Genomic DNA, 288,358 nt, shown 5'->3' on the forward strand with positions numbered 1-288,358 from the left:
TCCCAAAGGCAGCAGCTGACGAGCAGACGCCCATTGGCTAGATCTGGCACATTCTGACGTCATTCTGCGGAGAATAGCTGCGCCACATCCCTGGCATCGGCTGTGGCAGGACGACAGTATGAAGTGGCTCTATCATGATTACACAGGGCTTGTCCAGGTGTTGACAAACCCCTCACTCTGCTAATCCTCCTGGAGATGTCTGACAAGGTCAGGTCTACCAGGAGACATTTTGGCTCAAACTCTTGAAGCTGCTCTTGCATAGTTCAGTGGGTGGGAGTGATGAGGGGCTCATGGTCCTAATGTGCCACAGGCACAGCACTCTACAGGCGTCACACGTCACACGTCCTATGGTTTGTCCCTCTTTCTCTAAAAATTGGGAGGTGTGACTGAGGGCTGTGCACATGGTGCGTCATTGCATTTTTGCTGTGGTGTTTGCTCTGCGGCAATGATGCGATTCCCGGGTTCACCTTCATATTGATCGGTGGGATGGGGGCGGGTACTGCGTCACATGAGCTCCGGAAGGAGGAAGACGGGTGAAACTCTGCAGCCTCAATAGACGGGATTATTCACATGAATACGGTAGCTGGCACGACATTACAAGCAAAGTATGTCGGGAAGAAGATTCAGCCAATCATGGGCGCCGCAGCGATCACTGCTTCGCGAAGCATGTCGGGAAGTGTAGTCTGTTCGGTTTTGAAGCTGTGTGCTGGCGGGCTGTGGCGGCGGGCGCTGATGTGTACAGTATAGGGTGCAGCGCAGCATCACCATTCCCCGGGTCTGGGCCTCACGGAAATGATTCACGAACTTCTCCTGGCCCTGAGCGGCTATCCTGGGAGCATCTTCACCTGGAACAAGAGGACAGGCCTGCAGGTCGTGTATAAATGAGTCTGCCGTCATTGTCACTTGTGTGTAGAGGAGGAGGCTGTCATTGTCACTTGTGTGTAAAGGAGGAGGCTGTCATTGCCACATGTGTGTAGAGGAGGAGGCTGTCATTGTCACTTGTGTGTAGAGGAGGAGGCTGTCATTGTCACTTGTGTGTAGAGGAGGAGGCTGTCATTGTCACTTGTGTGTAGAGGAGGAGGCTATCATGGTCACTTGTGTGTAGAGGAGGAGGCTGTCATGGTCACTTGTGTGTAGAGGAGGAGGCTGTCATTGTCACATGTGTGTAGAGGAGGAAGCTGTCATTGTCACTTGTGTGTAGAGGAGGAAGCTGTCATTGTCACTTGTGTGTAGAGGAGGAGGCTGTCATTGTCACTTGTGTGTAGAGGAGGAAGCTGTCATTGCCACCTGTGTGGTGTGGAGGAGGAGGCTGTCATTGTCACTTGTGTGTAGAGGAGGAAGCTGTCATTGTCACTTGTGTGTGGAGGAGGAGGCTGTCATTGCCACCTGTGTGTGGAGGAGGAAGCTGTCATTGCCACCTGTGTGGTGTGGAGGAGGAGGCTGTCATTGTCACTTGTGTGTAGAGGAGGAGGCTGTCATTGTCACTTGTGTGTAGAGGAGGAAGCTGTCATTGTCACTTGTGTGTAGAGGAGGAGGCTGTCATTGTCACTTGTGTGTAGAGGAGGAAGCTGTCATTGCCACCTGTGTGGTGTGGAGGAGGAGGCTGTCATTGTCACTTGTGTGTAGAGGAGGAAGCTGTCATTGTCACTTGTGTGTGGAGGAGGAGGCTGTCATTGCCACCTGTGTGTGGAGGAGGAAGCTGTCATTGCCACCTGTGTGGTGTGGAGGAGGAGGCTGTCATTGTCACTTGTGTGTAGAGGAGGAGGCTGTCATTGTCACTTGTGTGTAGAGGAGGAGGCTGTCATTGTCACATGTGTGTAGAGGAGGAGGCTGTCATTGTCACTTGTGTGTAGAGGAGGAGGCTGTCATTGTCACTTGTGTGTAGAGGAGGAGGCTGTCATTGTCACATGTGTGTAGAGGAGGAGGCTGTCATTGTCACTTGTGTGTAGAGGAGGAAGCTGTCATTGTCACTTGTGTGTAGAGGAGGAAGCTGTCATTGTCACTTGTGTGTAGAGGAGGAGGCTATCATGGTCACTTGTGTGTAGAGGAGGAAGCTGTCATTGCCACCTGTGTGGTGTGGAGGAGGAGGCTGTCATTGTCACTTGTGTGTAGAGGAGGAAGCTGTCATTGTCACTTGTGTGTGGAGGAGGAGGCTGTCATTGCCACCTGTGTGTGGAGGAGGAGGCTGTCATTGCCACCTGTGTGTGGAGGAGGAGGCTGTCATTGCCACCTGTGTGTGGAGGAGGAGGCTGTCATTGTCACCGTTGTGTAGAGGAGGAGGCTGTCATTGTCACCTGTGTGGAGAAGGAGGCTGTCACCTGTGTGGTGTGGAGGAGGAGGCTGTCATTGTCACCGTTGTGTAGAGGAGGAGGCTGTCATTGTCACCTGTGTGGAGAAGGAGGCTGTCACCTGTGTGGTGTGGAGGAGGAGGCTGTCATTGTCACCTGTGCGTGTAGAGGAGGAGGCTGTCATTGCCACCTGTGTGTAGAGGAGGAAGCTGTCATTGTCACCTGTGTGTGGAGGAGGAGGCTGTCATTGCCACCTGTGTGTGGAGGAGGAGGCTGTCATTGTCACCTGTGTGTGGAGGAGGAGGCTGTCATTGTCACCTGTGTGGAGGAGGAGGAGGCTGTCATTGTCACTTGTGTGTGGAGGAGGAGGCTGTCATTGCCACCTGTGTGTGGAGGAGGAGGCTGTCATTGTCACCTGTGTGGAGGAGGAGGCTGTCATTGTCACCTGTGTGATGTGGAGGAGGAGGCTGTCATTGTCACCTGTGCGTGTAGAGGAGGAGGCTGTCATTGTCACCTGTGCGGTGTGGAGGAGGAGGCTGTCGCCTGTGCGGTGTGGAGGAGGAGGCTGTCGCCTGTGCGGTGTGGAGGAGGAGGCTGTCGCCTGTGCGGTGTGGAGGAGGAGGAGGCTGTCGTTTTCACCTGTGCGGTGTGGAGGAGGAGGCTGTCACCTGTGTGTGTGTGTGTGTGTGTGTGTGTGTGTGTGGGGGGGGAGGAGGCTGTCGTTGTCACCTGTGTGGTGTGGAGGAGGAGGCTGTCATTGTCACCTGTGCGGTGTGGAGGAGGAGGAGGCTGTCATTGTCACCTGTGCGGTGTGGAGGAGGAGGAGGCTGTCGTTTTCACCTGTGCGGTGTGGAGGAGGAGGCTGTCACCTGTGTGTGTGTGTGTGTGGGGGGGGGGGGGGGGGGAGGCGGCTGTCGTTGTCACCTGTGCGGTGTGGAGGAGGAGGCTGTCACCTGTGTGTGTGTGTGTGTGGGGGGGGGGGGGGGGGGAGGAGGCTGTCGTTGTCACCTGTGTGGTGTGGAGGAGGAGGCTGTCATTGTCACCTGTGCGGTGTGGTGGAGGAGGAGGCTGTCATTGTCACCTGTGCGGTGTGGAGGAGGAGGAGGCTGTCATTGTCACCTGTGCGGTGTGGAGGAGGAGGAGGCTGTCATTGTCACCTGTGCGGTGTGGAGGAGGAGGAGGCTGTCATTGTCACCTGTGTGTATAGAGGAGGAGGCCGCCGTTGTTTTCAGCCAATGTTAATGGATTCTTCCTTTATTGGTGGTTGCACTTCTTCTCTCCTCTGTATTCCGCACCTCCAGGCTCTTGTACAGACTGTTACATGTGACGTGTGCGGTATTACTATGTACTTACATCTAATCACACCGTCTCCACTTACAGAAGTAAAGCTGAATGCTGATACTTTTATTACAGGGATTCTTTTACTACAGACAATGCTTTTATAATGGGAGCCACCAGGAGGATCAGGAGATCACTTTTGGTCATACTCCCTTTCCCCGTGGTGGCAACAGTATTACATGGCGGCCCAGCGAATGGCCATTAATGTAATACATGAATGGCTGTGGTGCACCAGAGTCTGTTCTGCTGATGGACGGGGGTCTGAGCAGAGGAGCCCCCTCTGATATCCGTATTTACTAATTGCACATGTACCTGGATTGTCTTCATGGTGCCACCTCTTTTAAAGAACAATTGCTTCTAAAATGTAATTAAGCTTGCATTGCCCGTAGCCTTTGCCCCAGTGTTTTTTTTTCCTATTTAAATGTCACATTAAGTTGTAGACTATTGCACATTCTCTAGAAGAATAACACAAGTATGTAATTTTTTTTTTTGCAGGTATCCCAAGATCTGCCATTTCTTCATCCTGGTGAAACTAGTGTGCTGAACCGTCTGTGCAAGTTAGGGACGGACTACATTCGCTTCACAGAGTTCATTGAGCAGTACACCGGCCATGTTCAGCAGCAGGTAATCACTTCTTCAAAATGCTCTCTTAGACTAGTTTAAAGGCACTAACTTTTCCTGCGGAGGATTTCACAGCGGTCATGTTCTGTCCAAACTGGAAGAGGGAGCTGAGAGACTACCTCTTCCGACTTGGATGGAACATCCCCGCTGCAGCCAATCAGTTGACTGCAGGCCGGAGGGAGATGTGAGAAGTGCTATGGAGTAACGCTGGGGTCAGTCCATAGGTTATCTCTTGTGTGTTTAGTTATTTTGTTTTTTCTAAATATTCCACCGTGCTCCTAATTTTAATATAAAAATCGGTATTGGATAACCCCTTTTAAAGATGGCTTCTGGGACTTTCTAGGCAACGGAGGCCACATGCTATATTACTACATTTACAGCTGGTAATGGTGGCTCTAACAGAGGAACATTGTACGCTTCCTGTACGTGTGGTTGGCACTATTATGTGTCGTAGATGTCAGTGTCTTATGGACCATTCAAATAATTGACTATGATGAGGAATGATTTTAGTTAATATTTATTCACAATTGCCGATTTCCTTGCCTGGGATTGGGTTCTCAGGCTTCCATACATAACCATTATCTTTGCATACATATTACGTTTTTGATTATATATTTGAAATGCGCCTCATCGGCTGACTGTGGTCCATTTCACTTGTATCACAGATCAGCACACATGCGCTCGCGGGTATCTCTCTCTGACTATGCTATTCTGGATCTCTTTGCTCTGTAACTGTCGCACATGTGCGCTGCTAGGTATTGGCAAGGGTTTCTGCCCTCACTAGCACCGCGCGTCAGAATACTTTCGCCTCCCTCAGCATGCAGCTGAACGCTATTCACCACCGGGATGTATTTGATTAATGATTAGTGGTATATTTAAGTTGTGGGTTGTATAGACTACACTACCCCTGACGAAGCAGTGCGTGTCACAGTGATACGTGTGGGGTCTCTCCCTGTCTCACCATGCTTTGCTGTCTTGTCTAGCTCCCTCCAGCTTGAAGGTTCTTATTGTTCTAGGAGCCAGTAGGTATAACGCCATCTTTTGCACAGTACTCTTGATGCTCTATGCCCCTGACGCGCCCCTGGGCCTGTGTCGCGCTGCGTTGCGCACGCGGGAGCTTACCCGGAGCCGGATCTCTTGAGGGTTGTAGTCTCGTGGCGGTGATCCGGTCCGTGCCCAGGGAGTCAGACTAAGTGGCGCTGTATCAGCGGTAGATGATGGACGACTACGCCACCCGTTGAATGCAGCTATGGAGCTGCCGCTGCAGGGCAGACCGCTGAGGCCGGTGGAAGGATGGTGCAGCGTGGATGGTATAACCCCCAACGGGAGGGGTATGGCCTCAGGGCAGCCGACGTGGATGATGGGGGTAGCAGGAACCACTCAGAGACGATGCGGTGTAGTTCAGGGTCTTTACTGATGACAAAGATAGACCCTCCCGGAGTACTGGCTAGCGGTTGGGGCCTGGTCAGTCCTTGAGCAGATGGGATCTCCCCTGGCCAGGCGGAGTTGTAGGCCTCCCAAACTAACGATACTCTTCTGGCTACCTTGCTAGAAGCGAGTATAAGTAGCCCACGTCCCTGAGTGTACCGTGTGGTGCTCACCCGTATGGCCGGTGACTCGGGGCCTTCTAGTAGCTTCCGCTCCACGACGGCGGTGCTGGTCCCATGCGTGTGACCGTGCCTTCGGGTTTCTTGGCCAGAGGACCTGAAATCCCCTGCCTGACGGATTCTGCTGCTGGGTAGGAGTTAGTCCCCACAGCCTCGGACTCCGGGTCCGGTAAGAAATCTTCTCAGTCAGGGCGAGCTCTGCAGCTGCCAGCCCCTGACTCTTTGTAACACTGCTCCCACAGAGCTCCTGTTGTTTCTTCCTATGCTGCTTCTCTTCTCTACTTCTGGCATGGCCCAGGAGCTGGGCCCAGCCGGAGCCACAGCTCCCTGTCAGCCCTCCTGGCTGAACTCTCCCTCTCAACTCTAACCCTGCCTCAGCCCCAGGTTTATACAGGGGAAGTTCTTCCCCTCCCAGGACTGGGCAGGAGGTGTGGCATGCATAGGATTCCTGACCAAGAGACCTCCCACCTGCTCTCAGACATAACATTGCCGTTACTGTGGAAACCAGACCCCTGGGGTGCCATACCCCATTAACGGATTGTGCTCCTTACTACCAAATATGATCTTACTATCCACTTTATACTTCATGTGACTAGTGGTATTCTGTGATCAGTATCTGCTCTGTATCCCATATGCCATAAATGGTACATACTTTAACCATTTTTGTTGCCAGAATGCTTTCTGCACCATATAGAATTGATATACTATATTGATACAGGTGTAGGTTATATTCCTCCAGGTTCATGAATATTATTAGGTTAGGTATATAATCCATCTCTTACTCTTTATTATCACCTTTGAAAGTATGGCATAATTGTTCCTTGACACTATTTTGATTATTACATACAGTTGAAACCAGAAGTTTACATACACTATATAAAACGACACATATGCATGTTTTTCTCAATATCCGACATGAATATATGGGCTATGACCCAAAGCATACTACCAAAATGGTAACAAAGTGGCTTAAGGATAACAAAGTCAATGTTTTGGAGTGGTCATCACAAATCCCTGATCTCAATCCTCTTGAAAATTTATGGACAAAGCTGAAAAGGCAGATGCGAGCAAGGCGACCTACAAACCTGGATCAGTTACACCAGTTTTGTCAGGAGGAATGGGCCCAAATTCCGACCAACTATTGTGAGAAGCTTGTGGAAGGATATCCCAAACATCTGACCCAAGTCATTCAGTTTCAGGGCAATGGTACCAAATACTAATGAAATGTTTGTAAACTTTTGACTTTGCAGTAAGTAATAAAAATGCCTTAAAACATTCTCTCTCTCACTCATTATTCTGGCAATTGGCAAATATTCAAAATTATGGTAATCTTAATTTACCTAAAACGGGAAGGTTTATGTTATGGGTCCGGGTGGTGGAACCTCTGTGCTGCAGTGCAAGGAGAGACCAGAGGGGCGTGACTAAGTACCTACTCGGCCTGACCAAGGTCGCACGGCGGCTCAGTCGACTCCGTGCAAGGAGGGACCGAGCAGGGGGACCAGGTGCCACTCTGGGATCGACCTTGTATGAGAGCAGGTGACTCCCACGGGTCAGATGGCAGGAACAGACCGGTACAGCGGATAAGCAGGCTGATTCAGCAGATAGCCAGACGGGTGCTCTGGGTAGGCAAGCTGGCGGGCACAGCGGGTAACTGGCAGGTGCTTCCAGGTAAGCAGGCTGGCAGGCACGGCAGGTAACAGACAGGTGCTTCCAGGTAAGCAGGCGGGCAGAGCCCATAGACAGAGTGGCGGACTGGACTGTAGACAGACTGTCGGGCACGGGCACCTCCATATTGGAGGAGGTGCTTTAAATAGGGAAAGTCCTCCGGCCATTGGCCGGGGACTTTTTAGGATGGCGCGCGTCGCCCCTTTAAGAGGGAGGGAGCGCGCGCGCGCCCTAAGCACAGTGCCCGGGAAGCTGCGTGCAGCAGCAGCAAAGAGGCCGGAAGACTCCGGACCAGGGCCGCGGCGGTAAGGGGGACGGGGCCTCTGCCTGGCAGGGGGCAGAGACGCCGATGCCACAGTTTATTCTGATTTCATGTCAGATATTGAGAAAAACATGCATATGTGTCTTTTTATATAGTGTATGTAAACTTCTGGTTTCAACTGTATACTGGGACCTACCCAATATGTATTCTCAGTGTGATTGCTTATTTGTGTCTGGGATACCTTGGCTATAACTGTGCAATTTTGCTATATATTCTGATTATTATTATTATTGTGATTATTGGGGCTTATAATTGGTATATTTAAACCAGATCAGTTTTTGTTTTGGCATGCATTATGTTTTTTTTTAAATAAATGTTTATTTTTCCTAATAAAATTTATATACACATTTTATGAATTTTCAGGTGTGCTCATCACTATGTAGTTCTTTCCTCTCTTTTGTATAATATTGTTCGTTTTCTACATGATGTAGATAGGTATTGTACATATTGGTGGTTATTTATATTCACATACTCTAAAGAGGCCCTATAAACCTGACAAGTGGTATGCATCTAACGCTGCTTTCACATGTCCATTAAACACCGATTGGGCTATGTTCACAATACCCAGCACTGACCACCAGGTCCCCTGATCTGAGCGGACCCCTCTGTGCCTGCGGGGTACCTAGCTCAGGTCAGGAGACCAGGCCATCCAGCAGGGTTTTGCAATTCAGCTTGATCCGTGTTTTACGGACGTGTGACACCGACCTCCTACTTTGATTGGGGTTGGATCATCCGATGGGCACGTGTCGTAGGTTTGCCACCTATGTACTTGTAAATCTTGAACCAACTGTGGCGAAGTACCCACTATCTGTAGATGTATTCAAAAGTTGAAAATGATCAAAGCCGCTAATTTCGCAAACCTATTTTTAAGTTCTTGACAAGTATTGTTATTGAGAACGAGGAGTGACGTGTGGAGAGTAACAATGTTTTACTTTGGTCTTCGTTCCTGACATTTAAAATTGCCTAAAAAGAGAACAATACAATCTATATATAAATCATTAAAAACTTCATGACAGTCGCATATCACAGTTATCTACACAAAGGCGATACCTACAAGAAGTGTATAATGTTACCGCTCTGAGCAGGGGGGCACCATTACTTAATTATTAAACAGGACAGTTGGCTTTCCTTGTGAACTATATGAACATTTGGTGACAACTGGTGTATAGCTCCCCCATCAGTGTATGGTAAGATATTCAGATCAAGGTAAATAACATCAATATATTGTGCTGAATACTATGCCGGAGAGATGATGTAAGATGATGATATTTCTCCCTGGGATTGTGCAGAAGTGAGTTTTTGCCCCTTTGCATGCCTGGTTGTTTTGCATATTTTTGCAATTTTTTTGCATACTTTATTGCATTGTTTTCTATGTAATAGATAATTTTTAACAGGGTTTTCATATTTTAACCTACTGCAGCAGCATAGCTGGCAATCAGGTGTTAACATGCTGTTTGGTTACACTCTGTGGGTATATTACAGTATTACATTGGCTACCCTTTGTGATGGTTAGTAATTAAACAAGTGCATTAACCTCACCAGGCTTTGTGCACACAGCATCTTTTTCAGTCTGATTTATGTCCTGAATCTGCCTAAAAAGGCTCCGCAAACACCCCCCCCCACCTCCATAAAATGAACATAATGCACAGCAATGTCAAAATGACGCTGCTGTGCACATGTTCCGCCTTATGTCGCTTATTTTAACAGGTGCAGGGTTTGGAAACTCTTGGGGCGCCCCTGCTCATAAGCGGCCTGATCTTGACACTTCAGAGTATAGAGTGATAGATGCCCGGCTATGTCTTGGAAAACTTGGCGACTGCACTGGTGTCTAAAAAATGCCGTATGCACATAGAGTTAAAAAAAGAGCAAATGGAGGTGTTTTTTTTTTTTTTTTTTTTTGAACAGTGGGCAAGGAGGTTATTTGTTCTCTGCAGTCTCTCTGGTAGGTCTGAGGATATTTTTCTATATATTGTGGTAAGACGACTCACTCGGCTGCTTCCAGAAGTAGACACAGGAACGTTTTGGTCTGCTGGTTTATTTAAAACGGCATAAAGCGCTGCAGGTTCCATGAAATAAACACGGCCTTGCTGACATAACGGTAAAACAAAAGCTAAACGATCGCACAGTCCATATGCATGCGGGATTTGCTCGCTTAAGTTGCAACACACTTGGCTTCCCCCTGAGTTGAAGTTCCACACAGTCTGGAGACTTCCTTCTCCAAACTCACAACTGAAAAAAAAGAATGAATGCCATAGATTTAACTCCCACAGCCACACCCTTGAGGTGGAGATATGATGAATGACCTCCCACCCTTCACAATGGTCATTCACAAAAAAACACTCCCTTGTAAAATGGTGGTTTAACCCCCAACACATAACATGCTGGAGAAAACTTGTTGGTTCAGTTCACGGAAGCTAGTAGCCGCAGTGAAACATATCTCCCCTTACATATGGTATATCACCAATGACTCTGTCACAAGTATATAAAAAAAAAAGTATAATATATATATAGTACAGACCAAAAGTTTGGACACACCTTCTCATTTAAAGATTATTCTGTATTTTCATTACTTTGAAAATTGTACATTCACACTGAAGGCATCAAAACTATGAATTAACACATGTGGAATTATATACTTAACAAAAAAGTGTGTAACAACTGAAAATATGTCTTAAATTCTAGGTTCTTCAAAGTAGCCACCTTTTGCTTTGATGACTGCTTTGCACACTCTTGGCATTCTCTTGATGAGCTTCAAGAGGTAGTAACTGGAAATGGTCTTCCAACAAACTTGAAGGAGTTCCCAGAGATGCTTAGCACTTGTTGGCCCTTTTGCCTTCACTCTGCGGTCCAGCTCACCCCAAACCATCTCGATTGGGTTCAGGTCTGGTGACTGTGGAGGCCAGGTCATCTGGTGTAGCACCCCATCACTCTCCTTCTTGATCAAATAGCCCTTACACAGCCTGGAGATGTGTTTGGGGTCATTGTCCTGTTGAAAAATAAATGATGGTCCAACTAAACGCAAACCAGATGGAATAGCATGCCGCTGCAAGATGCTGTGGTTAGCCATGCTGGTTCAGTATGCCTTCAATTTTGAATAAATCCCCAACAGTGTCACCAGCAAAGCACCCCCACACCATCACACCTCCTCCTCCATGCTTCACGGTGGGAACCAGGCATGTACAGTCCATCCGTTCACCTTTTCTGCATCGCACAAAGACACGGTGGTTGGAACCAAAGATCTCAAATTTGGACTCATCAGACCAAAGCACAGATTTCCACTGGTCTAATGTCCATTCCTTGTGTTCTTTAGCCCAAACAAGTCTCTTCTGCTTGTTGCCTGTCCTTAGCAGTGGTTTACCAGCAGCTATTTTACCATGAAGGCCTGCTACACAAAGTCTCCTCTTAACAGTTGTTGAAGAGATGTGTCTGCTGCTAGAACTCTGTGTGGCATTGACCTGGTCTCTAATCTGAGCTGCTGTTAACCTGCGATTTCTGAGGCTGGTGACTTGGATAAACTTATCCTCAGAAGCAGAGGTGACTCTAGGTCTTCCTTTCCTGGGGCGGTCCTCATGTGAGCCAGTTTCTTTGTAGTGCTTGATGGTTTTTGCATCTGCACTTGGGGACACTTTCAAAGTTTTCCCAATTTTTCGGACTGACTGACCTTCATTTCTTAAAGTAATGATGGCCACTCGTTTTTCTTTACTTAGCTGCTTTTTTCCTGCCATAATACAAATTCTAACAGTCTGACTTCTGCACAACACAACTGATGGTCTCAACCCCATTTATAAGGCAAGAAATCCCACTTATTAAACCTGACAGGGCACACCTGTGAAGTGAAAACCATTTCCGGTGACTACCTCTTGAAACTCATCAAGAGAATGCCAAGAGTGTGCAAATCAGTCATCAAAGCAAAAGGTGGCTACTTTGAAGAACCTAGAATATAAGACATATTTTCAGTTGTTTCACACTTTTTTGTTAAGTATATAATTCCACATGTGTTAATTCATAGTTTTGATGCCTTCAGTGTGAATGTACAATTTTCATAGTCATGAAAATACAGAAATTTCTTTAAATGAGGTGTGTCCAAACTTTTGGTCTGTACTGTGTATGTATATATATATATATATATATATATATATATATATATATATATATATATATAATGTATTATGATCTTTTTATTCATATGGAGAAGTAAATATATATGCATGTCTGTGGATAGTGCATACGTATTTGGTCTGTGTGCTCTTGCAGAAGAGTGATTTCGCTCTTACAAGTGCGTTTTTATTGCTTTGTATGGGCGTCCATCAATCCATAAAATGTGTGTATATGAAAAGTTTTTCCTAGGAAAATGTTCACAAATATTGTATTTGCATATGTGATAAATGCATTAATTTTTAATGTGTTCTTGTCTTCCAGGATCACCACCCTTCCCAGCCTGGCCAGGTTGGTTTGCATGGAATTTACTTGAGGGCTTTTTGCAGAGGATTGGAATCCATTCTTCAGCCTTACAGACAAGCTTTATTAGACTTGGAGCAAGAGGTAGTAGTAATGATATTATTGTATGTGTCTGCAGCTCTCCTTTAATCTACACAAATAAGTGCCCTCTGATTGAACTTACTGGGGAGATGTTGTATGTTGGCACATAAGGGTGGCTCAGTGGTCAGGACACTTGCCTTGCGGTAGTAACCTAGGATTCAGTTTATATGATTTCCTCCTGGTATTCTGCTTTCCACCACATCCCTAAAACAAGACCACAGTGTTGTGTGTGAATATGTGCTAGCAACACATCAAGAAACTAACAAGTCTATGGATTTAAAAAGCAGTTTTCTAGTGGTTGGACACCAACCATTAGTTCTGAGAATTGTTGATAAAAGTTAACATATTGTTTAGAGCAGTGTCCCCCCAACTCCAGTCCTCAAGAGCCACCGACAGATCATGTTTTCAGGATTTCCTTACTGTTGTGGCAGGGTGGAATCTGTGAATCAGATGTGTTGTCCCTTTTCTTCTCCATTACTTGGCCATCTTCGCTAGCCCTATAGACCATGAGCAGAGTGGTGGTCTTGCATGCATACTACCACTCTATTCACACCGCTATTGAGATTGGTAGGGGTCTCAGTGCTCAGACCACCAGCAGTCATACATTTGAATAGATGATATATGTATTTAGTGCTGGGGTGCCAAGCTTTTTGCTCAGAGGTCCAAAATAACACTTAGATGATAATTCCCCTTTATTGTAAAGGGGAATTAGTAATGAGACTTTTGTGACCCACCAAAAGTACAGTATATGCCATAAATGTTTAAATAGATGCGGATTTCCTCTGTATTACTCCCACATATCGTGTGTGTGTGTCTGGGGGTCACCTCCTCCCTCATCCGCACTCCAGAATACAAGACGCCATGAATGTGGCTTTCCTAAACCTGGTAAATGGAGTTGCTGAAACACCTGAACCTTTACTAATCCCATAAACTAAATGACGATACCCCCACTTATGTGTGCCCACCTCTCTACCTCACCTACTCCTTTCTAAGGTGCCACACAGACATCACAAGTCCCCCACTCTGCCAATTTATGGGGGTCTGAGATGAGTTATTAGTACTGGCTCAGTACAAACATGTCTGTGACCAGATGGATGGGGGCCGCATGTGATTTAGTGACAAAGCCCACTATAGAGGATGCTCTTGCAGCTGGTGCTGTATGTCAGTATTAGGCCATGGCCCCACTATCGGTATTCGTTCAGTATTTTTCTCAGGAGTGGGAGCCAAAGCCAGGAGTGGGTGATAAATGCAGAATTGGTGACTTCTTTCTATTATACCTTTTCTCTGATTGTTCCTCACCTGGTTTTGACTCCCACTCCTGAGAATAAATACTGATCGAATACTGACCAAATACTGATAGTGGGGCCACAGTGCAACGTGCTTCTATTGTTATATTCGCTCTGAAGCATATATAGGTAGTACACTTCTTGCTATGAGGTTGTAATAACTCTGACTGGAGTGAAGATATTACAGAGATCGTTGTCATAGTCAGTGTGTATTTATCACCTATGGGTAGTAGCGATACTCTGCAGGCTGTCAGTGTGAAATACAGACCGATAACTCCTCACAGAGGCTCTGTCGCATATCCAGTTGTCATTCATTTGTAATTGATCCAGTATGGAAAAAAAGCCTGTGACTGTTACAGACAGGGCAAAAACAGATGCAAAGGGGAATATATTTGTTATGATCTATTTTCGACAGACGTAAAGGATTATTCTCAAATTTGAAAGTTACTCCCTATCCATTGGATAGATAACTTCTCCATCATTGGGGGTCTGCCTGCAGGATCCCTCAGCGATCCCGAAGACCGGAGCTGTGAGGACCCCTGTGTGAACAGAGCGGAGGCTGACTGCGCTCATCGCATCACTGGCCCAATTCATTCTTATGGGAGTACCGGAGACCTGCCGAGTGCAGCAGTCGGCAATCTACAGCAGGTCCATAGAGAATGAATGCAGTCGAGGTGGTGTTGGACCGCCGCTCTATTAACAAGGATCCTCACAGGATAGAGAATATCGTTCAAACTTGAGAATATCCCTTTAAATGTTAAAAGAAACAAAACAATTTGTTGTCTGTTTTTTTTTGGGGGGGGGGGGGCGGACAAAAAAGTTATTTAGACTGCGTTTTTTAATCCTGCTGGAAAGGAAGGCAAATGTAAGACGTTTTATGACAAATGAATGGGTCCTCTACTGGAACGTTTTGTTTCCGGTGTTTATGATCCCAAAATGGATAAAATAAAAATACTAAAGGACACGTGAACATAGCCTTTGGCTGCGTGCACACGATGTGTTTTTCATGCATTTCCGCAGCGGAAACGCATCAAAAACGCATGGTAATCCGCACCCCATGGTCCCCAATGGCATTCCGCAATGTCCATGCACATGCTGCTGATTTTTCCGCAGCGTTTCTGCAGCGCTCATAAATCTGCAGCATGTCCATTAATTTTGCGGAAGCGCAGCGGAAGCGCCGCCATTGACTTGCATTGAGACGCATAGAATCCGTGACTGTACATTTGTACACACGGATAATATGCGTTTCAATGTGCGTATGGTACCCAGTTCTGGAGGAGAGAAGACTCTCATCCAGACCTGGGTACCATTGTACCAGTAAAAAAAGAATAAAATAACAAATAAAGTTTATATTCATCTGTCCAGCGGCCCCTGCAGCGCTTCTCCTTCCAGGACCTGAGATGACGTTGCGGTCATGTGACCGCAGGCTGTCTCGCGAGATGCCGGCAACCCGGAAGGAGTGCGACAACACACACTGCAGCACACGCGGCGGGGGATCGGTAAGTATAGCTTTATTTTTTTATTTTTACGGTCACACTGTATAAATCCTTGCTGTTTGCATGGATTTATACAGTGTGACCGAGTTGTCAAGCACTTTCCAAGTGATGCTATCGCCTGGAAAGTGCTTGTCAGTCCGCATGCGGAAACGCATGTGAATCCGCATGTATTCTGCAGGAAAAACGCATGCACAATCTGCATGCGTTTTTTCTGCCAGGGAGATGCAGAAATGCTGCAGAAATTTTCTGCATCGTGGGCACATAGCTTTAGAAAAACATGAGTGCTGTTGTGGCAGTAAATCACTTTGTAGTTTTGAAAGGTTTCTGGGGGATCGGATCTATGTTTCTTCCATCCAGCTGTGTGTGCTGTCAGAGCATGCATGTGAGCACACAATGTGTGTGAGAGGTGCCATAAAGCACTGTAAAGCCCTGCTCCAGGGGTCAGCAGGTAGAGAGAGGAGAGACGTCCATTGTGGTGGCCATTGCCACTGCCTCAGCTATTGTCCTCCGTGCTAGAAAATGCAACAACTTTTTCACAAGATTTTTTTTCTTGCTGACTTCTAGTCTGAAAAATGCTGTAATTATTTACTTTCCTTCTTAACACTGTATTCTTTTTCTGTTGTCTTAGTCCTGGAGGGGGTTAGAAGTATTCCTAATGCATAAAACTTCCAAAGAGAAAAATCTTATTGCCTTCTCTTTTTTATACAGTTCTTGGCTGATCCTCATCTTTCAATATCCCACATTAACTACTCCCTTGATCAGGTGAGTTCATGTAGCAGGAGGAACAGTAGCCAGTGCAAGCTTTTTATTGTTAATATAAAATAAATATATATACTTTCCTTAGAGAGAGATAGAGATTACCATAATTTTTAATATTTGCCAAATGCCAGAATAATGAGAGAGAGAATGTTTTAAGGCATTTTTATTACTTACTGCAAAGTCAAAAGTTTACATACATTTCATTAGTATTTGGTACCATTGCCCTTAAACTAAATGACTTGAATGTTTTGGGATATCCTTCCACAAGCTTCTCACAATATTTGGTCGGAATTTGGGCTCCTGACAAAACTAGTGTAACTGATCCAGGTTGGTAGGTCGCCTTGCTCGCACCGGCCTTTTCAGCTTTGCCCATAAATTTTCAATAGGATTGACATCAGGGCTTTGTGATGGCCACTCCAAAACATTGACTTTATCCTTAAGCCACTGTGTTACCATTTTGGCAGTATGCTTCAGGTCATTGTCCATTTGGAAGACCCATTTCCGCCCATACTTTAACTTCCTGGCTGATGTCTTGAGATGTTGCTTCATTATTGCCACATAATCTTCTTTTCTCATGATGCCATCTATTTTGTGAAGTGAACTCGTCCTTCCTGCAGCAAAACAACCCCACAAAATGATGCTGCCACCCCTGTTTCTCAGTTGGGATGGTGTTCTTAGGCTTCCAAGCTTCTCCCTTTTTCCTCCAAAGGTAATGATGGTCATTATTAGTGTTGAGCGAGTATGTTTTATTAACCCTTTCGCCGAGTATGCTCGAGCCGAGCTCCGAGTATTTATAGCTGCTCGGTGATATGGTTAAATCTCTCCAGTGTGCATGATTTGCAACGGTTTGACAGTTTTATTACATGTGAGGAATGTGTAAGAAATAGACATTCCTCCCATGTAATAAAGCTGTCAAACAGTTGCAAATCATGCACACGGGAGTGATTCAAACATATCACCGAGCAGCTATAAATACTCGGAGCTCTCCCCGAGCATACTCGGACAGAACATACTCGCTCAACACTAGTCATTATGCCCAAAAAGTTCAATTTTAGTTTCATCAGACCACAGGACATCTCCAAAAATGAAGGTCTTTGTTCCTGTGTGCATTTGCCGTGCGCCCAAGCAGTGGTTTTTCCCCACATATGGGGTATCTACTTACTCAGGAGAGATTGTACAACAAGTTGCAATTTCTCCTGTTACTCTTATGAAAATGCAAAATTGGGGGCTGAAAAACACTTGTGGGAAACATGTGAAGATTTTATTTTCACGGCTCCATGTTATAAACTTCTGTGAAGCACCTGGGGGTTCAAGGTGCTCACCACACATCTAGATAAGTTCCCTGAGGGGTCTAGTTTCCAAAATGGTGTCACTTGTGGGGGGTTTCCACTGTTTAGGCACATCAGGGGCTCTCCAAATGCATCATGGCGTCCGCTAATTATTCAAGCAAATTTTACATTCAAAAAGTCAAATGGCGCTCCTTCCCTGCTGAGCCCTGCCGTGCGTCCAAACAGTGGTTTTTCTCCACGTATGAGGTATCTGTGTGCTCAGGGGAAACTGCACAACAAATTTTGGGGTCCATTTTTTCCTGTTACCCCTGCAAAAATAAAAAAAATTGGGTCTAAAGTAACATTTTTCTGAAAAAAGTTAAATGTTCATTTTTTTCTTCTACATTCCAAAAATTTCTGTGAAGCACCTGAAGGGTTAATAAAGTTCTTGAATGTGGTTTTGAGCACCTTGAGGGGTGCAGTTTTTAGAATGGTGTCACTTTTGGGTATTTTCTGTCATAAAGGCCCCTCAAAGTCACTTCAAATGTAATGTAGTCCCTAAAAAAAAATGGTTTTGTAAATTTTGTTGTAAAAATGAGAAATCGCTGGCCAACTTTTAACCCTTATAGCTCCCTAATAAAAAAAAAAAAAAAAATTGGTTCCAAAATTGTGCTAATGTAAAGTAGACATGTGGGAAATGTTTTTTATTAACTATTTTGTGTGACCTATCTCTCTGATTTAAGGGCATAAAAATTCCAATTTTGAAAATTGCGAAATTTTCGCCAAATTTCCGATCTTTTTCACAAATAAATGCAAGTGATATCGAAGAAATTTTACCACTATCATGAAGTACAATATGTCACGGAAAAACAGTCTCAGAATCAGCGGGATCCGTTGAAGCGTTCCAGAGGTATTACCTCATAAAGTGACAGTGGTCAGATTTCTAAAAATTGGCCCGGTCATTAACGTGCAAACCAACCTCGGGGTAAAAGGGGTTAATCTGACTTTTTACTGTTTCTTTTGGAGTAATGGTTTCTATCTGGCTGAGTGGCCTTTCAGCCCATGTTGATACAGTACTCGATTCACTGTGGTTATTGACACAATCTTACGAGCTTCCGCCACCATCTTCACAAGGTCTTTTGCTTTTGTCCTTGGGTTGATATGCACGTGTCGAACTAAAGCACGTTCATCTCTGGGACACAGAACCCGTCTCCTTCCTGAGCGGTATGATGGCTGGACATTACCATCTTGTTTTTACTTGCGTATAATTGTTTGTACAGATGAACGAGGCACCTTCAGGTAACTTGAAATTGTACCCAAGGATGAGCCACACTCGTGCAAGTCCACAATTCTCTTCCTGATATCTTGGCTGATTTCTTTAGACTTTCCCATGATGCTACACAAAGAAGCAGTGTGTTTCAGGTGTGCATTAAAATACATCCACAGGGGTGTCTCTAATTAACTCTGATGTTGCCAAGAAACCTATCAGAAGCTTCCAAACACATGACATCATCATATGGGCAGTCATGAATTGTTTAAAGGCTTAGTAATCTTAGTGTATATAAACTTTTGACTTTGCAGTAAGTAATAAAACATTCTCTCTCATTATTCTGGCATTTGGAAAATATTAAAAAATTATGGTAATCCTAATTGACCTAAAATGGAAAAGGTTTATTCTGATTTCATGTTGGATATTGAGAAAAACATGCATATGTGTCTTTTTATATAGTGTATGTAAACTTCTGGTTTCAACTGTATATAATATATGTGCACACACACACAGAGTATACATGATAGTGAAATGCTTCACATCATGTAAGTGGTGCACGTATAGTATGAGCATAGAGTATAATTTATGGCTACAGCCTTATCAGTAAATGTACCTCTAAGGGTATGTGCACATGTTCAGGAAAATTCTGATGTGTTGGCAGAAAAAATGCCACGCGTCTTAGTCACTTATTTTTTATGTGCTTTTTGTTGCAACCTCCCCCATTCCATTCATTAGTATGGGTCAGATTAGTTGCAATAATTGACATGCTGATGATTTAACTCTGAAAGAAAAAAAATGATCTAGGAAAAAATAAGCAATGTGTGGATGTGACTTCAGGAATCTCATTCACTTTCTTGCTGAAAGGTTTTGTGGCAAAACTGTGCGGGAAAAATCTCAACAAAAATGCAACGTTTGCAAACACCCTGGCTAGACTGCCAAAAATAAACATTTTATCGATTTAAAGTTAATACCAAACAGGTTTAAAAACAGATGTGTCACGCAGTAAGGGAGGCAGCACACATGAGACTTGTGCTGGAATGTGCTTCCGGAAAGAGCCAAGCCATCGGCTGGAGACTTTAATGGCTATATATAGGCATCGCGGATATTCAGCCAGTCACCCTTGTCTACTAGATCTGATATGCACATTTACATCTCTGTGGGCAGCACGATGGCTCAGTGGTTAGCACTGTTGCTTTGCAGCGCTGGGTTCAAATCTGACCAAGGACGACATCTGCAAGGAGTTTGTATGTTCTCCCCGTGCGTTCGTGGGTTTTCTCCAGGTTCTCTGGTTTCCTCCCACACTCCATACACATACTGATAGGGAATCAGCAAAAGTAACACTCCTAGGGGACAAACACGAGGAGACGACTGCAGGAAGGACAAGTCCACCCAGCTGCTAGACGCATGGCCCTAGAACTAACTAGTGCGCTACCACTGCCCCACAGCCACCTCATGTCTCCGCTCTCGTATCAAGGACTGCCATGTTCACATCTCTTTTCTGTGGGTCCCAATAATAGGTTATATTAATTTCACCAATTTGCTTAAAATCAGAATCTGTGCGTAACTGAAATGACAAATTCATCAAATTTAATCTGATTAGTCATCCAGACTCTGGATGGAACCATTTCTTGATGATCACTTGTTATATAAGGTTTCCATGTTTTCTGTTTTTCAGTTTCATCTCCTCTTTCCATCAGTAATGATTGTGGTGGAACAGATAAAGAGCCAGAAGGTATTGTAATAATGTTCTATCCGTAGTGATGGCCGCTTCTTCTCATACTGCTGTTAGAAATGGAGAGAAGTGTAATATGCAGCCTGGATACATGTACATTGTGTTTATAGGTCTTCTGTACTACGTTAGTCACTGAGGGACTCGTCACGAAGTTCTTTCCTCTAATATGTCAGGGAAATCAAGACATAAAGCACAATATGAAATATCATGTCCATTTAACCTTTCCTTAGGGACAGTATTCAAGCTAAATGAACAGTACAAACTGCAAGAAATTCACTGCAAAAATGCTATAAGATATATGTATCTATAGTACCCAAAACCCAGCCCCTGAGCAGTTCAGGGGCAAATATGAAGTTTCAAATCAGATTTGCTGTTTCGTTCAGTGGAGGTTTCATTACTCTCCATACGGCAGATAATGGCGACTGCGGGCAGAATGTTATCTCGCTCCTCTAAGACTTCTACAACATCAGTGTATGTGGATCTCTGTAGCAGAAAAACAGAATTCTCACCTCTATGGACTTGTTCAGTCATAAGCCATTTTACGTCTATTAACCTATAATCCACCACTTCTAACAATGTGATGCACTATACATAGAAAGTTGTTATAGTGAGTGTAATCAGGGCTGTAGGGGAAGGAGGGATTATTTTCCATCTTTTTCGTGGGCACCAACACACTTGGAAACCCTTTTTTAAAGTCCTAATTTTGCCCCTGCAGTTTTCGGTAAATTCAGAATTTCTGTAAATTGGACAGTTTACTCTAGTACTTGTTGTAATCTAGTATCACATTTGGCGGTCTTCGCTTCCATTGTAGGGTAAATTCTAAGCCCTGGCCATATAAATTGCGACTGCGGAAACTAACACAATCTTTCCTTTACTGCAATGAAGTGGATAGGTTTTAAGAAAACTGCTTCCTGTGCTGCGCTGATTCTTATTTCTATCTGTGGGAGTTATGGAAATGCATAATGTATCCAGGCTGGGCTGCTTTACAGAGCTCCATGCTGTTATTCTCCTTTTAGCTATGAACGGATGAGAAGGGAATAACCCTTTACATCTTCCCATAGTAATTATTCAGACTTTATTAAACCTGCCCACTTATTAGTTGAGATGGGAGCAGGCATTGCGCCTACTATCCAGGTAAAGCATTGAGACACCAGGTATTGTTGGATGACGACACCTCTTGAATGTGAAGTTATGGCCATGTTGTCACTTTTGGAAGGCTGAGAGCTTCTAGACATGCAGAACAGGACACATTCTGGTGATAGTGAAGTGTATAAAGCAAGGATCCATGCTGCCCAATATAATTGCAATGAGCGGTGAGATCTAATAGCTAGGCAGTACTAACGTAACTGGTTAATATACTGGTCTTATACATTCTGCCAGAACTACAGATCTCTTTCTTTCACTAGATTCATGGATGCCAACTTCTGGAAACTGTTTACAAGCACAGCTGTGGGGGGCTTCCTCCAGTCCGCAGTGCGCTGGAAAAGTAAGGAACCTTTTCACATGCTATAAGTATATTAGAAAATATTTTCCCGCCTTATAGTTTCTGAATATGCTGCCATTTGTAAGGGGGACATATTATAAAAGTAGGTTTACTCTCTTTTAGCCTAAATGGCATAAAAAATATATGTAAAGAAACAAAGTCCAGCTCCCCAGTAATGCCGGATTCCAATCCTGTCCGGAGCACGGATAGTGTTTCTGCCACAACATTTGAAAATAAAGCAAGGAGGAGAGATCCAGCTCTACTGACATAAAAATCTCCTTTATTGATACATAGCACCTTAGAACAATAAAAATACCAAACATTTCTGGTGCATCAAGCTGTTAGGCAAATGGGTGCAAGCAAAGAAAACGCTGGACTCGTAGTCATAGTCCACTGTATTCATGATGTGAGAGATCATATCCTCCTCCCCGCTGTGATGGAAGGATTGCTAACTGTTATACACAATAACCAGCCATCTCATGTGTAAAGGGGCGAGTACAGCAGAACTGTAGCCATGAGTCTTCTGTATTCCTTATTTGCTACTGTTAACTCCAAAAGCACAACACAATATTGTGCTAATAGGGGAGCACATATTTGTCTGCCATATACAATAGCGCTAATATTAAAGGCAACCGGTCATGTCCAGAAAAGCTATTTACCTACAGATATAGTGGTAATCTGCAGGTAAATAGCATTAAACTTCTACCTGCCAGGCTTAAAGGGTGGTCTGAAGTCCAAATTAATTTTCATCCTAAATCCCTGTCTATTTAATACCATACTCTTAAACTATGTTCTAATATACCTTAATAAAAAATTACTGCCTCAGCCTCTGCCTCCTCCCTGGGCTTGTGCCTGCGTGATGTGCACAATGACAGCGCGATCTGTGTGACTGACTCGGATCAGCTCAGCAGCAACAAGCCGGCAACAGAGTGGTATCCGAATACCTGGCATGCAAAGACCAGTTCCACCCCCCCCCCCCACACACACACACACACACACACACACACGCCTCTCGTAAGTGTCACTGCACGCCAGGTATTCTGCCAACATTCTGTTGCCGGCTTGTTAATGCTGATCTGAGCCAGCAACACAGAATGAGCTGTCACTGTGCACATCACTCGGGGACTAGCCCAGCCCCTAAAACAAGTGTCCTTGATGATGTTTCGTTTCAGGGAGGGGGCAGGGGCTGTGGCAGAGACTACAGCCTCTGCCCCCTAATGATTCTCCATTTGAATATCTCAGCATGCTCTGGGAATCTCAAACAAAGCGTCATCAAAAAGGAAGTGGAGAAGGAAAAAAAAAAGCAGTTGGGTAGTGTAGTTACAGTGGGATAGTAAATTTTTAAGAAAATTGTTTAGATTATGGCATTAAATAGTGATTTAGGGTGCAAATTTGAATTTGAACCATCCGTTTAATGGAGCTGCAGCTATGGGGAGAAGATTAGGTCATATTCTCTCTGCAGTTGCTTGCTTCCAACCTTGCAAATTATCCCTGTATCTGTATTTTTAACTATTTAGCTTCATCAGCCTCTATCAGAATACTTAGCTGGCTGCAGAATGTATTACCTTTGAATCTGTCAGTGAGCTCATTGTGACGACAGATTGGGAGCCTGGTCTTCCTCTGAAGGTAATTGTTTAAGCATTTATATCAGTTCATTTCTAAGTTCACCCCTTCGCATTTGCGTGATAAAACCCCAGAAGTCACTATGTACAATTATTTATTTGGGAGCGAGTTTGATATTTCAAAGAGATGATACAGGGAACTATTGTAAGATATTCCAGCTCATTAGCTGCAGTCTCCTGTTTTCTTTAATACTTTGAGTCCATTGTATATTTACAACTGTATATTTCCCTCATCATGACCTTTATCAGGATCTTAGCCGTGTGTCACGGGGTCATGTACAAGCAGCTTTCAGCTTGGATGCTTCATGGACTTCTCTTGGACCAGTATGAGGAGTTTTTTGTCAGACAAGGACCATCTTCTGGCAATGCTTCTGCTCAGTCTGAAGATGATGATGATGACTTGGGAATCGGGGGCCTCACTGGGAAACAACTACGAGAGTTGCAAGATTTGGTAAGAAAAGCGACTAGGTGTTATAATTGGGTTGTCAAATCAATCACCCACAGCCAATATTATGAAAGTGGTGAGCGGTCAGCCCAAAATCCTTCTTTGATGTTGGCTTCTCATGTGTAACCTCTTGGTGGAGAGGATAAATGATAGGTCAGCTATATGCAATCATTGAAGGTCCAACATGCCTCACCCCACCAATCAGCTGTTAGCCGGTCCTGCTCCCACTGGAAGTAGACGGTGAACAGAGCTGGAACAGCACAGCTCCGTATACTGTGCAGTGGCTGTTCTTAGCTGTGGTGGCTCATCGCCCATTTATATTAATAGGAGCATAGCTGCAGTACCAAAGAAGGCTCCGATATAGTGTATGGAGCTGTGCTGTGCCGGCTTCATTCATTGCGTACATCTGGACTCAGCAGCTTCTAGTAACAGCTGATTGTTCTCTAGGAGATGAGCCATTGCCAATAATGTCTGGCAGTGGACCTATCATGGAGAACACAGGAACGCTTGGGTAATCGAGCGCTCCTGTGTATGGGACAGTGGGGCGAGATGGCAGCTGAATCGTTGTTAGGCCAATGGCCAGCTGATGTATGTTGCAGGCTTGATGAAGGACATGCAGATTTATGATCATTTGATCAAGGGTGAATCATTTCTGTCACATTTTGTCATCTAATAGCGGCTTATTGAAGAGGAGAACATGCTGGCTCCATCACTCAAGCAGTTTTCTCTGCGGGTTGAAATGCTGCCGTCTTATATCCCTGTAAGAGTTGCTGAGAAGATTTTATTTGTCGGAGAATCGGTCCAGATGTTCGAAAATCAGAATGTAAATATGACTAGAACGGGTAAGAAGCAGCACGCATTCTGATCGTCTGATAATATGTGATACATACAGAATTCTCACTTATTACTGAAAGATAGCCCTTCCATGTCATTGCATTGTGCTATGCTATACCTGCTGCTCTTCTATACGCTGTAATAGTAGGACATAATTTCCACACTTCTCCGTAATCCCACACCCCGGCACCCTAGTCTCGGGTGCCATACTTGGGGGCACTCAGATGCACTTTTTGCTGTGTTTGTTCTTTACCACTGTGACGAGAATCTGTGCTGAAGTCCTCTCTATCCAGAGAAGCCACATTTATCAACCAAGGGGTTGAGAATTGGTCAAAGGGTTATGTCAAGTATGTGGAAGGGAAAACCCTATGCAGCTCTATCCTGGGTATCAAACGAGTGCACAATTTTCGGCGAGGGGGCAGTATATTATTACATAGTACTATTTACTAATGGAGTGGTGCGGTGCTCTACATTGTTATCGGCCTCTCATGTGATCTGTTTCTTGAGCAGGTTCTATATTGAAGAATCAGGAGGATATATTTGCTGCAGAGTTGCATAGGTTGAAGCAGCAGCCTTTGTTTAACCTGGTAGATTTTGAGTCAGTCCTCGACAGGATCAGAAGCACTGTAGCCGAGGTAAGAAGTCTTTTTTGACTCCAACTGCAAAAAGTCGTCAGGATGTAGAGAAATGTCAAGTGTTTGGCTCCATTTTTATGAGATAGAAAATCAATAGTGCAAGTTTTTTAGAAAAGCATTCTGCTTAATGGCTAATTTACACTGGCCAATGTCAGGCCAGTAACAAGTGAATCAGATCAAAATAATACAGGTGGTCCAGGAACCAAGTAGACCACCCACTCTTAGTAATGGCACATGGACTACATAAAAGATGTAGCCACGACTAAACCTGTGGGGAGTGTGGCGAGGAACAGATCCACAACATGGATCAAGACAACGATCTTCTGTCCAGAAGATTGCTGTATCTTTCATCAAGTGGGCAGGATCTTGTGTTCACGCAGAGAAATGTTCCCCGGTGTATGGAATCCAGCACAGGCCACGACACATGACAGCTCATTCCTGCCAGAAGGTCATACACATTTACTGACCTGGGACGGGAAGTCACATGTGATATCAGACTAAAATCTGCTGCCATTCTGTAGAATGGGTACATTGCACTGCTGCTGCAGAACCTCATAGTAAATGCCTCTGCTTATCTGTTTACCATGTGTACTTGGACTAGCTGTGACTTTATATTGTATCCACACTATAGGTGACTTTCAGAGAATCCGGATAGGTTTTCTGTCTCAGGATTGTCCTTGAAGTGTTGTATTCTTTTCTTTTCAGCACTTGTGGAAACTAATGGTGGAGGAGTCTGATTTGATAGGACAGTTAAAGGTAAGGGCTGAAGATAAATGAAGGTATTTATTAAAGGCTCAATGCCCCTTTTTTGTAACAAAAAAAAATACAGCTTTTCACCCCTCTGGCCAGGGTTTACTGGCATGGATAAGGCCAACTATTGTCTGACAGATTTACTATAATTTATACCAGAAGTTGATGTAAATTATTGTTCAAATCTACAGCTACTTATAGCAGGCATAGTTTTGAAATTCTGGTGAATGGATTGCCAAAGTGTGACAAATTTATTAAGGGGTGTGCGTCTCTTTCTACATTTAGCACATCTTCCTCTACCACATATTAATGCATATAAATCACCAGTCTAAGTAAACTTCTCCCAAGTGTTTCTGATTTGTAGACATTCCAAACCTATAAAACATTCTAAAAGCTCCAAAAAGAGACTGCGGAGTCTGACAAATTTACATAGGTCGCTGCTGATTAACTATTTAAAAGACGTCAGTTTCTGACAGCTGCATTTAAATGGAGCAATCGCATAGTTCAATTGTTCTGGCTCCTGCAGCACACTGAATAGTATAGTTTTGCATTATATAGTAAAAGTGATCAAGTGAACTCGGGTTCAAGTTACCTAGAGACATTAAAAAATAATGTAGAAAGAAAAGTAATAAATAGATGTTTTAAAAAGTACTTAAAGAGCTTATATAACACTCCTTTACTGAATTCAAAAATAAAGAAATTTACAAAAAAATAAACATATTTGGTATCGCCAGGCCAAATCCATGAAAATATAACTGTGTGTAATAAATATACAGTGGGTACGGAAAGTATTCAGACCCCTTTAAATTTTTCACTCTTTGTTTCATTGCAGCCATTTGGTAAATTCTAAAAAGTTCATTTTTTTTCTCATTAAAGTACACTCTGCTCCCATCTTGACTGAAAAAAAACAGAAATGTAGAAATTTTTGCAAATTTATTAAAGAAAAACTGAAATATCACATGGTCATAAGTATTCAGACCCTTTGCTCAGACACTCATATTTAAGTCACATGCTGTCCATTTCCTTGTGATCCTCCTTGAGATGGTTCTACTCCTTCATTGGAGTCCAGCTGTGTTTCATTAAACTGATATGACTAGATTTGGAAAGGCACACACCTGTCTATATAAGAGCTCACAGCTCACAGTGCATGTCAGACCAAATGAGAATCATGCGCTCAAAGGAACTGCCCAAGCAGCTCAGAGACAGAATTGTGGCAAGGCACAGATCTGGCTAAGGTTACAAAAGAATTTCTGCATTACTCAAGGTTCCTAAGAGCACAGTGGCCTCCATAATCCTTTAATGGAAGAAGTTTGGAACCACCAGAAGTCTTCCTAGACCTGGCTGTCCAGCCAAACTGAGCAACCATAGGAGAAGAGCCTTGGTCAGAGAGGTAAAGAAGAACCCGAAGATCACTGTGGCTGAGCTCCAGAGATGCAGTAGGAAGATGGGAGAAAATTCTACAAAGTCAACTATCACTGCAGCCCTCCACCAGTTGTGCCTTTATGGCAGAGTGGCCCGACAGAAGCCTCTCCTCAGTGCAAGGCATATGAAAGCCCGCATAGTTTGCTCAAAAACATATGAAGGACTCCCAGACTATGAAAAATACGTTTCTCTGGTCTGATGAGATGAAGATAGAACTTTTTGGTGATAATTCTAAGCGTTATGTGTGGAGAAAACCAGGCACTGCTCATCACCTGCCCAATACAATCCCAACAGTGAAACGTGGTGGCAGCATCATGCTATGGGAGTGTTTTTCAGCTGCAGGGACAGGACGACTGGTTGCAATTGAAGGAAACATGAATGCGGCCAAGTACAGAGAGAGCCTGGATGAAAACCTCTTCCAGAGTGCTCTGGACCTCAGACTTGGCCGAAGGTTCACCTTCCAACAAGACAATGACCCTCAGAACACAGCTAAAATAACAAAGGAGTGGCTTCAGAACACCTCTGTGACCATTCTTGACTGGCCCAGCCAGAGCGCTGACCTAAACCCAATTGAGCATCTCTGGAGAGACCTGAAATTGGCTGTCCACCAACGTTCACCATCCAACCTGACGGAACTGGAGAGGATCTGCAAGGAAGAATGGCAGAGGATCCCCAAATCTAGGTGTGAAAAACTTGTTGCATTATTCCCAAGAAGACTCATGGCTGTACTAGCTCAGAAGGGTGCTTCTACTCAATACTGAGCAAAGGGTCTGAATACTTATGACCATGTGATATTTCAGTTTTTCTTTTTTAATAAATTTGCAAAAATTTCTACATTTCTTTTTTTTCTCAATCAAGATGGGGTGCAGAGTGTACTTTAATGAGGAAAAAAATGAACTTTTTAGAATTTACCAAATGGCCGCAATGAAACAGAGTGAAAAATTTAAAGGGGTCTGAATACTTTCCGTATCCACTGTGTGTGTGTGTATATGTTATATCCCCACATACACTCTTCGGGTCTTGCCGCCGTAATCAAATTACAATTATGTTACCAGGCCATATTTTTTTTACCACACAATGAATGCCTAACAAAGAAAAATCCCAAAAATTGTCAGAATTGTGGGGTGTTTTTTTTTTTTTTTTTTTTTACCATTTTTTTTCCCCCTCTGTGAACTTTTTTTTGTATTGTATTGTGAAGTGAATAGTGGGATTTAAAACTACAACTCTTCCTCTTTCACCCCTTCCCTCCCAAATAATACAATCCATCAGGTGGCTATGTTAACGAAAAATTAAAAGGTTGTGACCATTGGAAGAAGGAGAGAAAAAATTAAAGTGCAGAAGTGAAAAATGATTTGGTCAGGAAGGAGTTACGTTTTATTAGAACGTCTGTATGAGAAATAATACAAACCTGACCATTTGGTGACCAGTATGACATAATATACTGTGTTGTGATTTTTATAGTAATATAACCGGTATATTGTGGCTCGTTTACTATTCATCAAAAAATGTTACCAAGTAATCCCATTCTTTATTTATTGTCAGTGAAAAAAGTTATTTTATTTATCTCCATTTTCAGATTATAAAAGATTTCTACCTGCTAGGAAGAGGTGAATTGTTTCAGGCCTTTATAGATATAGCCCAACACATGCTGAAAACGCCACCCACCGCTGTCACAGAACATGGTGAGTGTTATACAAGCTGGTATAGAAGAAACACATTGTATGTGCACAGCATGCGCCGCCACATAGGGGTGACCATATCATCATTTTTATTCAGATTTTCCATCTCCTGCTATATAAACGTGAATGCTTATCAGATGAAGCAGATCAAGTGATATGTATTTGTGTAATGAGGGAGGGTGCTTCCTATGGAAATCAACAACGTCTATCAAGGTGTACTGGTCAAAAGTTTGGAAACATCTGTTCATGCAATGGTTTTCCTTTAGGAAGCCTAGTCACGTTAAAGTGAGTGGTGGGGGGAAAAGGTACTATACAAGCTATGAAATAGTGTCTGTATCCTCAGATCTTTGGCCTCTCTATAACTGTATCTCATATACAAACATACACGATGCATCCACACACTGAAATTAATGAATACATGAACTCCGCTATTGTTGAAAACTGTAAAAATGTAAGGGACTTAGTTAATATTTTTTGATCAAAAAGTGCAATAAAAGCCATCCAACCACGTCAAGGTTGGTCCATATCACTAATGCCCTACTTCTCTATGTGCCAAACCAGGCCCCGTCTGAACGGGGAAGTCATAGTTTATGTATATTGGCCACATACGATATTTGTGCACTTGTACATTAATTTAATACTAAAGGTGTGCGCTACCTATTTCTCTCCCCCCTTTTTTTTAATTTTTTTTATTAATTATATCATATATAATTTGATATACTAAAACTGGGCCAGTACAATACCACATTTTCTATTTTACCTTTTATTCAGTTAGGACATTGTGACAGTACAGTATCGGTAGTTTTACTTTTGAACCTAGGCTTAATATCAATCTTATTTTTATTTGTCCTCTTTAAACCATATTTTATATTTGTTTTCCAGCCTTGGTTTTAGTATTTACAGTCTAATAGTGTCCTGCCAGTCATGAATTCTTCTCCAGTAACACTGTTTTATTTGTCTTGTGTGATCTATTTTTTATAGCTATTTTTGTCCAATAAAGCATTAATTTTTAATAGAATACTTGTTTATATCTATTATTCTAGATTTATTGATTTTTATTTGCTGTTCTTTTTATGGTAGTACTTTATGGCATTTATAATTAGTGCACATTGTGGTATATCATTCTAAAATTTCTAAAATGGGTCACATTGTAGATTCAGACTGAAGGCAGCAAAACCATGAGGGACCACCTATGGAAAGTATGAGTAACGAAACACGTTTGAAACAACTGTGTACTTGTCAGGTGCTTTAATTTTACTGTGTAGTCCAAATGAATCCAAACAATCTCAGCTGCGTTGAGGGCTGGTGATCATGGAGGCCATGTCCTCTAACTCTGCACTCCATCGCTCTCCTTCCTGGTCACAGAGCCCTTAGCTTTGAGATGGTCCCGCTAAGTTCTAACATTATGGATTGACATGTCATCACAGAATGCTGTGGTCGTTATGCTGGGAAAGTGTGCCTTGAATTTGGAATAAATCTCAAACAGTGTCACCAGCAAAGCACCCCCACACCAACACACTTCCCCTCCATGCTTCACATACTTGTAGACATCATCAGCTCACCTTTTTTTGGTGTCTCTCAAATACATGACAGTTGGTACCACTGATCTAATGTCCAGTCCTTGTGTTGTAAACAAGCCTACTCTTCTTTTTAAAGTCCTCAATAGCGGCTTTACAGCAATTTGACTATAAGGCTATGTGCCCACGTTGCATTTATGAAGCAGAAAATTTCTGCTTCATTTCTGCAAGTCCTCTCCCGGAAAAACGCATGCGGAATTCCGCACGCGTTTATCGCGCATTTTTCGCGCGTTTATCACACGTTTTCCACATGCGGAATTGCCTTGCGTTTTTTATGCATTGGACAAAGGCAATTCTGCTTGCGGAAACGCAAAATTAAATGACATGCTGCGGATTTTTGAACGCAGCATAAACGCTGCGGAAAAATCCGCAGCATGTGCATAGAACTTGCGGAATCCCATTGGGGACCATGGGGTGCAGGTTACCAAGCGTTTTACAAGCGTTTCCGCTGCGGAAATTCCGCATCAAAAACGCTTGAAAAACGCTACGTGGGCACACAGCCTAAAGACCTGCTTCTCCTAGTCTCCTCTAGACAGTTGATGTTGTGGTGTGTCTGCTACTAGATGTCGCTGCATCATTTATGAGACCTGGGCACAAATAAAGAAGTTGGGGGTGGGGTTAGAAGAGTCAATATAGTAAGAAGGAATAGAGGTACAGAGAGATACATAAAATGCATGTACACTAATGCCAGAAGCCTCACCAACAAAATGGAGGAATTAGAATTAATTTTGTTGGAAAATAATTATGACATGGTGGGGATATCTGAGACATGGCTGGACGAGAGCCATGACTGGGCAGTTAATTTACAGGGATATAGTCTGTTCAGAAATGACCGTACAAACAAGAGAGGAGGGGGGTGTTTATATGTAAAATCATCCTTAAAACCTGTCTTGCGGGAGGATATATGTGAATCTAATGGCAATGTAGAGTCCCTGTGGGTGGAGAAAAGGGGAGGGGGGAAAAATAATAAATTACTGATAGGGGTTTGTTATAAGTCTCCAAAAAAAATTGGAAGCAACGGAGAATATCCTCATAAAGCAAATAGATGAAGCAGCAACTCAAGGAGAAGTCATTATTATAGGGGACTTCAACTACCCTGAAATACATTGGGGAACAGAAACCTGTAGTTCAAGCAAAGGTAATAGGTCTTTGACAACTGTGAGAGACAATTTCCTTTCACAACTGGTTCAGGACCCAACAAGAAGGGGGGCACTGCTAGACCTAATATTAACCAACAGGCCAGGAGGGGGGTCACTTGAGTAATAGTGATCACAAAATAAGTTTTCATTTATCCTTTAATAAGATGTGTAGTAAAGGGGTTACAAGGACACTAAACTTCAGGAAATTTCCAACGGTTGAGAGATGATCTTAGTGCAATAAACTGGGACGATATCCTGAGACATAAAACTACACAAAGCAAATGGGAGACATTTATTAGCATCCTGAATAGGACCTGTGCACAATATATACCCTATGGGAATAAACATGCTAGAAATAGGAAGAAACCACTATGGCTAAATAGAGCTGTAAGAGGCGCAATAAGTGACAAAAAGAAAGCATTTAGAGAACTAAAGCAAGTAGGTAGTGATGAGGCATTAAATAAATACAGAAAATTAAATTCTGTAAAAACCAAATCAAGGCAGCAAAGATTGAGACAGAGAGACTCATTGCCAGAGAAAGTAAAAATAATCCCAAAATATTATTTAACTACATACATAGTAAAAAACTAAAAAATTATAGTGTTGGCCCCCTTAAAAATAGTCTGGGTGAAATGGTGGATGAGGAAAAAGGCAATATGCTAAATGATTTTTTCAACAGTATTTACACAAGAAAATCGCATGACAGAAAACATGATCAGTGATAACAAAAATTCTCCATTAAATGTCACTTGCTTAACCCAGCAGGAAGTACGGCGGCGTCTAAGAAACACTAAAGTTGACAAATCCCCGGGCCCGGGTGGGATACACCCACGAGTACTGCAGGAATTAAGTAACGTCATAGATAGACCATTATTTTTAATCTTTAAAGATTCCATAATAACAGGGTCTGTACCACAGGACTGGCGTATAGCAAATGTGGTGCCAATATTCAAAAAGGGGACAAAAACCAAACTTGGAAATTTATAGGCCAGTAAGCTTAACCTCTACTGTGGGTAAAATCCTGGAGGGTTTCCTAAGAGATGCTATACTAGAGTATCTGAAGAAAAATAACCTCATGACCCAATATCAACATGGGTTTACGAGGGACCGTTCCTGTCAAACTAATCTGATCAGCTTTTATGAGGAGGCAAGTTCCGGACTGGACCAAGGAAATGCAGTGGATGTTGTGTATATGGACTTTTCAAAAGCTTTTGATACGGTTCCACACAAAAGGTTGATACTAGTGTTGAACGAGTATGTTCTGTTCCGAGTATGCTCGGGCCGAGCTCCGAGTATTTACAGCTGCTCGGTGATATGTTTGAATCGCTCACGTGTGCATGATTTGCAACTGTTTGACAGCTTTATTACATGTGAGGAATGTGTAAGAAATAGACATTCCTCACATGTATTAATGGGGATAAATGTAAGGTAATGCACTTGGGCAGAGGAAATAAAATGTATAATTATATGCTTAATTGTAAAACACTGGGCAAAACTGTCACTGAAGACCTGGGTGTATTTGGTGGACGACAAGCTCGCGTTTGGTGGCCAGTGTCAGGCAGCTGCTGCAAAGGCAAATAAAATAATGGGGTGCATTAAAAGAGGCATAGATGCTCATGAGGAGAACATAATTTTACCTCTCTACAAGTCACTACTGTGTACAGTTCTGGTCTCCGGTGTAGAAGAAAGACATAGCTGAACTAGAGCGGGTGCAGAGAAGAGCGACCAAGGTTATTAGAGGACTGGGGGGTCTGCAATACCAAGACAGGTTATTACACTTGGGGTTATTTAGTTTGGAAATACGAAGGCTTAGGGGTGATCTTATTACGATGTACAAGTATATGAGGGGACAGTACAAAGACCTTTCTACTGATCTTTTTACTCTGAGGCCTGAGACGGGGACAAGGGGGCATCTTCTACTTCTGGAGAAAAGAAGGTTTAATCATAATCACAGACGCGGATTCTTTACTGTAAGAGCAGTGAGACTATGGAACTCTCTGCTGCGTGACGTTGTAATGAGTGATTCACTTCTAAAATTTAAGAAGCGCATGGATGCCTTTTTTGAAAAGTATAATATTAGAGGTTATATATACTAGATTCCTTGATAGGGCGTTGATCCAGGGAACTAGTCGGATTGCTGTATGTGGAGTCAGGAAGGAATTTTTTCCCCCAATGTGGAGCTTAGTGTTTGCCACATGGTTATTTTTTGCCTTCCTCTGGATCAACATGTTAGGCTATGGGTTGAACTAGATGGACTTAATTTTTAAGGATGAAGGAAGACTAGGTTATCAGAGATGCTGTCCGTTTGCGGTTTCCGAGGCTAGTAACTCTGATGAATTTATCCTTCGCAGTAGAGGTAATTCTTGGTCTTCTTTCTTGCAGTGGTTCCCATGAGAGCCAGTTTTTTTTATTGCGATTGATGTTTTTCATGACTTCGCTTGAGGATACCTTCAAGGTTCTAGCAATTTTCCAGATTAGCTGACTTTTATGTCTTAAAGTTATGATGGGTTGTAATTTCTCTTTACTTAGTTGAGTGGTTCTAGCCACATTCTGATTTAGAACAGTTGTGGCTCAGCACTGTATGGAACTGTGTGCCAACATTGCCTCTACAAAACACACCTGATGGTCGCAAACCCGTACTGAAGGCCAGTGATTTCACAAAAGAACTCGATGAGGCATACCTGTTCATTGGAAACCATTCCAGGTGACTACATGTCGTAGCTGCTTGTGAGAATATTAAGGGTGTGTAAAGCTGTCATCGGATTAAAAGGGATACTTCGAGTATCTAATTTTTATCACATCCTCTGGTTTGCTTCACACACGTTCTTCTGTGGTTCCCTCTCTTCGGTCTGAATCTGCAATAAGTCCACGGAAAACCCTTGCATAAACTGGCGTGTCCAAACTTTTGACCAATAATGTTTTTCTATTTGTGTGTATGTAATATAATATATCATTAACATGTCTATTGATCCTGTGATTATCATAATTCCACGATTTTTCCTTCTTGGTGTTGCAATTTCAGCATTGAGGTGTATAATACTGTATACACATACATACACTCCTCAACATTGAAATTGCAACACCATTGCAAGAAGGAAAAATGGTTGAATTATGGTAATCACAGGATCGATACACATGTTAATGATATGCAAACAATGAAAAAAAAATGTTTCAAAATCTCTTGCTTTATTTTCTATCAAGTATGAGTGCCGCATGCAGAAATACACACATGCATTGGCATGTTATCAATGAGGCTATTAATGGTTGTCTGAGGAATGTTCTGCCACGCTGGGTTGTTATTGTACCTGGAATGAAGACTAGAGGGGTCTGCCTACTGTGCATTATGTTATGCCACCCCACACCATAATTCCGAGGGTAGGATAAATGTGTCGTTCTCCTGTGAAGGTGTTCCTTTGACCTCACGCCACCGCTGTTAAATGCTATCGTGGTGCAGAGTAATATGGAAAACAAGGCTGGAATGAAGACCTATCCTGTTTAGGATTTTGTCTTGAGCACAATAATTGCTGGCGATTGGTCAGCTGACCACAAAGGCAATGCCATGAAGATGCCTTCATGAGGGGACTGTCATACTGGTCCTACTCTCAGAATTATGATGTGTGGTGACATAATGTACGCTAACTGGATCCATCTAACCTTCATTCCAGGTACACAAACAGGTCAGTGTTACATTGATTTGGTTGTGGAACTAGTCGTAAGGCCATTTCTCCTAAGTGTTCCAGAAGCATATTGTTCATGCTACTGTGAGTAGCCTCTATGGCCATATTCATGCTACCATGGCCTGCAGCATCTACGGACTTGTCTCCCATCATCACATCTGGAATGTCATTTTTTAGCAAATGCAAAGGGAGCTGCCTGCAGTGGCTCTTGATTATTTGCTGTCTAAGTGCATTCAGCTTGGCAGAACATTCCTCAGACAACCATTAACAAGCTTGTTGGATAGCAGCTAAGGCATGCAAGTGTATGTAATTCTGCATGTGGTGCTCAAAATCAATACTGAATAATTTGAGATGTCTTGAAAAATTTGGTTTCCATTTATTCATTATTTGCATATCATTAATATCTATCAATCCTGTGATTTCCATAATTCCTTGACTTTTCCTCCTTGCAATTTTAATGTTGAGTATATATAGACACACACACTTGGTCAGCCTATTGGTGTTATTGCTTTTAAGACAAAGAATCCCATGATAAAACATGACTTTGCATTCTTTCCTTGTATACCTTGGACTTATTTCATCGTAGTGTCTATATGTGTACGTACATACATGCATTCGTACAATGTTGTTTACACTAGCCTTTTTGTTCTCCAGATGTCAATGTAGCTTTCCAGCTCTCTGCACATAAGGTCTTACTTGATGATGACAACCTTCTCCCCCTTCTCAATTTAACCATTGACTACCATGGAAAGGAGCAGAAAGGTATGTTGCTCATTTTATTATTTTTTTCCTGGCTTTCATTGTTTTATAGAAATATACCGTATATACCAGAGTATAAGCCAAGGTACCTAATTTTACCACAAGAAACTGGGAAAACTTATTGACTCGAGAGTAAGCCTAGGGTGGGAAATGCAGCAGCTACGGGTAAATTTCCCCATCCTGGTAAGTATTGTCCACTTCTCCCCCATCATGGTATGCATTGCCCCCTCATCGCCCAATCCTGGTATGTGTGGCCCCATCACTGCGCACACAAAAAAAAAACACTTATACTCACCTTCCTTCCTCACCTCTGCTTCAGCACTGCGTCCTGATCTCCTGAAGCAGCTCATGTCAGCATCTGAGCAGCGCATGACGTTACAGCCACGCGCTCTCAGATGCTGCTGTGAGCTGCCGGCATATTCAGTTCTCTCCACGCCGGGACTATATGTGTGGAGAGGAGTGAATATGCATTCTCTTTAGTCGCGGGTACTGTCAGCAGGAGCTGCGGCTCAGCGCTCCTCCTAAAGAGAATGAATATTCATTCTTCTCCACGCCCATGGGAGTGGAGAAGAGGGAATATTCATTACCCTTTAGCAGCGGGCACACGTGGTAACTGCGGCAGCCGGCTACTGCATGTGCCCCGCTCCGCCGCCGCCGCAACTCCCCCCACCACTATCTACCAATGGAATATGTATATACTCGAGTATATACCAGAGTATAAGCCAAGGGGGGCTTTTTCAGCACAGAAAATGTGCTGAAAAACTCGGCTTATGCTTGAGTATATACAGTATATACCATTCTGTTCTGGCACTGGTTACAACAGGCAGGTAATAGCCTCTGTTTTAGGCAGTCTTTACCAACAATGATAAATATCCATTGGTGATTATTTATTATTGTTGGTAAAGACTGTCTAAAAGCATTTTACTTCTATTAAAGGGGTGGTCCGGGACTTATTTTTTTGACATGTACTGTAGAAAGAAAAACAGGCAGGTAGTTGCTAACAGAGACCTGTTGTACCCAGTGCCGGAAAAGAACAGTCATTGACCGCTCCTGCCTGTGATTCAGCTACTCCCTGTCAGCAGAGCAGCTTTTCTTCTTTTGGCTGCTCTGTCGATGGTTCGTGACTACCGACGTCATGCTCATGGACAGCCGGCTCCCCCAGTTAAGCAGCGAGGAGGTCGATCAGCATGACTTTGCTCAGTTGACAGGGCGAGACTGCTAGAGTGGAAAAGAAGCTGCCACTCTCTTGACGTGACGTCAGCAGAAGTAGCTGAATCGCCGTCAAGAGCGGTCAGTGACAGCTCTGTGCTGGTGAAGAACGGTAACTATCTCCCAGTTAGTGCTTAGGCATTTTTTTTTTTTTTTTACAACCTACCTGTCAAGGATAACAGCCAGGGGGGTCATGCAGATCCCACCACCCTTGCCACTTTGTCCCCAATGATTCCGGAGAGATCACACAGATCCTGATGCTGCCACCAATATGTCAAGAAAATGCAATTCTGCTGCCTCCAATCGTCGGGACAATCACACAATTGAGTGACAAGTGATGGACGAGGCTGCAGCTGCTTCCACTACTAGGCCGGTTATATAACAATTTCAAGGGTGCCAACACTTTCGCCATGACTGTATATACCCCGATACAGTTACTGCCAACTCCACAATAACAAAAAGAAATACTTGCTGCGACCACCAAACGTTTCTACAGGCCGATTGGACACCCGTTACAGGTAGCGTATGGCTTCAAGGATGCAGTTTACAGAGCAACAGGAACACAGCTATTACATTTTATATATTTAATAAAGAAAGGTAGGCAGTGTTTATAAAAAAATATATATATATATACAAAGATTATACAAAAGGGGAACAAAACAATACGATATTTACAATTACATAAAGGAATAATGAAAGATAATTACTAAACCTGATGATGCCAGAATGGTTCTTCTCTTTACGGAGGGAAGCACTCCAATTGGGAAAATAGAACACTCACAGCAAACTTATGACTTCCAGAATACATAATAATCAAACCCAATTTCTGCTTTTTATTAGATCAGTTACGTCGACATACCTCCCCTTGATGACCTCATGTGAGGGCTGATTGTGGGATGTGTTAGGTCTGTTTAGAATTTTATGAGATCCCCAACTTACAGGATATCTTCTCCGCTGGAGGTTCCAGGTCATAGATATTATCTTCATGTTCCTTATCGCGATTTTACATTTATATAAAGATCAAAGATGACCTGGATGGCATCATCTGTCGGACTGTTAAGTTGAAGATGTTAGAATGGCCTTACATTGATGTGAGTGAATGCATTATGTTAGTCCCTTTGCTACGACATCAAAACTATATCTCCCATAGATATCGGATCAATGCAAGCCCCTAATATTCATCACTGTTTACTGGCTCCAAAAAGTCTCAGACCTGTGTTTGATGAGAGGAAACCTTATGCCTGGGAAGCACACTTTTCCTCCTCTGCATAAATTAATTTCAGACTGGGTGTCGTTTCCCTGAGCAAATCTCCTGTTTTAATTATCTGGTTACTGCAGGAGGCCTCTACTTCAATGAAGGTTGAAGTGTCAGCTCTCTTTAGCTTTAGTTAGTTTTTATCTTGCTCAGTTATAATTAGTTCTCATTCTCTGGAGATGTCTGTATGGACTAAAATTTTTCACTATGACCATACCGGACATCCCCCTTCAAATGTGTTCTCCAGTAATAGAAAGAAAAACTAAAGGAAATATCATGATATAGAAATTCCTAACTACTTTTTATTAGCAAATCACAAACTTTTTATCTAGGGCAGAAATGTTTTTAGATTTAATATGGCTGCCAACTTGTTATACTGACAGATTCCTGACCTAGAATTTTAGGACACTTCCTGTGAGCATTTGCAATAGGAAGCTCGACTGCCGTGACCTGGAAATCGCTATATCATGTATTCTCTTAGAGAAAGACAGCTGTGTAAACATCTTGCCTTAGCACCCCGGTGTCTCCAGTATTAGATCGTAAGTACAGGGTGGACAGCAGTGTGAGCAGCCTTCAGTATTAGATGGTAAGTACAGGGTGGACAGCAGTGTGAGCAGCCTTCAGTATTAGATGGTAAGTACAGGGTGGACAGCCGTGTGAGCAGCCTCCAGTATTAGATGGTAAGTACAGGGTGGACAGCAGTGTGAGCAGCCTCCAGTATTAGATGGTAAGTACAGGGTGGACAGCCGTGTGAGCAGCCTCCAGTATTAGATGGTAAGTACAGGGTGGACAGCCGTGTGAGCAGCCTCCAGTATTAGATGGTAAGTACAGGGTGGACAGCCGTGTGAGCAGCCTCCAGTATTAGATGGTAAGTACAGGGTGGACAGCCGTGTGAGCAGCCTCCAGTATTAGATGGTAAGTACAGGGTGGACAGCCGTGTGAGCAGCCTCCAGTATTAGATGGTAAGTACAGGGTGGACAGCAGTGTGAGCAGCCTCCAGTATTAGATGGTAAGTACAGGGTGGACAGCCGTGTGAGCAGCCTCCAGTATTAGATGGTAAGTACAGGGTGGACAGCAGTGTGAGCAGCCTCTTGTTACCTCAGCACTCATGGTAATTGTATTTGATTAGATAGAATGGAATCACAGCATCATTGAGCAACGTCTTCTCACCTCAGCAGCTCTGTAGCCTCCAGTATCACATTGGAATTTCCACTGGGAGTCCATTTATCTACACAGGAAAGGAGATGGGCACTTCCTACACTGCACATGCTCACAACACCTCTCCTATTAATATTCTAGGACAGTATCTGTCAGTGTAACAATGGAACAGTACATTTAATTCTATAGTGATTACCTCCATAGACAAAAGAATTGTTAATTAAAAGCATTTAGGAATTCATTTATAATGATATTTCCTTGAGTTATTTTTTTTCTATTCCCAGAGAACCATATAAAAACAATGACTACAGGCACAGTAGAAGCCCGATTAAATCTATTGATGTACAAATCCTTTCAGAGGTTGTGTCCTATGAGATAAAGGTGGATGAATACATCTTTTTTTTTTTTTTTTTACGATTTACTTATCATATTTATCCCATTTATGTGTATTCACAGACTTGTCTCAGCAAAGGGATGGTCCGTCGCGTGAAACATCTCCAAGGGAGGCTCCTACTTCTGGTTGGGCGGCTCTCGGACTGTCCTACAAAGTGCAGTGGCCACTGCACATTCTCTTCACTCCGGCTGTCTTAGAAAAGTGAGTGACTCTGGGTTTTAGTCCAGGAGTAAAAATCCACATTTCTAATAACTTTGTTGTTTAGAAATTGATCATTGCAGTTTTCAAATATGTTTTTAATTTAAAAAAAAAATGTATACGGATTTATGAGTAATCAATAACATCTGAACTGATGTCGCCACAGAGACCAATACAATCAATGACATTAGCCATACAATATAACCCAACTAAATAGGGTGGATAGAGACTCCAAAATCAATATAATTCCTACACAAAACTTGGAGTCATAAATCCACAAACTATGTGCTTATTGTAAACTCGACTATACTAAAAAAAAAAAAATTCACAACCGCTTCACATCTATTTAAAGAGGACCGGTCATCACTTTTAACATTTTAAACTGGCTATATCCGGAGTTAGGGGCTGAAGAGCTGATTAACACATTTTTCCCATTTTGTAATAGATCTTGTCATTCCTGAGATATGAGCTTATAAAGTTTCTATGTAAATTGTCCCTTCAGCCACATGGGCGGTAACAGATGTCTCTCAGGCAGCATATACGTTTTCCACAACTGTGATGCTGGCCAGTCATAAAGTAGAAGGCGTCACAGAGGTGGAATATTTAGAATACATTCCTCCCAGAGAAAGTCAGACCAAGGATCCTCCGCATGAGTAAGCCTCACTGCCGATACCTCCTGGTTCATACAATGTGGAGACAGGAGGAGAATAGCAGTAGCAGGAACTGCAAATCGTCGTATCAGCTATTGACGGGCAGTCTGGCTTTTTTTGATGAGCTGGATCATTCGGCTCCGCTCACCAAAAAGAGCTAGATACTTTGCATCCCAAACAGGTTTCTACTAAATATGTGTTCACCAAAGGTGAGCAGATATTTAACTTAAAATAACAGTGAAACACACCTAAAACCACAATCCGTGTCACTGGGCCTAAGAATGGAAATATGTATTTATCACCAAAAGAAAGAAACCGTAAGCCAAGTAGAAAAAGTATATAATTTTACTAACACAGTAAATTGTGTAAAAAATCCTATAATTAATCATAAATAAAGCAACATACAGTGAGACTAAAAGGTGTGAACACCTGTGCACAAATGCAGCTAAATTTCCTACAGTCCTAATATACATATCATGTGCTTGATGTCAGGCATCCTAATATAAAGCTAAACCGTAAAAGGGATAAAAGTATGTAGAAGAAAGAGTATTGAAACCACAGTGGGATAAAATAATCCAGCAGGAATATAAGTGCCAACAAGATTTAAACATTCATCACGGAAGAGTGATGCATACCTGTAGGTGAGCGAGCAAGTGACAAACCACTCTCTTCACACGTTTCACTTGAAATGCTTCATCCAGGGGTCCTCTTGCCTTACTGTATGTTGCTTTATTAATTATTTTTACACAATTTTTTTACACTATTTACTGTATTAATAAAATGTTATACTATTTCTATTTGGCTTGTGGTTTCTTTCTATTGGTGAAATATTAAAATAACAGCAGCCAAAATCACAGGCTGCCGAAAACAATCATGTTGTCACCATTAAAAGCCTCTCGCTGGGGATGAAATGACCACGCAACATTTGGTAACTAACAGTGTTTCTAAAAATCGGAGATTAATTAGAGTTTTTTCAGAGAACGGTGTTGTAAATCTCCCATAATAGTACACCATGACCTAAGATAATTTGTAGGCCTATATTACCCCATTTCAAAATAAATTCCTCTTTGATTACAAATTTCCTGATGAGCTTCAGATTCTGATAGTCTTCTTTTAGTTCTGACCTTTTCGAATAGACTTTCCAATGCGTTACTCTGATTTCTGGTTTTCGACCTTTTCTTCCCAGGTACAATGTCGTCTTTAAGTACTTAGTTAGTGTCCGACGCGTGCAATCAGAGCTGCAGCACTGTTGGGCTCTACAGATGCAGAGGAAACATTTAGAATCTAATAGGACTGATGCCATTAAGTGGCGACTTCGGAATCACATGGCATTTCTGGTGGACAATCTTCAGTATTACTTGCAGGTGAGAAAGTGGGTAAATAATAGAAAACATCTTAATGTATTTAGCGACATTTATTTTTCTTTTTAGAAATGCTTTTGGAAGTCCTATTGCACCCCATGATATTCTGCAGGTAGGGAAATCTCCCTATTATGTTTCTCGTTATTGCAGGTAGATGTTTTAGAATCCCAGTTCTCGCAGCTCTTAGAACAGATTAACTCTACGCGGGACTTTGAGAGCATTCGCCTAGCTCACGACCACTTCCTCAGCAATCTCCTGGCCCAGTCCTTCATTTTATTAAAGCCGGTTTGTATAGCATGCACTTTTACATCTAATAAAATCTTTTATTGCTCACAGAATTTATTGAAAATCATATTAATTTTGCAGGTTTTTCATTGTCTAAATGAAATCTTAGATTTATGTCACAGCTTCTGCTCTCTAGTCAGCCAAAACCTGGGTCCTTTAGACGAACGTGGTACTGGGCAGCTGGATATCCTAGTTAAGGTAAGAAGTGTGTATTTTAGTATAAAGTCCTACGTGTGCACAGTCTTCTGAAAACAGGTTGGCCTTTTATTGTAGGGTTTCAGTTGCCAATCTTCACTACTCTTCAAGATCCTTTCGAGTGTCCGCAACCATCAGATCAATCCTGACCTGGCACAGCTGCTTTTGCGATTAGATTATAATAAATATTATACACAATCTGGGGGCACATTGGGCAGGTAAGAAAAGACTACGCTTATAAAAGATTTAACTGACTTCTAGACTTGATATCCTGTGTGAGAGGTGACCTCAGGTTTCACTTAAAACGTCCCTTCAGGCATGCAATTTAACAAGGAGCATGGAGAGATCCAGCTACACACTATGTGCAAAACTAGAGAAAAAGATGGTTTATCTCTGCAAATGTTCTTTTTTTAAAACACCTCTCCAGCAGTTTTTTCTTTATTATTTCAGCGCTGGAGTGGTGCCACTAATATATGTTATTCGATCCAAGTTTTATACATTCCAGCCGCTGTCTTCAGCTCTTCCCGGCGCAGCTCCAGTCTTGCACCACTATTTTGTGACCACAACTTCTGACTGACCGGAAGTCAGAGGTAACGATCACAAGCTCTGTGTAAGTCTATGAGAGCCTCGTTCTGGCTCTCATAGACTTAAATTGAGTTGTGACTTCCGGACTGACCGAAGCGGCGCTGATAAAATATGAACATGGTGCCTAGTCAGTATAAGACTAGGGGCAGAGAACTTAAATTAGTGGTACCACTCCAGTGCTGCAATTTTAAAAAAAAAAGTTGAAGTGGTGCTTTAAAAAAAAAAAAAAAAAAAAAAAAAAAAGGTAAAGCTCCCCCACCACTCTTTCTGATCGGTCTGGATGGACATATAATCACTGCAGCCACTGATTTGCTGCAATGGTCACATGTCCATCTGGACCAAGCAGGGGAGTACAGACACGGATTCTGTACAGCATGTTCTTGCCGGATGAGTGAGTATTCCTTTATTTAATTAATTTACACTATTTTGGATTCTTTAAAAATCTCTGGTGTGGACAACCCATTTTAAGGAGGACCGGTCAGCAGGTTTTTAGACCCTAAATTAACGTCATCTATATAAAGTCCCTGTAATGTTGATTACATCCGTACCCTAGTTTTATAAATCTGTGTCTCCAATTCATAGAAATCCGTCTGCAAATTTTTATGCAAATAAGCCGCAAGAGCATAGGTCTTGTAACTGCGTCCCCTTTCCAGTGGCTGACTGATCACTTTTCTTTGTCACCTGCTTTCCCCTACGATCTTGCTCAAGTGCCATCATTCCTTGGGGGCAGCGCAGGTGCAGATCGAAAGTTCAGCTCTCGCAATTTTCCTCAGGACCCTACTGCACATGTGCCGCCCCCCAGGATTGACAGCGCTTGTGCTACATTTTAGTGTGGGTAGCAGGTCATAGATAAGAGTGACATGTCAGTCACTGATCAGTGGCCAGCAGCGGGCGGGGAGAGGCCAGAAAGATGTAAGTGTAGGGCTAAGCCCCCAGCACTAGCATTTAATTTGTATAAACATTGGGACATTATCAGTGTTACAAAGACTTTCCATACATGACGTTAGTTTGGGGTCTGAAAACCTGCCGACAGGTTCCCTTTAAAGAGAATCTACCACCATGTTTATCTCTGACTTGCTGTCATTCCAAGGTCAAGCTATTTTTTAAAGGTGCCTTCACATCATGTTTCAACCACACTCGGTGTGATTATTATAATCAAAGTCTATGGTTCCATTGAAGCACACCTGAAACTTGTATGCGAAAGTTCAGTGGCACTCCCAATGGAATAATGAAAATGTGTCTGAAACATGATATGAGCATACCCCAAGTGTGGCCTGGGTCAGTGTTTATGACCAGGCACACGGTAATTCTGCTTGCTTTCATCATCTAGCGCAACTGCCCCGCCAGCACAAAGTGGCTGAGTATTAGCGGGGAAAGGCACTGAAAGCAGGCAGTGTTACTATCTTTTCCACCTGTGATGTTAGTGGTGTAGTGATCCATCCACCAGAAAAATAATTCTTTGCTGGCAACTGACGAAGACCAGGTCAACCTCATAAATCCTTCATTAGGAAGGGTCGGTGACAGGTATACATGTTACTGTCAGCACTACACATTGTAATCCACAATAAATGGCTAGAGAACTGCAGGAAGCGCCAGTATAGTACTCGGTCAGCATCTAGTGGTCCACATTGGTATGAGCGCTAGTATTGCAAGAAGAGAATACCCCATGTCTATGAATGTTAGAGATATGATGTTTAGAGATATGATTAGCTTTAAAAAAATCTTACATATTACACTATAGATAATTTAATAAAATAATAATCTGCTTAATAGATCTGCAGCAAAGGTTTCTCCTTTTAATAAACCTAGTCTTGTTCTCTGTTCATCAGTGATATTAATGTGAAAACTATTTTCCATCTTGCAGTTTTGGATTATGAACACTATAATGGATCCATTTGTGGTTATTCAGGTGCATAAAAAGAAGCTTGTGAATGCAGCTACCAAACACTCACTGGAAAACCATCCCAAGTCTTGTTACTGTACATATTTATGTATAATAAAATATATTGTGTTTCTACTCATTATGTTACATACTGCAAACTACTACTAGATTATAAAAGAACATATCAAGTTCAACCTTTTTTGATCAATTATATTACTTATTGTCAGATCAATTTTAATTAATGTATATAGTATTTATTTGCTGACAGTATCTGCCATTACTATTTCTTGGGGTAGGATATTCCATGGTGCAACTACTTGGAAATAATTGTTTTCTACACATACAATGTGAGTTTTTAATGAAGATATAAAACTTTTATACTTAACTCTGTCGGCAGCATGTGTCCAGGAAAAGTCTGTATTAACTCCGCCAGGTATGTTGGACTCTGAAAGGCTGCATTGTTTCAGAGAAAAGATACTTTAAAAGCGACTGAGGACATGATGTAAACTAGTCGTACAGGAAGGTTCACAGCAGAATATCCCCACCCGCTCCCTGGATTGACATGTCTATGTGCATGTATAGGCAGAGACCTGTCAACCAGTGCTCCTCTGGTGAGGGGAAATCCTTCATATCTACTGAGGATAGGTACAAGCCTGGTTCCATGGAGCTAATGACCAAGCACAAGAGAATCTATTCTAAAGTGGTGTGAAAAACAAACCCATTTAGTGACACATTTGAGGTCAAGGATAAGTCATTTTTGGGAGCCATAAAAAGGTGTGACTTTCTTGAGATGGCACAGGTATGATAAGCCCTGACTGAAAGAGAGGAGATGGCTTCTGTTTTCTTCCAGGCTAAGGAAAGTGAATGGAGAGGACAAGATCTGAAACATTGTTTCATCCTAATAGAATTTTCCACCACCCCTCACAATCAATCTGAACCAGGCATCCTACACTGCGTAGCGCCACATGTTCCGGAAGAGGAAAAGAATATTGCCCACCCCAAAAGAGCTCCCGGGTGGCACCCCATCAGGTAGAAAATAAAAATTGTTGGACACGGACTTTGCAGGTTGGCTACGAAAGTGCCATGAATGAGTTGGTGTAAGGAATGGCTTTTCCTTTCTTGAGTGGACATCATCTCCTGGTGGTTAGGGGAATTTAGCCAAAAGAACAAAACTGGTATATCTTCCAAGCCTGGGTGGAGTGTTTAGGTCTAGTTTGTAGAAGGAATGTGCTTTTACTGCTGCTAGCTACAGAAATTAGTTAATCTAATGTGAGAGCCTAGGAAGGATAGGCCTACAAGTAGTGTTGAGCGATACCTTCCGATATCAGGAAATATCGGATCAGATTGGATCGGGCCGATACCCAAAAAGTATCGGATATCGCCGATTCAGATACCGGAAACCAATGCAAGTCAATGGGACACAAATATCGGAATGAAAATAAACCCTTTCTTTCCTTGTAGGTTAATTCTACATGAAGGAAAACAACTAACAATAATGTAGAATGTATTGGGGGAGGTGGTTGCCCAAATCGATGGGAACAGTGCTCACAGTGAAACATGGAAAGCCGGCAATTCATCAGCGGCATACACCGGTACCCGACAATTTAGAACAGAAAGAATAGAGCTTCACACATAGATTAGATGGATAGAAACATGTCAGTCACATATAGAAGTACAGTGACAGTGTTGGTTACTGTACTTGTCATTTAGTGTTAAAATAAAGGATTTATTAAAAAAAAAAATTGGCGTGGGGTTCCCTGTAATTTTAGTCTCTAGCGGACGTTAAGCAGACAGCTGGGGCAGATGTTTGAAGCCTGGGAAGGGGGTAATACCCACGGAGCTTCCCAGGCTACTAATATCAGCCCCCAGCTGAATACCTAGCCTTTACTAGCTATTAAAATGGGTGACCCCCAAAAAAAAAAATGACCTGGGGGCCCCCCTATTTTAATAGCTAGCAAAGGCTAGGCAGACAGCTGGGGGCTGATATTAATAGCCCAGGAAGGGTGCCATGAATATTGGCCCCCTCCCAGGCTAGGAACACCAGCCGTCAGCCGCCCCAGAAATGGCGCATCCATAGGATGCGCCAATTCTGGCACTTAGCTTCGCTCTGCCCACTGCCCTGTAGCGGTGGCAGTGGGGTAATAGGGTTGGGGTTGATGTCAGCTTATAATGCCAGCTGACATCAAGCCCAGGTTAGTAATGGAGAGGCGTCTATGAGACACCCCCATTACTAACGCCATAGTGAAAGTTAAAAAAAAAACACAAACACCCAGAATAAAGTCCTTTAATTGAAATAAAGACACAATTCTTTATTGTTCTAAATTAAACCATACTGACCATCACGCCCATTCCAGCTGAAGCCAACGATCTCCTGCAATAAAAGTAAAATAAAGCAACATCATCCTTACCTTTTGATGGCTCCCAGGACAGCTCCAGCTCTGCTACATCGAGATGACAGGCTGGACCGCAGCAGAACGCTGCCATCCAGCCTGTCATCCCGCAGACACTGAGAAGTGCAGGCATGCTTGCGCTCCTCAGTGTCAGGCTGTGACGGCTGTCCTGGGAACCATCAAAAGGTAAGGATGATGTTGGTTTATTATTTTTCTTTTATTGCAGGAGATCGTTGGCTTCAGCTGGAATGGGCGTGACGGTAGGTATGGTTTAATTTAGAACAATAAAGAATTGTGTGTTTATTTCAATTAAAGGACTTTATTCTGGGTGTTGTGTTGTTTTTTTTAAAATACTTTACTAGGAATTCATGGCGGTCATGTCTAATATTGGCGTGACCCCATGAATTTCGGGCTTAGGGCCAGCTGATAATACCAAGCTGGCCCTAACCCCTTTATTACCCAGTGAGCCACCGTACCAGGGCCCTGGATGAGTTGGGTACAGCGCCAGAAGATGGTGCTTCTATGAACGCGCCTTTTTCCGGGCCTCCCCGACAATGAACTCAGCTCACCTCATGCACGTCACTGACAGCGTGGGAGAATTATCCTGCGCATGCGATGAGCGTGAGAGACTCTGCTCATCTGGATGCCGTCACAGCCAGACACTGAGGAGCGCAAGCATGCCTGCGCTTCTCAGTGTCTGCGGGATGACCGGCTGGATGGCAGCGTTCTGCTGCGGTCCAGCCTGTCATCTCGATGTAGCAGAGCTGAAGCTGTCCTGGGAACCATCGAAAGGTAAGGATGATGTTGCTTTATTATTTTACTTTTATTGCAGAAGACATTGGCTTCAGCTGGAATTGGCGTGATGGTAAGTATGGTTTAATTTAGAACAATAAAGAATTGTGTGTTTTTCAATTAAAGGACTTTATTCTGGGTGTTTGTATTTTTTTTTAACTTTGACTATGGGGTTAGTAATGGGGGTGTCTTATAGACGCCTCTCCATTACTAACCTGGGCTTGATGTCAGCTGGCATTATAAGCTGACATCAACCCCAGCCCTATTACCCCACTGCCACTGCTACAGGGCAGTGGGAAGAGCGAGGCTAAGTGTCAGAATTGGCGCATCCTATGGATGCGCCATTTCTGGGGCGGCTGACGGCTGGTGTTCCTAGCCTGGGAGGGGGCCAATATTCATGGCACCCTTACTGGGCTATTAACATCAGCCCCCAGCTGTCTGCCTAGCCTTTGCTAGCTATTAAAATAGGGGGGATCCCACATCATTTTTTTGGGGGGGGTCCCCCATTTTAATAGCTAGTAAAGGCTGGGTATTCAGCTGGGGGCTGATAGTAGTAGTCTGGGAAGCTCCGTGGGTATTACCCTCTTCCCAGGCTTCAAACATCTGCCCCAGCTGTCTGCTTAATCCTTTATTTTAACACTGAATGACAAGTACAGTAACCAACACTGTCACTGTACTTATTATATATGTGACTGACATGTTTCTATCTATCTAATCTGTGTGTGAAGCTCTATTCTTTCTGTTCTAAATTGTCGGGTACCGGTATATGCCGCTGATGAATTGCCGGCTTTTCATGTTTCACTGTGAGCACTGTTCCAATCGATTTGGGCAACCACTGTAATGCCACAACCACCATGGCTGTGGCATTAACGTCTTAAAAAAATATTAATTCCTGCTATTCCATTTAATTGTAATGTAAGGGAGATAATGTAATGTCAGCGCTTGAGCAGGAGAATTCTCCCACGCTGGGATGGCATTCTGATGACAGGCTGGATCGCAGCTGTGCGCTGCCATCCAGTTGGTCATCCTTCAGAGACACTGCAGAGCGCAAGCATTATGTGAACTTCCGATTCCGGTATTCGATATTGTAAAAGTATCGGAACTCGGTATCGGAACTCCGATACTGAAATATCGGGTATCGACCGATATTCGCTGTATCGGAATGCTCAACACTACCTACAAGGAATTCTAGAAAGCAGCATTTGCACCCTAAAGCTTAAGCCAAATAATTCTGAAAATGGCAACGATGAGAAGAGTATCTAGCAACCAAAGTCTGGTAGGCTAGGTCAAAGTTCTAGAGCTGGGGGTGCCAGGGTGAATGCCATGGTGTAGCTACTTGGACCAGGCAGAAATTGCCTTAGAAACCCAATGGCATGGTAGTGGACTTAAGATAACCAACAGAGCAACAGGTCTATCTTGGGGAAGAAAGCCCATTTGGTCTGTTGGAGTTTGTCAAACTCAGAATGGTTACAAAAGTTTATTATGGTGCATTTGGCTCTTTTAAAGGAGACACCCTCCACTAGAGGAGTGGCATCTGCTTCCTTTACCTGGAAGTAGACATTGACTGTCTGCACTAGACTGTTTAACTTGAGAGAATAGGGCAGTGTTTCCCAAACCCCATCCTCACGGCCCCCCACAGGTCATGTTTTCAGGACCTCCTTAGTATTGCACAGGTGAGAGAATTCCTGATGCCTTGATGATACTTCAATCACCTGTGTAATACTAAGGAGAACCTAAAAACATGACCTGCGGGGGGCTGTGAGGATGAGGTTTGGGAAACACTGCAATAGGGCCTAACAGGAGAAGTTGAGCTGCTGGGAAGAGCCTATTGGGTGACCCCACACGCGCTGTCGGAAGACCAGATGCATCTGGTGGAGTAGGCAGCATGTCTTTGGAGACGGAGACCCTCCCAATGGCTGGAGAAGGCAGCAGGTGGGAGTAAGGTGGGTAAGGGAAATGCATGCCAGCAGAGCTCCAGTAAACCACAAAAGCCGGGACTAAGTTTGAGGCCCAAATGTAAAATGACGAAGTTCAGTAGACCAAACTTAGCCCAGCCATTCCTGTAGGAAGAGTTTCAGCTGCAGTAATTTGATCTTAAATAATTTGTTCACTTGCAGTGAACACATTTAAAGAGGCTGTCCACTACTTGGACAACCCTTTCTCATTCCTCATGTTTGGCCCCGTTAAAATAAAAACACCTATTCTCACCTCTAGTGCCACCGCCGTTTCAGCAGTGTCGGGACTCGCGTTCCTGAGCCTCACGTAAGGCATTTACATCACACGAGCCCTGTGCCCAATCAGTGCCATCTTCACACGTAATGAACATCAACAGGCAGTCAGGGCTGTGGCTGCTTTTATTCCTCTTGATGTTCGATTTGTCCGAAGGCGGGGACAGGTATGCCAGCGCTAACCGCTAACCGCTGGAAAGGCACCAGCACCAGAGGTGAGAATGGGTGTTATTTTAATGGGGCCAAACAGGAGGAATGAGAACGTAGTGGACAGCCTCTTTAATAGGGATCCATTTGGGATCCAAAAGTGTCTATTTTTGGTGAGCAGAGCTAAATAATCCAGATCACTAAGACTCAGACTGCCCTTCACTAGTAGTAAAACCTAAAATCATAAACATAGAATCAAACTAAATAGGCTAGAAAAAAGGAGATTTTTGTGTACTCACCGTAAAATCTCTTTCTCTTAGCCTCTAATTGGGGGACACAGGACCATGGGTGTTATGCTGCTGTCCACTAGGAGGCGACACTATGCATAATCTGAAAAAGATTAACCGTGGCTCCTCCTCTGCAATATACACCCCCGGACGGCGTCAGCCTTCTCCAGTTTTGTGTAAAATCAGTAGGAGGAACGTAACCTGGATAACATAACCATGCCTATAAGAAGGCAACTATGTACGAGCTCAAGAAAAAAACAATATGAGAACTCAACATAACAATGGCCCGGAACGGGCAACAGGGTGGGAGCTGTGTCCCCCAATTAGAGGCTAAGAGAAAGATTTTACGGTGAGTACACAAAAATCTCCTTTTTTCTAGCCTATTTAGTTTAGTCCCGCCTCATTGGGGGACACAGGACCATGGGACGTCCCAAAGCAGTCCCTGGGTGGGAAGCAATGGACGAATATTGTGTAGACAGGCCCCTACAACGCCGCCTGCAGAATACGTCTACCCAGGCTCGCGTCTGCTGAGGACTGGGTATGAACCCTGTAGTGTTTGGTAAACGTGTGTAGGCTAGTCCAGGTGGCTGCTTTACACACTTGTTATGCCGAGGCCTGGTGCCGAATGGCCCAGGAGGCCCCTACCGCACGTGTAGAGTGTGCTGTAATACCTGCTGGAAGAGGAGGATTTTTGAGGCAGTAGGCCTCTTGTATGGTGGATTTGATCCACCTGGCAAGGGTAGCTTTGGAAGCTGGTAGACCCTTGCGGCCGCCTTCCAGAAGAAGGAAAAGAGAATCAGACTTCCGGAAGGGCGCAGTCCTAGACACATAGATACGTAATGCCCTGACAAGGTCAAGCGTATGCAGAGCCTTCTCCACTCTATGAACCGGGACCAGAGAGAGGGATGGCAGTGAAATTTCCTCATTGAGGTGGAAGTTGGACATAACCTTCGGAAGGAAGGATGAATTACCTTGTCCTGGTAAAAAGCCAGGAAGGGTTGTCTGCAGGAGAGTGCTGTGAGTTCAGACACCCTGCGTAGCGAGGTGATTGCCACTAGGAAAACCACTTTCTGGGATAGAAGGCGGAGTGAGACTTCCCTAAGGGGTTCAAAAGGTGTTTCCTGTTATGCTGTCAGCACCAGGTTGAGGTCCCACGTTTCTAGTGGTCGTCTGTAGGGGGGAACCAATCGGGAAACCCCCTGAAGAAATGTCCTTACTTGCGGCTTGTTAGCAATGCACCTCTGAAAAAACACAGAGAGCTGACACCTGGCTCTTAAGGGAAGCCAGGGACAGTCTGGCCTCCAGACCCAATTGGAGAAACCCAAGTACCCTGGGGAGGGAATAAGGGAGTGGGGTCTGGCCACAAGATTCGCACCAGGTAAAGAAGGCTTTCCAGGTACGGTAATAAATCTTAGCAGAGGATGGCTTCCATGCCCTGATCATGGTTCTAATGACGTCCGGCAAGAACCTGAGACCTGGGTTAAAACCCAGGTCTCAATGGCCACGCCGTCAAATTGAGGACCCGAGTTCTGGTGGTAGAACGGGCCTTGTGACAGAAGATCCGGGCGGTCGGGGAGACGCCAGGGGACGTCTGCTGTGAGCTGTACGATGTCGGCGTACCATGTACATCTGGGCCAGTCCGGTGCGATTAGGATGGTTGGAACTCCCTCTTGCTTGATCTTCCTCACCACTCTGGATATCAGGGGGAGAGGTGGAAAAATGTACAGGAGCTGGAACTGGGTCCAGTCCTGAACCAGGGCGTCCGCTCCTAGCGCCCGCGGATCGTGTGTTCTGGCCATGAAGTTGGAGACCTTGGCATTGAAGTGGGATGCCATTAGGTCCACGTCCGGAGTCCACGAGCGATGGCAGATCTGGCGAAAAACTTTGGGATGGAGAGACCACTCTCCCGAGTCCATTCCCTGCCGGCTGAGGAAGTCTGCTTCCCAGTTGTCCACACCTGGAATGTGAACCGTAGAGAGAACCGAACCTGTGTCTTCCGCCCAGTGGAGAATGTGTGTCACTTCTCGCATCACCTGGGCACTGCGCGTCCCCCCTTGGTGATTCACATATGCCACAGCCGTGGCATTGTCCAACTGTACTCTGATGTGAGAGGCTGCCAGTAAGTGATGGAAGGCTCTCAACACCAGGAGGATGGCACGAATTTCCAAGATGTTGATGGGCATGGTCGCTTCTGCTGGGGACCACTTGCCCTGTGCTCTGTGGTGTAGGAGTACTGCACCCCAACCCGTCAGGCTCGCGTCGGTGGTCAGAACCTTCCATTGACACATGAGAAAGGATTTCCCCTTTGTTAGTGAGGTTGGCTTGAGCCACCAGTGCAGGGACCTCCTGGTTGACGACGTCAGCTGGAACTCCCTGTCGAGAGAAAGAGGGTTCCTGTCCCATGACTTGAGGATGGCTAGTTGGAGAGGCCTGAGGTGAAGCTGGGCAAATGGGACCGCTTCTATTGCCGCCACCATCCTGCCAAGGACTCTCATGGCAAACCGGAGAGATCGAGGGGGGTTTGCTGAGGAGGGTGCGAACTCCTAGACGGAGAGGCAGTGCCTTGTCCTTGGGAAGGAGCACTAGACCCCTGAAGGTGTTGAATAACATTCCCAGGAAGGTCAGAGACTGACTCGGGGTTGGTGATGACTTTTGTAGGTTGACTAACCAGCCCAGGCGACTTAGATTGTCAATTGTGATTGAGACGCTTAGCTCGCAGTCCTTGAAGGTGGGAGCCTTGATAAGGAGATCGTCCAGGTATGGAACAACTACTATGCCTCTGGAGTGCAGGACATCCATGGTGGCTGCCATGACTTTGGTAAACACTCTGGAAGCCGTGGCGAGTCCGAACGGTAGAGCCACGAACTGGTAGTGGTTCTGGTCGATTGCGAACCTGGGAAATCTCTGATGGGCGGGTGCAATTGGTACATGCAGGTATGCGTCTTGTATGTCTATGGAGGCGAGAAATTCTCCCTTCTCCATGGACGCAATTTTGGACTGAAGGGACTCCATGCGGAAGTGACGTACCCGTACATATTTGTTTACGTGCTGCCACTGGGGAGAGTATTACTGCAGGCTGTACAGAGTGCATAATAGCAGTCCTGCCTGGTTCTCTTGGACCTTGAGCCCAGCATAGTGCACAGGGGTGGCTATGCAGAGGGCCCTGGCTATACAGAGGAGCTTATAGGTTTCACAGCCGAGGGAAAAAACTCCAGCTGTGATCTTACCCCACCAGTGTGCCTCTAGGTCCAGCGCCGAACATCCACAGTCCTGTGCCTCCCCGGAGACTGGCAGGCCTGGTCTGTATCTGCCGACCGGTAGCTGCAGGGTTAATTCTTTTTCCTGCAGCAGATAATGGCAGCCGAGTAAAGTTTGAGGAAGAAGGGGGGCGGAGAGCTGAAAAGGGCGGCAGTTTGCTGTGAAATCGCGCTCTTTCAGTCTGGATCCGCCCCCTCTATGACACTGTAGAGTGTCATATTTGTCATCCGGGGGGCGGAGAGGAGGTGGCGGCTTTGGCTAGGCCGGAGCCGCGGTCTAAATTAGATGCCTGATGCCCAAAGGGGCTCCAGGCCGGCGCGGAAGTCCGGGAGGGGGTCGGATCTGAACTGGACCCCCCTGGATTTAAAGGCAGGATAGCGGTGGGGATATAAGCGGAAGGGGGCCCTGTGAAGAGTCCCCCTGAGGCACCATAGAGCTGGTGTTGCCGCAGAGACAGGGCGCAGGAAGGCCTGTGTCTGTGTTGTGCCATGCCTGCCTGCACTCCCCCTCCGCCCCAACAGGAGCCCGCAGCAGGGCTGGGGTCCCTGGATTCATCTGCAGTGTGCTGGCTACTAGGAGCTGCAGAGTGCTGCCTGTACAGGCCCTACCTAAGGCGTTTCAACCTAATGCCCCCAGAGGGGGATTAGGGAGGGTGTTGCGGTCACCATCAGGGGGCTTTATCCTCGCCTCGACCTCAACCCAGAAACCAAAAAGGAATTGGGGAAGGAGGGGGGGTCTCGACTTCGAACCAGCACCCAAGGGGCTGGGGAAGGAGCGACATGGGGAGTAGCCATCTCGACTTCAACTGTGCACCCCGTAATAGGGGGCAGAGGAAGGAGCCATGCCGGGAGTCTCGCAGGAGACCCACTTTTCTTCATCTGTAATCCCGTCGGAAAAAAAACGGAGTAAAAGTTTTAGGTGTGCCTCTTATGCGACACTAAGCAAAAACTGGAGAAGGCTGATGCCGTCCGGGGGTGTATACTGCAGAGGAGGAGCCATGGTTAATCTTTTTCAGATTATGCATAGTGTCGCCTCCTAGTGGAGAGCAGCATAACACCCATGGTCCTGTGTCCCCCAATGAGGCGACAGAGTAAAATGTGTTACCATCACTAATTATCAAGAATATTCTAGGTGATACATTCCCTTTACATATGGAAAGAAATACAAATTTAAACACTGATTTTATTTGGGTAAGTGTTCACACAAATGTATTTCTTAAATCCAGGTGTTCATGCGGGCACAAGAGCTGAGCCCACCGCAGGAGCCCTGCTCAACACAGTTGAACTCCTGCTGCAACAGCCAGTGCCAACACCATCCCTGGGGCACTAAAATGGTATCGCTGTGGAAAAATTTTAATTTTCACACTGTATCATCCACTGTACATTAGATTGTATAACATTTGTGGGTTAAAAATGCTCACTAAATTCAAGCAACATTTTAGTGGAACTTTTTTTTCATTTTAACAGCCCAACATTCTAAAATTCAGTGAAACACTTGTGTGTTCAAAATGCACATCACACCCCCTAGATCAGGGTTCCCCAACTCCAGTCCTCAAGGCCCACCAACAGGTCATGTTTTCAGGATTTCCTTAGTATTGCACAGGTGATGGAATTATTGCCTGTGCAGGTGATGCAATTATCACCTGTGTAATACTAAGGAAATCCTGAAAACATGACCTGTTGGTGGGCCTTGAGGACTGGAGTTGGGGAACCCTGCCCTAGATGAATTCCTTGATGGGTGTGTATTCCAAAATTAGGTGACTTGTGGGGGCTTTCTGCCGTTTTGGCACCTCAGGAGATTTGCAAATGCGACATCTGCAATCTATTACAAAAATATCGCTCCTTCTCTTCCAAGCCCTATCGTGTGCCCAAAGAGTCAATTGAATCACCTTTGGAGTATTGATATACTTGGAAAAAAATAACATATTGTGGGGTCCAGTTTTTCCTCTAATCCTTGTAAAAATTAAAAGGGAATCTGTCAACAGGTTTTTGTTATTTAACCTAAGAACAGCATGATAATGGTGCTGAAACTCTGATTGCACGGATGTGTCACTTTCTAGGCTGTGTGTTGTTGTTTCAATAAATCAGTGTTTTATCAGTAGGAGATTATCACTACAGGAGTAGGTGTTGCAAGCCTCCTGCTCTGTGTAACCCCACGCTCATTGATGATTAGCAGCTTTATGTCAATCAGTGGTGTACAGAGCTCAGCATTCTGAGCACTGCTATATCTGCATCAAAGATGGGATCAGGGTCTCAGCCATATATTGTTGCCCTCAGATTACATACAAAGCAAAAACCTGGTGACTGACTCCTTTTAACAATTTGGGGCTTAAACTCTGTAGTGTAAACTTTTGTTCCTTCTATTTTGTGTTAATTCCTGTGAAGCACAGATCAAAACTGCGTTCAGGAATTTTAATACCTTGAATTCTGCAGTTTTTAAAATGGGGTCTTATTTGTGGGTTTTCTGACAAATAAGCCCCTCAATATCACTTCAAAAGTAAAAAAAGATAACCGGTTTTGTAAGTTTCCTTAAAAAAAAAAAAAAAAAATGAAAAATTGCTGCCAAACTTTTTATCCTTCGATCATCCTAACAAAAAAAAAAAGTTTAAAAAATGATGCCTTAATGTAGTCATATGGCAAATGTTATTAACCATTTTATGTGGTGTGACTATTTTATGGGCCTAAAAATGTAAAGTTTTCTAAATTTGACAACATTTCCAATATTTTCATAAATAAAAGCCAATTTTTATCAAAGAACATTTATCACTGTCAAAGTGGCATGAAAAGAAAAAAACTCAACCCCTGGGATTAGCAGAAGCATTATAGAGTTATTACAACAAAGGGACATGAGTGGTTTGAAAACTCCAGAAGGGGGCAAAGCTGGTTGTGATGCCAAGGAGATAAACCTTCACTGTCCATATCCTTTGATCAACATATGTACTCCTCTGCAAACCTTGCTCCACTCAACACAAGCTTAATTTTGAGGCCCTGAAAGTTTAGGGTGCTTTCTCTTGACACGTTGGGGTTTACGTCCGAAAACGGGATCTGGACGTATGCACCGAAGGGGCCATAGACTGTAATGGTCCCGGCAGAGCGAACGTGTTTTTGGGAGTGTACGCCTACTGGATATGGACACTCAGATGCAGTCTACTACACTCCCGAAAATGATGCACGTCGGAGCGCACAATTGCTCTGCTAGCACCATTAGAGTCCATGGCCCCGTTCACTCATACGTCCGAACCCCATTTTGCTGGAGGTTCAGAAGTAAGCACCAACGGGGACATAGGTGCAATGTGAAAGCACCCTTAGGTTATGGGGCCAGGGGGGAGCGGAGGTGGGTTTAGTCATCAACATATCAGTGGTGTAGATTAATGTAATGAGCTTTTTGTACATGGCAGTTTCCAAGAAATGCTGGGAAAAAAATGTACCTGTCTCTGATACAATATATTAGGCAACGTGTGATCAAATACTCAATTTGTTGTTTTTGGAGCAATGAAGTAACACAGTGTGGCTTCCCTCAAATCAAACTTCTTATAACCTTTATGAAGACAGCTGTTTAGCATCTGACCTCTATACATGTCTAGAAATGAGACATTAACCCTTCCATCGCTTATGAATGCTCGCTATACAGATTTGCAAACAGTAATTTAATAAGTTTCAAATTTACCATTTTCAAATGTACAGTACATAAAATGGGCATGAAGAAAACATGTTTAAAACAAGTAAATTCGACATTTATTTGGTCATAAAAGTCCGGCAGTTAAAACTATGTACAAGTAAACACATGCAAACGGTGGGGAAACCGCACAAACATTTAAAACTATCTAAAACACAGTATGCACAATGCAAAGAGCAGCAAAAATAAAGGAGCTGATAAAAAGAGCAATAAGAGTAGTGTGATTTTCTTAACTCGAAACATAGTCATGTTTGTATTTCGGATGGGTATCATATCCAACTTTCACTCCATGGATGAGACTCTGAATGACCCACTCAGCAGAAACTACCGGCAGGTCCAGAGCTTGGGCACACGTTAGGATGGATTCTGGACATGAGCGATCTGCAACTACTACATCAATAACACCCAAAGCAACATCTGAAAGAGAGAGAGTAGGTGAAATTCACAACAAAATGGATGTATTTATTACACCACACTGATGCTGTATCACAGAAAAGTGGTTTTAATTATTTTCTTTTAATATTAAAGCAGAAATTCCTATTAGATTTAAAGAGGATCCATCAAAAGGAAGCATTTCAATTAAGCTTAGACCTCACAGGAATCTTTGTAAATGAGACGAAAGTAAATAGCTAAAAAAAATTGCAATACCAATAAGAAAAAAAGTCATGGAATTATGAAAATCAGTGCATCCATAGACCTATAGATATGCAAATACAATTATCAAAACCTCTTAATTTATTCAGTATTGACTATGAGCGCCGCAGAAATACACACACTTACAAGCAATAGCATTCTATCACTGATGTTATGATTGGCTGTCTGACGAACGTTCAGCCACACGGAATGGATTGGGCACACAAATCATCAAGATCCGCTGCTGGCAGCTCTCTCTGCAGTTGCCAACCAAAGATATTCCAGATATGCTCGACAAGTCTGGAGATGCTGAAGGTCATGGTAGAACGGTTAGAGCACAAAGGCTGCTCACAATAGCACGAGCAACATGCGGCCTGGTGTTGTCGTACTCAAAAACAGCTCCTGGGATATTAATGTAATCAATTTCCCTCCTGGGAAATCAATGTAACGCTGTCAGATTAACAGCGGCATTTAACATGTTAACAGCTGCGGGTGGATTGCGATTCCACCTGCAGCTGTTAGGGGCACATGACAGGTGATCAGATTAGCTGTCATGTTCCCAGAAAGGTGCGGGCTCATTGCAGGAGCCCACACAAAAGGGAGAGACCCGACATGTGCCGTACATGTACAGCACATGTCAGAAAGGGATTAATCTGTTGATTATCATCTTTTTGGGTAGCACCAGACATGGTTAAAAGAGATAAATGAAGGTTTTCCTTCACCGAAAATTAAGAAAAGCCCACAAGTTCTTAATAGGATTTAGGTCAAGTGCGGAAGGGGGTCATGTCATTATTCTTTCATCTTTAAAGGGAATCTATCATAAGGTTTTTGCTATTTAATCTGAGAGCAGCATGATATAGGGCAAGTGAGTTCAAAGGATGTGTCACTTAGAATGCATGATATAGGGCAAGTGAGACCGATTCAAAGGATGTGTCACTTAGAATGCTATGTATTTTAGTTGCAATACAATGTGTCTTATCAGCAGGAAATTAGAGGACCAGATAATCTGTGTTACCCAGCCCCCACCACATTTTCAGCTTGCTCACAATGCAGTGTACACAGAAAGCTGCCGACCAGTAGTGTGGGCGGGGCTATACGCCGACCAGTAGTGTGGGCGGGGCTATACGCCGACCAGTAGTGTGGGCGGGGCTATACGCCGACCAGTAGTGTGGGCGGGGCTATACGCCGACCAGTAGTGTGGGCGGGGCTATACGCCGACCAGTAGTGTGGGCGGGGCTATACGCCGACCAGTAGTGTGGGCGGGGCTATACGCCGACCAGTAGTGTGAGCGGGGCTATACGCCTATTAGTAGTGTGGGCGGGGCTATACGCCTACCAGTAGTGTGGGCGGGGCTATACACCTACCAGTAGTGTGGGCGGGGCTATACACCTACCAGTAGTGTGGGCGGGGCTATACACCTACCAGTAGTGTGGGCGGGGCTATACACCTACCAGTAGTGTGGGCGGGGCTATACACCTACCAGTAGTGTGGGCGGGGCTATACACCTACCAGTAGTGTGGGCGGGGCTATACACCTACCAGTAGTGTGGGCGGGGCTATACACCTACCAGTAGTGTGGGCGGGGCTATACACCTACCAGTAGTGTGGGCGGGGCTATGCGCCAAACCGTAGTGTGGGCGGGGCTATGCGCCGATCAGTTTTCTGAACACTGCTACATCCAACAGATAAAATAAGGATTATAGCACAACTATGCCAAACAGTTTAGTAACTGATAAATCACTGGAATCAGGGTCTTCATCCCTACATTATGCTGCTCTCATATTTCATGGCAAAAATGTGCTGACAGATTGCTTCAAAGACCTTTACTGGCAGCCAAGCAGTGGAAACTTAGATTCCTGCAATGGAGCATTGTCCTGCATAAAAACCATGGTTTTCATGGAAGATGCAGACTTTTTCCTGTACCACTGCTTAAAGAAAGTAAGTGTCTTCTAAAAACTGGCAGTAGGTTTGGGAATTGAATTTGAGTTCACTTTAAACCCAAAGAGGTTCAACTTGCTCATCTTTAATATTTCCACATAGCAATACTCCACCTCCACATCTGAGTCGACAACATGGATGTATGTGCCCGTTATTGATCCAGCCACGGGCCAATCCATCTGGACCATCGAGAGTCACTTTCACCTCATTTCAACGGTGCATAAAACCTGTCTTCAAATATTTCTTGGCCCGGTCTTGAGGCCGCTACGTATGTGTCTTGTTTAGTGGTGGTCGGGCGTCGCTTTACGTTTGATTCTTCTCAAATCTTTGGCTGTTGATGTGCGCTTTTTTTTTTTTTTTTTTCAACACATTTTGCAACCCTGTTGACTATATGCAGCTAAACGTTTGATGGTTCTGTGATTACGCCCCAATATCTTAGCAATTTCAAGACTGATGCATCCTTCCATAAGACTTGTAACAATTTGTGACTTTTCATATAGTCAGATAAATCTCTTTTTTGGCCCATTTGCCTGAGGAAAACAAGTTGCCTAATAATTCTGCACACCTTAATAAAAGGGTGTTGTATCTTTAGGCCTCACCCTCCTTCATTATACAAATGCACATCGCCTGATATGCTTCATCTAATAAGCATTCGGGTTGATACAGCTGGAGATAGAAAATCTGCATAAAGATGATATTATGGTCAAAATATTCACTTGCCTAATAATTCTGCACACAGTGTATTCTTGAAAAGGGACAGGATTTTTAATGGGAGTTAAAAAAAAACAAAGTTGCTAGCTTTTACAAGCACTTCGCAATTTCAACCATTTAAGAACTTGAGACAACCCCTATTACGCCGATCCTGTGTAAATTCATGGTGCCTGGTAGATATATCAAAAGACATTAAGCTTAGCTCAGAAAGGAGTCTAAGCCTATCAAGTATAAATACGCCTATTACATACTTTTAATGCATACAGTATGTTTTTTTTCCCTGGATGGCTGTGACGGATGTGATCAGTAAACTATCCATAAGCAATGTTAAAGGGAACTTGTCAGTTGATTGAAGCTAACCAAACAGTGAGCAGCAAGAATTAGAGCCTGGCTGCACAACTGCACCATGGTAGATTTTTTTCAGAAACGCTTTGGCATTTTGGAGAAAATACAGTTAGACTAGGGATGTCAAACTCAAACACAAAGAGGGCCAAAATGAAAAACTTGGACAAAGTCGCAGGCCAACCAGTATACAGTATAATGTGCCCGACATATTCCTCCATACAGAATAATGGGCCCCACATAGTCCTCCATACAGAATGATGGGCCCCAGGGGTGGCGGTTCTGGTGTCAAGGGTCAAATATAAATCTAAATCACCCTGCAGGCCAGATTTGGCCCACGGGCCAGAGTTTGCTATGTATGAGTTAGACGATCTGACTGGGGACCATAGCCGGAGACCTGACCATTTGTGATCCACTCTGCACTTGCACTGACTTTTGCTCTGCACTGTCTTGCTTCCTGCTTTCTACTCTAAAGCTGCACAATCCAGGGGTGATACTGTCTTCTCTGCTTTTAGGCCCCAAATTACAATCTCCTCTATGCTTTGTCTCTTTGCTTTTAACCTGCAGGTTTCACACTTTCTGCACTTGCTCCTGGCTCTTCTGCTGCCTGATTCAGAGCTGATGCGGTCCTCTCTGCTCTGTGTAGACTGACTATCTCCCTTTACACCATTTTTCTCACTTTCAGTTGCCAGCTACTTTTGAAACCATCTTGTCTCTACACTGCAGGATCTCAGGAAGTCAATCTTCTTTGTGTCTTCACCTCGCTGACTGGAGCTGTCTTCTTGCAAATACCACCCTAATGTTTGGTACCCCCCCCCCTTCCAATTGTGCTCACTGCATCCAGGGCTCATGCTCCACCTGGCCTCCCTCTTCCCAACACTACCCTGACCAAGAAGGTCTTCACGAGGGAATGCGCACATTACAGACTTACCATTAGGCCACGGCTAGAAGAACAGTGTGCGATTACCCTCTCCTATATCGTCATCTACATTATTAATGTGTGACAGAAGCCGTCTAATTATAATCAGTAATTATAATAGGAGTTTGGCTCCAGGTGGTACAGTCCATGTATTTTTGTAGCATGGACAGGATGCCCTGCTACATCTGACCTCAATGCTAACCAATAGAGAAGCCCTGTCCACCAAGTCCTCCACAGACTATCATTAGGGATTTGACAGCAGATAGAAGGTTTATGTTAAATGCCTTTCTTCAGTTCTGCTATCTGGGAACAGGTGAAACACACAGTCAAGCAGGGCAGTTTAGAGACTATCAAGTGAGATGTATGGGACAATTATGCAGACTAGCAATTGTACTCTTTATTGAGAAGTTAAATCACAGTAGGGAAGCTGATTGGGGAAGCTCTGGTGACCTAACGTTCCATGTATGGCTGTGAATTCTGATTGTGACAAGAGTGCCAACATAAGCGATTATAATTTTGACCCTCCTTCCAGTAAAGCAAGAAGGCTGCAGGATAATGATAGTTTAGCAGGCAGTGCATCTGAGCAACATATCTTACTGTATACCAAACAATGTATATGTTGTAGTCTTCAGTCTGAGGTGTACCTCAAGAGCCCTCCTAAAGTTTACCTCCAAAGGGCGTAGCTGTAGCAGTACTTACTGCAGATGCACATAATCTTGCCAGAGTATCTGAATGCTGAAGAAGAGCATACCTTTGTTGAGATCTGTAGAGTTATGCTGTTTTGCAGATGTTGCCCCTCCAGTCATTACAATTTCTGTCCACATTTCCAAAAAGTTTTCTTGCTGGTCTGACACCACAAGAAAGCGCAAACCATGAAAAGGATTCCTGGAGTCATGCCTGCAAAATCCCAATGTAATCAATCAGAGAAGCAATGGCCTTAGAAATTAAGCCAGGAATCCACATGAAAACACACAAAAATAATGTTTTACCACTCCAACATCCTGTCCTCTTGAAGACTGTATCCAGACGGGAGAAGATAATTGTGGAAATTCTGCAACTCATTAGAATGACAGCTGTCCTGCACCCAGATGTGAGACACGCAGGGGATCCCACTGGCAAGGCACAGGAAATACTTCTGGGTCCGGCAGTGCTGGTTCGCAATCAGCAAACATTTTGTCCCCGTTTTACTCTGTAGGGAAGATGAATACAATGATGCATTATTTTACCTTTAGGCTTTTTTCAAATTAGTAAAATAAAATGGTGATGGCTGACCTCAATTGGAGCCAATGTAAAAAGTGGTCTATAAACACTAGAATAATATAATATATAGCTACAGCTGCCAGTGATCAGACTTGCCTACTTCACAGAACAGTAGTTGGCAGTTTCAGCTCTTCCACACATGTTCGTAGTAAGAGGACTGGGGGCCCTTGTTCGAGTGTTCAGTGAGGGCCCCAGTGCTCAGACAGGTCTCTTGTAATTTGATAAAGGGCGAGTTATCCCTCCAAAAATACCAGTTATTAATGGGAGAACTCTCCTACACCTCTAATGAGGTCAAATAATAATTATTACCATGAAACTTGACTATTAATATCCACTAAGTTATGCCTTATACTATATACTGATACAAAACAGTGTACTAATAAAAGGTATTTATTACACACAAGTCGACAGTTAATATACTACTATGATCACACTAACACAGTACACAATAATAACAATATACAATTCCCAATTACCCAATATATTTTCCACTCACGTTACAGCCAATAAGCAGCCCTCCCATCTAACATTAACTAACTATCCCTATGTATGCAGGGCCTAGTAAGTACGGGAGTTTCAGGGGAAGAGAGATACTCAGCCATGTGCTTGTCCTGTTTCCATCCAGTCAAAGAGAGCGAGACCATGTGCTCATGGTGGTCCAGTATCAGAGAGCAAGCAATGTGGCAGTCTCTGGAGCTTTTAAGCCCTCCACACAAGAGAAAGGGTCCAGCTTCATGTGACCGGAAATTATGTATTATTCCCCGCCCACTGGCTAAGGTCTTTGTTCATTTGTTCATGTCCAACCATACTAGCAAAACCTGTTTTAGCACATGGCTGGACATTCTATTGAATCCTTCTTCCCCCTTCAGTAACCACACTGTGAGCAGAAGTAGATCAGCGGGATAATAATAATAATAATAATAATAATAATAATAATATATATATATATATATATTATACACACACACACACACACACACATACATACATAAACACATTTGCATGCACGAGCCAACATGCAATATATAAGGGCCATGTGCTGTGCAGTTACTCTGGTCATGGTAGCACAACACAGATCTACACAAAGTAACAAATTCATCACTGCAAGAAAGAAAACACTAAGCACATTGCACTTACCAGTGCTTCACTGAAACTAGCCAAGATTTCTCCACCCCCAGCCCGGATCTGTGCCTCTGTGTACAGTCTGTTATAAGGGCTGCTCTCCACATATTCTGCAATAAGAAGACATGTAAATCACCTGCCGGGTTGCTGAAAATTAGGAAGTAACAGATTGTCCTCTCATTGAGACGAGTGGAAAGGTACACGGTGAAGTCTACCACCATAGTGCTTACCATCTTCCTCCTCGCTGCTGATGGAGGGGATTTCCGTTGATATCAGGCGATTACTGAGCTTATCACTGGATGTGGCATTTGTCAGTAGGACTGCATAGCCCATGAATAGCAACTTGTTCTGGGGTAGTGGTCCATGCGACTCCTCAATGGTTGTCTGGTCACTGGTATCGGCACTTTCATTGGGGCTCATAAATTCTCCTTTTACACCACCTTTTAAAGCACAAATACAGTCAGTATGAAGACTGAGTCCTATACCAACTGTAAATGATTACATACCTGCAGTACAATGCACCGCATACATCATCAGCACCAGCATATAAGGAGTTACACAACTTTTTACATAGTTTATAAAAACCAAAACACACAACAGCTGCAAATGTAAAATTAAGGAAAAAAATGTTGCTTTTTCTCCCCCTCAAAAAAAAAAAAATCTGTCACTGACACTTCAGGGGTTCTCACGGCCTTTATTTACAAGTGCCTAGCATGTGACATGCTGCAGTCAATCACTGGCCACAGCGATAGGAACTATGATGCCGGAAGTAGGGCACAGGCCTGCTGACGGCACATTGTATGCAGCGGTCACATGCTAAACACTTGCAATCAAAGTTCTAGAGGACCGAAAGCTTGTCGGTACCAGATCTAGGAAGGAGAGAAGAGTTGAGTAGTGTTACAGTGCCTACAAGTAGTATTCAACCCCCTGCAGATTTAGCTGGTTGACACATGCGGAATTAACTTGGCATTGTGACATTTGTACTGTAGATCAGCCTGGAAGTGGGAAATGCACTGCAGCAATTTTTTTTTTTTTTTTTTTTTTTTAACGTAAAAAGTTAATTCAGAGTGTCATTTATTATTCAACCCCTCAAACCACAAGAATTCTGTTTGGTCCCCCAAAAGTATTAAGAAGTAGTTCAGGCACCAAGAATAATGAGCTTCACATGTGTGGATTAAAGATCTCTTTTGCCAGCCTTTTCTGACTATTTAAGACCCTCCCCAAACTTGTGAACAGCACTCAGACATGGTCAACATGGGAAAGACAAAGGAGCATTCCAAGGCCATCAGAGACAAGATCGTGGAGGGTCACAAGGCTGGCAAGGGGTACAAAACCCTTTCCAAGGAGTTGGGCCTACCTGTCTCCACTGTTGGGAGCATCATCCGTAAGTGGAAGGCTTATGGAACTACTGTTAGCCTTCCACGGCTAGGACAGCCTTTGAAAGTGTCCTCCCGTGCCGAGGCCAGGCTTGTCCGAAGAGTCAAGGCTAACCCAAGGACAACAAGGAAGGAGCTCCGGGAAGATCTCATGGCAGTGGGGACATTGGTTTCAGTCAATACCATAAGTAACGTACTCCACCGCAATGGTCTCCGTTCCATACGAGCCCGTAAGGTACCTTTACTTTCAAAGTGTCATGTCAAGGCTCGTCTACAGTTTGCTCATGATCACTTGGAGGACTCAGACAGACTGGTTCAAGGTTCTATGGTCTGATGAGACCAAGATCGTGATCTTTGGTGCCAACCACACACGTGACGTTTGGAGACTGGATGGCACTGCATACGACCCCAAGAATACCATCCTTACAGTCAAGTATGGTGGTGGCAGCATCATGCTGTGGGGCTGTTTCACTGCCAAGGGGCCTGGCCATCTGGTCCGCATCCATGGGAAGATGGATAGCACGGCCTACCTGGAGATTTTGGCCAAGAACCTCCGCTCCTCCATCAAGGATCTTAAGATGGGTCGTAATTTCATCTTCCAACAAGACAACGACCCAAAGCACACAGCCAAGAAAACCAAGGCCTGGTTCAATAGGGAAAAAGTCAAGGTGTTGGAGTGGCCTAGTCAGTCTCCTGACCTTAACCCAATTGAAAACTTGTGGAAGGAGCTCAAGAATAAAGTCCACATGAGACACCCAAAGAACCTAGATAACTTGGAGAAGATCTGCATGGAGGAGTGGGCCAAGATAACTCCACAGACCTGTGCCGGCCTGATCAGGTCTTATAAAAGACGATTATTAGCTGTAATTGCAAACAAGGGTTATTCCACAAAATATTAAACATAGGGGTTGTATAATAATTGACCCACACTTTTATGTTTAAAATTTAATAAAAATCAACTGAGCAACATAACTTTTTGGTTTGTAAGATTTATGCTTCTGTTCATAAAACCTACTCTCGTTTGCAGTTTGAAGGCTCTAACTTATTTCCATCTTATCAAACCAGCTAAATCTGCAGGGGGTTGAATACTACTTGTAGGCACTGTATATTTCACTACCTTTGCAGTGTTGTTTTTTTTTAAGTTACAAAGTTGAAGAGCTCCTTTAAATATTCTATCAGAGCAATCTTAAACTGTCAATGCTGATAAAGAACATTATATAGTTGTACTTTCCATCTAGATGCCATGTGTCTGTACCATGCGACTAGGATTCTAAAACCAATGCAATGTCATAGAAAGCAACATTGAGGAAATGCGGTTTGTGCAATCACCTTAAAACCGAACTGTAGAATTAGGCCACGTTCACACGTTCTGAATTTTGCCTCAGTATTTGTAAGCCAAAACCAGGAGTGGGTGATAAATACAGAAGAGGTGACGAGTTTCTATTATATTTTTCCTCTGATTGTTCCACTCCTGTTTTTGGCTTATAAATACTGATGTAAAATACTGACCAAATACTGAGCGTGTGAACGTGGCCTTAGGAGTAGAAAAGATCCACATAGATGGTAACTGGCAAACAGGGCAGTGCGAGACAAGGGGCAAGGTATATAATTAAGCATAGAAGGGCAATGTACCCTAATATCCCACCATTCAAATAAAAGGACAACCATGTAACATATAGGCCAGGTCTAGTAGAGCAATAGCTGCTCTTACAAAGAAACCCCAAAGCCTAGGTACCTCTTCTATAACGCCCATATGTCCATAAGAAAACAACTCTGTTAAACTGAATGTATGTCATTTTCAAACAAATCCTTCAGAACAAACTAAGGAATTCTTACCAGACTTCACTACAACTGATTTGCGGCCTCGTTTAGCTGGAGATTTCTCATCATCTGCACTGATCAATTTCCGTTTACCAGAGAGTGGACCCAGGGAGCTGCGAGGGGACTCCAATCCTTTCCGAGTTGGGGTACTTGTGCTGGACGAAATTGAGGTGGTGGTAGTACTCGACACACTTAAATTACTTCTCCGTTTCCGCTTCCCTTCCACAAGATTATCTGAAATAGACGGCAAACTATCACACAAATTGTATTTAATGGCAACCTACTTTAAAAATCTGTATAAAATTAAGGCAGATGTAATCTGCAAATAAACATTTATATTCACATCAAAAATGTACAGAAGTAAAGTACAAGTGCACCACTGACCATTATTTCTCATTTTTGGATCTGTTAAAATCTGTCATCTTAGAAGGGGACCAAGTCTGGACAATGCCAATGAACTTTAATAATCGTTTGGGGTCTTTGTGGCAAGACTACAGCCAAGCTCTTTTTGTACAATATATATCCTCTATTTTTATATTGATCATTAGGTGGCCAGATGTAAGTGGTGTACAGAGAGGACAGCACAGCTCCGTACATTAATTGCCACTGCCGAGAACTGCAGCTCAGCTCCTCTTCAAAACGTCAGGTTGCCATCAAGATGAATTCACACAACAGATATCCTGCAACAATTTATGTGAATGAACATCAGGTACACTCATTTGAATTGTTTTTTTTCTGCATCAATCGCACGGGATCTGTGTAAGCCCCTTTCATATAATTTAACCGTAGCAAACATTTCTCACCCAAAGACATTTGTGGAAGGATTGGTCACCAAACACCTGGGATTTTGCCGAGGTGCTTACTGCACATACAATAACCAGAAAAAGATATTTGCAGTTTTCAGATTTCTATATAAAATTTTAGAGCATTTAGAAGTCAACAGAAAATACATACCAAGACTTATGTCTGATCCCTTCGTTAATGGTGTTGAAGGTTCATAAGGACCGAGTCCAAACTGTTCTCGCAGCTTATTTCCTTGGTCTAGGGAAAGTATGACCGCCATCCTTTTGTACCATTTCCTCTGACCTTCCTTTTCAATACAGTAATACAGTTCTCCTGAGTCTCTCTTGTGCGCCTTTACCACTCCTGAAAAACAAGCACCAAATCAATTACATTAAGATCCACTTACATAGAGTGACCTTAAAAATGGTCCATAAATTCCTGTCCTTGTCGGTTTCTTCCCATTATAATAAAGGGGTTATCAGATACAGAAAAAAAAATTAAGGCACGAATACACTTCACATAAAAAAAAAACGTGGCATACATGCCTTGCATCGCCCCAGCACAGAACACTGTGAATGTCCGCACCGACTCTGGGAGCGATGCATGCTTCATTTGGAATTCAAAGCATTGCTATAGCCTTGGATTGTCTGCAGCGGTGTGGGGACTACAAGAGCACATCCTCAGATGTTTCTCAGATGACGTGCTCGTCTAGTCACCTGACCACGGCAGCCAATCACAGGCCGCAGAAGTTGTCTGACTTACAAGTAAGCAGGCATCGCTTCCAGAGCCAGTGCATCCCCATCTATTTTGGGTCTGAGGGGGCGTTGAAAGGGCATTATGCCACCCATTATTTTACTTGTATTCTTGCCTTAAAAAAATATTCTATTTTGGACATCCTATTTAAGCAAATTGGCCAATATGACATAAGCAAGAAGGAGTAGATGAGTATGTTATGAAGAATACTGCATTTCCATATGATGTATGCCACTGGATAGTGCCCATACACTCCCTGGTGCTTACGACAAAGCTACGGTGTGAATTCAGGCATCCAGCAAGTAAAGACATGGTAAACCCTCCCCACCAGACTTAGCCAAATGACAATAAGAGGCCTCCTACTTTCTTCCTATACAAAAACCCAATCTGTATAACATTAATACTGGAATACATACCTGCACTAAAATATTCATCCTCAGAGAGGGCTGTCACCTCTGTATCCAAAGGAATAGGGTCACACAGCAGAATGTCTTTTCCTAAAACATCACATTCATATCCATCATCAAACAGCAGCTTGTATTTCCCTCCTCCAACGTCTTGAGTAATTGTGCCTGAATAAAAATAGCCGTTGGAGGACCATTTGGCAACAACCCTAAGCCCCACAAAACTACTGCCAGTTGTAGAGTCCGAGCTTTCATTTCTTGATGGAGTTAGATACGGAATTTCCGGAGAATGACTGCGTTGCATTACGGGTGTCCCAGGGCTTGATTTGTCACGGGCTTCTGGATGACAGACATCTATGCGGGTAAATGGTTCTTCATCTGGAATCGCAGCAGCAGTGGAGTCTTCCCCATGTGTATTAGCCGCTGTACCAGTATCCCTGAAATCGAGAAAAAGAATGTACAACAATCCACAAACAGGAGTTTAGATTTTTTACATGGTGCTACTTGCGATACCGCACATGTTTCTGACAGCTTGGTCTACCTAGTCTATAAATTTTGACAATATAGAATGAAAAAATAATAAAGAAAGCAAGTCTGATCTGTAGGATGGTACATCTATATGTTACCATGATCAATAGTACTATTTTATCTAGTGTTTCCTAACTCCAGTCCTCAAGAGCCACCAACAGATCATGTTTTCAGGACTTCCCTAGTATTGCACAGACTATGAAATTCTTGCCTGTCAGGTGATGTAATTATCACCTGTGCAATAGGAAGGAAATCCGGAAAATATGACCTGTTGGTGGCTCTTGAGGCCCGGAGTTGGGGAACACTGATTAATCATTCCCATATTATTAGATCATTATTCAATCTGGACTACCCTTCTTAGATTTAGGAAGTATTTCATGTTTCCCATTTATAGGGGGCAGCAGCCGTGAAAACAGGTCCTGGCACCGGGGCAGCAGCAGCGAGAACAGGTCCGGCCACTGGGGCAGCAGCTGTTAGAACAGGTCAGCCAGCCTACCATTGTATTACTAATGCCTGGCTACCGACTTTCTCACAGCTGGAATAAATCACAGCCGCAGCCTTGATGCCCACTAGGGCTGCTGCAGTGACTTATTCAAGAGGTGAACACAGGTTGGCACTCTGGCATTAGTGGTACAATGGTAGACTGGCCAACCTGTTCTCACCGCCACTTACAGTCATTATAACTCAGCAGTCAAATCACAGTTACTCTGCTCTGAACACTAAATGAGCTCTGCTTTCTCAGTGTAACTGCTGGCTCTGGAAAGTGCAGCGGCAGAAAGGATCGTCACCGGCTACTGCGTTCTGCATGTTCAACTCGACTGTTCAGAAAGCAGTTGAGGCAGCGGTTACACCAACAAAGCAGTGCTCATTCAGTGTTCAGTGGGCAATTCGAATAGTCACTTCTTTTCCATCAACAATAAAGAAACTAAAAAAAAATAAACATAGTTGGTATCAATGCATCCGTAAAAGTCAGGTCAGTCGAAAAAAAAAAAATGAACCCCCTACAGTAGATGCCACAAACTGAAAATTATGTCATTTTGATTATTTTTCTGTGAGCCCCACCTGCCTACAAAAAAAAATGCAATAAGCATCATATGTAAGCAGTGTGATATAATTTTATAGGCACCGGGTAAGACATTCTGCTGCAAGCTCTAGAAGTTGGAACTACCTAGTGTTCTTGATATCAATATTGTGTTATGGTAAGAAACAATGGTACATAAAAATATTTTACTAGCAAAATAAGAGATGAGACTACCTTGAACCAGATACTCGAAAAGGAGGACGTCCCCTCCTTCCTTTTCCACGGGGTGTAAGTGGAGCTTTGGCCCCTGGTCTGTTTCCAAGTGGTGCATCCGCATCATCCTCACTCACTTGCATTCCCATTTGTCTACCTGGTCGTGGTGATGACCCTGGATGGTTGACCACTTTCCTAGGACTACAAAGAAGAAATGATGACCATTTATGCTATGGCTGTGTAATGAAGTTGGGACTCACAAACTTTAAAAAAAAAAAAAAAAAAAAATATGTCCCTGTTCCAGACAAGTACCTTAGTTTTCCAAAATTTCCTCGTCCACTTGGTATGGCGAAGTCCCCGGCATCCAGCTGGCCACTTTTTCCTTTGGCTGCAGCTGATCTTCCTCGGTCAGAACTACTACCACTAGTGCTCTGCCCAGCAGAAAGGCCACTGCTTGCTCCACTAGAGGTGCGCTGAAGACTTGAAGCTTTTGATGAGAAAGAACTAATATCTGCAAGATCTCCAGAAGTCAAAGAGGAGACAACTGTCCTGGAAGGCGACACTTCATTTTCGTATTCATGACATTCTATTACCGGCTCCTCAGCCTCCTAGAACAGGAAACAAAAAAATTGGAACAGGTCTTACTACTGGAACTTGAAAACTTACTGAGGAAGCATGTAGTCAAGTCAACCATAAGATTTAGAAATACACTGCGTTCCAGACTGGACCATTTATTCTTTCCTAACCTGACCCATTTTCAGGTTTCATCATACATGCGCTTTTAAATGTCTCCACAATTTTTTCTTGTTTGGATATTCAAATAATTTTTGCCTCTTATTTGAGATACATGGGGCTTAATTTTTATGTCATTTTATATTTTTTCTTTTTGACTGAAATCAAGAGAAAATTTAAATAAAAATAGGAAATTTCGATATTTCACGACCACAAAATACTGCTGAAAAAAAAACATTTTAAATTGAGTTCCCTTTTCTGTAGCAATATTTATATATTGGATTTTTTTTCTTTTTTCAACAGGGTCGTGACTCAAAATGGATTTGGACTGGCAGTATCTCTTTTTGTTGTTTTAAGTTAATTTTTTTCTTGCTTTATTTTTTCATTTATTTCACACACCGTGCCCTCCATGAGGTATTGAAAGACCTTTGGAGGCAACTAAACATATTAACGCATTATTTTTATTGCTGGTTTCGCATGTAACTAGGACTGGTAAATTAGCCTCAGTTATTGGAAAAATTCAGACTCCTGGCTGCAAAGGAAAGCTGACTATGGTCTGGAGGTGGAAGCACTGTGTTTCCTAATTTGTATACACAAGCGCTTGCTCAATGCTGTGTACAGAACAATCAAAATGGCAGACATGGAAATAAACCAGGTTTTCTTTCTATGTGGGGAACTGGCCATGTCTGATAGCTGGATCGCTGCCCTTGCAGCTGTACAACCTCTTGCAAGCTACTTACTTTGCACTGACATTTTAGAACATGAGTGCAGAGTAAAGTGCGGACCGCCCAGACGAATAAAGTCCATCGGCGGACTAGGACTGGTTAAACAAAACCTACAAAAGACAAAAATATATCTCATACCCTACCATCATTATATATAAATGTAAAGCAAAGTTGCATAATAAATATAGGGTACTTAGTGAACTATTTTTGATCAAAAAAAGTATACAAGCCGTCCCACCAGCGGCAAGGTGACCCTAAATTGGGACGGTACCTATACTGCCTATATTAAAAACCTTACTGTATATCAAAGTTGAAGTAATGCATATAAAAGGGTAGACAAATAGGACCGGGTCCCAACTCCAGACCACCCAGGCCCGTGGTAAGCTACATATATACCAGTCAGCTCAACAAAGGGGATGCCACACCCTTAAATTGCACAGAATGCAAACAAGACAAAAAACCAAGCAATGTGAACTGAGGTCTAAGATGGTAGACATGCAAGAAATAGGAGCATGTTCACACTAGCAAAAAGAAACAAAACCTACAAAAGACAAAAATATATCTCATACCCTACCATCATTATATATAAATGTAAAGCAAAGTTGCATAATAAATATAGGGTACTTAGTGAACTATTTTTGATCAAAAAAAGTATACAAGCCGTCCCACCAGCGGCAAGGTGACCCTAAATTGGGACGGTACCTATACTGCCTATATTAAAAACCTTACTGTATATCAAAGTTGAAGTAATGTATATAAAAGGGTAGACAAATAGGACCGGGTCCCAACTCCAGACCACCCAGGCCCGTGGTAAGCTACATATATACCAGTCAGCTCAACAAAGGGGATGCCACACCCTTAAATTGCACAGAATGCAAACAAGACAAAAAACCAAGCAATGTGAACTGAGGTCTAAGATGGTAGACATGCAAGAAATAGGAGCATGTTCACACTAGCAAAAAGAAACAAAACCTTCAAAAGACAAAAATATATCTCATACCCTACCATCATTATATATAAATGTAAAGCAAAGTTGCATAATAAATATAGGGTACTTAGTGAACTATTTTTGATCAAAAAAAGTATACAAGCCGTCCCACCAGCGGCAAGGTGACCCTAAATTGGGACGGTACCTATACTGCCTATATTAAAAACCTTACTGTATATCAAAGTTGAAGTAATGCATATAAAAGGGTAGACAAATAGGACCGGGTCCCAACTCCAGACCACCCAGGCCCGTGGTAAGCTACATATATACCAGTCAGCTCAACAAAGGGGATGCCACACCCTTAAATTGCACAGAATGCAAACAAGACAAAAAACCAAGCAATGTGAACTGAGGTCTAAGATGGTAGACATGCAAGAAATAGGAGCATGTTCACACTAGCAAAAAGAAACAAAACCTACAAAAGACAAAAATATATCTCATACCCTACCATCATTATATATAAATGTAAAGCAAAGTTGCATAATAAATATAGGGTACTTAGTGAACTATTTTTGATCAAAAAAAGTATACAAGCCGTCCCACCAGCGGCAAGGTGACCCTAAATTGGGACGGTACCTATACTGCCTATATTAAAAACCTTACTGTATATCAAAGTTGAAGTAATGCATATAAAAGGGTAGACAAATAGGACCGGGTCCCAACTCCAGACCACCCAGGCCCGTGGTAAGCTACATATATACCAGTCAGCTCAACAAAGGGGATGCCACACCCTTAAATTGCACAGAATGCAAACAAGACAAAAAACCAAGCAATGTGAACTGAGGTCTAAGATGGTAGACATGCAAGAAATAGGAGCATGTTCACACTAGCAAAAAGAAACAAAACCTACAAAAGACAAAAATATATCTCATACCCTACCATCATTATATATAAATGTAAAGCAAAGTTGCATAATAAATATAGGGTACTTAGTGAACTATTTTTGATCAAAAAAAGTATACAAGCCGTCCCACCAGCGGCAAGGTGACCCTAAATTGGGACGGTACCTATACTGCCTATATTAAAAACCTTACTGTATATCAAAGTTGAAGTAATGCATATAAAAGGGTAGACAAATAGGACCGGGTCCCAACTCCAGACCACCCAGGCCCGTGGTAAGCTACATATATACCAGTCAGCTCAACAAAGGGGATGCCACACCCTTAAATTGCACAGAATGCAAACAAGACAAAAAACCAAGCAATGTGAACTGAGGTCTAAGATGGTAGACATGCAAGAAATAGGAGCATGTTCACACTAGCAAAAAGAAACAAAACCTACAAAAGACAAAAATATATCTCATACCCTACCATCATTATATATAAATGTAAAGCAAAGTTGCATAATAAATATAGGGTACTTAGTGAACTATTTTTGATCAAAAAAAAGTATACAAGCCGTCCCACCAGCGGCAAGGTGACCCTAAATTGGGACGGTACCTATACTGCCCATATTAAAAACCTTACTGTATATCAAAGTTGAAGTAATGCATATAAAAGGGTAGACAAATAGGACCGGGTCCCAACTCCAGACCACCCAGGCCCGTGGTAAGCTACATATATACCAGTCAGCTCAACAAAGGGGATGCCACACCCTTAAATTGCACAGAATGCAAACAAGACAAAAAACCAAGCAATGTGAACTGAGGTCTAAGATGGTAGACATGCAAGAAATAGGAGCATGTTCACACTAGCAAAAAGAAACAAAACCTACAAAAGACAAAAATATATCTCATACCCTACCATCATTATATATAAATGTAAAGCAAAGTTGCATAATAAATATAGGGTACTTAGTTGGGACCCGGTCCTATTTGTCTACCCTTTTATATGCATTACTTCAACTTTGATATACAGTAAGGTTTTTAATATAGGCAGTATAGGTACCGTCCCAATTTAGGGTCACCTTGCCGCTGGTGGGACGGCTTGTATACTTTTTTTGATCAAAAATAGTTCACTAAGTACCCTATATTTATTATGCAACTTTGCTTTACATTTATATATAATGATGGTAGGGTATGAGATATATTTTTGTCTTTTGTAGGTTTTGTTTCTTTTTGCTAGTGTGAACATGCTCCTATTTCTTGCATGTCTACCATCTTAGACCTCAGTTCACATTGCTTGGTTTTTTGTCTTGTTTGCATTCTGTGCAATTTAAGGGTGTGGCATCCCCTTTGTTGAGCTGACTGGTATATATGTAGCTTACCACGGGCCTGGGTGGTCTGGAGTTGGGACCCGGTCCTATTTGTCTACCCTTTTATATGCATTACTTCAACTTTGATATACAGTAAGGTTTTTAATATAGGCAGTATAGGTACCGTCCCAATTTAGGGTCACCTTGCCGCTGGTGGGACGGCTTGTATACTTTTTTTGATCAAAAATAGTTCACTAAGTACCCTATATTTATTATGCAACTTTGCTTTACATTTATATATAATGATGGTAGGGTATGAGATATATTTTTGTCTTTTGTAGGTTTTGTTTCTTTTTGCTAGTGTGAACATGCTCCTATTTCTTGCATGTCTACCATCTTAGACCTCAGTTCACATTGCTTGGTTTTTTGTCTTGTTTGCATTCTGTGCAATTTAAGGGTGTGGCATCCCCTTTGTTGAGCTGACTGGTATATATGTAGCTTACCACGGGCCTGGGTGGTCTGGAGTTGGGACCCGGTCCTATTTGTCTACCCTTTTATATGCATTACTTCAACTTTGATATACAGTAAGGTTTTTAATATAGGCAGTATAGGTACCGTCCCAATTTAGGGTCACCTTGCCGCTGGTGGGACGGCTTGTATACTTTTTTTGATCAAAAATAGTTCACTAAGTACCCTATATTTATTATGCAACTTTGCTTTACATTTATATATAATGATGGTAGGGTATGAGATATATTTTTGTCTTTTGTAGGTTTTGTTTCTTTTTGCTAGTGTGAACATGCTCCTATTTCTTGCATGTCTACCATCTTAGACCTCAGTTCACATTGCTTGGTTTTTTGTCTTGTTTGCATTCTGTGCAATTTAAGGGCGTGGCATCCCCTTTGTTGAGCTGACTGGTATATATGTAGCTTACCACGGGCCTGGGTGGTCTGGAGTTGGGACCCGGTCCTATTTGTCTACCCTTTTATATGCATTACTTCAACTTTGATATACAGTAAGGTTTTTAATATAGGCAGTATAGGTACCGTCCCAATTTAGGGTCACCTTGCCGCTGGTGGGACGGCTTGTATACTTTTTTTGATCAAAAATAGTTCACTAAGTACCCTATATTTATTATGCAACTTTGCTTTACATTTATATATAATGATGGTAGGGTATGAGATATATTTTTGTCTTTTGTAGGTTTTGTTTCTTTTTGCTAGTGTGAACATGCTCCTATTTCTTGCATGTCTACCATCTTAGACCTCAGTTCACATTGCTTGGTTTTTTAGGACTGGTTAAAGTATTGAGATGCAATTCTAATTCCTTAAAGGGAAGGTGCCGCAGTTTTTTTTTTGTATTAATAATTATTGATTATATAATCAGTTATTTTTAATACAAAATTAAATTCACTGTTTGAACCGTTTTTTTATTATTATTATTATTTTAGTCAACAGCTGGGGGCTGCCATTTGCATTTGCTGGTGTGTAACAGCAGTTACACACCTAAAATACGGCAGCCCCTGTACATAGGACTCTGCAGTCGGCCTGCCACTGCATATGCAGCATTGAAACAGCTTTAGCTGTGACCTGGGCACGCCCACTGGGCTGTCCAGGCCACACCTATGGGAGGAGATCGGCGCCATCTTTCTGAAGCCCACAGCTATGCTGAGCTCAAGTTTCCCCCTGGATGATGTCACAGCAGTGGGCGGGGCCTTCTCCTCCACCAGGAAGCTGCCTTGTGCTCATGCTGCGGACTCCAAGCAGGAGATAGGTTGTGTGGGAGCTGAGCAGCTGTATGATTGAGCTGTGGAGATGAGTGGGGGGAGGGGGAGAGAGGGGCACAGATGCTGGGGGAGAGAGGGGCACAAGAGACAGACAGACAGGCGCTGGGGTACAAAGACAGACACCTCCAGAGCTGCGGTCACTATTCTGTGTCATCATGTAACAGAATAGTGAATGCTGCTCTGGAGGTGACTGGAGAATAAGACAGCAAGTTTTATTCTCCAGTCACCTCCAGAGCTGCTCTCACTATTCTGTTACATGATGACACAGAATAGTGAGCGCAGCTCTGGAGGATAAGACGTGATGTCTTATTCTGCAGTCACCTCCAGAGCAGCATTCACTATTCTGTTACATGACGACACAGAATAGTGACCGCAGCTCTGGAGGATAAGACACAATATCCAGTCATCTCCAGAGCTGCGCTCACTATTCTGCTGTTACATCTGGTCTTATCCTCCAGAGCTGCGCTCACTATTCTGCGGTTACATCTGGTCTTATCCTCCAGTCACCTCCAGAACTGCACTCACTATTCTGCTGTTACATCTTGTCTTATTCTCCAGTCACCTCCAGAGCTGTGGTCACTATTCTGCTGTTACATCTGGTCTTATCCTCCAGAGCTGCGGTCACTATTCTGCTGTTACATCTGGTTTTATCTGCCAGAGCTGCGGTCACTATTCTGCTGTTACATCTGGTTTTATCTGCCAGAGCTGCGGTCACTATTCTGCTGTTACATCTGGTCTTATCCTCCAGTCACCTCCAGAGCTGTGGTCACTATTCTGTTATTCTGCAGAATAGTGAGTGCAGCTCTGGAGGTGACTGGACATCACGTCTTATCCTCCAGAGCTGAACTCACTATTCTACTGTTAGATTGTGTCTTATCTTCCAGTCACCTCCAGAGCTGCGCTCACTATTCTGTGTCATCATGTAACAGAATAGTGAATTCTGCTCTGGAGGTGACTGATGAATAAGACAGCACGTCTTATCCTCGAGTCACCTCCAGAGCTGCAGTCACTATTCTACTGTTACTTGTCACTGGTACCTAATCCATAACATGAGAGGTCACATGACTGGTGACCCTTTATATTTGCATTTATAATGAAAATACAAATTACTAAATAAAACTGAAATATTTAAATACATTATATACAAAATAAATAGTAAGAACACAAGGACAATATTCAGTCCAGGCCTGGGCCGCAGAGCTGACGCTCTAATATCAGACCTCAGTGACCGCTCTGTACTATATACTCCTGTATATCCAGGCCTGGGAAGCAGAGCTGACGCTCTAATATCAGACCTTGCTGCATAAGGATCTGCATATAGTTGTGTGTTGGTATCACTATGTGTCTACGGCTGTGTGCCCACACAGCTTTTAAGAGTTTTTTCCGCGTAAATTACACAGAGCAAACACTTGAAAAACGCTAGTATATACGCCCCCCATGGTCCCCTATGAGAGAACGCAAGTCATGAGCACATGCAGCGTATTATCGCTGCGTAAAAACACGTAGCATGTCCATTAATTTTGCGGTTACGCGGCGTAATCGCCGCCTTATGCGTATGTCAATGCCCACCATGTGTATATTGTGCGCTTCAATGTGTATGGTACCCGGGTCAGGAGGAGAGGAGACTCTCCTCCAGGCCCAGGTACCATAAAACCTGCTGTAAAAAAAAGAATTAAAATAATAAATATCGATATAATTACCCTCTGTCAGCCCACGATCTCCTCACCGCCGCTGCCTCCGAACCCAGAGATGCATTGCGGCAACGGCCTGCGATGACGTTGCGGTCAAGTGACCGTGAGGTCCTCACAGGTCCTGCCGCTCTGTATCTATGGGAACAAAGCTACCGGGGAGTAGCGGTGAGGAGACTTATTATTTTTTACATTCTATCTTTTACTATTGATGCTGCATATGCAGCATCAATAGTAAAAAGTTGGTCACACTTGTCAAGCACTATGCAGTGTGACCAACCTGTCAAGCACTTTTCCAAGTGATGCTAATAATCGCTTGGAAAGCTCTTGACAATGTGCATGCAAAAACGCTTGATTTGCGCTTGTGTTTTGTGGGAAAACGCATGTGAATTAGGCTTGCGCTTTCCCGCAGCAGGGGGATGCGGAAATGATGCAGAAATTTCTGCTTAATTTACGCAAAGTGGGCACATAGCCTAATATCAGACCTTGCTGCATAAGGATCTGCATTTAGCTGTGTGTTGGTATCACTTTGCGTCTATAACAAAATGGCTCCTCACTGTGAGAGATCCTAATTCCTAAACTTCATCGTCTCTTATCCATTTGTAAACACCCAGAAAGGGAGGGGGGAGGAGGAGACATCAGACATGGAGCAAATCCAGCCCAGATTTTCAGCAGTCGTAATGCATGCCAGCTCTACACAAGGTTTTCATGCCAAATTTCAGTAGCTGCTCCCCCTAGTGTTTCAAAGTGGAACATATCAAACTTTTTAAATTATTTTTCATATTTTACTCCATTAAAAAAATATGATAATATTGGAAAAACAAATCAAACCAATAATACTTTACGTTTTCGCAATTGTTGAAAAAAGATTTTTTTTGATTGCACCTTCCCTTTAAATTAAGGTTTTTCATTGTGTCCCATTTGCGCACGTATATAAAGTTTAGCACCATAATTATGCAGTCTACCTTCACTAACCTTTGTCAAGGAATTGCTCTAAAGAATCTCACTAAATTCAAGTGGGGTACTGTAATAGGACGCCGCAGTTGTAACAAGTCAGTTCATAAAAATAGGGACCACAGCAACTCCGCCATGAAGTGGCACACCATGTAAAGTTACAGAGCAGGGTTGCAGAGTGCAGAGGCATATAGTGCACAAAAATCACCATCGCTCTGCAAAACGAATAACTGCAGAGTCCAAACCTACTCTTGCATTACAGGGGTAATCTGGGACTTTTGTATTTTTGCCTTACGGGGATAAGAACTTAGAGGTAGGTAGTTGCTAACTACCTTCCTTTTCTGCCAAGATTAGTGTTGAGCGAGTATGTTCTGTTAACCCTTTTGCCGAGTATGCTCGGGCCGAGCTCCGAGTAGTTACAGCTGCTCGGTGATATGTTTGAATCGCTCCTGTGTGCATGATTTGCAACTGTTTGACAGCTTTATTACATGTGAGGAATGTCTATTTTTTACACATTCTTCACATGTAATAAAGCTGTCAGTTGCAAATCATGCACACGGGAGCGATTCATACATATCACCGAGCAGCTGTAACTACTCGGAGCTCGGCCCGAGCATACTCGGAACAGAACATACTCACTCAACACTAGCCAAGATCCTTTTTCTTTGCCGTATTGCTTGAAACCTGTGGCCTGCTTAATAATGTGCAATGTCATTCTCAAGCAGTTTTCCTTTAATTGGGCTCACCTGGAAAGCAAATAATCACAAGAGTTTAAGATTTCAGTGATCCAAAGTCATGAGCCACAATACCATCCATGAGTTTATTTGAAAATCAAAAAAATTAAATCTTTAGGACACTTAAATCTAATCTGCATAATAATTTAGAACGTAGCGTAAATGGCTCAGCTCAGCCCTGTGTGCACAGAGTCATCTGCCAACCATTTTACATACATAAAGAGTGAACTGTGAATCAGAGTAAATGCACTCGAAATATTACAAAAAGTGGGCAGTGTGTATGTTAACTATGCATTTATTGTGAAATTTATATTGTGACATGGAGGGTAGCTTTATTCTGCTTAAAGTGCAAAGATGGGTGTCACAAAGTATAATCAGTTGTACAGTGGGTAGGGAAAGTATTCAGACCCCTTTAAATTTTTCACTCTGTTTCATTGCAGCCATTTGGTAAATTCTAAAAAGTTCACCACGTTCACCATCCAACCTGAGAACTGGAGAGGATCTGCAAGGAAGAATGGCAGAGGATCCCCAAATACAGGTGTGAATAACTTGTTGCATCATTCCCAAGAAGACTCACGGTTGTACTAGCTCAGAAGGGTGCTTCTACTCAATACTGAGCAAAGGGTCTGAATACTTATGACCATGTGATATTTCAGTTTTTCTTTTTTTAATAAATTTACAAAAATTTCTACATTTCAGTTTTTTTTTCAGTCAAGATGGGGTGCAGAGTGTACTTTAATGAGAAAAAAAATGAACTTTTTAGAACTTACCAAATGGCCGCAATGAAACAAAGAGTGAAAAATTTAAAGGGGTCTGAATACTTTCCGTACCCACTGTATTTAGGGTGTGCATTTAGAGTAGTTCCACTACTGCTGCATGTGTATAGTAAATGCAACATGCCACTATTCCACCGATGGTAGCAAAGGGGCAATAAAGTAGGACCACAATGCTCACTCTTTTCAGAGAGACAGCACAGTACACCTTTCTACATACTACAAGCCAAACAATCCGACAGAGCAACCAGAAAGGTTTACCTCCAAAACCTTGCGCTCCACTTCTGCACCATCAACATAATATACATCTGTGATAACACGAGTGACCACGGTGCGTACTTCTCGAACTGTCCGGACGTGCCGATGAACACTGCGGCCAGGAGGAGGACGAGGTAGTTCAAGGTCATCCTCACCCTTAAGAGGCAATAAAATAATTGGGAGCTTTTATAAACGTCTTATATTTACTATCTTTTCAATGTCAATTCAGCATCAGCTTTTTTACAAATTTTGTGATTCTTCTGTTGCATCATTTTGCTATACAGAAAGCTGACCGTAAACAATCAGAAATAAATGTATGTATATATACACTACTCACAAAAAGTTAGGGATATTTGGCTTAGGGGAAAATTTATGGAAAACTTAAAAAGTTCACGCTACAGTGATATTATATCAAAATCTTAAATCAAAAGATCTTTAAATAATAATAATTTCCACAACTGGATGTGTCCCTGTGCTGAGATAATCTTATAAATGTGTCGCTGCTATGTCCTGTGTAATGGCTGTGTCTGACTGTGCAGGAACATGGACAGGGGACGCAAAAGAGTATACAGACAATACAGCAGGGGATCACAGCTGATTCTTTCAGCTGCTGATCCCCTTTAAGCAAAGGTAAAACATTGCTTAAAAACAGGCAGGGAAATTTTTGCCTCACAAAAAGAATCAGCTGCTATCCCATGCTGTCCTGTCTGTATACTCTCTTTTGCTTGCTCCCCTGCCTAGGAGAGGTGGTATGATCAGACCTTTTTCCTGCTCAGTGAAACACAGCCATTACACAGCAGGGGCACATTTATAAAAGATTATCTCAGCACAGAAACATTTTTTTTTTATTAAACAAATCCAATTGTGAAACTTATTTTTATTCAAATATCTATTGATTAAAATGTACTTTGTTCATGGGAAAACCACTTTAAGTAGAAACATGCAATGGAGATTTCCTCATCTCAAACAATTTATTGAAATAAAAACCAACAACAAATACCCAACAATACCCAAACAAAAAATGTCAAATGTCTCAATAACTTGTCATGTGGCCTTGAGCATCAATTACAGCTTGACAATAACGTCTCATGCTGTTCACAAGCCAAGTTATTGTCTGCTGAGGCATGGCATCCCACTGTTCTTGAATGGCAGCTCTCAGGTCATTGAGGTTCTGGAGTACAGAGTTACAAGCCTCTACACGGCAACTCAGCTGATCTCATAGGTTTTCTATGGGATTCAGGTCTGGAGAAAGTGCATTTGAGGTACCCCAGTACCCATTCCCAAATGATGCGATGAGCTGGAGCATTGTCGTCCATGAAGATGAAATTAGGCCTGTGTTGTTCGTGCAGAGGTACAATGACTGAATTAATGATGTTATTGAAGTAGTAGGGGCTTGTCCATGTACCATTCACAAAGTGTAGGGCAGTTCTGTATTGACTAGGCACACCTGCCCACACTAACACCAACACCACCAAAGGCTCGTCTGGTGACAACAGTGGCTGATGCATAGCGCTCTCCTTGATGTTTCCAACATCGTTGGCGGCCATCATTTCTGCTCAGTGTGAATCGACTTTCAGTGAACAGCACTGAGTCCACTGGTCCCTCGTCCAGTGTAGATGCTCCCTGGCCCATGCAAGACTATGACGCCAGTGCCTGATGGGGTGGTCAGGTACGCTTGCAGGTGGTCTAGCACGCAGACCACACTAATGTAAACTGTTTCAAATGGTCTGACGTGACACTTGGGTATCTCTCAACTCACTTTTATGTGCCTGGAGTTATGTGACATTCATCATCCGGCTCCGAAGGGCATTGTTCACAATGAAGCGGTCATCAGTGTGGGATGTTGCCAAAGCACTTCAACTTCTCTGCCTTTCTGTGACTCTTCCGGTCTCTCTATGTCTCTGTTGCAACCAGCTGATGACACTAAGCCCAGTGGCCACTTCTGTCTGAGAACATGCTGCTGTATGGGTGATCAATTGTGAGGTCTCATTTTGGTCTCATGATGTCAAAATGTGAACAGCATGATATGGAGGACTGTTTAAACACCAATTTTGATTGAACCCCGAAATTTATTGGCCGATTCATGGACCAAACACCTGTTGTGAATTTCGCCATTAAGCTCCTTGTTAGAGAACAGCAAGTTGTGCAAAAAATACTGAAACATTGAACAGTTGGACATGTGCATTCAAAAGTTTAGAGGAGGTCACATTAAGCTCACCCGAAAAGGTTAGAGCATTTTAGGTTCATAATGAAATTTTGCCTGAAAGCCAAATATCCCTACCTTTTTGTGAGTAATATATTTACACAAACATATAAATTATATATTAAATATAGTGTGTGTGTGTGTGTGTGTGTGTGTGTGTGTGTGTGTGTGTGTGTGTGTGTGTGTGTGTGTGTGTGTGTGTTTTTTTGAATGCCAGGTTTCTGAAAAAAATCATACCAAGAAGAATCATTTCTGAACTTGTTCCAGAAGCAAACTAATTCCGATTAGCACCATATAACATGTAACTGTTCTATGAGGATCTCGGTGACATTTTCTTAGTTGCATTTTACAGCAACAGCCATGGTCCATAACCAGCTAACAACATAGCAAAGCAATCTCATTGTTGAAAGTTATCAGGAAAAGGGTACAATTTTTTTTGCAAGGCATTAAATACTGAAGCACTGGAACCCCCTCAAAAGTTAATGATAACAAGACAAAAAGAAAATTGGACTGGGAGGCTGCCAAGAGGCCTACAGCAACATTAAAGGAGCTGCAGGAATTTCTGGCTGTGGTACTGGTTGTGTATTGCATGTGACAACAATCACTCACATTCTTCATATGTCTGGTCTGTGGGGCAGGTGGCAAGATGGAAGACTTTTCTTACAAAAGAAAATATCCAAGCCCTGCTATGTTTTGCCAAAACCGACATCAAGTCTGTCAAAAGCAGGTAGGAACACTTGTTATGGTCTGATGAGACCAAGGTTGAATTTCTAACCCATAATACCAAAAGTTATGCTTGTCACAAAGCCAACAGTGCACATTACCAAAAGAACACCATACCCACAGTGAAGCATGGTGGAGACAGCATTATGATTTTGGACTGTTTTTCGGCAGCTTGAACTGAAGATTTAGTCAAAGTGTAGGGAATTATGAAAAGTTCCAAATATCAGTCAGTCAATTTTTCATCAAAACCTTCATGCCTTTGCTAAAAAGTTCAATATTAATTTCACCTTGCAGCACAATAACCCCAATCATACCTCCAAATCAACAAAAGAATGGCTTCGCCAGTAGAAGATTGAGTTTTGGAATAGCCCAGCCAGAGCCCAGACCTGAAATCAATTGAAACTCTGTAGATTGAGCCGAAGAGGGCTGTACACAGGAGATGTCCTCCTAATTTGACAGATTTGGAGTGCTACTGCAAGGAAGAGTGGGTAAAGATTGTCAATTCTAGATATGCCATGCAGATAGACTTCTACCCAAAAAGACAGAGTGCTGCCATAAATTCAAAGGGTACTTCAACAAAAGTATTTTGTTAAAGGTTTATTTATTCAACCACATTTTTTTTATTTTTATTTTTCATTCAGTAAGATTTCAGTTTCAAGATTTAAAAGGTGGAAAAAAATTCTGAAATGTTTCTTCTTGGTATGATTTTTTTTACATGATAAAACCATGGCAATTTAACAGTGGTGTGTAGACGTTTTATATTGAAGTGACAAAGGCGACGTTCAACAAAAATCAGAGACAAGCTAAAAAAAATCTTTGAGACCCTGGCAAGAAAACATGAAGACAACACCTTTTTGTTTGATTTATTAGAGCATTTAGCGGTGATGTCTACCAGCCGAACTGCAGTGGCTCTCGCTCTAGCGGATCTGCTCATCCAGGTAATCTATTTATTTGTATAGAAAAGCCATACTACTCAAAAAAAAAAAAGAAACACTACACCAATGAAATGGTAATAAAACATTTTTCCCCCCATGCAGAATAGTGCAGCAAATATTACCTGACTGTGCACAGACTCTGTGTCATCTCCCTGTTTTTGTGTGGCTTCTGATTTTTCATTTTGAGTCACTTCTTTTTGATTTTGTAGACCAGACCCTTCGCCAGCCTTTGCTGCTGGGATGGACACAGTGTCTGTCTGGGTTGAAGATGATACAACTACAGCTTGGGGTTCTACTACATTCACAGTCTGAACTTCTTTGTCTCTAAAACCTAAAGATAAATGTTCCTCTGCCGCCAATTGTTGGACAGGAGATGGAGCGGATGGAGCCTCTTTTCCAGAGCATTGTTGATTTTCTTCCAGACTATGCTCTGTTTCCATGGCCTCCTCCTGATCACTAGAGAAGTTTTCGACAGAACTTTCTGGTACAGAGTGACCATCCGGGACCTGATCACTGCAGATTTCTTTCAAGTTTTGTGAAGCAAGAGAAGTTCCATCATCATTTTCTTTGCTGGAGAACTGGAATGGACTTCCTCTGCAAACAGCACAATGTGGAATATTAGCACTTCATCAGTTATATGTTCTACATGAAACCCAAGTAGGAGTAGTATCTAGTTTCTTTCTTCTGTGCCAATGTCATTATTGAACTACAAGTCAAAACATATCTTGGTTTTCAACATCTTAGATAATCTGGTGTATCACTTGTCTGTCAATCAAACTGTATAGGCAGGTATCTGCCCACATTTGCATGGATGTGTATGGGATGGTTGAGAAGTGGCAATTGTGACCAATTGTCTAAGCCCAATAGCTAATTTGGCTGATGGACAGTTGAAGGCAGGCAGTAGAAATCCAGAGCAAAAAAAAAACAAAAAACATGAGTTTGCAAGACAAAGACCGCACACATCTAAGGCATGTGAGAATACAAATGTGAGTTCCGTGATCACACTATAAATCCAGATTTGAGAAATACAAAATTAATCAGACGCGGGAAAGCATGACCTTACATCGGATGCACATGAAAAATAAGAATCCCATATGTTCAAGCTTAGGGAAATAAAGCGTTCACAGCATCCATGATAATCTTCATCAATATACAAAGCATCTCTTGCAATGTTGCACTTGCACTTTATGCTCTGTATATTAATGGTGAATTAATGTTGGGGCACCATTATGCTTTTTTTCCTTCCCTCCTTCAAAGAGGCATAAAACGTTGACCTTTTTCTGTTGACAGCCACATGAGGGATTGTTTTAGCAGAACGAGTTGTAGTTTTGAATGACACTATTCTTTACCATTTAAAGTTACTGAAAGTAGGGGGAAAAAATTCCAAGAGTGGAGAAACTGGAAGAAAAAAAAAACGCAATTCTGTGATAGTTTTCTGATTAAAAAAAATGCAATTCTGCCATAGTTTTGTTTTTACGGAGTTCATTGCGTTGTAAAAATGACCTGGAACTCATACTTTTCCCTGAATGAGAATACCTCTCCAAACAAAACATTCTTTTAGCCATAAAGTATACAGATCATTTATTATTTTAATACAATTAAACTGAAATCCTGTGATGCCATAATAAACATTATACTGTTTCCACCTTGCTTTACCTATTTTCCTCATTTATCCTTCCCTTTTGTTTTTCCTTTTTCCCCATCGCATTCCCCTCTCCGTCGCCTTCCTTTCTTTCCTACTTCCTTTCCCAGGTTTTTCTTCCAAGTTAAAAGTTTTGTTGTTCGGATGATATAACTGTTGTAATATTACTGTACTGTCTTTATCATATTTTATTTTCACTTTCCCTTGTTTTCTATACACACACACTTACTTTCTTTTTTTTAGTCCCATCAGCTGATTTGACTCTGTGATCATCTGATCGCTTATACTACATACTGCAATACCACGCTCATCTGTCATGGGGTGTTAAAGGGAATCTGTCACCCCTTTGGAGTTATCAGACCTCTAATATGGGCATACAGGTTATAGAAATGTAAATCTATACTTACCTGTATGGCCCATATTACAGGTCTGATTGTAGAGAAATCTCTTTTTATTCAATCCGTTTTTCTAGGCTGGGCGTCCGGGGGGACACCAAGAAATGCCCACCTATATGCTTAATTTAAATATTGCCCCCCGTCCCCTGCACATCACAGGGCCCTGTGACATGCAGTCTAGAGCTGAACATCCCACACATGTGCAATTCGCCTATAGCTTAAGGTGCTTTTTTTTTTATTCCCTGCGCTATTTTACTTGTCTGCTCGGCACTGTGCTATCCAGGAGAAAGTTTGGACCAAACCTCATTGTTGCGCACGCCGGAGGTCACTGGAGCGGAAGTCACAGTGACTCCCGGCACCTGAGCACTGGAGCAGATAAGTAAAACAGCGCAGGGAGAAAGAAAAAAAAAAAAAGCGCCTTCAGCTATATTCGCATTGCACATGCGCAGGATGTTCAGCTCTAGGCTGCACGTCACATGCAGGGAGGGCAGGGGAGGGTGGAGACATTTAAATTAGGCATATAGGTGGGCATTTCTTGGTGTCCCCCGGACACCAAGCCTAGAAAAAGGATTGAATAAAAAGATTTCTCTGCAATCAAACCTGTAATATGGGCCATACAGGGAAGTATACATTTAGATTTCTATAACCTGTATGCACTGTATAACCCTGATGGGACTAAAAAAAAGTAAGTGTGTGTGTGTGTGTGTGTGTGTGTGTGTGTGTGTGTGTGTGTGTGTGTGTGTATACATAAAAAGGGAAAGTGAAAATAAAATATGATAAAGACAGATTCCCTTTAAGAAACTAAACACGATTATTTTGGAGGCTGTGAACGCTTCATTTCTCTTGGATATTTGATAAATCAGTGGGTCGCGTGTCACTGTTGTCACAGATCTGCTGCAGCTAATCAAAGGTCACTGATAGTCTACAGCCTTTACTACTTAGTCAAAATTGATATTCGCTTTGTCAAAACATTAATGAGCTGCAGCCGATGATTGGCTGCAGCAGACCCATGATACAATAATTTTACGTGATCCGCCAGTAATAGTGGAGCTGGCGTAGTGGAAGGGTGTGGCAGCAGAAGGTAAGAATCCATTGTTGTTATATTAAATGGAGCCCTGTAGCGATTAAGCAGGGGTTGTCCGCAGTAGACAACCCTTCAAACATACATTATAGAGTGTTTAACAGAATGATTGGTGAACAGAAACACTTTTAGCACTAGACTGAATTACACAGCAGTGTGCAGATACAATTGAGGGTATAAGTAAAAAAAAAATTATAGAATAATTTCAGATTGTGTTAATTTCAAACCAGTGTACTTTGGAAATTATTACATTTGCCAAAAAAAATCAAACATGTTTACAAATGTAAAGAAACATTTAGAATTATTTCAATATTGAACAAAGAACCTGTCCCTTCTCAATTATTTTAACCCTCTCTATTGGCAATTGTTTGCCAATTACACATATATATTGATGCTTAAAGGGAACTTGTCACGTGAATCATGCTGCCCAAACTGCGGACAGCATGAATCGCAGCCTGGCTGTACGATTGCAGACAGGTATATTTTTCACTGGGAGCTCTGGCGTTTCAGAGACCATATACTTAGAAGATCCAGCCGGGACCATAGCCAGAGACCAGACTAGTCCAACTGTGCTGCAGCTGATTGACAGGTCTCTATCTGCTCGCGAGGTAGAGACCCATCACATGCAGCAGCACTGGGAGGTTCTTCAAAAGTATAGGCTCTAGTGTTTCAGAGAATAATATACATGGCTGCGATCATACAGCTAGGCTGCGATTCGAGCTGCCTGTGTTTGTCGACGGGCAGGTTCCGTGTAACATCTTGAGGCTACTTCTCCACAATGTGTTCAGCTCTGTAGCTTTCAAGCAGATATTCTTTACCTCCGAACTGGAGTTCTATTTAACGCCACAACGGCATGCAGAAAACAATGAAAGTATATAATTACATATTCATAGCACCAGGTTTCCATGACCCAAGTTTTCTCCAGTGCTACAATGTTCAGTGAGGAAGAAGTTCTTTGTAAATGACAACTTTATGTCCAATATTAGGGATAGCAGAGTCTCTGCTGTCTTGTGACACAGGGATAGTAGTAAGAAAACCGCTCACCACACCTGCAAATCTTCATCCTCAGGTGCCTGATAAATGGAGCGAAGTAGCGAGACTCAAACTTGAGAAAACAGGCACTCCGTCTTCTTTAAAAAAAACTGTACTCTTATTTTTTCAAAAAGTCTTAAAAACCGCAAGCATAAACAGATATATAGATACCGTGCCGGTGCTCGCGGTCCCGATGCTCTCCTGCAGGGTTGTGACACGTGAGCTCGACGTCCAATCAGCACTGGCCCCCGCCTTCTGACAAATTGAACATGAAAAGTTCAATTCGACAGAAGGCGGAGACAGTTATGCCAGTGCTGATTGGCCGCCGGAGTTACGTGTCACAACCACCGCACGAAAGCCTAGGGACCGCCAGTGCAGACACCGCTGGAATTGCGCTGGCACGGGAGGATAGTATATAGGCTTTGTTATTTTATCAGGGGAAAACATTTAGATCAAGAAGGTGTTGTCCTAGTAGTGGACAACCCCTCTGTTTTTTTCTCTGCCTTCAGAGGTTGAGGTTAATCTAATTTATTAGCATTCATCTGCCTGGACTCACCTGTCGATTGGGTATCGGAAGTGACATCAGAATGAGAAGGGGATGTTTGCTCACCAATAAAAAGCAATATTTGTTCTCAAACAGCCATGAATAACGAAGCTTAACTCCAAAATAGTCAGCTGTCTGTATATCTGTGTATACCAGTGGTTTTTAGGACTTTTTAAAGCATACACTTTTCTAAGAAAGACGAAGTACCAGTTTTCTCAAGTTTGAACAAAGTATGAAGTACTATAAATAATAATAGCATAATTCTTTACCATCGGCACGGTGGCTGATTTAGCTGCTATTGCGATTTTCTCAAAAGTTACCAGCCACTGACATTTTATGAAACCGGTCACTTATCACGTTAGAATCACTTTAGATAGTAAGTACACTTTATTTTTTCCCAAAATCCAACAGTAAAACGGTAAGAAATTTTGCATTATATCTTATCACAAAATAATGTAATTTTCCCCTGTTAATCTTCCTGCAGTGATCATACACTATGAAGAAAAAAAATGCTTAAATTGTTCATCAAACAGGGATTAAGTTACAACTGCTGCCTATAAAAAAAAGTCTATAGAGAAGGGAAGAAGCTGGAGAGAGGCAGAGGAACACAAAGAAACTACCGAGGCCTTGTACAGTCGGAAATACTGTTACTCCTCATGAACACACACAATAACTTATTCTGGGAGAGCCGTTACACTACAGCCATAAACAGTTTTTTTCACTTGGACAAAACCAATTTACAATCAAATCTATTCCTAATATTTAATGAAAACCAATAGTAAGATTCCAAAATGAAAAGTCCAGCACTAAGTTTTAGGACATTTACCTGACCGGTGAAGTGGGCATCTGAAGACTCCTGGACTCTTCTTCACGATGGACTTCACAAACACGTATAAATACAGATGGGGGGTCCTCTGTGCTACTGTAAAAAAAAAAAAAAAGAACAGAAGACTTATTAGCAACCATGGATCTAAAGCTAATACATTTTACAGACAGTGATGAGATGATGGATAATAAAGGCACATGGCCAAATAGAGGCAGCAACAATAAAGCACACTGGCACATGGGCGTAGACACGGAATCACAAGAAAGGTCAGTATTTAGTCATGGAATACATCACTTATCCATCCAATTTGTTTACGTTCTTCACTGAAGCAAGTTATTAAAAGGGAACCTGTCATGTCCCTAAAAGCTATTAACCTGCAGATATGGCGTTACTCTGCAATAATCCATGTGGCCATAGCACTGAAAGCTCTGCTACTGGGAAGAAATTAACTTTATTCCTTCCGGCAGCCTTGGCTTTCAGTCATAAGAGTATTACCAGTGTGGTTCTAATCACCACTCAGTATACAGTGAGCGGCAGTGGTAAGCACACCCCGGCACTGACTGACCGCTGTCTCTACCATTACAGAGACGGCCGTCAATGTGTCAGGGTGTGCTTACAGACACCACTCTATGTACTGAGCAATATCTGGAAGCACCTCTATGACTGAAAGTCAGAGGATGCCAGGAGAAATAAAGTTCATTTCTTACGGGTAGACAGGCTTTCAGTACTGCACAGCTTTAGAAAGCCATTAACCTGCAGTTTAACCCTATATCTGCAGGTTAATTTGCATTTGGAGACATGACAAGCTTCTAGTAGTATCTTCTAGAGCGATCATAATAATGACCATTCTCTTACCATTGGCCTGGGTAATAGGCTGGAAAACTAGAACTTGTACGTAGTCAGTTGGCATTTGTGAAAGAACAAAATTGAACCACAGCTCAGTCATTTACAGGCAAATATATGTAAAATACTGCATTCACATGTATGTTTGTTCAATATTTAAATCATTTTCTAAATCAAGTTATTTGGAGAAATGACTTTGTATCATACAGCTCTAAAAAGAAACAAGAAATCGCTTTACCTGGAGATGCCCCCCTCCACAGCGGCTGCTCCATTTGTTCTCTCAGCAACTGGAGGTTCTGCACAAGGAAAAAAAAAAGACATTTAATCAGCTTTTCAGATCCTATGGCCACGTTCACACCTTGAGTATTCGGTCAGTATTTTACATCAGTAAGTCAAAACCAGGAGTGGGTGATAAATACAGAAGGTGTGACGTGTTTCTATTATACTTTTCCTCTGATTGTTCCTCTCCTGGTTTTGGTTAACAAATACTGATCAAATACTGAATGTGTGAACGTGGCCTAAGACATCACCTATAGCACACATGCATGTACAAGCATCACATCTTTTCCCACCGGGTTCACAGTGGTCAGCTTGTATATTACGAGGATATCAGACCAACAGCAATGACAACAAAAAAAAAAACTCGACAGTTGCATGGGCAATGTTACAACTGCATGAATGTAACCTCAAAATGTGCACAAAATGTATTGCAGCCATTCCATTCCAATCACAGCATTCAGTCCGGCATTCCATCGTCCTCGTGTGGTTATACACGGTGGCAATCTTACTTTCCAGGCTAAACTGTGGTGCACTTTGACTCTCCTCATTTACAGGTGTAATCAGTTTCATTCTCAGGCACAGTTTCCCATCAGCATCGGAGGCAGAGCCAGAATTTCCCTTGTCGCTTTCCTCAGACACATCTGTCGTTACCATGGCGCTCTCCACGGTAACATTGTTGCTCGCTACATTGCTTTCTGCGGTGACATCACTGGTCGTCAGGGTGCTGTCTGGACAGCCTCCAACAACTGAAACGGCAGAAATCCAAAACTCAGGACATAATCGCCAAAATACAACATCTCCTGAACATCAAAAAATAGAAGACTCATGCTTTGAGGTAATGTTTAGATTTTAGGCGAAAAGAAGCAAAGTTTTACAGCGCTTTTCACTTCCACGAGAGCCACTGCTTAAGTGACGTTGACAGCTGTTTATTAAAGGGGTTGTCCAGCCTTGGGGATCAAGTCTGCAGTTACTATGTGACTCCAGACTTGTGAATCCTTCCAGCACGCACAGTGCGCCCGGGTCAGGATTCTCCGGTGCCGCGAGAGGGTGGTGATGTAACTGCAAGTATACGATTTGCATACTTAACCACATTCCACCTAGACGTGTCCAGCCCAGCTCAATTCCCTTGTATTGAGCGAGGCTGCGCATGTCCGGTTGGAACGTGACCATCTGCATGTATGCAGATCATAGTTGCAGTCATGCTCCAACCTGCTTCTGGCACCAGAGAAGCATTACAAGGCTTAGAGTGACTGCAGACTTGAACCCCAAGCTTGGACTACCTCTTTAAATATTGTGCATTTGAGTACAGGATTCCTGCATCGTGTGCAAGACCTCTTCGAGGTGAGAGACACATAGCCCTATTTCAGGCTGGAATTTACATACATCCTTCTAATGCTGTGGCACCAATTCCTTGTGACATTATAATATATTATATATATATATATATATATTTTACTAAACATACATTTCAGCAGGCCAACATTTTGGATTTTAAAAACATTTTTCAAACTGTTGCTATACAGTATTCTAATTTACTGAGATAGTGACTTTTGTGTTTTCATTGGCTGTAAGGCAAAATCATCAACATTAACAGAAACAAACACTTGAACTAGATCACTAAATTTGTTATGACTATATAATATGACTCACTTTTTGTAATCAAGAACGGAAATAAATTAACTATTTGTTGATATTCTAATTTAGTGGGATGCATATGTATGTATATATATATATATATATTATATTATACATATATTATATTATACATATATATTTATTTATTTAACAAAAAAGTGTGAAACAACTGAAAATTTGTCTTATATTCTAGGTTCTTCATAGTAGCCACTTTTTGCTTTGAGGACTGCTTTGCACACTCTTGGCATTCTCTTGATGAGCTTCAAGAGGAAGTCCGGGTAATAAAGGGAACACTCAAATAACACATCCTAGATCTGAATGAATGAGAATGTGCTGACAACAAAATCACACAAAAATAATCAATGGAAATCAAATTTATTAACCAATGGAGGCAAATTTGGAGTCACCCCCAAAATTAAAGTGGAAAAACACACTACAGGCTGATCCAACTTTGATGTAATGTAGTGTTGAGCGAGTATGTTCGGGCCGAGCTCCGAGTATTTATAGCTGCTCGGTGATATGGTTGAATCGCAAACTGTGCATGATTTGCTACTGTTTGACAGTTTTATTACATGTGAGGAATGTGTAATAAATAGACATTCCTCACATGTAATAAAACTGTCAAAACAGTAGCAAATCATGCACAGGGAGCGATTCAACCATATCACCGAGCAGCTATAAATACTCGGAGCTCGCCCCGAGTATACTCGGCAAAAGGGTTAATAGAACATACTCGCTCAACACTAATGTAATGTTCTTAAAACAAGTCAAAATGAGGCTCGGTATTGTGTGTGGCCTCCACGTGCCTGTATGACCTCCCGACAATGCCTGGGCATGCTCCTGATGAGGTTGTGGATGGTCTCCTGTGGGATCTCCTCCCAGACCTGGACTAAAGCATCCGCCAACTCCTGGACAGTCTGTGGTGCAATGTGACGTTGGTGGATGGAGCGAGACGATGTCCCAGATGTGCTCAATCAGATTCAGGTCTGGGGAACGGGCGGGCCAGTACATAGCTTCAATGCCTTCATCTTGCAGGAACTGCTGACACACTCCAGCCACATGAGGTCTGGCATTGTCCTGCATTAGGAGGAACCCAGGGCCAACCACACCAGCATATGATCTCACAAGGGGTTTGAGGATCTCATTTGCCAAACCAGTCATGCTGAAGGATGTTGCAGGCTGCAGATCGCTCTCCACGGCGTCTCCAGACTCTGTCACGTCTGTCACATGTGCTCAGTGTGAACCTGCTTTCATCTGTGAAGAGCACAGGGCGCCAGTGGAGACTTTGCCAATCCTGCTGTTGTGTGGCAAATGCCAAGCGTCCTGCATGGTGTTGGGCTGTGAGCACAACCCCTATCTGTGGACATCGGGCCCTCATACCACCCTCATGGAGTCGGTTTCTAACCGTTTGTGCAGACACATGCACATTTGTGGCCTGCTGGAGGTTATTTTGCAGGGCTTTGGCAGTGCTCCTCCTGTTCCTTCTTGCACAAAGGCAGAGGTAGCGGTCCTGCTGCTGGGTTGTTGCCCTCCTATGGCCCCCTCCACATCTCCTGGTAGCGCCTCCAGCCTCTGGACATTACGCTGACAGACACAGCAAACCTTCTTGCCACAGCTCGCATTGATGTGCCATCCTGGATGAGCTGCACTTCCTGAGCAACTTCTGTGGGTTGTAGAGTCCGTCTCATGCTACCACGATTGTGTGAAAGCACAACCAACAATCAAAAGTGACCAAAACATCAGCCAGAAAGCATTGGTACTGAGATGTGGTCTGTGGTCCCCACCTGCAGAACCACTCCTTTATTGAGGGTGTCTTGATAATTGCCAATAATTTCCATCTATTGTCTATTCCATTTGCACAACAGCATGTGAAATTGATTGTCAATCAGTGTTGCTTCCTAAGTGGACAGTTGGATTTCACAGAAGTTTGATTTACTTGGAGTTATACTGTATATACATACATACATACATACATACATACATACACACACACACACACACACACACACACACATAATGTAAGAACTAGCAGTTTTCATATTACTATTGCATGAGACCTATATCCTTTAAGGTAAATTCCTCGAGTTTAATATTGATGGCCCATTCTTGCTGTCAAATTAAGGATGGTGGGGGTCCAACTTCTGACACACCTTCCAACCAGCTTCCTAAAAGTGGCAGCGGTAGCCATTGCCTTTAGGGCTCACTCTCACTTGCGATTAAATCAGGCGACCAATTTAATCCTATGATTCAGTGCTCAGTGGAGTTTTTTTTTCCCAGCTCCGATCGGATTACAGAGGAGATGGAGAAATTGATTTCTCCGTCCCCTCTGCAGCTGCGCTGCGATCCTTTCTGTGCGAGAGGATCGGAGCACGAAGCACTGACATTCGGCTCTCGCTCGCATGCCATATGCTAGTGGGTCCCCGACCTTATTGTACAGAGCTCTAACTGGTAAAAACTGTGTAGCTTCTGTTCCTGGTACTGCACTTCTGTGCCATTCAAGAGTAAAGGACTGCAGTACCAATACATTATTATTATATTGAGATATCAGTAGAAGCGTTGGCACCCTCTCCATCGGCCCCTGGAGAAACAGAGATGTGACCGAATCTTGTAAGGCTCTCTACCACATAGCTGCACAGACTCAATTGGACTCTTGTTTATGGATCTGCTGGCCAAATTATTTTAGAGCAGTATGCCTCTTAATGAATTTAGTGCATCTTTTAGCTGGCACGCCACCGTAAAAATGAACTTCAGTCTAGGCTAGACACTGGAGTGATGATATTCTAATTTATTGGGATGCACATGTACATTGTTGTTTTATTCTATAAACTACTGACAACATGTCTCCAAAATTCAAAGCTAAAAATGTTGTATTTATTTGCAGCAAATGAGAAACCGTCAAAATAATAAAAAAGAAACCGTGCTTTCAGACCTCAAATAATGAAAGGAAAACAAGTTCTTATTCATTTAGAAACAATAATACTCATGTTTTAACTCAAAAGAGTTCAGAAATCAATATTTGGTAGAATAACCATGATTTTTAATCACAGCTTTCATGTGTCTTGGCTGCTTTCCACCAGTCTTTCACACTGCTTTTGGGTGACCTTATACCGCTGCTGGCACAAAAATGTAAGCAGTTCTTCTTTGTTTGATGGCTTGTGACTATCCATCTTCCTCCTGATTACATGCCAGAGGTTTTCAATGGGGTTTAGGTCTGGAGTCTGGGCTGGCCATGACAGGGTCTTGATGTGGTGCTCCTTCATCCACACCTTGATTGACCTAGCGATGTGGCATGGGGCATTGTCCTGCTGGAAAAACCAGTCTTCAGAGTTGGGGAACATTGCCTGAGCTGAAGGAAGCAAGTGTTTTTCAAGGATAACCTTGTATGCGGCTTGATTCATACGTCCTTCGTAAAGATTGACCTGCCCAATTCCAGTCTTGCTGAAGCATCCCCAGATCATCACTGATCCTCCATAAAATTTCACAGTGGGTGCAAGACACTGTGGCTTGTATGCCTCTCCAGGTCTCCATCTAACTATTAGTCGACCAGGTGTTGGGCAAAGCTGAAAATTAGACTCATCAGAGAAGATTACCTTACTCCAGTCCTCTATGGTCCAATCCTTATGGTCTTTGGCAAACTTCAGCCTGGCTCTCCTTTACTTCTCATGGATGAAAGGCTTTTTTCTAGCTATAGGCTGCATGCCCACTATGTGTTTATCAAGCGTTTTTGCTGCGGAATTTCCGCAGTGAAAAACCTTAAAAAACGCTTGGTAATACGTGCCCCATGGTCCCCAATGATAATCTGCATGTGCTGTGCACACGTTGCGGAAATTTCCGCTGCGGATTATCATTGCGGAAAAATACGCAGCATGTCCATTCATTTTGCGGACACGCAGCTTAATTGATGCCATTGAATCGCTTAATATCCGCACGACTACATGTGCACATGCGGATATTAAGCAATTCAATGTGCGGATGGTACCCGGGTCTGGAGACGAGGAGACTCTCCTCCAGACCCGGGTACCATAGTACCTGTTAAAAAAAAATAAAATAAAATAAATATACACACACTATACTCACCTTCCGATGTCCCCCGGTCTCCTCTATGGTGAAACCTGGCTCCACAATGGCTCGCGATGGTGTAAAAGGACCTTCCATGACGTCATTTAGTCATGTGACAGGTCACACAACCACTGATGTCGGCGGTCGCGTGACCTGTCACATGACTAAATGACGTCAAGGAAGGTCCTTTTACACCACCGCGAGCCATACAAGAGACCGGACGCACCGGAGAGAAGACCGCGGGCCATCAGAAGGTGAGTATAATGTTTTTTTTCACCATTATTATTCTTTTTTTTAACTATTAACTTGGTCACACTATATAAATCCATGCCGGTTGCATGGATTTATATAGTGTGACCAAGTTGCAAAAACGCTTGACAAACGCTTCTACCTGGCAGGAAAAACGCATGTAAAATCTGCACGTGTTTTTCCTGCCAGGGAGATGCAGAAAAAATCTGCAGCATTTCTACATCATGGGCACTTAGCCTTACATGACTTGAGGCCTGCCTCTAGGAGCCTGTTACGAACTGTTCTTGCCGTGCACTTCACCCCAGCTGCCATTTGCCATTCCTTTTGTAGGTCACTTGATGTCATCCTGCGGTTGCTGAGTGACATTCGAATAAGATGATGGTCATCCCGGTCAGTGGAGAGTCGCTTTCGCCCTCTGCCGGTCTGTAGCTCTGTTGTCCCCAATATCTGCTGCTTGACCCTGTTGTAATGGACTGCCGTCTTCGAAATTTTAAGGATGGAGGCAACATGACGCTCACTGTATCCCTCTGCTAGTAAAGCCAGAATTGAGCCCTTCTTTTCCTCACTCAAGACTTTTATTTTCAACTCCTTTGGCATGGTTAAAAGTTATTTTTTTCATTCAAATTACTTTTGGGGCTGTTCCTAGCACTTGTTTTGCCATCCAGCTTGTCCTATTGCAAGAGGATTGTGAAGACCACAGCAGTGTTTTTTATACTTTCCCTCGTTACATAAGATTTGGTTCAGGTGATCACCTAATCAGAAGCACATTAAGTAGAATGAGGTGGACTTTGGTTGGAATTCTACTGACACTGGAATGGCTGTCAGACATGTAGAGATGGTGATTTCTAGAAAACTGCAGTGGTTTCTTAATTTTTGCCAGAGCTGGGTGTGTGTGTGTGTGTGTGTGTGTGTGTGTGTGTGTGTGTGTGTGTGTGTGTGTGTGTGTGTGTGTGTGTGTATATATAGATAGATATGGGCGTGGGGAGCAGGGAGTATTTATTTTCCTTAATAGCGCACACAGTTTAGCCGCCATTAAGGGCCCCATGTGCGAGTAGTGAATATTCATGCTCTTTAATAGCAGGCACACGTGATAGCCGAGCCGCAGCAGGAGCCGCTCTGTGGCTACACTGTGCATGCTATTAAGGAGAGTCAATAGTCACTGCTCCCCACGTCCATAGTCCCGGCGTGGGGACCAGTGACTATTTTGGCAGCTCATCTCACCGTGAGGACGCATGGCAGTGACGTCATGCACGGCTCACACAGTGGGATCAGCTGCTGGCAGCAGAACAGGACGCAACGCTGGAGCAGAGGGAAGGAAGGGGAGTAGAATTGTTTATTTTTTTGTGTGCAGCGTGATGGGGATGGAGGTGCCATGCATACCAGGATGAGGGCGGCCCACGCATACCAGGAAGAGAGATGGTGGGGGGGGGCCCACGCATACCAGGAAGAGAGATGAGGGGGGGGGGGGGCCCACGCATACCAGGAAGAGAGATGAGGGGGGGGGGGGCCCACGCCTACCAGGAAGAGAGATGAGGGGGGGGGGGGGCCACGCCTACCAGGAAGAGAGATGAGGGGGGGGGGCCCACGCCTACCAGGAAGAGAGATGAGGGGGGGGGCCCACGCCTACCAGGAAGAGAGATGAGGGGGGGGCCCACGCCTACCAGGAAGAGAGATGAGGGGGGGGGGCCCACGCCTACCAGGAAGAGAGATGAGGGGGGGGGCCCACGCCTACCAGGAAGAGAGATGAGGGGGGGGCCCACGCCTACCAGGAAGAGGGATGAGGGGGGGGCCCACGCCTACCAGGAAGAGGGATGAGGGGGGCCCACGCCTACCAGGAAGAGGGATGAGGGGGGGGCCCACGCCTACCAGGAAGAGGGATGAGGGGGGGGCCCACGCCTACCAGGAAGAGGGATGAGGGGGGGGCCCACGCCTACCAGGAAGAGGGATGAGGGGGGCCCACGCCTACCAGGAAGAGGGATGAGGGGGGCCCACGCCTACCAGGAAGGAGGGATGAGGGGGGCCCACGCCTACCAGGAAGGAGGGATGAGGGGGGCCCACGCCTACCAGGAAGGAGGGATGAGGGGGGCCCACGCCTACCAGGAAGGAGGGATGAGGGGGGCCCACGCCTACCAGGAAGGAGGGATGAGGGGGGCCCACGCCTACCAGGAAGGAGGGATGAGGGGGGCCCACGCCTACCAGGAAGGAGGGATGAGGGGGGCCCACGCCTACCAGGAAGGAGGGATGAGGGGGGCCCACGCCTACCAGGAAGAGGGATGAGGGGGGCCCACGCCTACCAGGAAGAGGGATGAGGGGGGGCCCACGCCTACCAGGAAGAGGGATGAGGGGGGGCCCACGCCTACCAGGAAGAGGGATGAGGGGGGCCCACGCCTACCAGGAAGAGGGATGAGGGGGGCCCACGCCTACCAGGAAGAGGGATGAGGGGGGCCCACGCCTACCAGGAAGAGGGATGAGGGGGTCCCACGCCTACCAGGAAGAGGGATGAGGGGGGCCCACGCCTACCAGGAAGAGGGATGAGGGGGGCCCACGCCTACCAGGAAGAGGGATGAGGGGGGCCCACGCCTACCAGGAAGAGGGATGAGGGGGGCCTACGCCTACCAGGAAGAGGGATGAGGGGGGCCATGCATAACAGGAAGAGGGATGAGGGGGGGCCATGCATACCAGGAAGAGGGATGAGGGGGGCCATGCACCCACTCCTGTCAGTGTATAGCGCTGAACTGCCGGGAGTGAGGTCACTGGAGTTCAAACAGCTGAAGATCAGCTGAGAGCTCAGTTGACCTCACTTACAGCATCAGTGTTGCGTGGGAAAAATCTCACGCAGCACCGATGCCTTAAGTGAGAGCCCCGAAGCTTTCAGCTGATCTTCAGCAGTTTGAACTCCAGTGACCTCAGTGCCAGCAATTCAGGGCTATACAATGCCGGGAGCGATCGCACTCCTATCAGTGTATCGCCGGCTGCAGGGTGATCGGATTGCCGTGGGACACTCGTGGTGACGGCGGACAGGTGAGAATAAGGTGTTTTTATTTTATTTTAACTTTTTTTTTTTTCTACACTGCGCACAGATGCCGGCTGAAGAGACTACTTTTCCCTTCAGGAGCGCCTGCTTCCACTATTGTCAGCAGGAGCGGCCATTGGATGATGGGAGGAGTACCAATTTCTTTGTGCGTTTTTGACTCCGACTCAAATTGAGTCAGTCAGATAAGCAAATATTTTTATGCCTGTGTTTTTGCTGCAGATTTGACTGACTCAACCAAAGTCAATGAGTGAAAAACGCTGCATAAACGCACAAAGAATTGACAATGACAAAACCAATGACAATCCTGATAGGAAAATTCCTGATAGGAAAATTCCTGATCATGTGCACAGCACTTCAGGATTGTCATTTAACTAGCTGGCACACGGATTACCTAGCGTTTTTGGCCCATTTCCGAGCAGAGAAAACACACCAAAAATGCACACTGCGCACAGAGCCTAAAGCAAAAGGCGCACTATACAAAATGTTATACATGGGATAAAGTACTACCAACTGGGACTGCAAGCTGAATGGATTTTGATAACAAAAAAGAACATAAAATTAACTTAAGTTAATTGTGAATTAACATAAGAGTCTCACCAATTGGGGTACTATGCCTTCGTGGCCCCCGTTTCAACTGGCCAATCATAGGAGGTGTAACACTGCTTATTGGTTGGAGTAGGTCTCCTTCCTTTGGTAGAGTAAAATGGAATGGTGTTTCTAGAAGGAAAAACACACGAGGATTAACACTGGGAATAAATAATTGACAGTAATGGCATCAGTACAGGTCAGTGCTAGAAAACAGCAATAAATTGTAGAATTATTCGCAACAACCCACTAACTATGGACTTTCTTGTCACTAGGTACGTTATTAAAGTTTCTAACACTGAGAAAAAAATTGTAAAGTATATAAAAGTCGTGAAGGCGCTTATGGGATTTTAATAAATATTTTACTACATTTTTTTCCCTGCAAAGCTGATTAGTGATTGCCAAGGGCAAACAAACATGTGCTTTTACCATTAGTAATTTTTCTAGCACAATTGCATTAAAAAGTATCATAAATGAAAAAAAGAAAGTTGGTAACTCTATAAAAGGTATCTTTATTCAAATTCCATTAAAAGATAGTCATAGCAGGATAGTGAGCGATGTCAACATGTTACGATTAAGACTGGTTAGTCAAAATGCCTCAATTATTTGTCTGCATTCTCCGACGGGCTTGCTGGACCGCTGAAATTCAATATGCGATAGTGGAGACATTGTGGTGGTGAGTGAAGAGCTCTCTTTTCATGTATTAATGTTTCCTTGTCTCTTTAGGTGCCTTTTTAAAATAATCTGTTTATTTTCGCCCATATGACATGACTTGTGCATGACGACAAAGCCAGGCACCTGATAAGTGGAGAAACTGGCATTTCTTTGTAATAAGGTGCAGAACAAGACTTCTTTTATGTTTTTGTACTAACCATTTCTGGCAAGTTTGCAGAATCAACAGTACCCATTTATAATGATAATGCTCAGTATGTCCATAATACTGACAGTCACTATACTGTAATAATCTATATAGGTCATACAACAGAAGAATGCGCAATTTAAAACCACGTAAACAAAAAGTATAATAAAAGAATATATCTTTATTAAATATTCTTAAAATTTGGGAAATACAAATAGACCAAAAGGCAACATCCCCAGCATAGGATGGAGAGGATATGACAGTATCTCTATAGTATTAAATTAAATAGTAATCCCTCACAGTAGAAGTATCAAAATCAGATCATAATATCTATAGCCACATGATAGAATGATTATACAAAGCAATGATTAGAAATAGGGCAAGCATAAATACCACTGCTGGAAGATGGATGCCAGGTCCTCTACATGCGTTTCGGCGCTTGCCTTCCTCAGGAGGGTGGGGAACTGATTTTGATACTTCTACTGTGAGGGATTACTATGTTTGATAACTGTAATAATACTATAGAGATACTGTCATCATATCCTCTCCTCCTATGATGTGAGAGCATCAACAAACTTTTAAACCTTTGTACACTTGTTTTGTTTCATATATTGCTTTTTATACATCTATTACATCCTGTGCTGGGGATGTTGTCTTTTATTTTTGGCTAAATGTATGTCCCAAATTTATAGATATATTCTTTTATTATACTTTAGTTTACTTGGTTTTAAATCTACCGTAGCCTATTGCATATTAATTTGATTTCCCAGTAACGGAGGAAAGGACTGACCATGTAAAGGTATTGCTGGATTTGTCTGTGAGAGCTCCAAGCGCATATAAATATTTCACGAGTGAAATCCTGCTGACATTCCTTTTAAATACATGTACATACTTTAGCAACGGCTATATCACTAGTCACAAACTAACATTTAACAAGATTTTAAAAGCCTTTTTTTTAATAAAATAAAAAATGGAGACTTTCGTTTCAACAAACATGGAAAAAATAAAAAGGGCAAATGAATACGAGAAACTTTGAAATATAGCTTATCATAATAGTTTATTTATTTTTTTTTTTTTTTTAATTATGAGCAACTTTCCCTCTCTTGTCTCCTGAACTCATCATTCCCTCAGAAACTAAGGACATAATTTTACTAGCTAAAGAAAAGACATTGTCAGCTCAGTGAGGGGTCAGATTACAGCTGCCTATTGAAGTACAGTGCATTGTGAAAGTATTTGGCCCCCCTTGAACTTTTCTACCTTTTGCCACATTTCTGGCTTCAAACATAAAGATATAAAATTCTAATTTTTTTGGGAAGAATCAACAACAAGTGGGACACAATCGTGAAGTGGAACGAAATGTATTGGATATTTTAAACTTTAAAAAAAAAAAAAAAACTGAAAAGTGGGGCGTGCAATATTATTCGGCCCCCTTGAGTTGATATTTTGTAGCGCCACCTTTTGCTGCGATTACAGCTGCAAGTCGCTTGGGGTATGTCTCTATCAGTTTTGCACATCGAGAGGCTGAAATTCTTGCCCATTCTTCCTTGCAAAACAGCTCGAGCTCATTGAGGTTGGATGGAGGGCGTTTGTGAACAGCAGTTTTCAGCTCTTTCCACAGATTCTCGATTGGATTCAGGTCTGGACTTTGACTTGGCCATTCTAACACCTGGATACGTTTATTTTTGAACCATTCCATTGTAGATTTTGCTTTATGTTTGGGATCATTGTCTTGTTGGAAGATAAATCTCCGTCCCAGTGTCAGGTCTTTTGCAGACTCCAACAGGTTTTCTTCCAGAATGGTCCTGTATTTGGCTCTGTCCATCTGCCCATCAATTTTAACCATCTTCCCTGTCCCTGCTAAAGAAAAGCAGGCCCAAACCATGATGTTGCCACCACCATGTTTGACAGTGGGGATGGTGTTTTGAGGGTGATGAGCTGTGTTGCTTTTACGCCAAACATATCGTTTTGCATTGTGGCCAAAAAGTTCGATTTTGGTTTCATCTGACCAGAGCACCTTATTCCACATGTTTGGTGTGTCTTCCAGGTGGCTTGTGGCAAACTTCAAATGAGACTTTTTATGGATATCTTTGAGAAATGGCTTTCTTCTTGCCACTCTTCCATAAATGCTAGATTTGTGCAGTGTACGACTGATTGTTGTCCTATGGACAGACTCTCCCACCTCAGCTGTAGATCTCTGCAGTTCATCCAGAGTGATCATGGGCCTTTTGGCTGCATCTCTGATCAGTCTTCTCCTTGTTCGAGATGAAAGTTTAGAGGGACGGCCGGGTCTTGGTAGATTTGCAGTGGTCTGATACTCCTTCCATTTCAATATGATCGCTTGCACAGTACTCCTTGAGATGTTTAAAACTTGGGAAATCTTTTTGTATCCAAATCCGGCTTTAAACTTTGCCACAACAGTATCTCGGACCTGCCTGGTGTGCTCCTTGGTCTTCATGATGCTCTCTGTACTTGAAACAGAACCCTGAGACTATCACAGAGCAGGTGCATTTATACGGAGACTTGATTACACACAGGTGGATTCTATTTATCATTCCCAGTCATTTAGGACAACATTGGATCATTCAGAGATCCTCACTGAACTTGTGGAGTGAGTTTGCTACAATGAAAGTAAAGGGGCCGAATAATATTGCACGCCCCACTTTTCAGTTTGTTTGTTTTTTTTTAAATGTTTAAAATATCCAAATTTCGTTCCACTTCACGATTGTGTCCCACTTGTTGTTGATTCTTCCCCAAAAAATTCAAATTTTATATCTTTATGTTTGAAGCCAGAAATGTGGCAAAAGGTAGAAAAGTTCAAGGGGGGCAAATACTTTCACAATGCACTGTATATGGAGAGGAGAGTTGGCAGTGGAGGGAGGGCAGACAGAGAGAAAAACATCAACACACATGGAGAAGGTGTTGCTGATTTGCCATAAGTGTTCAAAGGGAATCTGAGAGCAGCTTGATGTAGGGGCAGTGTATCACTTACTGTGCTGTTTTGTGTAACTTGCATAGAATTTCTGTTTTCTCTGTTGTAGATGTAGCAGTGTTCTGAATGCTGAGCTGTGTATAACCCGCCCACACCATTGATTGGCAGCTTCCTGTGAACACTGTGTACTGTCAGCAAGCTGCCAATCAGATCATGGATTGTATTGAAACTACAGCACAAAGTTTAATATGTGACACATCACTGGAATCATGGTCTCTGCCCCTACATTATATAGCAGAAACCTGCTGACAGATTTCCTTTAATCCTTCTTCAGTGCTTGATTTACAGCTACATTACCTAGTGCTGCTGTATATTGCAATCCATGAGGTGGCTGTTTTTGAGTGTGCTACGTAGTGACAGGAACTTCTTGACTTTGTGTACTGTGAATGGGAGACATCATACCATCCAGTCTCCATCCACTATAGACATCTAAAAATTAGTTATAGAGCCTGTAATGTGGGAAAACAGGTGAAAAATTGTGGCTATCAGCACTTGAAGTATTCTGCTCATTAATGACCAGCCCCTTTTTTGGTAGTTTTACATATATTTTTAACAGCTATAACTTGTTGCTCACGATGGGGTAGCACAGTGGCTCAGTGGTTAGCAGTGCTGCCTTATACCACTGGGGTTTAGGTTTTTTATACGACCTAGGACAACATCGGTGTAGAGGCTTAAGGAGTTCCCAAATACACACCAAATTTCGTAGGAATCCAATTAACTCATTATAATGTCCCTGAAATAGTGAAGTTAGATTATGAAGACCCATCGGGGACAGAGCTTGATGTAGATAGTGACAATATCTGTACACTATGAAAGGAATATGTTGGGGCTATATAAGGAAGAAATCATTTCACATTCATCAGCATCATTAACAGAACTGGGACAATCCAACATTAACCTACCACTTGAGCTTTCACAGAGACTACGTGCAGATTGTTCAGCTGTCTTTTCCTGAAATTCTGAATCCGGTCCATGTCCTTCATCTTCACAAGAACCAATGGATGCATCATCAGTACATTTATTAAACATGGACATTTTCTGAGGACATATTGATTCAGCTTTTTCCGGAGACTCTTTCTGATGTTCAGAAATTTTCTCTGCGCAATGAGGACTTATCTCATTAGGATTCTCGCTAACAGATTTTCTTAGGTCCAGTGTAGGAGCTTTAGGTGGATTTTCTTGATCACTTACAGATGCATCTTTTACTTCATTTCTAGGAGGTTCTAACTGTATATTTCTTTCAGAATCGGGAACGTCATTTGACAAAGGATGTTCTTGGCTACTGTTTGGTGTATTTTCACTAGCTTCTACTACTTCAGGGCTGCATGGCTTGTTTGATTTTTCTTCACTTAACCCACAGATATCTTTATCTTCTTGCTTTTCAACTTTTTCAGCCTTCTCAAGAGGGTCTGGATATTTCTGAGTTAATTTTTCTCTAACACTTGTATCATCTGAATTCCCGGGGAGAATGCAATCCTGGTGTCCCTTAACCTGTCCAGATAAATCGGACTCTTGGTCTATTTGAATAACACATTCTGGTGTTTCAGGCACAGATCGCTCTTCATTTTCTTCTTCGGCAACCAGCTCTTGATTTACCATTGGAGCTACAGGTAAGTCAGCGTGTTGAACTATAAGATGTGGAACTTGCTGGACAGATGATGAGGGGTTTAAGGACTTGTTACAATCACTTGCGGCAGGCACAAAATCCAGTTTTTCTTTTGATTCACTTTGAATTTGGTCACAAATTTGCTTTGGCTTCCCTAAAACTTCATCAGGAGTAGCTTTCTGCTCATCTGCATTCTCTTGAATACTTGGGGGACCAACCTCTGATCGCTCAACTGCAGATTTGCCACATTGATTGCTTTCAGTTTGTGGAGCTACATCAGAATCTAAAGGCAATACACAAGGCACAGACTTCATGTGCTTTAAATCAAATTTATTTTCTGAGACAGTCGATGGCTGCTCCTCAACATTCTCAAAATCGGATTTCCCTTTAACTACTTGGCAATCTGTGCTCTGGTCCACCTCCATGGCTTCTTCTGCCCCCAATGGTACCACATCATTGGAGGACAGACGTTGAGCCTGTGTCTCTGAAAGAGCAAGATTGAGATTGCACTCGTCTCTCTTATCCTCAACTTCTGCGGCTTCAATAGGAGTTTCAGGAACTTCATCGACATCTGCAGAAGGGCTCTCAACAGCTGAATTTAACCTGTGATCAGATCCTTCTTGATCTAGAATGCTCAACGAAGCATCTGAATTTAAGGACGGTATCAAGACATTCTGACTGATTGAGTCATTATTTTGGGCAATACAATCTTTAATGTCATTCACATCAATGTTAACAATGGCATTTTGTTCACTTTTAGTTGGAGGATCTTCTTGGACCAGTGCCATGTGCGGCCTATGTATAGGATCCTGCTTTTCCTGCAGGGCATCTCCTGGGAGAGGACTCTCCCTTGTACTCTTACAAACATGTGTTCCTTGTTCATCGTCTTCAATTTGTGTTGCTCCACTAATATCTTTGTCGTGTGGGCTGTCAGTTTCCATAAATTCACTTGTGGATAACATTAAATTACATTGATCTTCTGTGTTTCCGTCTGACGATTTTGTGTTCAATTCAAGGTTTTCAGACTTCAGACTAGGACCTTCGGGATTATCACAAACTTTAGACAAATTAAGTTCACTACTTTGCTCTCTGGAAAGAGAGTCTTCAAGGCTCGGAGTAGGTACAAACACATCCTGTAAAATAGGAATAAATATGTGTAATATTGTTCCTGAAAGCAGCCACAATCATTATTAATTTGCTGCTATTTCATTGACAAGTAAAGAAACGAGCTCAGATGAACACCACAAAATGTATACATCATATAGATCAGAGATCTTTTTAGCTGCTCTGGTCAACAGAAGGGGTTATTGAATGGGTGATGCTCCCATGACACTCATATGTCCTATGTACATGGACAACATTATCTAAATTCTGACAGCTTATTTACAAGAGCACGCCGGCAATTACTTTTCTATACACTGCAGTACAAGTTATAATTTATGAATGATGTAGCTCCTGTACATACTTGTTTCCTGTTAAAAGAATTAGGAGACATAAGACCGTGGGAATACACCCTGCCCTTGAAAGCTTGACACCAAGTAAAAAAAAGTTTTGGCCCCACCTGGAGGATTATATCCCCCCTTCCTTTATGTTTTACAACCTTTTTGGCTGTTTGTTCCCTTTTTCCTACCGCTTCAATACGGTCAGGTGCCCTTCTAGGCACATTTTCGTTTTATTCTTTATTTGCAGGCACCATGTCCTCTTCCCAGCAGGACCTACCAGGCAGTCCCACATCATAGTTATCCCTTACTTAGTTCATGCTGCGACAAACTTTTCCCATGTGGTCAGACAGCCTCGCTCTGTGCCCAATGCCTTAATCCCCCCTACCCAATCAGGACCCCTCAGATTCTGTGCAGGAAAAGCAGCCCCCACCCCACATGGGTTAGGTCTTTGACCCAGGACATAGAATGGTGGCTGGCCAGGTTACCTATGGCCAAGTTACTGAAAAGCTTGCCGGCACAGCTCGTCTGGCAGTGTTCTCTTGCCCAATCAAGTCCATCGGCTCCTACTGATGTAGCGCATAAAGAGCCTACTAAGCCAGCCCAAGAAGTTTGCTTCCAAAACTACTAAAAGATGACCTTCTTGCTATGGAATGGAAACACCAGGACACCTTCCTCTAAGAGGTTTGAGGTACTTTACCCTTTGTGGAAGTGATCCACACTCAAAGCCATGAATCCTCGGGTAGCTTGTTTCTTTAAACCCACTACCTTGCCTTTATCTGATGCAGTGTCCCTCAGTGAGCTTCTGATTAAAAAGATTGACTCCCTTTCAACACCGTCTATCTCAGCAGCAGATTCGGAAAATTGTAATACTCACGTGAGAAAACTCTGGCTGTGAAGGTACCACAAAAGACCCTAGCACAAATGCTGGAGTATTTTGGCACACTGGCGTTGATACTTGAGGTACAGCTAAACAAGAATGATTTTCAGGTTTTGTGGTTTCCTCCTGCTTACTTGATACAGCTTCCTCCACCTCCATGTCTTCAACTACATAAAAAACATGGAATCACATAGAATCATAAGTAGCAATAAAGCAGATCGAAGCAACTATATCTAAACAATAAAATGAGTATACATCAATAGCTAAAATCATCAGCTGATCAAATGTGGCCATGTTCACTTTGCGTTTTCGATGTAAAGAAAAAATAAAAAGTCTCTTGACATATAAAGGCTGTGACACATGCCTAAAACAGTGGAATCTGCCACCCATAAACTACAATGGGATACATTTAAGAGCTAGAGGTTTCTTTGCGGCATATCTATTAAATAAATGGCAATAAAGTCTATGGGTGATGATAGGCACTCTCAGACATTCATTTAAACTGAACATTTTATGTAAAACAACACTATTAACCTACAGATATAGGGTTAATCTGCAGGTTAATAGCGTTCTGACAGCCCCGCTGCCGGGAGGAAATTAACTTTACTCCGTCCAGCAGCGTTTGGCTTCCAGTCATGGGGGCCAGTCAGTCAGTGCCGGGGGCACGGTTACAGCCGCTGCTCTCTATACACAAAGTGGTGACTGAAGCCGTGAAGGCATCACCCCGATGACTGGAAGCTGAACGCTGCCGGGAGGAGTAAAGTTAATTTCCTCCCGGCAGAGGGGCCCTCCGTGCCGGCTCCACACGGTATCATGCTGCAGATTAACCCCATATCAACAGGTTAATAGTGTTATTTTACATGACAGGTTCCCTTTAAAGGGAACCGGTCAGCAGGATTTTGCTACTTCATCGGAGAGCACCATTATGTAGGAAGGGGCAGAGACCTCAATTCCAGCGAAGTGCCTTGTACTTGGCTGCTTGCTGCAGTTTTGATAAAATCGCCATTTTCTCTTCTATAGATCTAGCAGTTCTCTGAATGCTGAGCTCTGTATAACCCCGCCCACACATATAATAATCTCTTGCTGATAAATCAGCGATTTTATTAAAATTACAGCAGTCAGCCCAGTAAGTAACACATCGCTGGATTCAGGGTCTTTGTCTCTACATCATCTCGACATCCCTTTAATGCAGGGTTCCCCAACTCCAGTCCTCAAGGCCCACCAACAGGTCATGTTTTCAGGATTTCCTTAGTATTACACAGGTGATAATTGCATCACCTGCACAGGCAATAATTCCATCACCTGTGCAATACTAAGGAAATCCTGAAAACATGACCTGTTGGTGGGCCTTGAGGACTGGAGTTGGGGAACCCTGCTTTAATGTATCCGTTGTCCACCAACTTAAGAGGTGTCAATTTAATGGATACACCACAAAATGCAAATGAAAAGATCATGACACAGACATGCCTTCTGGCTGCCAATAGAGCCCTAAGGACACTTTAGTAAGACCATTCCCAATGTATAGGCTAAAAGCAGAATGAAAACGTCATGTGAACAGGAAAAAACAAGGACTAACTTTTATTACAGAGACAGAAGAAGATTACCTTCTTTTTCTTGCTCTGTAGGTGTGGTGGGCAGGATGATGGGTGTAGGCTGGATAGCATCTAGAGATGGGGGAACTGGGTCGGAGGAAACTCTACACAAGGAAAGGAAAACAGACACATAGCTGTTACACTACAGCATTTTTAGGAACAGACACAGGGGCCATTTTATCAAAGTATTTATGCCAGTTGTCCGGTGTAAAACACTTGAAAAGTTGCAAAATATTTGCACAACATTGCTACACTCACCTGTCAAATTCAGTAAAACCGACGGCAATTCTTACACTAGAAATACTACTCAAGTATTTATAGCAGCTATGAATAAGGAAGTTTACTTCCGAAACGCGTCTGATGTTTGATGACCGGTGTTCAGTGGCTTCAGAACGTATGGAATAAAGTTACAATGAACAATAACGACGGAGTGCAGGCTTTTCTCTTACTGGAAAATACTTGTGCATAGCAGCAAAGTCGGCAAGGGATAAAACAGTAATTCTTTATTTCAGTGCATTTCCACGCACTGGGACAAATTTTTTTCCCACCCATTGGCGCATAACCTGAAATACTCTTAATTAAAGATGTTCTAAACTTATCAATACTTGGAGTTGGCCTTGAATGTTTCTAGCAGACAAAAATAAAATTATGTTGCTATGGAAACAAGTATTAAAAAGGGAACCTGACCGGTCCCACATGCCCCTTAAAACACCAGAAGTTTTATGTTCCTGTTTAAATTCCCTTCCTAACAGTCCCTTGATTACATTAGACACAAACAGCTCTTTACACAAACTATTTCTAAAGTCCGTTTAACACATGTAAATGAACCCTTTGACTAGTCGATGGGGCATTTGTTTACCCAGAGTAGTCATCCCTCTCAGCATTTTATAATGCCCCCATGGTCATGATAACATAATTTGCAAGAGCTGGTGTCATCACCAGCGCTCTGCAAATCTTGCGCATGCGGCTTTCTTCACTCACATCTTTGCGCCACTGAAGCCGGGTGTACGCTTCCTGGCTTCAGAGGTGTACTGCACATGACCTGAAGTTCAGAAGACGGCTCACGTCCATAAAGGAGCTGAAGAACCGCCAGACTCCGAAGGAACAAGAGGAATAGCTGGCATAATGACGCAAGTGGAAAAAGCCACGTGCATGCGCAAGATTTACAGAGACCTGGTGATGAGGCCATGTTATCAGGCCCACAGGGGTGTGGTGAAATGCTGAGAGGGCCAACTACTCAGGGAAACTAACGCCCCATTGACAAGTCAAAAGGTTCATTTACACATGAGAAACAGACATTAGAATTACTTTTGCCAAAGATCTGTTTGTGTCCAATGAAATAAAAGGAATACTGGGCAGGGAATTTAAACAGGAACATACAACTGCTGGGGCATGCGGGACCTGTCAGGTTCTCTGTAACTTTGGCAAGTGCATGTAGTAAGTGTTAAACTTTTATGCAATGTCATTTTAAAATTGTCCTTAAGAGACATTATCCATGTCAAGTGAGGATAGGAACTCCTGCAAAAATTTTCTAAGAGTATGTTCACACACGCCGTTTTTGACAGAAAAGAAGCAGCGTCAAAAACGCAAGTTTTAGTGCGTTTTTTGCTGCATTTTTCAGGATCCCAAAGTTTGGTTTTGCTTCCACCACAGAAGCATGAACACAGGTCACTGATGCAAGACAAATGTGAAACCATATTATACAGAATTACAAATGTAACAGTGGGGGGAGGTGAATTGTTCAGGAATAGTTTACCAAAACATTGGCAAAGAATTGAGCTTGTAGGACACTGTTTACTTTCATAATTTGGTCTGCCATTGAGTTGCTCAGGCATTGTTCAATGTCACACCTTGTTCAGCCAATGTTTACTTTGTACGCATCACTAATTTAACCCCTTTACAACCCAAGGTGGTTTGCATGTTGGTGACCAGGCCAATTTTTACAATTCTGACCACTGTCACTTTATGAGGTAATTACTCTGGAACGCTTCAATGGATCCCCCTAATTCTGAGATTGTTTTTTAGTGACATATTGTACTTCATGATTGTGGTAAAATTTCTTCGATATCACTTGCGCTTATTTGTGAAAAAAATGGAAATTTGGCGAAAATTTTGCAATTTTCAAAATTTGAATTTTAATGCCCTTAAATCAGAGAGATATGTCACACAAAATAGTTAATAAATAACATTTCCCACATGTCTACTTCACATCAGCACAATTTTAGAAACCAACATTTTTTTTTTTTTTTTTATCAGTGAGGTATAAAGGTTAAAAATTGGCCAGCGATTTCTCATTTTTCCAACAAAATTTACAAAACCATTTTTTAGGGACCACATCACATTTGAAGTCACTTTGAGGGGTCTTTATGACCGAAAATACCCAAAAGTCACACCATTCTAAAAACTGCACCCCTCAAGGTGCTCAAAACCACATTCAAGAACTTTATTAACCCTTCAGGTGCTTCACAGGAATTTTTGGAATGTGGAAGAAAAAAATGAACATTTAACTTTTTTCACAAAAATGTTACTTTAGACCCAATTTTTTTTATTTTCGCAGGTGTAACAGGAAAAAATGGACCCCAAAATTTGTTGTGCAATTTCCCCTGAGCATGCAGATACCCCATATGTGGGGAAAAACCACTGTTCGGAAGGGAAGGAGCGCAATTTGACTTTTTGATTGTAAAATTTGCTTGAATAATTAGCGGACGCCATGTTGCGTTTGGAGAGCCCCTGATGTGCCTAGTGGAAACCCCCCACAAGTGACACCATTTTGGAAACTAGACCCCTCAGGGAACTTATCTAGATGTGTGGTGAGCACCCTGAACCCCCAAGTGCTTTACAGAAGTTTATAACATGGCACCGTGAAAATAAAAATATCAAACTTTTTCCACAAAAATTATGTTTAGCCCCATTTTTTTTATATTTTCACAAGGGTAAGAGGAGAAAATGGACACCAAAAACTTTTGTGCAATTTCTCCTGAGTACGCCAATACAGTGTTTGGGCGCACGGCAGAGTTAAGAAGAGAAGGAGCACGGTGTGATTTTTTGAACGCAAAAATTGGCTGGAATCGAGAGCGGACGCCATGTCGCGTTTGGAGAGCCCCTGATCTGCCTAAATAGTGGAAACCCCCCCCACAAGTGACCCCATTGTGGAAACTACACCCCTCAAGGATTTTATCAAGGGGTATAGTGAACAATTTGAACCCAGAGGTACGACACAGAATTTGATAACATTAGGTCATCATATTGAATAAGTTGTCAATAGTCTTGAGCGCAAGTGCTCGCTACTTGAGTTTGCATCGGGTACTCAGGTATGCACCATGTATCGCGAGTGCTCGAGTGACATGCTCGAGTCCCCGTCCGCATATTTCACAGTTATTAGACACCCAAAAAAAACATGCGGGGATCGCTCGTGCATGGCAGGCAATACCTGCATGCTTTTTTTGGCTGTATAACAGCAGCAAAACATATGAGGCGGAGACTCAAGCATGTCACTCGAGCAATACTCCGTGCATACCCGAGCACCCGATGCAAGCTCAAGTAGCGAGAACTTGCGCTCAACACTAGTCGGCATATCGTCATTTTTTTTTTTTTAAACTTTTCCCAACCCTAATCCTAGCCTAACCCCAACCCCAACCCCAACCCCAGCCCAACCCTGGACCGCTCCCTGCACATAGCGCCGGGTGTCAGCTGTGACAATAAGCTGACACGCGGCGGCGATCGCGCCCGCACACCCTGTGTGCGGGCGTGATCGCAAAGATGTACTAAAACATATAAGGCCCTTAAAGCCCAGGGCGCAGATACGTATTAGTACATCTTGGGCTTTAAAGGGGTTAAATAAACTGCACTAATCCAAACTGCCATCAAGTGACCAAGACAAGATGGTTTAAACTGGGGAAAATCACAAGAATAATGGGTTTTACATACTGCTGCACATGCTTTTTTTCACTAAAAACGCAGCAAAACCTGATACCTGCGTTTTTGCACCATTTTTTCAACTAGCCGTTTCTTTCAATGGGTGAAAAACACTGCAAAAAAGCTGTGACATGCTCTATTGTGCAAAAAAACATGCAAAGCACAAAATGCTGAGGACAAAAAAAAACCAAGCTTGTGCATGAGATTTCTGAAATCTCAGACTTGGCTGGTACTGTAAAAGGCAGCTGAAAATTTTATTAAACAAAATGCTGAAAAAACGCATAGTGTAAACATAGCCTAAAGAAGTTTTGTTTCTGCAGGATAATGCGCTGCCCACAAGTCTCGTATTGCCCAGTAAAAGCCCAACGAGATCAGCTTTGAAATTCCCAATTGTTCGCCATATTCTACCCATTTGGCCCCATCTGATTATCATCTCTTTCCGAAACGCAAAAAATAAAAATAAATCATTGAAAGGACAAATTTAAGACAAACAAGTTGGTAACTGATGCTGTGGAATCTCTTGCAGAACAGGATAATTTATTTTCTAAAGGATTTAAATTACTTTTTGATCGATGCTTTCAATGCTCAGAGCTGAAAGGTGATTCTGATGATTTAAATAGTATTACTTTGAAAACAAGTAGTTTTTTCTAAACTAGGCCATCTACAGTGGGGTAAATAAGTATTTCATACACTGCCGATTTTGCAAGTTTTCCCACCTACAAAGAATGGAGAGGTCTGAAATTTTTATAGTAGGTACAAAAAAAAAGAAAAAAAAAAAACAGAAAATCACATTGTATGATTTTTACATATTTCATGCAATATAGTGCAAATTAATTAAGCATTTGATACAATAGAAGAACAGAACTTAATATTTGGTACAGAAACCTTTGTTTGCAATTACAGAGGTCAGACGTTTCCTGTAGTTGTTGACCAAGTTTGCACACACTGCAGCAGGGATTTGGCCCACTCCTCCATACAGATCTTCTCTAGATCTTTCAGGTTTCGGGGCTGTCGCAGGGCAACATTGAGTTTCAGCTCCCTCCAAAGATTTCCTATTGGGTTCAGGTCTGGAGACTGGCTAGGCCACTCCAGGACCTTGAAATGCTTCTTACAGAGCCACTCCTTAGTTGCCCTGGCTGTGTGTCATTATCATGCTGGAAGACTCAGCCACGACCCATCTTCAATGCTCTTACTGAGGGAAGGAGGCTGTTTGCCAAAATCTCGCAATACATGACCCCATCCATCCTCCCTTCAATAAGGTGCAGTCATCCTGTTCCCTCTGCAGAAAAGCACCCCCAAAGTATGTTTCCCCCATCATGCTTCACGGTTGTGATGGTGCTCTTGGGGTTGTACTCATCATTCTTCTTCCTCCAAACACGTCGCGTGTAGTCAATACCAAAGTTCTATTTTGGTCTCATCTGAACACATGACTTTCTTCTATGTTTCCTCTGGATCATCCAGATCATCACTGGCGAACTTCAAAAGGGCCTGGACATGTGCTGGCATGAGTAGGGGGACCTTGTGTGCCCTGCAGGATTTTAATCCATGACGACGTAGTGTGTTTCTAACGGTAATGTTTGAGACTGGTCCCAGCTCTCTTCAGGTCATTGACCAGGTCCTCCCGTGTAGTTCTGAGCGGATTCCTGACCTTTCTCAGAATCATCCTTACCCCATGAGGCAGGATCTTGCATGGAGCCCCAGATCGAGGAAGATTGACAGTCATCTTGTGTTTCTTCCATTTTCTAATAATTGCACCAACAGTTGTTGCCTTCTAACCAAGCTACTTAACTTGTCCTGTAGCCCATCCCAGCCTTGTGCAGGGCTACAATTCTGTTCCTGGTGTCCTTAGACAGCTCTTTGGTCTTGGTCATGGTGGAGATGTTGTAGTGTGTAGACAGGTGTCTTTCATACAGGTAATGAGTCCAAACAGGTGCAATTAATACAGGTAATGAGTGCAGAGTAGGAGGGCCTCTTTAAGAAAAACTAACAGGTCTGTTAGAGCCAGAATTCTTGCTGGTTGGTAGGTGATGAAATACTTATTTCATGCAATAACAAGCAATTTAATTATTTAAAAATCATACAATCTGGTTTTCTCGATTTTTTTTTAGATTCTGTCTCTCACAATTGAAGTGTACCTATGAAAAAAATTACAGACCTCTCTATTCTTTGTAGGTGGGAAAACTTGCAAAATCAGCAGTGTATCAAATACTTATTTTCCACACTGTATATATGAATCCACCTTGTATACAGAAGCATCAATATAACCTGTCTTCCTTTTGAGACAGTGTGAGAGGACAATCTATATTTTCCTGCAATTCTCCCCCCTTAAAAAAAAACAAAAACAAATGGCATGATAGTGCTGGCACAGCTTTATTCACTATGGAAAAACTGTGCCCTGTAATTGCACAATATCTCTTGATGGTGAATGAGTTTGTTAATCAGAACTGAATACCTTTCCTAAGTCTCAACCCTTAGCTTTACACAAGTCATATAGACACACAGGACAGTTCATTCTGATGTCACCTGAAACAACAGGTATGTCACTGTACATGGTGTCAGGCTGTGTCAGAGAGGATGGACCATGAGGCTGCAGTACACTGTGACCAGCAATGGCCTTTGCATCCATGATATAAAGTAGAGCATGGCACTAGGCACTGGGAATGGAAAGGAAGTTTCCTCTGTGACATTGCCACATACTATCATGCTGCACATGCTGGGTCGCTGTTAAGCATGAAATAAGGCAGAACACATACTTACTCGTCCACAGGTGCAAGGGTGGCCTGTCCTGAGAAATGCAGGAGGCGCAGGGTGTCCGCTGGAGTAGAGACCATCTTGTTTACTACAGGACTGATGTCAGATTCTAATTAGGAAAAATTATAAAAACAAAGTCAGAAATTTGGGTACTTGAGCAAACTGTTTTATAACCAAACCATAGAGTAGTGAGGCATGCGTCTGTAATATGGACCCTCTTTCAAAAAGGGACACTCGAAGCATAACGTACACTGTATTCTGCCAAGTGTAAGGCCTGAGGGGGGGGGGGGAGCATGATAGAGGCATCGAAAGAAAGACAATCCCAGTCATTCAGTGTCTCCTCAGACCCTGCACTAGGCATTATATAGTACCAATACTTTTCCTGTACATGGCGCACTGTAAAAATCTCATGCCAAGTGTTTCAAGCCAAAAATATGCTGCTGTCAGGTAGAGCAGGGAACACATCTAAAATTATCATAAAGACTAGGCACATGTGGACATCTTAAAGGGCGTCTGTCACTTCCAAAATGCTAACTACGCTACTTATACAGATATGTAGGGACTTAGCAACTATAAAAATCATTCCTGTAGTATAGATTTCAGCAGTTAAATTGCCATTAAAAACAAAAACAGAACACAATTTATTTCATTTACAAATAAGGTATTTCCGGTGCACCCTTGATGTGGCCAAAGGCTCAGTGAACACGTACGCCTCCTTGATTTGCATACTGAGCACTTTGCCATATCCTTTAAGCCGTGCCTGAACTCAATAAGTGTCCGTACACTGACTCAGTGTCATTGTGGACTCATCTCTGCAGAACAGTACCGAGCAGCGGCCAAACAGGAGACCGTGCTGAAAGTCGGCACATTATGTGAGCGTGGCCGAATTGTCCGTGTGGAGGTGCAAAGCCGCTGATTGTCATACCTTGGTGGAGAGCTCTTTAGCTCAGTGGCAATGCTCCTCCACATGGACACTGCAGGAGCCCAGGCGCGGTCATATATTTTGATCGCTGGCACCTACAGTTAGGTCCATATATATTTGGACAGAGACAACATTTTTCTAATTTTGGTTCTAGACATTACCACAATGAATTTTAAACAAAACAATTCAGATGCAGTTGAAGTTCAGACTTTCAGCTTTCATTTGAGGGTATCCACATTAAAATTGGATGAAGGGTTTAGGAGTTTCAGCTCCTTAACATGTGCCACCCTGTTTTTAAAGGGACCAAAAGTAATTGGACAGATTAAATAATTGTAAATAAAATGTTCATTTCTAGTACTTGGTTGAAAACCCTTTGTTGGCAATGACTGCCTGAAGTCTTGAACTCATGGGCATCACCAGACGCTGTGCTTCCTCCTTTTTGATGCTCCGCCAGGCCTTCACTACGGTGGTTTTCAGTTGTTGTTTGTTTGTGGGCCTTTCTGTCTGAAGTTTAGTCTTTAACAAGTGAAATGCATGCTCAATTGGGTTGAGATCAGGTGACTGACTTGGCCATTCAAGAATATTCCACTTCTTTGCTTTAATGAATTCCTGGGTTGCTTTGGCTTTATGTTTTGGGTCATTGTCCATCTGTAGTATGAAACGACGACCAATCAGTTTGGCTGCATTTGGCTGGATCTGAGCACACAGTATGGCTCTGAATACATCAGAATTCATTCGGCAGCTTCTGTCCTGTGTCACATCATCAATAAACACTAGTGACCCAGTGCCACTGGCAGCCATGCATGCCCAAGCCATCACACTGCTTCCGCCGTGTTTTACAGATGATGTGGTATGCTTTGGATCATGAGCTGTACCACGCCTTCGCCATACTTTTCTCTTTTCATCATTCTGGTAGAGGTTGATCTTGGTTTCATCTGTCCAAAGAATGTTCTTCCAGAACTGTACTGGCTTTTTTAGATGTTTTTTTTAGCAAAGTCCAGTCTAGCCTTTTTATTCTTGATGCTTATGAGTGGCTTGCACCGTGCAGTGAACCCTCTGGATTTACTTTCATGCAGTCTTCTCTTTATGGTAGATTTGGATATTGATACGCCTACCTCCTGGAGAGTGTTGTTCACTTGGTTGGCTGTTGTGAAGGGGTTTCTCTTCACCATGGAGATTATTCTGCAATCATCCACCACTGTTGTCTTCCGTGGGCGCCCAGGTCTTTTTGCATTGATGAGTTCACCAGTGCTTTCTTTCTTTCTCAGGATGTACCAAACTGTAGATTTTGCCACTCCTAATATTGTAGCAATTTCACGGATGGGTTTTTTCTGTTTTTTGCAGCTTAAGGATGGCTTGTTTCACCTGCATGGAGAGCTCATTTGACCGCATGTTTACTTCACAGCAAAACATTCCAAATGCAAGCACCACACCTCAAATCAACTCCAGGCCTTTTATCTGCTTAATTGAGAATGACGTAACGAAGGGATTGCCCACACCTGTCCATCAAATAGCCTTGGAGTCAATTGTCCAATTACTTTTGGTCCCTTTAAAAACAGGGTGGCACATGCTAAGGAGCTGAAAGTCCTAAACCCTTCATCCAATTTTAATGTGGATACCCTCAAATGAAAGCGGAAAGTCTGAACTTCAACTGCATCTGAATTGTTTTGTTTAAAATTCATTGAGGTAATGTCTAGAGCCAAAATTAGAAAAATGTTGTCTCTGTCCAAATATGTATGGACCTAACTGTATCTCCGACCATCGTACTGTAGACTGGAACTAGACTAGAGCTAGTGATGAGAGTCTGCAGCGTACATCCTGAATCACTGACCGACATCAGGCAGGACTCACTTGAGCGGTGTTAAGATATGACTAAGTGCTTCGTGTGCAAATTGAGGAGACACAAACCACTAAAATCTATACTTTTGATTTGATTTTGATGGTTTGTTTGTTGTAGGGGCTAAGTTGCCTGCATACCTGTATGAGTGGTTTAAAGGGAACCTGTGACCAGAAATTACGCTATTAACCTCAAGATATGCGGTTAATCTTCAAGTTAATAGCGTTATTATGTTGTCCATCGCCTGTACGCAGCTGAATGCAGTCACGGAGGCGGGGGAGCTGCTGGTTCTGTCACCGCTCTGGGAATACAGAGCGGCCGATGTAACCGCGCCCCCGGCCCTGACTGACAGCCATCAGCAATACAGAGTCAGTGTCAGCCAGGGCCGGGGGCGCGGTTACACCATCCGCTCTGTATACCCAGAGCGGTGACAGAACCAGCAGCTCCCCACCTCTATGACTGAAACCAAATGTTGGTATGGAGAATAAAGGTAATTTTCTCCCCACTGTATTCAGCTGAGAGCATGCGCTGGGCAGGTTAATAGCAATATTTCTGGTGACACGTTCCCTTTAAGTAGTGTTTTTGGAGTGAGACTACCTTTAAATGTTATGAAGTTCAATAGTGGGAACAGTCTAGACCAGGGATGTCAAACTCAAACACACAGAGGGCCAAAATAAAACTTGGACAAAGTCGCAGGCCAACCAGTATACAGTATAATGGGCCCCACATAGTCCTCCATACAGAATAATGGCCCCATATAGGGGTGGTGTTTCTGGTGTCGCGGGCTAAATAAAACCACCCTGTGGGCCAGATTTGGCCCACGGGCCAGAGTTTGGCAAGTTTGGTCTAGAAACCGTGGTTTCCATTCTGTTATCTCTAGTCTTATTTTCCTTACCTGCAATACTGGGCTGCCCAAATAGGTCGTCCTGACTAGATACAAGATCTGAAGTATCCATATCTTCTTCCTTCTCCATATTTGTGCAGGGTGATTCCACGTTAGCCTGTATGTCTTGGTTGCTCAGTTGCTTTTTTTCTTCAGGCTTTACAACAGAACATATTTCTTCCTTTATTTGGTTGTTAGATGTCTCCACAGCACTTATCTCCTCCTGTTGTCTGAAAAAGGCAGACTTCTTTATTTACAACTTAAAGGAAGCCTCCTAAAACCCTATAGAGCCCTAATCCTGCATCCCAATCAAGACCTTGATAATGTAGACCATAGTTTCTCTATGTGCTTAAACAACTTTTAGTGCATGTTTTTCTGTGCAGTTTTGGCAAAAAAAACTCAAGGATTTCATAGTACCACCAAAGTGAACGACAATCCTGAAGTCTCATGCACATGTTGCTTATTTTTTCCTTGCAGAACTGGTGCAGATTTATATCTGCAGCATGTCAATTCTTTCAGCATTTTTGCTGCAGATTTCACGCATACTAATGAGTGGGGAAAAACATCCATATGAAACGCAACACAAGCGCAAAAAATGCAGCCGAAAGGCAACACATGAGGATTTGCAGATTTTTCTGCTGCAAACCCAGAACATGTGCACATACCCTTATTGCCATCCTCGTCCTATGTGAATTACCTTGGACTAGTCCACTGGTGCGTAAATTCACCCAGATCAGTCAGGCCTCAGATGCTGTAATCACATCCCCTTGGCCATGATTGATGTTCCTACTGGCCACATCAGAGCAATGAGGAGGATGCAAAGGGCATTGTGATTACAGCATCTGACCTGACACGTACTGGTAACTTAGCTTAAATAACTCTCAAAATGACATACATATAGAATTTATGCTGGTAAAGAGACCATGCTATCATTTTTTTTATTTTTATGGAAACATTTAGAGTACTGAAAAATTACAAAGACAACATTTTCTGACTAAAAGACAAGATAAAGCCCATATTACCATCTTTTTATGAATCAGATAGTCTTTATTAACTTTAAATTAATACAGAAATCAAAAACAAAACCCCCACTTCTACCCTCCCCCATCTCAACAAATTGTGCTCGACATATCTGCTCAGCAAAAACAAACAGATAACATAATATAATAACTACATCTGTAACAACCCATTTTGCCATCTTTACCATTCCAAAAATGTTTACAACCAATATATGTGCATCAGTCCCTGTCTGTACGGACTAGGGGTGCGAAGTAGTAAATTAGACAAATCGTATTAGGCCAGGGTAAGTAATTCAAATTAGGAAAGTGAAGGTGGCAGGGATTCTTTATTATAAAAAAAAAGAAATGTGTAGTAGTAGATGTGGCCTATTGATGACAATTTTCCCAGTTTAATGAAAGGGAAAAAAAAAAAAAGAAAGGTAAAAATACCGTTTGACCTGATCTTCTAATACGTGTTCTGCGACACTCACTCGCTCTTTAGTTTGAGCATCAATATCACGGAATTCTGAAACGAGTTAAACAAATGTTAAGATGGAAATACAGCATTTTTTATAGTTTTTAATTAACAAGAGAAATAACATTTCTTGGGCTGTGTTCATACGATCAGATCAGGAAAATGTACAAAAAGGATCATTCAGCCATTCTGATAAGGATTTTCCAATTAAGTGCACCGGCCATATCAGGTCTAAGATGTATGTAATACTATACAGTTCATATTGTCAAGCTAGTGAGATATCCGTATCAAACTGAACCCGTGTCAGGTGACTTTTCAGAATAGGTTGACATTTGGCGTGGGTTTATTTGAAGAACAATAATATTTCTGTCCGTTATATGACTTACATCCTGCATTTTTCATCACTTTTTCTCTATGTTGGCTTCATGTCTTTCGGTTTTCTCTGAGCTAGTGGGTGGAGACAAGCTGTCATTTTCCCCAAAGCCAGCTCAAAGAGAAATGAGGGATGTCTGCTCCTATAGCACATGTTCAGAAAAAGCAGCAGTGTGCAAGCCATTATACAGCGATACCGAGCTGTGTAACTGTGAATCCAGTTCTAGGGGGAGGTAAAACATTTACTAAAATCTACAACACAATCTCTCAATATCTCCCCTCAGCTTCTCCTCTCGTCAGTGAATGATGAGTGCAGGAGGTGTTGGTTTAGAATGGTGGGGTTTGTAAGAAGAATATTTATCACATTTCATATTTTCTTTTTACTATCAGTTTATGCAAACTATGTTGAATGACACAGGCCATTTAAAAGTATAAAAAAAATAATTTGAAAGCTACTTGTATGTGACTCCCAACCAATTTTAAAAGGGCATCCATCAGCAAGTCTATGCCCATGTCTTCACCGGTTTGTCTTGTGCTGAAAATATGAAAACCATTCCAGACATAACATTTCTCACCATTAGAGTCAGTGTGTCACATTTACAAGATTTGTGTATATGTAACAGACCCAAAATGGCCAAAACTGCCATTTTATGAAATTTACAAATACTATCGCTCATATAAACAGTGAGTGCTACTCCAAACAGTGGATGGAGAGAAAAAGACAGCAACTGTATTCTCAAGAAAACTCAGCTTAAGGAAAAGCATGTCACAAGTAGAGAGAACAATACCTGCTTGGTTACATTCAAGTGTCTGAGGTTCAGAGTTTGTTATGTCTTGTAATACCATTCCATCCTCCTCCCTTGTGCTTTGGCCTTCCAAATCCTGGCTCTGGGATAGTTCCAGTACGCCGAATGTCAGCTGAGATGTTCCAGAATCTGGCAAGGATGCATAGAATGTGAGCCATTATGATACCCTGCTTTTAGAAATATGTCGCTATAGGTATGTACTGTATGTGCCACCAATTGAAATTGAGAGAGGATTCACTTTGATCATGTTCCCAATTTGCCTTTTAAAGGGAACCTGCCAGATGAGTTATTTTTCCTGACGGAGGCAGTCGTGCCGAAACGCGCGTCGGGGTGAGCGCTAGCAAGAAACGCTGTATATCTAGGAGTAAGTAACCATGTGATATATACTACGACTTCTGAGCCTACTCTATTCTCATTTCTCCCGTTAGGCTAGCAGGATTAACTCTGCATATGCACCTTATGGGATTCAATATAAATTATATATTTATTATATAATAACTATGGTCATTTATATTAAACATGTAGCCTTCATTGTCCCTTGAAGCATTTGCACTTTTGATATTAACTGTGGAGTAATTGACAGCTCGGCTGATAAATTTTACTGTGGATTTTTCTATCATCATGTTCCTTGTTTGTGCCCCTGTTAGTTTGCTTTGTTTCTTTTGTCATTTTATTTGATTACTGTTCCCTGTAATTATGGATCTTTTCTCCCCTTTTTTTCTATGTCTGATTATGAATTAATAAAATTTACTTCTAACTTGATAATTATGTGGATCTTTATTCAAAGTTTTCTTCTCTGGTTTGTTTCTATATTTTGCTTTGGTGATCCCATATACATACAGTACAGACCAAAAGTTTGGACACACCTTCTCATGTAAAGAAATTTCTGTATTTTTATGACTGTGAAAATTGTACATTCACACTGAAGGCATCAAAACTATGAATTAACACATGTGGAATTATATAATTAACAAAAAAGTGTGAAGCAACTGAAAATATGTCTTATATTCTAGGTTCTTCAAAGTAGCCACCTTTTGCTTTGATGACTGCTTTGCACACTCTTGGCATTCTCTTGATGAGCTTCAAGAGGTAGTCACCGGAAATGGTTTTCACTTCACAGGTGTGCCCTGTCAGGTTTAATAAGTGGGATTTCTTGCCTTATAAATGGGGTTGGGACCATCAGTTGTGCTGTGCAGAAGTCTGGAGGATACACAGCTGATAGTCCTACTGAATAGACTGTTAGAATTTATATTATGGCAAGAAAAAAGCAGCCAAGTAAAGAAAAACGAGTGGCCATCATTACTTTAAGAAATTAAGGTCAGTCAGTGCGAAAAATTGGGAAAACTTTGAAAGTGTCCCCAAGTGTAGTTGCAAAAACCATCAAGAGCTACAAAGAAACTGGCTCACATGAGGACCGCCCCAGGAAAGGAAGACCAACAGTCACCTCTGCTTCAGAGGATAAGTTTATCCGAATCACCAGCCTCAGAAATCGCAGGTTAACAGCAGCTTAGATTAGAGACCCAGGTCAATGCCATGCAGAGTTCTAGCAGCAGACACATCTCTACAACAACTGTTAAGAGGAGACTTTGTGCAGCAGGCCTTCATGGTAAAATAGCTGCTAGGAAGCCACTGCTAAGGACAGGCGACAAGCAGAAGAGACTTGTTTGGGCTAAAGAACACAAGGAATGGACATTAGACCAGTGGAAATCTGCGCTTTGGTCTGATGAGTCCAAATTTGAGATCTTTGGTTCCAACCACCGTGTCTTTGTGCAACGCAGAAAAGGTGAACGGATGGACTCTACATGCCTGGTTTCCACGGTGAAGCATGGAGGAGGAGGTGTGATGGTGTGGGGCTGCTTTGCTAGTGACACTGTTGGGGATTTATTCAAAATTGAAGGCATACTGAACCAGCATGGCTACCACAGCATCTTGCAGCGGCATGCTATTCCATCCGGTTTGCGTTTAGTTGGAGCATCATTTTTATTTTTCAACAGGACAATGACCCCAAACACACCTCCAGGCTGTGTAAGGGCTTTTTGACCAAGAAGGAGAGTGATGGGGTAGTAAGCCAGATGACCCGACCTCCACAGTCACCAGACCTGAACCCAATCAAGATGGTTTGGGGTGAGCTGGACCGCAGAGTGAAGGCAAAAGGGCCAACAAGTGCTAAGCATCTCTGGGAATGCCTTCAAGATTGTTGGAAGACCATTTCCGGTGACTACCTCTTGAAGCTCATCAAGAGAATGCCAAGAGTGTGCAATGCAGTCATCAAAGCAAAAGGTGGCTACTTAGAAGAACCTAGAATATAAGACATATTTTCAGTTGTTTCACACTTTTTTGTTAAGTATATAATTCCACATGTGTTAATTCATAGTTTTGATGCCTTCAGTGTGAATGTACAATTTTCACAGTCATGAAAATACAAAAAAATCTTTAAATGAGAAGGTGTGTCCAAACTTTTGGTCTGTATTGTATATATTGGTCCAAATTTGGGTGATGATGTTGAACCTATTTATGGTTATTTCTACCCGGATGTGTTTCTCTATTTTCGCGAAGTACTGACTTTAGAAGGGTGAATAGTTATGCACACTGAAGTTACACTATAGTTATTTTGTTCTATTTGTTGTTTGGTTCCCCATAAAAAGAAAACCAAATGTTCACAGCTGTAGGCATGTTCTTTACATGAACTGATGCAAACCCTCAAAAAAAAAACTGAAATTCCAGGTTGTGAGGCAGCAAAACAGAAAAAATGCCAAGGGGGTGAAAACTTTCACAAGCCACTGTATGGTAAAGTCCACATAGTCTTCTCCCTGCCGTGAGCAACTAGACTAACAGAGCTCTCACTATCCATGAATATAGAAAGACCATCAATCATTTGGATCCAGAAGGGAAGAAGCAGAGTCCTGACTAGATTACTTTTTTCCCCAGTTCCTGGCTTCTTAGTCAATTGTGATGCCTGATTCATGTGGTTCGTGTTTGGGCAGCATGAATTACTTGACAGGTTCCTTTTAATAACAATAGGCTGATCTATGGACATATAAGTAACCAAACTTATAATTCCCTTTCTAGAGGAGCTATTCCAGAGGGAAGAAAATATATTTCTACACCCTATCGGATATTTGCATATGACATTCACATACGGGAGACCATTTTTAAAACAGCAGGCTTTTTTTGTTTCCTTTTTAAACTATGACCAGCATGTGCTGCAATTTAAGTTTGAGCCAAAAAATACATACTTAAGAAATGATCTAACACTAGCCTTAGTCAAAAGGGGAGTCCAACATTTACTGGCTTTTAAAACAAAATGCCCTCTACTGGTTACCTTCAGCTTGTAGTGACTGTGTACTGCAGTCAGCCGCACCTTCAAGTTCATTACTTTCTTCACAGTTAAATTCACTGGAAAAAAAAGAATTTAGCATCAATCATAAGAAAATATAGAACATTATAATCATAAAACAAGTATCAGACCTAGAATTTTGAAGAACAATATATTTGATGTAACCTATTGATAAAACGGTTTGTACCGTTATAACACAAGTAGTCATCCACATATTAAAGACTATGTTCAGATTTGAAAAAAAAAAAACAGGAGCATGTAATGACAGCCTGCTATGCTCTAACTGCAGAGCCATTACAAGTTGCAGTGAGCACAGCAGATCGGAGTATTCTGGTCTTCTACCCTGGCAGTCAGCGAGGGGCATCACAGGTGATTTTAGCTGTGTCACATTACAAATGAAAAGCTCAAAAAAGGTATCGGTAATGACACTCAGGTCTGTTGATCTCACAGCAACTTTAATCATTCTGCAGTGAGATCAGACAGTCATCTATACCGTATTTTGCGGACTATAAGACACACCCCGAGATCTCAATCTGCACATGCAGCGCCCCCGGCACCCATTTTCCTGAAGCCCACAGCAGGGAAATGGGAAGGGGACTATGCTCACCACTGACATTTTATGGAAGCCCATACCCTGCAGCCTCGCACAGCTGGGACACCCCCTCCTCCCAGCCCAGGGCCCGCAGCATTGTCCCACAGCTGCAGTTGCCGGCCTCCTACAGCAGCGACCCTGCCTCCTGTGACCCCACTCTACTGCAGCCGGTAAGCTACATTCAGATTATAAAATGGCTCCCCTCCCCCCATTTTCCTCCCAAATTTGAAGGAAAAAAAGTGCGTCTTATAATCCGAAAAATACACTAATGTCTCACACAGGAGAAGCTAATTTTGAGCTATTGTGGGGCGTTTTCTGCTTGGTCCTATGTGTTGCTGCCTACTTATGATTGGTCAGCCTCATACAGGGGGGGGGGGGGGGAGAGATTACACTCCTAGTGAGAAAAAAAAAAAAAAAGTCTGATAATTTTGGGTAAGCCTCAATTGGCGTTAGCACAAAATTAACTCATTAGGAGTATAATGATCCAAGTATCTACAAATATATCAAAATTTATTAGATTCAACAAAAATATAAAAAAAAAACAGAAAACATACTGTTTACATTAAAAACCATAGATAGCATTGACAGAAAAATACAGAAAACAACTAAAAGCACAGCAGTGGCTGTGTTAAAAGTCCATATATATGGGTAAGACATATATATTAAATCATATACATTAAACGTGCAATGAATTATACACAACTGCCCATATGAACCAGCAACCAGAGAATGTCTGGCCATTGTGGATGAGACCAACTGATGCATACTTCGACACGTGTTTCAAGTGGTGGTGAAACTGGCGTTGAAGTGTACAGCAGTTGGTCTCCTCTCCTCCACAATGCACACAGGTAATCACCTAATATGGGAACAATAGTCAGTATTATCTGCCGAGACTTTTTCACTATATGATATGATCCATACGACATTGTGAGATTAGATTTCTAAATATCTTTGAGGCTATTATAGTGTGCATCAGAGATCATAACCATCACCGTTTAAAAATAAAAGAATAAAAACGGTCCAATGTTGTTCCTGAAAACTCGGACGAGCGTCATGCGAGTACAATGAGATTTCTTTATCGCTTCATTGGGGGACACAGGTAACCTTGGGTGTATGCTGCTGTCCCTAGGAGGCTGACACTAGGCAAAAAAAGAATTAGCTCCTCCTCAGCAGTATACACCCACCGACTGACACAAAGCTTGTCAAGTTTAGCTTAGTGTCAGTAGGAAGCAGACATAGATCTGATTCCAGATCCGTCTTTTCTTCCATAGGTCATCCTATTGTGTGTTATTAATCTTTTCCTTTTGTTTTTCAGGTTCTTCTCTACAGGGTAACAGAGTGTAACTGCTCACCCTGTTTTCCCAAACATGAGCGACCAAGAGAACACTGTGGTGCCATTCATATTGTATGCTCTCTGGTTTTCTAGGCAGGACCCTACCCCCTAACACTTCAAGCGTGTCTCATGGTGGTTCGTGGAAGGTCGGTCCTTGCCTGTTCCCCACCCCAGCCCTCTCCTCAGAGTGGACCGGGAGGAAGACTATTGTCACTTCGCAGCGACCTTCCCCACCTTTCCCCCCCTCGAGGTCAACACAGTATTCTGCACCGTCTGGGACCACGACAGTGCGTGAAGGAGCATGGCTTTTTTCCCCAGTAACCCCCTTTCTCACCTAGGGGCTCCTGATACCGTCCTCGAAAAGGAGAAGGGACCTTTGCAGACAGGTACTGCCCCTCTTCTCCACAGTCAATCTTCATCAGTTTAGATGGAGTTGATCCAGCTACTCTATCCTTTTCAGCGCCTTTTTTCATCCTGACGCACTATAGCTCCAAATAATTTTGCCCCCCACTTCCTAGGGCCTTCACTCCCGTCACGCCCTCTCCTTCTCGTGCGTGAAACCTTGCTCATGCACTTTTTTCCCTATGAGAGCGGTTGTCTCTTTTCTCCTGAAGTCTAGGCCACACACCCCTCGTGTGTGCCAGCCAATCAGCGAGAGCATTCTTCCCTCCTATGGGAGCGCCTGTTTCACTTTCACAGCACGGTTTTGGCAGTGCGCATTGTCTGGGCCCGCCCCCTCTCTGCTCCCGCACACTGGCTATGGCAGTGTTTTCAGCTTCAGCAGAGGCTCCACAGCGATGTTCTTTGCAGCACCTGTCTCTTCACATCGGCGAGCAGACCTGCACCGACAAGGTTCTTCACATCCAGAACCGGGTAGGCTCTGTCCAGGCTGTCTTTTTCTCTCCTAGGCTTAGTCCTCCTCAGCATCATCCTTCAGTCCCAGGTCTGTACATATGCTCAGACCTAGGGAGCCTCACTCCCGCCTCTCCCCCACTATTATTCACTACGCCTGTGCCCTCTGCAAAACGAAGTGGCCCACAAGTCAGGTCTCGGCCTTCTGCCAAGCTTGCAGCCCTTCCAACATGCTAGCCTCACAGGGGCCCTCCGCCTCCCGGGACGAGAGCACACCCCCTTCCCTGGAGTGGGCAGTTGCCATTTCTTAATCAGTAACTGACCTAACCAAGGTATCCCAGTCCCTGGTGAAAGTCCTCGAACATTTACCCAACCTGTCAGCAGCCGACAGGTTGTCATGGTCGACAGCCTCATATCAGACACTCAATATTAAGGAGGATGAGTGCCTCCCCCGCCACCTTGGATCACTCAGTCTCATTCAAAAAGGGCGTTTTCCAATCACAAGGAGTTTGAGGGAATCTTTGCCAAATACTGGGAGCATCCAAAAAAGTGCTTCCCAGGTAGAAAACAGTTTGATGTCTTAAAACCTTTTGGTTCGGTTTTCTCAAAAAGTGGGCAGAATCCCTGGTTGTGGACCCGCCAGTCTCTCGCCTGTCTGCCAAAATGGTTCTGTCGCTTCCTGATGGTTCCTCTCAAGGAATCCACCGACAAACTGATTGAAGCTCTAGCCAAGTCTGCCTTTGAGGCTGCCGGTGCCTCTCTCTGTTCCGCCTTCGCTTCTATGTGGGTAGCCACCAGGGCAAAGCTCCTCCAGCAGGGCATCTTATCAGCCGCCTTGTCAGACGAGCTGGCTGATCTTGCGGACCAGATTGCCCATGCAGGAAGATATTTACTTGCCGCGTACCTTGATTCCACCAGCTGTTCAGCCCGTGTTATCAGCAATATTGTAGCCATACGCAGAATTATCTGACTTAAGGCCTGGAATGCGGACCCGGCTTCCAAGAAGTCCCTTAATCTCCCCTTCCAGGGATCATGACTCTTTGGGTCTAAGCTGGTTCAACTCATCTCGGACGCTACCGGCGTTAAGAGCACCTCTCTCCCCCAGCCTAAGCGTACAGTCACCAGGAGATGTTCTCTTCAGTTTTGTCCCTTTTGTCATTTCTCCTCCGCTGAGACCTCCCCTCAACAAGACCGGTTCCCTGTCCAGCAGGTGAGAAAGCAGCAGTCATTCAAACCCGCCCCGGCATGGAGCCCAAAGTGTCGCTCTACCAAGCCCTAAGGGTAAAGTTCCAATAGATTCTCTTCTGCAAGATAGGTCACCCCCACCTGGGAATTCTCTCATCTACCGGGACGCGTGGCTTTCCGTAGTTGACACACCTGGGTCAGGGAGATCATTACACAGGCTACAAGATTGAATATTTCTTCTCCCCCAAGCAGACGTTTTTTCATGTCCGTCCAGCCAAGGGTCCCAGCTCAAGTCCCAGACTTTTTTCAAGCCATCTCCGCTCTCCTCCGGGAGGGAGTCATCATACCCGTTCCCTCAAGTACACTCCTCAGGTTTTCATTCCAACCTCTTGGTTGTCCCAAAGAAGGACGGCTCCCTTCTGATCCTGGATCTCAAGCTTCTAAACCGACAAGTGTGCCTCCATCCTTTCAGGATGGAATCCCTTCGCTTGGTGATTGTTGCTATGGAACCAAAGAAGTTCCTCTGCTCTATGGACACTCAGGATGCCCATCTTCACATTACGATTTGTGTCGCGCATCAGAGATTTCTCCGCTTCGCGGTCCAGGGGTAGCAAAGCAAGTTCACAGCGCTCCCCTTTGGCCTGGCCTGAGCCCCCAGAGTGTTTACGAAGGTGATGACAGCAGTTATGGCAATTCTTCGCTCTAAGGGGATAGTAATTATCCTCTATCTGGACGTCCTCCTGATCAACGGTATGTCATTCCGAGACTGTTGCCAGAGCCTTCAGATCACCCTGGACACTCTTGGCTAGGTAGTCAATAGTGTGAAATCGTCCCTGATTCCGGCTCAGCATCTAGTTTTCCTAGTTTGATATCGCTTACGCCAGGAGTCCTCCTTCCAGAGAAGGTCTCAGCTCACCATTTGGGGACTCGTTCTCCAAGACGCATATCCCCACGCGCTCTTCGACTCTGCATGAGAGTACTAGGGAAGATTATTGCAGAGATGGAAGCCGTTCCTTTTGCTAGTTCCATACCCATCCCCACCAGCTGGCACTAATGTCAGCTTGGGACGAGAGGATCTCTTCCCTGGACCGCCACATTTTCCTGCCTCTGAGTGAAACAGTCATTGGCACGGTGGATTCACTCCACCTCCATTCGAAACAGGAGATCATTCCTCTCTCTCCACTGGCAAGTTGTCTCTACAGATGCCAGTCTCTTCACAGATGGGGAGCAGTCTTCCTCCATCACACAGTGCAGGTCCACTGGAACTCCCAGAAAACCTCTCTTTTTTCCATCAACTATCTGGAAACAGAGCCAACTACTTCTCCCTTCTCCACGGCCAAGCAGTTTGCATTCAATCCAACAACGTCACGGCCGTGGCATACAAACCACTAGGGCGGGACATGCAGCGAGTCCGTCATGTTAGAGGTTTCACGGATTCTGGCTTGGGCCGAGCGGCACTAGCAGCAATATCAGCGGTGCACATTCCGGGTGTGGACAACTGGGCTGCCAGTCAGGGCCTCTCCTCAGCTCAACTTCGCAGTGTTCGAATAGATCTGTTAGAGGAGGGGCACCTCTGACGTAGATCTACTGGCATCACAGATGAATCAAAAAGGTAACTACCAGACGATACAGACCATGATCGACGCAAGGAAACACTCGTCCTCTAGCATTTATCATCGGACAGCCGCCCAGCTCCCATGTCTTTTTCCTTTCCAGCCATCCTGACTTTCCTTCAGTCGGGACTTGAGTCCAGTTTGTCTCTCAGTACCCTCAAGGGTCAGGTCTCCGCACTCTCAATTCTCTTTCAATTGAATTTGGCCTCTCGTCCCCAGGTTAAAACCTTTCTACGGGAAGTTGCTCGCCTGGCGCCAACATATTGCCCTCTTGTAGACCCGTGGGGCCTAGTTTTGAGCGTTCTTCAGGAAACCCTCTTCGAACCCATTTAGGACATCACGTCTTCCCTTCTCTCCTGGAAGGTTGCCTTTTTAGCTCACGTCCATCAGGAGGGTCTCCGAGCTAGCAGCTCTCTCGTCGCTCCCAGTTTCTCGTTCTCCATTAGGACAAGGTGGTCCTTAGACAAATTCATTCTTTCCTTCCTAAGGTAGTCTCCCCATTCTATATCCACGAGGACATTGTCCTTCCTTCTGCCCGTCATCCTCTGGAGAGGCCTCTGTACAAGCTGGATCTGAGCTCTACCTCTCAAGGAACACTTCTTTCAAACGTTCTGATGCTTTGTCATCCCTAAAGGTCACCATAAAGGACTGCCTGCTTCTAAATCTACCATCGCCCGCTGGATCCACTCGACTATACTGGAGGCTTATCCCGCTAAAGACAGACCACCCCCCGGGAGTGAGGGCCTCAAGGGCAGTTTTCCACCAGGCCTCTGCAACCCAGATTTGCAAGGCTGCTACCTGGTCATCCCTTCACACATTCGCAAGATTCTACAGGGTACATACCTACGCTTCGGCTGATGCCGGCCTAGGTAAAAAGGTGCTGCAAGTGGCGCTCGTCTGACTTGATTTGAGCAAGTTATTCTGTTCCCTCCCTTGAGACTGCTTTAGGACGTCCCATGGTTACCTGTGTCCGCCAATGAAGCGATAAAGAAATAAGGATTTTTGTTACTCATCGTAAAATCTTTCTTGGCGCCTTCACTGGGGGACACAGCACCCTCCCTGGTTTGTGCCTATGTTGGGCCTGTATATAGATTTTTGTTGTTGATTCTCCTATTGCTTTTTTTTTTTTTTTTTTTTTTTTTTTTTAAACTAACTGCCAAGCTGTGTGCCAGTCGGTGGGTGTATACTGAGGAAGAGGAGCTAATTCATTTATTGCCTAGTGTCAGCCTCATAGCAACAACAGCATACACCCATGGTTACCCGTGTTCCCCAATGAATGCTCCAAGAGAGATTTTAAGGTGAGTACCAAAAATTCTTCTTTTTCTTCTAGCATCCAAATGACATGCGAATGCAATCCGTATGCAATGTGATTTTAACATTAGCTTTTCAATTATTCTTAAAAACATGTAATTTGAAAACTGAGATAGATAGAAATACGTGAGAGATATAATCACTAATTTGTGTGTGTAGCTTACTGTACATGTATTTAAGTAATAAAAGGAAAAAAATGGAGTGGGTTCCCCATACATTTTAATAACCAGCTGATTGAAAGCCAACAACTGGGTGCTGAGGTTTATAGCCTGGGAAGGGGGTAATAAACATGGAGCTTCCCAGGCTATTACTATTAGCTCAGAGCTGTATACTTTGCCTTTACTGGTTATTAAAATGGGGGACCACTCCAAAAAATGAAGTTGAGTCCCACTAATAATTAATAACCAGCAGAGGCTAGGCAGACAGCTGCGGGCTGATATTACTAGGCAAGGAAGGGGCCACAGATATTGGTCTCCTCCCAGACTAAAAAAAGAAAAAAAAATCAGCTCTCAGCTGCCCCAGAAATGGCGCATCCATAAGATGGGCTATGAACTCCGCTCACCTTATTCCCATCACGGCAAGTCACCGAGCTGGATGTCACGCTGAACGGTCAGATAATGCCACCATTCAGCAAGACATCTAAATGTAGATGAGCTAGACTCGTCAAGGGACAAATGGATTATCTTCTCGTCAGACAGGTGAGGAATATGGTGGTTTATTATTTTTGGGCTTTTACAGGGGACATGGGCTTCAGTGGAATATCTTCTCGTTGGACAGGTGAGTATAAGTTTGTTTTTTTATTTTTAATTTTTCTGATTAAATGGATAAGAGAGGGACGGGAAGTGTTTATTTCAATAAAAAGTCTGTCATTATTTCATATATAAGGACTTTATTCTGGATGTTTTTAACTTACAATATCACTACGGAGTTAGTAATGGGGGTGCCTTATAGACATCTCTCCATTACTAACACCTGGGCTTGTTGTCAGCTGCCAATACAAAGTGGACATCAACCCCAACCCTATTACCCCACCTGCCAAGGCACCAGGGCAAGTGAGAAGAGTGCAGACTAAGCGCCAGAATTGGCACATCTTATGGATGCGTTATTTCTGGGCAGGCTGAGAGCTGATGTTATTAGTCTGGGAAAGGGACAATATGCGAGGCCCTTCTTAACCTATTAATGTCAGCGCACAGCTGTCGGCCTAGCTTTTGCTGGTAATTAATTATTGGGGGGACCCCCCACGTCATTTTTTTTTTTTTTGGCGGGATGGGGGGGGGGGGGGGTCACCCGTTACCCATTTTAATAACCAGTAAAGGCTAAGTATACAGATATGAGCTGATATTAATAGCCTGGGGAACTCAATGTTTATTACCCCCTTCCCAAGCTAAACATCAGCCCCCAGCTGTCCGCTTTTCCTCAGCTGGTAATTAAAATTTTGGGGGACCCCACACCATTTTTCGCTTTCATTTATTGAATTATTAGCTAAATACATGAATATTAAACTACACACGCATTACAATAATTATGTACAGCTCTTGCAAAAATTAGGAGACCACTGCAAAATTTTCATTTGCTCTCATTTTTCTCTTTATAGGTATATTTTTGAGCAAAATGTACATTGTTGTTTTATTCTATAAACTACTGACATGTCTCCGAAAATCAAAGCTAAAACTTTTGTATTTGCAGCAAATGAGAAATCGTCAAAATAATAAAAAAAGAAACCGTGCTTTCAGACCTCAAATAATGCATTATTCATTTAGAAACAATAATACTCGTCATGTTTTAACGCAGGAAGAGTTCAGAAATCAATATTTGGTGAAATAACAATGATTTTTAAATCACAGCTTTCATGCGTCTTGGCATGCTTTCCACCAGTCTTTCACACAGTTTTTGGGTGACCTTATGCCACTCCTGGCACAAAAATTTAAGCAGTTCTTCTTTGTTTGATGGCTTGTGACTATCCATCTTCCTTTTGATTACATTCCAGAGGTTTTCAATGGGGTTCAGGTCTGGAGATTGGGCTGGCCAAGACAGGGTCTTGATGTGGTGCTCCTTCATCCACACCTTGATTGACCTAGCTGTGTGGCATGGGGAATTGTCCTGCTGGAAGATAGTCTGCAGAGTTGGGGAACATTGCCTGAGCAGAAGGAAGCAAGTGTTTTTCAAGGATAACCTTGTTTGCGGCTTGATTCATACGTCCTTCACAAAAGGTTAACCTGCCCAAATCCAGCCTTGCTGAAGCATCCCCAGATCATCACCGATCCGCCACCAAATTTCACAGTGGGTGCAAGACACTGTGGCTTGTATGCCTCTCCAGGTCTCCATCTAACTATTAGTCGACCAGGTGTTGGGCAAAGCTGAAAATTAGACTCATCAGAGAAGATTACCTTACTACAGTCCTCTATGGTCCAATCCTTATGGTCTTTGGCAAACTTCAGCCTGGCTCTCCTTTGCTTCTCATTGATGAAAGGCTTTTTGTCTAGCTTTATATGACTTGAGGCCTGCCTCTAGGAGCCTGTTACGAACTGTTCTTGAAGTGCACTTCACCCCAGCTGCCATTTGCCATTCCTTTTGTAGGTCACTTGATGTCATCCTGCGGTTGCTGAGTGACATTCGAATAAGATGAGGGTTATCCTGGTCAGTGGAGAGTCGCTTTCGCCTTCTGCAGGGCTGTAGCTTTGTTGTCCCCAATGTCTGCTGCTTGACCTTGTTAAAATTTCGAAGACTGCAGTCCATTACAAGGATGGAGGCAACATGACGCTCACTGTATCCCTCTGCTAGTAAAGCCAGAATTGAGCCCTTCTTTTCCTCACTCAAGACTTTTATTTTCAACTCCTTTGGCATGGTTAAAAGTTATTTTTTTCATTCAAATTACTTTTGGGGCTGTTCCTAGCACTTGTTTTGCCATCCAGCTTGTCCTATTGCAAGAGGATTGTGAAGACCACAGCAGTGTTTTTTATACTTTCCCTCGTTACATAAGATTTGGTTCAGGTGATCACCTAATAAGAAGCACATTAAGTAGAATGAGGTGGACTTGGGTTGGAATTCTACTGACACTGGAATGGAATGGCTGTCAGACATGTAGAGATGGTGATTTTTAGAAAACTGTGCAGTGGTCTCTTCATTTTTGCCAGAGCTGTATGTCACTGACATATTTCTATCTATTCTGACAGGTCATACAGTAAATTTACTGTACTCAGCTGATTAAATGTCAAGTTTTGTAGGAGATGGATGCGTACAAATAGGGCGGCACACGCATGCAAGCAAGGGGGAAGGGGAGAAGTGAATATAATGAGGGTGGAGAGGGGGGTGGGGATAGTACAGTTAGATCGTTAGAGAAGAATAGGATGCTAAATAACCCCAAAGTTTTATCTTGCATGCTGACCAACGCAAGAAGCCTGACCAATAAGGCGGATGAGCTGCAGGCGCTTATATCGGAGGAGAGGTATGACATCGTAGGTATAACAGAGACTTGGCTAGACGATAGCTACGACTGGGCGGTAAATTTATTAAATTTATTAGATTATAGTTTATTTAGAAGGGACCGGAAACAGGGGAAAGGCGGAGGAGTCTGCTTATATGTAAAGTCATGTCTAAAACCCAGACTAAGGGAAGATATAGGAGAGGGAGAAGAGGGGGTCGAGTCCATGTGGGTAGAGATAGAGGGAACTAAAAATAATAATAAAATATTACTGGGGGTCTGCTATAAGCCACCCAATATAACAGAGGAGAATGAGAATCTGCTATTAGGACAAATAGACAAAGTAGCAAAACATAATGAAGTGATTGTAATGGGGGATTTCAACTACCCGGATATTGACTGGGAAACAGAAACCTGTAGATCTCAGAAAGGAAAAAGGTTCTTGACAAATATTAAGGATAATTATCTCTCCCAACTAGTGCAGGAACCAACGAGAGGGAAGGCCGTGTTGGACTTAATATTGACTAATAGGCCTGATAGAATAACTGAAGTACAGATAGGGGGGCACCTAGGTAATAGCGACCATAATATTATCGACTTCAAAATGCCCTTCAGTAGGGTTATCAATAAGGGAACAACAAAAACATTAAACTTTAGGAGGGCGAAGTTTGATCAGCTGATAGAAAGCCTTCAACTTATTGACTGGGACAAAGTTCTTAATCAAAGGAATACGAATAGTAAATGGGAAACCTTCAAAAGAATTCTGAATACTCAGTGCGAGAGGTATATACCGTATAGGAATAAAAGGGCCAGAAATAAGAGGAAACCAATATGGTTGAACAAGAACGTAAAAGGGGCGGTAAATAGCAAAAAAGAGGCATTCAAGAGATTAAAACAGGAAAACAGTAAGGAGGCACTAATGTGTTACAAGGAAAAAACGAGAACCTGCAAAAAACAAATAAAAATAGCGAAGGAGGAAACAGAGAGACGTATTGCTAGGGAAAGTAGATCAAATCCCAAACTGTTCTTTACGTATATAAATAGTAAAAGGATTAAATCGGATAATATTGGACAGATAAAAAGTGAGGAAGGCAAAATCATAGAGAAAGATGAGGATAAAGCTAATCTATTAAATAATTTTTTTTCGACAACTTTCACAAAGGAAATCGAACTAACAGGAGAAATGAGAAGTGACAAACTTAATCCTCCACTAAGTATGACAAATCTAACCCAAGCTGGGGTACAGAAACACCTCAGTAACATTAAAATAAACAAATCACCAGGACCTGATGGCATACACCCACGGGTACTAAGGGAACTAAGTAATGTGATAGACAGTCCGTTATATCTTATATTTAAGGACTCTGTTGAGACTGGGTCTGTGCCACTTGATTGGCGACAGGCGAATGTAGTGCCAATATTCAAAAAGGGAGCGAAAAGTGACGCCGGAAACTATCGGCCGGTGAGTCTGACGTCCGTTGTGGGCAAAATTTTTGAAAGTTTCATTAAAGAGGCAATTACGGAGCATCTTGATGCTAATAATCTTTTAATCCCGAACCAACATGGATTCATGAGGAATCGCTCCTGCCAAACAAACCTGATTGACTTCTACGAGGAGGTTAGCTCTCGAGTAGATCAGGGGGAACCAGTGGATGTCGTGTATCTCGACTTCTCAAAAGCGTTCGATAGCGTGCCACATAATAGGTTGGTATACAAAATGAGAATGATGGGGCTGGGGGAAAATGTCTGCAAGTGGGTAGCTAACTGGCTAAAGGATAGAAGGCAGAGGGTGGTTATAAATGGAATATACTCAGATTGGGTAAGCGACACTAGTGGGGTACCACAGGGGTCTGTACTAGGCCCAATGTTATTTAATATCTTTATTAACAACATAGTCAGCGGGATAAATAGTAAAATATCAATATTTGCAGATGACACAAAGTTATGTAAAACAATTAATACAAAAGAGGACAGTGCAGACCTACAGAGGGATTTGGATAAGCTGGGTAGGTGGAGCATTAAATGGCAAATGAGGTTTAACGAGGAGAAATGTAAGGTCATACATATGGGAAGGAAAAATGGAACTCACCAGTACTCACTGAATGGGAAATCATTGGGGAATTCAGAGATGGAGAAGGACTTGGGCATCTTGATTGATAGCAAACTAAATTGGAGTGCCCAAAGTCAGGCCGCTGCTGTAAGGGCAAACAGGGTAATGGGATGTATCAGAAGAGGTATAGCTGCAAAGGATGAGAACATTGTTCTTCCACTGTACAAAGCACTGGTCAGACCACACTTGGAATACTGTGCTCAGTTATGGGCCCCACTATATAGAAAGGATATAAATGAGCTTGAAAAGGTACAAAGGAGGGCAACAAAATTAATAAAGGGAATGGAGGGACTGCAATACCCAGAGAGGTTGGCAAAACTAGGACTATTCAGCCTGGAAAAGAGAAGGTTGAGGGGGGACATAATAAATGTGTACAAATATGTTAGGGGACAGTATAGAGACCTTGGCCGGGATTTGTTCAAAAGGAGGGATATTACGGTAACAAGAGGGCACTCACTAAGCCTGGAAGAGAAAAGGTTTCAGCACCAGCATAGGAAGGGGTTCTTTACGGTAAGAGCAGTGAGAATATGGAATTCACTGAGTGAGGAGACGGTAATGTCGGATTCACTAAACCAGTTCAAGCGGGGACTGGATGCATTTCTAGATACCAGGCAGATTTCTGCATATACTTAAAAATAAAATAAAATAGTAGGTTGATACAGGGATTTATTCTGACTGCTGGTTTCAGAGTCGGGAGGGAATTTTTCCTCAGGTGAAGACTGGCCAAATCATTTGGGGTTTTTGCCCTCCTCTGGATCAACTTTAGCAATTACAGAACTAACAGGTCGAACTTGATGGACGCAAGTCTTTATTCGGCTTTACAAACTATGTTACTATGTTACTATGGTTCGAGTGCCGAGCAATTTTTTTTTATCGCATCCATTGACTTGCATTGGCGAGTCTCGTCCGATATACACGGCCACTAGCAGCGTGCTGCGATTTTTTTCTCAGTCCGATCTGAGAAAAAATGAAATATATAAAAAAAAAAAAAAAAAAGCACTCGTCAGTTTTCCTCGCAGATGAGTATGAGCCCTTATAGACAGACATTCTCTGGTTGCTGGTTCATATGGGCAGTTGTGTATAATTCATTGCATATTTATTGTATACAATTGAATATATATTTCTTACCCACATATATGGACTTGTAACAGAGCCACTGCGGTTTGTTGTTTTTCTGTATTTTCTGTTAATGTTATCAATGGATTTTATTATAAACAGTAGGTTTGCTTTTTTTTTTTTATATATTTGTTGATTCTAATACATTTTGATATATTTGTAGATACTTGGATCATTATACTCCTTCTGACTGTACAGGTACTATTTATCATTTTGAAGAGATCAGGGATTTATTTTTCTGAGGATTAATAAAAAATTGTAACATACATTTCACGATAGTAAATCAGGTACCTGATTCTGTTTGTTGGGCGAGGAATACGATCAATTATTTGGCTAAGGACACGATCCCCACTAGGTGCATGCAAGTTTTCCATAGACACTAGATATAAAAAAAATATGTATTAACAAAGATTATTCAAGGAGATTAGCAGCAGAAGAAGATAAATTACAGTCTCTATCTTACAAAAATGTAGAAAGATATGTGTTATGTAGGACAATCACAATCTGAACACCTACAAACTATATCCAGTCCAAAAATGGCATGTGGATCCACATGTGCAGCTTCTGGCATATTTCTATGGAGCCAAACCCAGGAGTGAAATCATAAAGAAGTGTAAGGAACATCTGATTTTTCTCTTTTTTTTTTTACTATCCACTCAGGTGTTTGAAAAAACTGCATCAGAAACTGCACCCCTGTTGTATCATCACTAGACAAAAAAAAGAGTCAGCCTGTACGCAGTGACATCAGATAATATTGGCCAATCACTGGTCACAGCAGCAATGTTCTGTCAAAAGTGAAGTCCCCAATGTGACCATTGTTTGGCTATTGCACTCACTCATGTGTCACTGTTATAGATGTGCCATCTGTACACATATATAAGACTAGCGGGGTGCAGAGAGTAAACTGTATAAGTATATTGCAAAGTTTGTCATTTTGCAATTTCAGCCCCACAAACTTTTTATATCCACTCACACCCCTGTTAAAATGCCAGATTTCTGTCATGTTAAAATAATACCAAGAAGGTAAATTGCAGAACTTTCTCCAACTTTAACCCCTTCACCACCCAGCCTGTTTTCACCTTTCTGACCAGGCCAAATTTTACAATTCTGACCACTGTCACTTTATGAAGTAATAACTATGGAACACTTCAACGGATCCCCCTGATTCTGAGATTGTTTTTTCGTGACATATCGTATTTCATGATAGTGGTAACATTTGTTCGATATGACTTGCGTTTACTTGTGGGGAAAAAAAAAAAAATTGGTGAAAATTTGGAAAATTTTGCAATTTGCAAACTTTTAATCTTTATGCCCTTTAACAAGAGAGTTATATCACACAAAATAGTTAATAAACAATATTTCCCACATGTCTACTTTACACCAGCACAATTTTTGAAACTTTTTTTTTTTTGTTAAGAAAAGTTGACCAGCGAACTCTCATTTTTCCAACAAAAATTACAAAACTTAGGGCCACATGACATTTGAAGTGACTTTGATGGGCCCATATGACAGAAAATACCCAAAAGTGACAGTCACACTATTCTAAAAACTGAACCCTTCAAGGTGCTCAAAACCACATTTAAGATGTTTATTAACCCTTCAGGTGCTTCACAAAAATTGTAGCAAAGTGGAAGGAAAAAAATGAACATTTAACTTTTTTAGCACACAAATCTTCTTTAGCCCCAATTGTTTTTCACAAGGGTAACAGGAGAAAATGGACCCCAAAATTTGTTGTTCAATTTCTCCTTAGCACGCCGATACCCCATATGTGAGAGGGGGGGGGTAGAACTACTGTTTGGGCCCACGGCAGGGCTCGGAAGGGAAGGAGCAGTGACTTTTTGAACGCAAAATTGGCTGTAATAGAGACTGGACGCAGTGTCGCGTTTAGACCCCTGAAGGAATAAAAATGTAAAAAATATATATATTTTTCCATCAAAAATGTTGTTCTAGCCCAAAATGTTTTCATCTTCACAAGGATAGCAGGATAAAATGGACCCCAATATTTGTTGTGCAATTTCTCCTGAGTACAGAAATACCTCATATGTGGTCGAAAACTACTTTTGTGACAGTGCAAAGCTCAGAAGAGAATAAGCATCATATTGGAGTTCAGATTTTGCTAGAATGGTTTGAGGGTGCCATGTCACATTGGAAGAACCCCTGAGGTGCCAGAACAGCAGAAACCCCCCATAAGTGACCTATTTCACAAAGTACACCTCTCAATGAATTTATCTAGGGGTGCAGTGATCATATTGACACCACATGTGACTCACAGAATTTTATACCATTGGGAGGTGAAGAAAGAATAATTACATTTTTACCACTAAAATGATGTTTTAACCTGATGTTTTTAATTTTTCTAAGGACTAGTAGGAAAAAATGGGCCTCAGTTTGTTGTAAAAATTACTCCTGAGTGCACCAATACCCTACATGTCACCGGGAACTACTTTTCAAACACAGAGCAAAGCTCAGAAGGGAAGGAGCGCCATATTATAGTGCAGATTTTACCGTTATGGTTAGCTGCTGCCATGACCCCCTGGCAAAGCCTCAGAGGTGCCAGAACAGCAGAACCCCCCCCATATGTGATCCTATTTTATAAACTACACCTCTCAATGAATTCATCTAGGGGTGCAGTGATCATATTGATGCCACAGGTGTGTCACAGAATTTTATATCACTGGGCAGTAAAGAAAAAAAAATAATGAAATTTTTACCACAAAAATTATGTTTTAGCCCCAGATTTTACATTTTCACAAGGGAAAATGGCACCAAAATTTGCCCCACAATTTCTGCTCAATGTAAAAATACCCCATATGTGACTGTACAGTACTGCTTAGCCATACAGCGAGACTCGGGAGGGACGGAGAGCCATTTGCCTCCTGGAGCGCAGATTTTCCTAGAATAGTTTGCGGACTCCACATACAGAGCCCCTAGGTGCTAAAAGAGCAGAACCTCCCCTCAAGAGACCCCGTTTTGGAAATTATACCCCTTTGTGAATTTATATACAAGTGAAGTGACGATTTTTACTCCATTTGGTGTTTTCCAGAAACAAGCAGCAGTGGATGTTGCGGAGTGAAAATTGCAAACTGCCATTGTAGTGACCAGTACCTTATAGCAGAGGTCCCCAACCGCCGGTCCGCGGACCAGGACCGGGCCGTTGGGGTTTTTCAGCCGGTCCGCGGGGAGAGGGGGCCCCTCCAGCCTCCAGCAGGGCCGCCATCAGGGCATGACTGCCCTGACTCCAGTATGGGGCCCGGCCGGTAGGAGCCCCCTCGGAGCCCCCCTCTTGTGCGTCTCTCTCCTCATGGGGCCCCCGGCCGCATGCTAAGCGCCGGGTCCGGGACATCTTAGCGCTGCGCTGCTGCGGCAGCACCTTCATGATTCCCCTGACTTCCGGTCATGTGACGGCGCCGTCACATGGCCGGAAGTCAGGAGAACCTGGTGTCAGCGATTTGGACGAGCGCCAGGATTCTGCAGGGATCGCATGGGGGTAAGTATAACAAGTTTTATTTTTTTTTAAATACAATTAACTAGGAGTGGGGGGAATGGGAGATGCACATGGGGGAGGGGAGAGATGAGAGATGCACATGGGGGGGAGGGGAGAGATGAGAGATGCACATGGGAGGGAGGGGAGAGATGAGAGATGCACATGGGGGGAGGGGAGAGATGAGAGATGCACATGGGAGGGAGGGGAGAGATGAGAGATGCACGGGGGGGTGAGAGATGCACGGGGGGGATGAGAGATGCACGGAGGGGGATGAGAGATGCACGGAGGGGGATGAGAGATGCACGGGGGGGGGTGAGAGATGCACGGGGGGGGTGAGAGATGCACGGGGGGGGGTGAGAGATGCACGGGGGGGGTGAGAGATGCACGGGGGGGGGTGAGAGATGCACGGGGGGGGTGAGAGATGCACGGGGGGGGTGAGAGATGCACGGGGGGGGTGAGAGATGCACGGGGGGGGTGAGAGATGCACGGGGGGGGTGAGAGATGCACGGGGGGGGTGAGAGATGCACGGGGGGGGTGAGAGATGCACGGGGGGGGTGAGAGATGCACGGGGGGGGTGAGAGATGCACGGGGGGGTGAGAGATGCACGGGGGGGGTGAGAGATGCACGGGGGGGGTGAGAGATGCACGGGGGGGGTGAGAGATGCACGGGGGGGGTGAGAGATGCACGGGGGGGGTGAGAGATGCACGGGGGGGTGAGAGATGCACGGGGGGGTGAGAGATGCACGGGGGGGTGAGAGATGCACGGGGGGGTGAGAGATGCACGGGGGGGTGAGAGATGCACGGGGGGTGGATGAGAGATGCACGGGGGGTGGATGAGAGATGCACGGGGGGTGGATGAGAGATGCACGGGGGGTGGATGAGAGATGCACGGGGGGTGGATGAGAGATGCACGGGGGGTGGATGAGAGATGCACGGGGGGTGGATGAGAGATGCACGGGGGGTGGATGAGAGATGCACGGGGGGTGGATGAGAGATGCACGGGGGGTGGATGAGAGATGCACGGGGGGTGGATGAGAGATGCACGGAGGGGGATGAGAGATGCACGGAGGGGGATGAGAGATGCACGGAGGGGGATGAGAGATGCACGGAGGGGGATGAGAGATGCACGGAGGGGGATGAGAGATGCACGGAGGGGGATGAGAGATGCACGGAGGGGGATGAGAGATGCACGGAGGGGGATGAGAGATGCACGGAGGGGGATGAGAGATGCACGGGGGGGGTGAGAGATGCACGGGGGGGTGAGAGATGCACGGGGGGGGGTGAGAGATGCACGGGGGGGTGAGAGATGCACGGGGGGGGGTGAGAGATGCACGGGGGGGTGAGAGATGCACGGGGGGGTGAGAGATGCACGGGGGGGTGAGAGATGCACGGGGGGGTGAGAGATGCACGGGGGGGGTGAGAGATGCACGGGGGGGGTGAGAGATGCACGGGGGGGGTGAGAGATGCACGGGGGGGGTGAGAGATGCACGGGGGGGGTGAGAGATGCACGGGGGGGGTGAGAGATGCACGGGGGGGGTGAGAGATGCACGGGGGGGGTGAGAGATGCACGGGGGGGTGAGAGATGCACGGGGGGGTGAGAGATGCACGGGGGGGTGAGAGATGCACGGGGGGGTGAGAGATGCACGGGGGGTGGATGAGAGATGCACGGGGGGTGGATGAGAGATGCACGGGGGGTGGATGAGAGATGCACGGGGGGTGGATGAGAGATGCACGGGGGGTGGATGAGAGATGCACGGGGGGTGGATGAGAGATGCACGGGGGGTGGATGAGAGATGCACGGAGGGGGATGAGAGATGCACGGAGGGGGATGAGAGATGCACGGAGGGGGATGAGAGATGCACGGAGGGGGATGAGAGATGCACGGAGGGGGATGAGAGATGCACGGAGGGGGATGAGAGATGCACGGAGGGGGATGAGAGATGCACGGAGGGGGATGAGAGATGCACGGAGGGGGATGAGAGATGCACGGAGGGGGATGAGAGATGCACGGAGGGGGATGAGAGATGCACGGAGGGGGATGAGAGATGCACGGAGGGGGATGAGAGATGCACGGGGGTGAGCTGCACATGGGGGGGTGAGAGATGCACATGGGGGGGTGAGAGATGCACATGGGGGGGTTATGTTTACATAACTTTGTTGCCTTATGAAGGGCGGGGGGGGGCCCCCAAAAATTTCTTGCACAGGGGCCCACTACAGTCTGTGTCCGCCCCTGGGATGAAGTAAATGCAGCTGAACAGCAGCTGTCAGGACAGCTGCCCTGTACTGCTGCAGGGCGTGATGGGGTCTCAGTGATGCGGCTCCTGGCACAGCACATTATGTGGGGCTCCTGGCATAGCTCCTGGCGGGGACCTGGTCTACACTATATGATAAGTATGCACTAAACGCCAAATCCCTCCATTACCCCGCCCCCATATGACCAAAGCCCCGCCCACCCCACCCCCTCCTTGCTGGGCCATGGAAAAATGATCTTGCTTCAAGCCGGTCCCTGGTGCAAAAAAGGTTGGGGACCACTGCCTTATAGTGCCCAGCTCGGGCTTCTGGAGACACGAACCCGTAAATTAGGTGGGCTCTCATGACTACAAACATGCCAAACATGTGGATGCTAAATGTGGTTTAGGCACACTGTGGGGCTCAAAAGGGAGGGGGGCATTTGGATTTGGGAGTGCAGAATTTACTAAATTTCTTTTGGTAGGAGAGGAGCCATTTCGCTTTTCCAGAGCCTTTGTCCTATCAGTAATGTGGAAGCCCCCTATATTTCTGTTAACAGATGACGGACCTGAGTGCGGACTTGGCTTTTTTGTGGATTGATTTGAAGCTTTTGTTGGGAACATTTCACATAACATTTTGGATCATATTTATCCAGCGCTCTACGCCGAGCACTTATTTTGGGGTTTCCATCTAAATCTCTGAATAACATGATTCAGATGAAACCCTCAAGGGATCCCTTCATTATAATCAGGCAGTAGAGTTACTCTGGACTCCGTCTGGCCTCTGTTCAGCATTGTCCTTTTTCTCCCAGATGTGCACAAAACTGTGGCCGACCACACGTTTATGCACACCTAAAAAAAACGGACACCGTCGGATCATAGGTCAAATGGCGTCCACAGTGCCTCCATCTGCCTCATTACGGCGAATATTCTGTCAGGAGTTCCGTCTGAATCACGCATTTCAGAGATTTACTCGGAAACCAGGTATAAGGGCTCAGCATAGAGCGCAGGAGTCGAGCTTTACTTCAATCTTTGGGAGGCAGAATGAACAAATCAACGGCAGGTAAAGAATTGGTTTTATTTATTTTTTACGCTGTTCCTCATGCGGTATAAATGATATGACTTTATTTTTCGGCCCAGTGTGATTACAGCGATACCAGATTTATATGGTTTTCTTTTTTATCTTTGGCTGCTGTCACACACTAAAAGATGCTTTTTATTGCGCATCGCCATACTTAGAGAGCTATTATTTTTCCACGTATCGGCCGACAGTCATGTGAGGGCTTGCTTTTCGCAGAATGAGTTGACTTTTTTTTTTTTTTTTTTTATTGGTACCATTTTTGGCCACAATTTTTTTTTATCACTTTCTATTCCGATTTTTGGGAGGCACAATGAGCAAGAAACAGCAATTCAGGAATAGTTTGTTTTTGTTTTTTTTATACTGCTCCGCTTGTGGTATAATTGATAAGGCAGCTTTATTCTTCGGGTCAGTGCGATTATAGCAATACCACATTTATGTCTTTTTTGTATGTTTTGGAACTTTTTACACAATAATAACAAATTTTATAGAAAAAAAAATATTTTTGCATTGCGTTATTCTGAGCACTATAACTTTTTTCACTGATTGAGCTTGGTTTTTTTTTGCAGGACAAGATGGCGTTTTCAGCTATACCACTTTTAATTACATTGTGTTTTTGATTGCGTTTTATTCCACTTTTTGTTCGGTGGTGTGATGAAAAAGCAGTTTTTTGCCATGTTTTAAATTTTTTTTTTCTTTACGTTGTTCATTGAAGGGATACCAAACGTGTACTTTTTATCTTCTTTTTTTTTTACATTAAAATACATTTATGGGTATAATATATATTTTTTTATTATTATTATTATTTGTGATTTTTAAAAAATATATATTTTTTTTTACTTAGTCCCTTTATGGGACTTTCACTTTTACCACTCTGATCACTGTTATAAAGCATTGCAATGCTTTATAACTGTCAGTGCTGCACAGACACAAGCCCCTTAGACCATGTTCTGCGCATGGTTCAAGTGGCTTGCCGTAGCCTGGTGACCCGGATGTCGTCATGACGACCTCAAGTCACTGTGGCAACAATCGGGCCCCCGCGATAAAGTCACAGGGGCACCGATCTCAAGCGAGAGGGAGCCCCCTCCCTTTCCCTTCCTTCTAAGTGCGGTGATCAGTATCAATCGCAGCTTTCAGGGGGTTAAACTGCCGTGAGCGGTGCGAGCCCCTCTCCTAGCAGTGAGAGAAAGGTGTCAGCTATAATATTAGCTGAACACCTGGCGGCTCCTGTGCATTCAAAATCGCCATGATGTACCCAGTATATCCAAGGTCGGGAAGTCGTTTCCTTCCATGACGTACTGGGTACTTACAAGGTACAAGGTACTAGGTACTTCCAAGAAAAATGAAAGTTCTTTTTCCACCGAAAAGATTTCAAAGAACTAAGATAATGTGGTTACATAACTATGCACACCCTTAAAAGTAATACTTTGTTGAAGTACCCTTTTTTATTTCATGACCGCACTCAGTCTTTTTGGGTAGTAGTCTATAGCATGGCACATCTAAATTTGACAATCTTTGCCCACTCTTCCTTGCAGTAGAGCTCCAAATCTGTCAGATTTTGAGGGCATCTCCTGTGTACAGCGCCCTCTTCAGGTCACCCACAGATTATCAATTGGGTTCAGGTCTGGGCCATTCCAAAATTTTGACATTTCGGGAAAGCCATTCATTTGTTGATTTGGAGGTAAGCTTCGGGTCTTTATCGTGCTGAAAGGTAAAATGCATCTTCAGCTTTTTAGCAGAGGCCTTAATTTTTTATTTTTATCCATATTCTATAATTTTTTTCATTTTTACAACAAAAACAAAAATAAAATGCCATACATCAACCTTAGAGGTATACATTTAATATAAGACATGGACATAATCATAAAAAAAAAAAGAAAAAGTAGTGAAACATTTAACATAACATCACCTTAAGAAACAGAATAAATTTACTTAAGACATCATGTGTTAACCCTAGAATGCATGACTATAAAAATCTACTTTTTCACATACCTGGGGCCTTTTAGGCCCGTGTGCAAATAACATGGAATAACTCAAACAAAAATGACAAACAACTATATACCTGAGGAATACCTAGAGTTTCAAAATTCTAACTAAAGTAATCTTGCAGAAAATAGAAAACAATTAACAGGGCGGGCCTGCGAGGCCCCAGGTATGCGTTCTAGGGTTAATAGGAATGGCCCACGGGGATAGAGTCCACGATTTCCATCTATCCATAATTTTGTTTCTATTTCACCGCGAAGATGCTAGCATATGTTCATAATGATAATAGGTATTCATTTTCCCCATCAGATCTTCCATCGTGGGAATAAAGGGAAATTTCCATGTAAGTGCTATGCATTGTCTGACAGAAATTAATATATGGATTACTATCCGTCTAAGTTTATGGGGGATTACATCTATTCCTATGTTCAAAACAGCTAGAGCTGAATTCGGTCCTGACAGTTTTGATGCAAAGTTGGTATACTTTGAACTCTTCATAATTCCCTCCACCTTGACTCAGGGGTCCATATCCCCGCAATGGGGTGGAGAAAAAAAATGTTTCATCAGCTCTTCAGCAGAAGGTGGTCTTAATATTACATATTCTCACAGGTTACAATAGGACCAGATGGTGACCTAAAGGGGACGCAACTGTAGGCCAAAAGTTTCTCACGAAAGGAGCTCGGGAGAAGGAAATCTACATTTGCTACCAGAAAATTGTCGGAAACCTCCTTGTTAAAAATCGGTTAATAGCCTCTAATTATGTCAGATAATTAGTGTTGAGCGAGTATGTTCTATTAACCCTTTCGCCGAGTATGCTCGGGCCGAGCTCCAAGTATTTACAGCTGCTCGGTGATGTGGTTGAATCGCTCCCGTGTGCATGATTTGCAACTGTTTGACAGCTTTATTACATGGGAGGAATGTCTATTTCTTACACATTCCTCACATGTAATAAAGCTGTCAAACAGTCGCAAATTATGCACACAGGAGTGATTTAACCACATCACCGAGCAGCTGTAAATACTCGGAGCTCGGCCCGAGCATACTCGGACAGAACATACTCGCTCAACCCTACAGATAATGTGTAATGGATCTCTCTGCAGATTGACTGATTAACACATGCATATACTGCAGTGTAATGTATTTTACATGTCACCTATAACTCTACAATTATTACAATGATATCCTTCTATTTTTTTTTCAATCACATTTGAATTCAAACCTCAAAAATATAAAAAAAAAATAAAGCGAACAAGAATTAAAACAGTGAGCAATCTGCAAAACTGCTCGTAAAAAGGTTCACCCATACACATTACTTCACTAAGGCTTACATAATAGGAAATCAGGCAAGAAACAAAACATGTAATTGTGACAGTTGTACAACATAAAACCTGCTCCTACATAGCCACCATCAGCAGAAACAAAATTGATATGTTTATATAATCTGTTCTCTGTTCAAAGTGATGCACAGTTAATAGCATTTTGTAGAAGGCCGCTCTGATCGCATTACCTAGATGATTTTCCTTTGAGGGCTCACTTATTTCTACGCGTTCTTTAACACCAATGGAAGGTTTACCAGGCACAAAATCCTATAAAGAGAGAAAATACTGAATAAATCTTTATTGTACATATAGTCATGCAATGATCTAGCAAGAGCTTCACATCGGTGCACAGAGGCACTCAGAGCGCATGGAGAATGTGATCACAACGGAATCAACCAACTAACAAGTCTCCAGCCGTTCCCCTTGCACACACATTATTACACACACTGTGTGACCAGATCATCATTTTTATGCAAATTTTCCAACTCCAAGCCATATAAACCTGAATACTTATTGGATGAAACATATCAGGTGATGTGTATTTATGTAATTAGGTACGATGCAGCCCAAGTATATCACCACCGTTTATCAGGGTGTGCAGAAATATTATGCAGCTTGTTTTTCTCAGGCAAAATGAGTAAAAAAAAAAAAAAAAAAAAAAAAAAAAAAAGATTTAACTGACTCTGAAAAGTCAGAAATTGTTACAAATGTTAAAGAAGGATGCAAGAGTCATGAAACTGCTAAGATATTGGGGCGTAATCACAGAACCATCCAAAGTTTTGTTACAAATAGTCAACAGGGTAACAAAAACCCATGTTGAGAAAAAGATGCACATTAACTGCCAAAGATTTTCTATAATTTTGACTTTAACCATTTTAGTAACCTTTCAGTGCAAAAAGTTGCACGTTTCATAAAATGTTAAAACACTGCGTAAAAATTCCGGGCAAATAAAAAAAAAAAAATCAATCCAAGGGGGCCCGAAAAAAGTATGCCTCAAACTAGTACCATGTATGTAAAGGCGCTGTAATGCTGAGTACATCCATAACTTCATTTTAGAAACGTGGGTTTACGTTTTAGAGAAATTTATTGTTAAATTGTTAGGCTATGTGCCCACGATGCAGAAATGCGGCATATTTTTTCTGCTTCTCCCTTGCAGGAAAAACACATGCGGATTTTACATGCGTTTTTCCCACCAGGTAGAAGAGTTTGTCAAGCGTCTTTGCATGCATTTCCCGCATGTGGGTTATCAAGCACTTTTCCAAGCAATTTTAGCATCACTTGGAAAAGTGCTTGACAACTTGGTCACACTATATAAATCCATGCAACCGGCATGGATTTATACAGTGTGACCAAGAAATAGTTAAAAAAATAAAAAATAAAGATTATACTTACCTTCCGATGGCCCCCGGTGTTTTCTCCGCTCCGTCCGGTCTCTTGTATGGGTCGCGGTGGTGTTTAAGGACCTGTGGTGACGTCATTGAGTCATGTGACAGGTCACGCGACTGCCGACGTCAGCGGTCGAGTGACCTGTCACATGACTAAATGACGTCATGGCAGGTCCTTCACACCACCGCGAGCCGTACAAGAGACCGGACGCATCACTAAGGAGGCCGGGGGCCATCAGAAGGTGAGTATAATCTTTATTTTTTATTTTAAATTCTTTTTTTAACAGGTACTATGGTACCCGGGTCTGGAAGAGAGTCTCCTCTCCTCCAGACCTGGGTACCATCCGCACATTGAACCGTGTGATATCCGCATGTGCAGATGCAGTGATGCGGATGTCACGTGGTCCCATTCAAGTCAATTGATGCAATTACGCTGTGTGTCCGCAAAATTAATGGACATGCTGCGTATTTTTCCGCAATGATAATCCGCAGCGGAAATTTCCGCAGCATTTGCACAGCACATGCGGATTATCATTGGGGACCATTTCGCTGCGGAAATTCTGCGGCAAAAACGCTTGAAAAACGCATAGTGGGCACACAGCCTTATGCAAAATGCAGGGAGTGGGCCCTGTACTTACAGCTTTGCTGCCTCTTTTTCCTAGTCACAGCCTGGTCTCTTCTTTCAGTAAACTGCCTCTCATGCCAGAGATCTAGTGCAAGCAGGCTCAGACTGGCCCATAGGAGAATCCTGCGGTGGAACCCCATGCAGAAATAGGCTCTCCACTCCACCTACATGAGTAGTCTGAACATTGTGAAACAAATGTATTTTGCCAAGTGCATCATATCAATATTCATTTAACAAACTACCCAGTTTATTATTATATAGAAAAATAGATAAATTTGTGAATGAGAGTAATATGATATTCATTGTCATACACATGTGGAAGCAGTGCATACAAAGTTCCTGATGAAGAAGACTATCCGTCTCTGGTGCAGTTGGCATAGTTTGTAGATCATCAGGAAATTACTTTACATGTCCTGATGAATGGCGCTTGCACTAGATCTCGGGTGGGAAAGGGAGGTCACTGAAAGTAGAGTAACCAGTTTGTATAAAAACCTGATGACAGGTTCCCTTTAAAGTGGTCTGTGGCCATAAATCAGGTGAGAGGAAGTCAGAAAAAGACAAAAAATAGTAATAAACTCCTTTTACACTGGGAGAAAGAGCTCACTGGGGGATGCTCCGTTAGAGGTCGGCCTCTTTCGCTTGCTAGTGCAGCTCTCCTCACACACTGGAGAGTACGTCTGCCCATAAAATGGCTACAGGTGGAGGAACATGTGACCGTCAGACCATCAGCCTCCTCCAATAGAAAAACATCACCTAGGAAAGCTGGTTTGGGGCCTATTTCTTACAGGACAAGTTGTACTTTTCAATGATGCCATTCGTTTTGCCACATAGTGTACTGGAAAACAGGAAAAAAAGTTACAAGTGCGGTGAAATTGTGAAAAAAAAAAAAAAAAGAAAACCAACCCACAATTCTGACATTGTACACCATAAAAACAATTCCCAAAAAAAACATTATGTGGTAAAATTGACTTGGTGATATGATTCTCCTCATCAGTACGATTACAGTGATACCAAACTTCTCCAGTTTTATTTATTATTTAGCAGTGAAAACAATAAAAAAACAGATTTGTAAAAAATAATTTTTAAATTGTGTCACCATTTTCCGAGATCCATAATGTTTTCATTTTTCACTCGATAGAGCTGTGTGATGGCTTATTTGTTTGCGGGGTGAAATGATGTATTTATTAAAACAATTTTTAGGATAGATATGACATTTTGATGGCTTCTTCCAGCATTTTTTTTTTCGGTATTGCCGAGACCAAACAAATTTCAAATTTGGTATTTTGAATCATTTCCCATTTCAGCGTTTATTTTAATAAATCTGACTTTTCTAGACTCTGATACCACGTGTATTTCTTATGTTTATTTTTAATGGGGGGGAAAGGGTGGAAATGTGAACTTTTAAAAAAAAAAAAAAAAAAAAAAAAATCATATTTTAATTTTTTTTTTTTACTGTATCTGTTTGTCTTTGGGGGACTTGAACTTCCAATCATCTGATTCTGAACTTTCAAACACTTGTGCTATATAGTAAAAAGCATTGTCTCCTTTGAAGCAGCCAGATCATGGGAATCAGGGACTCCGTTTCAAAAGAAATCCGTGATGACAGGCATATATACGGCCCATACACCCGCTACCGACTTGCGCCTTACATGTACCGCAGATCTTGGCAAGGGGTTAAAAGTTTAGCAGCTATTTTCATTTTTTCAATATAAATTTACAAATTCTATTTTTAATTTTTTTTTTTATACAGACATTTTCAGTGATTTTGAGGCGCCTATAAGTTACAGGGGAAAAAAAAATGACACCCATTGAAGTATACAAAAACACACCTCAGGAAATTTGTTGTTAACCCTTGTTTCTCACAAGAATTAATGTAAAAAAAAAACATTCTTTCAACTAAAATGTTGCTTTAGTCACATGTTTTACATTTTCACAAGCTATAATGAGAGAAAATGTACTGAAAAAAAGCAATTTCTTCAGAACACACAGATACCGCACGTGCAGTCGGAATCTACCGATTAGGCACACGACATGGCAAGTAAGGGAAGGAGCGCAATTTTGGCTGGAATACACTGCCGACACATCTGCAGAGCGCCTAAAGTGGCAAAAAAGCAGAAACCCCCACACGTGATCCCATTTTGGAAACTACAACCCTCAAGAAAATTCATGTGTGTTAGGGACGTTTTAGGACTCTCCGATGCTTTACAAAAATTTATAACATTGGGATGTGAAAACGAAAAATTATATTTTTTTTTTCTATGAAAATGTTTTTTCAGACCCCAAAATTTCCCTTTCATAAAGGGTAGTAGGAGAAGATGGACCGTACAATTTGTTAAGCAGTATCTCCTGAGTACACCGATAACCCAAAAGGTGGTCAGAAACTCCTGTTTGGGCAAACGGCAGGGCTCTGGAGGGAAAGGGCACCATTTAACTTTTGGTGTGCATTTTTGGCTGAAATTGACTGTGGACGTCATTTCACATTTACAAAGCCCCTAAGGTGCCGAAACATCAGAAATCCCGAAAAGTGACTCCATTTTGAAACCTACACCGTCAAGGAATTCATCTAGGTTTGCAGTGACTTTTCTGGGCCCACAGGTGCTTAACAAAAGTTTATTACATTTTTTTACATAATGGTGAGCTTTATAGATCTACATTTATATGGTATTAAAGGGAATAGGTCATCAGCTTTTTGCTACCTCATCTGAGAGCAACATGATGTAGGAAAAGAGACCCTGATTCCAACGATGTATCACTTAGTTTACTGGATGCAGCAGTTCTTAAATGTAAAATGAAGTAGAACTCTGAGAACTAGCCCTGCCCACACCCCAGCTCTTATGTACAGTGGCTTGTGAAAGTATTCACCCTCTCAGCATTTTTTGTTTTTTGCTTCCTCACAACCTGGAATTTAACTTGTTTTTTTTGAGGGTATGCAGCAGTGTAAAGAACATGCCTACAACTGAACATTTTGTTTTATTGTGAAGCAAACAACAAATAGGACAAAATAACTGAAAACTTCAGTGTGCATAAACTGCTCCAGCTCCTTCAAGTTAGATGGTTTCTTCTGGTGAACAGCAATCTTCAAGTCTGACCACAGATTCTCAATTGGATTAAAGTCTGGGTTTTGACTAGACCACTCCAAAACATTTACACGTTTCCTCTTAAACCACTTTGAGTGTGGCTTTAGCAGTATGCTTTTGGGTCATCGCAGTGTTGGAAGATGAACCTTTGTTCCAGTCTCAAATCACTGACAAATAGGTTTTGCTCATGAATATCCCAGTATTTCGCTCCATCCATCTTCCCCTCGACTGACCATTTTCCCTGTCCCTGCTGCCAAAACACATCCCCACAGCAGGATGCTGCCACCACGTTTCACTGTGGGGATAATATTATTGGGGTAATGATCTGTGCTGGTGTAGCGCCAGACATAGCATTTACCTTGGTGGCCAAAAAGTTCAATTTTGGTCTCATCTGACCACAGCACTTCCTTCCTCCATACATTTCGGGAGTCTCTCATGTGTCTTTTGGCAAACTCAAAATGAGCCTTACACACAAAAATTGTAAGTAAAGGCTTTTTTCTGCCCACTCTTCCATAAAAGCCACCTCTATGGAGTGTACGACTTATTGTGGTTGTATGGACAGATACTCCAGTCTCTACTTGGGAACTCTGCAGCTCCTTCAGGGATACCTTTGGTCTCCGTGCTGCCTCTCTGATTAATGCCCTCATTGCCCGGGGTGAGTTTAGGTTGGCAGCCATCTCTTGGAAAGTTTGTTGTGGTACCATGTTCTTTCCATTTGATGGTGCTCCCAGGGGATCATCAGAGATTGGGTTTTTTTTTTATTTTTGATAACCCAACACTGACTTGCACTTCTCAATAACTTTGTTCCTAACTTGTTTGGATATCTCCTTTGTCTTCACGATGTTTGGTTAGTTGTGCCTCTTGCTTAATGGTGTTGCAGCCTCTGGGGCCTTTCAGAAAAGGTGTCTAAATACTGACAGAGCATGTGACAATGAGATTGCACACAGATGGACTTCCTTTCACTAAGCATGTGACTTATAAAGATAATTGCTTGCACCAGAAATTTTTAGAGGCTTCATAGTAAAAGGGGTGAATACATGTGCACATGCCAATTTTTTAGTTATTTGATCCCATAAATGTAATTTATGCCTATATTTTGTTCACTTCACCAACTTAGACTATTTAGTGCTGATGCATCACACATCAATCTGATTACTAAAATATTTAAAAACAGGTTGTAATGTAACAAAATAGATAAAAAGCTAATGCGTTGAATACTTTCGCAAGCTACTGTACATAGTCTACTGACAGTGAGCTGCTTATCAGAGGAGGAGGCGTGGTCGGACTAGTAGTCCTGTGCACATCAGACCTGGCAATGATGAAGGTTTTATCACTAGGACTTTATTATAAATAAACAACAGGAAACAGCTTGATATCACTGAATTCAGTGTTTTAACCCCTACATCATGCGATCTTCAGATTACATAGCAAAAACCTGCTGAAAGATTCCTTTTAATGAAGATTATTACCACTGTAAAATGTTCAAGTAGAATTTATTGATTCATGAACTATTTCTTATGTATCTATATGTATGTCTATTTTAATTGCCTTAAAACATATTGCCAAGACCCATTGTATTTTCTTTAATATCCTCTAGGATTAATGCATTTATAATTTGATCTATTATTACTGATATTTGGTTGAATCTCACTTTTAGTGAATAGAAAAGTTCAGTGTTTATTGATCTATTGACCCCCCTACATTCCAAACTGCCCTCCCTATCTCAGCTCCCACCCCTCAAACCTTATTTTGGATATAAATAGCTAATTAAATCATTTGGACCTTGAGATTCATCCATAATGCTTCTCTGCACTTGATAAAAGGGATCCAAGATGCTTGAAATACGTTGCTCTATTAGAAGTTCTAATATATTCCATCCACCATTACGGCAACGGTGGTCATTATTTTGCATCTGTATATACTTGTTCTGTTGGCATTGTACTGTATGGATACCACACTCCAGTCCAAGTTTATAACAATAGGAGACGAAAATGAAAAATTACGATTTTTCCACTAAAATGATGCTTTATCCTCTACATTTTTCATTTTCACAATGGGTAATAGGAGAAAATGGACTCCACTATTTGTAATTAACACTGCAATACCCCATTTGGAAACACAGCAAGAATTGGGGAGGGAAGAAACGCTATTTGGCCGTAATAGTCTGTGTGCCACTTGCAGAGCACCTGAGGTACCAGAAGAGTAGAAAATGCACAAAATTACTTCATTTCAGAAACTATACTCCTCAAGAAATTCATCTAGGGGTTGTAAGATAGCTGTTAGATAACCCTGGGGTAATGCTTTAGTACATAAAGGACTAAAAGGGGTTAAATCGGCCATGAGAGGCTGATTATGAGCAGCTGAATGGCTGATCACCATATCTCCACCCCTGGTGTGGTTCACTTTGTAAAAGGAGACCTGTTTGTCTCACACATGTCTGTGTATGGAGGTGTGCAGATCTCCTGGATTGAGAGCCTTTGCTAAAGGACTAAGAAGCTGGACTCCAAGCCAAGCGAGCTAACCAGCACTACTGTACGGACTATTTACTTTATGTTTTATTTTGTGCCAGACAAAGGCTGTATTTGAGTTTCCTGTGATTTGGTTTATGGGGACTGCAATAAACCAGCAGGACTTTTAAATAGAAACGTCTCGCTCCCAAGTGAGTAGAATTGTTACAGGGTGTAAAGAGAATTTAAAACCCACAAGTGCTTCACAGATGTTTTTTTCCATTAAAATGTTGTTTTAGCTCCAAATGTATCAGTTTCACAAGGGATAATAGCAGAAAATTTACCCCACAATTTATGAAGCAATTTCTTGCAAACATGGAAATCCCCAATTTGTTGTCAAACTACTGGGCTCAAAAGTGAAGAGTTGCTATTTGACTTTTTGAGCAAAAGTTAGGCAGTGAGTTTGTGGGTGACACTTGCGGAGCCCACAAGGTGCCGGATCATCAGTAACACCGCAAAGAGACCCATTTTGGAAACTAAACCCTTCAGGGAATTCATCTAGGGGTGTACTGAGCATTTTTACCCCACAGATCTTTCACCTATATCTTACTATTGTCCTGAGTAAAAATGAAAAATTGCAATGATTATAATAAGTAGATTAAGCTCATTTTTTCTCTTTACCATAGCTAGTATGGGGAAAAAAAACATCCTGTAAATTATATTTTTCCAAGTCATGCAATATTGTTTAAATGGTCATATACCAAGATATTGGCACATAATAGGGCACAGAAGATCAGGAGCTATTTTAGGGTGCAGAGTTTTCTTGAGTAGTTTGTGGGCACCATTTGCAGAGCCCCGGAAATGCCAAACCCTTAGACATCCCCAAAAATGATCCGGTTTTAAAAATTACACTCAGATAATTCATCAACAGATGTAGTGACTAGTGATGAGCGAGCGTACTCGCTCCTGTTCTGCACTCGCCCGAGTCCCCGCCCCAAATGTTTGGCGCGGTTTTAACAGCAAATAAACATGCAGGGATTGCCTGCCACTCACTGTAATGCCGCAGCCGAGTGGGTTGTAGCATTACAGTGATTGACACTAGGCAGCCAGCCATAGGGTCTAGATCAGACCCGGTGACCCTATGCTCCTCACAGTCTACCCTTCAGACAAGCAGAGTAGGGAGAGACTTGGCGGTTTATTAGATAGGCATTGCACAGCAAGATATGTAATATATATTAGGACTGTTAGATTAGAAGGGCTGATGGATATCTCTATCTCTACAGACCAAAAGTTTGGACACACCTCATTTAAAGATTTTTAGGTATTTTCATGACTATGAAAATTGTACATTCACACTGAAGGCATCAAAACTATGAATTAACACATGTGGAATTATATACTTAACAAAAAAGTGTGAAACAACTGAAAATATATCTTATATTCTAGGTTCTTCAAAGTAGCCACCTTTTGCTTTGATGACTGCTTTGCACACTCTTGGCATTCTCTTGATGAGCTTCAAGAGGTAGTCACCGGAAATGGTCTTCCAACAAACTTGAAGGAGTTCCCAGAGATGCTTAGCGCTTGTTGGCCCTTTTGCCTTAACTCTGCGGTCCAGCTCACCCCAAACCATCTCGATTGGGTTCATGTTGTCACGCTGTCTCTGTATACTGGAGGTAGGGGGCCTAAGCTGACCCTAAGCTGGGGCCCTGACTAGTCCCTCAACCTGGAGGTACTGTTAAAGGTACAGAGGTCCAGGCCGCCAGCGTAACCCCTACCTCCTGAGGATCCCTGCACCTAAGTAATCTAGTCCTGAGAAGGACCCCGATCACAACAAAAGGGGACAAGTAATAATATGCCCACACACAGTACTTAGACGAACGAGACAGTACAAGGGAAAAACCAAAACCACCTTGCATACAACAACTACACAACTACAACAGAGGGAACACCAACGGGAAAGGAGATAAATGATAAAGCGAGGAAGGGAAAAAACACTCCAAATACACTTATCTCAGAAACTCCAAACACCACGATCCGCTCTGTTAGTCTGAATGAAATGCTTTCACCGACACTTCCCAAACAGACCAGCAGGCATTTGAAGGAGTCTCACTACAGCAGTATTGATTGCAGCTGGGCGAGGCTGGACCTCGTCTAGCACAGAGAGAGAGAGAATTAACTCCCTCACTGCCGAAAAACACAAAGCACCAACAAGTCAGCTGCGAGAAGTCAGGCTGTGTACTCGTGACGATCTTCGTGGCGACACACCCGTGACAGTACCCCCCCTTCTGCGAGGGGCCTCCGGACCCTCAGGGCCAGGTTTATCCGGGTGAGTCGTGTGGAAGGCCCGAACTAATCGGTCTGCGTTAATATCCGACGCAGGAACCCACATCCTCTCCTCAGGACCATACCCTTTCCAATGAACCAGGTACTGAAGGGACCGGCGATTAAAGCGTGAATCGATGACCCTCGATACCTGGAACTCCAAGTTACCATTGACCACCACTGGAGGGGGAGGTAAAGGTGACGGTACCACCGGCGCCACATACCTCTTAAGCAACGATCTGTGGAACACGTTGTGAATTTTAAACGTAGGGGGGAGGTCAAGACGGAATGCCACCGGATTAATAATAGAACTGATTCTGTACGGCCCGATGAACCTGGGACCCAGTTTCCAGGAGGGAACCTTAAGTTTAATATTCCTGGTAGACAACCATACCCGATCGTTCACACTTAGGTCCGGACCAGACACTCTCCTCCTATCAGCCATACGTTTGTATCGGTTCCCCATAGTATTCAGATTCTTCAGCACCCCTCTCCATACTGAAGCGAGTGATGAGGAAAATCGTTCCTCCTCAGGAACCCCCGAAGAGCCCCCCCTACTGAAAGTACAAAACTGGGGGTGAAAACCATATGCCCCAAAAAACGGGGACTTACCAGTGGACTCGCTCCGCCTATTATTAAGAGCAAACTCTGCCAGAGGTAAGAAAGAAGCCCAGTCCTCCTGGTTCTCTGACACAAAACACCGGAGATATGTCTCCAAGCTCTGGTTCATACGTTCCGTCTGACCATTGGTCTGAGGATGAAAAGCCGATGAGAATGACAAATGCATCCCCCGCCGTGCACAAAACGCCTTCCAGAACTTGGACACAAACTGAGACCCCCGATCAGACACCACCTCGGAGGGTACCCCGTGAAGCCTCACAATCTCCCCAATGAACACCTGCGCAAGAGTTTTAGCATTAGGGAGAGCCGGAAGAGCGATAAAATGTGCCATCTTGCTGAACCTGTCCAATACAATGAGTATGACCGTTTTACCCGAAGACGGAGGGAGGTCCGTAATAAAGTCCATAGACAGATGAGTCCAAGGACGCTCCGGGATCTTCAAAGGTAAGAGGGCCCCAGACGGACGGGTATGTGAGGTCTTAGAGCGCGCACAAACCCCACAGGACGCGAAAAAAGTTACCACCTCCTTCTGTAAGTTAGGCCACCAAAACCGACGCGAGAGGAGATCCACAGTTGCTTTACTCCCCGGGTGTCCTGCAAAAACTGAGTTATGGTGTGCCTCGATCACCTTTTGTCGCAACTGATCTGGAACAAACAGTCTCCCCGGAGGTCCAACAGGGGCGTCCCCCTGAGCCTCCAATACCTCCTCCTCCAGCTCAGAGCATACTGCCGAAACCACCACCCCCTCCTGAAGGATAGGAATCGGGTCGTCCGTATTCCCGGCCCCAGGGAAACTACGAGATAAGGCATCCGCCTTTACATTTTTTGACCCAGGACGATATGTAACGACAAAATTAAACCTGGTAAAAAACAATGACCACCTAGCTTGTCTGGGATTCAGACGTTTCGCGGACTCCAGATATAGCAGGTTCTTGTGATCGGTGATGACGGTGACCGGATGGACTGCCCCCTCCAAAAAATGGCGCCACTCCTCAAAAGCTAACTTAATGGCCAAGAGTTCCCTATTGCCGACATCGTAATTCCTCTCAGCGGACGACAATTTTTTAGAGAAAAAGGCGCACGGATGCCACTTACCAGGGGACGAACCCTGTGACAATACTGCTCCCACCCCTACCTCGGAAGCGTCTACCTCTACAATGAATGGCTGTGACGCATCAGGTTGAATGAGTATGGGTGCCGAGGCAAAACATTTTTTCAAGGAGGAGAATGCTTGACAAGCCTTGTCAGACCACCTAGAAAAATCCGTCCCCTTTTTAGTCATGTCTGTGAGAGGCTTAACCATGGACGAGAAATTACGAATGAACTTCCGGTAATAATTAGCAAACCCCAGGAAACGTTGTAGTGCCTTAAGATTCTCTGGCCGATCCCACTCAAGAACTGCCCGCACTTTCCCAGGGTCCATACGAAAACCGGACGCTGAAACCAGGAAGCCTAAAAACTGGAGTTCCTGTACGGCGAACACACACTTTTCCCATTTGGCATACAGTTTATTATCCCGCAAGATCTGTAACACCTGCCTAACGTGCTCCTGATGAGACACCAGATCCGGCGAGTAAATTAAGATATCATCCAGATATATGACAACAAACTGTCCCACCAGGCGGCGAAAAATGTCATTAACAAAGTGTTGGAACACCGCCGGGGCATTAGTCAGACCGAATGGCATGACAAGGTTCTCATAATGCCCCTCCGGAGTGTTAAACGCCGTCTTCCACTCATCCCCCTCCTTCATCCTAATCAGATTGTACGCCCCCCTGAGATCCAACTTAGAGAACCATTTGACGCCCACGATCTGATTAAAGAGATCGGGAATAAGTGGGAGCGGATACGGATCTCGGACCGTAATCCGATTAAGTTCACGGAAATCCAGGCAAGGGCGTAGGCCTCCATCTTTCTTCTTAACAAAGAAGAACCCCGCAGCCACCGGTGAAGATGAAGGTCTAATATGCCCCTTAGCCAGACTTTCTGAAATATAATCCTTCATGGCCTGCCTCTCAGGACCAGAAAGGTTATACAACCTAGCTTTAGGTAACTTGGCCTCAGGGAGCAGTTTTACAGAACAGTCATACTCGCGATGAGGAGGTAGTTCCTGACACCCTTTCTCCGAGAATACATCCTCAAAGTCCGCCAGAAATGGAGGTAAGACCCAAGGAGTAACCGCACCGATGACCGTGTTCATGCAGTTTTTATTACAGAATTTACTCCATTGGCTTATCTCTCTGGTTTGCCAATTAATAACCGGGTTATGCTTAGCTAACCAAGGAAGGCCCAACACTATAGGAGTGGGAAGACCCTCCAACACGTAGCAAGACAACAGTTCTTTATGTATCGCCCCCACTTGAAGTTTTAAGTCATGCACAGCTTGCAAAAAACTTCCCTGACCGAGAGGCCTGGCATCGATCGAGAATATGGGGATGGGTTTAGCCAACTCACTCAATCGCATACCTTGAACCCGGGCAAACCGAGCATCAACCAGATCAGCCCCGGCCCCACTATCCAGAAGAACAGATATCCTCTCAGTTCTCGTACCCACCACCACCTCCGCCGGTACGAGAAACTGAGACGAACCTAGGGACGAAATACCTACTCCCAGATTGCCGTCCACCACACAACCTGGGATCAACAGTTTTCCGACGACTCTTCACTCTGCAAGGGACGGGATGGACACCCCCCAATAAAATGTCCCTTTCTCCCGCAGAAGAAACACCTTCCTGTCTTATGGCGCACCACCGGTCCCCTCCCCCGAAATGATGTCCCTCCTAATTGCATAGGCTCCTCTGGACTGACCAGGGAAACCACCATATGAGGGGACCTTGTAGGAGGTGGAGTCATCACAGGGGGTAGAGTTATCCCGCACCTCTCCCGAAGCCGTCTGTCAACGCGAATAGCAAGGGCCATAGCGGCTTCCAGTGACGCGGGAGAGTCATACTGTGCCAACACATCCTGTAATTTGTCGGATAAACCATGACAAAACTGGCTCCTAAGAGCCGGGTCATTCCACTGGGTGTCCGTGGCCCACCTACGGAACTCCGAACAGAATTCCTCCGCCGGACGATCTCCCTGCTGGATCCTACGTAACTTAGACTCAGCAAGGGAGATCCGATCTGGGTCATCATATACGAGTCCCAGAGCAGCGAAAAACCTATCCACTGACTGGAGAGCCGGGGAGCCCGGGGGAAGAGAGAACGCCCAAGATTGTGGGTCCCCTTGTAGGAGCGAGATGACAATTCCCACCCTTTGTTCTTCACTCCCCGATGACCGAGGCCGCAGCCGAAAGTACAACTTGCATGCCTCCCGGAAAACAAAAAACCTTGTCCCGCCCCCCAGTGAACCTGTCAGGGAGAGCTACTTTAGGTTCTGGTCCGGCTTGCTCCTGAGGATGCAAAACCTTGGACCTAACGTCCGCCAGCTCCATGGACAAACTCTGCAACTGCCGAGCTAGACCGGCTACTGGATCCATGGTAGCTGGAGAAAAACTAAGTGGGTCGGTGAAAATGTCACGCTGTCTCTGTATACTGGAGGTAGGGGGCCTAAGCTGACCCTAAGCTGGGGCCCTGACTAGTCCCTCAACCTGGAGGTACTGTTAAAGGTACAGAGGTCCAGGCCGCCAGCGTAACCCCTACCTCCTGAGGATCCCTGCACCTAAGTAATCTAGTCCTGAGAAGGACCCCGATTACAACAAAAGGGGACAAGTAATAATATGCCCACACACAGTACTTAGACGAACGAGACAGTACAAGGGAAAAACCAAAACCACCTTGCATACAACAACTACACAACTACAACAGAGGGAACACCAACGGGAAAGGAGATAAATGATAAAGCGAGGAAGGGAAAAAACACTCCAAATACACTTATCTCAGAAACTCCAAACACCACGATCCGCTCTGTTAGTCTGAATGAAATGCTTTCACCGACACTTCCCAAACAGACCAGCAGGCATTTGAAGGAGTCTCACTACAGCAGTATTGACTGCAGCTGGGCGAGGCTGGACCTCGTCTAGCACAGAGAGAGAGAGAATTAACTCCCTCACTGCCGAAAAACACAAAGCACCAACAAGTCAGCTGCGAGAAGTCAGGCTGTGTACTCGTGACGATCTTCGTGGCGACACACCCGTGACACATGTCTGGTGACTGTGGAAGCCAGGTCATCTGGCGTAACGCCCCATCACTCTCGTTCTTGGTCAAATAGCCCTTCCACAGCCTGGAGGTGTGTTTGGGGTCATTGTCCTGTTGAAAAATAAATGATGGTCCAACTAAACACAAACCGGTTGGAATAGCATGCCGCTGCAAGATGCTGTGGTAGCCATGCTGGTTCAGTATGCCTTCAATTTTGAATAAATCCCCAACAGTGTCACCAGCAAAGCACTCCCACACCTCCTCCTCCATGCTTCACGGTGGGAACTAGGCATGTAGAGTCCATCCGTTCACCTTTTCCGCGTCGCACAAAGACACGGTGGTTGGAACCAAAGATCTCAAATTTGGACTCATCAGACCAAAGCACAGATTTCCGCTAGTCTAATGTCCATTCCTTGTGTTCTTTAGCCCAAACAAGTCTCTTCTGCTTGTTGCCTGTTCTTAGCAGTGGTTTCCAAGCAGCTATTTTACCATGAAGGCCTGCTGCACAAACTCTCCTCTTAACAGTTGTTGAAGAGATGTGTCTGCTGCTAGAACTCTGTGTGGCATTGACCTGGTCTCTAATCTGAGCTGCTGTTAACCTGCGATTTCTGAGGCTGGTGACTCGGATAAACTTATCCTCAGAAGCAGAGGTGACTCTTGGTCTTTCTTTTCTGGGGCGGTCCTCATGTGAGCCAGTTTCTTTGTAGCGCTTGATGGTTTTTGCAACTGCACTTGGGGACACTTTCAAAGTTTGCTCAATTTTTCTCACTGACTGACCTTCATTTCTTAAAGTAATGAAGGCCACTCGTTTTTCTGTACTTAGAATTTGTATTATGGCAAGAAAAAAGCAGCTAACAGTCTATTCAGTAGGACTATCAGATGTGTATCCACCAGACTTCTGCACAACACAACTGATGGTCCCAACCCCATTTATAAGGCAAGAAATCCCACTTATTAAACCTGACAGGGCACATCTGTGACGTGAAAACCATTTCCGGTGACTACCTCTTGAAGCTCATCAATCGAATGCCAAGAGTGTGCAAAGCAGTCAAAGCAAAAGGTGGCTACTTTGAAGAACCTAGAATACAAGTCATATTTTCAGTTGTTTCACACTTTTTTGTTAAGTATATAATCTCACATGTGTTAATTCATAGTTTTGAGGCCTTCAGTGTGAATGTACAATTTTCATAGTCATGAAAATACAGAAAAATCTTTAAATGAGAAGGTGTGTCCAAATTTTTGGTCTGTACCATCTATCTATCTATATCTCACTATGTAATAAACTATGTAAGTGGCAAAAAACAAGTGTTCAACATAAACATACTAAATAACATTTGTGCAGTCTATGAATTTGTTCTAAGAAATAGAATTGCCTCCAGCAGATCCTCCTTCATAGATGACCTTAAATCTGACCTAATAATTGTAAAGCTAGAGAACAACCTCTCTACACTAACTTGGGTTGGAGGCAAAGCCGTAACCACATGGGCAACATCTCTAACAATTTCCAAGTATAAAGGAATTGCCTCATGCACAGTCAGTTTTGATGAACGGTTGAATTTTTCCATTTCTTTGAGAGCAAGTGAAACATTTTGCTGGTCATCTGCTTGCTATAGAAGACGGAGTGAAATCTTTTTCCTTGCGGCAACGCTTTGCCTGCTCCATGTCATCCAAATACTTGTCAAAGTCAAACTCCTCATCTGATGAGGATGAAGATATGGCAGCAGTAGCACTGTCAGGACCCAAGTCCTCTTGCGCCTGGCAGTCCTCCTGTAGGCCACTCATCCTAACTGCCACCTCAGTCAGAGCTTCTTTTCCTTTAGTAAGCGGTTGATTATCAAGCAGTATACGATGACTTGGGTCCATATAAACAGCTGCCAGAAAAATGTTATTTTCTAATAGCTGTGTCTCTCTCTGTTTCATTGAAGCAGAAATGCCATCTGCGATTAAACCTCCTCTTTGGGACAGGCAAAATAGCAAGTTCTTCCACTCCCTTATGAAAATGCCAGGAGTTAAATCCTCAGCTTGTACTTTTTTTTTAGTTAAGGTAAATGGGTGATTAAGCAATTCCTTCAATTCAGCCACCTCTGTCCATTGACCTTCATTTAGGGTTACCTGAGGGTTCGCCATATCTATAAGAAACGGTTTTAGTTCAAGCAATCGCTCAAATCATTAAATAAGTGCTGCCCCACCAAGTGGCTTGATCGACAATTGCCCCTTTCCCAGCACGTCTCTTCAAGATGGAATCAATTTTAGGGGTTCTGGGAGCAATAACCAATTTCCTCACTTTTCCAATCAGATTTCCAGCATGTCCCTCTTGCAGACTATCTCTTATTGCCAGCTACAGCGTGTGCACAACACAGCGCATGTGATGAATAGGAAAGTGTTTTGAAGCAGCTTCTATTTCTAAAGTATAATTTTTCTGTTCTTCTGTTGTAATATCTGTTTGTTCCTCAGTTACATGAACAGCACTGTGGCCTTCCAGCTCAAACACACTGAATCCTAAATTTTCTTCTAGCTGTTGTTCATTACTCTCATTCATCAGTTTAATTGTACTTATGTTTAAAGCATTGTCCGTTACAATAGCAAGAACCTGTTCTTTTTTGAGTTTGTAATCTTGCAGAACTTTTTCCACTAAGGCCTGGAGAAACTGGCTGGTGTGATGAGCTTTAGTATCTTTTACTGCCAGCGTCTTGGTAACAATTTCTTTGTTGTCACAAACATATCGAACATTGATGGCAAAATAGTTCACTCTGTGACGTGTGCAGGCATCCATTTTAAGAAACATGAAGCGTCTTTTGAGAGTCTTTTTAAGATGTTCCTTTTGTTTAAGGGCTTCTTCAATCAATTTTCTAATACTTTCTCTTTCCAGAGAAACACCAAGTTTGCGGGCCATTTCTCCATTAGGAGCTGTAAAAGCTGGTCGTGCAAATAATGATAATGGTACACCGTCCTTCACAACAAGCTGTATGAGCTGTCTTTCAAACATATCTGCACCCCCTGCCCCTCGCTGGCTACGGCCATGATTCACACACAGTGTTTTTTGCGGATCCGTTTTTGGCAGTAAAATGCAGTGACTCTGGGCATCCCAGCAAAGTCATTGGGTTTCAAGATATGACATTCAGACATCGTTTTGTGAGGATCCGTTTTTGGGCTAATATCTTATAGGGAAAGAAACAAATAAGAATAGCAAAAGAGGAGACAGAGAGACTAATTGCCAAGGAAAGTAAAAAGAATCCCAAACTGTTCTTTAACTATATAAACAGTAAAATGATTAAAACTGATGGAGTTGGCCCATTGAAAAATAACCTGGGTAAAATCATAGAGGGCGATGAGGGTAAAGCAAACCTACTCAATAGCTTCTTCTCCACTGTTTTCACAAAAGAAAACAATTTATCGGAGGAAATGCAGAGTGATAAAGTAAACCCTCCGCTAAATATCACCCACCTAACCCAGGAGGAAGTTCAGAAACGCCTAAAAATTTGGTGAGCTGCATATCCTGCTACATGTTCACAGACTTGCCAGTGGAAAAGCCAAACTTCACATGCCAGAAATGCAAGCTTGTGTCCCTGTTGGAGGAAAAGTTGCGAAATCTAGAAGAGAGGTTAACTACCTTGAAAATCATTAAGGAAGGTGAAGAGTTCTTAGAGCAGAATTATCTCTTCATGATTCAGAAAGAGAAGAAATTCGAACTGCACCTGACGAAACAGAGGAATGGAAGCATGTGACCCACAGAAGCCGGAGGATCGAGAGGCAGTCAGCACCCATACTGCTCAGGAACCAGTACCAGGCTCTCACGCAGGAGCACCATGAAGAAATACAGCAAAATAAGACTTTGCCAGCAATGAATAACCTTGTAAGCCCTCAGAATCCTCCTGGATGGAGAAAGAAGAATGTTGTGAAGAAAAAACGGAGAGTGGTGGTCATGGGGGATTCCCTGTTAAGAGGAACAGAGGCCGCTATCTGCAGACCAGACATAACCTCAAGAGAAATGTGCTGTCTTCCAGGAGCAAAAATTAAAGATGTGTCTGACAGGATATCCAGACTCTTCAGACCTACAGATCACTACCCATTCCTGCTAATACATGTGGGGACAAATGACACCGCAAGAAAGGACCTGGAAACCATCTGCAGTAACTTTGAAGACTTGGGCAAGAAAGTGAAAGAATTGGGAGCGCAGGTGGTCTTCTCATCCATCCTCCCAGTGGATGGCCATGGAACAATGAGGTGGAATAAGATTCTACAGGTGAACAACTGGCTACGTCGATGGTGCCGTCAACAAGGATTTGGATTTCTGGATCACGGAATGAATTACCTATACGATGGACTACTTGCTAGAGATGGGGTGCACCTTACGAAGACTGGAAAACATGTATTTGGAAGTCGCCTTGCTACACTCATCAGAAGAGCTTTAAACTAGAACAATGTGGGAAGGGAAGCAAAAGGCCAGAAAAAGCCATACAGCTGACAAATACTATCGAGATCTCTGCTACTGGAAGTGGAAAACAAGAACAAAGACAAAAAAATCTAAATAATAAAAATATGGGAGGAAGAGAAACCAATCACAAACTAAAATGTTTTTATACAAATGCACAAAGCATGGGCAACAAACAAGGAGAATTGGAACTACTAATGCAGGAAAAGGAATATGATGTCATTGGAATCACTGAAACTTGGTGGGACGATACACATGATTGGAATAAAAGGCTAAAAGGATACAACTTATTTGCAAGAAACAGACTTGATAAACGAGGAGGAGGTGTTGCATTGTATGTTAGAAAAGCGTATATCTGCACAGAGATTGAAGCTTCAGAGACTGGGAGTTCTGTGGAAACTGTTTGGGTAAGAATACAAGGAGAGAACAACGGAAAGGACACCATTGTAGGCATTTACTACAGGCCACCTGGGCAAGCTGAAGAAATGGATGAACTCTTTATGTATCAAATGACCAAGTTCTCCAAAAAATATGACGTAGTGGCCATGGGAGATTTCAACTATCCAGACATTTGTTGGGAATCTCTCTCAAGTAAAACTAACAGGTCAAGCAAATTCTTATCCTCTCTTGCTGACAACTTTATCTTCCAAAAGGTAGGGGAGAAAACAAGGGGATCTGCTACTTTGGATCTAATCCTTATAAACAGGGAGGAAATGGTTGAGGAGGTAAAGGTGGCTGGGACCCTAGGAGGCAGCGATCATGCTATTATAGAATTTTGGATAACTAGAGGAGGAAGACATGTGAAGACTCAAACTTCAAGGTTAGATTTTAGAAAGGCAGATTTTAAGAGACTCAGAAAGAGAATAGGAGGGATCCAATGGCTGGATGTCCTTAAGGACAAAAATGTCCAGGAAGGATGGGAAATTTTTAAAAATGAGATTCTCAAAGCACAATCGTTAACAATCCCGAAAAGTAGGAAGAATGGGAAGCATTTAAGGAAACCAGGATGGATGAACACAGAACTTAAACACATGCTAAAAAGAAAGAAAGAAATGTTTATTAAATGGAAAGAGGGAGGCATATCTAAAGAAGATTATAATGCAGTCTGCAGATCCTGTAGGGCACGTATCAGGTTAGCTAAAGCTGACAATGAATTAAGGCTTGCAATAGATGTCAAAAGCAATAAAAAAGGATTTTGGGGGTATGTCAAAAGTAAAAGAAAAGTCAAAGATGCTATAGGATTTTTACAGGATGAAAATGGAGAAATGGTAAGAGAGGATGTTGAGAAGGCCGAACTTTTTAATTCCTATTTTGCATCTGTTTTCTCTCAGAAAGAAAATGTAACATCAACTGATCTTCACTGTCCTTTTAAAGGAATAGAGGAATCCAAGTTATCTGTAAACAGAAAGATTGTGAGGGAAAATTTAGCTAACATAAATGAGTTCAAGTCTCCAGGTCCAGATGAATTACACCCCAGAGTACTGAAGGAGATCGTAGAAGAAATTTTAGAACCACTCTCCATAATCTTTAAAAATTCTTGGAGAACAGGAGAAGTCCCAGAAGACTGGAGAAGAGCAAATGTTGTTCCTATCTTCAAAAAGGGGAAGAAGGTGGACCCAGGGAACTATAGGCCGGTGAGTCTAACTTCTATACCAGGAAAGATCTTTGAACAAATTATTAAACAACATGTGTGTAAGTACATGGATAAGAATGAAGTGATTAACCAGAGTCAGCATGGGTTTGTAACTAACAAGTCATGTCAGACTAACTTAATTTCCTTCTATGACAGAATCACTGACTGGGTGGATCAGGGAAATGCTGTAGATATAGTATATCTTGACTTCAGCAAAGCATTTGACAAAGTATCTCACACCATCCTTATTGAAAAAATGACCAAGTATGCAATGGACCAGGCAACTGTTAGGTAGATTCATAACTGGCTTAGTGATCGGACTGAAAGGGTGGTTGTAAATGGCTTCACATCCAGCTGGATGAATGTCTCAAGTGGGGTACCACAGGGCTCCGTCCTGGGACCTGTATTGTTCAACATCTTTATCAATGATTTAGATGAAGGAATTGAGGGTAAACTGATTAAATTTGCTGATGACACAAAGCTAGGAGGGATAGCTAATACTAGAGAAGAGAGAGAGAGGATTCAAAAAGACCTAAATAAACTGGAGCAGTGGGCAGCAACCAACAGAATGGTTTTTAACAGGGAAAAATGCAAAGTACTACATCTGGGCAATAAAAATGAAAAAAGCATATACAGAATGGGAGGAATAGAGCTAAGCAACAGTACATGTGAAAAAGACTTAGGTATACTAATAGATCATAGACTGAACATGAGTCAACAGTGTGATGCAGCAGCAAAAAAGGCAAATACAATTCTGGGATGTATTAACAGAAGCATACAGTCTAGATCACGTGAAGTCATTATCGGTCTTTACTCCTCTTTGGTCAGACCTCATCTGGAATACTGTGTACAGTTTTGGGCACCACATTTTAAAAAAGACATAGACAAACTGGAGCAAGTTCAGAGAAGAGCGACCAGAATGGTGACTGGTCTGCAAACCATGTCCTATGAGGAACGGTTGCAGGATTTGGGAATGTTTAGCTTGCAAAAAAGAAGACTGAGAGGAGACTTAATAGCTGTTTACAAATATGTCAAGGGCTGTCACATTGTAGAAGGATCATCTTTATTCTCATTTGCACAAGGAAAGACTAGAAGCAATGGGATGAAACTAAATGGGAGGAGACACAGATTAGATATTAGAAAAAACTTTTTGACAGTTAGGGTGATTAATGAGTGGAACAGGCTGCCACGAGAGGTGGTGAGTTCCCCTTCAATGGAAGTCTTCAAACAGAGGCTGGACAGACATCTGTCTGAGATGATCTAGTGAATCCTGCTTTGAGCAGGGGGTTGGACCAGATGACCCAGGAGGTCCCTTCCAACTCTACCATTCTATGATTCTATAAATAATATCAAAATAGACAAGTCACCAGGCCCAGATGACATACACCCCCGGGTACTAAAAGAATTAAGTAATGTGATAGACAGACCGCTGTATCTTATATTCAAGCACTCTTTATGGACAGGGACTGTCCCACTAGACTGGCACCAAGAAAATGTGATACCAATATTCAAAAAGGGGTCTAAAAGTGACCCTGGGAACTATAGACCAGTCAGCTTAACGTCTGTTGTGGGTAAATTGTTTGAAGGATTTCTTAGAGATGCTATTGTAGAATATCTTAATGATAATAACTGTCTAACTCCATATCAACATGGATTCATGAGGGATCGCTCCTGCCAAACAAACCTGATGGCCTTCTACGAGGAGGTGAGCTCACAGCTGGACCGGGGAGAGTCAGTGGATGTTGTATACCTTGACTTCTCCAACGCGTTTGATACCGTGCCACACAAAAGGTTGGTCTATAAAATGAGAATGCTTGGTCTGGGGGACAATGTGTGCAAGTGGGTAAATATCTGGCTGAGTGATAGAAAGCAGAGGGTGGTTATCAATGGAGTAAGCTCAGAGTGTGTCAGGGTTACTAGCGGGGTGCCTCAAGGGTCTGTCTTGGGCCCTATATTATTTAATACATTTATTAATGATCTAGTGGAAGGGTTGCATAGTAAAATAGCAATATTTGCAGATGATACTAAACTTTGTAAAGTAGTTAATACAGATGAGGATAGGGCACAGCTACAGGAGGATTTAGATAAATTGGGGAGTTGGGCCAAAAAATGGCAAATGGGGTTCAATGCCGATAACTGTTAGGTCATGCACATGGGAAAGAAAAACAGCAGTCACCCATACATATTAAATGGGAAACCGTTGGGGAAATCTGACATGGAGAAGGACCTGGGCGTCTTGGTTAACAGCAAATTACATTGGAGTGCCCAGTGTCAGGCAGCAGCTGCGAAGGCAAATAGAGTCATGGCATGCATCAGAAGAGGAATAGGGGCATATGATGAGAACATTGTTCTTCCTCTGTATAAAGCGCTGGTAAGGCCGCACTTAGAATATTGTGCACAGTTCTGGACTCCGGTGCTCAGGAAAGACATATTGGAGCTAGAGAGGGTACAAAGGAGGGCGACTAAGGTAATAAAGGGAATGGAGGGACTAGAATACCCAGAGAGGTTGTCAAAATTAGGCCTATTTACATTGGAAAAGAGAAGGCTTAGGGGAGACCTCAAACATGTATAAATACATCAGGGGGCAGTACAGAGATCTCTCCCATGACCTGTTTATACCAAGGATGGTGACAAAGACGAGGGGGCACACTATGCGTCTGGAGGAAAGGAGATTCCTTCACCGGCATAGAAGGGGATTCTTTACGGTCAGAGCCGTGAGACTCTGGAACTCTCTGGGAGAGGAAGTGGTGATGTCCAACTCACTTAATGAGTTCAAGAGAGGCCTGGACGCCTTTCTTGAGAACAATAAAATTACATCTTATGCTTAGTTAATTAATCCAGGGATTTAATCTGACTGCCAGATTGGTGTCGGGAAGTGAATTTTTCCTCAATGGTGTAAATTGGCCTATACCGCATGGTTTTTTTTTTTTTGCCTTCCCCTGGATCAACGCTGCGGAATAGCTGCAGTGCACAAGAAATAGGCTGAACTGGATGGACGCTTGTCTTTTTTCGGCCTTATAAAACTATGTAACTATGTAATGAGCATGTCAGTTTGTGGGGCGTTTTTCTAATCTGCTTTTGGTATTGAAAACATTATCTATGAGCTCAAAAACCTTTCAGGTGATGCGGTTTTTTAAAAAGCTGATCGGCTTTTGCAGCTGAAAAACATATCCTCAAAAAACGTAGCAAAAACGCTGTGTGTGAATGTAGCTTTAGATCAGGAATAGAACAGCCATTTATAGGACATTTCATAACTTTCCCAAATTCCTATGAATAAATATTCAGCACATTCTGCATTGAACTACTATACCCAATTTATTATATATTTTAGGAGTCTGAGTCGGTCCATTTTATACCGACTCCACCAAAATGAGCACTGACTCCGACTCCACAGCCCTGCTTTTAAGGACTAATCGATATATACATATTTGAACTAACAGTCCTTCTAAGGACTAATCGAGCAGCATATATAATTACTGGTGATAGCAAGAGTTAGGCATGCAGGGTTTATAAACAGTGTATACAGCAGAACAGGGTCCATTGCACGTTCTGTCTGCTGCTGTTACAGAAGAGGGGATTGCACGTAGCGATGCCCAAATATTTTAACAGCCATGGTCACAAGAAGGCGACGGTGGGAAACTGTCGCAAGAGGTGGATGATGAGACAATTGCCAGCAAATCAGGAGGAGGCCCAGGGTGCGTACGTGGAAGACGAGGTGGTGGACGATGAAGTCACTGACCCAACCTGGAAAGGTGACATATACAGCGAGGACAGCAGCACAAGGGGTGAGGGAGGTGTAGCACCACAACAGGTAGGAACAAGCAGTAGGGGTGGCCACAGACAAGGCGGGCAACTGTTCCCCAGAGCACCAACACGAGGGAAGTTGCCAGTCCAACTGTTAGAGCCAGACTCTGGAAGACCTTTTTTAAAGATAACCCAAAAAGGCCAATTGCAACCTCTCCAATGCCAGCATCAGCAGGGGCAGCAATACTACCAGCCTGACCACCACCAGCATGCTCAAGTACATGACAGCAAAGCATCCGACTAGTTGGGCCAAACGCCAGGGTCCAGAAAGAGTCTGCGGGTGACACCACTGCCTATTCTGCTGTTGTGTGTGCACACCAATCCCCTGTCCATGGAACAGGTGAAGATGCCTCGCGCCCTGCACCTGTCATTGCACACTTGCAACCACCACCATCAGCAACCACGTCCACGTCCCTACCCCAGTCCTTGGAATGCAAGTGCAAATACGCAGCCAAAGCCCCGCAGGCCACACTACTAAATTCACACTTTTCTCGAATGCTTGCACTTGAAATGTTGCCTTTTAGGCTCATGGAGATGGATTCTTTCCGCAACCTGATGGCGGCAGCCGTCCCTCAGTACTCAGTCCCCAGCCGACACTATTTCTCCCGGTGGGCTGTCCCAGTCTTACACAAGCACGTGTCCCAGAACATTACCCGTGCCCTCAACAACGCAGTTACTGGGAAGGCCCACCTATCCACGGACACATGGACAAGTGCTTGTGGCCAGGGACGGACCCTGTTGGTCCCTGGGCAGGAACACGTCCTCCCAACGCCGAGGTTTGCGGGCTCTGAGTCAATCAGGGTTGCCCCTACGTTCTACAGCTCCTGCACCTCCTCAGCCTCCATCTCCGAAATGACCACATCAGTCGAAACCTGGAAGCACTGCCTCGGCCAAGCGGCAACAGGCTGTGCTGAAGCTAATATGCTTAGGTGACAAACCGAACACCGCTGCAGAGTTGCTGACACCTGTAAAAGAGCAGGCAGATCTGTGGCCGTCACCGCTGAACCTACAGCCAAGCATGGTTGTATGTCACAATGGCGGAAACCTGGTTTCGGCTCTGAAGCTAGGCAAGCTCACACATGTACCATGCCTGGCCCATGTATCAACCTAGTGGTTCAGCGGTTTCTCAAAACCTACCCGGATCTGCTTGTCAAAGTACGTCGCGTGTGTACCCATTTTCGAAAGTCACCTACAGCTTCTGCCGCCCTCACCGTGCTTCAGCAGCGTCTGCGTTGGAACTCAATGTTGCAGATGTTGGGAAGGATTTGTGAGCAGCACAGTGTAGTTGTGGAGTACCAGCTTCAACACGTCAGTCGTTATTCAGGTCAGCCTCCGCACATAAGAGCTGATATGTGGGCATGGATGTCAGACATCTATACCATCCTCCAAAACTTTGAGGACTCCACCAAGATGGTGAGCGGTTATGACGCCATAATTAGCATCACCATCCCACTTCTCTGTCTACTGAAACGCTCACTGCTCACAAAGAGGAGGCATTGCAGGCGGAGCGCGATGAGATGGAGCAAGGAACCATACAGGGTGATGCCACACAGCCCAGCTTCATCTCATCCCAATGCGGATTGGGTGATAATGAGGAGGAGGAGGAAGAGGAGGATTAACAGGAGCTTGTTTTCTGCGCTACAGACCGTACTACCCACACAAATGTCATACCGTCTGTTCAGCGTGGATGGCACGAGGAGAGGGAGCACGAGGAGGATGAGGAGGAGAGCATGGACAGTCATCCTCTTGGTCAGGAAAGTCTTGACTGTTGGCAGTCTGGCACACATAGCTGAGTTTATGTTCCGCTGCCTTTCCTGTGACCCTCGCGTTGTACACATTTTGAGTGACCGTAATTACTGGTTGGTCACACTTCTAGACCCACACTACAAGGAGAACTTTCTATCTCTCCTTCCCGTGGTGGAGAGGTCTAATACAATTTTGCAGTATCAAAAGGCCCTTGTTGTGGAATTATTAAAAAAATTCCCAACTGAAATGCTGGTGGCAGAGGTCACAGTTCCTTTGACAACCAAGGAGTACAGGCGAGAGACACAAATACAATGCAGCAGACAGGGGGAACACTGTCAAAAAGGTCTGGAATAGTTTTCTCAGGCCCTCCCAGCACCTCTTCACACCCAGACATGGGTATGCACTTCCTAATTTTGTCTATTTTCTGTTGTCCTCCTCCTCCTTCACCACCACATCACCAGGGTGACCGTGATGCAACACCCACATAAAAAAAAAAAAAAAAAAAAAAAAGAGTTAAGGGAGTTTATGATGCCTCTAAGAAAATAAATGTAGCGGCCTAACTAACATTCTGTAGGTTATACATTATGTGCATGCATACCCCCCAGTGGTAAATGTTTTTCAGCCCATGCACTTAGTGCATGGGCATTACCAGTATAGGAGACCCACTCCTTAACAATGGTAACAATTTAATGAGGCCCTCCTCTACGTTTCTTCAAAGTGGTATTGGGGTGCATCCAAATTTTTGCCAGCCCTTGCAGTCACTGCATGGGCATTACCACTATAGGAGCCCCAGTCCTTAATAATGGGACCAACAAAGCATAGCCGACTGATGGCACTCTAACCAGGGCTGTGGAGTCTGTAAGCCAAACCTCCGACTCCTCAATTTCCATGACACTGACTCCAACTCCGACTCCCTCATACATGGCTCATGTTTAAGAGATACATTTACTGTAGCACAGATTTATCTCAGCTAAAAGTCTAGACCCTTAAATCAGGAATAGGACATTTCATAACTTTCCCAAATTCCTATGAAAAAACATTCCCCACAAACTGCATTGAACTACTGTACCCAATTTATTATAAATTTTAGGAGTCGGAGTTGGTCCATTTTATACCGACTCCACAGCCCTGCCTCTAACAATAGGGAGGGCCGACTGCTGGCCCTTTAACAATAGTGAGGGCCGCCTGATGGCTCTGTAAATATAGCTGTGTGACCTTCATAGTCCCTCCTTCATAAATGAAACAGGATGTGTCTGATCATGTCTCACACACTGTTAGAAAAAAACTAACGGGAGTGTTCTATTTTGTGGTCACGTGACCTGCTGCCTATTTATTCCAGCTCCGCCCTTCTGGCTTTGCTGGACTTCAGTGTTACTTTGACTCTTAATCTAGCCAGGTGCTTTGTACCTATCTCTATAGTTTGCTTGGTCCTTGGACCTCTAAGTATTTTTGTCTGTTTGCTACGCTACAACTTCTGCTAGGAGGTGTCCAATTTTGTCCCAGTCCTTAGTACTTTTAGGGACCCCTCCCTTATATCTATAGGTTTGCGTTCAGACTAGCTGAGGACGAAGGCGGGTCTGTTCACAAGGAACAGGTTGCCCGCTGCATCGTAGGGAATCAGCTTAGTCCTATTGTAGGGACAGTTTTCCTATCTTTCCTTAGTTCTTGTAGCAGATCATAACACACACCACATGGCCAGATAAGGTTGTAAAATGTTAAAATGACATTTAGGCTGTGTGCCCACGATGCGTTTAAGCAATTCCGCTGCGGAAACGCATAAAACGCATTGGTAGAAGGTCTGCAATGTTCTCCACATGCTGCGGAAATTTCCGCTGCGGATTATCATTGCGGAAAAATAATCAGAACTACCAATTATTTTGCGGAATCGCTGCGTTTTCGCCGCCATTGACTTGCCTTGAATCGCATGACATCCGCATCACTAGATATGCACATGCGGATATCATGCAGTTCAATGTGCGGATGGTACCCGCGTTTGGAGAAGAGGAGACTCTCCTCCAGACTCAGGTACCATAGAACCTGTAAAAAAATAAAAAATAAATATTATACTTACCTTCTGATGGCCCCCGGTCTCCATAGTGATGCGTCCTGAATTGCCGGCAGCTCGACTTGATAAAAGGACCTGCTATGACGTCATTTAGTCATGTGATGGGTCACGCGACCGCCGACGGCAGCGGTCGCGTGACCCGTCACATGACTAAATTATGTTATGGCAGGTCCTTTTAGACTATCGCGAGCTGCCAGCAAGCCAGGACGGATAACTATGGAGACCGGGGGCCATCAGAAGGTAAGTATAATATTTATTTTTTATTTTTTACCATTCTTTTCCGGTCACACTATATAAATCCATGCCGTTTGCATGGATTTATATAGTGTGAACAAGTTGTCAAGCACTTTCCAAGTGATGCTAAAAATCGCTTGACAACCCGCATGCGGAAATGCATGTGAAGAACGCTTCACTTACGCTTGTACCTGGCAGGAAAAACGCATGTAAAATCCGCATGAGTTTTTTCTGCCAGGGAGATGCAGAAACGCTCAGGAAAAAATCCGCAGCATTTCTGCATCGTGGGCACATAGCCTTACTGGTGAATGTATTTTTCACCGTTGAAAGCAATGCAAAAGTGCAAAAAAGCATCAAAAAGGCTACGTGTGAACATAGCCCAAGGTGTGGAAGAGCTTTTTTTTTGCCTTATACACTGTGTTCCAAATTATTATGCAAATAATATTTTCTCAGATTTTCCCAAATTACCTAAATGAATTGCAGTCATTGTAATTTTCCAGTCAAATAACTATTAGAGTACAATTGAAAGGTTTTTGTACAAACTGCCTATGATAACAGTATATTTTGAAAAAAATAAAAAACTCAAACTGCACTCAAAATGCATGTTCCAAATTATTATGCACAGCAGAGTTTTCAACCTTTTCATTTTAATAAAGAACAAAAAAATGGTCATTTTTGAAATTCTAAGCATTAGCAGGTTATTACAAACTGAAATCAAACAGTTTTCAACTCAAAACTTTATTCTAGGTGATGTTACATTTGCACATAGGACCCCTTGTTCGAAAGGAGCTTCTGAACCCTCTCGTCCATTGAATTTGTCAGGTTCTGGATGGTTTCTGCTTCAATTGTTTTGCATGAGGACAGAATACCCTCCCAGAGCTGTTGCTTAGATGTGAACTGCCTTCCGCCATCATAGACACTCCTTTTGATGATGCTCCAGAGGTTCTCAATGGGGTTGAGGTCAGGGGAGCATGGGTGCCACACCATAAGTTTGTCCCCTTTTATGCCCACAGCAGCCAGAGATGCAGATGTGTTATGTGCAGCATGAGACGGTGCATTATCATGCATGAAAATGATCTTGCTGCGGAATGCACGGTTCTTCTTCTTGAACCATGGCAGGAAGTGCTGTTAGAGAAACTCAACATACATTATGGAGTTCATCTTTACCCCTTCAGGGATCCTAAAAGGGCCGACAATCTCTCTCCCCATGATTCCAGCCCAAAACATTACTCCACCTCCTCCTTGTTGGTGCCGTAGCCGTGTTTGCATGGGGTGTCCATCAACCAGCCATCCTCCACTCCATCCATCTGGACCATCGAGATCATTTCATGCATGAAAATGCAAATATATGAGGGGACAGTACAGAGATGTTTCTAATAATCTTTTTACACCTAGGCCTAGCCGGGATGTCAAACTCAAATACAGAGGGCCAAAGTTAAAAGCTTGGACAAAGTCATGGGCTAACCTTCATATTTATTAAAAATGTCTACAGGATGTTTTTCCTTATCATGAAATAGAACAATGAACTTTTTCATATGGAAACAAACTTGAAGGGATTGTCCCACTAACAAAGTACATTTTAATTAATAGATCTTAGAATAAAATATTGAAATAATATAATGTGTTATGCAAGAGCAGTAAAAAGCATATGGCCCAATTTAAATATGTAATAACAAAGGATAAAAAACCTTGAATAATAGATAAAAAGTATGATGCAAACAAAAGTGCCTCTACAGTACCCTCCACACGCATGGTATGATGACTACTGTACCCCCTCAATCCCCCAGACAAAGAATGGTGACCCCATCACAGTATTATTCTCCAACTGTAATCCCCACATAGTCCTCCGTGGAGGACTAATGGGGCCCTACATTTATAAAAAAAAATAAATAAATAAATAAAAAAAAAAACCTCACCTCTATCCATTCCCCTGCTGCTCCGGTCTCTCTAGATCCTCTGCACAGCGGGCGTGTTGTAATGATGTCACCGCACCTGCTTTGCAGAGACGTCAGATGCAGAGGGGGAATGACGGGAGAAGGAGTGTCAGCTGAAGCACCCTGCTCCATCATTGCTTTTAAATGTTGAAAGTGCGATGACGGGTGAAAGTGTGTTGCAGGCCAAATATACTCGAGGGACCCGCCCAGCGTAGCAGGCCAAATATACGAACCCTGTGGGCCAGATTTGGCCTACGGGCAAAAGTTTGACATATGATCTAGAGGAAATATGGTTTAATCATACTCACAGACACATTCTTTACTGTAAGAGCAGTGAGACTGTGGAACTTTCTGTCACATGATGTTGTAATGGTTGATTCACTACAAAAATAGAGGGAGGGCCTGGTTGCCATTCTTAAAAAATATAATATTTCAGGTTATTTGTATTAGATTCTTTGATGGGATGTTGATCCAGGGAATGTCTGATTGCCGTATGTGGAGTCGGGGGGAGGATATTTTTCCTCTAATATGGGGAAGTTTACATTTGACTCATGGGATATTCACCTTCCTCTGGATTAACAGGTTAGGTTATAGGTTGTACTTACTTCTACCTTTAACTTTAAATACTATGAAAACAGAGATTAAACTGCTGTGATCTGTGCTAGCCAGGGCTGTAGAGTATGAGTCCATATTGGTGGAGTCTGTATAAAATGGACCAACTCCGAAAATATATAATACATTGGGTACAGTAGTATAATGCAGGATGTGCTGTAATTTTTTTCATAAGAATTTGGGAAAGTCATGAAATGTCCTATAAATGTCTGTTCCTGATCTATGGATCTAGGCTTTTAGTTGAGATGAATCTGTGCTGCACTTTAAGTACACGCTCAGTAGTGAGGCCGAGCTGTGGAGTCGGAGTCAGGGAAATTGAGGACTCGCAGTCGGAGGTTAGGCTTACCAACTCCACAGCCCTGGTCCTAGCACAAATATCCATTACAGTAGGGTGCCACCTGCTGATAATTTTGGTAGCTTTGCTTATAAGTCAGCAAAATTATTGCAACATAACATCTATGGCGGATATTGGGAAGGTGTTAAAAAATGTGCAAATAAAAAGATGAAACAAAAAGACAGGCACAAAACACACACAAAAAAAACCCAATCATGAATAGGCCCCTTTGTGTTTGGGCCCAGTCATCTTTGACATAATATGTCAAGGGGCTTTAATGTACATGGAAAAATGCTAAAAAAATAGTTTTATAATTTGGTCTCCAACACCACAAGTCTAGGGATCTTTTATTTTGAAGCTCAAAGCTGCATGGTGGAAATGTGGACATGTGTGTGGAGTAAGGATAAATGCCACATAGGTAGGTAGGCATGTCCACCTACCTACATATTATATATATTGATCATATGACAGGTTATTTGTGTGATCTATAAAGAACTTCCTCTCCAAATCACTCAGTAAATGTATCATCTGCCGATGAGAATTTAACCGTAAACTCACTAAAACCATAGCAAGTGCTACATTTTATTAGAAGCATTATTTTCATTAGTTCTCTAGCATTTCACACGTCTTAATATATTTATAGTAATTACATCAAATTAAAAGCATAAACGAGTAGGGCTACAATTCCTACCATGACCGGGCTTTCTACTGGTGATTCCAGCTGTGGAAGATGTTGTGCAAGCAGCCCAAAGCGAGCATGGTCCAGATCTACTTCTGTTCCCAAACTTTCTGGCTGGGAGTCTTCTACAATAAAGCATGGTGCCTCCTGCTGAGAAAAGTCTGTGTCCAGCTGACTCCTACTGGGGTCCATCAGTTTACCTACAAGATACATCATAGAAAATCTTATCAGATGGGTCTCTGATATTGCACATCTTGCATGCATTGTAAAATAAAGAAATAGAAAACTCTTTTATAAATTAAATTCATTAAAAAAAAAGAAAAAAAAAGTCCTGTTATGACTTAAAAAGTCTGGTTTCCAAAACAAGACCAAAGACTGGTTCTATGGAAATAAACATCCAAAATAGAAATTCCCTTCCACAATATAATAAAGCACATAAAGTAGCATAAGGACCACAGCAGATTAAAGAGGCATGTACACAGCAAGGTAATTGTGAACGAACACTGTTAAAAACGCTCGTTTCACGATTATCTTGCCGTGTAAACAGGCAGCAAAACGCTTGGTTCATCAGGTGAAATGTTTTTGTGCAGAGAACCATGGCAATCGAGCGACCTAGTGTATAACGCTCAATGGGCATTGTTTACATTGGTCCACATGTGTAATCAGGCACGTAAACGACCGCTGATCAGTAAAAGCCACCGATCGGCGGTGGTATTGCACCGCCAGTAGGACCATGTAAACAGACCTTAAAGAGCCTCACTGCTAATCACAATTTGAAAAAAAAATTACATAAAATCTTAAATGACACGCTGCCACTATGATTCATCTATTTATTGTATTCACTTATATAGCACCATCATATTCCGCAGCTCTTTACATTCATTATCATTGCTGTCCCCATTGGGGCTCACAATCTACATTCCCTATCAGTATGTCTTTGGAGTGTGGGGAGAAACCAGAGGAGAAGAAACTCATGCAAACACAGGGAGAACATACAAACTCCTTGCAGATATTGTCCTTGGTGGGATTTGAACCCAGGACCCCAGTGCTGCAAGGCTGCAGTGCTAACCACTGAGCCACAGTGCTGCCAAAATTTAATCTCATGAATCTAATATTTACATCATGGCTGTGGAGTCCGAGTAGGTGCTCATTTTGGTGGAGTCGGAGTCGGTATAAAATGGACCGACTCCTAAAATATATAATAAATTGGGTGCAGTAGATCAATGCAGTTTGTGGGGAATATTTTTTCATAGGAATTTGGGAAAGTTATGAAATGTCCTATAAATGGCTGTTCTATTCCTGATCTAAGGCTACATTCACACACAGTGTTTTTGCTGCGTTTTTTGAGGATACGTTTTTCAGCTGCAAAAGCAGATCAGCTTTTTAAAAAACCGCATCACCTGAAAGGTTTTTGAGCTCATAGATAATGTTTTCAATAGCAAAAGCAGATTAGAAAAACGCCGAACAAACTGACATGCTCATTCTTTGTGAGGATCCGTTTTTGAGCCCAAAAATGGATCCTCACAAAACGATGTGTCTGAATGTCATATCTTGAAACCCACTGACTTTGCTGGGATGCCTAGAGTCAATGCAGTTTACTGCAAAAAACGGATCCGCAAAAACGTTGCGTGTGAATCATGGCTGTAGCAGGGGCACGCACCTATCAAAACTCACTTGCATGCTGCAGTGCTCCCGTCCTGCACTGGCTCCAGACTGCAGGGGGCAATCTCCCCTCCTCTGTCCTGTCTTCTGCCGTCTTCACCAGAGAGAGGAGGGGGAGGGGTGCCTGCCCTGCACAGGATCCGATTCCTGGACCCCGAGCTGGAGAAAGTGAAAGTACTACTGCTCATCTCTGTCACAGGAAGGTAACTAATGCTAATATTGTAGGTGATTATTATGTGCTCTCTGTACAATGTGTGTTATGTGCAATGTACTATTTGCTTTCATCTGTCTATCACACTCTATCCCTCCATCTATCCATCATTATATTCTATCATAAAAATGATTAAATGTCTGATGTTCACATTGTACTACAATAAATGTTCCACATATATTGCTTATATTTAAGTGAGAGTCGGAGTCTGTGTAAGGGAAATTGAGGAGTCGGAGTCGCAGGTTTGGCTTACCGACTCCACAGCCCTGATTTACATGGTTATATTTAACTTATGAAAAGGACATGTTAAAAGAGGAATAATCAATAGGGTAGGTGGCACACCCTTAATGGACGGTATGAATTAGTATAGGGTGCCAATTCCTCCAGAGTCAACCACTGAGCTCCAAATATTGGTAATGAATGGAAGGAAGGAACTGCACACCAAAAGGCATGTGGAGATGCTTAATTAGGATTTATTCAGAATATCTCAAATCCATAGATTGCACCGCCGTCAGTATAGCAAAAACGCTCAGGTAAACATCCTTCATCAGACATACGGTATGTGTTGTAAATTCTCTCAAAATTAGAACGGACCAGAATTTGGGGTATGCTTCCCCAAAGCAAAGAGGCAAACCAGGACCAAGTAGTGTGTAGAGTGAGCGGTGTGTGACACATCTAGGTTCCCAACTTTCAGGCCATTTAAACAGGCCGGCAATCACCCAACAAATAAGCAAAAGGCTCATGCAATAATTTTGTAGGCTGGCTTTACACAATTGACTATGGCATTTAAAGAGACTGCCAATCAGCTACATGTAAGCTAATCGGCAGTCATTTTATGGCCTGTTTAAACCTGCTGACCGCACTTCTGTGCGCACAGGACTATCGCTAATACAATCATACTGTGCATATGGAATACCATTGTTCTTGACAGCATGCCATATTTTCAAAGAAAATAACCATACTCCCTCCACCCCCATGAACTAAAAATCTCCATACCCCCCCCCCTCCCCCGTGAACTAAAAAAGAATCACCATACCCCTCCCGTGAACTATAAATCACCATACCGCCCCGACGAGAGAGCGTTTGGTTCGCTTGTCAAATGATTGTCGGCCTGTTTAGGTGGCGGGAGCTGCATTTCTAGGAACGCTCATTCCCCAATTATTGATTCTAAAGCAGCATTAGCCAGTTTCAAATTCATCATTCTTGGCAGCACATCACCCATGTAAACATGAAATGTCCTGTTGAGAACAAGAATACTCTACGGGCCCACATTTCTTCTCGACCTACAATCTGCAACAGTGACCCCATTCCTTCACATCTCCTGCAGTCTCTCTCACCGGTGGTCACCACTCACCTGACTAAAATATTTAACCTCTCTCTTTCTTCAGGTGTCTCTCCCTCCTCATTTAAACATGCCATCATAACCCCTTTACTTAAAAAGCTATCCCAGGACCAGAACTGCTCTGCTAACTACAGACCAGTCTGTAATCTTCCCTTCATCTCTAAACTCCTGGAACGCTTGGTCCACTCCCATCTAATCTGCTATCTCTCATAACTCTTCTCGACCCTCTACAATCTGGATTCCGGTCCTTACACTCCACTGAAACTGCCATCAGTAAAGTCTCTAATGATCTACTAACAGCTAAATCTAATGGTCACTACTCCCTGCTGATTCTCCTGGATCTCTCTGCAGCATTTGACACTGTGGATCACCAGCTCCTCCTCACTATGCTCCGCTCTATAGGCCTCAAGGAAACCGTTCTCTCCTGGTTCTCCTCCTTACTCTCTGACCGCTCCTTCTCTGTGTCTTGTCGGCTCATCTTTCTCTCCTTGTCCTCTTACTATCGGGTTTCCGCAGGGCTTAGTCCTAGGCCTCCTCCTCTTCTCTTTATACACTGCCCCTATTGGAAAAACAATCAGCAGATTGTGGTTCCATTATCAGCTCCATGCTAACGACACCCAACTATACACCTCTTCACCTGACATCACCCCTACCCTAATACAAAATACCAGGGACTGTCTGTCTGCTGTCTCTAACATCACGTCCTCCCTCTATCTTAAACTGAATCTCTCCGAAACTGAACTTCTTGTGTTTCTCCCCTCTACTAACCTAACTCTACCTAACATCGAAATTACCTTGGAGGGTTCAACCAACCATAACTCCCAAGCAGCACACCAACTGCCTTGAAGTCATATTCGACACAAACCTTTCCTTTACTCCCTATATCCGATCACTCACCCGCTCTTGTCATCTGCATCTTAAAAGCATCTCCAGAATCCGACCTTTTCTCACCTTTGAAACTGCTAAAACTCTTACTGTCGGTCTTATTCACTCTTGTCTGGACTACTGCAACTCCCTTCTGATTGGTCTCCCGCTTACCAAACTTTCTCCTCTCCAATCCGTCCTGAATGCGGCAGCCAGGGTCGTATTTCTATCCAGCCAATTCACTGATGCCTCCACCTTGTGCCAGTCATTACACTGGTTGCCCATTCGCTACAGGGTCCAATATAAACTCTCACCCACACAGCTCTCCCCAGTTCTGCACTGCCTTATATCTCCTCTCTCATCTCGGTCTGTATCGCCCTACACGTGCCCTCCATTCTACAAATGACCTAAGACTAACATCCCCCATAATCCGAACCTCGTACCTCCGTCTCCAAGACTTCTCTTGTGCTGCGCCAGTTCTCTAGAATGCTCTACCCCAGATGATCCGACTGATGCCTAGCCCCCATGTCTTCAAGGCTTGGTGTCCGGAGGAAAGCAAACCCCTCCTATCTGCCTACTATTCCCCTAAATCCCCACATCCCCCCCATCCCTGCACGTCACAGGGCCCTGTGACGTGCACAGCTCTGCCTCCCTCCCGCGCAAAGCGCCGCTCCCATGGAGCGCGCTTTGTTTCCCTCCGGCCCCGTTTGGCTGCGTACTGCGCCGCAGCCTAGTATTGCGCAAGCGACGGGGAGTCACTGAGACTTCCACTCCGCTGGCAGTACGCAGCCAAACGGGGCCAGAGGGAAACAAAGCACGCTCCATGGGAGCGGCGCTTTGCGCATGTGCTGGAGGGGAGGCAAAGCAGGGCACGCCACAGGGCCTGTCACAGGGCCCTGGACGTGCAGGGGAGGGAGGGGGGGAGAATATGGTAATTTAGCAAAGAGGCGTCGATTTAGGGGGAATAGTAAGGGGTTTGCTTGGAGCCCCGGACACCAAGCCTCTGGAAAACAGACTTTATAAAACCAGATTTCTCTGCAATCAGACCTCTGCTATGGGTCATACAGGTAAGTATAGATTTACTTTTCTTTTACCTCTATGCCCATAGTAGAGGTCTGATATCGCCCAGGGCGTGACACATTCCCTTTTATTGTAAAGTGCTGCGGAATATGTTGGCGCTATATAAATAAAAATTATTATTATATTAAAGCTTTTACCCCAGTATTCTTGTGCAGAAAGTTTTGAAGAGAAGCATTATTTTGGCATAAATGGCAGCTACTCTAAAATTATGTGACTGTTGGCATTCTCTTTCCATTTTTGCCGAGCTCTGACACATTGGGCGGCCATGGAATAAGACAGTGGGTGTGGCAACCATTGCTCATCTAATTTATGGCAAACGGAGGTGTTTGCTAAGTCACAAATCTTACTCCAGCAGGGATTGGAGTAGGAGCATCGGACTCCTGCACGTCCCCTCATCAAGACAAGCATGAACAACGCCAGTCTTGATGTATCTATGTGCAAAGAATGATAGGATTAGCGATAGTTCTATCAGCATTAAAGTGCAGTCTACCAGTCTAAACAATGCATGAAATGACTGCCGATTAGCATGCAGCCGATAGCGACTGTTAAACGACTTACTGTCGACACATTTAAATCCATCGTAAAACAACTGGCCACAGAAATGGAATGAAAGTGCAATAAAAAATAAAGCCACTAAAAATTACTCCTGTGGGATTATGTGTCAACCCGGCCTTATGGGGTTTTTTTTATTATGATTTATAAAGATATAGAAAAATTGCAGAGGACAATATGACCAAATTGTTTATACACAACCAATGGCAATTCACTCCCAAAGTGGTGAAATTAGGAGCTGGAAGAGGCAACAATCGTTTGTCTTGTCCCGACATAATCCAATGCATCACCTGCCAAGCACTCTCTTGCCAAAAAAATTCAGTGAATATTACAGTAGCAAAACTGAGAACGTAACCTTATGAATCTCATGCACACGTAGAAAAAAAGAAAAACCCTACGAGAGAGCAGCTAACATACATCTCAGCCAGCCAGTGACTCATCTTCAGAAAATCTATGGAATCGGCAGACTGAAATTGGACATGCCTGATCTACATCTCTGACGATCAGTCGGCTGGAGCCCCCATACACATCAGAGCAGGGGTTCACAACCTTTTGGGGTCCAAGGCCCATATTGTCAGATCAAACTAGCCCATGGTTCACAATGTTAGCAAAGTATGAGACATTTACTGCATACTGAAAGTACCAGGGCTGTGGAGTCGGTAAGCCAAACCACAGACTCAGACTCCACAGCCCTGCCTCACTACTGAGCGTGTACATAAAGTGCAGCACAGATTTATCTCAACTAAAAGCCTAGATCCTTAGATCAGGAACAGAACAGACATTTATAGGACATTTCATAACTTTCCCAAATTCCTATGAAAAAATATTCAGCACATCCAGCATTGTACTACTGAACCCAATGTATTATATATTTTAGGAGTCGGAGTCTGTACATTTTATACCGACTCCACAGCCCTCGAAAATAGTATGTACAATAAATATGTTACCCCTCCTGATAGGTGGAAGCCCTATATTTGGAACCAGCACCTATTATAATAGGACTCCCACCTAACCGGGGGATTGAGGTGCCCTTCTCATGGGTATGACAGACAGGGTGAGACCATGCACTCTGCTCTCTACATTGTAGCATATGGCAAACCCTGAATCCATCAAACGTTTCCCTTCTTCCAGAAACTGCAATGACTATAACCGCGCTCATATACGGCCATGTCTCATCTATACTCTTTTCTGTGCTACCGGAGTCAGGACTCATTCTGCTGAAACATGGCGGGCCCACAACTGACCTCCTCAGTCACAATTATCCGTCCCTACAGAGCAGCACCAGTGGTCTTCTCCATAACATGGGATATACACGTGACCAGACCCTATGCCGATGGACGAGGGCCACACACAAGGGTACTGGGGCCTACGTGACCCCCGGCAGCAGGTTGTGCAGAAATCCCCTGAGCATTTCCAGTGAAAGCTGCAGTGACATTTACACCAAATCATGTGGCGTTTTGTGCAGATTTTGTCAATTTGGCTACAGAAAATTGTAGGACTAAGGCCACAGCCCCACTATCAGTATCCGGTCAGTATTATTTCTCAGGAGTGGGAGCCAAAACCAGGAGTGGGTGATAAATGCAGAATTGGTGACTTGTTTCTATTATACCTTTTCTCTGATTGTTCTTCATCTGGTTTTGGATCCCACTCCTGAGAAAACATACTGACCGAATACTGATAGTGGGGCCATGGCCTAACATTGCAGCTGGACGCTTGGACTTCGCTGCAGATCTGTGGGGAATCCGCAGATAAATAACCACTATTGGTTTTCTTGTGGATTTTGAGTTTTCCTATTGAGGTGAAACTAGAAAATCTGCATCAGATCCAAGACAGGAATTGCCACGCATCAGTCATGGAGGCAAAGCATGAGACTATGGGAGCCCTGAACCAGCTGATAGCAGGGAACAATAGCCCGCACCGTCCCGTGACACGGCCAGCTGTACAAGTGCTGATGCGCGGCTGTGCGGAGCCATGTTTGCATCTCTCCCTCCGTTCCCTGCATCCCCCACTGTTCCCTTTGTCCTCCTCGGCCTGTACAGAGCATTAGGCGCCCGTCACAGCGCCATTCCCTGCAGCGCGCACACTCCGCTCACACTCACAGTTTCCAGTGTCCCCCTACAGCAATAGTGTCGCGATATATCGCCGGTTCGGGCGCCCGTATGCCCTCCAGAATGCAGGGGCAGCGCTACCCACCAATGCACGCTGTGCGCAGCCAGGGAACCACGTCACCACAGCAGGCTGCTATTGGCTGGAATGTCGTGACGTCATTCTAAACATTCCCGCCCATTAGCTCTATGGGAAGGAAATCTCGCCCCTCCATGGAGCACGGCCTCACCATGGTTACTGTTGCTAAGGAGTACAGTAGTGCGGGCCTCTCACGGAGACCTTTAACCCATTAAGTAGGCTGCTTCCCGTGCTGTGTGTACATGATGGCAGCAGATTTTCCCCTCATTTACCGCTGTTCGGTTATGCATAGCTGGCCATGCATGAGGGAAGAGAGCTGGAGCAAATGGACTGACAATGCAAAGGAGCAGCCACACACAGCGACCAATCAGGTTGCAGCTTTCAATTCTCAAAGACTCATTGGACCATAAAAGCATGAGTGTGATTGGCTGCTATGGGCAAACAGCCGTTGTATTGCTTTAGTCATTATATTGCCCCCCACAGTCCTTACAAGACCCCAGGAAGTGAAATAAAACCTTGGCTGCCACACTGACCATAGACAGCTGGAAATCGGATAAAGCACAGACCCAAGGCCTCAACAATACGTCAGGTTTTTGGCGTGTGGGAAACAACGGACCATTTCTCATCAGTGCGTTAATCCAATTTTCATCCATTTGGGGTCTGTGTTTCTGATTTTACCATAGTTGCTGCAGCCATTTTTCTCGCATGCAAGCAGAAAAAAAATCCAAGTTTCTCCTGTTAAACAGTAAAAAACGTCTCTCTGCTCACACATGGCGGCAGCCGTATTCTTCAAGGACACCTTGGTTTAAATGGGGAGTCTTGATGCACAAATTGGATCAAATAGGCATGTCTACATTTTATTTTATTTTTTGTGGACCATCAGTCCAGGAACAAAGTAGATGTGTGAACATACGCATAGACTATAATCGGTTCCATGAGAAATACAGCTAGAACACGTATGTTATACACGGATGTCTGAGGCCGGTTTCACACATTTGACATTTGCTGTCCTATATTATGCCTATGAGGCTCTTGAGCTTGGGACAGGAGACCCCCGGCTGGTCCAGACATCGCAGTCCGTGCGAGGACAGCAAATGTGTGAAACCAGCCTCAAATACTCCCCAGATGGTGATCCTCATACTCTAGTCATCAGTGGACCCACCTACTCTTCCAGAATGCTCAAGTGGCACCTAAAATAAGAAAAAACCTCCTGGACCCAGGCCATGCTTGCAATCCCACCAGATGACAAAGGTCTGAATAAGGGTGCAATCATAAGTCCCTGACAATGTATCCAGGCTTAGACTGGTCCACAGGGGAACTGGTGAATCCCCTGGTAGGCCCATATGCAGAAGTGAGTTCCCCACCCCACTTAATGAACAGAGTATGGCACAATCGACTTGCTTCACTATGTCCAGACCAAGCCATTATCTCGTCATTCATTCATTCAACAAACTACCGTTTATTATATAGAAGCATAGGTAGATTTGTGAATGACCATAATGCAATATTTGCATGTAGCTGAACAGTGGTCCCCCATGGTCAGTGTTACTGGTGGGTCCTTGGCACCCAGTCCGACATTGGATGTATGAATACATTGACCACTGGTTATTACCATTCTCCTTGTCAATAGCATTTTGTCCTTAAGGATTGATCAACTATTGGACAGTGCTAGGTTGCATTCGCACCATGCAGTTGCTGTGATGTTAGAACTGCATCAAACCACATCTGAAAAAAAAGGCATCCTGTTTTGTTGCAGTTTTGCAATGCAACCTTCAAATTTCATCCCAGCAGAAGAAACACCAGCTAATTAGTGGCCGCAATAGGGCACACAGTGCTGAGAGCGAAGGACAACCACCAGTACGGGAGGTGAGTACGGTAACTTTTTTATTTCTTTACACCATTCTGGAGCCATTCAAAAAGGGTTGTTAAGTAGTGGACAACCTCTTTAACATTCCCTAGTCATTAACGAGTTTTCCTATATCAGAAGAAATGGGGCAAAGGAGAAAAATTCCATAAAACAGTAAGAGACCTATTACCACCTGATAGATCTCCCACTTATTCCAGTGCCCCAATGTCCTCCCCAGCAGTCCCTGTTCACTGTGGTGCAGCTGCTATGTCCGCAACTATCCAGGTGACCCCTGCAGCCAATAAATGGATACAGCTAAATACACAGATAATGCCACGTTCACATGTTCAGTATTTGGTCAGTATTTTACATAAGTATTTGTAAGGGTGCTTTCACACAGCATTCTTTGTCCCCGTCTGAGCATACATCCTAAAATTCCCCGCAAAATAGGGTCTGGACGTATGCTCTGAGAGGGCCATAGACCGCAATGGTGACGGCAGATGGAACGTGCGCTCTGCCATGCACTTTTTTCGGGAGTGTACTGGAGGCAGACACTCAGACACAGCAGCCTACGTCTGAGTGTCCCCATCCTGTGGGCGTACACTCCCGAAATAAGTTCACGGCAGATCTGCCATCACCATTGTGGTCTATGGCCCTGTGAGAGCATACGTCCAGACCCCGTTTTGCGGGGAATTTTAGGACGTATCCCCGATGGAGACACAGAACGCTGTGTGAAAGCACTCTATGCCAAACCAGGAGTGGGTGATAAATACAGAGGTGGTGACGTGTTTCTATTATACTTTTCCTCTGATTGTTCCTCTCCTGGTTTTGGCTTACAAATACTGATGTAAAAAACTGACCAAATACTGAATGTGTGCACGTGGCATAACAGCAGGATACTGAGAGGGACTAAAGAGAGGGGAAAAAGGATGGTGCTTATATGGCTACCATGTCATGACATAAGTTATAAGAAAAACATGTGATATATGAAGGCTTGCCTGACTGTGTTGTGCAGGAATAGAAACAACACTATTAAAAGGATATACTGGATACAATGCTGTCAATATCTCAGTCCTCATGGCTCGACCTGCTGAAGATGTCACAGGAACATATATTTGAGGAGAAAACCCTGGGGTGCAAATAAGTTGATATACACTGCTCAAAAAAATAAAGGGAACACTTAAACAACAGAATGTAACTCCAAGTAAATCAAACTTCTGCAAAATCAAACTGTCCACTTAGGAAGCAACACTGATTGACAATCAATTTCACATGCTGTTGTGCAAATGGAATAGACAATAGATGGAAATTATTGGCAATTATCAAGACACCCTCAATAAAGGAGTGATTCTGCAGGTGGAGACCACATCTCAGTACCAATGCTTTCTGGTTGATGTTTTGGTCACTTTTGAATGTTGGTTGTGCTTTCACACTCGTGGTAGCATGAGACGGACTCTACAACCCACAGAAGTTGCTCAGGTAGTGCAGCTCATCCAGGATGGCACATCAATGCGAGCTGTGGCAAGAAGGTTTGCTGTGTCTGTCAGCGCAGTGTCCAGAGGCTGGAGGCGCTACCAGGAGACAGGCCAGTACACCAGGAGACGTAGAGGGGGCCGTAGGAGGGGAACAACCCAGTAGCAGGACCGCTACCTCCGTCTTTGTGCAAGGAGGAACAGGAGGAGCACTGCCAGAGCCCTGAAAAATGACCTCCAGCAGGCCACAAATGTGCATGTGTCTGCACAAACAGTTAGAAACCGACTCCATGAGGGTGGTATGAAGGCCCAACTTCCACAGATGGGGTTGTGCTCACAGCCCAACACCATGCAGGACGCTTGGCATTTGCCACAGAACACCAGGATTGGCAAAGTCGCCACTGGCGCCCTGTGCTCTTCATAGATGAAAGCAGGTTCACACTGAGCACATGTGACAGATGTGACATAGTCTGGAGACGCTGTGGAGAGCGATCTGCTACCTGCAACATCCTTCAGCATGACCGGTTTGGCAGTGGGTCAGTAATGGTGTGGGGTGGCATTTCTTTGGAGGGCCTCACAGCCCTCCATGTGCTCGCCAGAGGTAGCCTGACTGCCATTAGGTACCGAGATGAGATCCTCAGACCTCTTGTGAGACCATATGCTGGTGCAGTTGGCCCTGGGTTCCTCCTAAAGCAGGACAATGCCAGACCTCATGTGGCTGGAGTGTGTCAGCAGTTCCTGCAAAATGAAGGCATTGAAGCCATGGACTGGCCCGCCCGTTCCCCAGACCTGAATCCGATTGAGCACATCTGGGACATCATGTCTCACTCCATCCACCAACGTCATGTTGCATCACAGACTGTCCGGGAGTTGGCGGATGCTTTAGTCCAGGTCTGGCAGGAGATCCCACAGGAGACCATCCGCAACCTCATCAGGAGCATGCCCTGGCGTTGTAGGGAGGTCATACAGGCACGTGGAGGCCACACACAATACTGAGCCTCATTTTGACTTGTTTTAAGGACATTACATCAAAGTTGGATCAGCCTGTAGTGTGTTTTTCCACTTTAATTTTGGGGGTGACTCCGAATCCAGGCCTCCATTGGTTAATAAATTTGATTTCCATTGATGATTTTTGTGTGATTTTGTTGTCATCACATTCAACTTTGTACAGAACAAAGTATTCAATGAGAATATTTCATTTATTCAGATCTAGGATGTGTTATTTCAGTGTTCCCTTTATTTTTTTGAGCAGTGTATATTGTTCGATGGGGGCGATGGGACTTCAAACAAGAGACGCAGAGTGTTCCCCACATTTTATGTCCCATCACACCCATAGAGCACTTCATGCTTCCCTGTGCTGACAAGCTTTTTGGAGATGGAAATGTCATTCTGCAGCAGGACTTGGCACCTGTCCACACTGACAAAAGTACCAATACCTGGTTTGAAAACAACAGTATCACTGTGCTTGTTTGGCCAGCAAACTCGCCTGACCTTAACCCCATACAGAATCTATGGGGTATTGTCAAGAGGAAGATGAGAGACACCAGACCCAACAATGCAGACGAGCTGAAGGCTGCTATCAAAGCAACCTGGGCTTCCATAACACCTCAACAGAGCCACAGGCTGATCGCCTCCATGCCACGCTGCATTGATGCAGTAATTGATGCAAAATGAGCCTCGACCAAGTATTTTTCAAGCTGTTGATATAAAGTATTCTAATATACTGAGATAATGACCTTTGTGTTTTCATTGGCTGTAAGTCATAATCATCAAAATTAACAGAAATAAACACTTGGAATAGATCACTCTGTTTGTAATGACTCTATACAATATAGGAGTTTCACTTTTTGTATTGAAGAACTGAAATAAATTAACTTTTTGATGATATTCTAATTTTGTGAGAAGCACCTGTATATACCGTATTTGCACCTGATGTTTCCTCTACATGGCTACAGCTAAGGATAGTGAATGGCTGCAGCAGTCACTTGGGTAGTCAAACACATCATTCTTGCAACACAGTAAAAAACATGCAGCCGGAAACAGTGGTGCTGAAACAATGGGGGATTTATCAGGTGAGTAATAGGTTTTCTATTATTTTATGTCATTCTCATTTGGAAAACCCCTTTAAGAGATTAAAATGTTACCTATGTTACCTTTTTTATTTCTTTACATGTGGCTTTAGCTTTGTGCTTAAAAAAAAAGACTTATGTTCCTACCTGCCACAGGTACATACTGTAGTTAATTAGTGGTGAGCAAGGGGGTAAATAGAAAATATACTCATGTCTCATATGGAGGATCTATGCTACAAATGAGAGGCAATATGCATATTCAGTTTCCCAGAGGAGCATTGCATGGCGAATAAGCCTCCTTACCTTGGCATGCCAGGGCCAGTATGTCACTGTCCACAAGTAGAAACTTTACCCTTTAGGCCACGGCCCCACTATCAGTATTTGGTCAGTATTCGGTCAGGCAGTATTTTTCTCAGGAGTGGGAGAAAAAAAACAGGAGTAGGTGATAAATGCAGAATTGGTGACTTATTTCTATTATACTTTTTCTCTGATTGTTCCTCACCTCTTTTTGTCTCCCACTCCTGAGAAAAAATGCTGACAGACTACTGACCAAATACTGATAGTGGGGCCGTGGCCTTAGACCTCAGTCCAGAGCCTCTCACCTAGCCAAAGCAGATCTCATACTTTGCACTGATGAGGGCCAATAGCCCAAAACACCGTGTCTGCAAATTGAGATTCTGATTTGGGTATTATCCTAAGTCATATTGCAAGACTCATTAATCATAGAATCATAGAATGGTAGAGTTGGAAGGGACCTCCTGGGTCATCTGGTCCAACCCCCTGCTCAAAGCAGGATTCACTAGATCATCTCAGACAGATGTCTGTCCAGCCTCTGTTTGAAGACGTCCATTGAAGGGGAACTCACCACCTCTCGTGGCAGCCTGTTCCATTAAAGGGAATCGGTCACCCCTGGCACTTATTTGACCTCTAATATGGGCATACAGGTGATAGAAATGTAAATCTATTTATACCTGTATGCCTCATATTAGAAATCTTGTTGCTGTGAAATGTCTTTTTATTCAGTCAAGTTTCTGATGTGTTCCAGTCCCGGGGCCTGGAAGAAATCCCCGCCTCCTGTGGTAATTACAATGTTTTCCCCCTCCTTTGCATGCAGGGATGGGCTGGGCCTGTGGGCAGAGGGGAAAATGCCCCCCAGGCCGGTCCTCCAGCAGAGGTTTTGGGCCGCCCGGCCGTCAGCCATCGCCTCAATACTGCCGCAGCCACTCTCCTCTGCATGCACCCTCCCAATAGGGCGCGCGGCCTGATGGGAGAGCGAGCGGCCTGATGGGAGGGTGTGCGTAGAGGAGAGTGGCCACGGCGCTAATGAAAGGGGGATGGTGCGCGCGCTGACAAAGGTGAGGGAATGGCCCGTGGACCCACAGGTAAGTAGTGATCAGCATTGGAATGGCAGAGGTATTTATTTATTTTTTTAATCTGGGGCCATTATACTGTGAGGAGCACTATGTGGGGCGCTGTATACAGTACGGAGCACTATGCGGGGCCGTGTATACAGTAAGGAGCACTATGGGGGCCGTGTATACAGTACGAAGCACTATGTGGGGCCGTGTATACAGTATGAAGCACTATGCGGGGCCGTGTATACAGTACGGAGCACTATGCGGGGCCATGTATACAGTACGGAGCATCATGCGGGGCCATGTATACAGTACGAAGCACCATGTGGGGCCATGTATACAGTACGGAGCACCATGCGGGGCCATGTATACAGTACGGAGCACCATGCGGGCCCATGTATACAGTACGGAGCACTATGCGGGGCCATGTATACAGTACGGAGTACTATGCGGGGCCCATTATACTGTTGGAGGACTATGTGGAGCCCATTATACTGTATGGAGCACTATGTGGGGTCATTATACTGTATGGACCACTATGTGGGGCCATTATACTGTATGGACGACTATGTGGGGCCCATTATACTGTTGGAGGACTATGTGGGGCCCATTATACTGTATGCAGCACTATGTGGGGCCATTATACTGTATGGACCACTATGTAGGGCCCATTATACTCTATGGAGGGCTATGTGGAGTCCATTATACTGTATAGAGGACTATGAGGGTCCATTATTCTGTATGGAGGACTATGTGGGGCCATTATACTGTATGGAGCTTTATGTGGGGCCCATTATACTGTATGGAGGACTATGAGGGGCCATTATTCTGTATGGAGGACTATGAGGGGCCATTATTCTGTATGGAGGACTATGTGGGACCAGTATACTGTATGGAGGACTATGTTGGGGTCATTATACTGTATGGAGGACTATGTGGGGCCCATTATACTGTTGGAGGACTATGTGGAGCCCATTATACTGTATGGAGCACTATGTGGGGCCATTATACTGTATGGACCACTATGTGGGGCCCATTATACTCTATGGAGGACTATGTGGAGTCCATTATACTGTATGGAGCACTATGTGGGGCCATTATACTGTATGGAGGACTATGTGGGACCATTATACTGTATGGAGGACTATGTGGGGCCCATTATTCCGTATGGAGGACTATGAGGGGCCATTATTCTGTATGGAGGACTATGTGGGGCCATTATACTGTATGGAGCTTTATGTGGGGCCCATTATACTGTATGGAGGACTATGAGGGGCCATTATACTGTATGGAGGACTATGAGGGACCATTACACTGTATGGATGGCTTTGTGTGGCCATTATACTGTATGGAGCACTATGTGGGGACATTTTACTCTATGGAGGACTATGTGGGGCCCAATATACGGTATGGAGGACTATGTGGGGCCCATTATACTGTATGGTGCACTATATGGGGCCATTATACTGTATGGAGTACTATGTGGGGCCATTATACTGTATGGAGAACTATGTGGGGCACATTATACTGTATGTAGGACTATGTGGGGCCATTACACTGTATGGAGAACTATGTGGGGCCATTATACTGTATGTAGGACTATGCGGGAGCCCATTATACTGCGTGGAGGACTATGTGGGGCCCATTATACTGCATGGAGGACTATGTGGGGTCATTATACTCTATGGAAGACTATGCGGGGGGCCATTATACTGCGTGGCAGACTATGTGGGGCCCATTATTCTGTATGGAGGACTACGAGAGGCCCATTATACTATATGGAGCACTATGTGGGGCCATTATACTGTATGGAGGACTATGTGAGGCCATTATACTGTATGGAGGACTATGTGGGGCCATTATACTGTATGGAGGACTATGTGGGGCCCATTATTCTGTATGGAGGACTCTTTGTGACCATTATACTGTATGGAGGGTTGTGTGGGGATTACAGTTGGAGAATCGTACTGTGATGGGGTCACCATTCTTTGTTGCGGGGATTGAGGGAGAGGGGTACAGTAGGGTCATCATACTGTGAATGTGGAGGAATTCACTGTCGGGGTGTCATACTGTGTTTGGGGGAACTTTTGTTTGCATCATACATTATTATTTGTTTCATTCAAGGATTTTTATCCTCTGTTAAATTACATATATAAATCAGGCCATATGCTTTTTACTGCTTTTATATAACATATTATAATATTCCACTATAATTTTTAAACTAATCGTTATATTTGATAAAGAAAAACTTCCTCAGAAATAAACACTTTTTTAATAAATATCAAGGTAGTAGTATAATGATTCTATAACATTATATATACACTTTGTCCTACCTGCTCGTATTCAGTCATAGGGGTGTGATTCTCTAATTCAGTCAGGGGCGGGCACAGCCTTCAGTCACTGCTGGCGACACCCACGTATTTGAATATTGCTCCCAGCATATGGGGCGCATGTGCATTTCTACATGTCCGGCGCTGGTCCCGCACCTGCGCAGTGAGGCTGTGCCGCTGCTCATGGGCCACTGCTGTGTGCTTGCCCCCTAGACCAAAATTTGCCAGCCAGCCCCTGCTTGCATGTCACAGTACCCAGATTTGGCTGCTGCAACTGCACATCACAGGGCACTGTGATGTGCAGGGGAGGGGGGAAACATTGTAATTCACACAGTAGGCAGGGATTTCTTCAGGGCCCCCGGACTTGAACACATCAGAAACTTGATTGAATAAAAAGACATTTCACAGCAACAAGACCTCTAATATGAGGCATACAGCTAGGAATAGATTTACAGTTCTATCACCTGATTGCCCATATTAGAGGTCAGATAAGTGCCAGGGGGCGACAGATTCCCTTTAAAGGGTCAATAGTGACTTGTAGGATTGCTGGCTCCAATAGGTGGTGCTATAGAGTTCAAGTCCTCTTCTTCTCTAAAGAGACAATTTGCATGTGATGACTTTAGGCATTTCACCTTTGACACAAATGAGTTCACCTAGAATTCACAATATGAACCACAGACTATTATATTAGTACAAACTGAATTAAGTAGCACTGCTGCAGCAAGGCATGTCCCCTGAAAGCCGGAGGAGTGTCAGCTCCAGTAAGGAGGGAAATAGGAGAGCAGGGCAGGCCAGGCAGGCGCTGGTAGTGGGGGACTCAATTATTAGGGGAACAGATAGGGCAATCTGTCACAAAGACAGGGATCGTTGAACAGTGTGCTGCCTACCTGGGGCTCGAGTCCGGCACATCGCTGATCGAGTTGACAGATTACTGAGAGGGGCTGGTGAGGACCCAGCGGTCATGGTGCACATTGGCACAAATGGCAAAGTTAGAGGTAGGTGGAAGGTCCTTAAAAAAGATTTCAGGGAATTAGGCTGAAAGCAAGGACCTCCAAGGTGGTATTCTCTGAAATACTACCGGTACCACGTGCCACACCAGAGAGGCAACGGGAGATAAGGGAGATAAATAAGTGGCTCAAGAACTGGTGTAGGAAGGAGGGATTTGGGTTCCTGGAGAACTGTGCCAACTTCTCAGTTGGCTACAGACTCTATTCTAGGGACCGGCTGCACCTCAATGGGGAGGGTGCAGCTGTGCTGGGGGAGAAAATGGCTAGAAGGTTGGAGGAGTGTTTAAACTAGGGATTGGGGGGAGGGTATTCATTTTATAGGTGGGGAAGATAGTGCAGATAGTGACCTGGGCACAAATAAAGAAATTGGGGGTGGGGTTAGAACAGTCAATAAAGTAAGTAGGAATAGAGGTACAGAGAGATACATAAAATGCATGTACACTAATTCCAGAAGCCTCACCAACAAAATGGAGGAATTAGAATTAATTTTGTTGGAAAATAATTATGACATGGTGGGGATATCTGAGACGTGGCTGGACGAGAGCCATGACTGGGCAGTTAATTTACAGGGCTATAGTCTGTTCAGAAATGACCGTACAAACAAGCGAGAGGGGGGGGTGTTTATATGTAAAATCATCCTTAAAACCCATCTTGAGGGGGGATATATGTGAATCTAATGGAAATGTAGAGTCCCTGTGGGTGGAGATAAGGGGAGGGGGAAAAAATAATAAATTACTGATAGGGCTTTGTTATAAGTCTCCAAAAATAATGGAAGCAGAGGAGAATATCCTCGTAAAGTAAATAGATGAAGCAGCGACTCAAGGAGAAGTCATTATTATGGGGGACTTCAACTACCCTGAAATACATTGGGGGACAGAAACCTGTAGCTCAAGCAAAGGTAATAGGTTTTTGACAACTATGAGAGACAATTACCTTTCAGAACTGGTTCAGGACCCAACAAGAAGGGGGGCACTGCTAGACCTAATATTAACCAATAGGCCAGACCGCATATCAAATATACGAGTTGGGGGTCACTTGGATAATAGTGATCACAAAATAATACGTTTTCATGTAACCTTTAATAAGATGTGTGTAGAGGGGTTACAAGGACACTAAACTTCAGGAAGGCAAATTTCCAACAGTTGAGAGATGATCTTAGTGCAATAAACTGGGACGATATCCTGAGACATAAAGCTACACAAAGCAAATGGGAGACATTTATTAGCATCCTGAATAGGACCTGTGCCCAATATATACCCTATGGGAATAAACATGCTAGAAATAGGAGGAAACCACTATGGCTAAATAGAGCTGTAATGGGCGCAATAAGTGACAAAAGAAAGCATTTAGAGAACTAAAGCAAGTAGGTAGTGATGAGGCATTAAATAAATATAGAAAATTAAATACAATTCTGTAAAAACCAGATCAAGGCAGCAAAGATTGAGGCAGAGAGAATCATTGCCAGAGAAAGTAAAAATAACCCCAAAATATAACTACATAAATAGTAAAAAACTAAAAAATGATAGTGTTGGCCCCCTTAAAAATAGTCTGGGTGAAATGGTGGATGAGGATGAGGAAAAAATATGCTAAATGATTTTTTTTCAACCGTATTTACACAAGAAAATCGCATGACAGAAAACATGATCAGTGATAACAAAAATTCTCTATTAAATGTCATTTGCTTAACCCAGCAGGGAGTACGGCGGCGTCTAAGAATCACTAAAGTTGACAAATCCCCAGGCCCGGATGGGATACACCCGCGAGTACTGCAGGAATTAAGAAACGTCATAGATAGACCATTATTTTTAATCTTTAAAGATTCCATAATAACATGGTCTGTACCACAGGACTGGCGTATAGCAAATGTGGTGCCAATATTCAAAAAGGGGACAAAAACTGAACTTGGAAATTATAGGCCGGTAAGCTTAACCTCTACTGTGGGTAAAATCCTGGAGGGTTTCCTAAGAGATGCTATACTAGAGTATCTGAAGAAAAATAACCTCATGACCCAATATCAACATGGGTTTACGAGGGACCGTTCCTGTCAAACTAATCTGATCAGCTTTTATGAGGAGGCAAGTTCCGGACTGAACCAAGGAAATGCAGTGGATGTTGTGTATATGGACTTTTCAAAAGCTTTTGATACGGTTCCACACAAACGGTTGATACATAAAATGAGAACAATGGGAATAGGGGAAAATATATGTATGTGGGTTAAGAATTGGCTCAGTGATAGGAAACAAAGGGTGGTTATTAATGGAAAACACTCAGACTGGGTCTCAGTTAACAGTGGGGTACCACAGGGGTCAGTATTGGGCCCCCTTCTTTTTAACATTTATTAATGACCTTGTAGGGGGCATACAGAGTAATATTTCAATATTTGCAGATGACACTAAATTCTGCATCTGCAGGGTAATCAATACAGAGGAGGACAATTTTATATTACAGGAGGATCTATGTAAACTAGAAGCTTGGGCTGATAAATGGCAAATGAGCTTTAATGGGGATAAATGTAAGGTAATGCACTTGGGCAGAAGAAATAAAATGTACATAATTATATGCTTAATTGTAAAACACTGGGCAAAACTGTAACTGAAAAAGACCTGGGTGTATTGGCGGACGACAAGCTCACGTTTAGTGGCCAGTGTCAGGCTGCTGCTGCAAAGGCAAATAAAATAATGGGATGCATTAAAAGAGGCATAGATGCTCATGAGGAGAACATAATTTTACCTCTATACAAGTCATTAGTGCGACCACACTTAGAATACTGTGCACAGTTCTGGTCTCCGGTGTATAAGAAAGACATAGCTAAACTAGAGAGGGTGCAGAGAAGAGCGACCAAGGTTATTAGAGGACTGGGGGTTCTGCAATACCAAGACAGGTTATTACACTTGGGGTTATTTACTGTGGAAAAACAAAGGCTTATGGGTGATCTTATTACTATGTACAAGTATATGAGGGGACAGTACAAAGACCTGTCTACTTATCTTTTAACTCTGAGGCCTGAGACGGGGACAAGGGGGCATCTTCTACGTCTGCAGGAAAGAAGGTTTAATCATAATCACAGACGCGGATTCTTTACTGTAAGAGCAGTGAGACTATGGAACTCTCTGCCGCATGATGTTGTAATGAGTGATTCACTATTAAAATTTAAGAAGGGCCTGGATGCCTTTCTTGAAAAGTATAATATTACAGGTTATATATACTAGATTCCTTGATAGGGCGTTGATCCAGGGAACTAGTCTGATTGTCGTATGGAGTCGGGAAGGAATTTTTTTCCCCAATGTGGAGCTTAGTGTTTGCCACATGGTTTTTTTTTGCCTTCCTCTGGATCAACATGTTAGGTTATGGGTTGAACTAGATGGACTTAGTCTTCCTTCAACCTTAAAAACTATGTTACTATGTTACATCCAGTTTTCTATGCAAAAGCATCTTACAAAAAAATATCCTGCACAGTATAACTTTCTATATGTAACATGGGAGCATATGGGTATCATATTACACAGAGATGAAGGTTCTGAGTCACACTCAGGTCTGCTGTGCTCCAGCACGTCATCACTCTGCAGTGAGGAGAGCAGACAGGTGGTCAATACATGTCTCACACTGAGCCTGATCTAAGCTATAGTGGGGGCCTGTTCTTTCCACTGTGTGTTGCTGCCTGCTTAGGATTGGTCAGTGTCAGAGACAGGGAGAAGTACACCCTCCCCAGTGAAATCTCTCGGGTAATGCCCATTTGGGCTTCAAATAATTAACTGTTTGGGTGCTGAATACTTTGCTAATATCTCCACAACAGAGGCGAAATTAGAAAAAAAATAACAGTTTTACTCTGCTCTGCAGCGTCTATTGTATCGAATGTCCAGGTCAACATGAAAAAAAATTGTTAAAGGTCCTTTTTAAGGCACTGTAAGGCAGTGCTAGTCATCATGCTGGGGACACTCGCTTCACCGGGTCAATTAAAGCACACCAGCCACGTTTTCCAGTATTTCACAATCCAGCAGTTTATTACACTTCACTACTGCTTATAACCGAGTCCAACTCAGTGGCTCGCCGACATATTACACATATAATGTCCAGGAGCCTTTCAAGTGGCAGACAGGCCCACTTGGCTCCAGTTACAGCCTTCAGCAAAGTCACTTATATCAACGTCCATATAATGCAGTGTTTTACCTTTGCCAGGTTTTAGCTGCTTCAGACTTGTTCTGCCACAGCTGTGGCTTTACGGCTTCCCAGATGGGGGTCTCCAGCACTCGTACCTTCAAAGGCTACTGACATCGCTTACACATTGTAACATACCTGGCGGCGTCCTTGCATGGTGGTCCATCTCCCACTGTGCAAGAGCGCGCACTTGATCTCCAGTCCAGAATGTCTCTCTGGCTTCCCTCCTTGCTGTCTGTCTGTTTTGGCTGCATAGGGCGACGCCCGCTGAACTTCCTGTTTCTTGTACCTGCTGCGGACACGCCCCTGTTGCAAATTCAGCCTATTGCTGTCCATCTTTGGGTATTTATACCACCTTCTTCCTCAAGATGGCGCCTGAGCATTGTTTCTTGTCAGTTGGCTTTTTGTCTCTGACATGCCAGGTCCTATCCTGTTTTCCTGCCTGTTTTCCAGTTCTGTGTCTGAACTGTGGTCTGTTCTTGTGAACACGCTTCTTGCCTGTTCTTTCGCCTTCTAGGGGCCGTATTCCTAGATCTGCCTGTCTGTGCCTTGCGGTATCTGTTCCCGTCTGAACAGAGTCCTGTTTGTGTCTCTGCCTTTCGGTATCTGTTCCCGTCTGAACAGAGTCCTGTTTGTGTCTCTGCCTTGCGGTATCTGTTCCCGTCTGAACAGAGTCCTGTTTGTGTTCCTGCCTTGCTGTCTCTGTTCCCGTTCCTCTGTTCCCTGTTGTCTGTGCCTCGTTTCTACTTTAACCTTGTCTCCCTTTTCCCTCTGTCTGTTTTCTGCGTCTTTCTGCAGAGTCTGAACTCGCTCCTAAATTCCTTCTCGTCGTCTCTGTACCTCTGTTGTGAATTTAGTGTACGCTCGCTACTTCTATGTAAGTACTGTGCGTGCTTCTGGTTCTGCCTTTCCTTCTCCGTCTGTTCTTTGTGAACAGAGTCCTATCCCCTTGCCTTGTTTACCGCTCTGCGGTGTCCGCTCTGCTCCTGCTTAGCTTGCCGCTCTTGCGGTTTCTGCTCTGCTCCTGCCTTGTTTACCGCTCTGCGGTGTCCGCTCTGCTCCTGCTTAGCTTGCCGCTCTTGCGGTTTCTGCTCTGCTCCTGCCTTGTTTACCGCTCTGCGGTGTCCGCTCTGCTCCTGCTTAGCTTGCCGCTCTTGCGGTTTCTGCTCTGCTCCTGCCTTGTTTACCGCTCTGCGGTGTCCGCTCTGCTCCTGCTTAGCTTGCCGCTCTTGCGGTTTCTGCTCTGCTCCTGCCTTGTTTACCGCTCTGCGGTGTCCGCTCTGCTCCTGCTTAGCTTGCCGCTCTTGCGGTTTCTGCTCTGCTCCTGCCTTGTTTACCACTCTGCGGTGTCTGCTCTGCTCCTGCTTAGCTTGCCGCTCTTGCGGTTTCTGCTCTGCTCCTGCCTTGTTTACCGCTCTGCGGTGTCCGCTCTGCTCCTGCTTAGCTTGCCGCTCTTGCGGTTTCTGCTCTGCTCCTGCCTTGTTTACCGCTCTGCGGTGTCCGCTCTGCTCCTGCTTAGCTTGCCGTTCTTGCGGTTTTCACTCTGCTCTTGCCTTGCTTGCCGCTCCTGCGGTTTCTGCTCTGCTCTTCTCTTGCTTACTGCTTCTGCGGTTTCCGCCCTGCCCTGCTTCTGCCCGCTGCTCCGGCAGTCCTGTCCTGCCCTGCTTGTGCTCGCTGCTCCTGCAGCCCCGTCCTGCTCTGTTCTTGCCCACCGCTTCGGGCGTTACCTCTCTACTGTGGTTGTCTACCGCATCTGCGGTTCTGTGACCCAGTCTGTACTGGGTCTTAACCTCTCTGTGCTCCAGCCCGTCCTTTCGGCCAGTACCTCCCTGCCTGCATACTCGCCTGTATCCACCCATCTGCATACCTGCTGTGTTTGCTTACATCCACCAGTCTGTGCCAGCCTAACCTGCCTGTTCCAGTAATCCCAGCGTGGGTCAACCCCCGTGTCCGGAGTTTGACCTGGAGTAGCACCTGGTCCCTCTGCCCGGTTTCTCCCTGGTGCACTGGCGTCGTATGCCGTCGTGCCACCTTGGTCGGATCGGCCAGATACTTAGTCACGCCCCTCCAGGCACTCTCCGGTCCATGGTCCAGTGGAACCACAACACCCGCACACGCCAGTCAGTCCGGGCGTGTGCATAACACACATAAGAATCCAGCCTCTGCCTTTCAGGCTTCACCAGGCTTCACTAGGCCTCACACTCTAGCGGTGTCCCACACGGGAACAGGCCTCACGCCTTTCACACCTGTCTCAAATCTACCAGGGTTTATATATCCTCTAGTGCACAGACAGGACCTGTGCTGATGTCACAGTCATGTGATCAGACACCTGGGGGAGGTACATGGTCGGCCAAAACACACCCTGGACCATTACAGTAATGCCGCAGGCCGCTGCATTACAGGCCCCGATTTTCCAGATAGAGGCTAAAAATGTGTTATTTTGGCCTTCATCTGTCCAGTAATTCAATATTGCAACACCAGATATGTGTGTAAAAACCTATAAGCTGACTATATAATAAAGCACTCCAAACAAGATATAAATCCTACATCAAACACGGAGTATAACAGCGAAGATCGATAAAAAAGTATAATTTTATTCAATGACACAGATTACAAAACACAAAATAAAAAAGAATAAAAGATGTACACCACACTGATCGCCTATTGAAACAGCTACCAAGAGAAAGCATGCTAGTTTATTTAGTTCAAAGTAGGAAAATCAATTCCCAGACACAAATGCATGTGAATCCATAAATGAGATGTAAATATCATATATCAATAGTAGATGCAGGTCTACTTATTCATAATCAAATCATGTAGGTCAAAGACCTTGAACTAGATATGTAAAATGCACATAAGGATCACCTTGTTCACAAGAGATCAGAAGAGGATGCACATGCAAAGAGAGATGTAAGATGGCAGCATCACGTTAACAATGTTAAAGTAATCATAAAGAGGCATACCAGTGTGGCAGTTCAACCAAGGAGCACCACGGAGCAGTCCTTGGTTGAACTGCCACACTGGTATGCCTCTTTATGATTACTTTAACATTGTTAACGTGATGCTGCCATATATGTATGATTGTTTTGTAATATGATGTGTGTTTTGTAATCTGTGTCATTCAATAAATTTATACTTTTTTATCGATCTTGGCTGTTACACTCCGTGTTTAATATAGGATTTATATTAGATATGTGTGTGTCCGACACTCGGGACTAGGACCGGTGTCACCACCTGGGCAAGTGCCAGAGCCCTGAGCAAGCCGGGGGACCCACTTGCCGCCAGGGACACCGGCACATTATGGAGACCGTGAGTTGGGGGGCCTGGTGCCAGGTTCCCCCCATCGTGCTTTAAACTATTTGAAATACTAACCTCTCACTGTTCCCCACTGCTCCAGTCTCTTCCGCGCCTTCTGACTGTGACGTTTCAGGACAGAGGGCACGATGACGTCACTACACTGCGTCCTTTGTGCTGAGCAGTGAAGAGGGTCAGAAGACCTGGATGAAACCGGAGCAGCGGCCGTCAGCCAGCGGGGAACGAGGAGAGGTAAGTTTTTAAGTATTTATTTTTTATGTATGGAACATTATATGGGGCCCATTATATACTGTATGGAGCAATATATGGGGCCATTAAATACTGTATGGAGCAATATATGGGGCCATTAAATACTGTATGGAGCAATATATGGGGCCATTATATACTGTATGGAGCAATATATGGTGCCATTACACTGTATGGAGCAATACATGGGGCTATTATATGGGGTCATTATTCTGTATGGAGGACTACGTGGGGCCCATTATACCGTATGGAGGACTATGTGGTGCCAATAATATTATATGAAGGACTATGTGGTGCCCATAATACTGTATGGAGGACTATGTGATGCCCATAATACTGCATGGAGGACTATGTAGTATCCATAATACTATATGGAGGACTATACTGTCCGGTCTAAAATGAAAACTTTTGAATCCCCCCAGGGTACGCACTGTGCGCTGTGAGGATTCGCCAGTTTCTGAGCTATTATAGAATTTACAATAGATATCACTCATGTAATGTAAGAAGTGAAATCTTTGCATTGTACTATCCCTATATTTCTCTGCTGTATCTGTGCATCATGAATCGTGGTATGTGTTAAAGGGGCCCACTGAGACTCTTTCGCCCAGGGCCCACGAAAACCTGGAGCCGGCCCTGCTTGCGACCTACACATCAGCTGTAAGGGTATGTGCACACGGTCAGGAGCCTCTGCGGGTTTGATGTTGCGTATTTATGCAGCGTCAAACCTGCAGCGGCCAGATGTTACAGCATAGTGGATGGGATTTCTAGAAATCCCTTGTCCACTATGCGTCTCCGTGCACCTGCAGATCACCCGAAGAAACTGACATGCGGCGCGTCTTTCCAGACCAGCAGCATGTCAATTTCTCTTGCGGGTCCTCGGACACACATCTAGCTGAAGTGTATTGCAGCGCACGAACTTGCCAGATCAGTGCGCTGCAATACACACTGCTGGCCAATCAGTGGCCAGCAGCTAGCAGCTGACGTCAGCGTACAAGCGACTGGGCGCATGACAGTAATGTCGCTAGGACGCTGGAGTCAGCTGCCGGCTACAGGAGAGGACGCTGCGCTGGAGAAGAACGAAGGTGAGCAGGAGTGTTTATTATGGTTTTTTTTGTTTGTTTTTTAATATGCGACGAACAGGGGCACTGGGGGGGGGCATATATGCATGGACTGGGGGGGCATATATACATGGACTGGGGGAGGCAGCATATATACAAGGATGGGGGGGCAGCATATATACAAGGATTGGGAGAGGCAGGCATATATACAAGGATGGGGGGAGGGCAGCATATATACAAGGATGGGGGCATATACCAAGATGGGGGTGAGCACATTCTTTATTTCTGCGGTTTCATACCCCTGCTCCTTCCTGTGGCTGCTCTATGCTGCCCTCGCCAGCTCTTTGTATCAGTTGTTAGTATCAGTAAAACCTCAGTATCTAGGTTAAATTGTCGTGTTGGCACTTGGCGATAAATAAGTGGGTTTTGGATTGCAGTTTGGGCACTCGGTCTCTAAAAGGTTCGCCATCACTGGTATAGAGTATAGAGATGGAAAACCACAGCTTGATACATTGTGTAGTGGCTGTTATCTGGTTCTGAAGCTCCGCTCTGAAGGGAATGGGTGATTGGCTGCAGCACTCAGGAGCGGTCACTGCACAGTGTCACAAGCTGTGATGTCCCAACTGTAGTATGGGCTTCTGGCAGCCATGGGACCTGCTAACATCTGCTTTGTGACGGTGCCAGCTTTCACATCCCCTCTGACCTGATATTGATGGGAGTTCACTCATAGATTGTAAACTTGCAAGCAGGGCCTTCACTCTTTTTGGTATCTGAGTTATGTTTATTCTGTAATGTCTTTATTGTCTGTACAAGTCCCCTCTAAATTGTAATGTGCTGTGGAATATGTTAGCGCTATAAAAATAAAATAATTATTATTACTAAAAAACATGGATGGAGTGGTCACATACTTGCACAGCAGACACAGACCAGTAGTTTAGCATGGACCAGAGGACCTTTCACTAAATTTTACACATTGGTCTGGATGCAATAGTGGCTGCACAGCGTAATAAAACCTTTTTGTTTGTTTTTAATTTCGCCTCTCCACTGAGATATCAGCAATCCAAGTACTTGGCACCCGATGAGTTAACCTTAGTTATATCTATGTGGGTGTTTTCATTGTGGGCCTGTACTTCTTCTCCCTGTAGGAGTTTATATCTGATAACACCCACTTGGACTTTACAAAAGTTAACTTATTGGTTGCCAAATACTTTGATTGCTAATCTCTCTGCAATGGAGAATCAAAATTAAAAACAAACAAAAACATTTTATTCTGCTCTGCAGTCATTATTACATTGTGCGTTGGGTCCAACATGAAAAATTTGGTGAAAGATCATTAAAGGTAAAGCATGTTTTTTTTTTTACTATGCCACATGCAGTTGCAAGCTTAGTTTGTTAAAATCCCAGAAAACCCATATAGTAATGTACAATTACTCAATTTCTTAAAGTTACCACACTACTGTGCTGAATATGCTGAAGGAACAGGGCCAAACAGTGTCGTTTGATGTACCTACTGTATTTGCATACAGGAAATTATGTTTATATAATAGATATGAGAAAAACAAATGTGTGCCGTACACCTGGAAGTCAAATCAAACAAAACATACGCAAAAAAAGGGGGTAACCTATTTTTTCCAGTGTGACTGACTGTGGTTGAGCTACCACATAGCTTCTTTCTCAACTTATGGCAATGTATCTAAAAAGTAAGAAGAATACAACAATGCATATAATAGGATAGAATATTACAACAATGCAACATGGTTTTCCAGCTCCATACGACAACTGTAATAAGAATGTTCCTTTATAAGAGACCTAGCAAAAGCTGCTTTTGTTGACAGAATCACATTCACTCAATAAGAATAAATAGTAATAATAAATAAATAAATAGCCCACAAAACACAATCAGAAAGCCAATGGAATGAAGCTCCACCTCTTTGACTTCTTAAAAACAGGCCTTTTTTGCTTCCTAGGAACATGGGTGCAGGAAACGTATCAAGTAACTCCTCTGGGCTGTTTAGATGCCCTTAGTATGCCCTCTATGTGTCCCAATGTCAGGGATCCTGTTCCACTGACTGTTTGCATTAAGGAAGTTCTTATTCTTAAATTGACACTATATTTATGTTGTGATATTTTTGGTGTCTTTTGTTTCCTTTATCATTTGCTTCGCTGAAGGCTACACCTCTCCACTACAGGACATGTAACACAGGCACATCATCACCACAATTTCATCTGATCCTGGCATGATCACTTTCCCTGTTTTATCCACAGAGAACAAAGCCTGAGCTTCCCCTGCTGACTGCCATTGTATCTAATGGTCCATCATTGGCTTGTTTGTAAACACGCAGAACATATTCCACATGTAAGAAGATACATTGTATGTCATTCCAGTATTTCTTCTATTCTCTGGCTGAACATTCTGACACTTCTGCAGCATAACCAGGGGGGCATTGTTAGAGGTGATATTGATGTACTAATGCTAAGCAGAATGGCACCATCTTACATCTTACAGGGAATGCTCCTGGCACTGCAATACTTAGCCTGTTACACTGCTGCCACTGCCAAGCATGAAACCCTGGCAGAAAATCACAATTCATTCTTCCTTATGCAGAGAACAAAGAGCCTCCCCACTACATAACAGGGACACAGCTACAATGCTCATGTAGTCACATTGTGTGGCAGAAGAGAAAAGTTTTGGGGTCCCTGGACATACCCTATGCCATCTACTACTCATATGACATAAAACACGTCATAGCATCTCTTCCATCTGGAGAATGAATGAAAGGATTACGCAGCAGACCTGCCATTGTGGACTCCTGCATTCTCCTGGCTGTCTCCAGCACATATAGCCTACAGCCCAGTGTCTACAGCATGCACCACTAGAACAATAGCTAGTCTGTAAATGTAGATTTACTGTACCTCAGTAAGCTCAGTAGATCTAGAAGGGAAGGCAGGCAAGCAGACATGGGAGGGACACGGGCAGAATGGTTTCTGCGGCTGGGGAAAGCTGCTCATCTGAGCTGCCAATCCCTAGAAGAACGCTAGGGGCGCTGTGTCACACCAGAGGAGGAGTTCTTTGTACTGACATCAGACATGCCAGCTTTGGTATTATTGTTGTAGCAGGATTGAAATAGTCATTAAGGCTACAATTACTGGACATTATTTAACATATATCCACTTCTGATACAATGATCTAAGTACAGATTTATTTCTTGAATTTATTCGTATAGTCCCAGCAGACTGTCTCAAGACCAAAGTCAGCGCAGCCGTCTACCAGGAAATTTTAGAGCACTTCATGCTTCCCTCTGCCGACAAGCTTTTTGGAGATGGAAATTTCATTCTCCAGCAGGACTTGGCACCTGTCCACACTGACAAAAGTACCAATACCTGCTTTAAAAACAACAGTATCACTGTGCTTGATTGACCAGAAAACTCGCCTGACCTTAACCCCATACAGAATCTATGGGGTATTGTCAAGAGGAAGATGAGAGACACCAGACCCAACAATGCAGATGAGCTGAAGGCCGCTATCAAAGCAACCTGGGCTTCCATAACACCTCAGCAGTGCCACAGGCTGATCGCCTCCATGCCACGCCGCATTGATGCAGTAATTGATGCAAAAGGAGCCCCGACCAAGTATTTTTCAAGCTGTTGTTATAAAGTATTCTAATCTACTGAGATAATGACCTTTGTGTTTTCATTGGCTGTAAGCCATAATCATCAACATTAACAGAAATAAACACTTGAAATAGATCACTCTGTTTGTAATGACTCTATATGATATACAAGTTTCACTTTTTACATTGAAGAACTGAAATAAATTAACTTTTTGATGAAATTCTAATTTAGTGAGATGCACCTGTATGTCCTCCCCGCATTTGTGTGAGTTTCCTCTGGGTATTCCGGTTTCCTCCCACACTCCAAAGACATAGTGATAGGGCACTGGCAGTTCAAAGTCTCCTGGGTCTCACGGAACACTGCCGTGTCACGCAGAGAGCAGTTTGGCAGTCCGACGTACTACATCAATTCAGCTGGGTCAAGCGGACTGACGATTGCGCTCTGCGTGATCCAGCAACTGTGAGGCTTGGTAACCTTAAGGGAGCCTTTATCCCCTTTACCCCCGAAGGTGGTTTACACATTAATGACCAGGCCAATTTTTACAATTAACAATTTTACTGGCGCCATAAGGGTAAGGATTAATCACTAAGGGAGACTCCCATCATTATAGACCTGACCAATACAAAAAAGCTGGAGGCAAACATCCCCAAATGTCAAAGAAGAGTATCAAAATTGTCATTTAAAATATCATTTTTATTAAATCAATATTAAAACCTTTGTTCAGTAGAAAAGTGACACACACAAAAATTGTGCGTTGAATACAAAAGAAAGATATATGACAATTACAAGCGAAAACATGTATCCATCAGTACTACATAAGTAATTGGGTAGCATGTAAAGAGATATAATAATTAATGAATAGTCAATAACAATAGTTGAAACTATAACATCTCCTCAAAGATCAGAACAATGTCCTGCACTCTCTGTAATGCTTGTTCCATAGCATGATATAAGTAGCGTGGTAACACTATTATCCCATCATGAGCTAAAGTGGCAAGTGCATACGTGTAAGCCCAATAATAGTGGTAAACTATCAATAGTAAAATGAATACCGAACATGCCTTAAAATAAAGCCATGCTTACCCATGAAATAGTAGGTTCGTCCTGTATGTCAAACTGCCCCGATGCCAATTTCGCATACCTTGTTTCTTCAAGGGACCTAGGTATCAACTGTGTCAGTCTGCATATATATACCCTAATGTTAAATCCAGGTGTGGCTAATAATGAGCAGCGCCGCATCCAATGGGCACATGTGGGCGGGATATCCAGTGATACACCCATCACCTCCGGGGGAGGAAAAGAGTACATATCAAAATTTGGAGGTAATTAACTTGTCTAATCATAAGCTGACTGACAATCAGCGGAAGGTGCTACAACTGGGCCTTACCTTTGTACCCGATAATAATTTTGATTTTTTTTCACCACAGTGAAAGATTTACATCTTTTTTCAAGAAAATTTATTCTACAAAAATTGCATTCAAAGTCGAGTTTCATAGTGGATCCTGTCAACATGGCCGAACAAGATGCCATCCGTATCTTGGAGGAACTGGAAAGGGAAGGCTCCCCTATTCAAACAGGTACATATCCTTCTTCCATCTTTCCCAGATCCACCACGTTTCCCCCTTTGTCCCTTTGCCCGCAGGTTGAAATATTTTGCAAATAGTTACAGAGGATCTCAAACAGTTGTCCACGACGCGGGGCAAGGATAACCTTACCAAGAATCAAAGACAGACATTGGATGATTTGAGATCACTGAGGGATGTTGTATTTAACCCTGCGGACAAGGGGGGCAACGTGGTGGTCTGGCCGACAGAAATGTACGAACGGGATGCCTTTAGACAGTTGAGGGATAAGGAGGCATATAAACCCCTAGCCTGTAATCCCCAATCTAGTTTCTCTAGGAAAATTTTTCTTATTTTGGATGATGCCCTGTCGCAAGGCATTATTCCAGAAAGGTTTTTGATGGACTGATGGTTGAACATCCTGTCATTCCGACATTTTATTTATTGCCGAAGGTCCACAAAAACCCAACTAATCCACCGGGACGTCCTATTGTCTCTGGCATAGGAGGGCTATGTGACCCTATTTGCAAATTTATTGAGCTCTACCTGCATCCTCTAGTGGAGATGTTGCCCTCCTATGTCAGAGACACTACTGACGTTCTGAGATGGTTGGATGGTCTCTCAATGGAGTTGGATATGTTACTTGTGACCGCAGATGTAGAGTCACTCTACACATGTATCCGACACCAGCAAGGCCTAGAGGCAGTGGAATTCTATCTTACCATGAGTAATTTGGATACGTCCTTATGCACTTTGATTTTGGAATTATTGCGGTTTATCCTAACTCATTCAGACAAGAGGCACTGCGATGGGCGCGGTGTGTGCGCCATCTTACACGAATCTCTTTCTCGGCTACTGTGAGAGGGGGCTTTTCGGGGGCGGCGCGTGCGAGGCGCAGTGCTGGTATCGCTACATTGATGACCTGTTCATCATATGGCAAGGTAGCACTGACGATTTTAGGTCCTTCATGGCGGGTCTGAATGATAACCAATTCAATAACAAGCTGACTTATAAGGTTGATGTGAGACAGATTGATTTCTTAGATATACAAGTCAGGATGCATACGGACGAGAAAATTGTAACTGACGTCTTTCGTAAAGAGACGTCAGTTAATGTCTTGCTTCATGCCACTTCTGCCCATACACCGTCTACTATACGAACCATCCCGGTGGGCCAGTTTTTAAGAATACGGCGCATATGTTCCACCGATGAGGTTTTTGAACATCAAGCTGAGGACCTACGGGCAGGATTCATTGCAAGAGGTTACAGCAAGAGATGTATAAAAATGGGGTACAATCAGGCCAGGAACAGTAATCGGACACAACTATTGACGGGTCCTGGTGCTAATAAGAAAAATATGAAAACGGAACACACACCTGTTGTCAGATTCATCTCAACATTTAATAACCAGTGGGAGGGTATGCGTCGCGTTCTTGAAAAACATTGGTCGATTTTGAAAACTGAACCGATAATTGGCATAACTCTACCTGATCAGCCCCTATTGATGGCAAGAAGGAGCAGAAACATTAAAGACCTAATTGTGCAGAGCCATTATGTTCCCCAACTTCCAACTTTGCCTTTCAATATGGGTAGATTGATATGGGGGTGTTTTCCCTGCGGCTCATGTCTAGGCTGTTGCAATATAGTTCGGGCAACAACCTTTCTGTCGGCTGATGGGAAACGGGAGTATAAGATCCTCAAATACATTTCATGTAGCACAGACCACGTAGTATATTATGCAACATGCCCTTGTGCTATGATGTATATAGGGTTGACATCGCGGAAACTACATGTACGCACGAGGGAACATGTCAGAGACATATGTGCGGCAGTCAATGCGACTGATGTCTCGTCCCTCAAAACTATCCCTCGGCACTTCAGACTATACCATGGCTCAGACCCCGACGGATTTAGGGTCAGAGGCATTGACCGCCTACATATAGGCATTCTAAAACGGGCCCTGGCATGTCTGGAATGTAGGTGGATAGTGAAGTTGGGGACCATGACTCCCAATGGTCTAAATGAGAAGTTAAGTTTTTCCCCGTTCTTATAAGACCTACACATGATATATATTCAACAAACCTTTTTGGCATATCTGTCCTCAGATAGAGTATTCTTACCATCATTCTGGAAACTCTGGATTTTAACATTGTTTGTTTTAATATATATTAACTGTGTGTGCTTTTGGTTTTATTTTCAGTAGTTTGTCTTTACCCTGATGAATATTATGTACAATCTGGCTTAGATGTGCGCCCTCCTCCCTTTGAACATCATATACAATCAACATCTACAAATGCAGTTCTAGAAATGATTACATCTTATTATGTTATTATTGTATAAAAATATTTGCTATTAATTTTTAATTTTGTTCTATATACATTAGGTCCCTATACATGGTGGTAATAATTATGACGCTTGTGTCTGTACATATTGGGCTAATACAACTACACATGTTGACTGTCTGTTGATTGATGGAACCCTTCCCCTCTTCAATTGGAGATTGGATTCGTAGTACACATTGCTTTTGAGGACCTTGCATAACATAGGAGGTAGATTTTATCACCCTACTTTTCATTGTGCTACCTCTTAGTGATTTACACGTTGTACTTACCTACTTGCAGACCCGTTGGGTGCACATGTGCGGACGGACTGCCTTTGATCCCCGCCGCCTCGGGCATCCGAATGATAAAATACTTCCTGTGACGTCATGTGGAACGCACGGCGGTCGAGATCCGCCAGAGGTGACGGGTGTATCACTGGATATCCCACCCACATGCGCCCATTGGATGCGGCGCTGCTCATTATTAGCCACACCTGGATTTAACATTAGGGTATATATATGCAGACTGACACAGTTGATACCCAGGTCCCTTGAAGAAGCAAGGTATGCGAAATGCGCATCAGGGCATTCCCAGCCTAACAATACCAGCCCTCAGCCTCCCCAGAATTGTCACATCATATTTGATGCACCAATTCTGGCGCTTAGCCTCAGCTCTTCCCGACTGCTGTCTAACAGCCATGAAACATGTGGGACAGGGACTCGAGCATTGTGCTGCGTTCGAGCACCCCCCAATACTTGGCTGAGTAACATGCGTTCCTGAGCACCCTAATGCTTGATCGAGTAATGAGCAGTGCCGAGCATGCTCGCTCATCACTAGTAATTACATAAAACATCCATGAAAAATTACAGAGACATGACTTATATTGATCCAAGTCTCGGATTAAACTCACTAATGCAAGCCTATGGGTCGGCAAAAAAATCACACAGCACTCAAATGACATCTATGTGCTGTCTGTTTTTCTCGGACTGTTTGATATAAGAAGCTTGAGAAACCTCCACAAGTTTTTTCCTTTTAACTGAGAAAAACTGATGAAACGCTGACCAAACTGATGGTAAAAACTGACACAATGAATAAACTCTAATGAAAACTGTACAATAAAAATCACTTTCATCTGAATGAGTCCTAACAAGAAGAAACTTTGTAATAGTTGTGAGGCAGTGAGGAGGATCATATTCGAGGAACGGTCTGTATTACCCAGGATGCGCATAGAAGGTTATTGAACCCGCTGGAGTGCATTGCAATCACAGACACAGCTGTGGTTGCAGTGCAGAATAAAAGTAAATTTGGACTTGGTCAAGCTATTTGACCAAGTCGGATTAAGAAAACCTGGCATGGGCTTTTATTTTTGGAGCGATCTACAGGATGGAAGTGGGGCTAATCGCTCCCTCCAGCCAGGTCTTACAAGTGGCTCATCTCCACAGTTTTCATTTAAAATCCTGCAGCAAAGGTTTAGGTGTGTCAGTTTTGTGTTTGCAAGCTGCAGAGCAGGAGGGTCTGTGCACTGCAAGCCTGTGTGATGGGAACACAGAGCCCAAGAAGGCAAAACTTCTGACACACCTCAGAGTGATACAGCGGTACAGTCGCCCACGGCAAAGGGTTTGGAAACGGACTGTTCTTTGACGACCCGGCTGCGATCCGGAGGATACCGTATGCCTTAATTTGTGAGTTTTGGAAAAATAAAGACAATTACGCTGAACTTTCCTGGGTCACTGACTTATTACCGCACTGTGTGAATACCGATGCACTACATAGTGCAAACATTGTGCAGCAGGGCCTGTGCAACAGACTGTTTATGGCACTGGACAGATAGAAAAATTTGCATACCACCATCTGCTATAATTTTTTGGTTTTACAGTGTTTTCCAGGTTTGGAGTTTGGATATGTGGCCTGAGTCCAATGTTCTCAACTTTTCAAACGTCTTTACATACTTTTGAATAGTGAATTTTTTTTATTCATTATTTTTTTCTACGTTAACCAAATATTTTGTCACCCTTGTTCCTACTTTACAAGATTTTAATAGCATTGGTATATTTTTTTTTTAAGAAAGAACAATTTGACATTAGTTTCAACAGTGATGACATACAGATGGAACAAACAATGAAGTTTCTGTACCAGAATAGTAAAAATTGTGATTTCGCAACACATGAATAACTAATGACCAAAGGGAATGATGCACAGTGACAAAGGTCACAGCTTATTACAATACAGGGATAATGCACTAAGATTTCACAAATTAGGAATAACAAGCAGTGGTGTCACAGGAAAGGACTATTAGGCCACAATCACACGTTCAGTATTTGGTCAGTATTTTCCCTCAGTATTTGTAAACCAAACCAGAAGTGGGTGATAAATGCAGAATTGGTGACTTGTTTCTATTAGGCTGTGTGCCCACGATGCGTTTTTTAAGCATTTCCGCAGCGGCAAAAGTGCTGCAGAAACGCTTAAAAAATGCATGGTAGAAGGCCTGCCATGTTCCCCAATGATAATCCGCATGTGCTGTGCACATGCTGTGGAAATTTCCGCTGCGGATTATCATTGCGGAAAAAAACGCAGCACTACCAATTATTTTGCGGAAGCGCTTCGTTTTCGCCGCCATTGACTTGCATTAGAACGCATGGATTACGCATCACTGTATATGTAGATGCGCATTCCATGCGTTCCAATGTGCGGATGGTACCCGGGTGTGGAGGAGCGGAGACTCTCCTCCGGACCCGGGTACCATAGAACCTGTGAAAAAAATAATAAAATAAAAAATAAATATTATATTTACCTTCTGACAGCCCCCGGTCTCCTCGTCTTCACTTGCCGGCAGCTCACGATGGACTGAAGGACCTGCGCTGACGTCATAGTCATGTGACGGGTCACGCGATGCTGACGTCGGCAGGTCCTTCAGTGTACCGCTAGCTGCCAGCAAGGGAGAACGGAGGGAAGCAAGACTCCGGGGGCCATCGGAAGGTAAGTATAGATTTATTTTTTTATTTTTAAACATTCTTTACGGTCACACTATATAAATCCATGCCGGTTGCATGGATTTATGTAGTGTGACCAAATTGTCAAGCACTTTCCAAGTGATGCTAAAATCGCTTGGAAAGCGCTTGTCAACCCGCATGCGGAAATGCATGTGAAGAACGCTTCACATCTGCATGTCCCTGGCAGGAAAAACGCATGTACAATCCGCATGTACAATCCGCATGCGTTTTTTCTGCCAGGGAGATGCAGAAACGCTCAGGAAAAAATCCTGAGCATTTCTGCATCGTGGGCACATAGCCTTATACTTTTTCTCTGATTGTACCTCACCCGGTTTTGGCTCCCACTCCTGAGAAAAAATACTGATAGTGGGGCCATGGCCTTACACAAAGGATTTTGAACTTAGTGATTTTGCAACCAAAGGCTATGGAACATAGTCAGGGGCTGACTGGCAAATTTTAGCCTGGGGGGCAAGCACACAATGGTGGCCCATGTGTCGCGGCTCGTGCATATCATATTTACCTCTGGCTGCTTCATAAATTAAAGGTAACAAGGCTTTAAAAAAATGAAAACTGATGTGTTATTGGGATGACACACACCTATGCAATTACAGATAGTTTGCTGTCTGTAAGGCTATATTTACACATTGTGTTTTTTTATGATATTTTTATTTAAATTTTCAGTTGCGTTTTACAGTACCAGCAAAGTCTATGAGATTCCAGAAGTCTCATGCACACCTTGGTTTTTGTTTCACTAGTATTTTGTGCTTTGCGTGTTTTTTTGCACAATAGAGCATGTCACTTCTTTCAGCGTTTTCCAATGTTCATCCATTGGAAGTAATGGGTGATGAAAAATTACTGAAAAAACGCACCAAAAAATGCAGGCATCAGGTTTTGCAGCGTTTTTTGTGCCAAAACCTGATGAAATAGAATGAGATTTTTTTTTTCACTGAACTTTATGTACATACATAAGGAGACAAAAGAACAGTGAAAAAAACACAGAAAAACTGCAGCAAAAAGAAAACAAGCAAAATCCTGAACAAACCTTCCTGGCAAGAGATTAGGTTTGTGCTGCAGAAAAAAAAACGCTGAAAAAACACCTAGTGTGAAGATAGCCCAACAGCGCGGGACATGAATAAAAACAATTTTCTGTAGGTATGCAGAGGCACCTAGGAGGGTATAAAGGGGCATTAGGAAACCTGTTTACATGCATTCATAGGTGATGGGCAGGGTTTATAAGGTATAAAACTGGTGACAGGTTCCCTTTGTTCCTAGGAACCCTCATTCATATTTGGCCATTGTACATGGACTATAACTAAAGAAGGTCTGTCATCCTCAAAACTCAATTTAAACTATTTAAACAGCCATAGAAGGACATAGTCCCATATAAAGAAAATCAGCACTGTAGTGTAGATTTCATTTCTTTTTTTATTTCATCCTCCTCAGTGTACTGTCAGCGTGGCCAAGGGCTCACACACCGTTCCGCCCTCTAGATCAGTATGTCTCATACCTTCCCTTAGCTTGATTGACAGCACTCTTCTGCGCAGGGGGAGCACTACCTGAGTTGAATCCTTTCTCCTCCATGTCTGCATTGACACTGCAGGACCCCAGCTTGTGCGCACACCATGTCAGTGTGGGTGTGCTTTCATCCCCCCCTCCTGTCTGCAGTTCCCATTCACTGCACTCAAGAATCACATAGTATCGGGTGGTTGATGAAGAGAGGGATGAGCGTGCACATGCACTGACCATGTGTGTGTGGCACCCCAGGTTGCCACAGTGGCATTGCCTCCCTCACAAGGGGTGATGCCATGCGTGGAAGCAAGGAGTGGTCCCCTAATCAGGTTCACCAGCATACAACACTTTCCTGGCTCCAGACCAGAAAGGGGAGCTCCTCTCCTTGACAACTGGAATCTGGAGGCGGGGTTAGTTAGAGTGAGTTGAGAGGAGCTGAAGACAGGACAGCGACGAGGAAGGACCTGGGGAGTGGAGCTGTAAGCCAGCTCACCCCAGAGAGGAGCGTAGAAGAACCGGACACCGTAGTCCGAGGTTGTGGGGCACTAAAGGTCCAGCAGCAGAAACCGGAGGGCAGGAGACTGCAGGTCTCCTGGCCCCATCAGACGCCCGGCGACCCAGCAGCACCATAGGGCCCGCACTGCCTGCCATACGGGTGAGGAACAGACATTTTACTCAGGGACGAGGGCCGCAGCATAGCTACAAGCAGCAGGGCCAAAAGAGATAAGCGCAGAGGGAAGGCCTACAACTTCACATGGCGAGGTGGATCCCCAACTTGCTCCCAGGCCGCCAGAACCTCTACTACCAGCTAGTACCCTTGCCCCGGTCTGCTTAACAACCGCAAGTAAAGATGAGAGGAAACCGCCATTAAGTTGTGGACTGGTCTGCGCCATCACCTGCACTACACCGCACCAACAACATCTACCCTATAGTATCACTATATCCTGCACTGGAGCTAAGCTCTACCTGTGGAGAGCTGAACCAACTCTGCTGCGTCACCACCAGCTCCAGAGAATCTGCACCACAGTGGCAGCTCCATATAGCCGCATACCACAGGTGGCGTCATGAACAATATATATAAAAACTTTATTCTCCTTTTACTTATCCCCTTTTATTGACTGCCCTGGGTCACGGACTGGGTCACCGCCACCATGACACCCCCAGCACCGACCGGCCCGGCTACCGTGTACCCCACGGCCCAGGGGGCGCGTCAACTTAGCGTCAAGAACAGGATTCACGTAGCCCGGTATAACCAGGTCCTGTGTGCCATAGACTTTACTGAACTGTGTCATCACGTCATTTGCCATCAGCCGAGGGGAAGCAGGAGGCCGCGATCCGGAACTGCTAGGTAAGCGATCCCTCTCGCCGGCAGAGCAGCATACTGGTACGTCAGCAGAAACCCAGGACCTGGCTGAGGTTCACTAGGGGGGAGGAAGATGCCCAACCTGGGAGAGGATTCAGCAGCGGCACTGAAATGCCGTTATCAATGCCATATATACGAGGGGCGGCGTGGTTGCCCCAGTACTCGGGAGTCGCACACCCTGACCGACTTTGAGGAGAGACTGCACAGTTTGTTTAAAGTGTACCCCCTGTTGGAGGAGCAAAAAGGCAGCATCCTCATAGGCCAGCTACTCGGTGCAGCCTAGAGAGAGGTGAAGTCCTGGCCGGGCAGGGACAAAGGCACTGTTAAGAAAATACTGGCCCGGTTAAAGGATACCTTTGACACCCGCACAGCAGCAGAGATTAAAATGAAGTTCTACGGGTGCAAACAAAGGGTGCAGGACAGTGCACGGAACTATGCTCTAAACCTGCAAGAGGCGCTGCGGGCCATTAAACAGGTAGACCCCGACAGTGTGCAAGATGAGGACAGATTGCAAACTGAGCAGTTTATTGAGGGGCTCCTGTCTAACGCTCACCGGACACAGCTGCGCATTATGGCTCTGCAAAACCCTGATCTGGACTTTGCGCAATTTAAAGACCGAGCCATCCAGGTGCTACCAGAGCCAACCCCAGGTGACACTGCATCCCTCTGGCGTCCAGCTATCACATACCACCAGGAGGTGGCGTCCTTTTCCCAAGCACCTGTGGAGGCTGACGCGCAGACCCTAGATAATGACCCGTCTGCAGACCTACGCCTTCAGGTCCAGGAGCTAACCAAAAGTTTGGCTACACTAACCAAAACCATGCAGGCCATGCAAGTGTCTCCAAAGGAAAGAATCCAGCTGGCTTCTAGTCCAGATGATGTCCCATGGCGACGGCAGAGAAGGATTCCACCGACCAGAGGGAGAAACAGCGATCGCTATGACCAGAACGGACAACCCATCTGTCGCCGCTGTCAAAAGGCGGGACACTTCGCAAGATTCTGTAATTTAAATGAGCAACCCCTGGGGCAGAGGGCCAACCCCCAGGAGTGAGACGACCAGGCCCACAAAGCTGGCGAGACAAGTACGTGGGAGGATGACCAGTCCTACCTGTCGTGCTTGATGGTATCCCGATGAACGCATTGCTGGACACTCGTTCCCAGGTGACAACGATGCGATATATCCTTTATAAATGATACTGGACTGACTCAGACATTACCCGCAGTCTAGATGAACATCTTAACATCTATGCCAGCAATGGTCAGCCCTTGCCTCAGGTGGGGTGTAAACAGGTGACCATAAAAGTTGGCCGAGTAGAATTGCCATCACAAGGAATGATTATTGTTGATATTGATTGCCGAGAAAGTCATCCTATGATAACTATAGGCACCAATGTGATAGAGAATTGTCTTGGGGAAATTATTGTTTTGTTGCAACAGGTTGCAGAGACTGCCAGTCAGCAGCGAGTTCTTCAGAAGGAGATCAGAGCCCTGATCCAGAGACAACAGGTAGAGCTGTCTGGTGGAGAAGTCGGCAGTGTCAGAATGAGTGATCCATGCCCCATTGCAATGCCCCCTAGGAGTAAAATGTTAATATGGTGTCGGGCAGCAATGGGTCTCAGGGGTCAAGATTATCAGGCCCTGGCAGAACCCATGTACTCTGATAGTAGGCCCACCATCTTGACGGCCAGGGGGGTGGTCGATGTCCGCAAGGGGAGAGTACCGATATGCATCCTGAATTGTGGGGAGAAAGAGGTCCATTTACCCCGGTATGCCACCCTTGCTAAGCTGTTCACTGTCAGTAACAACGCAATAAAGGCAGTGGAACCCTTGCCTCTGTCCAAACAGATGGAGGATAATGGCTCCAAGGGGCAGTTGGAGGATTGGTGTCAGAAGCTACAAGTAGGCACTGACTTCACCCCTTTGCACCAAAAGCATGCGGTGTACCGGGTGGTTCAAGAATATGAGCGAGTCTTCAGCAAACACCCACTAGACTTTGGGCAGGTAAAAGGGGTTCAACATCATATCCCCACAGAAGACCATTCGCCCATTAAAGAGAGGTACCGGCCTGTACCCCCAGCTCACTATCAATGTGCCAAAGGAATGCTACGGGAGATGAAGGAGGCTGGGGTGATCAGAGATAGTTGTAGCCCCTGGGCAGCTCTATTCTCGTTATAAAGAAGATGGTACAATGAGGATGTGTGTACAAGCAGATTAACCGCATTACACACAAGGACGCCTACCCATTACCCAGAATTGAGGAATCATTAGCTGCACTAAGATCCGCTAATTATTTCTCCACTTTGGATCTCACCAGTGGGTATTGGCAGGATCCCATGGCAGAGGCGGACAGAGAGAAGACCGCGTTTACAACACCAATGGGCCTCAGCGAGTTCAACTGCATGCCATTCGGACTCTGTACCTAGGTCATGTGGTAAGCGCCGAAGGTGTAGCACCAGACCTTGAAAAAGTCACCATGATCAAGGACTGGCCAAGACCCTCCACTATCAAGGAAGTGCAGCAGTTCCTCGGGCTGGTAGGCTACTACAGGAGATTCATCAAGGGTTTCACCAAGATAGCGGCACCCATGCAACACCTCCTAGTGGGCCTGTCCAAGAATGCCAAGAACCCGAATCCTCCGTTCAAGTGGAGTAAAACAGAAGAAGACTCCTTCACTCAACTGAAAGAGGCTCTTACGGGAGACGAAGTCCTGGCCTACCCCGACTATGGCCAACCCTTTATACTCCATACGGATGCCAGCAACGTGGGATTGGGAGCGGTGCTGTCCCTGGTACAGCAGGGCAGAGAGAGAGTGATTGCCTGCGCCAGCAGGAAGCTCTGTCCTACGGAAAGGAACCCCGACAACTATAGTTCCTTCAAGTTGGAGTTTTTAGCCATAGTCTGGGCTGAAATAGAGTGCTTCAAACATTACCTCGCTTCCTCCAGATTTACAGTCTTCACGGACCACAACCCGCTGACGCACCTGGAGACTGCGAAGCTTGGTGCCCTAGAACAAAGATGGATGACTCGACTGTCTAACTACGAGTTTACCATCAAGTATCGGGCGGGGCATAAAAACACTAATGCTGATGCGCTATACAGGATGCCCAACTTGCCAGATGGGGGAGAGGACCCGGAAGAGCTGGAGTAGATAGAGATACCTGCTTTCCATCATCACGGGGTGACCTATTGCTCCCACCATGTGAGGAACAAGCGCTCCGCCAACAGAGAGGCCACGTTTAACCCATTGCCCCACCATGGATGGGCAGAGACACAGGATAGTGACCCAGCTGTCCACCTAGTCAAGGAGTTGCTGACACAAGCTGACTCTCACCCTGATCCAGATGCTCCACCGGAGACCCAACAGTTGTAGAAGGAGAAGGGCAAGCTGTTCATCTGCAAGGGAAAGCTGTGTCGAAGAAGCATCAACTCCCAGACACACGAACTGGTCTGGCAGGTGGTAGTCCCGACGCGGGATGCGCCAATGGTCTTAGAAGCGTGCCACAATGGAGCAGGGCACTTCGGGTGGAAGAAGTTGGAAGCCCTGCTACGTGAGCGATTTTACTGGGCTGGCATGAGGAAAGCAATCGAGAGATGGTGTCGAGAATATGGTCCATGCAACCTGAGACGGAAGGACCTTGACAGCCAGAGGGCACCCCTGCAGCTCATAATCACCAAACAACCACTTGAACTGGTAGCCTTGGACCACATGAAGCTAGCTCCAAGCCGGTCAGGCTATGTCTATGCTCTCACCATAGTAGACCACTACTCCCGATTCCTGGTAGTAGTGCCAGTGAAAGATCAGACGGCAGCCAAAGTGTTTCAGCAACACTTTTGTTACCCTGAACGAGTGCTCACCGACCAAGGTCCAGCCTTTGAAGCAGAAGTGTTTCAGGAATTCTGTAACTTGTACGGCTGCAAGAAAATAAGGACAATGCCGTATCATCCCCAGACCAACGGGTTGTGCGAGAAGATGAACCATGTGGTAATAGACCTGTTGAAGACGTTGACCCTTGAAGAACGTAGCCTGTGGCCAGAGACGTTACCAGATTTGGTGGACCTTTATAACCACATCCCGGTGAACTCCACCAACTGTACACCCGCCACCTGATGAGGGCAAGACCCGGCAAGCTACCCATTGACTTAGACATGGGAGTCTTAACACCTGAGACGACATCACCAGATACAAACTGGGATACGGAGCGGCAGCAACAATACCGCAAGGTGCACGAATGTATGGAAAGAAGTTTGTCCCAGGCGAGACAGAGGCAGGAGAAAACTTACAATCAGCACGCACCTGCAGTTCCCTTGTCACCTGGAGAACAGGTACTCCAAAAGGAAGAGATGAGTCCACAAATTATATGACCAGTCTGAGGTTGAGCCATACACCGTCTTACCTTCAAATTTCGATAACACCAAGGTGTGCCTCATCAGTAAAGATGGAGGGGAAACTTCAGCGGCAGTCTCAAGAGACCACTTGAAGATATACCCTGATCAGTTGAAACACAAAGAAGAAGACCAAGACAGCCCCCAGCACACAGGAAAGGTGGAAGAAACGGTCCAAACAATCCTTGGTGAATTTCCCCGGTCTTGGACGCAAGTGAACCGAGCAATCGTGGTACCTGTCCTGACCTTTCTCCAAGCGGCCACACCGCAAGCTGCAGAGGCTCCAGAACAGCAGAGAGACCAGTCGGCCCCAGAAACAGATGCTTTATCAGCAGCAGATGAGGAGAATCTACCCTCTGCTAGCGGTGAACCTGTCATACCCATGGTGAGTCAAAGAGTTCGTAGAAGACTACCAAGTCTACCAGTGTTACCTCAGACTAACCGTAGAGTAGTCCACACTGAGCAAACCACACCAGCGGTAGACACTAGAGACTAGGGTAGGTCAGTGACAACAAATGTACTGCGTAGATCAACCCGTAGTACTAAAGGTCAGCTCCCTGCCTGCTGGAGGAACTAAAGTGTAAGAGAATAAAAATGTAAAATATATAGTTGTTAAACTTATGGACAATTGGACCACAGGACTAGGTGTGGTCAGGACAATGTTGAAAATAGTTAATAAATGGCCTTGAAAATAAACCGCAGACGTGGCCGAAAACCAGGCCCACCGACAGAGTACCCTGAAGCCACGCTCAGGGACGATACACAAAGTGGGTTGATGCCAACCAAACTTTAGTTATCCGGAAAAAGACAATTCCCGGATTGTGGCGTAAAGACTAAGCGCTGCAATGACTGCTTTCAATTTTTGTTGGGTTTTTGTGATTTTTGCTTTTTAAGACTTTGTAAACTATTTGTAATGAGAATTGTTATTGTTGTCAATTGTTAATTCAAACAGGTGTCCTCAGTCCGGGAGTACTGAATTTAACTAGGGGGGAATGTGGTACCCCAGGGGTCCGGTTGCCACAGTGGCATTGCCTCCCTCACAAGGGGTGATGCCATGCCTGGAAGCAAGGAGGGATCCCCTAATCAGGTTCACCAGCATACAACACTTTCCTGGTTCCAGACCAGAAAGGGGAGCTCCTCCCCTTGACAACTGGAATGTGGAGGCGGGGTTGGTTAGAGTGAGTTGAGAGGAGTTGAAGACAGGACAGCAACGAGGAAGGACCTGGGGAGTGGAGCTGTAAGCCAGCTCACCCCAGAGAGGAGTGCAGAAGAACCGGACATCGGAGTTCGAGGTTGTGGGGCACTGAAGGCCCAGCAGCAGAAACCGGAGGGCAGGAGACTGCAGGTCTCCTGGCCTCATCAGACGCCCGGCGACACAGCAGCACCATAGAGCCCAGCACCGCCACGTGGGAACGACACATAGGGAAGGCCCGCGCTGCCTGCCATACGGGTGAGGAACAGACGTTTTACTCAGGGACGAGGGCCGCAGCATAGCTACAAGCAGCAGGGCCAAAAGAGATTAGCGCAGAGGGAAGGCCTACAACTTCACCTGGCGAGGTGGATCCCCAACTTGCTACCAGGCCGCCCGGACTTCTACTACCAGCTAGTACCCATGCCCCGGTCTGCTTAACAACCACAAGTAAAGATGAGAGGAAACCGCCATTAAGTTGTGGACTGGTCATTATCTGCGCCATCACCTGCACTACACCGCACCAACATCTACCCTATAGTATCGCTATATCCTGCCCTGGAGCTAAGCTCTACCTGTGGAGAGCTGAACCAACTCTGCTGCGTCACCACCAGCTCCAGAGGATCTGTACCGCAGCGGCGACACCCTATAGCCGCATACCACAGGTGGCTTCACGAACAATATATATAAAAACTTTATTCTCCTTTTACTAATCCCCTTTTATTGACAGCCCTGGGTCACGGACCGGGTCACCGCCAACATGACACCCCCAGCACCGAACGGCCCGGCTACTGAGTACCCCACGGCCCAGGTAGCGCTCGTTCTGGGCAAGTGAGCTTAGTCAATCGAGCCAAGAAGAGGTGCGCAGCAAGGTGATTAAGAGGGTCAATAGTGCACTGAGGCTTTGGCCATGTCATGAGTGCACCGAGGAGCCCTCATATACATTTTAAAAAAATCTTTTTTTTTTTTGGAAAAACTAAAAAAGTGAAATCTACACAGCAGGATTTATAGGGGCTATGTACCCTGCAAGACTGTATAAGTAGCTTAAATTATGTTTTGGGGGTGGCAGATTTCCTTTAAACAGGGTATATGTTTATTTTTTTGTTGTTGTTTTTTTAAGTGTAGTAAAGCATGGTACGCTGTGCTTTTCTATACTTCTAAAATGTATTAAAAATAATACATGTACTCAGTGTAAAGGTGGTGAAATGTAAGTATAGGAAAGAAAAAATCTGAAACTATTAATTAACAGTTTAAGAAGAGATCTATGATAATGTGAAACTTTTCATTAACTGTGACTTAGTAGTCTCAGATTTTTTTCTTTCCTATGCATTAAAGAAGTTGTTCACTACTTTCACAATGATGCCCTATTCATGCATGCGGCACCCCCGCCGATCAGCTGTTATTGGGGCAGGTGGCGGCCAGAAGTCCTTACCTGTGGTGCTTGGCCGTCCTTCTGTAGTGGCTGCCGCTTGTAACTGCACATCCGCCTCACATTCAATTGAATAGGAGGTGGATGTGCAGTAAAAAGCGGCGGCCACTTCAACTTGACGGACAAGCACCACAGGTAAGGACTTGCGGTGGCCGCCGCCGGCATCGGTTACAGCTGATCGGCAGCGGTGCCGCGTGCGGGACTCCGGACGATCATACATTGATGTCCTATCCTGTGGATAGGGCATCAATGTAAAAGTAGTGGACAACCCCTTTAATGAAATGTGATGTTTACATTTGGGGAAATATAGTTATAAAAATGTAAGTGTAGGTCTACTGCATCTGACCATTGTAGAATGACTCTGCAAAGCAGTAGCACTGAATAACCTGTCCTGTATATCATGGTCCTTCCCTTCGGCATCTCCTCAGCACCCCGGACCTTTACAAAAATCATGTAGTTGCATTTATCAGGGAAGAAAATATCTGCATCGTCCCTTATCCGGACGATTTCCTCGTCATGGCTCCTTCTTCTTCCGTTCTCAGAGACCAACTTCAATCAGTCCTACAGATCCTGGGATCCTTGGGCTGGATCGTAAATCGAGAAAAGTCAGACTTTAACCCATCAACTCAAAAGGTCTTCTTGGGAATTCTCTTGGATTCTCAACACCAGAGGTCCTTACTGCCAGCGTCCAAACGGTTAAATGTGAGATCAAGGATCCAGATACTAAAGAGCCAAAAGTCGGTATCCATAAGGTTTGCCATGTCTGTCCTGGGGTCAATGACAGCGTGCATTCAGGCGGTCCCCTGGGCCCAGGCTCATACAAGAACTCTTCAGAACTTTATCATTTCTCGCTGGGACAAGTCTCCAGAGATGCTCAACTCAAAAATATCTCTTACCCACCATGTGAAGGTATCTCTCAACTGGTGGCTCAACCCAGGAAATTTGATCAAGGGGATTGATTGGATTCAGCACCCGATCTCTTCTCTATCAACGGACGTCAGCAAAAGAGGTTGGGGAGCAGTCATATCTCAGAAGACCTTCCAGGGCATCTGGCCCAAAAAGATGGATGGCCAATCTTCGAATTTTAAAGAACTAAAAGCGGTAGAGGAAGCCCTGAAGGCAGCAGGTCCTATTCTCTAGGGAACACATGTCATGATTTATTCAGACAACATGACAACTGTGGCCTATCTTCGTCGTCAGGGCAATACAAGGTTCAAAAGCGCCGACAATATTCAGGCAGACTTCCTAAGCAGGACAGAAATAAATCCGGGAGAATGGAGCCTCAGTTCAAGGATATTTCAGCTAATAACCAGGAAATGGGGACTCCCAGACATAGACCTGTTTGCAAATTGACAGAATACAAAGGTGAATCGATATTTCTCCATAGACCCCAGGGAGACTCATACAAAGGTAGATGCATGGAGCTTCAGGTTGGCCTATGTATTCCCTCCAATTCCATTACTGCCGAGGACCTTGCAAAAAATCAGGGTGGGCAAGGTCAAGACCATTCTGATCGCCCCTCTATGGCTGAAGAGAAGTTGGTTTGGGGCTCTGAACCTTCTAAACCCAGAAAGCCCTCTTATCCTACCTTCGGACGACAATCTACTCCATCAAGGTCCGATATTTCATCAGGCTCCCCACAACTCATGCCTGGCTTCTGAGGTCTTAATCCTAGAAGCAAATGGGCTCTCGGATGTTGTAATAGACACCCTGCAGAAAAGCAGGAAACCGGTCACTAATGCCATCTATTTAAAAATATGGAAGACCTTCTCTACGTGCTATGGTTCTACTACTATCGATCCCTTTCACCCTGATATTGCCAGAATACTGAACTTTTTAAAGGACAGTCTATCTAAAGGGCTAAAACCCAGCACCTTGAAAGTCCATATTTCTGCTCTAAGTTCATTCTTTGACCAAAACCTGGCTGACCACCGGTGGATAAAGAGGTTCATAACAGCAGCCTCTAGAATATGCCCGAGAAGGCCCATTGTGGTTCCTACCTGGGACCTAAATATTGTTCTAAAGGGTCTAACGATCCCTCCCTTTGAACCTATGACCCAAACTCAGATAGACAAATTATCTCGGAAGGCAGCTCTGTTAGTACCAATAACAACAGCAAGAAGAGTTGGCGAGATACAGGCCCTATCCATCAGGGAACCTTATCTGAGAATCATGGATGACAGAATAATCTTCCACCTAGACCCTTCTTTCCTTCCAAAGGTATCATCCCATTTTCACATGTTCCAGGAGATAATTCTCCCATCGTTTTGTCAAAATCCCAGAGAATCAGAATTCCATTCTGTAGATGTCAGAAGAATCATTCGTTACTAGCTACAACTGACGGAGCCTTGGAGGAAAGATCAGAATCTTTTTGTCCAGTACTGGTGACCAAACAAAGGGAAGAAAGCCTCCAAGAGTTCTCTAGCTAATTGGATTAAAAAAGCAATCACAGAGGCGTATAAAAGTCAAGATCTGCCTCCTCCAGTGTCACTAAAAAGCTCATTCTACCAGAGCCATGTCCGCCTCATGGGCTGAAAGGGCCAGCGCTTCCATCGAGCAGATCTGCAAAGCTGCTACCTGGTCCTCGGTCCATACCTTTACCAAGCATTATAGATTAGATTTGATGTCTGTAAAAGATTTAGTCTTTGGCAGAAAAGTTCTGCAGGCTATAGTCCCTCCCTAATGATATTCTTTGGTATTACTCCTGTTGGTGCTGTCGTGGAGGGGATTAGAGAAAATAGAATTAGACTTACCGGTAATTCGGTTTCTAAGACCCTCCACGACAGCACGGGTAATTTCCACCCTATGAAAACCCTACGTTCATTTAAATTTCTTGGTGTTAATAAATATTTCAAGCATTCATACTGTGTGGTCCTTGGAAAAACACTGAGGTTAGAGGGAAGGGGAGGGCTATTTAACCTCTTGTTTCCTGTCCATAATTAGGATGGGGAGGCAACCTCCTGTTGGTGCTGTCGTGGAGGGTCTTAGAAACCGAATTACCGGTAAGTCTAATTCTATTATCACAAAATGTTTAAATGTTAATTTTTTGCTCCCACGTTGCTTCAGTTCCTGTGAAGCACCTGAAGGTTTAATAAACTTCTTGAATGTGGTTTTGAGCACCTTGAGGAGTGCAGTGTTTAGAATGGTGTCACTTTTGGGTATTTTCTATCATATAGACCCCTCAAAGTAAAAAAATGGTTTTGTTGGAAAAATGAGAAATCACAAGTCAGCTTTTAACCCTTATAACTACCAAACAAAAAAAATGTTGTTTCAAAAATTGTGCTAATGTAAAGTAGACATGTTGGAAATGTTATTTATTGACTATGCTGTGTGACATAACTCTCTCATTTTAAGGGCATAAGAATTCAAAGTTTGAAAATTGCAAAATTTTCAAAACTTTCACCAAATTTCCATTTTTTTCACAAATAAACGCAAGTGATATCGAAGAAATTTTACCACGATCATGAAGTACAATGTGTCACAAAAAACTCAGAATCAGTGGGATTCTTTGAAGCCTTGAAGAGTTATTACCTCATAAAGCGACACTGGTCAGAATTGTAAAATTTGGGTTGGTCATTAAGGACATAATTGGCTCGGTCACTAAGGGGTTAATGGCTGTGGATAGCACATATAAATCGGCCCTTAGATTGTGAGTGCAATTGAGGAAAAAGTGAATAGTTAAAATTGCTATACGGCCCTATAGAATCTGTTGGCACTATTCAAGTAATGTGAAGTAATATATGAAGATAATGTATACAGAACAGGTAAATTGTAAGAGAACATAGATGAAACATACCATGTAATCCAAATCATGAATGATATGACATGACATGCAGAGATATAAATAATAAACCAGGTTTCCCTGAATGATCAGATCATAAGCATGAGTGTATTAATGGAATGAATTGGGATAGTTACCTGCTGCCACTGAAGACTCTACTTGTTGCACTGCTAGACCGCAGCTTCGTCAGGGGTAAGTTGTCAGTGGGCACATATGTTTTTAAATGCTGTGTCCAATTTGATGTGACCCTTTTCAGGTGGGAGTCCATGGTCTCACCAGATTTCTACATCACCATAGGACGCCAGACGGCCGCTTCCTGTTTCAGATGCATTCTACCTGAGTCACGTGGTGGAACGCAACCGGAAGTGGGCGGTACGTCATATCCGGTTGGAGAAAAACGCCCTCATCATATAAACGTTTTTATTCTATTTTTCTGTTGTCAATGGTCATTTGTAAAATTGTAATAAAGATTTTGTTATATTTTTCTTATATTGGATGTGCACAGTTTCTATATCCTGAGTCTTGTTCTTCTAAACCATTGTGCCTAGTTATACCAGGTTACTGTAGCACCCCGTTATGTTTATCTGTAGCAGTGCCCACTCTTTTTTGCAGTTTTGAAGAACATGGATGAAAAGCACAGTGATGTCTCACCTAATAGGTAAGGGCCAAAGTGATATCACAGCACAAGGATAAAATAGTATTGTAATAGAAGGTGAGGAAACAACAAACAATTATTTCACAGCACAGGTATAAGAAGAAATTTCACACAATAGGAATAAAAATTAAACACAGTAATACACAAGAACGAACTGTCCCACCAGAGGTGGGTGTGCTTCCTCAAATGCACATCCAGGTGAAAAGTGTTGCAGAGCAGAGAGCCACTGGCTACCTGTCCTGCAATACCTGTACAATCCACCAGCTTATCAGAGGCTGGCAAAAGCAGGTGGCATCAAGCCGTCGCACTGTATTGCGGCGGATGACGGAGAAAGAAGAGGAAGCTACTTGTGGTAGCGGGGACAGGTAAGAGTTGTTTTGTTTTTGTCATATAAAGCACTCCAAAGAGGGGGACATTATATTGTATGGGGTCCACAGTTGGGGTACTGGGGTACATTATTACTACACTGCTCAAAAAAATAAAGGGAACACTTAAACAACAGAATATAACTCCAAGTGAATCAAACTTCTGTGAAATCAAACTGTGCACTTAGGAAGCAACACTGATTGACAATCAATTTCACAAGCTGTTGTGCAAATGGAATAGACAATAGATGGAAATTATTGGCAATTATCAAGACACTCTCAATAAAGGAGTGGTTCTGCAGGTGGGGACCACAGACCACATCTCAATACCAATGCTTTCTGGCTGATGTTTTGGTCACTTTTGAATGTTCGATGTGCTTTCACACTTGTAGTAGCTTGAGACAGACTCTACAACCCACAGAAGTTGATCAGGTAGTGCAGCTCATCCAGGATGGCACATCAATGCGAGCTGTGGCAAGAAGGTTTGCTGTGTCTGTCAGCGTAGTGTCCAGAGGCTGGAGGAGCTACCAGGAGACAGGCCAGTACACCAGGAGACGTGGAGGGGGCCGTAGGAGGGCAACAAGCCAGCAGCAGGACTGCTACCTCCGCCTTTGTGCAAGGAGGAACAGGAGGAGCACTGCGAGAGCCCTGCAAAATGACCTCCAGCAGGCCACAAATGTGCATGTGTCTGCACAAACAGTTAGAAACCGACTCCATGAGGGTGGTATGAGGGCCCGGCGTCCACAGATGGGGGTTGTGCTCACAGCTCAACACTGTGCAGGACGCTTGGCATTTGCCACAGAACACCAGGATTGGCAAAGTCGCCACAGGCGCCCTGTGCTCTTCACAGTTGAAAGCAGGTTCACACTGAGCACATGTGGCAGACGTGACAGAGTCTGGAGACGCCGTGGAGAGCGATCTGTTGCCTGCAACATCCTTCAGCATGACTGGTTTGGCAGTGGGTCAGTAATGGTGTGGGGTGGCATTTCTTTGGAGGGCCGCACAGCCCTCCATGTGCTCGCCAGAGGTAGCCTGACTGCCATTAGGTACCGAGATGAGATCCTCAGACCCCTTGTGAGACCATATGCTGGTGCGGTTGGCCCTGGGTTCTTCCTAATGCAGGACAATGCCAGACCTCATGTGGCTGGAGTGTGTCAGCAGTTCCTGCAAGATGAAGGCATTGAAGCTATAGACTGGCCCGCCCATTCCCCAGACCTGAATCCGATTGAGCACATCTGGGACATCATGTCTCGCTCCATCCACCAACGTCACGTTGCACCACAGACTGTCCAGGAGTTGGCGGATGCTTTAGTCCAGGTTTGGGAGGAGATCCCACAGGAGACCATCTGCAACCTCATCAGGAGCATGCCCAAGCATTGTCGGGAGGTCATACAGGCACGTGGAGGCCACACACAATACTGAGCCTTGTTTTGATTTGTTTTAAGGACATTACATTGAAGTTGGATCAGCCTGTAGTGTATTTTTCCACTTTAATTTTGGGGGTGACACCAAATCCAGGCCTCCATTGGTTAATAAATTTGATTTCCATTGATGATTTTTGTGTGATTTTGTTGTCAGCACATTCAACTTTGTACAGAACAAAGTATTCAATGAGAATATTTCATTCATTCAGATCTAGGATGTGTTATTTGAGTGTTCCCTTTATTTTTTTGAGCAGTGTATATTAGGTCAAGAATTGGGGACATTAGACTGTATGGCTGCCACAAAGGGCTACATTATACAACATGTGGGCCACAATGGGTGACAATATACTATATGGGTGCCACGATTGGGACATTATAAGGTATGGGCGTCACAATAGGGGACATTGTACTGTATGGTGAACAGAATGATGGACATTATACTGTACAGGGGCCACCCACAGAAGGGGAAATTATATTGTATAGGGGCCACAGAGATTATACTGTATGAGGGCCTCAATGTGGGATATTATACTGTATGGGGCCACAATGGGGAACATTATACAGTATGTGGGCCATGAAGAGTGAAATATTATAGGGGGCCTAGAGGGTGACATACTCTATGGAGGCAACAAGAGGGGACCCTATACTGAATGGGGGACATTATTACTGTATAGTGGACATTATACTGTATGGAGGCCATAATGGGTGACATAAAAATATATGGGGGCCATAGAAGGGGCTATTATACTATATGAAGGCCACAGAGGAGGACATTACACTGTATGGGGGACATTTTACTGTTTGGGGGCCAAAATTGGGACATTATACTATATGGGGACGACAGAGGGGGACATTATACTTCTATACTACAAGTGGACAATAATGAGGAACATTATTAATGTATGGGGGCTACAGAGGGGAAATTATACTGTACGGAGGACATTCTAACTATTTTGGAGACAGAATGGGGGACAGTGTTACTATATTAATAATATCTCGCATTGTGGCCCCATACGTTAATAATTCCCACCTTGTGGCCACCTTGTGGCCTTATTACTTATTAATGTATGGGGGTCACAATTTGGGACGTTTCAATTGTATCAACGAATAAAATGTGAGTGCTATTACAGTTTTGGGGGCAGAAAAGGTATATTACTAATTTATGGTTCTCACTAGTGAACATTACTGCTTTATTTCGGCACAAAAGTGTACATTACTACTATACGGGGATTCAAAAAGGAATTTAACTATTGTACAGGGCCCATAAAAGGGGACACATGCGTTAATACTGTATTTTTCTTCTTCATTTGGCTCAGTTGTAGAATTGTGAGAAAGTTTGAAGGTGTCAGGGATTATGCACACGCACGATCCCGATTACTCACTACGTAGCTATCGGCAAGCGAGCAGTGAGCGTATGGTGTACACACCTCTGAATTCCAACGCATGGATTATGTGTATATGCCCCCCGTACGATCACAGCCAGTTTCACGATAACCCAATTAAGATTATTCGATGTCACCACTAATCAGTTTTAAAATATTCAAATGCAGGCCTGATTGGACGCCTGCTTTCTGGTAGCGTATATGGCTTTGGGCGTGGAACGATTACAGAACAGAAGAAACAGGTCTATTAAATTTTATATTTAATCCAAAGGGAGGCAGTGTTCATGAAAAAAAATATACAAAAGATTTTACAAAGGGGGACAAGACAGTACAGCATATACAGCTACACAAAATAAAAGGGATTAACAGAAGAAACTTACTAGACAGATCGCAGAGACGATTCAGTTTAGCTGGAGGGAGGCACTCCAATCCTGGCCGTTATGGAACAGGACCCCTGCTTACACAAATATGTATCCCCCGGCATGAGTATAGATCATTATTTGGCTTGATGTTTTATGCCGAAGGGGGCCCTGCTCACACACTCCCCTGTGATGACCTCACATGGGCTGGTCTCCGTCCTTCATGGTTTTATTAAACTTCTAATTTTTGCGATATCTCCTCGCTGGTTGATCGCAGAAGTTAGCAAGGGATGCCATATTTTTTTTTTTTTTGCGATTTTACCTTTACTTAGAGACCAAACATGACACAACTTCTGTCGGTTATGTTTGCCCTCTTGCGTTATAGCTCCAGGTACGTGGGCATGCATCTCTTCCTTAGCTAGTCCCGCCGCTAAAAATGTGTCCAATCACAATCAGAATTATAGAACCTCTGATATTCCATATTTCATATCGGTGCCTAAAAGTCGGCCTGATGTCTGGTGATTGTAGCTTGGAATGTCCTGGCTATTGTGGAGAGTGAGATAGATTTCCTTTGAGGCTTTAACAAGCTGTTTCCTGTTTCTTTCAAGTGGCATACTCGTTATCTGTTAATCAGATACACAACTCCTTTACTGGGAGCTCCATTTGGTATGTTAATTAGTCTGGGTAATTGAGTTTGCCACTTCTTTTGTGCCCTGCTATTTGCATAGAAGCAATTGGTTAGTGTGAGCTCTTCTCACTGCCAGTGAGATAGGGGAGGTGGGATGAGTGAGAGGGATTTCAGAGGGAGAGAGACGTTTTTAATAATTTCTATGACAGAAGAGTTCTCTAGAAGTGATCAGCCATAGATGTCTGTGTATTACACTCGCCAGAGACAAGTCCTGATTGGAAGAAGTCATAGTGGGCTACCGGGATGAAGAAGAAAAGCAAAATTGAATGACAGACCTCATATTATATGGGGGGCTGTGAGTGACATTACAGTCGGGCTGTGTTGACCATACTGTATTGGGGGTTGATGGAGACCTTATATTTGGGGCTGTGGTGATGATACTGTATAGGGAACTGTAAGGGACATTTATGCTAGTTGCTGGAATGACCATACTGTATAGGCTGCTGTGGGGGACATTATATTGGGGACTGTGGTGACCATACTGTTAAGGACTTTGTTTAGACATCATACTGTGTTGGTCATACTGTATGGGGGGCTGTGGTGGACATCATACTGTTTATTGGGGGGATGTGGTGGATATCATACTGTATATTGGGGGGCTGTGGTGAGTATAATACTAATATGAGGTGCTGTGGTGGACTTCATACTCTATATAAGCGGCTGTTGGAACCATTATACTCTATGGGGGTTGCGGGGGGCATCATTCTCTATGGAGGACTGTGTGGTCATGATACTCTTTGGGGATCTGTGGTGGCCATCATACTGTGTAGGGAGCTGTGGAGAAAATCATACTGTATATTGGGGGGCTGTGGTGGACATTATACTGTATGGAGACTGGGGGCCATAATACTATATGGGGGGAAGTGGGTGACATATACTGTATATAAGAGGCTGTGGGGGCCATTATACTGTGTATAAGGGATTGTAGGGGCCATTATACTGCATGGGGGACTGTGGGGTCCATCATACTGTATGTGGGGCTATGGGGGCCATCTTACTATATGGGGAGCTGTGGTGGGCATTATATTATATTGAAGGCTGTGGTGGAAATCATACTATATGGGTGGCTGTGGTAACCACACTGTATGGGGGTAGTGGTGAACATTATACTGTATAGTGGGGGGCTGTGGTGAACATCGTACATAGAGATCAGCATGTTGGGCAGTATCAGGGCATAGTGTTAAGAGGGGGCACAGAATGGATATGGGAGCAGAGTATGAAGAGAGGTTAGCATAGTGGGGGGACAGTGTGGAGATATAGAGATTGTAAGAGAAAACAGTGGAGAGGTGACAGCCATGGTATAGGCTGTGATTCATAAGGGCATATGGTGTAGCGGTTATAACTGAAAATGGCTGAGCTCATAAAGGTAGCTCATAAAGGTAGACAGTGTGAAGCCTATATAGAATAACAGGCTTTTTTAGGGCACAGTATTGACAGATATTTTTATGCTAAGGGCATTTTATTAACATGCTTAATTTTAACGGCACTGTGTCGGAATGTGCTTCTGGAAACTGGAGAAGAGGGAGGTCTGCAGACACAAGCTGTGGCTGTGAAAAGTCATCATGGAGTCTGGTCAAGATGGTGGCGAAAAGAAAGATATCAACTCCAATCAGAGAAGATGTCACCTATAAGGTGTTTGGTGGAAATGTTTATTTGTGATACTGATTACATAGTAACATAGTAACATAGTTTGTAAAGCCGAATAAAGACTTGCGTCCATCAAGTTCGACCTGTTAGTTCTGTAATTGCTAAAGTTGATCCAGAGGAGGGCAAAAACCCCAAATGATTTGGCCAATCTTCACCTGAGGAAAAATTCCCTCCCGACTCTGAAACCAGCAGTCAGAATAAATCCCTGTATCAACCTACTATTTTATTTTATTTTTAAGTATATGCTGAAATCTGCCTGGTATCTAGAAATGCATCCAGTCCCCGCTTGAACTGGTGTAGTGAATTCGACATTACCGTCTCCTCACTCAGTGAATTCCATATTCTCACTGCTCTTACCGTAAAGAACCCCTTCCTATGCTGGTGCTGAAACCTTTTCTCTTCCAGTCTTAGTGAATGCCCTCTTGTTACCGTAATATCCCTCCTTTTGAACAAATCTCGGGCAAGATCTCTATACTGTCCCCTAACATATTTGTACACATTTATTATGTCCCCCCTCAACCTTCTCTTTTCCAGGCTGAATAGTCCTAGTTTTGCCAACCTCTCTGGGTATTGCAGTCCCTCCATTCCCTTTATTAATTTTGTTGCCCTCCTTTGTACCTTTTCAAGCTCATTTATATCCTTTCTATATATTGGGGCCCATAACTGAGCACAGTATTCCAAGTGTGGTCTGACCAGTGCTTTGTACAGTGGAAGAACAATGTTCTCATCCTTTGCAGCTATACCTCTTCTGATACATCCCATTACCCTGTTTGCCCTTACAGCAGCGGCCTGACTTTGGGCACTCCAATTTAGTTTTCTATCAATCAAGATGCCCAAGTCCTTCTCCATCTCTGAATTCCCCAATGATTTCCCATTCAGTGAGTACTGGTGACTTCCATTTTTCCTTCCCATATGTATGACCTTACATTTCTCCTCGTTAAACCTCATTTGCCATTTAATGCTCCACCTACCCAGCTTATCCAAATCCCTCTGTAGGTCTGCACTGTCCTCTTTTGTATTAATTGTTTTACATAACTTTGTGTCATCTGCAAATATTGATATTTTACTATTTATCCCGTTGACTATGTCGTTAATAAAGATATTAAATAACATTGGGCCTAGTACAGACCCCTGTGGTACCCCACTAGTGACGCTTACCCAATCTGAGTATATTCCATTTATAACCACCCTCTGCCTTCTATCCTTTAGCCAGTTAGCTACCCACTTGCAGACATTTTCGCCCAGCCCCATCATTCTCATTTTGTATACCAACCTATTATGTGGCACGCTATCGAACGCTTTTGAGAAGTCGAGATACACGACATCCACTGGTTCCCCCTGATCTACTCGAGAGCTAACCTCCTCGTAGAAGTCAATCAGGTTTGTTTGGCAAGAGCGATTCCTCATGAATCCATGTTGGTTCGGGATTAAAAGATTATTAGCATCAAGATGCTCCGTAATTGCCTCTTTAATGAAACTTTCAAAAATTTTGCCCACAACGGACGTCAGACTCACCGGCCGATAGTTTCTGGCATCACTTTTCGCTCCCTTTTTGAATATTGGCACTACATTCGCCTGTCGCCAATCAAGTGGCACAGACCCAGTCTCAACAGAGTCCTTAAATATAAGATATAATGGTCTGTCTATCGCATTACTTAGTTCCCTTAGTACCCGTGGGTGTATGCCATCAGGTCCTGGTGATTTGTTTATTTTAATGTTACTGAGGCGTTTCTGTACCCCAGCTTGGGTTAGATTTGTCATACTTAGTGGAGGATTAAGTTTGTCACTTCTCATTTCTCCTGTTAGTTCGATTTCCTTTGTGAAAGTTGTCGAAAAAAAATTATTTAATAGATTAGCTTTATCCTCATCTTTCTCTATGATTTTGCCTTCCTCACTTTTTATCGGTCCAATATTATCCGATTTAATCCTTTTACTATTTATATACGTAAAGAACAGTTTGGGATTTGATCTACTTTCCCTAGCAATACGTCTCTCTGTTTCCTCCTTCGCTATTTTTATTTGTTTTTTACAGGTTCTCGTTTTTTCCTTGTAACACATTAGTGCTTCCTTACTGTTTTCCTGTTTTAATCTCTTGAATGCCTCTTTTTTGCTATTTAATGCCCCTTTTACGTTCTTGTTCAACCATATTGGTTTCCTCTTATTTCTGGCCCTTTTATTCCTATACGGTATATACCTCTCGCACTGAGTATTCAGAATTCTTTTGAAGGTTTCCCATTTACTATTCGTATTCCTTTGATTAAGAACTTTGTCCCAGTCTATAAGTTGAAGGCTTTCTTTCAGCTGATCAAACTTCGCCCTCCTAAAGTTTAATGTTTTTGTTGTTCCCTTATTGATAACCCTACTGAAGGGCATTTTGAAGTCGATAATATTATGGTCGCTATTACCTAGGTGCCCCCCTATCTGTACCTCAGTTATTCTATCAGGCCTATTAGTCAATATTAAGTCCAACACGGCCTTCCCTCTCGTTGGTTCCTGCACTAGTTGGGAGAGATAATTATCCTTAATATTTGTCAAGAACCTTTTACCTTTCTGGGATCTACAGGTTTCTGTTTCCCAGTCAATATCCGGGTAGTTGAAATCCCCCATTACAATCACTTCATTATGTTTTGCTACTTTGTCTATTTGTCCTAATAGCAGATTCTCATTCTCCTCTGTTATATTTGGTGGCTTATAGCAGACCCCCAGTAATATTTTATTATTATTTTTTGCCCCCTCTATCTCTACCCACATGGACTCGACCCCCTCTTCTCCCTCTCCTATATCTTCCCTTAGTCTGGGTTTTAGACATGACTTTACATATAAGCAGACTCCTCCGCCTTTCCCCTGTTTCCGGTCCCTTCTAAATAAACTATAATCTAATAAATTTAATAAATTTACCGCCCAGTCGTAGCTATCGTCTAGCCAAGTCTCTGTTATACCTACGATGTCATACCTCTCCTCCGATATAAGCGCCTGCAGCTCATCCGCCTTATCGGTCAGGCTTCTTGCGTTGGTCAGCATGCAAGATAAAACTTTGGGGTTATTTAGCATCCTATTCTTCTCTAACGATCTAACTGTACTATCCCCACCCCCCTCTCCACCCTCATTATATTCACTTCTCCCCTTCCCCCTTGCTTGCCTCACATCCCACCTATTTCCTTGGCCCCCCCCCCCTCTCCTCAGTACTGTGGTTCCTATATAGTCAGCAGATAATAGCTGATAACAACAACTCCCAGTATCTCCTTACCATTGTTAAGGACATACTGGGAGTTGTAGGTTCATGTGATACAAAAGTATATGGAGCTGACTTAACATTACAAATGATTGCTTGTTACGCTACTGGCGTAGCACTGCTAGAATCCAGTGCCAGGAGAAGCACAAGCAAGAAACGGCAGGTAGTAGTAGAAGTTCTTGCAAGTAGCAGTAAGAGTTGTAGCAACAATCCGTAGAGAAGTGGGAACAGTCTGGTTAAGATAGTTCTCAGAGGAAGGAGCTGGAGACTGCACTAGACTAAACAGCTACACAGAATACTCAAGCAATGAGTGAGGGATCCATGTGGCTTTAAGTAGGCCCAAACAGGAAACAAGATGGATTCCATAGGTTCGAAATCTGCCATTTTAGTAAAGGGCAATTGCAGAACACAACAGCAGCCTCCAGTGGTAAGAGGTAAAATTGCAGCATAATATCAAGGTGAACAATAGCAGCCACTAGTGGTCAAACTGTAGAAGGACAACAGGAGTCCTGACATTACTCCCACCTTTTGAAGAGCGGCCTCTGGGCAATGCTTGACTTGGTTCATGTGGGTATTTTTGGTGAAACTCTTTAAGCAGTTGACAAGAATTGATATTTTCTACAGGTTCCCAGGAGTTATCTTCAGGATCGTACCCATGCCACTTTATTAAGTGTTGCAATTTGTTTCTGAATTTTCGGGAGTCCAGGACCTTTTCAACTGTTTAATGTTCTTGTCCATCCACTTCAATAGGATCAGGAGGAGGTAGACGATGCCCTGGAAAATGAATTGGAACAAATGGCTTTAATAAGGAGACATGGAACACTGGATGTATTTTCATTGTTATGGGCAGTTGAAGGCGAAAAGCTACTGAGCTAACTAGTCCAATTATTTTGAAAGGACCAATACATTTTTGGCCCAGTTTTGGTAAGGGAATACTGAGTTTCAAATTCTTGGTGGAAAGCCATACTTCATCACCCACTTGGAAGCTTAGAGAAGGTCTGCAAGATTTATCCGGTGCTTCCTTACATTTCCCCTAGGCAATTTTTAAAGTATCTTTTAGCATTTCCAGATTCTGTTGCAGGGATTGTATTCTGTCAGTGACAGCAGGAATAGGCATTTCGCCGGGAAAATTAGGAAGAATACTTGGATGGTAACCAAAATTTGCGAAGAATGGTGTTTGTTTGGTCGAAGCATTTTGAGAATGTGGTATGAAAATTCTGCCATAGGAAGCAAATCAACCCAGTCATCCTGAAGATGACAAATATAGCATCTGAGATATTGCTCTAAGGTTTGGTTTGTGCGTTCAGTCTGACCATTAGATGGGGGGGGGGTGGAAGCTGACATCAATGTCCAATGCTGCACAAAGCTCTTCCAGATTCTCGATGTAAATTGTGTTCCACAATCAGAGACAACTTCACCTGGAACCCCATGAAGACGAAACACATTTTGAATTACAAGATCAGCAGTCTCTTTAGAAAACCAGTGCACAGGACAAGATTGCTGCTTTGGTAAGTCAGTCCACCACTACTATAATGCAACTGTTCCCCTTTGAAACTGGTAGTTATTATTATTATTATTATTATTTATTATTATAGCGCCATTTATTCCATGGCGCTTTACATGTGAAAAAGGGGTATAATACAAGAACAATTACAATAATCTTGAACACAATGTGACAGCGACTGGTACAGGACGAGCGAGGACCCTGCCCGCGAGGGCTTACAATCTACAAGGGATGGGTGAGGATACAGTAGGTGAGGGTAGAGCTGGTCGTGCAGCGGTATGGTGGAGTGGTGGTTACTGCAGGTTGTAGGCTTGTCAGAAGAGGTGGGTCTTCAGGTTCCTTTTGAAGGTTTCCACGGTAGGCGAGAGTCTGATACGTTGGGGTAGAGAGTTCCAGAGTAGGGGGGAAGCACGGGAGAAATCTTGTATGCGATTGTGGGAGGAGGAGATAAGAGGGGAGTAGAGAAGGAGATCTTGTGAGGATCGGAGGTTGCGTGCGGGTATGTAACGGGAGACTAGGTCAGAGATATATGGAGGAGACAGGTTGTGGATGGCTTTGTATGTTATGGTTAGGGTTTTGAACTGGAGTCTCTGAGCAATGGGGAGCCAGTGAAGAGATTGACAGAGAGGAGAGGCCGGGGAATAGCGGGGGGACAGGTTGATTAGTCGAGCAGCAGAGTTTAGGATAGATTGGAGGGGTGCGAGAGTGTTTGAGGGGAGGCCACAGAGCAGGAGGTTGCAGTAGTCAAGGCGGGAGATGATGAGGGCGTGCACTAGTGTTTTTGCAGATTCATGGTTGAGGAATGTGCGGATCCGGGAGATATTTTTGAGTTGGAGTCGGCAGGAAGTGGAAAGGGCTTGGATATGTGGTTTGAAGGAGAGTTCAGAGTCCAGGGTTACCCCAAGGCAGCGAGCTTGAGGGACTGGGGAGAGTGGGCAGCCATTGACGTTGATAGATAGGTCAGTTGGGGGGGTTGAATGAGATGGCGGAAAGATGATGAATTCTGTTTTGTCCATGTTAAGTTTTAGAAATCTGGCAGAGAAGAAGGATGAAATAGTAGACAGACATTGTGGGATTTTGGTTAGTAAGGAGGTGATATCGGGTCCAGAGAGGTAGATCTGTGTGTCATCAGCATAGAGATGATAATGAAAGCCGTGAGACTCTATGAGCTGTCCCAGGCCGAAGGTGTAGATGGAGAAGAGCAGCGGTCCTAGAACTGAACCTTGGGGGACACTGACAGATAGGGGGCGAGATGAGGAGGTGGTGTGTGAGTGGGAGACACTGAATGTCCGGTCTGTTAGGTATGAGGAGATCCAGGATAGGGCCAAGTCTGTGATGCCGATAGATGAGAGAGTCTGTAGTAAGAGGGAATGGTCCACTGTGTCAAAGGCAGATGACAGGTCTAGGAGGAGGAGGACAGAGTAGTGTCGCTTAGATTTGGCGGTTAGTAGGTCGTTGGTGACTTTAGTCAGTGCAGTTTCAGTAGAATGATGCGGTCGGAAACCAGATTGTAGGCGGTCAAAGAGGGAGCAGGAGGAGAGGTGGGAGGACAGTTCAGAATGGACATGTTGTTCCAGTAGTTTTGAGGCATAGGGGAGAAGTGATATGGGGCGATAGCTAGACACAGAGGATGGGTCAAGGGAGGGCTTTTTGAGGATGGGTGTGATTGAGGCATGTTTGAAGCATGAGGGGAAGACACCAGTTGTTAGTGACAGGTTGAAGAGATGGGCTAGGGCTGGGATGAAGATAGTGGTAAGGTTTGGGATGAGGTGGGACGGGATTGGGTCAAGTTTACAGGTGGTGAGGTGTGATTTGGAGAGTAAGGAGGAAAGTTGATTTTCAGAAATGGTGGAGAAGGTGGTTTTGGAGGAAGAGGGTTGAGTAGGTGTGGGGAGGGGCTGTGGGGGCTTTAAGCAAAAGCTTTGTCTGATGGTGTCAATCTTCTGCTTGAAGAATGAGGCAAAGTCTTCGGCTGAAATAAGAGGAGAGGGAGGAGGCACTGGGGGACAGAGGAGAGAACTGAAGGTGTTGAATAGTTGTTTGGGGTTGTGAGACAGGGAGGATATGAGAGATGTGAAGTATGTTTGTTTTGCTGCAGTGAGTGTGGACTTGAAGGTAGTGAGGGACTGTTTGAATGCGATGAAGTGCTCATGGGAGTGGGACCTTTTCCATCTACGCTCAGCAACCCTGGAGGCCCGTCGCAGTTCTTTAGTTAGGCTGGTGTGCCAGGGTTGTCTGTTGATTGTGCGAGCCTTGGAATGTGTGAGGGGGGCGACCGAATCGAGAGCTGCAGCGGTTGTGGTGTTGTATAAAGTGGCAGCAACATCTGCATCATGTAAGGAACTAATGTCTGTAAGAGGGAGGAGGGATTCAGAGAGTGAGTGTAGGTCAAGGTGTTTGAGATTTCTGCGAGGGTGTGCAAGTTTGTGGAGTGGGGATTGTTGCCCCGGGGAGGAGAGAGAAGAGAATGTGAGTAGGTTATGGTCAGAAAGAGGGAGAGGTGAGTTAGAGAGGTTAGATAGGGAACAGAGGCAGGTGAAGATGAGGTCCAGTGTGTGGCTGTCTTTGTGGGTGGGTGTGGAAGACCACTGAGTAAGACCAAAGGAGGAAGTGAGGGATAGAAGCTTAGAGGCAGCTGAGAGGGAAGTGTCAATGGGGATGTTAAAGTCGCCCATGAAGATAGTGGGGCTGCCAACGGAGAGGAAATGAAGTAGCCAAGTGGTGAAGTGGTCGAAGAAAGTGGTGGTTGATCCTGGGGGGCGGGAGATGACAGCCAGTTGGAGGTTGGATGGGGAGTAGATGCGCACGCAGTGCACTTCAAAAGAAGGGAGAGTAATTGAGGGCGGCAGTGGGATATGGGTGAAGGAGCAGTTTTCTGAGAGGATGAAACCTATTCCTCCACCGTGTATAGTTCAACAATAAAGTCCATAGATATAGAGCCCCATGGACGAAATGGAATTTTCAGAGGCTGCAATAATCCCATTGGTGATGTGCAGGGACTTTTGTACATGGCACAGGTTCTACAGGAAGATACATATTTTTTAACATATTTTTGGCAAGTGGGCCACCAAAAGAAGACAAAAATTCTTGTGTTTTTTTGAATTCCTTTGTGTCCTGTCAACTTGGAGTCATGGATCAGTTTTAATACCTTTATTCTCACAGTTTCTCGAACATATATACTATGATTGTGAATCCATACTTTATTTTTAAAGGTAATAGACAGATATATCATCTGGTAGAAGCAGAAGAATTGGGTCTGTCTTGTATGCTTCCTGTATATCATCCAGCAAATCTTTGTTATGGATCACGCCCAGGAAGTTGCAATCAGGCAGAATAATTGTTGGTGGAGTTGCTGTAGAAGAATCTTTGGAGAACATCCTAGATAAGGTATCAGCCTTACCATTATGGGAGCCAGGTCTGTAAGAGATAACAAAGGTGAATCAGTTAAGAAAAAGACTCCATCAAGCTTGGTTGGGGGACAAACATTTGGCAGACCTGATAAATTTGAGGTTACGATGGTCAGTTAGAACAACAATTTGTTGCGCTGCTTCTTCTAGATGATGTCTCCATTACTTGAAAGCAGCAATAATAGCTAAGAGCTCTTTGTTCCCCACATCATTATTCTTTTCTGACACAGTCAAACTTTAGGAGAAATAGGCCCAAGGATGTAGCAAACCTTTTGTTCCTGCTCTTTGTGATTGAATGGCCCCAACTGAAGCATCCACTTTTACAATAAAAGCATGTTCGGTATTGGGATGAATCAGTATTAGAGCTGTGGTGAACTTTGTCTTCAGGCAAGAAAAAGCATCTTGTGCATGAGGAGACCAAACAAACGATTAGCCTTTCTTTGTTAATTCAGTGATTGGAGCAATTATACCTGAAAAATTCTTAAGAAAACGTCTGTAAAAATTGGCAAAGCCCACGAATCGTTGGACTTCTTTCACATTTTTTGGCATTGGCCACTCAATGATAGCTTGAAACTTGCTAGAGTCCATTTATAATCCTTGAGTAGAGATTATATAGCCCAAGAACTGGATCTCTGTTTGATGGAACTCACATTTCTCAAGCTTAATATAGAGCTGGTGGGTTCTTAGATGCTGTAGCAAAGTTTTCACATGATTCTGATGTTCTTCTGCAGAATTAGAAAGGATTAGTATATCATCTAGATAAATGACTACAAATTGATCAAGCAAGTCTCTGAAAATGTCATTAATGAAATGCTGAAACGTTGCAGGTGCATTGCAAAGTCCAAATGACATGACTAAGTACTCATAGTGTCCATAACGTAATCTAAATGCTGTTTTCCATTAATCACCTGATCTAACACGAACCAAGTTATATGCCCCTCGAAGATCTAGTTTCGTGAAGATCTTTGCATGACGAACTCTGTCCAGCAACTCAGGGATCAAAGGCAGAGGGTAACGACTCTTTACAGTAATTTTATTCAATTCTCTGTAATCAACGCAGGGTCTCAAGGAACCATCTTTCTTTTTTGACAAAAAATATAGGCGCACCTGCGGTTGATGAAGATGGACGAATAAACCCTTTAGCTAAATTTTCATCAATGTATTTCTTGAGTGTTTTTAATTCCTGCTCTTCCAGGGGTTAAATGCTTCCAAAGGATATTGCTGCTCCAGGCAAGAGATCAATTGGACAATCATATGGTTGATAAGGAGGGAGTTTGTCGGCATTTTTATTGTCACATACATCAGCAAATTCCTTATATATAGATGGTAGTTTAGAAGATTGTTCAGGATCCTTTACAACTCCTTCATTTGGCGAAGCCTGTGGAGAGTGGACAGCAGATGAAAAAGACACTTCTTTGGTTTCCCAATTGATTGTGGGATTTTGAATCTGTAGCCATGGCAACCCAAGGATTATTGGAAAATGTGGAAATGAGATTAGTAAGAAGGGTAAGACCTCATGGTGATTAGGTTCCATAACATCTCTAAGGGTTCAGTCTCTTAATTCACTGGTTCTGAATTTAGTGGAGGTCCGTCAACTGTTTCCATAATAATAGATGAAAGTCTGTTTTGAATTTTTACCCCATGTTGCGTTGCAAAAGAGATGTCCATAAAATTTCCGTTTGCTCCTGAATCAACCATGGCAAATGTGGAAATCCATTGAGAATCAACTTCAAACTTGATAGAAATGAAGCAATGAGAGTCCTTGTTTTCTTTTTTAATGTTGGGTACAATTGAAGAAATTGAATGGATGACAGCATTCACTGGAGGTGCTGGTTCAGACAAGACTGATTCTTCATCTGAAAAGTTGGGATCCGCTACCACTGCCACTGTTTTACGTAACCGAGAGGGACAATTGACGAGAAAGTGGTCAGACTTGCCACAATAAAGACACTGATTTTCCCGAAGTCTCCGTTCTTTTCTCTTAGTACTTTCACTTTTTAATAGGCTGTCAACCTGCATGGGTTCAGCTGCAGATATGTGAGGACTCTTTATCTCAAAGTCTCTGGGACTGGGGTTGAAGCAGGTGGATAAAGGTTACTGCTGCAGGACCAATCTGAATTCCACTTTTCCAATCTTCTCTCTCATAATCTGGTGTCTATTCGAATACAATGGTGAATAAAGTCATCAAAATTTATGGGAGCATTGGCCCAGGCTAGTTCATCTGTGAGTGCGCTGGAGAGTTCTTTCTTAAAAAAAGATAATTTTGCAGCATTATTCCATTCAGTGTCAATCACCCACCGTCTGAATTCTGTGGTGTACTCTGCAATAGACTGCTTACCCTGACGTAGAGCCATCAGTGTAGCTGAAGCTGTTGCACAACGATTAGGGTCATCAAACACCTGGCTCCTGGCTGCTAGGAAGACCTCCAGATCATTAAGTCGATCACCGTGAGTTTCAATAAGGGGGCTGGCCCAGGCTAAAGCTTTGTGTCAGTAGCATAATGATACACAATACTTTTGATTTGTCAGTATGAAAGCTAGCTGGGTGTGTACCTAAGTACAATCTGCACTGGTTGATGAATCCACAAAATTTGTCAATGTCTCCACCAAACCTGAAAGGCGGGAGTGGAGGGGTGGGTGGAGCAGCTCGAGCTATATGTTGATTTTGTAGATGAAGGATCTGCTCAGACTGCTGTGCAATCTTATTGCTTAGATCTTGTACAATATACTATAGATTCTGTGTAGCGTGTCCAAAAATGTGAACGTTATGAGCTGTATGAGTGTATTTTGCCGTGTATTTCGTTTTAGTGCTTGCACGTCTGCATAGATGTTGGTAAGCAAACAGTTCATATTAGTTACACACAACTCCAGTTTTTTCTCCCTCGGCAGCTTCCATGATGAGTGCTTGAGTATCCTGTTACACTATTGGCGTAGCACAACTGGAATCCAGTGGCCGCAGGAGCACAAGCAAAAAACGCCAGGCAGTAGTAGACGTTCTTGCAAATAGCAGCAGAAGTTGTAGCAACAATCCATAGAGAAGTGGGAAGAATCTGGATAAGATACTTCTCAGAACAAGGAGCTAGAGACTGAACTAGACTAAACAGCTAGACACAATACTCAAGCAATGAATGAGGGATCTATGTGGCTTTAAACAGGAAACAGGATGGATTCCACAGTTTCAGAATCGCCATCTTAGTAAAGGGCAATTGCAGGACACAACAGCAGCCTCCAGTGGTAAGAGGTGAAATTGCCGCCACTAGTGGTCAAATTGTGGAAGGACAGCAGGAATCCTGACATTGCTATTCTAAGCTTCGTTCTTGTAGTTAAGAACTTATGGTGGTTCTGGCGATGTAGTCATGTACTAATGGTGGTTCTAGTGATGTATTCATGTGTTGTTTATGGTTCTGATGATGTATTGATGTGCTGTTGATGGTTCTGGTGTTGTATTTATATACTGATGATGATTTTGGTTTCATATTTATGTATGGTTCTGGTGATGAACACATGTTGGACTGCTGGACACCTTAATTGAAACCAAATGGCCCTTATTATAATTAAGCTATACACTGACGAGCAAAAGGGTAACAATGTTTTGAACTTTTGTCTTTCAGGCTTCATATCTCACCAGCCACTACTGCTTTGAACGTGAGACTACCATCATTTTAGAGACAATCATCTTAGTTATCTCATACATAAATTTGATGAAGAAAGATTCCGGCACTCAGAGTTGCAGAAAAATCAGATCAAATTTATTAGCAAAGCTATCCAAAAACAGTGACATTTGGGTTGAAAGGCATTGAACCCCTATTCTCAACATCGCTGTTACATGCAGTGTACCGCATACAATCTCTCTAAAGAAGGTCCATTCGACCAAAACATCACTGTTTTTGGATTGCTTTGCTAATAAATCTGATATTATTTTTCTGCAATTCGATGAGTGTCGGATTCTTTTTTTCATTAAGTATATGGAGTTATATCCTATCCTGGCACCATATTTTTATACAGAGTACATCCTATCTATATAATACATAAATTTGACTTGCAACTATTTAGTTAGTGTTATTGTGTTAATTCCCAAGTGAAAGGTCACTGGTTCGAATCGAAGAGCAGCCGTGTGTGGAGCCCCTGAGGGTTCGACCGCCACAGGGATGCTGCACCTCTTTAATGGGGTGTAGTGTTCCTCCTTTGAGGTAAGAACAGTGTGATGGTCAGGACCCTACCTCCACATCAAACACCACACTTCTCCCACCAGAGGGGGCTAGTAGGCACCAGGTGCTGCCCCTACTGGAAGTTGGGAGACTGGGGAACCAAGAGTTAGGGGAACCAACTAGTGGGTGAGGGTGGAGGATTCACATTTTAGTGACACTTTAAATTTCATATTTAATACACAGCCATCTTGGTTCTGGGTTCTTTGATCGTGATCTCCCTCGCTGAGCGTGGATTCTGTGTGGACCTGCAGATGATGGAGACACGGCCCTCGTACCCTGGCCTTGGGTCGAGGGGCAGGTTGCAGATAATGAATGTTTCAGCCCGGTCAAGGACCATGACCAAGAAGGCCCGGAGCTTAGGAGTGTAGCTCCACCACAAATGGATCCCAGGGGGGATGCAGACAGAGCGGTATAAGCCACCTGTCCTCGCCAACCTGATCTATTCAGAGGGATTCCGGCTGCAAGAGGGGTACCGGCCCCCAACACCTGACCTTGCTACTCTACGTCCTGGTCAAGGAAGCACGGTAGGCCCTGAGGATCCCACCGGGTAACGGAAGTAGCGGAGCTGCCACCCGTACCCTTTTTCTGAGTGAAGTTCAGAGGGAGACCCGGCCTATCTACACACACACAGACAGTAAAGGACCCGGTCTGAAGTCTAGGAACACTCTGGTGCGGGGTCCTGATTGAACACTGGACTTACTCGGAGGTTGTCGGACCCCCCCGTCTCTGGTGACCGCAGAACTCAGCGAGGAGCAGGGAGAAGCCTTTCAACTGTAATCTCCACTGTGAGTAAAAACCCTGGAAGTTAACCCCTATGGCCTCCGGACTCTTTATTCTGCATTACACCACACTACGCAGCACCAGACCTCCTCTACTACAACCCCCTCCATCCTGTCTCTCTGCCCTGAGGCCCTGCTCCGCCTGTGGGGAGTAGTAACAACTCCGGCTGCCACAACATCCCGCCTCAGAGGTCTGCAGCAGCGCTGGTGGCCTTCACCAGGTGCCACAGGTGGTGTAGTCGAGATCAGCCACTCAACCCGGATAAGCCCATACCACCCTTTTTAATGTGATGGCCCTGGGCACGGAGCGGGTCTGGGCCACGGCTGCACCCCATCGACATCATAGGACCCGGCTCCGAGTCCCCCATCTCCCAGGGTAGGGCTTTGAGCGTCACACAACTGGCGTAGTCCGCAAAGGAAGGAATTACCCATTGCTACTGGGTACTGTGTGCCTTACACCTTAGACTGTCGTTTCCACTTAAAATGGCACCTGCCGAAGAAGAACAGACGCCATAGTGCATCAGAAAGACGGTCTCCTAACACCTCCTATCGTGGGCCAGGCTCCCACATGGTGCCAAAAGTGTGGACCGCCCCTTCCATCAGAAACTGTCTGCGGGGTAATGCCCGTCAAAATGGATGGGCTCAATGAAGGCGTGCCTGTCAGCATACCGCCCTGGAGCCGCCCTGAAAGAGGAGGGAAAGGAAAAACAACAAGGTGCGGCCATAGCAGTTGGAGTTTGGCGATCTTCAGGACGGACATGGACGCTGCTGGAGCGTAACAAACGGAACCCTCCGAACCGGGCACAGGTTCTTCTCCCGGCAGGGAGCGAAGCGGCACAATCCTTACAGCGGGAGATATTGAATTTCTCCACCAGGAAGCCCCGGGTCTTGCACGGAGACTGGATGAGGCCCAGAAAGTGGCGTCTGCTGCGTGGCGGGAAGAAATGCTGCTGCGCATCCGGACCCGCCGCCAAGGAGCCGAATCTAAGGAAGAAGCGGTGACAGAGGTCGCGAGCGGCCCAGAGGCGGGTGAGTGTGCTTCCCCTGCCCTGGCTGCTGAGCCTACCGTGCCCGTACTGGACCTCATGGCCGAGTATCTGCTGCCTGGCGCGGTCACCTGGGAGCAGGTCTTTGCCCCGGAGCTTCAAGCTTCTGCTATTGGCGGAGACCTGCACTGCCGCCCAACTCCTGATTTGGAAGGACCTGAGTCTGCTGCGGTATCCACCGACCCCAACCCGGACTGGTCCGCACTTGCGGAGGACCCGCAGCAGCCCCCGCTGACACCGCTGCCCGCACCCACAGTCACCTGGCCGGCGGCTGAGGAGTGGGCCTGGGACAACCAGGGGGGGACCTGATGTGCTTCCCCCGGGAGACCCGGGCTGAAGCGCGCAGGAGGAGCGAGCTGTGCCGTCAGCAGATCCTCCAACTCGGCCGGGAGCAACGCCAGAGGGAGATCCGCTGCGAGCGGCTCGAGGTGCTCGCCAAGGCTGCAAAGTCCCGGGCCCGCCAGGAGGAGGCGACCCATCCAAGCCCCCGTGTGGAAGGGCAAGTTGACCGCTTCCACCATGAGGTGGGGTGGGGATTCATTCGGAGTTCCCAGCATGAGCACGACGTCTTCGTCAGCCGGCGGGACGTCGAGCCGAGGCTGAAAAAGGGACACCCTGGCCGGAACCTCTTCCCGGGTGACATAGTCACGTACACCCGCCACCACAGGGTGCGGGGGTGGTACGCCCTGGATGTTCACAAGGTGTCCGGGAGCGATGCCCCCTCGCGCTCGGCTTAGAGGACCGGTCAGCCTCCGTTGGGAGGAATGAGCCTTTTCCCCGGAGGGGACCCGAGAATTAAGCAGCCCCGGCGGCTGTAACTTGTTTAAAGTTGTCATGTTTGTGTTTATGTTCTAATTTGCTTCCCCGGTTTCTAGAGACATTTGTCCCTGCGGACTTGCAGCAGACAGACTCCTAATCTGTAAATAGTTTGCATCTCTTTAGGTGCTCCCTATTGGTTTTATGTAAAACCGTGGCTATTTCTACCCCAGACCTCAGAAGAAAAACCTGTCTGGAGTGGCTCTCCTGGAGGTCCGACTCGGGATCTTCATGCCCTGCAGCCACCCCAGGGCCTACGTTGGGGGTTTGGGACAGGTCCCTCGTGCTTCTGAACTGCCTCTTAGTCCTTGCACTTTAACCCATCTGTCTGTGCATAAATGTCTCTGGATGATTATTGCACTTTTATATTTTTATATCTTTGTACTTTTATATTATATGTTGTTTGTAACGTTAAAGAAGAAGTGCCTCCCATAAAGGGAAGATTTTTTACTGTTATATATATATATATATATATAAAAAAACAAAAAAAACCTGTACCAGGTATTGCTCTTTTGCAGCCTGCGGACGTGCTGTGTTTCACCAGGGGGGAATGTGGCGCCCCTGAGGGTTCGACCGCCACAGGGATGCTGCACCTCTTTAATGAGGTGTAGTGTTCCTCCTTTGAGGTAAGAACAGTGCGATGGTCAGGACCCTACCTCCACATCCAACACCACACTTCTCCCACCAGAGGGGGCTAGTAGGCACCAGGTGCTGCCCCTACTGGAAGTTGGGAGACTGGGGAACCTAGAGTTAGGGGAACCAACTAGTGGGTGAGGGTGGAGGATTCACATTTTAGTGACACTTTAAATTTCATATTTAATACACAGCCATCTTGGTTCTGGGTTCTTTGATTGTGATCTCCCTCCCTGAGCGTGGATCCTGTGTGGACCTGCAGAGGATGGAGACACGGCCCTCATACCCTGGCCTTGGATCGAGGGGCAGGTTGCAGATAATGAATGTCTCAGCCCGGTCAAGGACCATGACCAAGAAGGCCCGGAGCTTAGGAGTGTAGCTCCACCACAAATGGATCCCAGGGGGGATGCAGACGGAGCGGTATAAGCCACCTGTCCTCGCCAACCTGATCTATTCAGAGGGATTCCGGCTGCAAGAGGGGTACCGGCCCCCGACACCTGACCTTGCTACTCTACGTCCTGGTCAGGGAAGCCCGGTAGGCCCTGAGGATCCCACCGGGTAACGGAAGGAGCAGAGCTGCCACCCGTACCCTTTTTCTGAGTGAAGTTCAGAGGGAGACCCGGCCTATCTACACACACACAGACAGGAAAGGACCCGGTCTGAAGTCTAGGAACACTCTGATGCGGGGTCCTGATTGAACACTGGACTTACTCGGAGGTTGTCGGACCCCCCCGTCTCTGGTGACCGCAGAACTCCGCGAGGAGCAGGGAGAAGCCTTTCAACTGTAATCTCCACTGTGAGTAAAAACCCTGGAAGTTAACCCCTATGGCCTCCGGACTCTTTATTCTGCATTACACCGCACTACGCAGCACCAGACCTCCTATAGTACAACCCCCTCCATTCTGTCTCTCTGCCCTGAGGCCCTGCTCCACCTGTGGGGAGTAGTAACAACTCCGGCTGCCACAACATCCCGCCTCAGAGGTCTGCAGCAGCGCTGATGGCCTTCACCAGGTGCCACAGGTGGCGTAGTCGAGATCAGCCACTCAACCCGGATAAGCCCATACCACCCTTTTTAATGTGACGACCCTGGGCACGGAGCGGGTCCGGGCCACGGCTGCACCCCATCGACATCATAGGACCCGGCTCCGAGTCCCCCATCTCCCAGGGTAGGGCTTTGAGCGTCACACACGTGAAGAAGATTTACCAAGAAAAGAGAAACAGCATCATCCAGCTAATCGATAGCGGTCTCTCGGCCAGGAACATTGCCAACTGCATCATGTGAGTGCCATTATGGTTGGAAGAATACAAAATAAAGTCCATCCATCCATTCAAAAGCCAAAATGTGGATGTCCAGGCAAAATATTGGAGTCAACAAGTTGGCTCCTCACAACGTCTCAGTTCTGGCGCGATAAACATGGCAGTGGAGGTGGCTCGTATGCTTCGTAATAGTGAGATCACAGACGTCCATGCAAGCACTGCGCAACGCACATTACACAAGTCTGTAATGGTGGCATGGAAAAAGGTGAAGAAGTACATACTTGACCAGGATTGATGGTGGCCTCAATGCTGAGCTATATGTGAGTATCCTACAAGATGAGTAACTTTGTACACTTGAGTACAATGGGTATGAAAAGGACGACAAAGTGTCCCATCATTCCGAAGCATATGTCAAGATTGTTGAAGAAATGGTTCAGTGACAATGAAGTAGAGGTGGTGGATTGGGCCCTGCAGTCCCCAGACCTCAACTCAATCGAATACTTGTGGAAGAAGTGGAAGAAAAAACTGTATACATACCCAAGTCGACCAGTATGGACCAACTTTGGGAACATGTAGAAGAGACCTGGGATCAGATTTCGGTCGAGACATGCTTGAATCTGATCGAGAGCATGCCCTAAAGGATTCAGGCAGCGTTGAAAGCAAAAGGTGAATTTACAAAATAATAGCAAAATAATAAAAATTAAAATTTAAATTTCTAGAAGCAAAACATTAACAATTGCAGTGACATGACAAGAATCTGCATAACTAATTGTTTGATAAATAATAGCAAGTCAAATTTATGTATGAGATAGCCAAGAGGATTGTCTATAAAATGATGGTAGTCTCACGTTTGAAACACTAGTGGATGGTGAGATATGGAGCCTGAAAGTCAAAAGCTCAAAACATTGTTACCCTTTTGCTCATCAGCGTATTAGCTCCCATGACAGTGTGGCACCCCAGGGGTCTGGTTTTCCACAGTAATGTAATGTTATGTCTGAGAGCAGGTGGGAGGTCCTTTGGTCAGGGAGCCTGTGCATGCCACACCTCCTGCCCAGTCTTGGGAGGGGAAGAACTTCCCCTGTATAAACCCGGGGCTGAGGCAGGGTGAGTCAGACAAGGAGAGTGGAGACAAGAAGCAGCATAGGAAACAGGAGAGTTCCAAGGAGTCAGGGGCTGGCAGCTGCAGCGCTCGCCCTGACTAAGAAGATTCTTTACCGGACCCGGAGTCCGAGGCTGTGGGGACTAACTTCTACCCAGCAGCAGAATCCGTCAGGCAGGGGATTTCAGGTCCTCTGGCCCAGAAGCCCGAAGGCACGGTCACACGCGTGGGACCAGCACCGCCATCGTGGAGCGGAAGCCATTAGAAGGCCCCGAGTCACCGGCCATACGGGTGAGCACCACACGGTACACTCAGGGACGTGGGCTACTTACATCAGCTTCTAGCAAGGTAGCCAGAAGAGTACAGTCAGTTTGTGAGGCCTACAACTACGCCTGGCCAGGGGAGATCCCATCTGCTCAAAGACTGACCAGGCCCCGTTTGCTAGCAAGTACTCCGGGAGGGTCTATCGTTGTTACCAGTAAAGACCCTGAACTACACCGTACCGTCTCTGAGTGGTTCCTGCTACCCCCATCATCCACGTCGGCTGCCCTGAGGCCATACCCCTCCCGTTGGGGGTTATACTATCACGCTGCACAATCCTACCACCAGCCTCAGCGGTCTGCCCTGCAGCAGCAGCTCCCTGGCTGCACTCAACGGGTGGCGTAGTCATCAACTATTTACTACTAATAGACTGCCGTCTAGTTTGACTCCCTGGGCACGGACCGGGTCACCGCCACGAGACTACAACCCTCCACTGATCCGGCTCCGGGTAGGCTCCCGCATGCGCAACGCAGCGCGACACAGGCCCAGGGGCGCGTCAACTTTGGCGTAGTCGGCAGGATTTCGTGCCCGCAACCACCGGGTACTGCGTGCCTGAAAAGCAAAGACTGTTCAAACTTACCAGTGGTGAAGATTCCCGCTATCCGTGGAGGTTTCCCGCCATCCGGCGCCATCTTCTACCTTCTTCCCGCCATCCGCGAAGTTTTCCCGCCATCCGGCGCCATCTTCGACCTTCTTCCCGCCATCCGTGGAGTTTTCCCGCCATTGGACGCCATCTTGAGGATGCCGCGCGGGAAGAAGAGGGGCGTGGACTCCGAAAGCGCGCGAGAACTGAAGCCCCGCCTCACGTCCGGACGTTGCGTAAGGTCCTGGAAGGAGCCCAGCAGACGCCGACGTCACAGGAGCGCGACGGAAGGTCCTCAACCCTGACGATCCACTGCGGAGCCGCGGCCTACGGAAGAGGATCATCGCAAGGTAGGCCACGGTCCACTAGGGGGGAGGAAGATGTCGGATACGGAGGAGAGCTTCACTGCCTCAACCCCCGCCAGCGCTACCGCTGCTGCAGTTATGCCCTTCACCATGCCCTATATCCCGGGAGCAGCTTGGCTACCCCAGTACTCAGGGGAGTCACATACCCTGCATGACTTTAGAGAAAAGCTGGATAGCCTCTTCCAGGTGTACCCCCTCACAGAAGAGCAAAAAGTGAGCATCCTGGTGGCCCAACTAACAGGGGCAGCCAAAAGGGAAGTAAAATCCTGGCCACCTGGGAGGAAGACTGTCGCAGGGATACTAACCCGGCTGAAGGACACCTTTGATACCCGCACCTCAGCCGAGATTAAGCTTAGATTCTACGGGTGCAAGCAGCGAGCGCATGAGAGTATAAGGGACTATGCACTAAACCTACAAGAGGCCCTGAGGGCCATAAAGCAGACCGACCCTGATGGGGTGGGAAACGAGGACAGGCTGTTGACTGAACAATTTATAGAGGGTTTATATTGCAATGCCCACCGAACCCAGTTGCGGGCAATGGCCTTACAGGATCCCCATCTGGACTTTGCACAGTTCAAGGACAGAGCCATCCGGGTGCTCCGAGAACCGGCACCAGGTGGCGTTGTGACCCACAGACGCCCCACTACCACTTACTACCAGGAGGCGGCGCCCTTGTCAGCAGGGCCTGTGGGAGCTGATGCGCAGGCTTTGGACAATGACCCGGCTCCAGACCTACACCATCAGGTCCAAGAGCTAGCTAAGAGCGTTGCTGCGCTAACCCGAACTGTGCAGTCTTTACAGGTTTCCACCCCAGGGAAGATCCAGCTGGCATCCGGACCGGAGGACATCCCGTGGCGTCGACCAAGGAGGACCCCACCGGCCAGAGGAAGACCCAGTGACCGATACAGCGAGGACGGACGACCCATCTGCCGCCGCTGCAATCAACCCGGACATATGGAAAGGTACTGTTCTTTAAACGGACACAACCTGGGGTAGAGGGCCAACCCCCAGGAAAAAGATCACCAGGCCCATCGAACTGGCGCGACAGATATGTGGGAGGACGTCCAGTCTTGCCTGTGGTACTGGATGGCATTCCCATGAGTGCCCTACTGGATACCGGGTCACAGGTCACCACCATCCCGTACGTGCTCTTCAAGCAGTACTGGAATGACTCGGATATTACCCACTACCCTGACGACGACTTGAGTATCATCGCCAGCAATGGCCAGCCCGTGCCACAGATCGGATTTAAAGAGGTGACCATCAAAATTGGTAGAGTCGAACTGGCCGCACAGGGACTGATCATTGTAGATATTGATAAACATGAGAGTCACCCAAAAATAACTCTAGGAACTAATGTAATTGAAAATTGTCTTGCAGAGGTGATTTTCCTTTTACAGCAGGTTGCCAAGAATGCCAGCTCCGGCGAGCAGCGGGTGCTCCAGAAAGAGATCCGGGCACTGATGCAACGGCAACAAGTGGAACTCTCCGGCGGTGAGATTGGTAGCGTAAGAATGTGTGACCCTTTTCCTATTGCCATGCCCCCAAAAAGTGAAATGATGATTTGGTGCCGGGCAGCTATTGGTCTGAGAGGTAGAGATTACCAGGCAATGGTAGAACCAGTTTACTCAGACAGTAGGCCCACCATTTTGACAGCACGGGGGGTCGTCAATGTACGCCATGGGAGGGTGCCCGTTCGCATAATAAATATCGGGGAGAGGGAAGTGTACCTGCCCCGGTATGCCACGCTAGCCAAATTATATATCACTAATCAAAATTCTATACAATCTGTGGAACCCTTGCCTCCATCTCACCCGGAGGAAGGTAACGGCTCTAAGAAAGACATGGAGGACTGGTGTCAGCAACTACATCTGGGTACTGACTCCACTCCCTCACATCAGAAACAAGGAGTCTATCGGGTGGTTCAAGAGTATGAGAGAGTGTTTAGTAAACACCCGTTACACTTCGGGCGAGTCAAGGGGGTAGAACATCGCATCCCCACGGGAGATCATCTTCCCATAAAAGAGAGGTATCGACCCGTACCCCCTGCACATTACCAACACGCCAAGGGGATGCTTAGAGACATGAAGGAGGCTGGGGTAATCCGGGATAGTTGTAGCCCCTGGGCAGCCCCATTAGTTTTAGTCAAAAAGAAAGACAACACCATGAGGATGTGTGTAGATTACCGGAAAATCAACCGTATCACACACAAGGATGCGTACCCCTTACCAAGGATAGAGGAGTCATTGGCTGCTTTAAGATCTGCTAACTTCTTCTCTACCTTGGATCTCACTAGCGGGTACTGGCAGGTTCCTGTAGCAGAGGCGGACCGGGAGAAGACCGCATTCACCACCCCGATGGGACTTAGCGAGTTCACCTGCATGCCGTTCGGACTCTGCAACGCACCAGGAACCTTCCAACGCCTAATGGAGTGTTGTCTGGGCCACAGAAACTTCGAGACGGTCCTGTTGTACCTGGACGATGTCATCGTATATTCCAAGACGTATGAGGACCACCTGAAACACCTGGCGGAAGTGTTCGAGGCTCTGGCGAGTTACGGCCTAAAGGTGAAACCCTCCAAGTGTCACCTCCTGAAACCAAAGGTGCAGTACCTGGGACACGTAGTGAGCGCTGACGGAGTGGCTCCCGACCCTGATAAAATCACCGCAATTAAGGAATGGCCAAGCCCCTCCAGCGTAAAAGAAGTGCGGCAGTTCCTCGGGTTGGTAGGCTACTACCGAAGGTTTATTCCCGGTTTCACCAAAAAGGCAGCACCTATGCAGGACCTCCTGATAGGCCAGTCCCGGAAGGCCAAGAACCAGAAGCCGCCCTTCAAATGGGAAGAGCTGGAAGAAGAGTCCTTCCGCCAGCTGAAGATGGCCCTCACGGGGGACGAAATCCTGGCGTACCCGGATTATAGCCAGCCCTTTATCCTCTACACCGACGCCAGTAACATCGGGCTAGGAGCCGTACTGTCCCAGATCCAGCAGGGGAAGGAACGAGTAATCGCCTACGCCAGCCGAAAACTGCGACCCACCGAAAGGAACCCCGAGAATTACAGCTCATTTAAGTTAGAGTTCCTGGCCGTAGTATGGGCAATCACTGAGCGCTTTAAGCATTACCTCGCTTCTTCCCGGTTCACCGTGTACACGGATAACAACCCGCTGACACACCTGGACACGGCAAGACTCGGTGCCCTGGAGCAGAGGTGGATGGCCCGTCTGTCCAACTACGAGTTCACAATTAAATACCGGGCAGGACGCTCCAATACCAACGCGGACGCCCTGTCCAGGATGCCCAACCTGCCGGACGGAGGAGAAGATCCGGAGGGACTGGAAGAAGTTGAACTCCCTGCGTTCCACCGTCATGGGACTATTCAGTATTCCCACCGGGTAAGGAGTAAGCAGGCTGCTACGTTGAACCCCTTACCCCACTACAACTGGGCGGAAACGCAAGACAGCGACCCTGCCGTCCGACTGGTGAAGGAGATGCTGACTCGGCCGGAGGCTCGCCTTGAACCAGACGCTCCGGAGGAAGCCAAACAACTATGGGCAGAGAAGAGTCGACTGTTCCTTTACAAAGGGAAGTTGTGCCGCAGAATGGTTAACTCCCGGACGCATGAATTACTCTGGCAAGTAGTGGTGCCACGAAGAGACGCAGCCATGGTGATGGAGGCATACCACGACGGAGCTGGACACTTTGGGTGGAAAAAGCTGGAGTTCCTGCTGCGCGAGCGGTTCCACTGGGTAGGCATGAGGGGAACCATCGAGAAGTGGTGCAGAGATTGTGGCCCGTGCAACCTGAGAAGGAAGGACCGAGCCAGCCAGAAGACTCCCCTGCAGTCCATCGTCACCCGGCAACCGTTGGAACTGGTAGCCTTGGATCATGTAAAACTGACCCCAAGCAGAAGTGGCTACGTCTACGCGTTAACCATCGTGGATCATTACTCCCGGTTCTTGGTTGTCGTCCCCGTCAAGGACTTAACGGCTCAAACAGCAGCTAGAGCCTTCCAGCAGCACTTCTGCCGTCCACACGGGTACCTGGACCAAGTGCTGACGGACCAGGGCCCTGCCTTTGAAGCGGAGGTCTTTCAGGAATTCTGCAATCTGTATGGCTGCCGGAAGATAAGGACGACACCCTACCATCCGCAGACTAATGGACTTTGTGAAAAAATGAACCAGGTGGTAATGGATCTGCTAAAAACATTGCCCCTGGAAGAACGCAGTCTGTGGCCTGAGAAGTTGCCCGATCTGGTGGACCTATACAACCACATCCCGGTAGGTTCCACCAACTGTACCCCGGCTTACCTAATGAGGGCGAGACCTGGTAAGTTACCTGTTGACCTGGAAATGGGAGTCCTGACACCTGAGGACACTTCACCAGAAACAGACTGGGACACAGAGAGGCAGCAGCAGTACCGGAGAGTACAAGAGAGCGTGGAGCGAAGTCTCTGTCAGGCTAGGGAAAGACAAGAGAAGACTTACAACCAGTATGCTCCCGCTGTTCCCCTGGTACCCGGAGAGCAGGTCTTGAAGAGGAAAAGACGGCTCCACAAGTTGGATGACCAGTGGGAGGAGGACCCGTACACCGTACTGCCCTCAAGCCACGAGAACCCGAAGGTCTGTACCATCAGTAAAGACGGAGGGGAAACCACAGCCATTGTATCCCGGGACCACCTGAAGAAGTGTCCCGAACAACTGAGGAACCCTGAAGAGGAACAAGAAGACCATCGACCCGTGGAAGAAAGGGAAGATATGGTTAGTACCGTGCTCGGGGACTTCCCTCAGTCTTGGACTCAAGTCAATGGTGCAGTTGTGGTACCCGTACTCACCTTCCTCCAACCATCATCCCAAGAACCTACGGAGCAACGGGTAGAGCTGGAAGAACAGCCGGTCCAGGAGGCAGAAGACTCCACACAAGCAGAACAGGAGAATCAACCCTCTGCTTATAGTGAGCCTGCCGTACCCCTAGTGAGACAAAGAGCCGGTAGACAGCTGCCCAGTTTACCCTTGACAGCTCCTACACCCTGTAGTTCTGGGCCAGACAGTCAGCTCCGTAGGTCCACTCGGGCCACTAGAGGCCAGTTACCCGCACGCTGGAGAATTTAAAGTGTATAAATTGTTTTATTTATGTTTTTCTGTGTATTGTTGCTTGTGAATAATTTTGTGTTTCCAGTTGTTTTTAGGAAACCTTGGTGGATTTACCGGGAATCCTTGTATATAGTTGGAGCGTAACCCAGGATGGACTAGAGACTGTTAAGGACTCGGGGTAGGACAGACCCCTACCTGGTTACGTCTCCCTGTGTTGGTGAAATGGACACCTTTGCTTTTCTTCAAAGACTGCACCCGGTTGCGGACACGCCGCAACCATCTTATGTGTTTTTCTTATTGTGTTGTTATTGTTATACTTTGTTATGTTTTTCTAAATGTGTTTAGTCCCGGAGTACTAAATTTCACTAGGGGGGAATGTGGCACCCCAGGGGTCTGGTTTTCCACAGTAATGTAATGTTATGTCTGAGAGCAGGTGGGAGGTCCTTTGGTCAGGGAGCCTGTGCATGCCACACCTCCTGCCCAGTCTTGGGAGGGGAAGAACTTCCCCTGTATAAACCCGGGGCTGAGGCAGGGTGAGTCAGACAAGGAGAGTGGAGACAAGAAGCAGCATAGGAAACAGGAGAGTTCCAAGGAGTCAGGGGCTGGCAGCTGCAGCGCTCGCCCTGACTAAGAAGATTCTTTACCGGACCCGGAGTCCGAGGCTGTGGGGACTAACTTCTACCCAGCAGCAGAATCCGTCAGGCAGGGGATTTCAGGTCCTCTGGCCCAGAAGCCCGAAGGCACGGTCACACGCGTGGGACCAGCACCGCCATCGTGGAGCGGAAGCCATTAGAAGGCCCCGAGTCACCGGCCATACGGGTGAGCACCACACGGTACACTCAGGGACGTGGGCTACTTACATCAGCTTCTAGCAAGGTAGCCAGAAGAGTACAGTCAGTTTGTGAGGCCTACAACTACGCCTGGCCAGGGGAGATCCCATCTGCTCAAAGACTGACCAGGCCCCGTTTGCTAGCAAGTACTCCGGGAGGGTCTATCGTTGTTACCAGTAAAGACCCTGAACTACACCGTACCGTCTCTGAGTGGTTCCTGCTACCCCCATCATCCACGTCGGCTGCCCTGAGGCCATACCCCTCCCGTTGGGGGTTATACTATCACGCTGCACAATCCTACCACCGGCCTCAGCGGTCTGCCCTGCAGCAGCAGCTCCCTGGCTGCACTCAACGGGTGGCGTAGTCATCAACTATTTACTACTAATAGACTGCCGTCTAGTTTGACTCCCTGGGCACGGACCGGGTCACCGCCACGAGACTACAACCCTCCACTGATCCGGCTCCGGGTAGGCTCCCGCATGCGCAACGCAGCGCGACACAGGCCCAGGGGCGCGTCAACAGTCCTTGGGTTTAACATTTAAAACATAGGATGTCAGGGATGAATATCGTTATTTGTTCCTTGTATCGTGTACAAACAATGAGTGATTCTATATCTAACTGTGAAATTGCACTGCCTGTTAAAGAGAATCTGTCAGCAGATTTTTGCTATTTAATCTGAGAACAGCATAATATATAGCAAGAGAGACAGATTCTAAGGCCGGAGTCACACTACCGTATAACACAGACGGGTGCTATGCGCTAGAACATTGCATAGCACTCAGACCAGTGTTATTCTGTGTGGCAGCTCAGATCAGCGATTATTTTCTCATTCCGATTCGGCATGAGAGAACAATGGCAGCATGCTGCGATTTGCAGCGAGACTCTTCTCACTTGCACCCATACAAGTCTATGGGTGCGTGTGAAACATCAGACTGCACTCGGTTGTCTTCCCAGTGAAGTCCGATATACACCAAGCCAGGCCATGGAGAAGATGGAGAAATCACTTTCTCGGTCTCCTCCGCACCTGTGCTGTGATTCTCTCATGTGAGAGGATCGGAGCACTGACACTGCTCTCGCTCACAGCAGAGCCGAGGGTCATCAGCATATCTCATGGTGTGCTATGCTTTATACAGTGCTGGCCAAAAGTATTGGCACCCCTGCAATTCTGTCAGATAATACTCAGTTTCTTCCTGAAAATGATTGCAATCACAAATTCTTTGGTATTATTCTCTTCAATTAATTTGTCTTCAATGAAAAAAACACAAAAAGAATTGTCCTAAAGCCAAATTGGATATAATTCCACTCCAAACCTAAAAAAGGGGGTGGACAAAAGTACTGGCACCCTTTGAAAAATCATGTGATGCTTCTCTAATTCGTGTAATTAACAGCACCTGTAACTTACCTGTGGCACCTAACAGGTGTTGGCAATAAGTAAATCACACTTGCAGCCAGTTAACATGGATTAAAGTTGACTCAACCTCTGTCCTGTGTCCTTGTGTGTACCACATTGAGCATGGAGAAAAGAAAGAAGACCAAAGAACTGTCTGAGGACTTGAGAAACCAAATTGTGAGGAAGCATGAGCAATCTCAAGGCTACAAGTCCATCTCCAAAGACCTGAATGTTCCTGTGTCTTCCGTGCGCAGTGTCATCAAGAAGTTTAAAGCCCATGGCACTGTGGCTAACCTCCCTAGATGTGGACAGAAAAGAAAAATTGACGAGAGATTTCAACGCAAGATTGTGCGGATGGTGGATAAAGAACCTCGACTAACATCCAAACAAGTTCAAGCTGCCCTGCAGTCCGAGGGTACAACAGTGTCAACCCGTACTATCCGTCGACGTCTGAATGAAAAGGGACTGTATGGTAGGATACCCAGGAAGACCCCACTTCTTACCCTGAGACATAAAAAAGCCAGGCTGGAGTTTGCCAAAACTTACCTGAGAAAGCCTAAAACGTTTTGGAAGAATGTTCTCTGGTCAGATGAGACAAAAGTAGAGCTTTTTGGGAAAAAGCATCAACATAGAGTGTACAGGAAAAAAAAAGAGGCATTCAAAGAAAAGAACACGGTCCCTACAGTCAAACATGGTGGAGGTTCCCTGATGTTTTGGGGTTGCTTTGCTGCCTCTGGCACTGGACTGCTTGACCATGTGCATGGCATTATGAAGTCTGAAGACTACCAACAAATTTTGCAGCATAATGTAGGGCCCAGTGTGAGAAAGCTGGGTCTCCCTCAGAGGTCATGGGTCTTCCAGCAGGACAATGACCCAAAACACACTTCCAAAAGCACTATAAAATGGTTTGAGAGAAAGCACTGGAAACTTCTAAGGTGGCCAGCAATGAGTCCAGACCTAAATCCCATAGAACACCTGTGGAGAGATCTCAAAATGGCAGTTTGGTGAAGGCACCCTTCAAATATCAGGGACCTGGAGCAGTTTACCAAAGAAGAATGGTCTACAATTCCAGCAGAGCATTGTAAGAAACTCATTGATGGTTACCGGAAGCGGTTGTTCGCAGTTATTTTGGCTAAAGGTTGTGCAACCAAGTATTAGGCTGAGGGTGCCAATACTTTTGTCCGGCCCTTTTTTGGAGTTTTGTGTGAAATGATCAATGATTTGATTTTTGCTTCATTCTCTTTTATGTTTTTTCTTGCAAGCAAATTAAATGAATATAATAATGCCAAAGAATTTGTGATTGCAATCATTTTCAGGAAGAAACTGAGTATTATCTGACAGAATTGCAGGGGTGCCAATACTTTTGGCCAGCACTGTAAGCGATCAGAGTGAAAAAAGTGAAAGTCACATAGAGGGACTAAGTAAAAATTATTTTCAAAAAATGTTAAAAAAAAAAATAATAAAAAATAAAAATGTATTGTACCCATGAAAAAATATTTTTATGAAAAAATATAAATAAAAAAGTACACATTTGGTATCGCTGCATCCGGAAGGACCTGACCTATAATACTGTCCCACTAGTTAACCCCTTCTGTGAACACCGTAAAAAAAACACGAGACCAAAAACGATGCTTTATCATCATACCGCCCAAAAAAAGTGGAATAAAACGTTATAAAAAAAACACATGTAAATAAAAATGGTATCTCTGAAAACATAATCTTGTCCTGCAAGAAACAAGCCACCATACAGCTCCATCAGCAGTAAAATAATAAAGTTATAGCTCTCAGAATAAAGCGATGCAAAAAGAATTATTTTTTCTATAAAATAGTTTTTGTTGTGTAAAAGCGCCAAAACATAAAAAACCTATATAAATGTGGTATCACTGTAATCGTACTGACTCGAAGAATAAAGCTGCCTTTTCAATTTTACCACATGCAGAACGGCGTAAAAAAAAATCCCAAAAAATAATTCCTGAATTGCTGTATTTTGTTCATTCTGCCTCCCAAAAATCGGAATAGAAAGCGATCAAAAAATGTCATGTGAATGAAAATGGTACCAATAAAAACGTCAACTCATCCCGCAAAAAACAAGCTCTCACATGACTCAGTTAGCCGAATTATGGAAAAATTATGGCTATTAAAATATGGCGATGCAAAAACTTGTTTTTGCAATAAAAAGCATCTTTTAGAGTGTGTCAGCAGCCAATATAAAACAATATAAATCTGGTATCGCTGTAATCGCACCGATCCAAAGAATAAAGTCGTCATATCACTTATACCACACGAGGAACGGCGTAAAAAAATAAATAAAACCAATTCTTCACCTTCTGTTGATTTTTTTCCATTCTGCCTCCCAAAGATTGCAGTATGGCTCGGCTCACATTTATCTCGCACTCTAAGTAAGTGCTCAGCGTAGAGGGCAGGATAAATGTGATCCCAAATGTTATGTAAAATCTTCCCAACATAAGCTTCAAATCAAACCAAAAAAAAGCAGTCCCCATTCATGTCCGTCATCTGTTAACGGAAATATAGGGGGCTTCCATGTTACTGGTAGTACAAAGGCCATAAAAAAAAGCTAAATAGCTCCTCGCCCCCCAAAAGAAATTCAGCAAATTCTGCACTCCCAAATCCAAATGCTCAGTCCGTTCTGAGCCCCAGTCATCATGTTTGGCATTTCTGTAGCGATGAGAGACCATCTACTTTATGGGTACGTGACTCCAGAAGCATGAGCTGGGCCCTATAACGTACTGGGGACTACAATGTACAGTTTGCAATTTTTAGTCAGCAACATCCACTGCTGCTTGTTTCTGGAAAACACCCATCACTACTTCTGTAGATAAATTCACAAAGGGGTATAATTTCCAAAATGGGGTCACTTGAGGGAGATTCTGCTCTTCTAGCACTTAGGAGCTCTGCATATGGAGTTCGCAAACTATTCTAGGAAAATCTGCGCTCCAGGAGGCAAATAGTGCTCCGTCCCTCCTGAGTCTCGCCGTATCGCTAAGCAGTACTGTACAGCCACATATGGGGTATTTTTACATTGAGCAGAAATTGTGGGGAAATTTTTGGTTACATTTTTACCCATTTCCAAGTGTGAAAATGTGAAATCTGGGGCTAAAAAAAATTTTGGTGGTAAAAATGTAATTATTTTTTCTTCACTGCCAAATGGTATAAAATTGTATGACACAGCTGTGGTGTCAATAGGATCACTGCATCCCTAGATGAATTCATTGCGAGGTGTAGTTTGTAAAATGCGCTCACTTATGGAAGGGTTCTGCTCTTCTGGCATCTCAGGGTCTTTCCCAATGGGTCATGGCAGCGGCAGACCATAACAGTAAAATCTGCACTATAATATGATGCTCCTTCCCTTTTGAGCTTTGCACTGTGCCTGAAAAGTAGTTCCCGATTTACATGTAGGGTATTGGCACACTCAGGAGAAATTTTTACAACAAACTGAGGTCCATTTTTGAATACTAGCCCTAAGAAAAATTAAAAACTTGGGGCTAACCAACATTTTAGTGGTAAAAATGTAATTATTCTTTTTTCAGCGCCCAATGGTATAAAATTCTGTGAGTCACATGTTGTGTCAATATGATCACTGCACCCCTAGATTAATTCATTGGGGCTGTAGTTTGTAAAATGAGGTCACTTATGGGAGGTTTCTGCTGTTCAGGCACCTCAGGGACTCTGCCAATGTGACATGGCACCCTCAAACCAGTCCAGAAAAATCTGAACTCAATATGGCTTTTCTTCCCTTCTGAGCTTTGCACTGTGCCTCAAAAGTAGTTTTCTCCGACATATAGGGTATCTGTGTACTCAGGAGAAATTGCATTACACATTTTGTGGTCCATTTTCTCCTGCTATCCTTGTGAAAATGAGAAAATTTTGGGCTAAAACATTTTTGTGGCAAAAATATATATTTTTTAATTTTCACAGCTCAACATTGTAAAATTCTGTGAAGCACCTGAGGACTCAAGGTGCTCACCACATGTCTTGATAAATTCCTTGAGGGGTCTAGTTTCCAAAATGTGGTTACTTGTGGGGGGTTCCACTGTTTAAGCACATCATGGGCTCTCCAAAAAGTGACATGATGCCCGAAGACCATTCCATCAAAGTCTGAGTTCCAAAACGTCACTTCTTCGTTTCTGAGCACTGCCGTGCGCCCAAACAGTAGTTTACCCCCACATATGGGATATATGCCTACTCAGGAGAAATTGCACAACAAATTGTATGGTGCAATTTCTCCTATTACCCTTGTGAAATTCCAAAAATTGGGGCTAAAAGAACATTTTTGTGGAGAAAAATAGATTTTTTATTTTCACAGCCCAATGTTATAAACTTCTCTGAAGCACCTGGGGGATAAAGGTACTCACCACACATTTATATACATTTGTTGGGGGCCTAGTTTCCAAAATGGGGTCACTTGTTGGGGGTTTCCACTGTTTAGGCACATCAGGGGCTCTCCAACATGGCGTCCGCTCTCGATTCCAGCCAATTTTGCATTCAAAAAGTCAAATGGTGCTCCTTCCCTTCCGAACTCTGCCATGTATCATAGACCCCTAAAAGTCGCTTAAAATGTGATGTGGTCCCTAAAAAATGGTTTTGTAAATTTTGTTGAAAAAATGAGAAATCGCTGGTCAACTTTTAACCCTTCTAGCTTCCTAACAAAAAAAATATGTTTCAAAAATTGCGCTGATGTAAAGTAGATATGTGGGAAATGTTATTATCTATTTTGTGTGACATAACTTTCTGGTTTAAGGGCATAAAAAATAAAGTTTTACAATTGCTAAATTTTCCAAATTTTTGCCAAATTCCCATTTTTTTCACAAATAAACGTAAGTCATATAGAACAAATTTTTCAACTATGATGAAGTACACTATGTCACGAAAAAACAGTCTCAGAATAAGTGGGATTCGTTGAAGTGTTTCAGAGTTATTCCCACATAAAGTAACAGTGGTCAGAATTGTTAAATTTGGCCTGGTCATGAAGGTGAAAACAGGCTTAGGGGGTGAAGGGGTTAATATACGCAATACGCACACAGTGGGTGCTAACTCCAACTCTCATCAGCGTCACCTGGTTGCGCTGATCGCAGGGAGACCCGGCGACAATGATGAGAGCTGGATTCACCACCCGACACCTGGGACCAGCAATAACTGTACTGCTTTTCCCAGGCTCCGGTACATGTCACACTGATGCGGCACATGGATGCCACATGGATGTTGCACACGGACACGGATAACACTGGTACTGTTTTTTTCAGTACTGAAAATATCACGATGTGTGAAAGAGGCCTTAGAGAGATTTTACCACTTAGATCAAACATCACCTACTGCAGAGGATGAAAATTGCAAAACCTTCTAGTAGCCATTGTAAAACAGAGAACACGGCTCCACCATTGTGGTTGAAATGTAAAGTTTGGGGATAACACCAATGTGGTAGCTGCTCTATCTGTAGCTTTATAAATCCTTTGTCAATCCTAACGACGGTCATAAATACAATCTATTGTAGTTTATTAACTGTTTTACAAGTTACATTATTTATTTTGCACCGTGTACCTGCCCCAAAATCTCTAGACATTTGGGCTCAATAAAACAATATGAAAGATGCACCATTGGCTTGACATTTTACATCTCATCACAACAGTGACTGCTATATGTGCAAATTCCTGGGCACTGCTTACTTAAATTGTGCCCTAGGGGTGGTGACCTTGACAAAAAACTCCTACAGCCCATTGGATCTATAGGCTAAATGCCTTTAATTTGAGTCCTCAATGAAGTCTTCTCCTTTTCAGCATTTATTTTATTTTATATCCTTCACTTGACAGACCGCTATTTTTTGTAGATCCCTACCATTGACTATTGTTAGTGAGTATTTCTACGTACTACCTATATTTACACATTAGTATATCCCATTTTCTTTAATTTAAGAGGAGTTTGAAGGAGACCATGTCTTTAAATAATTTCTCTTATCACTTTCTTTCTATGGATAAGACATATACGGTATTACCAATAGGAAGGATATGAGTATGGATCTAGATTCATATTTAGGAATTTATGTTGCATCAATTATTGTTTTGATTGTATTATATATGAATACATTGATATAATATTAATAATTAATTGGTATTTCTGAATTTAAAGGGGTTGTCAGGTCTTCTGATAAAAGTCTATAGTCACTCTATGTGACTGCAGACTTCTGAATCCTGACAGTGTGGTGCGCATGATGTCAGATTCACCGGTATTGCCAGTGAGAGACGGTCACATGATATGCGATTTACATATATGTAATCATGTGCCGACTAGACATACACCCTGTCAGGATTCAGAAATGACAAACTAACTGCAGACCTTTATCAGAAGACCGGAAAACCCATCTAAGCCTCACTACTGTCTAATATTCTCATACTTTAAAATGTATTCATCTGTATTTCATTCAAAGTCTGTCCTGAAATAGGGTCTACCTCCACATTTATATTGCATACCTGCAAGTATTCTAGTCAACGTGTTTCACTTTAAGTGTTTGCGCATAGGACATTGCGCATAGTAACAGCACAAGCACACCTTATGCCATACTGAAGGTCCTGCCAGTCATGCTGTCACAAAGAGATTTTCTGAAACATCATCAACTGTCATGTTGGGGTCTGTGGATTCCACAGATTCTTACACTCCTCCATGTAACTCCATTGATAGCTATAATCAGCGCAAGTTAACTCGGGCGTAAACTCTCTTAGAGCAATAGTTTCTCTATCCTGGTCAGGAGAGGTGGACACATCCTGGTTACTAGTGGTTATTTCCAAAGTTGTTGCGAGTGGTGTTTGGTTAACCCACTCCTTTTTTTTCCTAGGTATCTTTATATTACTTTTTTGCATCTTGGGCTTTACACTTTAAATTCCTTTGTGTATTTTCCTGTGATTGTGCTTCCGTTTTGCTCTGTCTGTCATGTTTGTATTCCCCCCATTCACCGCACAGACTTGTGCTACTTAGGAGCATAGTAAGGATCGAGACCCAGGCATCTCCACTTTGAGGGGTAATCCTGGGGATAGGGATAGCTAGGGATCTCTAGCCTGGGGGTCAGTACAGGAGCACATTTGCTATCTCACAGTCACACCATGACACATGGTGATTTATGCACATAAGACCTTGCACACATTAACATTGCATGTGCGCCATATAACAGAGCTGAGTCATGGGTGGAAGAAGTGTCTATGGTGGCCTAGTCCAAATTGTAAAGAAAATGGAAAGTGAATGACTATAAATATCAAAAACGTCACCGATAAATCATTTAATCTATCTGTATACTATATACCTATATGGTCTGCAGACCACCGGTGTAGAACTGAAATATAGCCACTGCATTGTGGTAGTATCAGTCTTATACAGTAGTTTTGGTTAATGATCAGTATGGTGGTATTCTCAATACTTGCCGATAATATGTGGTTAAGGTCTGGTGGTATTTGTTTATTCTATTTTTTATATTGCACTATTGATTGTAATAGTGATTTTAGTACAGTAATGTTTAGTAATAATTAGTGTTGAGCGAGCACTAAAATGCTTGGGTGCTCGAAGCTCGGGCCGAGCTCACCGTCATACTCGGGTGCTCAACTCGAGCAACGAGCCCAATGTTAGTCTATGGGAGACCCGAGCATTTTTGCGGCGACACCCCCGGCAGTTCTGTAGAAAGCCTAAAAAGTGCCCAAAACGATAGTGACAGTGCTCAAATGACATGGGGACAGCATGGGGATCGCCCCAGGAAGAATTTCTGATCCCCAGGTCACTGCTGTCATCAACGTGGTCAGAGTTATTAAGCCACTTTTACGGGCTCACAATAAAACGTTCAAAAACGAAACTGAAACTGTTTTCCTGTGAAATATGTTAAGGAACATCCTTTCCAGGGTAAAGACTTGTGTATAAGGTAAAATAAATAACCAAAAACAAAAATACTCCTCCACACCTTGGGCTATGTTCACAAGTAGCATTTTTTATGCGTTTTTGCACTTTTGTATTGCTTTCAACCGTGACAAATGCATTCACCGGGAAATGTCATTTTAACATTTTACAACCTTATCTGGCCATGTGCTGTGTGACACATGCATACAGTGCTGAAAAGACATGGGAACAGCATGGGGAAGACCCCTGGAAGCATCTCTGACACCCAGGTCACTGCCTAAAAGTGTGCCCATCAGAAGTGATCCTTGCCGTATCAGAAGATGCAGACTTGCAACTATCCCTGTGCAAGTCCTTGTCCCAGGGCAGTGTTCAATTATTCCTCCCCCATTCCTTGCAATGCGAGCGCAAATATGCAGCCAACCACCCACCCACCCGCAGGCTGCAATACCATACTGCTAGCTTTCACTTGAAATGGGGCCTTTTCGTTAGGAGGAGGCCAAAGCTGGCCACTACCTCATGGCTGCTTCGGCAGCGAGGTATCCATACTCAGTCCCTAGCCACCCGGCGGCCGGGTGTCCACGCTCGGTCCCCAGCCGCCAGTGGGCGGCCGGGTGTCCATAAACGGACCCCAGCCGCCCCTATTTCTCCTGTCACCTTCCCCCACACTTTTCTTAGCCTGGCCTGCTTTAGGGCAGCATTGGACGAGCCCACCAGAGAACCAGACTCCTCCGGTGGGCCCTGGCTTCTCCATCAGGGGAGTTGAGAGTGCCAAGGTGAGGAGCATGATGATGATGATAGAAGTTAGCATCTGCTTTGTTTTCTTGGAATGCAAGCGTAAGTGTGCAGCCTGCCACCCACCCACCCCCAGGCTGCAATACCATACTGCTAGCTTGCTTGCACTTGAAATGAGGCCTTTTAGGCTTGTGGAGACAGACGCCGGCCACCATGTCATGGCTGCGTCGGCGGCCTGGTATCCATACTCAGTCCCCAGCCGCCCGGCGGCCGGGTGTCCACACTCGGTCCCCAGCCGCCAGGGGGAGGCCGGGTGTCCATACTCGGTCCCCAGCCGCCCCTATTTGTCCCGGTGCACCTTATACACATGCGCGCATACTAAAACATTACCTGTGCCCTCCCCAGTGCATTTAGTGGGAAGGACAGCCTATTCCGCTGTAGTGTGTGCACGCCAACCCCCTGTTCATGGCACATGCGAAGACGCCTCCCGCCCTGCACCTGTCGTTGCAGACTTGCAACTATCCCTGTTCAAGTCCATCTCCCAGGGCAGTGTTCAATTGTACCTCCCCCATTCCTTGCAATGCAAGCGCAAGTATGCAGACTGCCACCCAACCACCCCCAGGCTGCAATACCATACTGCTTGCTTGCTTGCACTTGAAATTGGGCCTTTTAGGCAGGTGGAGGCGGAATCGGGCCACCACGTCATGGCTGCGTCGGCGGCCTGGTATCCATACTCAGTCCCCAGCCGCCCGGCGGCCGGGTGTCCACGCTTGGTCCCCAGCCGCCAGGGGGCAGCCGGATGTCCATACTCGGTCCCCTGACGCCCCGCGGCCGGGTGCCCACACACGGTCCCCAGCCGCCTGGGGGCGGCCGGGTGTCCATAAACGGTCCCCAGCCGCCACTATTTGTCCCGGTGCGCCTTATACACAAGCGCGCATACCAAAACATTACCTGCGCCCTCCCCAGTGCATTTAGTGGGAAGGACAGCCTAACCACAAACACGTGGACAAGTGAATGTGGCCAAGGATGGTCCATCTCACTGACGCCTTCACACTGGGTTAATATTGTGGAAGCTGGGACACAGTTGGACACTGGGATGCAACACTTCCTCCAGACATAGAGGATTGCGGGTCCTGGGTCAATCAGGCTTCAACAAAAAGTTCAGAAGGAAGACAGCAGCAGTGGTCAGCCTCCTACACAACGAGTAAATTATTCATGATCATGAGGCCATCCATCTACTTAGCTTTCTCTTCCTTGGAATGCAAGCGCATGTATGTAGTAGTGGCTAGGCCTGAGGTGGTCAGCGTTTTGGTGCATATCCTACCTCCTCCGAGGATTGCTGGATGTTTTCCTGCTACTATCCCAGTTCTATGACTCCCGTTAAAACAAAGCTTCAGGTGATGAATGATGGATGAGGTGGTGGCAAAGGAGAAAGAGCAGGAGGAACAGGGACCATTCACATCAATATCAGGCCAGTCAACCACACATGCAGTGAGTGCAATGCTTTCCAAAAATTTCGAGGCACTCCAATACCCCTTGGAAGTGACATGGAGGTCAGAGGGCCTTAACTAAACTATTTTTTCCATTTATAGCAACGGGGTCTCCTGTACACTGTTGGCCTAAGCAGTGAATGGAAGGCTTTCCAAAAATTATGAGGAACTGCAATGCCCCTTGAAACAGACATGGATTACAGCGTACTAAATACCTTCTACCCATTATTGGGGAGTGGGTCTCCCTTAGTGTTCGCCTATGCATTGAAAAGCAAAAGCTGACAAAAATTAGGAGGAAATGCAATGCCCGCTGGAAGAGCCGTGGAGGTTAGAAGTAATTAAAAACAACATTTCAATGCCCATTGGAAGAGCTGTGGCGTTCAGAGTGGTTTAACAAGATGGTTTTAATGCCCCTTGGAAGAGAAGTGGAGGTCCCAGTGGAATAAAAAGACAATATCAATGCCCCTTGGAAGACTGGTGGAGGTCCCAGTGGAAAAAAGTCAATATCAATGCCCCTTGGAAGAGTGGTGGAGGTTACAGTGGAATAAAAAAACAATATCAATGCCCCTTGGAAGAGTGGTGGAGGTCGCAATGGAATAAAAATAAAATATCAATGCCCCTTGGAAGAGTCGTGGAGGTCGCAGTGGAATAAAAAGACAATGTCAATGCCCCTTGGAAGAGAGGTGGAGTTCAGAGTGGTTTAACAAGACAGTTTTAATGTCCCTTGGAAGAGACGTAGAGTTCAGAGTGGTTTAACAAGACGGTTTTAATGCCCCTTGGAAGAGACGTGGAGTTCAGAGTGGTTTAACAAGACGGTTTTAATGCCCCTTGGAAGAGACGTGGAGGTCCTAGTGGAATAAAAAGAGAATATCAATGCCCCTTGGAAGAGTGGTGGAGGTCGCAGTGGAATAAAAAGACAATATCAATGACCTTTGGAAGAGACGTGGAGGTCACAGTAGCTTAACAAGATGATTTTAATGCCCCTTGGAAGAGACGTGGAGTTCAGAGTGGTTTAACAAGACGGTTTTAATGCCCCTTGGAAGAGACGTGGAGGTCACAGTAGCTTAACAAGACGGTTTTAATGCCCCTTGGAAGAGACGTGGAGTTCAGAGTGGTTTAACAAGACGGTTTTAATGCCCCTTGGAAGAGACGTGGAGGTCCTAGTGGAATAAAAAGAGAATATCAATGCCCCATGGAAGAGTGGTGGAGGTCGCAGTGGAATAAAAAGACAATACCAATGCCCCTTGAAAGAGTGGTGGAGGTCCCAGTGGAATAAAAAGACAATATCAATGACCCTTGGAAGAGACATGGAGGTCACAGTAGGTTAACAAGACGATTTTAATGCCCCTTGGAAGAGACGTGGAGATCAGAGTGGTTTAACAAGATGGTTTTAATGCCCCTTGGAAGAGACGTGGAGGTCACAGTAGCTTAACAAGACGGTTTTAATGCCCCTTGGAAGAGACGTGGAGTTCAGAGTGGTTTAACAAGACGGTTTTAATGAACCTTGGAAGAGAGGTGGAGGTCCCAGTGGAATAAAAAGACAATATCAATGCCCCTTGGAAGAGTGGTGGAGTTCCCAGTGGAATAAAAAGACAATATCCATGCCCCTTGGAAGAGTGGTGGAGGTCGCAGTGGAATAAAAAGACAATATCAATGCCCCTTGGAAGAGTGGTGGAGGTCCCAGTGGAATAAAAAGACAATATCAATGACCCTTGGAGGAGACGTGAAGGTCACAGTAGCTTAACAAGATGATTTTAATGCCCCTTGGAGGAGACGTGGAGTTCAGAGTGGTTTAACAAGACGGTTTTAATGTCCCTTGGAAGAGACGTGGAGGTCACAGTAGCTTAACAAGATGGTTTTAATGCCCCTTGGAAGAGACGTAGAATTCAGAGCGGTTTAACAAGACGGTTTTAATGCCCCTTGGAAGAGACGTGGAGGTCACAGTAGCTTAACAAGACGGTTTTAATGCCCCTTGGAAGAGACGTGGAGTTCAGAGTGGTTTATCAAGACGTTTTTAATGCCCCTTGGAAGAGACGTGGAGGTCCCAGTGGAATAAAAAACAATATCAATGCCGCTTGGAAGAGTGGTGGAGGTCGCAGTGGAATTAAAACACAATATCAATGCCCCTTGGAAGAGTGGTGGAGGTCCCAGTGGAATAAAAAGACAATATCAATGACCCTTGGAAGAGACATGGAGGTCACAGTAGCTTAAGAAGACGATTTTAATGCCCCTTGGAAGAGAAGTGGAGATCAGAGTGGTTTAACAAGATGGTTTTAATGCCCCTTGGAAGAGACGTGGAGGTCACAATAGCTTAACAAGACGGTTTTAATCCCACTTGGAAGAGACGTGGAGTTCAGAGTGGTTTAAGAAGACGGTTTTAATGCCCCTTGGAAGAGACGTGGAGGTCCCAGTGGAATAAAAAGACAATATCAATGCCGTTGGAAGAGTGGTGGAGGTCGCAGAGGAATAAAAAGACAATATCAATGCACCTTGGAAGAGTGGTGGAGGTCCCAGTGGAATAAAAAGACAATTTTAATGCACCTTGGAAGAGACGTGGAGTTCAGAGTGGTTTAACAAGACGGTTTTAATGCCCATTGGAAGAGACGTGGAGGTCACAGTAGCTTAACAAGATGGTTTTAATGCCCCATGGAAGAGACGTGGAGGTCACAGTGGAATAAAAAGACAATATCAAGGCCCCTTGGAAGAGACGTGGAGGTCCCAGTGGAATAAAAAGACAATATCAATGCCCTTTGGAAGAGACGTGGAGTTCAGAGTGGTTTAACAAGACGGTTTTAATGCCCCTTGGAAGAGACGTGGAGGTCCTAGTGGAATAAAAAGACAATATCAATGTCCCTTGGAAGAGTGGTGGAGGTCCCAGTGGAATAAAAAGACAATATCAATGCCCCTTGGAAGAGTGATGGAGGTCGCAGTGGAATGAAAAGACAATATCAATGCCCCTTGGAAGAGTGGTGGAGGTCCCAGTGGAATGAAAAGACAATATCAATGACCCTTGGAAGAGACGTGAAGGTCAAAGTAGCTTAATAAGACGATTTTAATGCCCCTTGGAAGAGACGTGGAGTTCAGAGTCGTTTAACAAGATGGTTTTAATGCCCCTGGGAAGAGACGTGGAGGTCACAGTAGCTTAACAAGACGGTTTAAATGCCCCTTGGAAAAGACATGGAGGTCCCAGTGGAATAAAAGACAATATCAATGCCCCTTGGAAGAGTGGTGGAGATCGCAGTGGAATAAAAAGATAATGTCAATGCCCCTTGGAAGAGTGGTGGAGGTCCCAGTGGAATAAAAAGACAATATCAATGACCCTTGGAAGAGACGTGGAGGTCACAGTAGCTTAACAAGACAATTTTAATGACCCTTGGAAGATACGTGGAGGTCACAGTAGCTTAACAAGACGGTTTTAATGCCCCTTGGAAGAGACGTGGAGGTCCCAGTGGAATAAAAAGACAATATCAATGCCCCATGGAAGAGTGGTGGAGGTCCCAGTGGAATAAAAAGACAATATCAATTGCCCCTTGGAAAAGTGGTGGAGGTCGCAGTGGAATAAAAAGACAATATCAATGCCCCTTGGAAGAGTGGTGGAGGTCCCAGTGGAATAAAAAGACAATATCAATGACCCTTGGAAGAGAAGTAGAGGTCACAGTAGCTTAACAAGACAATTTTAATGAGCCTTGGAAGAGACGTGGAGTTCAGAGTGGTTTAACAAGACGGTTTTAATGTCCCTTGGAAGAGACGTGGAGGTCACAGTAGCTTAACAAGACGGTTTTAATGCCCCTTGGAAGAGACGTGGAGTTCAGAGTGGTTTAACAAGACGGTTTTAATGCCCCTTGGAAGAGACGTGGAGGTCCTAGTGGAAAAAAAAGACAATATCAATGCCCCTTGGAAGAGTGGTGGAGGTCGCAGTGGAATAAAAAGACAATACCAATGCCCCTTGGAAGAGTGGTGGAGGTCCCAGTGGAATAAAAAGACAATATCAATGACCCTTGGAAGAGACGTGGAGGTCACAGTAGCTTAACAAGGCGATTTTAATGACCCTTGGAAGAGACGTGGAGTTCAGAGTGGTTTAACAAGACGGTTTTAATGCCCCTTGAAAGACACGTGGAGGTCCCAGTGGAATAAAAAGACAATATCAATGCCCCTTGGAAAAGTGGTGGAGGTCCCAGTGGAATAAAAAGACAATATCAATGCCCCTTGGAAGAGTGGTGGAGGTTGCAGTGGAATAAAAAGACAATATCTATGCCCCTTGGAAGAGTGGTGGAGGTCCCAGTGGAATAAAAAGACAATATCAATGACCCTTGGAGGAGACGTGAAGGTCACAGTAGCTTAACAAGATGATTTTAATGCCCCTTGGAGGAGACGTGGAGTTCAGAGTGGTTTAACAAGACGGTTTTAATGTCCCTTGGAAGAGACGTGGAGGTCACAGTAGCTTAACAAGATGGTTTTAATGCCCCTTGGAAGAGACGTGGAATTCAGAGCTGTTTAACAAGACGGTTTTCAATGACCCTTGGAAGAGACATGGAGGTCACAGTAGCTTAACAAGGCGATTTTAATGCCCCTTGGAAGAGAAGTGGAGATAAGAGTGGTTTAACAAGATGGTTTTAATGCCCCTTGGAAGAGACGTGGAGGTCACAGTAGCTTAACAAGACGGTTTTAATGCCCCTTGGAAGAGACGTGGAGTTCAGAGTGGTTTAAGAAGACGGTTTTAATGCCCCTTGGAAGAGACGTGGAGGTCACAGTGGAATAAAAAGACAATATCAATGCCCCTTGGAAGAGTGGGGGAGGTCGCAGAGGAATAAAAAGACAATATCAATGCACCTTGGAAGAGTGGTGGAGGTCCCAGTGGAATAAAAAGACAATATCAATGCCCCTTGGAAGAGTGGTGGAGTTCCCAGTGGAATAAAAAGACAATATCCATGCCCCTTGGAAGAGTGGTGGAGGTCGCAGTGGAATAAAAAGACAATATCAATGCCCCTTGGAAGAGTTGTGGAGGTCCCAGTGGAATAAAAAGACAATATCAATGACCCTTGGAGGAGACGTGAAGGTCACAGTAGCTTAACAAGATGATTTTAATGCCCCTTGGAGGAGACGTGGAGTTCAGAGTGGTTTAACAAGACGGTTTTAATGTCCCTTGGAAGAGACGTGGAGGTCACCGTAGCTTAACAAGATGGTTTTAAAGCCCCTTGGAAGAGACGTAGAATTCAGAGCGGTTTAACAAGACGGTTTTAGTGCCCCTTGGAAGAGACGTGGAGGTCACAGTAGCTTAACAAGACGGTTTCAATGCCCCTTGGAAGAGACGTGGAGTTCAGAGCGGTTTAACAAGACGTTTTTAATGCCCCTTGGAAGAGACGTGGAGGTCCCAGTGGAATAAAAAACAATATCAATGCCGCTTGGAAGAGTGGTGGAGGTCGCAGTGGAATAAAAAGACAATATCAATGCCCCTTGGAAGAGTGGTGGAGGTCCCAGTGGAATAAAAAGACAATATCAATGACCCTTGGAAGAGACACGGAGGTCACAGTAGCTTAAGAAGACGATTTTAATGCCCCTTGGAAGAGAAGTGGAGATCAGAGTGGTTTAACAAGATGGTTTTAATGCCCCTTGGAAAAGACGTGGAGGTCACAATAGCTTAACAAGACGGTTTTAATCCCCCTTGGAAGAGACGTGGAGTTCAGAGTGGTTTAAGAAGACGGTTTTAATGCCCCTTGGAAGAGACGTGGAGGTCCCAGTGGAATAAAAAGACAATATCAATGCCGTTGGAAGAGTGGTGGAGGTCGCAGAGGAATAAAAAGACAATATCAATGCACCTTGGAAGAGTTGTGGAGGTCCCAGTGGAATAAAAAGACAATTTTAATGCACCTTGGAAGAGACGTGGAGTTCAGAATGGTTTAACAAGACGGTTTTAATGCCCATTGGAAGAGACGTGGAGGTCACAGTAGCTTAACAAGATGGTTTTAATGCCCCATGGAAGAGACATGGAGGTCACAGTGGAATAAAAAGACAATATCAAGGCCCCTTGGAAGAGACGTGGAGGTCCCAGTGGAATAAAAAGACAATATCAATGCCCTTTGGAAGAGACGTGGAGTTCAGAGTGGTTTAACAAGACGGTTTTAATGCCCCTTGGAAGAGACGTGGAGGTCCTAGTGGAATAAAAAGACTATATCAATGTCCCTTGGAAGAGTGGTGGAGGTCCCAGTGGAATAAAAAGACAATATCAATGCCCCTTGGAAGAGTGATGGAGGTCGCAGTGGTATAAAAAGACAATATCAATGCCCCTTGGAAGAGTGGTGGAGGTCCCAGTGGAATGAAAAGACAATATCAATGACCCTTGGAAGAGACGTCAAGGTCACAGTAGCTTAATAAGACGATTTTAATGCCCCTTGGAAGAGACGTGGAGTTCAGAGTCGTTTAACAAGACGGTTTTAATGCCCCTGGGAAGAGACGTGGAGGTCACAGTAGCTTAACAAGACGGTTTAAATGCCCCTTGGAAAAGACATGGAGGTCCCAGTGGAATAAAAGACAATATCAATGCCCCTTGGAAGAGTGGTGGAGGTCGCAGTGGAATAAAAAGATAATGTCAATGCCCCTTGGAAGAGTGGTGGAGGTCCCAGTGGAATAAAAAGACAATATCAATGACCCTTGGAAGAGACGTGGAGGTCACAGTAGCTTAACAAGACAATTTTAATGACCCTTGGAAGATACGTGGAGGTCACAGTAGCTTAACAAGACGGTTTTAATGCCCCTTGGAAGAGACGTGGAGGTCACAGTGGAATAAAAAGAGAATATCAATGCCCCTTGGAAGAGTGGGGGAGGTCGCAGAGGAATAAAAAGACAATATCAATGCACCTTGGAAGAGTGGTGGAGGTCCCAGTGGAATAAAAAGACAATATCAATGCCCCTTGGAAGAGTGGTGGAGTTCCCAGTGGAATAAAAAGACAATATCCATGCCCCTTGGAAGAGTGGTGGAGGTCGCAGTGGAATAAAAAGACAATATCAATGCCCCTTGGAAGAGTGGTGGAGGTCCCAGTGGAATAAAAAGACAATATCAATGACCCTTGGAGGAGACGTGAAGGTCACAGTAGCTTAACAAGATGATTTTAATGCCCCTTGGAGGAGACGTGGAGTTCAGAGTGGTTTAACAAGACGGTTTTAATGTCCCTTGGAAGAGACGTGGAGGTCACAGTAGCTTAACAAGATGGTTTTAATGCCCCTTGAAAGAGACATAGAATTCAGAGCGGTTTAACAAGACGGTTTTAATGCCCCTTGGAAGAGAATTGGAGGTCACAGTAGCTTAACAAGACGGTTTTAATGCCCCTTGGAAGAGACGTGGAGTTCAGAGTGGTTTAACAAGACGTTTTTAATGCCCCTTGGAAGAGACGTGGAGGTCCCAGTGGAATAAAAAACAATATCAATGCCGCTTGGAAGAGTGGTGGAGGTCGCAGTGGAATAAAAAGACAATATCAATGCCCCTTGGAAGAGTGTTGGAGGTCCCAGTGGAATAAAAAGACAATATCAATGACCCTTGGAAGAGACACGGAGGTCACAGTAGCTTAAGAAGACGATTTTAATGCCCCTTGGAAGAGAAGTGGAGATCAGAGTGGTTTAACAAGATGGTTTTAATGCCCCTTGGAAGAGACGTGGAGGTCACAATAGCTTAACAAGACGGTTTTAATCCCCCTTGGAAGAGACGTGGAGTTCAGAGTGGTTTAAGAAGACGGTTTTAATGCCCCTTGGAAGAGACGTGGAGGTCCCAGTGGAATAAAAAGACAATATCAATGCCGTTGGAAGAGTGGTGGAGGTCGCAGAGGAATAAAAAGACAATATCAATGCACCTTGGAAGAGTGGTGGAGGTCCCAGTGGAATAAAAAGACAATTTTAATGCACCTTGGAAGAGACGTGGAGTTCAGAGTGGTTTAACAAGACGGTTTTAATGCCCATTGGAAGAGACGTGGAGGTCACAGTAGCTTAACAAGATGGTTTTAATGCCCCATGGAAGAGACGTGGAGGTCACAGTGGAATAAAAAGACAATATCAAGGCCCCTTGGAAGAGACGTGGAGGTCCCAGTGGAATAAAAAGACAATATCAATGCCCTTTGGAAGAGACGTGGAGTTCAGAGTGGTTTAACAAGACGGTTTTAATGCCCCTTGGAAGAGACGTGGAGGTCCTAGTGGAATAAAAAGACAATATCAATGTCCCTTGGAAGAGTGGTGGAGGTCCCAGTGGAATAAAAAGACAATATCAATGCCCCTTGGAAGAGTGATGGAGGTCGCAGTGGAATAAAAAGACAATATCAATGCCCCTTGGAAGAGTGGTGGAGGTCCCAGTGGAATGAAAAGACAATATCAATGACCCTTGGAAGAGACGTGAAGGTCACAGTAGCTTAATAAGACGATTTTAATGCCCCTTGGAAGAGACGTGGAGTTCAGAGTCGTTTAACAAGACGGTTTTAATGCCCCTGGGAAGAGACGTGGAGGTCACAGTAGCTTAACAAGACGGTTTAAATGCCCCTTGGAAAAGACATGGAGGTCCCAGTGGAATAAAAGACAATATCAATGCCCCTTGGAAGAGTGGTGGAGGTCGCAGTGGAATAAAAAGATAATGTCAATGCCCCTTGGAAGAGTGGTGGAGGTCCCAGTGGAATAAAAAGACAATATCAATGACCCTTGGAAGAGACGTGGAGGTCACAGTAGCTTAACAAGATGATTTTAATGCCCCTTGGAGGAGACGTGGAGTTCAGAGTGGTTTAACAAGACGGTTTTAATGTCCCTTGGAAGAGACGTGGAGGTCACAGTAGCTTAACAAGATGGTTTTAATGCCCCTTGGAAGAGACGTGGAATTCAGAGCGGTTTAACAAGACGGTTTTCAATGACCCTTGGAAGAGACATGGAGGTCACAGTAGCTTAACAAGACGATTTTAATGCCCCTTGGAAGAGAAGTGGAGATCAGAGTGGTTTAACAAGATGGTTTTAATGCCCCTTGGAAGAGACGTGGAGGTCACAGTAGCTTAACAAGACGGTTTTAATGCCCCTTGGAAGAGGCGTGGAGTTCAGAGTGGTTTAAGAAGACGGTTTTAATGCCCCTTAGAAGAGACGTGGAGGTCACAGTGGAATAAAAAGACAATATCAATGCCCCTTGGAAGAGTGGGGGAGGTCGCAGAGGAATAAAAAGACAATAACAATGCACCTTTGAAGAGTGGTGGAGGTCCCAGTGGAATAAAAAGACAATATCAATGACCCTTGGAAGAGACGTGGAGATCACAGTAGCTTAACAAGACGATTTTAATGCACCTTGGAAGAGACGTGGAGTTCAGAGTGGTTTAACAAGACTGTTTTAATGCCCATTGGAAGAGACGTGGAGGTCACAGTAGCTTAACAAGATGGTTTTAATGCCCCATGGAAGAGACGTGGAGGTCACAGTGGAATAAAAAGACAATATCAAGGCCCCATGGAAGAGACGTGGAGGTCCCAGTGGAATAAAAAGACAATATCAATGCCCCATGGAAGAGACGTGGAGGTCACAGTAGCTTAACAAGATGGTTTTAATGCCCTTTGGAAGAGACGTGGAGTTCAGAGTGGTTTAACAAGACGGTTTTAATGCCCCTTGGAAGAGACGTGGAGGTCCTAGTGGAATAAAAAGACAATATCAATGCCCCTTGGAAGAGTGGTGGAGGTCCCAGTGGAATAAAAAGACAATATCAATGCCCCTTGGATGAGTGGTGGAGGTCGCAGTGGAATAAAAAGACAATATCAATGCCCCTTGGAAGAGTGGTGGAGGTCCCAGTGGAATGAAAAGACAATATCAATGACCCTTGGAAGAGTCGTGAAGGTCACAGTAGCTTAACAAGACGATTTTAATGCCCCTTGGAAGAGACGTGGAGTTCAGAGTGGTTTAACAAGACGGTTTTAATGTCCCTTGGAAGAGACGTGGAGGTCACAGTAGCTTAACAAGATGGTTTTAATGCCCCTTGGAAGAGACGTGGAGTTCAGAGTGGTTTAACAAGACGGTTTTAATGCCCCTGGGAAGAGACGTGGAGGTCACAGTAGCTTAACAAGACGGTTTTAATGCCCCTTGGAAGAGA

At 44.2% G+C, this 288,358-nt stretch overlaps 2 protein-coding genes across 4 annotated transcripts; one reads left to right on the forward strand and one right to left on the reverse strand.

Moving 5' to 3' along the window:
- The first annotated feature begins 526 nt into the window (after positions 1–526).
- Positions 527–45,520, forward strand: TUBGCP4 (tubulin gamma complex component 4). Its single transcript, XM_073653147.1, has 18 exons — positions 527–870; positions 4,122–4,250; positions 12,261–12,383; positions 15,871–15,924; positions 20,135–20,191; positions 21,598–21,677; positions 23,546–23,747; positions 24,418–24,583; positions 25,086–25,210; positions 25,916–25,966; positions 28,959–29,064; positions 36,109–36,216; positions 40,292–40,430; positions 42,264–42,441; positions 42,589–42,723; positions 42,805–42,921; positions 42,997–43,136; positions 45,368–45,520. Exons 1-18 carry the CDS (start codon positions 793–795, stop codon positions 45,378–45,380), a joined length of 2,001 nt encoding a protein of 666 aa, XP_073509248.1. The 5' UTR covers positions 527–792; the 3' UTR covers positions 45,381–45,520.
- Positions 45,521–58,114: 12,594 nt separating this feature from the next.
- TP53BP1 (tumor protein p53 binding protein 1) lies at positions 58,115–213,989 on the reverse strand. Of its 3 annotated transcripts, none has more exons than XM_073653151.1 (28): positions 213,857–213,989; positions 184,208–184,395; positions 152,295–152,373; positions 142,307–142,394; positions 128,468–128,541; positions 125,128–125,274; positions 123,943–124,018; positions 122,507–122,724; positions 118,859–118,961; positions 112,199–112,290; positions 110,592–110,761; positions 107,572–109,408; positions 102,834–102,953; positions 93,769–94,005; positions 93,219–93,276; positions 92,138–92,233; positions 86,740–87,211; positions 82,760–82,912; positions 72,298–72,593; positions 72,007–72,186; positions 70,236–70,660; positions 69,238–69,429; positions 68,299–68,517; positions 65,317–65,526; positions 65,102–65,196; positions 63,694–63,893; positions 63,456–63,601; positions 58,115–58,579 (listed from the first exon to the last, which is right to left on the reverse strand). In XM_073653151.1, the coding sequence occupies exons 2-28, from the start codon at positions 184,385–184,387 to the stop codon at positions 58,392–58,394; spliced, it is 6,351 nt and encodes a 2,116-aa protein (XP_073509252.1). In that variant the 5' UTR covers positions 184,388–184,395; positions 213,857–213,989; the 3' UTR covers positions 58,115–58,391. The 3 variants fall into 3 exon arrangements, with proteins under 3 accessions (XP_073509252.1, XP_073509250.1, XP_073509249.1); XM_073653149.1 differs by lacking the exon at positions 213,857–213,989 and adding an exon at positions 192,100–192,200; XM_073653148.1 differs by lacking the exon at positions 213,857–213,989 and adding an exon at positions 192,006–192,158.
- Between the last annotated feature and the right edge of the window lie 74,369 nt (positions 213,990–288,358).

The sequence above is a fragment of the Phyllobates terribilis genome, unplaced genomic scaffold (genome assembly GCF_046119375.1).
Source record: "Phyllobates terribilis strain yellow unplaced genomic scaffold, ASM4611937v1 Scaffold_11__3_contigs__length_659146591, whole genome shotgun sequence".
NCBI lineage: Eukaryota > Metazoa > Chordata > Amphibia > Anura > Dendrobatidae > Phyllobates > Phyllobates terribilis.

Excerpts from the sequence above, each read along its gene's own strand:
- TUBGCP4 (XM_073653147.1), top strand. The coding sequence starts at position 793 with ATGATTCACGAACTTCTCCTGGCCCTGAGCGGCTATCCTGGGAGCATC. Across the intron at positions 4,251-12,260 it reads CCGGCCATGTTCAGCAGCAG|GATCACCACCCTTCCCAGCC; the intron begins GTAATCACTTCT and ends CTTGTCTTCCAG. Across the intron at positions 15,925-20,134 it reads TTAACTACTCCCTTGATCAG|TTTCATCTCCTCTTTCCATC; the intron begins GTGAGTTCATGT and ends TCTGTTTTTCAG.
- TP53BP1 (XM_073653151.1), bottom strand. The coding sequence starts at position 184,387 with ATGGACCCCAGTAGGAGTCAGCTGGACACAGACTTTTCTCAGCAGGAG. Across the intron at positions 124,019-125,127 it reads ACTTGAATGTAACCAAGCAG|AATTCCGTGATATTGATGCT; the intron begins GTATTGTTCTCT and ends AACTCGTTTCAG. Across the intron at positions 68,518-69,237 it reads GGGATCAGACATAAGTCTTG|ATAATCTTGTGGAAGGGAAG; the intron begins GTATGTATTTTC and ends CGTCTATTTCAG.